Source organism: Heteronotia binoei, chromosome 4 (assembly GCF_032191835.1).
Source record: "Heteronotia binoei isolate CCM8104 ecotype False Entrance Well chromosome 4, APGP_CSIRO_Hbin_v1, whole genome shotgun sequence".
Taxonomy (NCBI): domain Eukaryota; kingdom Metazoa; phylum Chordata; class Lepidosauria; order Squamata; family Gekkonidae; genus Heteronotia; species Heteronotia binoei.
In genome coordinates this window covers 104,857,225-105,145,582 of record NC_083226.1, presented here as the reverse complement: position 1 = coordinate 105,145,582, position 288,358 = coordinate 104,857,225, and positions in this window count along the sequence as shown.

The following is a 288,358-nucleotide window of genomic DNA, read 5'->3' as shown; positions in this document are numbered from 1 at the left end:
AAGATTGGGCCAGGGGGTCTCTGTCTTTGGGCTCCCCAAAAGGCCCATTGCCAACAATGATGGGGAAAGCCCAATTAGCCACTTCCTCCACTATAATTGCTGTGGGGAAAGTGGCTCTGGCTAGAGGGGAGTTTGAGGGAGAGGTCCCAAAACTGCAGGGCAGCTTCAGGGAACTCCCCAGCATGAAACCTCCCTGGCCCAAAAAGACTGCACCCATCTGTGGGCACCCCAAAAGGAACACTGCTCCCAATGGTGAGAAAAAACCAATTAGAGCCACTTCCTCGCTGTAATTGTCATGGGAAAAGGGGCTCTGGGGAGCAGGAGGTTTTGAGGGGAGCCCCCCAAACTGCTGTGCAGCTTCAGGGCACTGTCCCACACAAAACCCACAAGGCCAAAAAAAAATTGGACCAGGGAGTCCAATTCCTGGGGCACCCAAAGCCAAACCTAACTTCACACCAGATAATCTCTATAGGACCCAAATGCACTAAATCCCTCTATCTACTCTATGAACTCTGCAGGCCTGGAACCAATATAAACCCAGTTGCCAACATCACTGCCACACAAAACACAATCTGCTCAAGGTCTGCTCTGCAGACCTGGCTGCAGCAAACCCAGGTGCCAGCTCTCCAGCCCTGTCCCAAACAACACGGGGAGAGCTGGCCAAGCACAACAAGCCTGCTGGTTCTGGGTCTCTCACCTAGATGCCAGCTTCCCTGCCACAGAACACACAATTTACAGATGCCAGCTCTCCAGTAGGGATGTGCATTCGGTTTGGCCGAACCGTATTTACAGCCGAATCAGCACTGATTCGGCTGTATGCGGAATAGGCTGAAGCCGATCCCCATAGGCGCCCATTATACGGCAGCCGAATACGGCTCGCCGCATACTTACGAATAGCTATTCGTAAGTATGCGGCTGTCAATTCAAAAGGCTGTCTGCAGCTTCAAAGGAGCTGCTTGCCTACTCTGGCGCCTTTAGTGGCCTCTTCCCGCCTCTCCCTGGGATCAGGGAGGGGGGAGAGGGGGAAGAGGAGCCCCAGCAGCCAATCCAAAGCATGCATTTGCAAAATGCATTGCAAATGCATGCTTTGAAGGGCTTTTTAAGGAGTCTTCCTTCCTGGCTGGATTAACTCCTCCATTGCTGTTGTGTGTGAGAGATTGTGCAAAGGGCTGGCTGCCGCTTGTCTTAAACTGCTGCCTGCAGCTCTCTCACTCAGCCTTACCAAGTTACCAGACTTCCCTGGACTAGAGAAGACAAGATAAGACACTCTTGGGGTTCTTGTTTTTATTTATTGTTGGTAAAAGGACTTTTTTAAAGACTTAAGTCCCTTTACTTAACCAGATTTGGGTGGTGGGGGGGGGGGTAGTTTATTTGGGGGCTTCTGCTTGGGGAGGGGGCCTGGGGTGGGGGGTTTTGCCAATTTGCCCATATCTTAATTTAGTGAGAGGGTTGGTGAGGGTGTGTGTGGGCTGGGTCACTTTCTTGTTTTTATAGAGTAGATTGTGTGTTCTGTGGCAGGGAAGCTGGCACCTGGGTGAGAGACCCAGAACCAGCAGTTTTTTTGTGGTTGGCCAGCTCTCCCCATGTTGTTTGGGGCAGGGCTGGAGAGCTGGCATCTGTAGATTGTGTGTTCTGTGGCAGGAAAGCTGGCACCTGGGTGAGAGACCCAGAACCAGCAGGTTTTTTGTGGTTGGCCAGCTCTCCCCGTGTTGTTTGGGGCAGGGCTGGAGAGCTGGCATCTGTAGATTGTGTGTTCTGTGGCAGGGAAGCTGGCACCTGGGTGAGAGACCCAGAACCAGCAGGTTTGTTGTGGCTGGCCAGCTCTCCCCGTGTTGTTTGGGGCAGGGCTGGAGAGCTGGCATCTGGGTTTGCTGCAGCCAGGTCTGCAGAGCAGACCTTGAGCAGATTGTGTTTTGTATGGCAGTGACGTTGGCAACTGGGTTTTATATTGCTTCCAGGCCTGCCCTGCAGGGTTAGAGTAGATAGAGGGATGTGCATTTGGGTGATAGAGATTCTCTGATGTGGTTAGGTTTGGCTTTGGGTGCCCCAGGAATTGGACCCCCTGGTCCAATTTTTTTTGGCCTTGTGGGTTTTGTGTGGGACAGTGCCCTGAAGCTGCACAGCAGTTTGGGGGGCTCTCCTCAAAACCCCCTGCTCCCCAGATCCACTTTTCCCACGACAATTACAGTGAGGAAGTGGCTAATTGGGCTTTCCCCATCATTGTTAGCAATGGGCCTTTTGGGGAGCCCAAAGACAGGGACCCCCTGGCCCAATCTTTTTGGGACTTGGGGGGGTTGGAGGGGAGAGTCCCCTGCAGGTCCCCTGCAGCTTTGGGGGCTCTCCCTCAAACCCCCTGCCCCCTAGTAGCCTCTAATTATGCCCTATGTTGCCATTGATTTCAATGGCCCATAGGGTATAATGATGGAATAGGGGCACCCTCTTTGGGTGCCCCTGGAATGGGATCCCCTGGCCCAATCTTTTTGGGACTTGGGGGGCTTGGAGGGGAGCGTCCCCTGCAGGTCCCCTGCAAATTTGGGGGCTCTATCTCAAACCCCCTCCCCTCCATGCGGCTTCAAATATACCCTATTTGCCATTGGGTATAATAGGGCCGTATATTCGGTAATAGCCGTGCATCTACCGTATATGCGGCTATTCCGAATGCGGTATTCAGGAGTATATGGGGATTCCGAATCCCCCCCCCCCGTATACTTCCGAATCCGTGTCAATCCGAATTTTTTTTTTTTTGCACATCCCTACTCTCCAGCCCTGCCCCAAACAACATGGGGAGAGCTGGCCAAGCACAACAAGCCTGCTGGTTCTGGGTCTCTCACCCAGGTGCCAGTTCTCCCCCACCAAAACCAGAACCAGGAAAAGGGACAACAATGGGGCGGCTTTCACCTCCGGGGAATTTCAGGCGTTCCTGCAGAGGTACCTGATCAGACACATAAGGTCAGCCCCGTTTCACCCGGCCACTGACGGACAGGCAGAGCGCATGGTCCGAACTACCAAGGAAGCCCTGGGCCGGATAGTACAGGGCAACTGGGACCACAGGGTGGCCGCCTTTTTGTTTGACAACAGGGTAACCCCCAACCCGGTCACGGGAGTGAGCCCGGCGGAGCTCCTCATGGGGCGCAAACTCATTACGAGGCTCGACAGGTTACACCCCGACCGAGCCTCTGACATCAGGGGGTCCCCGGAAACCAGGGACGCAGCCAGGGGTTTCTTCGCGGGGGACCCGGTGTTCGCCCGTAACTACGCCGGGGGACCGGGGTGGCTAGCAGGATGGGTGCTGCGGGTAATAGGGTCCCGCCACTATGAGGTGTCCACAGAGGGGGCCCAAGTCCTACGGCGGCACATCGACCAAATGCGCCACCGCACTTTACCGGAGGGGCCCACCGGAGTGGGAGAAGCAATGCCCGGGGGGGAGCCAGCGAGGGATCTACCTGAGGCCGCCGAGCCAGCACCGCACCTGCCCACACCAGCGTAGGCCGGGCGATCAACAGAGCCAGACCAGCAGCAAGCCGACGCATCACCCCCCGGAGATGCCCCGACCGCAGAAGCCGCCCCCATACCTCAAGCAGCACCAAGGAGGTCAACACGGGAGCGTCGGCCTCCCGCCTACCTCCAGGACTATGTACATTAACTATGGGGGGAGGAGTGTAGCGTATTGTGATAGCATAAGGCGGCAACCATTTTGTTATAACGCAATGCGACAACCATTTCGTTATAACGCAATACAGCAACCATTTCGTTATGATGCAATAGCGTTAGTCCGCGTAGCCGGACAGCGGAGGCGACTGGGGACACCCAGGTGACTCCGCGGGAAGCGTGGAGCCCGCCAATCACCAGCAGCGGCGGGAAGTTCAACAGGCCAGGATTGGGCTGGCCTGTCGGGGAAGAAGTTCCAGGAATGTATATAAGCGGGACCCGGCCCGCGTGCTCGCTCTCTTGTAACGTGTCTCCATTAAAGCATGTTGCCCTACCAACGTCTCCCGTCTCAGTACGTTACAAAGTGAACTTCTGTTGTGTATAAAGAAGCCAGCTGATTTGGGAGGATTAGATTTATCATGGAAACATCCAAGAAAACATTTTCCCCAAACAGGTTATTGTAGTGATCTGTGTGATTGGATCTTCCAATGTTTGTAGCTTAAACACTTTGTGTAATGAGGGAGGTTTTTAAACATCTGTTTTGTATACAGAATTTCCCAGGTTCAATCCCTTTAATCTCCAGTTAAAAAGATCAGGTATTAGGTGCAACTCTGAAGAGCTACTGCCAATCAGAGTAGATGCTACTGATCTTGATAAACCGCTAGTCTGACTCACTATAAGGCAGTTGTATGTGTTCATGTAGGTTTAAAAAGCAGTTAATTTGGAATTGAGACACATGGGTGGGGAGAAAGGGGTTAAGTCTTTCACCCTCAGATATTTTCCTTATTAAAATAGCCTCACACTGCAGACAGTATTAGTTCCAAAAGGAAAAAAAAAAGCCAATAAGCATCCATATTGTGCTTTCATTTTTTCCTGCTGGGACTAATAACACATCTGGAACTTTGACTTGTATGAAGGAGATCCTGTGGACCACACAATATGACACACCAACCAAAACTAAACCCCTATGCCTGCTTTTTAAAGCCAGAACTCCATGTTGGAATAACCAATGCAAGATGCCATTTGCACCTTTTAATAAAGTACATCATAGAAAACCCACTGGTCACAACCTTTGCTTCATGGTTATTAGGTCTAGCTTTGGATGTTTGTGCATCTTGAATGGAGACTTGGCTCTGAAAGCATTCTCATCTCTCCCCTGTCCTTGGCCCTTCATTTCTTCCTGTAAGTCTTTTTACTACCAAGTACTGTGGCTGATCTTTGAGAACATCCTTGGCTGCACATCTATTATTCCTCTCCCCTATTCCTCTCCCCTTCTAGCCTCCTTCCATCCATGTTATATTTCATTCCCTCCATCTCCTGGCTGTTTCCCTTTGCTCCTCCCATTCTTGTATGCTATCTTCTCTCCCATGGCACATACCACTAATATTTCAACATTAATTCTGAAAATAGAGTATGTACAATTTGCTGCACTTTTCAGTTCCACGAGTAACATTTGCATCTTCTTTTTTCCTCTCTGTTACTTATGTACACTTGTGCGCCTTGGGAAAACACTGCAGAAAAGCAATGCTGATGTGATTGTATGAATGGTTGCATTGAGATTTTTTGTGCAATTCTTTACTGATGTGCACGTGCACAAGCACTTTTGTTCATTGCTAAAACAAAATTTACACAAAAAGAATCTTGGTATCTATATCAAGATTGCTTTTCTGCAGTTTTTTGTCAATGCACATGTTTATTGTTGGAGTGAACAACTCAGCATGCTGGGACATTGGAGGTGCTACATCACTCTAAGTGTGTATAGGTATTATCTCCTTGAATTAGATGCCTCTCTTTGTCTTAACCTGGGAACTGCCCTCTGACCCCTCCTCTCTCTTTGCCCTCTCAGTCTCACTTCAATGTCCTTCCATGGAGAAACATGTCTCTGCAGGTCTCTCCTGTAGAGACAGTGCTCTCATACTACCACACACACAATGCTGGTCAAGTTGGCCATTTGTGAAAAGGGAACGTTCTCTTTAAATTAGGCTTCTCTCTCTTCTTTTGATTGCAGTCTAAATGTGAACTGGATCTACTTGACTAATTGTAAGTAAATAATTAAATAATTGTAAGTTTACCTGTTTTTACAATATGCTACTTGGGAGATTTATTTACTGCACTCAGTATCATGCTTCTATGACTGAGCAAACTGCTATATTAACCAAATACCCCAATATTTATATGGCATCAGCAGGGGGAGAAATGTACACATGGCCTGGTGGAATTGTGAGCTGTGAGAATGCATAGCATTCTGTACAAAATTTAGAAATAGAAAAAAAAGCCTGAATAAGAGATTCCTAATTGGACGCCCTTCAGGAACGAGTGATGAGGAAACTTTTGGAAGCAGCCCAAACTGCAATGGTTTCTTTTTTTGGGAAGCCAACAGTCAGATTAGACTGATCCTTTGCCTCACTAAGAAAGTTCCTGGTTGGGCACTGGTTGGTGACCAGAAGCAAAATGAGCTCTGCTGGGGCCACGGTTTAGCTTGCTCCAGGTCTGTTTGAACACCTTGATCCTCCCCTGTTGGCAGTGAAATGTGCACTGTTGTACAAAGGTGCAAACTTGAGAAGCTAATGGAGAGTTGCCAACTTTGTGGCAGAAAAGTGTGTGTGGGAGGGGAACTCGACACTGAAAAAAGAATGTATAAAACCACTACATTAAAGCCTTTTTGTATCTATAGAGAACACTTTTGTTGTTCTTCCAATACAAAACTTGCTACTGAATCATAGCAATATTTGGTATAAAATGACATACAGATCGGGACAACTTTATCACTTGATAGATCAAATGTGCACATGTCATAGTTAATATAACATTTACTGAAACAACTAAACCAGGAAATGAATGGAATTAATCACTGAACGAGCAAACTTGCTGGGAAAAGACAAACCTCCTGTTCCCTATATTCACTCAGAATTAACAAGGGAGCATTCTACATAGAACTGGATATAAGAACAGCTGTTCTGCTTCAATATGAACAAAGAACCAATATTCTTAATAACACTTTGGGTAGATCCATCTGGCACAAGGTTTATCCTCTTGCTCAACAGTGTAATAATAAGGGCTTTTAAAAATAAAAATCTGCACCTTGGGATCAATGTTTGTGAACGTGTGCAGAGTCCTCCTTTCTACCACCCCCACTGAAGGCAATGAAATACCTAAATGCAAAATGCTTCTGAAAACTTGCTCTGCTTCATTGTGATTCAATCTCTGGCATCTCCAGTTACAAGGATCAATTAGTAGGTGATGTGAAAGAACACTGCCAGAGAGCAAAAGCATACTTTATGCCTTCCACTTGTTTCCTGGGCTCCTCATGGCAACACAGCAGTTGCAAGGACTGCTTCTTTAAAAAAAGGGGAAGAAGGAGAGGTCAAATGGGCTAGAAATGAAATGGTGCCATGGGGGAGGAACAGCTTCTGCCTCCCCCCCCCCACAGAAGTTTTCTCACACAAAAATCACCCTGGTGGGGAATTATTTCACTGATTCTTTTGCTCCACGCTGAGCAGCAAAACAGGCAAAAATAACACCCCCAGTGCAGTTTTCAGCTCTCTCTCTTTTAAAAAAGAAGGCAAACTAACAAACCAGGCAAACTAACACAAACAAGTGCAGAAATATAGCATTTAATTTGACTCTGACTATGGAAAGCTACACCAGTCAGCATAGATAATATTGACCATGCTAGATGGATGGACTGATTCAATATAAGACAGCTTCATGTATTCTTAGGTAAACAGGCCTTCTTCTATTGGAACTAGTGTTATGTGAACAGGCTGATTTCCTAACTAGTGGCAGCTTGCTTTATTGATTTATGTCAGAAATGTCTATATTACCTTCCCTATTTTAAGGCGGTTTACAAAAAGTCAATGAAAAGAATCACAAAATATCTAAAAACCATCAATCAAACAAACTCTAAAAGTACCCTAACCCAAACAATATCTTCAGATAAAAACATGGGATATAACTTTGCTGACCCATTTATCTTACACCAGCTGGGAGATGTATGGAAGGAGTGGAGGCAACTGATATTATCAACTGCAGAACTGGAGTTTGTTTTTAGATTGTTATATTGCTTTTAGTCTGTATATTGTTTTATTATTTATTTATTTATTTTATTACATTAAGCTTATATCCTGCCCTCTCCGCAAGCGGACTCAGGGCAGCTCACAACATTACATTACTATCATTTAAACCAATAAAACATATAAAACATAATTACTTATTTAAATTATTTAAAACCATTTCATGGTGCTGTATTAATACAGTACAATATAGGCGGTTCTGAAAATTCTGTGGTGACCACCAGTACTCTACTTGGTGCTCTATATGATGTCCAGTGGCAGCTCTCTCTCAGTTAGATATTGAAGGCCTGTCAAAACAATTCGGTCTTACAGGCCCTGCGGAATGTAGGCAGATCCCGCAGGGCCCTTACGGCCTCCAGGAGAGCGTTCCAGAGTTCTGGCGCTGCCACCGAGAAAGCCCTGGTTCATGTCATACACAACCTGGCTTCTTTTGCTCCTGGCATGGACAGTAGATTTTTCATCCCTGAACGCAGTGCTCTCTGGGGAATATACGGAGAAAGGCGGCCCCGCAGATAGACAGGTCCCTGACCATAAAGGGCTTTAAAAGTCAGTACCAACACCTTGAAATGAACTCGGAACACAACAGGAAGCCAGTGCAGCTCTTTCAGCACCGGCTGAATGTGCTCCCATCGATGGAGTCTCATTAACAGCCGTGCCACAGCGTTCTGCACTAGCTGTAGTCTCCAGGTTAGCGTCAAGGGTGGCCCCATGTAGAGAGCATTACAATGATCTATTCTTGAGGTGACCGTGGCATGGATCACCATTGCTAAGTCATGCCCCAGGAATGGGGCCAGCTGCCGCACCCGCCGAAGGTGAAAAAAGGCGGATCTAACAGTGGCTGCTACTTGGGCCTCCATTGTGAGGGAGGACTCAAGGAGCATACCCAAGCTCTTGACCTTAGGGGCTGGTATTAATGGCACCCTGTCAAGAGCCAGCAGACAAACCTCCCTCCCCGGGTCACCCCGACTCAGATAGAGAACCTTCATCTTCATCGGATTCAGCTTCAGCCAGCTCAGCCTGATCCAAGAAGCCACGGCTTAAAGAGCCAGATCTAGATTTTCCGGGGTACAGTCGGACTGGCCGCCCATCAATAGATAGAGCTGGGTGTCATCTGCATATTGATGACAACCCAGTCCATACCTCCTGACAATCTGGGCAAGGGGGCGCATATAGATGTTAAATAGCATCAGGGATAGGACCGCTCCCTGTGGCACCCCACAGCTGAGAGAGTGCCTCTGGGATACTTCCTTCCCTATCACCACCCTTTGTCCCCAATCTTGGAGAAAGGAGGTCAACCACTGTAAGGCGGAATCCCCACATCGGCAAGGTGGCTAGTCAGTAGCTGATGGTCAACCGTATCAAAAGCAGCTGACAGATCTAATAACAACAGCACCACTGAGCTGCCCCGGACCAGATGTCGCATGAGGTCATCTATGAGGGCGACCAGAACCGTCTCCGTCCCGTGACCTGGTCGAAAGCCAGACTGGAATGGATCCAGTGCAGAAGTGTCCTCCAGGAATCCCTATAGCTGAGTTGCCACCGCCCACTCTATAACCTTACCCAAAAAGGGAAGGTTTGATACCGGCCGATAATTTGCCAATGCGGCCAGATCTGCAGATGGTTTTTTAAAGAGGGGACAGACTACTGCCTCTTTAAGAGGTGTGGGAAAGATCCCTTCTACCAGGGATCTGTTGACAATACCTTGTAGTGGTTCATGTAGCCACGTCTGGCTAGCTTTTATAAGCCAGGACGGGCACGGATCCAACCTACAAGTCATAGGGCGTACAAGCCAAAAGGATCCTGTAGACTTCCTCCAGGCTGAGTGGACTGAAGGAATCCAGAATTGGACCAGAAGACGCGCTCGGTGCCCCAAGTTCTTTCACTGTATCAACTATGGCAAGAAGGTTGTGTTGGAGCGATGAGACCTTATCTGCGAAAAAACTCGCAAAAGCCTCACAGCCTATTTCTAATTCTCTAATATTTTGTTTACCCTGTGATAGAGTTGTTAGTGACCGAATTATACTAAACAATTGTGCTGGGCACGAGGTTGCAGACGCAATTCTGGATGCAAGATAAGTCTTTTTTGCAGCCTGAACTGCCATCTCATAGGTCTGCATAAATGACCTATAGGATGTTCTCGTAGCTTCGTCGCAAGTATGTCGCCATCGTCTCTCTAGTCATCTTAATCGCTGTTTCATTGATTGCAACTTCATGGTATACCATGGAGCGGATCGTGAACGAGGATGAAGAGGACGTTGGGGAGCGATCTCGTCGATGGCTGTGGAGAATTGGCTATTCCAGATCTCCACTAGCTCATCCAGCGAGTCTCCAGAGGGCCAGGGATCCCGCATGTCCATTTGAAGCTGCAGAGGGTCTATCTGGCTATGCGGGTGAGCTAAAACTTGCTCACCGCCTAAACGGGAAAGGGGTGGCATGTCCACACGAGCCTTCAAGGCCTGGTGGTCAGACCATCGCACTGCCTTGGCAGAAATCTGATCCACTACAACTCCCACCGCAAAGATCAGGTTTAGTGTGTGCCCAGCTCGATGTGTGGGCGCTGTTATATATTGGGAGAGTCCTAGTGCTGCCATGGAAAGCACTAGGTCCGTTTCCCGAGTGGAAGCCACATCCTCGGCATGGACGTTGAAGTCACCCAGGACTATAAGTCAAGGATGCTCCGATGCCCAGCCTGCTACAGCCTCCATCAGGGACGGTAAGGCACTGGCCGGTGTGTTAGGCGGACAGTACACCAACCAGATTGCCAAACTCTCCCCAACGTCCCACACTAGACCCACATGCTCCACACCCTTGATCTTTGGCGGCGGAAGCACCCTGAAGGAGCAATCCTCCCATATGAAAAAGGCCACCCCTCCCCCCCGCCCGCTAGTCCGAACCTGGTGAAGGACGGAGAACCCAGGCGGGGCTACGTGGGAGAGAACAACTGTCTCCCCATCCTGCACCCAGGTCTCCGTCACGCAAGCCAGGTCCATATCCTGCCTGATAAAAAAATCCTGCAGGACTGAGGTTTATGATATGTATTTGATTTTAATCTTGTATTATTGATTGTTGTTACCCACTCAGAGCCCATTTGGGAATGGGTGGGCTATAAATTGAAAATAATAAATATTAATAAATAAATAAAATTAAAAAAAAAACATTATCCTTCTCAAACCAACATCTCGATTGGGGACACAAAACCATTTAAAAATTGACTGCAAATGCCTTGCCTGCTCCACCTTTTAAAACATGCATGTGCCAAGAAACTTTCCATTGCAAATAAAAACTCCAGTGATGGCTTGGACATTTTCCAGGCATGGTGAGGAGTCTGGCATGGCTTCACCCACCTGCCCAGAAAGTCTGTGGCCTGAGAGTGCCCTACTGTGCAGTAAACAGCATCGGAGGAGCAGAAAGAGAATATATATCTATTTGATTTCTTTAGGGCTGCTGTAATTTTTCTCTGTTGTTCCTTCTTTTGTGTTTCTGATAGCCTCTTTAAACTGCATTCTTGATGATTGCCAAGTGAGCTAATGACGATGTGGTTTAAATTCAGGAAGAACGAGGGACAGAGTTGTCTGGTTAGCAGCTTATTAGCTGTTTCTTTTGGTGTGATTGCCTCTGGAGTGGTTATGTATATCTGCTAACTTTTTCATCCCAGTATATTGTCAGCAGATTCCAAAAGGCACTGTTGGTGGTGGTTGTTGTTGTTTGAGCATTGATGTATGTATTACAAACGGAATGTTGCTCTGGATAGAAGAACTATGTCTTGCAGCCCTGCATGTGTGAACTGGCAGCTTTGGTTCATGATGTGTAGGGGTGGTTCTTCAGTCACTCAGCTAGCTGAGAATTAAGGTTGTCAGCTCTGGGTTGGAAAATTCCTGGAGATTTGTGGGTGGAGCCCCTAAAGGTCATCTTGTCAGTATGGCATTTATATCAGAGGGTCCGTCAAGGACCATATGAAAAATAAAGGGCTCAATGCCCTGGGAAGTTCTTCTGTGCAAGCTATGCTGAAATGAAATGAAGCTCTTCTGTACAAGAACATCTTAGCAATTACACACAGGTGCTGAATTTCATATGGAAACTCAGTCCTAAATGAATTTTTAAAGGAAATACAAAGAAATTTAACAACATTATTTCTGTTGCGTTTATACTATGGAGCATACAGGCTCTGATCCTTCTGAGTTTATAATATGTACCAGCATAAAAAATGCATGAACCAGAAAGTGACCCTGCAGACTGGCCTTTGTAATTGATCTCCAACCCATTTTCATGCTTTCTTACTATATTGCCCTTTATTATTATTTGCTCCCAAACTGCTTAGTGCTGCAGCTTAAAATTCAATTATGGAGAACCTCTTATTTTGTTTGAAAAGTTCTGCCTCATTTCTTGGCTCACTATTTTTTACTTAATTCTAAGATTATGACCCTAGTTTGCCAAAACCCCTTTGTCAATGTTGCGCCCTGGGCACCCCTCCCAGTCTCCCGGCACCGCCGTCGCCCCTCCTGGGCACTCTGGGGCGTTCCCCGGAGGTCTCAGAAACAGGGGTGGGAGCCGGGTTACTTCACCACAGGCCCCTGTTCCCCTCCTGGCTGTGCTGCGGCTCCTCTCCCTCTCTCGCGCGAGGCAGCCTCAATAAGCACTGGCCAGCTTCTTCCCCGACCTCCTCCTTCCCTTCCTTTATCTCCCTGGCCCCGTCCTCCCCCTTCCTGGGTTCTGTCCCTCTCTGGCTCCTCCCCCTCTTCAAAGCCCCAGATGCACAGGAGAAGCGAGCCGGGGCTGGGCTGCCTGGGCGTGCCTCGGGCGTCCCGGACCTCTGCAGCGTGCTGGGGTGTGGCGTCTCTCGCTGCCACGGGTCAGGTGGCTCTCCTCCTCTCTGCCCAGCGCTGGGCTCAGCTTCTCCCTCCTGCTCCCCGACGTCTTGCTCTGGCCAGGCTCCTCGGAGACGGGCTCGTTGGCTGAGAGGCGTCGTTCGGGCGGCTGTTGGCACCCCCTCAGCCCAGATGAGGGGTGGGGCCGCCGTGGGGGCTTGGGAAGGTGTGGGAGGCTCTCGGGGCAGCGGCAGCGGCAGGGACCGGGAGCGGCTGGCAGGCACCGGGGGGTCCCCCTTGCGTAGTCCTCGCCCAGGCTGGGTGGGACAGTCAACATCAGCAGTTCAGAATTCTTTTTAAAAATCTTGTATTACATCATATACATAGTGCTTTGGCCCTAAGTAGGCTCCCTAACCACCAATTGGAATATTAACCAACTGTGGGTATTATCAGGGTGCAAGCTCTTCAAAGAGCACTTTCATAAAATGGCAGAGCTGCTCTCCAACTTTATTTTGCTATAGTGATGCATTTTGTAAACGTATCACATCTTTTGATAAGGACATCATTTCCCCATGTATATCACTTTTATTCTTCCTAGGTCACAACCTTTATTGCAGCTGATACATACCAAGAAAGCCTAGGACTGTATCCTTCCACTGTTGTCAACAGTAATGTTTAGCTAGCTACCTCCTGACCACCCAATGCCTGAAGGATGTCCATCTGGCCTCAACCAGGACCAGGGCTTTTTTGGCTCTGGCCCCTGCCTGGTGGAATCAGCTCACTATGGAGATTCAGGCCCTACCTGAGTTACTAATATTTTGTAAGGCCTGTAATACGGAGCTGCTCCACTGGGCTTTTGGTTGAAGCTGCGGGCGTCCTATTACAGCAACTGTTCCATCAGTTGGCCTCCCTTGTTGTGACATCATGCTTTACAGCCTTGTTGTGATATCATGTTTCACTATGGTGCTATCTTATTTATTATCACCATCATTTCTGCTTGGGTCGCAAATTGCTTTATTCTGTAAAATCTGCCCTTCCTGCCTGTGATGCATCTTATTTTGTTTTATTGTTCTATTGTTCTTGGTTGGCTAATTTTATTGTATTGTTATTAAATTTAAATTGTAGGTTTTTATTGTTGTTCAGTTTATGTTGTGATCTGCCCTGAGCCCATTATGGGAATGGGTGGAATATAAACCTACTAAAATAATAAATAAATAAATGTTGTCAGCTGATGGGGTCACTGAAATGTTGGATGAAGACTGAAGAGACTTGGATTCAAGTCATTATATAAACCTAACCTAGAGTACCTAAATTGTTTATGTGAGAACATAAGAATGTGATGGGGGAGAAGCAGGTATACTATCCTGAGCTCCTTGGAAGAATGTTGGGATAGAAATCTAATAGAAAGTAAAATAGAAGGCTTATTCCTATGGATTCCTGGCAGAGCGAGCATGTAAAGCTGTGTATCCTATTTAATTTGATTTATTTCATTTGAAATTGATGGATCCTAGTCTAATACCATAACCACTATCATGTTGTAACAAGGATATTATGCATGTGTTTCTTGCAAAATGCCAATAAAAGAACACCATCTTCAAGTACTGTAAAGGCAAACTTGTAATAGTTTTATAACTCCAATGTTATATCTGTTTAGTATTCCTCAAAGAATCTTAGCTTTGATGAGAATGTTGGCAATCACTACCATTTTTCCAAAATGACTGTCCCCAGGGTTATCCAAGGACAGAGAAAGACTATTATACTAGTTTAACAGCTGAATCTTAAAGGTCTGATGCATCAGTGTTGTAAGGTGGCCTTAGAATACTGACTATGCTTTCCCTGAAGATGAATGCAAGAAAAGAGTCAACCCATGATGTTTCCATACTACAGTGTTACATAGACACAGAACAAAACACTACACAAAATACATGAAATATGGAGTGCATAAACGGAATACATAAATGCAACACAATGTCCTGTGGACTTCAGCACACCCACTTGAAGCCTGGTGACAATTGCATTCCTAGGGTCCTTACAGATGGGGGTTTGAATGTTCTTCTGGGAATGACTGGGCCACTATCTTTTCAAGCCTCATCCATATCTCTGAAAGCGAATATAGTGAAGTAAATAGTTCATTGTACATGGCCATTGGCCGTTACAATATAAAAGCACATTATAAAAAACACAATATAGAATTTACATTCAAAATACCAAGCTTAGAAACCAAGTCTTCAGGTTAAAACTGTATAGCGCTTCTAAAATTTCAAGCATACAACATTTAAAATAGTTAAATAATATTAACCAAGCCTCAGATACAGTGGGAGCTCACGGGAGCGCAGCCCCTAAACCTTTCTGAGAGTTCCTTCTCCTCCTTCTGAGAGTTCCACCTCCTTGTCCATTGAATAGTATGTGCAGCTGCATAACAAACCCTGGATGAGCTCCACCATCTATTTTTCTACAAAATGACCCCTGATATTAACTATGCTGAACTATAGAGCTCAGTGTAATGCATTACTAGGAGCCACCTTGGATCTAACTTTTCGAGCTGCAAGCACAAAGAGTGCTACCCTATGTGAGACCAAAAGATTCATATCTGACAGTAAGAAAACTTTTCATTGTCAGGAAAGTTATGTATTTGGCTTAAAATTCCAGATAGAAATCTGCTTCTTAGGTCCGAATATAAAGGGCAAACCATTATGTAGTGGTAGAGATCTTCCACTGCAATTCCACATATACATACACATTGTTCCTGTGGTTTCTTGGTGTATCTTCCAAGCAGCAGTTCTGTGGGCATGGTCTGAAAATGGAGTGCAGTAAATGCTGCTCTTAGGCTATAAACTGCAATATCTGTCAAGTAAGAGGATCTTAAATGGTCTTTTTTTTAATCCTATGATCAAAAATTTAAAGGGGGGCATTGGTATGGATGTTAACATTACAGAATACCTCCATCCGTTACATGAGTGCAGACCTTAGTGCCAAAAACATAACTCTAGAAGTTATCTTGGAATTGATATGGAGATCCTTAATGCACATTCACTTTATCAATCAAGGGTGCAATATAACATATGCAGAAGATGGGGCTGTGTTTCAGTGATAAATTGGTTAGATGTTGATTTTAAAATGTTTTGATCATTTAAAAACATGCCCTGATTAAACAGACAGCTTATTAAAATGTTAATGCTAACACTTTAAAAAAACATGCAGACAATGTGCCCATTCTTAGAAATCCATATTTAATTCTCACATGGGAGGTTATCTCCTACACTGTTGCCCTGCTGCAATTTGTGCATGCCTCATATAAAAACAATGATTGCTTTGTATCTTCAGAGCTAGTCTTTTAATATACAGATATAAATAGAAAAAAATGACAAAATGAAAGCCATAATTCATGATCAATTGCAATTCATTAATTGACTAAGATGTTTTTAATTGTGTGACAGTCCTAGCAAAATTGCATGACCATCCTAGCAATCTTAACTAGCCCTTTACTGAAGTGAACAAGAATTGATTTTCCCACATATCCATGCGTGTATGTGTATTGGGGGGGGGGGGTGGTGGAGTCCAAGGGTTTGTAAAATTTAATTTAATAAAACACGCATGGAACTTTGATTTTGAGAACCACTACTATACTTGATTATGTTTTAGGGTTATTTAAACCCCAGAATAATTTCTGTTTGACATCCAGTTGAACTTAACAATGCTATTGCTTGCCTTACTGTTTTATGGTCAGGAGATTGAGTTTCAAAGGAAAAGCACATCACAAGTGGTTACACATTAAGAAATGTCACATTTCAGTGAAATTAGATTTGACTAGTTCCCAAGCAATAGCCTTACTGAGTTTGCAGTCATCTAAACAGATGAACTAAAGCACAGAATAACTTAGCAACATACTTTATAAACCACAGTTTTCAAACCATTGTACCTTTCCATTTAAATATCACAAAATATATTTTTGCTTTTTATTTCTTCTGTGCTTAAGATAAACATAGGCTAGTGTTCTCCATGCTTATTAAAATTTAATTTTTCAATTTATGAATACACCTCCAGAAATGCACAAACTAATGTACAAACTTCCCCTAGGGGACCAGAAACTGTGTCTACGAATGAGTGTTTCTAAGCATAGACTTTGCTGTTTTGTATTCCAAAGGCTCAATTGGAAATGTAATAATCCCAGCTAAAAAGATAGCCTAGTTTACATACTTATCCTTCTAGGTGAAGCTGACCACTGTTGCCCCCCCCAAGTCGGAATAAAGAGACGGACACAAATTTGATTGGTGAAACTATGGACCACTTTATTAAATAACACAGCAACGGCAAGGGCAACTGAACTGCGGCCAGGTCAGAGCCAGGGGTCTCATCAGACCGCTCCCCTGCCTTTTCCAGCAGGTGAGAGACCCGGCCCCCCAGCCGGAGCTGTGAGCCACAGCTCCTGTTAGACAGGCCCAGTAGGGAGGTTCACACCGGAGGGCCCAAACACCAGACGTGAGTCTCAGCGAAAGGCACCCATCCAATCCAGTCTCCAGGACAGTCTGCATTCACACACCTCGGGCCACACCCAAAGGTTGATCCTGCCAGACCCCTAACTCCCCAAAAGGGGGAGGCTAACCGGTCCTCCCCAGGCCACATGGTGCCATAAATCCTGTAAAACCTGCCACAACTAAGGCCAAGTCTCTACTTAGGGCTTAGCACCCACCAATATATTGGTAAAGGGTATTACCCTTTCCGAGAGATGTACCCCATCCCCTCTGTAGAGGTCAGGACATTCCCTAGAAATATCCAGATGGGGCAAATAGTGGCCCAAACCACCCTCCAAAACCTTGCGAATCTCCTTATTCGCTCTGTAACAAGCCCTTTCTAACCCAGCTGTATTCCAAGCACTGCGCCACACCAAGCACGGAATCATGGCCGACCAAACTATAATGGTACCAGGCCATCTGTTCCTTATGTACTTGAAATCATCTCGGGCCTGCAAGATCAACGCCTTGCCCTTAATCAGCCCGAGATCATTCCCTCCCAGGTGAACAATTAATACCTGCGGAGGAGGGTCCACACACCCATGAAACAAAAGGGGGAGCAAGCCTGGCCACTGAAGACCCTGGCGCCCCCAGCATTCTATTGTAACATGTTTGCTGAGCCCCAGCTGAGAGCCAACAGCAGTTCTCCGAGCTTGATGTGCCGCCCAAAACACATAACTGTGCCCGCAGATGAGAACTCTGCTCCTCCGGCCAGGAACAACAGCATCTCATCATCATCACATTTTATTTGTATCCCGCCCTCCCCGCCAAAGCGGCTCAGGGTGGCTAACAACAACAACTTAATGCATACATTGTACAATAAATAACATTTAACTACAATTGATTAAAATCTATTAAAATTCTAAAAAGGACATTAGTGTATTTGGTGCTATGATCGCTGGCAAGTTTGCTTAGCAGTTTCAGCCGGTGAAGGCCATTCGGAACAAGGTGGTCTTGCAGGCCCTGCGGAACTGTTCAAAGTCCCGCAGGGCCCGCATTTCTTCTGGGAGCTGATTCCACAGCTGTGGAGCCATAGCAGAGAAAGCCTGAGTACGGGTACTCTGGAGTTTTACCTCTTTTGGCCCGGGGATAGTCAGCAGGTTCTTCCCTGCTGACCTTAGTGCTCTCTGGGGTTCATACGGGGAGAGACGGTCCCTAAGGTAGGCAGGTCCTTGGCCATATAGGGCTTTAAAGGTAATAACCAGCACTTTGTAATGAATCCGGTATGTAACTGGCAGCCAGTGCAGTTCACGCAGCCCCGGCTGTATGTGCTCCCGCTTTGGGAGCCCCAGCAACAATCTGGCAGCCGCGTTCTGCACTAGCTGCAGCTTCCGGGTTCGGCACAAAGGCAGCCCCATGTAGAGGGCATTACAGTAATCTAGTCTCGAGGTGACCATTGCGTGGATCACTGTTGCCAGGTCCCGACGCTCTAGGAAGGGAGCCAACTGCCTTGCCCGCTTTAGATGAAAAAAGGCTGACTTGGCAGCGGCTGCTATCTGAGCCTCCATTGAAGAAAAACAGACAAGTTATAAAACCCAAACCTTAAACTACTCCAGCTCCTAATCACAAACTATTAGCGGAGCAAAGGGCGAATATAACCTTTGTAAGCCTGAGACCGCCAACAGCCAAGGCGCTGAATGGACGAAGTAGGATAACCCAATGCAGCAGCCGTAGAGGCTGCACTGATTCTAAAGGAATGGGTACCAAACCTCACTCCAGACAACCCCAGCAAGGCTAAAGCCCTGGACGTCACGGCCCAAAATTGATGTTTTGTCAGAGGACTGCCTCCAGAATGACAAATTGATGTTTTGTCAGAGGACTGCCTCCAGAATGACAAATTGATGTTTTGTCAGAGGACTGCCTCCAGAATGACAAAACAACAACCCTTTGCAGCCTCCCCGCACAGCCAAATAGTCGGCCAATGCGGAAACTGGGCAAAGCTCCACTTCAGAACACGGACCCAACTCCAGCACAGTCCCCATGCCCTCTTGATCCATTTTGGATCGCCGGATAGTAAAAACCGCCTTACCCCCCGACAACCTAATATCCCTCAATAACAACGCCCTACCTGAAACATCACTCTTGGAGCTTGCCACCAGTTCACTAACCCTCAGCGCCCCAAAAAAGGCCACCAAAGAGGCTGTGTGAAACAAAACTGCCTCAAAATGAGATGCACAAACAGTGCTCCAAACCCCCTTCAAACCCCGAAGAATCTCAGGAGACATAGGGGTCCTAGTATCAGGCTTAGGCCCAGCCTCCCTGGACCACCCTTCCAGCATCTTTCGAATACGAAAGTCTGCTGTTTCCTCTTTAAACCCTAAGGCCTTGCTAGTGAAGGCCAGCGCTGACATATGTCCCCAAATCGATCGCACGGCCAATCCCTTACCTCTTAAGGAAACAGAATAATGGAGCAACTGCTCCACTGGGAGGGGCCAAACAATGCGATACCCTACCTCAGCCCTAAAGTCCTCAAACTGCCGCACAGCACGTTCATAAGACTTCCTGGTGCTAGGTGCAATGGCTAAGCCTATCGCGCTGCAGGCCTCGGCTCTCCAATCAGCCATAGCTCCTGGGGCATTGGCTCCGCATCCAGATCGGCGTCCGGGGCCAACTGACGAAACCTCTCCATCTGTTTATGAGAGAGAGCGTCAGCCACCTCGTTATTCACCCCAGGAACATGCTTGGCCAAAAACAAAATGTTAAGCCGCAGGCAACGCAGAGTGAAGGCCCTCACCAACCTCATAACCCGCTGCGATTTGGACGAAAAGGAATTAATAACATGAACAACCGCCATGTTATCGCACCAAAAATGAACAGTGCAATTAACCATATCGCTCCCCCACAGCCAAACCTAACCAAAATGGGAAAAAATTCCAAAAACTTGAGGTCCCGGCTCAAACCAGCCTGCACCCACGACTCCGGCCACACTTTCATGCACCAGTGTCCACGGAAGTAGACCCCAAAACCTAATGACCCAGCAGCATCGGACATGACCTGAAGCTCAGCCTCGAGCCTCATGTCCTCTCTCCAAAAAGAAATCCCATTAAAGGATTCCGAAAACTCCTGCCACATCTGCAGGTCCTCCCTCATGCTGCTGGTAACCCTGGTCCTGTGCTGTGGCGAGTGAAGGCCCGCCATAGCGTCACAGAACCTGCGAAGAAAAGGCCTACCTGGGGCAACCACTTTGCAGGCAAAATTAAGATGCCCCACCAACTGCTGCAGCTTAAGCAGCGCAACCTTCTTCTTGCGAAGGAAAGAATTAATCCTTTCCTTCAAGTCCTGCAGCTTCTGACCAGGAATCCTAGATGACTGCTCTAAAGTATCCAGCTCAATCCCCAAAAACACAAGGCAATGGGCCGAGCCCTCAGTTTTTTCCTCAGCCAATGGCACACCCAACTCAGTGGCCAACTCAATAAAGCCGGCTAACAACTGAGTGCAGCGACCAGAACCAGCAGGGCCCACAAACATGTAGTCGTCCAGATAATGAACGACATCCTGCAAACCCACTTTCTCGCGAACAGCCCATTCCAAAAAGGTGCTTAAACACTCGAAAGCAGCACATGATACAGAGCAACCCATAGGCAATGCCCTGTCCATGTAAAATTGCCCTGCAAATGAAAAGCCCAGCAGCTCAAAATCATCCGGGTGGACAGGGAGGAGGCGAAATGCAGACTTGATATCGCATTTTGCCAACTCAGCCCCCTGACCACAGCATCGAACGATGCCCACGACCTGATCAAATGAGGTGTACCTAACGGAGCATAGCTCCTCAGGTATGCCATCATTGACAGAGGAACCCCTGGGGTAAGAAAGATGGTGAATCAAACGAAATTCACCAGGTGCCTTCTTCGGCACCACCCCCAATGGGGAAACCCTAAGATTAACCACAGGAGGACTAGCAAATGGGCCCAAAATCCTGCCCTCCGCCAACTCCTTGGCAATTTTTGCCTCAACTATGTGCTCTAAACCCTCAACTAAACTAAGGTTTCTGGACCAAGTTGGTACTCGAGAACCTTGAAAAGGAATTCTAAAACCCAACGTAAAACCGTTCAAAAAATATAAACTGTCTTCCCTATGTGGGTACCTGTGAAGCCATTCTTCAAGAGGCCCCACCTTTATCGGGCTGGGGCCCTTTTCCAGTTTGAGAAGGACCCCCGCCTGATCTTTTCTGACCTTTGCACGGCCGAACTCTCGGGCAGTTGTTGAAGGAGTGTGGGCCAGCGCACAGGAGGCATTCATGCTTAAAATGGCAGGCTTTGCGACTGCACGCCCCCTGCGACCCAAACTCCCAGCAAAGCAAGCAGGGTTGAACCGCCTGCCCCGCAAAACTGCGGGAGGAGGAGGACGCACTAGAAGGAGAAGAGGAAGCCTTAGTTACTAGGTGACCACTGTCTGATTGGTCCCCCAAATTGGGCCGCACCGGTGACATCACCTGCAGCCACAACTGTTGGTGAATCCGATCCCAAGGGAGTGAAGGGTACAAAGCGGCCCTCATCCTGAACTCCTGGTCGTATTGGATCCAGGCCGGGCCACTGTATATGATGTCCATATATTGAATCAATGCAGCAGCCCGCATATATAAAAAACCCCGGAAGCCAATTGGCCCAGGTCCGATCAACCTTCCTCTTCCTGAGCTTCTCCTTCTCTTTATCATCCAGTTCCTCCTTGTCCTTCTTTTCCAATTCTCTAAACAAAAGGGAAAATATGTCAACATATTCACCTTTTAAGATTTTTTCTCTCGTGGCAGGCAGCAGGTGATCACCCAAAGGTAATGCAACCTTGCCAAAAGGCATAGCGCCAAAGGGGACTGCCCCATAAGGAGATGGTAAACCCCAGCCACCATACCAAGCTGCTGCTGACCCCTGCTGCCCCACCCCGGGCCAGTTACCAAATGGACCAAACTGACCCTGTGGCCACATCCAATTGCTCTGCTGCTCTAAGCCTAAAGTTGAAGGAGCCCCTGAACCACCTGACGAAGCACCAGCCCCACTAGGACCAGCAGACCCCTAAGCCCCCCGAGGCCACACAGGCCCAGTGTGAGGCAAAGAGCCATCCCCAGACTTACCAGGAGGTAAAGCTGGCACCAATGCTGCCCCGGCACCAACTGCACCGGATGACAGGCCCGCTCCAACATCAGAGCCAGCAAGCCCCACAGCTCCTCCAGCCGCAACCGCAGCAGATCTGCCCTCCAAAAGAGACAAGCGGGTCAGTATATCTGCCTGCAAAGCACTCTTAGAAACCCACCCCTTCTTAGGCATCTGAGAAGGTGGAAACCCCAATGCCTGCTCCAATGCTTGCAGTCGCTGGAAAATGACTGCGTTCACTTCATCGTCCCCCTCCTCATCAGAAGATGAAGGGGGCGGAGGACGCTTTGGGGGCGGCTTAGGAGCCTTAGGGGCAGGCTGCTTCCCCTTTGGTTTCCCACTCCCTTTATGCCCTGACATGCTCACTAAAGAGCGCAGCACCAGTTGAATTAAATGGGGAAGGAACTGCTGTAAAGCAGCTAACCACTCTGAACCCCAAAAAGGTGAGTAACCAGAACCCACCAAACCCTTCAGTTATCCTACCAAAGAAAAAAGGGGGGGAGGGGGAATGCCAAAGCAAACACTTAAAATGGCCACCACCCCTCTAAACCTTAAAATGGCCACCACCTCACTAGGTCCTAAAATGGCCACCAAGGACAAGGGATGATGAGGAAGACACCCACAAAAATGGCCGCCAAGCACCAGAAAAAACCACCACACTTGTGCATAAAAATGACCGTACACACCACCCACAGACAACACCTCAGCCTCGCTTAAAATGGCAACCAAGGCCACCCAAGAGAGGCACCACAATTTCCTCACAAAAAAAGTGAGGGGGGGCAGCAGGCGTCGAATCACTATTGCCTATTTAAACTGTAACCGCTCTCCAGGATCTCAGGCTGTGGTTTTTCACACCTACTTACCTGGATTCCTATTAGCTGGGACAATAATGCCCTTATGAGGAAGCAACCTCCAAACACCCCCCCCCTTAAGAACAACCGCAATTCCCCCTCACAAAGTTCCCAAGATGGGCTGCAGCTCAAGGCCACCAGCCCATATACTCAAGCAGTAAATGATGGGTTTTTTCATACCTATTTGCCTGGATCCCTATTAGCTGGGACAATAATGCCCTTATGAGGAAGCAACCTCCAAACAACCCCCCTTAAGAACCACCGCAATCCCCCCTCACAAAGTTCCCAAGATGGGCTGCAGCTCAAGGCCACCAGCCCATATACTCAAGCAGTAAATGATGGGTTTTTTCACACCTATTTGCCTGGATCCCTATTAGCTGGGACAATAATGCCCTTATGAGGAAGCAACCTCCAAACAACCCCCCTTAAGAACCACCGCAATCCCCCCTCACAAAGTTCCCAAGATGGGCTGCAGCTCAAGGCCACCAGGCCATATACTCAAGCAGTAAAATAATGGGGAAAAGCCTCAACAGCCACTCCAATGACGCTCAACGAATCCCAACGATGACGACCGTTCCCGGCCTAATCAGCCTGGCGCCAAGCAGGAGCGTGAAAGCACGCTCCCAGCCCACCGAGCACCCAGAGCAGACTGCCGTTACGAGGAGCTGAGGCTTCGAGGCAAGCTCTGAAGCCCTGCCCTCGCCAGATGCGCCCGAAAGCGCGCCAAAACGTCTGTTCTCCCTCCGGGGGGGGGCAAAATCTCCCCTGCGGCCATGCCGTGATGCGGCGGGCCGCAGGAGGCTCCGTTATGAGCACATATTTAATTCCTAAATGGATTTCATTTGGTTTTCATTCTCACTTCTTTTCTTTCTTTTTTTAAAAATTGGTTTCAGAATTAATTTTAGTGAAAGAAATGCTTGAAAATTTCAAGTGCTATAAGCAAACACCTCTTCTTTGTTTCATTTATCAGAAGAAACTTTATTACTAAGGAGAAGGAATAAGTCACAAATGGAGAGAAAATGGAAGTGTCAAGGTCCTCTAACAGTCAAACTATATGTTATGCAGTGGCACATGTGTTTAACACGTTGTCATGAAGATTTTAAAGCCAAAATCTCTCCCTATTTCTGGCTGCTGTTTATGCTCCCCCCCCCCCGTAGTAAAAATGGCACTTTAGGGTGGTTGGGACACCAAGGAGAAAAGAGTTAAGCTCTTGTCTTCCTGCTGATGCAAGCAAATTTGCAGCACCCATGAATGCATGTCATTTTGTATAAATATGATTTCCAGTCATTCTTTTTATTATGCCCCATTTTGTTGTCATAAAGGGTGAAGTCTGCGGAAGGTGATTGTAGAGTAATAGACATACAGAAATATAGCTTCAGTTAGAATTATCCTCCGCACACAGGGCTTTTTTTTGCAGCAGGAACTCCTTTGCATATTAGGCCACACACCCTTGACGTAGGCAATTCTTGAAGAGCTTACAGGGCTCTTAGTGCAGGGCCTACTTTAAGCTCCAGGAGGATTGGCTACATCAGAGGGGTATAGCCTAATGCTACAAAAAAAGCCCTGTACCACATGTATATGATTAGGGAATGATGGCGACAGTAAAAGATTCCAGTTATGACCAGGATATAGTTGGCGCTATTGTCCTTAGCTGCAGAGAAAAGGTTTCCAAAAATTTCAGTTGTTATATATATATATATCTTTTTTTATATAAAGACATTATGTATTTCATAGATTTTTCTTTGCCTTAAAGAGCTGACAGCATTTATTGAGCACATTTTATGTCATCCTTTCTCCAAGGAGCTCAAGGCAACATACATAATTCCCAATTCATTTTGTGCTCAAAACAGTCCTGAAAGGTACTGAGAAAGAGTGACTGGCTCAAGATAATCTGTCCTGTGTTGTTACATAGTTCTGAAACACTTCAGCTTATTGTCACTTCTAAAATTAACTTTAGCTGCAATTAGGGTGTTTCTCAAGTATTATGTCAAAAAGGAATAAAAAAAGACAATGACAGAAGTACTTTCAAATAAAAATGGAAATGGTGCAGTACAACCCTAAAAGTCTTTCCTGGGATTAACCCCCATTAAATAGACGCAAGCAGTACTTGCATACAATTGATCTATAAACTATTCAAATAATATATATTCAAGACAGGAAGGTTTTCTGAAATTTGTGGGAAAATTTAATTACAATTAGCTGTCCAGATATATTTCATTGTCTTAATAAATGATATGCACATCTGAGGTACAGTGTGGTAGGATGCTATATTTCAAGGTTCAAAGGGGAGGAAATTCTTTGTGGACCTCTTGATATATTTCTCAATCATTATTTTAAATGGACAGGGCTGTTAGATAATAAGGACTAGAGGGGCTATGAGCTTGTTACTTCTGTTCTCTGGTATTTTTTGAGTCATAAGGCTTCATCTGTTCAGAAGAAATGAGCCTGCAGCAGTCATAATAAGTGTTATCAACTGAATCATTAATTTGTCTTCATTTTCTAATGCTGAGTATCTTCATGCTAGATATGTAATATTTAACAGTGTAATGACATGTTCATCCAGTTTCTGTGCCCCATGTAAACCTCTTTGACTTCATGTTACTTTTTTTTTTAGGGGTAATGTCATTTTTATAGATAGTCCTCAAGTTTACACTCTATAAAATGAAAAACTTTGGTCCATACCTATAAATATATAATATTGTAAATTAGTATTGGAGTGACTAGCTGGTTAAGCCTAGTGAATAAGATTCAGTTGTAAGCCAAAATGCCCTCAAAACGAGGTTGGGGAATTGTAAGGTGGGCACCTGGCTCACTCAGGACCTTTTTACTTGTGTATACAGGATTCCACGTCCAGAAAAGTAATGCTTAAAATATTAGGGACTCTAATTAAGTAAAACAATTATAATTTATTAAGAAAAATATAGGCTTCCATACAAGATAAAATACTCATCAAAACACACATTCAGTCCTAAGAAAAATAGATGATAGATAGATAGATAGATAGATAGATAGATAGATAGATAGATAGATAGATAGATAGATAGATAGATAGATAGATAGATAGATAGATAGATAGATAGATAGAGGAACATATGGGTAGACAAACAGGGCGATATTTACCTATCGTAGTCTTCGAGGAAGGCTCCAATGGTGACAGGCGAGGAAGAGGGAGAAGGGACCCGAAACTGATCAGGAATCGGGGATACTGATAGAAGCACACCTGTGGGTAGCTAGTCCACAGATTATAAGGACTCTCCTGAGCCCTGAGGGGATGGGTGGTACGAGGGAGGAGGAAGGTGGTCAGCTGGTGTATGACTTCACAAAAAGGGGAGGTTTCGCAGTGACCATAAGGGCTGGACTACTGCGACAACCAATAGAAAGTTCATTGATAGCACCCAATTGGGTGCTTGCTCTTGACCAATGGACTGGCCTGAATCCTAGATACCTGAGTGAACTTTCAGGTTGAAACGGACCAGGGGGAGGCTTCAAAATGACAGTTGGGAAGAAGAATAGAGAGATTACATGGGTGGGGAGATAGGACTGGTAGACTTATCTGAAAGGGTGACAATAGTCAAATCATGGCCTAGGTAACACCCAGTTTACACAAAGGAACCTGGCTCTGGCTGAAGATGGTCTTCCTCTTCTTCTGTCTTCTCCTTGGCACTAGTCTTTGTCTTGAGTTCCGTCAAACAAAGAAAGTGGCGGTTGGACGATTAACCACTCCTGGGTTGGGTAGGTTGCTTGCAGGCATAGGTGACATCTGGTGTGTTCATGAGCCGTTCGCGTCGCTGGAATGGAGTCAAGCCTGGTAGGAAGATAGCTGCGTGTGGTGTTAGCCCTCCACAGTGGATTCCATGGTCAGAACTTCAAAACCGTTTGCCTGGATAACTCCTGGCAGCGCAGTTTCCTCTGCTTCATGGCTGGGATGGACGTCATACGGAACGACGGGAAACCATCCGTACTCCTGGTGGGCACGCTTGTACTGGTTTAGAGTGCCCTTGTAGCATTGTGGCTCCTTGTACTGCATAAGTCCCTCTTGCCCCTGGATAGGTTTACTCACACTCCCTGGCCAGACATGTGCGAGTCACTTCTGCAGGTGCTCTGGCAACCAAGCTGGTGATCACGATGTTCTGTAAGGGGTTTTTCCCTCACACAGTGCACCTATACAATACCAAGAGAAACTGTTGGCTCTCCTTCCTTGGATATTTGAAAGGAGACCTTCAAGGAGCATCTATCAATGGACAGAGGCAGAGGGCTGGATCCAACAAACTTTTCAGCTGGTGAAAATGACAGGAGCTGCTCATGTTTGACCATGCAAAAGGCTATGCTGGAGACCATAGGGGCTGTGCAAAAAAACTCATGTAAGACAAGGGCTGTAGAAGGGTAAAAGATTAAAGAAGTAAAAAACCCATTATACACTGACAGCTTACTCCAGAGAATCTCAGCAGCCAAGTCTTTAAGCTTGACTACAGATTTGCATGCCTGCTGTATGCACCATCCTTTTTGCTACATTATATTTATTCTGTAGTCTGTGCATTTATTCTGAATCTACAACAAAAAACATTTTTTTCTTAATTGGGGTGGGAACATCACTTGTGATATATGGGGGTGGAGTCAAAAGTTTTTTTAAAAAAATTACACAATTGCCCTATTGCAGCTGAACAGTAGCATCCAGTAACCACCTTCCATTTAAATCCTCCTTGTTGAGTTCCATGAACAGAGAAGCAGCTAAGCTCCCTTTTCTTATTGCTCATGGATTCTCTGTTGTATTATTGGCCACTGTGAAAAAAGGGAAGAGGTCTGATGATGGTCTCCCACCTCCTGGAGAATTGCTTTCAAACTGTAAAGCTTCCCTTTCATATTGCCAAGCTATAGTGGGAAGGGTGCCAAGCTATGGCATGAGCCCACTGTCAGGCAGAACACACGGAGCATGCACATTGGGGGATCAAGACCAGATCCACATATTTTTGAGTGGGGGCAAAACCAAAAAATGACACCCCACTCAAAAAATGGGGGGACCTGTGGGTGATCTGACTCCCCCCATTTAAAACCCCGCTGGGGGGGAGCTGTGGGGCTGCTTTTGCCACCTGTCTGCTTTATGGAGAGGTGGCAAAGGCAGGGGAACTTACTTCCCTCCTTTATTAAAATAACCTGCTGGGTATCTAAATGGGGAGGGGAAGCTGAGAGGCTGCTCTTGCCACCTTTCCACCTTGCAGAGAGGTGGCAAAGGCAGGGGATCTGACTCCCCTCCCCATTTAAACACCTCATTGGCCAGCTGGCTGGCAAAGACTTTAAATGGGGGGGGGGCAACGGGGCTGCTTTTGCACCTCTCAGCAAGGCAGAGGGGTGGCAAAAGTAGCCCTGCAGCTTTCCCTCCCCATTTAAACACCCGACAGCCAATTTTTCTCCCCCCTCTCACCCCAGGGGGGTGCCCAGTTTGACACCCCTCTGTGGTGCCGAGGGCAAGCCCCCCCTCTGCCCCACTAGATCTGGGGGGATTTAACAGGAGATCTAGTGCCAGGAGGGGCGGTGTGAGGTTGCTGTTACCCAAATCTCTGGAGAATTGTTTTGTAGTGATTTCCCCCTTTGCTTCACTTCCAAGTCGAAGGTATTTCAAAGTCAAACAGATTCTATCAGATTTTTCTCCTCTGCTGCTCCTCCACCCACATTGAGGGCATTCCTCCCAGTCCTTATTGGTCAGTTTCTTGCTGGGCATGTTTCTCAGAATAGGAGATTTGTCTATCTGTATTTATTCTTGAGTACCCATCTTATAGGTATCTCATAGCAATACATTAGTGGTTCTCCCTCCTTCATTGCTGTACAAGTTCCACTATTGCTTAGGTTTTCCATCTTTTCAATTTTTAACAAGATTTCTTAGTCTAGCAAAATGAATTTTTCACTAATTTTGGATCACTGGAGAAAAAAATCATTGGCAGGGAATGCTTTAAAGATGTGGCTAGAGGTTGTGTGTATGAGTGTGTGTGTGTAAGTGCAGTTAAACATTTTAAAATATCCATACCCTCAGGATGAGATGCCAAATGGATGGTCAGAGAGGCAGTGGTGGGCACACGCACACATGAGTTCTTTCACCCCTTTTGCACTTTAGACCCTAAAACCCTCAACTTCTGAATCTTTGGGCACCTCTTTCAGCTTACTATCATTAACTTCCTTTGCCGTGCCTGTCCTTTGTCTTAGTTTTCCAACTTTCAACAAAACTGAAAGTTAACTGCACACTGAAGGGAGCAGAATAACAAAGAAAACCTAACAAATGGAAATGGAAAAAGTTCTGCTTGGAGATAATGAAAAATTAATTTCGAAAATTTATAAGTTACTTTTAAAATGGTCTACAGAAAATGAAGTAGTAAAATCTCAAATGATTAAATGGGCAATTAATGTAAATAAAGAAATTCAGATGGATACATGGGAATATTTGTGGAAGAACTCTATGAAACTCCCAACATGTCAGAGTATCAAGGAAAACTGTTTTAAGATGATGTACAGATGGTATATGACTCCTAAAAAATTGGCAAAGATGAACAATAAGATGCCAGACAGATGTTGGAAATGTAAAAAACATGAAGGTTTTTTCTACCATATGTGGTGGACTTGTGAAAAAGCGAAAAAGTTTTGGCAGATGATCCAACAAGAGATTTCTAAGATCTTGGGATACAAATTCAACAAAGTAGCAGAGACTTTTCTGTTTGGATTACAAATGGAAAAATTTCCAAAAGAAGATAGGACTAATCTCGTACTTGCTCTCAACTGCTAGGACATTGTATGCGCAGTTGTGGAAGCAAGAAAAAATACGAGAGAAATGGGATTGGATTGTAAAAGTCATGACATGGAGTGAAATGGACAAGTTAACAAGAACCTTAAGAGACTATGATTTAGAAGTATTTAAGATGGAGTGGAAGAAGTTCAGAAGATACGTAGAAAAAGAGTGGAAAATAAAAGGACATTAGACAATTTTTGATAATGATTAAGTATAAGAGGGTGGAGGATATGAATATTGATTCTTATTTATTAAGGGTACCTTTAATACTAATATTTTAAGTATAGTACACCGGCGGGGGTCAAGTAACGGGGGGAGGGGGAGGTAGAAAGTAATATATGGGATAGAGGGGAAAAGTAGTTATTAATGATGTAAGAAATTGAATATACTACCAATAAAATTGTTTGAAAACAGAGAATAACAAAGAAAACCTGACATACATGCACAGGGAACATGAAGCAAAATGCCAGTGCATAATAGGCCAAAGTGAAAAATGGTTGGTTAGATTAATAAGACAGGCAAAGGACAAGGATGTTGAGTGGAAAGACCTGCAAGGCCACCCTATAACAGGGTCTTTAGCAGTTTGCTTTTATTGACTTTTTCTGTGAATTTGTTTCTGTTGTCCTAGCTGACCGAAAGGAGTTAAAGATAGACAGAAAAGAGGCAGCTAAAAACAGGCAACTTAGCATGGACAGAAAAATTGCTGCCATTAGGTGTGTGTAAAAACGTTGTTGTTGTTTTGTTCAGGTATATTGAGATATATAATGGATTTGGATATAATGACACCCCTACTTGTCATTGGTCAGATGCATGTCTGTTAGCTTGAGGACTCATCCAGTTATCGCTAGTGATGATTAATACTTAACCTGAAACTTTCATTTTTTGTGTGTTCCCATTCAACACTCAAAAATGCCTGACAGACATTAGCCAGAGTTTGAACAGGGTAATCACAACAGTGTATGTACATACACACAAGCACCCACCCTCTCTAAGCCAGTTACCCACTCCTGCTAGCTACATGCTACTCCCTTTCCAAACCATAAGACCTATCTTGCCAAAGGGGAGAAGTTACCACCTGTGGAGTTCTCTTCAAGATAATTCTCCCCAAAATTCCTCAATATTCTCCCCAATGTTCCTGTCAGAATTGATGGTAATTCTGGCTTTCTCAGACTCTTGAACTCAATAAGAAATCTGGGGAAACTAAAAATCCCATTTTCTTGTGCAGGAGAAGTTTACGAGGACTGATATGAAAGAAAAACAAGGAAAAAAAACATTGAATTGGTATCAACTGACATTTGGTACAGCATGATTATCTAGCCAAACTTTACATTAAATAATGAAACATCCCCATTTTGGAAATACAGGATGTTTTATTTGGAAGATATGTGTGTATTTTACTAAGCTATTGTGAAAGTTATGACAGACTCGAATTATCCGTCTAAAGACATTCTGTAAAAGGTCTTGTTCAGTTATAAGCAATAATTATTAGTCATGAGGAAACACAGTGCTTGTCTTGAAACAACTAAAGCATTAATTAGTGGTAAAGAACACCTTTGTATATTTTAATAAATTCTGCATGTTATACAATCCTAGCAACTTAAATTTATATAGGTATAGATTTTTAAACATTTTGGAAGGTCTTGCAATGCTTCTGAAAGAAATTCATGAAACAATGCTGGGGAATGGTGTTAGCCATCAATAAGTTTTTGCTGGGTGCCTCATTGCTTAAACTTTATTTTGGATACACCCCCCCTCTTTATTTTGTTCAGCCGAGGGCCAGCATATGTAGTGTTCATGTGATATCTCCCATTCAGGTATTGATCAGACCCTGGTATGTTTAACTTCAGCAGCGCTTTTAGGGTAGCTGAGTTCATAGCGCCATCCGAGGACAGCCATTGCTATCCCTTCCTAGGAATGAGTTGCTAATCCTCCTTGCGTCCTCACTCCCCCAAGCTTCTTTAAAAGCATCACAGCCAGCAACTCATGACTTACAGGACTTCTTGAAATCTTTTGAGATCCCTTTCTCTTCCAAAAGTCTGGCTGCCACTTCTGATATCAATTGGCTGCTTGTTAGAGGCCAAACTGGTAGCCAAAGATGAAAACAAATCTCAGGAGGGTTCCAGAACCCTCATCTGACTTGCCACACTTACTTTTAAAGAGGCTTGCTTTTAACAAGCATTGTGAGGAGTGCACTGAACAGATAGAGCACTGCATGGAATACAGCATTTAGATGCCACAATTGGCTGTTCATAGTTACTTCAATGGGACACAGGAAGGGCTTTTCTGAGTTATACAGGCCCCATACCAATTGGAAATTCTTCAGGGCAAGTCCCACTGAAATGAAGGAAAATTATGAAAGAAGACAATTCCTATAAACTTTCATGGAATGTTAATAGGATAACACGTTGTGGATTGTGAGTCAAGGTGGTTAGGACTTTGTAGACTAAAAATAGCTTCATGAATTGAGCTCACAATGCTACAAGACTCCCTTTAATCACTGCCATAATATAATCCTGGCAAAACCATCTCTTCCAGAGGCAAACCATTAAGCTCACTGAATGTCAGCATCTGTAAAACTAATATATAAGAATGCAGAGTTTTAGTTTCCAGGAATCATGCTCAAGAAAATGAAACAAAAATTCATCTGCATGCATGAGCAAATTATGGCTTACCTGACTATTATCTCAATGTTCATAAGACCTCTTGTGAAGTTAATATATCAATAATATCACTGGTAGTTCTATCTGGTTTTAGTTTCAACTATAATTGCTTTTATAAATGTTAGCAGCTGTAGTATATCAGTCTTTTAATTTACCAGGTGATATATCTATTCAACCATGCACTGTATCTGACATTGACTTGATACTGATAGGATTTAAAAGGTGATAACTTTGATTCAGTAACTAGGGATGTGCAGTAATTCAGAAAAGGGTGACTGATTTGACACATAGTGGCTACACTTTCAAACTTCATCATGCTTTCAAAGCTTGTGCATATTTGGAATAAGTCCCTAAATTAAAAGAGGGGGCAGGGAAAAAGACAGAGAAGATGGGGCATGCTGCTCTAATCAGAAACACCAACAACACCAAGATGAATGATTTTTGTATATTACATGAAATGTCTGACTTGATGAATATTCAGCTTCTTGTTGTGCAAGAGTTGAAGAGCACAACATTTAATTTGGCATCATGTTTTATGGGGCAAGATCTGGTTTATAATGGGAATTTTAAGTTGGTGGTATAAGGATTGTATAGTAAAATTGCATACATAATTCATATATTGAAGTGTCATTCTGAACTGAAAAGTGACTGTAAAAATGTCATCGTAGGGCTCCATGTTTGTGTTGCAGAAATTTTTGACCTGAAATTTTATATACTTTTTTCCAACTGACAGGTTGGAAAATTTAGCTTTGTTTTTGAAAATTAATGTAGACTCTTCCCACAGCCCAGTAAATACAGATCCTGCAAGGCAAAGGACTTTGTTCAGTGACATTCATGCAAACGCAGTGACTTCTGTGGACTTGCTTGGCTATAGGGTAACTTTCAAAAAAGAGGAAACAGTGTTTTTGAATTAGATCCTTTACCAACAGTTTTAGATGGAGGGCGAAAGGGCAAAGTCTTGTTGGCTTAGTTAAAAAAAAAAAGTAGAATAAAATGGTGCTCCATGATAAAACTGTTGAAGGCACCACTTGATTTGGTTGTTTGGTGTTTTAGTACTAAAATGCAGGGCTACTTACAGGAAGTAAAAGAAGAGTGAGAGAATCTTATCTCTGACTCAGGCTACATTTACACCCTATTCATTTCCCTACAGTAGCCCATCGACTCCTTGTAATCTAAGGGTTCTGGGCAAAGGGTGGCTCCTCAATGAAAAGGTCACTTGTGGTGGCCAGCTCCTTCATGATTTGAGCAATTTCCAGATTAGTCTTTCAGTGCCTGTAGGATGCAGTGATTCCAAGCCACATGAAAAATCCATAGTCAGATCAATGTTAAAAATGGGTTGTGTGAAAGATTCAACAGAAGTTCAGCTTGAAGATCCCTACTAACTGAGCACATCCAATTTGTAAATGTTAGTGAGCACATTACAGTACTTCTGAAGCCCAGCATGTCTTAGTCCATTCATATGGATCAAACAATGAGAAATGGAAAATATTACCTTCTGATGAATCCATCCTGGAAAAAATTAGACTTATTTTAGGCCATCAGTAGTAGATAGGGGGCCCCTTTTCATCATCAAGCTGCATTCCAAAGTGACAGCTGCCCCGCCCACACATGCACGCACCGCCCACACAAAAACGAACGCGGTATGTTTCCTCATGGGGGAGTGATGCAACAGTCCCCGAGGGGGCAGCTAGGGATCTGCCCCCCCCCAAGGAATGCCGGCTATTTCCTAAGGGGGAAAGGAGGGGTCAGCCACTGGTGTAGCAGGCTTCATATTGTTTGGGGGGAAAACGTGTTTTTCAACACAGACGTTATTTAGAGAATTGTGGAGATGCAACGGTTCTAAGCGGCCATAGTTTGGAGAGGAGACATACCCAACAGATAAAATGATGGCTTTAAAACTGAGCACGGCTAACCTTATATGTGTAACACATCCCTTTAACATCAGGCTGCATCAGGTTGCATGTTGATACAACTCTCTGGGGACTCAGTAACGCCATAGAGTTTTGCACAAATCCTAGATCCTTGGTTTGTCATTGTACAATATATCTGAAATGTTGCCGGCTGCCCCTGGTTGTCACAGGGCATGTCCCCTGCGACATTTGAACACACCAAGGAGTGTCGGTGGTGCTTTCCCATAGAACTCTTTAAAATAGGGGAGCCCCCCCACTCCATGGCATGCATTTGTTGCTTTTGGTTTTTTGGCTCTGTTGAACCATCATTTTATGAAGAAATGAATGCTGTGGAGGCTGACGGGGTTCCGGCTTTGGAACAGGCTGTTCATGATGATACAAACCCAGTGGAGACCGATGGGGGGAAAGCCGATGCTGGTGAGGAACCTGTTTACAAGGAGTTGATGCATCTTTCACCCAAAAGCGATGGCAAGGAGTCAGAACATGGAGGGAAGGCACAAGAAAATATGGAGATTGTGAAGGAAATGCTCTATCTGGATGTAAGGCCTAAAAATGAGCTGTGTGGAATTGGGGGGCACGCTCATGAGGCAGGATACTATTTTTTTTTTTTTTTTTTGCTTCTTCAAACTTCTAGATAGAGAATCTGGCAGCAGTCAACTCAGGGAGGCCTGACTCCTGTCACTACCCATACTGTGGGGGTCTGGCCCACTTTCAAGATTCAGGCGATGAAAGGGATGATGAGGAAGATTCCCTAGCAGATGCTGAGCATGATACCGTCGGTGATTCTGGAGCGGACATGGAGGATAACTCTGGAGATTCTGGAGCAGACACGGTGCCTGAAGCCATGGAAAAGGCGAGGGAACCCCCGGTTTATGAAGTGCAAACACATGTGCCTCCAACGGATGCTGATCCAGCCAAGGAGGGGGAAGAAGAAGACAACCGCCCATGCATTGAGGCTTTATTCCCCCAATGTAAGTGTAATAAAACTGCACCAACTGTGTGAATGTAACAAAGCAACATTTGAACTAAAAATGTGTTTTCTTCTTTGAATACAGGTATGGGACAGACCCGTTGATTTTGCACTACTGGCCAGATGCGTTAGCTAGGAGATAAACCCAGGCTGTTGCTACCGCTGCGGACTGGTCACCCTGTTTCAAAAGGAGGGATACAGATCGTGATGAGTATCGGAACAGGTACACTCTGTTTGCCTTTGACCTCTCTCCCGATCAGGAATGTGCAGACCATTACTCCCTGATCAAAACAGGGAACCTGAGAGCTGAAATACGCTTTGCAGACGCACTCCCCCAAACAGTGAATTTGATCATGTATAGGGTGTTTGACAACGTCATCGAGATCAACCAAAACCGCAATGTGCGCTTTGACTATATGTAACATGGATACTGTCCAGCTAACACGTGTCTTCCTAGATAATCCTCACACCTGAAAAAGCTTCTTGAACGTCTTCCCTAGCGATCAGCTACCTGTTGAAAGGCTGTCCCAGAGGCACGTCTCTTTAGTGGTGAACACTCATCCCCACTACCTCCCAGGAGAACACTGGCTGGCGATTTATCGCAGCGACCCCGGGACCTCCGAGTTTTTTGACTCATTTGGCAACCCACCCTCTAGCCCCTTTTTTCCGCCTGCTATTATGGACTTTTTAAACAAGAATTCTAATGAGGTGCGTTTCCAGAGGAACCGTCTCCAAGAATCAACATCTAACACATGCAGACAGCACTGCCTGTTTATTTTCCACCACTGCTGCAAAGGTGCCCCCTTTCACGAGATTGTGAAGATGTATTCTCCCACCCCCAAACTGAATGACAGGATGGTCGTGAGTTTTGCAAAAAGCACCCTGAAGAATTCAAGGACTTCACAAAACATGTACACCTGCACCCAAACCTGTGTTTCTTGTGGTCCCCCTAATAAAAATCTGTTGGAATATTAAAATGCCATTTTTTTTTCAGTTATTGAACTGTAAGGGATAGACTTTATTTTACAATGAGCACCGCCCCTCGGGGGCTTTGAAACAGTCACAATTAAGTGCAGTGTGTCGGTGCTGAGTATTTCTCTATTGCTTTGCAGCATATTTACCTCAAACTCCAGAAACTCATCAGCGTTGAGATGGTCTTTCTTTTTCTTAAATGAAAATAATGGGTTTTGTAGACCTTCCCCCTGTAGGTGCATTTGAACAAATTCTCCCTCATCTATGCCAATGTTAATCTCATCCAGAACATCCTGGATCCCCCTTGTTAGCACCTCCAAGGCATGTGCAAAGGAACGCACATGTTCTAAATTTACAAAGCAAAATTCCTCGCTGGTTACCAAAGACCTAAATGTTTCATAGGGCCTCTGCCACCCCCTCACACATTCCACATAGACTTTGGGAGGTTGTGGGGAGGCATTTGGACCCCCCAGCACTGCCTTTACCTCCTCCACACCATTGAGGCTGTTGGAGACTTCGGGAGGTGATGGAGAGGTTGCACATCTCTCTGCTGCTCCCTCCCCAACCTCATTGGTGCTAGCAGAGCATGCTTCCCCATCCTCCTCTCCCCCCATCTCATCAGCTTGAACAGACATCAGGTCTGGGTAGCCCCTTCCCTTCAGAGACATTGTAGGGCAGAGCCCCCCCATACTGTATAGTGCTATCAGCACACGCTGGGTACTTTGCATAATTTTTAATCAATTCGGTCTCATAGTTGTCAAACAGCTTGGAGATCTTATTGCAGACAACATCACGAGCCTCCTTGGCTTTCTTAATAAGATTATCTTTCTCTTTCAATTGTTGAGTGAGTTTGAAAAGAGATTCAGTGAATTCCATCCGCTTTTTAGGTTGATCGCCGTCACTTATTACGTCCCCTTCGTTGGTTCTTGCATTGTCAGTTTTTCTCTTTTTAGGCTTAGGCCCCTTCTGGCTGTTGGTAGACACAGAACGTTTCTTTTGAGGTGCACCATCACCCTGCAATGGCGTAGCAGCTTGTGATGTTCCAGGTACAGCTACTAGAAAATAAACATACATAAATGTAGACCAAAAAACATGCTGTGATCATGTAAAACTCTGCAATTGTATTGGACAAAAGTACATTAAACTTGTACAGAAAGTTTTAAAAGATGATTATGATGGTTTAAAACTAAATTATTTTTGTTAAATATGACTCCACAAAAAACCCTACGAGAATTGTAACCAATTGATAATACATATGGGATATACATAAGGGGAGTGATGGCAGCTCAGTGGTAGAGCATCTGCTCGGTAAGCAGAAGGTCCCAGGTTCAATCCCCTGCATCTCCAACTAAAAAGGGTCCAGGCAAGTAGGTGTGAAAACCCTCAGCTTCAGACCCTGGAGAGCCACTGCCAGTCTGAGTAGACAATACTGACTTTGATAGACCAAGGGTCTGATTCAGTCTAAGGCAGCTTCATATGTTCATATATGTATATTGGTTTATGGTAACTAATGCTGGGATAATTTTGTCAAGCAGTGGGAAAAGTTGGAAGCCCCAACTATAGAAAATACCTGAAACGGCTGAAATAGACATCATGACAGTGGTTCTAAATGTTGAACCTATGCAGGAAGTGTTGGAGAGTTGGGCTCCTTCTATGAATGGACCTTTTTCACAGAGTATTAAGGTGTGTCAAAATGTTATTCAAAACCCCCCTAAAATCTGTTGATAAAACCTTCTACAAGTCTCGTGCCAGCATTACAATGTTGTAAAAACTAAGCAGCTTTAGGTGTTAAAATCTTTTATACACAAACCTTTACTGTAACGTCCAAATTCTAGTTACCCCCTAAAAACCTATATAGCCCTCATTAGTTTCATATAAAATGCAAAAGCTGCCGCATTACAGAGTTGTGCAGTATTGATTTTGAAACCCTTACACTGTTAAAAGTGACTCTCTCTCTGACTCTCTCTCTCTCACACACACACAGAGTGAGATCTGTTTGGCAAACAAGGCATTTCTAAAAAAAAACAACCATTAAAATAACATAGAGCTGATTAATTAATATTCTTACCAGGCTCCTTAAACATAGTGGCTGCCTGGGGGTGCGGTTGCGCTGCTTGATCTTCCTCATCCGAAATAACCTCTGTCAAAAAACCAGATCAAATTAGTTCAGAAAACTTTACATTTACATCTTTACAGCTTGTTTGTGTCATAAAAAAAAGAACCTGTAAAATTTTTATTTACCTATGTCATTAATAGTGTATTGATATAATTCAATCATGCTGCTAATAGCTACTGATTTTAACTCCTGCGATTCCATACACAAATCATCATTGAGGTAATCTGAAACCAGAATAAGGTACTTGTTAAATGTCTATCTGCTGGTAGTTCTACATCCACACAACCCCCCCCCCTCCCACAGACACACACACACACACCAAAATTTCTTACTTTGATAATCATTGAGCTGGGATGCCATGATGTTGAAAGTTGTATGCTAACACTGGATCTTAAAAGTTTTGCTGCATTAAAGATGGTCCTTCACACATCGTTAATATAGTTATTTGGGCATGGGAGGGGGAGTCAGAAAATATGTGGCAACTTGACTCTGAAAATATATTGCATGAGAACCTAATTTCCTTGCTTCTTTCTGTTTATTTTGACCGGTCTAAGCACTTGACCTTTTACGACAGTTTGTGGGGTTAAATACTTTTGTCTCACAATTAGCAATAAATAAGATCGATCAACTTAGAAGGTGGGAAATGATACCTTGGAATTCACTTTCCCCAGACACGGTTCTGCGAGAACTCATTTGCAAGGTTGTGCATTTTGTTTGACAGCCAGAGCTACATTCTCCAGCCTGGAGACTGGCAAGCTCCCTGTGTGGTTGCAGAGAACAGAGGCAGTTTTCATTCCCCCTACATGGAGAAGATGCAGTTTTATCCCCAACAATGAAGAGAGGGATGGGTTTTAAGCTATATAGCTGTGACCAGACACAATGGTTATTTTTTATTTCAAGGGGTGAGATATCAACATTCATACAAAATTAAAAAAAATGATGCAATAATGCCATTTATAATGTGCAGATAGTCACAATAATTTGCAATGTTATAAGCAAATATTACTAAGGTAGTGTTGTGAATGCCTAACTGCTTAATAAGTACTATACATTGTGTAAAAAATAAAATTTCTTTATTGGGTGATTCATATTGTGGCAAGCACTCTCAGACCACAGAACTAATTTTTTTTTTTAAATGTCCATTGCTAATTACTTTAAAACATATAACAAACAGACACAGCCAATACAAACCGGGGCTGCCAACAGCGCTTATAAAAACTTTCCCTCCTCTATTTTCTCCTCATAACAACCCTGTAAGGTTAGGCTGAAAGAGAGAGTGGTTAGTCCCAAATTATGCCCTGAGTCCATTTGCGAAGAGGGTGGGATATAAAGCCAGAGTAAGTTAATAAGGTGAAAGGCTGGAGCCAGTACTGCGCACACTGTGCTTCACCTAAAAATTCCTCTGCGCAGGCCTGAAGGGCATATCCACATACACAACCCACAACACACCAAGTCCTGCAGCGATGGGCAAGGAGCGAAACGGCAGGTGGAAGATGCCACTGGAAGCCGCAGTTCCGATCCTGCATGTAGGCGGTTCAGGGTATTGGTCGCTTCCATCCTAGACCCTTGCCAGTCCGGCTTTCGCCCGGGTTACGGGACGGAGACAGTACTGGTCGCCCTGGTAGATGATCTCCAACGGCACCTGGATCGGGGCGGTGTGGCGGTGCTGATGTTGTTGGACCTGTCGGCTGCGTTCGACACGGTTGACCATCGGCTACTGACCCGCCGCCTCGCCGATGTAGGGGTGAGGGGGTCTGCCTTACAATGGCTTGCCTCCTTCCTCGAGGATCGGGGACAAAGGGTGGCAATTGGGGGCGAGCTGTCCCAGAGGCGCACACTGGACTGTGGAGTGCCTCAGGGGGCAGTTCTCTCACCAATGCTATTTAATATCTATATGCGCCCCCTTGCTCAGATTGCCAGGAGACATGGACTTGGGTGCCATCAATATGCGGATGACACCCAACTCTATCTGCTAATGGACGGCCGGCCTGACTGTGTCCCAGAGAATTTAGACCGGGCCCTGCAGGATTTGGCAACCTGGTTGAGGAAGAGCGGGCTGAAACTGAATCCAGCGAAGACAGAAGTCCTTTGTCTGGGTCGGGGCGCTCAGGGAGGGGAAATACCTCTCCCGGTCTTCGACGGGGCACCGTTGAAAGCGGCGCACCGGGTTAAGAGCCTGGGAGTTTTACTGGAGCCTGCATTATCAATGGAGGCCCAGATTGCAGCCACTGCCAAGTCAGCCTTTTTCCATCTAAGGCGGGCAAAGCAGTTGGCTCCCTTCCTAGAGCGCCAAGATCTGGCAATGGTGCTTCATGCAACGGTCACCTCGAGATTGGATTACTGTAATGCCCTCTACATGGGGCTGCCTCTGTACCGAACCCGGAAGCTGCAGCTGGTGCAGAACGCAGTGGCTAGACTGTTGCTGGAACTCCCTAAATGGGAGCACATACAGCCTGGGCTGCGCGAACTGCACTGGCTGCCAGTTACATACCGGGTTCGTTACAAAGTGCTGGTCATTACCTTTAAAGCCCTTTATGGTCGAGGACCTGTCTACCTTAGGGACCGTCTCTCCCCATATGAACCCCAGAGAGCACTGAGGTCAGCCGGGAAAAACTTGCTGACTATCCCTGGACCGAGAGAGGTGAAGTTGCAAAGCACCCATAACCGGGCCTTCTCCTCTATAGCCCCGAGCCTATGGAACCAACTTCCAGAGGAAATGCGGGCCCTGCGGGACCTAGAACAGTTCCGCAGGGCCTGCAAGACCTTCCTCTTCAGACTGGCTTTCGCTGATGAAAATGGAAATTGCGAAGGAAACCGCCATCAGAAAAAGTAAACATAGCATTAGCACTTTTAAAAATTAATCAATTTAATTTTAAAACTTAACCAGATTTTAATTAAATGCTTATAATGTTTAATGTAATTTTATTCATTTGTATAATTTAACCCTGAACTATGTTGTTAGCCGCCCTGAGCCTGCTCCGGCGGGGAGGGCGGGATACAAATAAAATTTGTTGTTGTTGTTGTTGATGCTGACCCGGAGATGAAAGGATTTTTCGGCAGCACCCTGAACGACCAAGCAGCCTTATCTAGGGACAGCATTGCTTGCTCCACACGGAGAGGGGCCTAGAAAAGGTGGCCTAAACAAAGCTCGTCTCCCCCACCCCAGTTGGCTAGCCACGGTCAATGGGCATCCTTACTTGCGGTCAAAAAATAACAACAAAGAAAAGGCATGCACCTGCCTCACAAAGTGTGCAAAGACTAAACCTTGCATGTTGGAGCATCAGAACCATGCCTGACACAGTAGACAGTGGTCGCCCTGAACGACGCTCTGCTCTAGTTGCCCACTAACTTTTCAGGTTGAATATTGACATAGCAGCTCTCAGTGAGGTCCGTTTCCCTGAGGAAGGTAGTCTTCAAGAACACGGTGCTGGCTATACCCTCTACTGGTCAAGTAAGTCAAAGGCTGAGAGCCGACTTTCTGGCGTTGGCTTCATGGTCAGGAACTCCATTGCCTCCAAACTCGAAAACCTGCCAACAGGTCACTCAGATTGCATCATGTCCATGCGCCTCCCACTTCAAAACAAGCAGCATGCAACACTCTTCAGTGTGTATGCCCCAACCCTTCAAGCAGATCCTGCAGAAAAGAACAAGTTCTATGCTGATCTACGCAACCTCGTACGGAAGACCCCTACAGAGGACAAGATGATCATCCTTGGCGACTTCAATGCCAGAGTAGGTAAAGACTCGGAAGCTTGGAAAGGAGTACTTGGCAAACACGGCATTGGCAACTGCAATGATAACGGGCGCCTCCTGCTAGAATTCTGCACGGAGCACCAGCTCACCATCACCAACACTATCTTTCAGCACCCACGGTCCAAGCACTGGCACCTTATCGACTACATTCTGGTGCGCCAGAGAGACATTCGAGATGTCTTACACACCCGAGTAATGCCCAGTGCGGAATGTCATACGGATCATCATCTTGTATGCTGCAATCTCCGTCTTCACTTTAAACCCACACCCAGGAGAGGAGGTATCCCTTGGAGGAAGCTTCAGGTTGGCAGCCTTCAGTCAGCCGAAGTTAAAGCTGCCTTCCAGGCAAAACTCCAGTCAAGAATTGAGGACCCCAGTTGCCCCACAGACCCTTCTCCAGAAGCACTCTGGGAACACCTAAAAACTACCATCCTGTTGATCTCTGAAGAAGTCCTCGGGTTCTCCACAAGGAAGAACAAGGACTGGTTTGACGAGAACAATCAAGAGATCCAAGAATTACTAGCGAAAAAGAGATCTGCCTACCAAGCACATCTTGCTCAGCCCTCCTGTCCCGGGAAAAAAGCAATCTTTCGCGCTGCATGTAGCAACCTCCAGCACAAGCTTCGAGACATTCAGAATGAGTGGTGGACCAAGCTTGCAGAGAGAACCCAGCTGTGTGCAGACACTGGTGATTTAACAGGGTTCTACGAAGCCCTGAAGCAGTATATGGCCCATCATATCAGGCTCAGAGTCCCTAGCGTAGTGCAGACGGCCAAGTGCTCCTCACAGACAAGGCATCCATACTGAACCGGTGGTCGGAGTATTTTCAGGTTCTCTTCAGTGCCAACCGCGTAGTTCAAGATTCAGCAATCCACCTCACCCCACTTCAACCAGTGAAAACAGAGTTGGATGAGATCCCCACCCTAGAAGAGACTGTTAAAGCCATCAAGCAACTGAAAAGTGGCAAGGCAGCGGGAGTTGATGGAATCCCACCAGAGATCTGGAAGCATGGGGGCACAGTACTACATAGCACACTTCACAAAGTACTTGTCACCTGCTGGGAACAAGGCAAACTACCACAGGACTTTTGCGATGCAATCATCATCACTCTACACAAGAACAAAGGGGAAAAGTCAGACTGCTCCAACTACCGGGGGATAACCCTGCTCTCCATCGCAGGCAAAATCCTTGCCAGAATACTCCTGAACAGACTGGTGCCCACCATTGCAAAAGAACTCCTCCCAGAGAGCCAGTGCGGCTTCAGAGCTAACAGGAGCACCACCGACATGGTATTTGTTCTCAGGCAGCTCCAAGAGAAATGCAGGGAACAGAACAAGAGTCTATATGTTACTTTTGTTGACCTTACCAAAGCTTTCGATACCATTAGCAGGAAAGGCCTGTGGCAAATCTTGGAACGTTTAGGATGTCCCCCAAGGTTCCTCAGCATGATCATCCAGCTACATGAAGACCAGCGAGGCCAAGTCAGACACTGCAACGACCTCTCAGAGCCCTTCCCAATAGGCACAGGTGTAAAGCAAGGCTGCGTTCTCGCGCCAACTCTCTTTACGATCTTCTTTAGCATGATGCTTCAAAGAGCCGCAGTAAATCTAGATGATAACGATGGTGTCTACATCCGCTATCGCACTGATGGCAGCCTGTTCAACCTGAGGCGACTAAAGGCTCACTCCAAGACAATGGAAAAACTTATCCGAGAGCTACTGTTTGCTGATGATGCTGCACTCGTCTCCCACTCGGTATCAGCTCTGCAGCATATGACGTCCTGCTTTGCAGAGGCTGCCAAGCTATTCGGCCTAGAAGTCAGTCTGAAGAAGACAGAAGTTCCCCACCAGCCTGCACCCCAGGAAGATTATCACCCTCCCTGCATCACTGTGGGTGAATCAGTTCTGAAGACAGTCAGCAGTTCAGCTACCTGGGGTGCATCATCTCCTCAGATGCCAAGATCGACAAGGAGATTGACAACAGGCTGGCAAAGGCAAACCGTGCATTTGGCCGACTGCACAAAAGAGTGTGGAGCAACAAGCATCTGAAAAAAGGCACAAAGATCAATGTTTACAAAGTGGTTGTGATGACAACCCTCATCTACGGCTCTGAATCGTGGGTTTTATACCGTCATCACCTGCGACTCCTTGAGCGCTTTCATCAGCGCTGCCTTCGCACCATCCTCAACATCCAATGGAGTGACTTTGTGACCAACACTGAAGTCCTCGAGAGGGCGGAGGTTACAAGCATCGAGGCACTGCTGTTGAAGATGCAGCTGCGCTGGGCAGGGCATATTTCTAGGATGGAAAACCACCACCTTCCCAAGATTGCTCTGTATGGCGAACTTTCCACCGGCCATCGGAATAGAGGGGCACCAAAGAAGAGGTACAAGGACTCCTTGAAGAAATCCCTTGGCACCTGTCGCATCAACCATCACCAGTGGTCTGACCTAGCCTCAGATCGCAAAGCATGGAGGCATACCATCCACCAGGCTGTCTCTGCCTTTGAGAACGCACGCATAGCTGGTCTTGAGGACAAAAGGAGATTGAGGAAGAATCGCACTGCTACAGCACCAACCCCTAATCAGACTTTTCCCTGCAGCCACTGTGGCCGGATCTGCCTGTCCCGCATTGGTCTTGTCAGCCACCAGCGAGCCTGCACCCTTCTTAAATCTTCGTTTGCGAAGTCAAGCCGAGAGAGAGAGAGAGAGAAGTTAATAAATAAAAAACAAAATTACCACCTAGCAGGGTTTCTTAGCAGAGTGGGGGTTTCAAATTTGGGTCTCCCAGATTCCAGTCTAACACTTTAACCGCTATGACACACTGACTCTAGAAATTCTGCCAGTGGATTTCTCTGAGCTGGATATATTTGGAGATCCTTAATGAGAATTATAAGGCTTTCCTATTTAGGGCAATGTACAGAAATCTTTTTGTAATTTGCCAATATTCTTTTTGTTGTATTGTTAGCTTTGGGCTTCTGTTTATATCTGTTTGGGTGGGGGACTCAGAAAATATATGGCAACTTGACTCTAAAAATATATTGTGTGAGAACCTAATTTCCTCAGTTCTCTCTCTGTTTATCTTGACCGGTCTAAGAACTTGACCTTTTAGGACAGTTTGAGGGGTCAAATAGTTTTGTCTCACAATTAGCAATATATAAGATCGATCAGATTAGAAGGCTGAGATATATATATTTCTACAGTTCTCACCATAAAAACACTGCCCTTTTAGGACAGTTGACCTTTTATGACAGTTTGTGGGGTTAAATACTTTTGTCTCACAATTAGCAATATATAAGATCGATCGACTTAGAAGGTGGGAAACGATACCTTGGAATTCACTTTCCCCAGATACGGTTCTGTGAGATATACACACACATTGTGGCTAATAGCCTCTGCTCCGTATTTTCATCTACCCCCCCCCCCCTTAAAGCAGGCTATGCTTGTAGCTGCCACCACCTCCTGCGGTGGTGAATTCCACTTGTTAATCACCACACATTGCCAATCTTAAAAAGAGATCAAGTAAGTAACAGTGACTTTAAGCGTGCACCAAGTTGTGAAACACAAGTTCCAGATCATAATAAGAACATGAGAGAAGCCGTGTTGGATCAGGCCAACACTCTGTATCACACAGTGGCAAAAAAACAAAAAAAACCCCATGTTCCATCAGAAGGTTCACAAGTGGTGCTAGAAGCCCTTCCACTTTGCCCCCCAAGCACCAAGAATACAGAGCATCACTGCCCCCAACTGTTCCAATAAAATGCTGTGGCTAATAGCCGCTGATGGACCTCTGCTCCATATTTTTATCCAATCCCCTCTTGAAGCTGGCTATGCTTGTAGCCTCTACCACCTCCTGCAGTGGTGAATTCCACGTTAATCACCACACATTGCCAATCTTAAAAAGGTATCAAATAAGTAACAGTGACTTTAAGTGTGCACCAAATTGTGAAACACAAGTTGCAGATTATGATAAGAATGTAAGAGAAGCCGTGTTGGATCAGGCCAACACTCTGTGTCACACTGTGCCCAATATATGTGTGTGTGTACGTACACACACACACACACATATATAAACTGTGGCTAATAGCCACTGTTGGACCTCTGCTCCATATTTGTATCCAATTCCCTCTTAAAGCAGGCTATGCTTGTAGCTGCCACCACCTCCTGTGGCAGTGAATTCCACATGTTAATCACCCTTTGGGTGAAGAAGTACTTCCTTTTATTTGTTTTAACCCGACTGATCAGCAATTTCATTGAATGCTCACGAGTCCTTGTACTGCGAGAAAGGGAGAAAAGTACCTCTTTCTCTGCTTTCTCCATCCCATGCATAATCTTGTTAACTTCTATCGTGTCACCCCGCAGTCGACGTTTCCCTGAGCTAAAGAGCCCCAAGCGTTTTAACCTTTCTTCATAGGGAAAGTGTTCTAAACCTTTAATCATTCTAGTTGCCCTTTTCTACACTTTTTTCCAATGCTATAATATCCTTTTTGAGGTGCGGTGACCAGAACTGTACACAGTATTCCAAATGAGTCCGCACCATTGATTTATACGGGGGGGGGGGGGGGCATTATGATACCGGCTGCTTTGTTTTCAATCCCCTTCCTAATAATTCCCAGTGTGGCATTGGCCTTTTTTATTGCAATTGCACACTGTCTTGACATTTTTTTTCAGTGAGTTATCTACCACGAGCCCAAGATCTCTCTCTCTCTCCTGGTCAGTCTCTACCGGTTCATACCCCCATCAACTTGTATTTGTAGCAGGGATTCTTGGCCCTGATGTGCATTATTTTGCACTTGGCCACGTTGAACCTCATCTGCCACGTTGTCACCCCACTCACCTTGCCTCAACAGACCCCTTTGGAGTGCCTCGCAATCCTTTCTGGTTCTCACCACCCTAAACAATTTAGTGTCATCTGCAAACTTGGCCACTTTGCTGCTTACTCCCAACTCCAGATCATTAATGAACAAGTTAAAGAGCATGAGTTGTATCGACACGCAACCTGATGCAACCTGATGTTAAAGGGATGTGTTGCACGTATAAAGTTAGCCGTGCTCAGTTTTAAAGCCATCATTTTTTCCGTTGGGTATGTCTCATCTCCAAGCTTAGAACCATTGCATCTCCACAATTCTCTAAATAACATCTGTGTTGCAAAACACACTTTCCACCAAACAATACGAAGCCTGCTACACCAGTGGCTGACCCTCCTTTTCCCCTTAGGAAACAGCCGGCATTCCTTGGGGGGGCGGATCCCTAGCCACCCCCTCAGGGACTGTTGCATCACTCCCCCATTAGGAAACATACCGCGTTCGTTTTTGTGTGTGCGCACACATGTGTGGGCAGGGCAGCTGTCACTTTGGAATGTGGCTTGATGATGATAGGGGCCCCCTATCTACTACTACCATCTCATTTAACTGTTTCTGGCACTGTCTTGCCCTATTCTTTGTATTATAGATGATCTTGATATTATCTTACCAATGAGCATATCTGTACATGGCAAATAATAATAAAACTTATTCTTATTCTTTAAAATGCATCAAAAATGTATCACACACTAAGATCTTATTTTAAATCCATGCCATTTGTGTTCTCTTGATTTCCATAGTCCTGGAGAGTTGTGTTCACTGTTCAAGCTTTGTCTGCTTCCAAAAAAAAAAAAAATCAATGTCTTTTTTTCTGTAGAAGCTTGGATCCAGTGGAGACCAAAGGCACATTCTCTCTCCGCAAAATAAACACAGCACAAATAGCAGCAATTTAAACCTTTATAACACCTTGCCAAAGTGTTTCATTATGAACTATAGTGACAATCTCTAGACATCAAGCAATATTTCAGCTAACATGTGGCCTCCTCTCCTGGTTTTTGTTGTATCATTATGAGAAAGAGAGCTTTTTTCCCTGTTATGTGTGCAGCACAGGGGTGAGAATTGACCCCTCCCCCCCATGATTACCCCTAGCCATCTTTGTTTATTTTTAGGCAACAAATGAAATTTACCCTGTCTTTGTTGACTAAAAGAAGATTTTTGGTGTTGTGATTTTTCATTAGCTTTGGTTTTTATTATTGTTTTCCTGTTGTAGTTTATATTTTGCTTTTATCTTATTGAATTACCACTATGCTGGTTTTATGCAGACCAGTGACATATTTTTGTTAATGAATGTAAGCAATAGCCATTTATCTCCAGTGGCCAACTCATTTCACAGTGACTGGGAAGGTGCCTGAAGAAAAAGTCAATATTATATTTCCCAGTCAACTCTAAATTGGAGCCCATTTTTGTACTGATATGTAGAAGTGAAAACTGGGCAGAGGAAGTTGCCACCTGAAGCTAGTGTTTCACATTTTTTTTAATTTTATCTAAGTTCACTTCAACAACAAAAAAACAGCAGAACTGACCACAAAATATCAGGAAGTGAGATTATACATAACTCAAATAGTAATTCTTCAGTGTTTGAGACACAAACTCTGTTTAACAGGATGCCTTTTAAAATAAACATACTGTTTTAAACTATTATTTACACACAACTCACCTTCAATCATGAGGTGAAGATCCTTGTTGCTGGTGGCAGCTGCTGCTGAAGCAATGTATTTTTGAATCTGCAAAACTAATCAGATCTCCAATGGCCAATCAGAAACCCTGCTCATCAAAAGCCCCACCTTGCCCTGCACAATTTCTAAAAACATTTTCTGTGTGCCAGGAAGAGTGCTGGTGAGTGCCATGACAACCATGGGCACCATGTTGAGGACCTCGATCTAAATTATAAACTGGCCCTGTCACTTTATATGGATTATGAAATAGACATTTGATAATCACTAGTTACGCTTAAACACCTCTTTGGTATGATTCCTATCCAGCTTGCCATTTGTTTGCAGGGATCTGATCATTCTGCATTTTCACATCATGAGACAGCTTTCTCTCAGCCTTCTCCTACCACTCAAGTGCCACCACCTGCAATTTTAAAAGGCACAAAGTAAAAATAATAATAATAAACTTGCTACTTAAGTGTTTCTCTGTACAGTACTTGGAAGTATGTGGTTAGAACTAGCACTGCCTTTGCTTATGAACTTGCTATTTTTATTTCTCACTTAAACAGATGCTACCAGGGCCGGCACGTGGGAGTCAATGAAGAAGGTAGCCACCTGAGGCGCCACTTCACAGCAGGGGTGGGTGCTCCCTCCCTGTCCCTGCTCACACCGTCCCCACTTATGCCATCCCTTGCCTGGCCTTCTCTGGCTTCAGAGGGAGCCAGGAAGAGGCAAGAAAGAAAGAGGTGGCCCTGTTTCCGGGTCCCTCTGAAGCCGGAGAGGGCCGAGCATGGGGTGGGGGCATTCCAAGTTGTACATTCTCAAAGCCTGTCATCCCTAGTGTGTAACCAGTTTTGTTGGACCAATATGAAATGAGAGCCTTACATACATTCATCGTGTACATGTTTTAAAGGGAAGTTCTGTGGTAGTGAGCAATCAGTCAGGATTCCCAAGAACAGTGTGAAGAACACCAATTTATTCATTTTACAGAATTGGGGTGGTGTATATCTGTTTGTTCTGGAACTGGGGTTTGTGTGTGTACATCATTCTGAAGTTGCTGATGGTGTCATTGTGAACTAATTATTGTGATAAAGTTTTGTTCCGTTCAATTTAAACATACTTTCTTCTTGTTTCTTTCTTTGACCTTCTTGTCATTATGTTGCTGAGTACCTTGGTAATAAATCCTTGGGGCTGTTTGTTTGTGAATAAGCTGGTCTGAAAAGCGATTGACAATACATAAGAAGGAACTGTAAATGTTCAAATAATTAATGTTTAAAATATGCAGGTTGTCCTCCTTTGACAAGTGGGAATAGCTCTGTTGTTCTAAAGACCACATTCATTCTGCCAGACTATGGAAAGGGACAGTGTTCACCAATGTGTGCCCAATAGATAGTCAAATTGCCTCATTCACAGTAGCTGGAGACAGACTCTTCCCTGTGGAGTTAGCAAATTTTGCATTGTTTGCCCATTCACTGTATTTCTTGGCAGAGATCTGGGCTGCATATCAATCACAGGCTCCTCGTTTGTTGCTCTTTCTCCTTTGACAATTAAATTAAATTATTGTCATGTTTGACAAGGATTGTGCTTGTGTCAAGTAAATGCTGGTCAGAAAACATTTCTGAAATTCATCAAGGACTAAATCTATGTTATTTTAGCCCTTTGCGTTTAGCCCTTAGCACTCTATGTTCCAGAGTACCAACATAATTTTTCTCTTTTTTTAAGATGATGCTCCAGCAGTAAAGCAACTTCACTGAAGGATGTGAAACTATATAAGGCTTGTTAGTGGTCTTGGAAGTGAGCAAGGAGGAACAAGTAATGGACAGTCTCTGAAACAAGGACAGGAATAGAGGCTAGAGATTTACAGTGGGTACTGGAAATAGCTATGGCTCTATATTGGCACTTATTTCTCAGAGGCCTGAAGGTGATTTGGGATTACCAGAGGTCATGGGGTCAAATCTCACTTTAGCCTTAGCCAGGGCCGATGCTAGGCTTTCTGGTGCCCTAGGTGAATCACCCACTAGCACAAACACCCCATTATTAAAAAAATATATAGGGAAATTGAAGACCACCAAACAAGATCTTTTATTGGATGGGCAGCTTTAGGCACAAGGCTACCTGAATGTGCACAGTATTGAAATAATTTCTTGTCATTTTCTTCTTCCCCTTTTTATCTATCATGCAAATGCTCATCTTACCCTCAGATGTTTCTTTTGCAATTTTACAAACCACCATTTCTTTTTTTGTAATTTGTCCTTTGTAGTGTGTGTGTGAGAGAGAAAGAGAGAGAGAGAGCTCTCCACTACTGAGTACTGGTGTCTTTCTTAAGGATCTCCCAATTCCTGATTCTTATGCACCAACCTGTCCCACTCAGACAGAGAAAAAGAAAGTGGATCCTCCATGTTTCTAATATTTTCATCTAAAGGTAACCTGTGGTCTAAATTGGAGTTGGTTCTGTTACTTTCTGTAGATTGTTGCTTTGATATGTGATTCTACTTGCATTTGCTTAGGAATATGGTCTTTGTTTTGGTCTAGTACAAGGGTGGACAAACTTGCTTAACATGAGCCATATAGAATAAATGTCAGATATCTGAGAGCCATGAGACATGAATGTCAGATATATGAGAGAAGAATGAAGGAAAATATATGATGGGAAATGGAGGTGGAAAGAAAGCAACTTTGACTTTAAATACATTCTCCAACTGCTGGCTGGCTTGGCTTGGAGAAGTAATTTAAAGAGAAATGCCTTCTCCGAGCAAGCCAATGGGGCAGTGGGGGCTTCAAGAGCCACACAATTTGTCTGAAAGAGCTACATGTGGCTCCCAAGCTGCAATTTGGCCACCCCTGTCCAAGAATGTAAGATCCTTAAGGATACAAAATTAAAGAGAATATATATTGTAATAAATATCAATATTCTTGAAAATACTCTAATTAATTCCCTTGTAATGCATTGTTACAAAAGACTTAACTTGTGAATAGAAGCTCCTTAAGGATGTCTGTTCTGGACTAGTGCGACAACCATAGCAGGGCACACCACCAACCAGCAAAATAAACCCTGAAGCCAAAGCCTTCAGCTGCATCAGAATAAACTTGTAGTGAATCCCCAGGAGACATGGCTGCTTGCCAAATTGCCATTTCATTAAATTGATCCAAAAATTGTAGCCAAATATACAGGTCCTCCCTAATGTCCCTATTGTATATGTGATCAGAAATGTGTATATTTAATGGTGTTCTTGCCTGGCTCATTGAAGCCTGTAGGACTGAGCTTGAGGACTCGGGGACAATGGACAAATCCTTGCTGCCCTGCTCCAATCACGGCCTCCTAACTGGTTTGAATGATCCAATAGCATGCTAGTGTGGGAATCTTCAGTGTATATAAGTTGGTCCCATTGGCCCAGTTAGCCAGTCTTAGAGTGCAGCCCAATGCTATGCTATGCTGAATAAAAGGAGTTATGATCACTGCCACCTCGCCTCTTCATTGTGTTGAACTCACTATATTATAATGGTGATGAGGATGGGATACCGGTGAGCAAGCCCAGCAACCGGCACTGCACCATGCACCGCTGTCTCCGTGCATCGCCCCACCATCACTGATGACATGGCCGCTACACCAGGAATGGTTTCAGAGTTTGACAACGCCTGTTCCAAGTTATGAGAGACTTGGCTGGAATGTCTGATGTACTACATCAAGTACCACAAGGTTAAGGGAACCAAGAAGAAGGCACTGCTGCTCAGCTCTTGTGGCATAACCACTCTAGAGTTGACTCAAGGCCTCATGGCACCCACCAAGCTCAAGGAAGTGGCCTTTGAAGATGTAATTGCGGCACTCACAACTCATTTTGCACCACAGCCGACAGTCCTGACCTGCCATTTCGATTTCTCTAAGCACCGCCAGCCCTGACGAGGGGGAGCTGGAAGGGTTAACAGATCTGGAAGAGTTGCCAGCCAGCTCCACAGCCGAACAACCAGCAGCTGGCCCATCAATCACTCTCCCCACATTCCAGTGCCGGCTATTGACAATCAATCTCCTCCAAGCTCTCCCCCTCCCATCTCAAGAGTTCGAAGCAGGCTCCAGAAAGAACTTTCAGAGCGAAGACATGAGGCATGCCGATACTTCAGATCTCTCAGCCCTAAGTTCTAGCAGAGTCGCTGCCACCCAGGAAGCAGGCTGATTGAAGCTCCCATATAACTCCCACCCAGGACCTGGTAACCTCATGGAAGCAACAAGTCAATTCCCTGGCTTGCATCCATGCTCCTTCCTGATTCCAGATCCTGACCTCCTTGAATTCCTTGGCATCTTGACCTTTTGGCTTTTGGACACTGACTTCTGATTCTGGTTTGCGGTTTTGCTTTGGTGACTTGGCCCCTGCTTGACTTCCTGGACTTTGACCTTGGACTGGCTTTGGACTCCCGCCTGCCTGTGACAGCTGCATCCTCATCATCTGATTCAGAAGACTCAAGGGCTGACAACGCTCTCAAGCTCCACCACGCAGCCCCAAAGCACCCGCCGCCATGTGCGACCAAGATGGTGATGGCCCGGGAGTGTGCCAACTGTGGGGAGCCCCACGAGTACTGCTCCTGCAAATTCAGGGACTCCATCTGCCACCAGTGCAGGAAGACGAGCGATCTGGTGCGAGTCTGCTGTTCCAAGTTGACTCGCCAGACATCGGAGGGGAGTGCAATGCGGCGCCAAAATGGCTGACGTTACAAGGTTGCTCTTGTTGAGGAACTGCACTCCCTCGTGGCATGACTGTTTTAATAGAGGGCACTCCATGCAAAATGGAGATCAACTCAGGGCCACCTATACCGTCATCTCAGCCCAGACCTTAAAGAAACTGTGCCCCAGGGATGGACCCCAGCTGCACCCGTTCCCAGTCATCATTCGGGACTTCCAGAAACAGGAAGGCACTGTACAAGGGGTAGGCTTCTTCAGGGTACAATATGGACAGTTCTCGGGAACTCTCCCCTTGATAGTGGTAGAATGGGCCCTCTGTAGCTTACTGGGCTGGGCATGGTTCGATCCCTTGGGAATCCACCAGACCCCCACTAGCAACAGGAATCCACCAGACCGCCAATAGTATGGACTTCCAGAGCATTTGTGGGGAGTTCCCATTAGTTTTTGATGGTACTCTAGGGACATATACGGGACCCCCCGTGGTACTGCAACTTAACCCCAATGTTCAGACCATAAGGCTAAAGGCCCAACACGTACCCTTTGCTCTGAAACCCAAAATTGAGGAGGAACTAGACCACCTTCTGGCACAAGGGATCCTAGAGCTGGTTGCCAATGCATGATGGGAAACCCTATCATCACCCCAGTGAAGCCCAATGGAATTGTCGGCATCTGCGCAGACTACAAATGCACTATCAATAGGGCGCTACAGGACCACGCCTACCCAGTCCCTGTGGTCAGCCATGTCCTGGCTTCACTGGCAGGCACCAACATTTTTGGCAAGCTGGACCTGGCTCAAGCATACCAGAAGCTCCCCATGGATGCCGCCATGACTGAGGCCCAAACCACAGTGATGCATCAGGGAACTTTCCGAGTCAATCGCCTCCAGTTCAGAGTCAGCGTAGCCCCGGGGATTTTTCAGAACTTAATGGACTCTCTTTTAAAAGGCATCCCCAGGGTCCAGCTGTTCTTCAACGATGTGCTGATCATCACTGCCACAGAGGAAGAATTCACCTTCTGTCTCCGCGCAGTGCTTCAGCGATTCGATGCAGCGGGCCTTAAGGTAAAGATGGAGAAGTATATGCTGGGGGTCCCAACAATCAGCTTTGTGGGCTACACGGTGAATGCTAGTGGGATCCACCCAGCGCAGGACAAGATCCAGTCCATCTGCGATGCGCCAGCCCCCACCAACAAAGCCGAGCTGCAGGCATTCCTCAGCCTCCTGAACTTTTATCACACTTTCCTCCCCCACAAGGCAGCAGTAGCAGAGTTTCTACATAGGCTCCTGGACAAAAGGGCTCCGTGGGTTTGGGGTCACCAGCAAGCCGCCGCCTTTCAGTCACTAAAGGACATTTTAACCTCGAATAGCTTGCTGGCACACTTCGACGAGTGACTATCCATTGTTTTGTCTTGCGATGCCTCCCCCTATGGGGCGGGCACAGTCCTGGCTCATGTGCTGCCGGACAGTCGCGAGGTCCCGGTAGCCTACTATTCAAGGACATTGCAGAAACCAGAGTGCAACTATGTGCAGATTGATAATGGGGGTCTGGCTATAGTGGTGGGGGTAAAAAAAATTTCGTGATTACCTCTATGGTCGGCCCTTCACCATACGGACCATAAACCCTTGCTTGGCCTATTTGCCCCCAACCGCCAAACACCCCGGATGCTGTCACCACAGGTCTTGTGGTGGTCCAGCTTCCTTGCAGGGTACCAATACACCCTCCAGTACCACCCAGGGAAGGGAAGTACCGCCCTGAGCCATCTGCCATTGCCATCAGGAGACCCGGACCCTGCTCCAGCACATCAGATACTGATTCTAGAGTCCCTCCTGGACCACCCGGTATACGCAAAGGACATTGCCTGCTTTTCTGCCAAGGGCAAGATCCTCTCCCGAGTTTTGGACTGGGTGTGGAGGGGATGGCCCACCAGCCGCATGGGCCCAGATTTAACTGCATGTGCGTCCCACCGGAATGAATTTTCAGTACACAAGGGGTGTTTGTTGTGGAGAAGTAGGGTGGTGATGCCTTCAGAGCTGCAGCAGTGATTCCTCACAGCACTGCACAAAACTCACCCAGGGATTGTGTGAATGAAGATACTCACCCACAGCTATGTTTGGTGGCCCAGGATCGGCAATATGTTCAAGTCCTGGGTCGCCAGATGCCACACCTGCCAGAAGACTCGACCAGCACCTCTCCAAGAACCAACTCAGCATTGGGAGTCCACACACAATCCCTGGTCCCACCTACATTTGCACTTTGTGGGGCCATTCCAGGGACAAACTTTCTTTCTAACAGTGGACTCCCACTCTAAATGGCTAGAGGTGGTCCCTGTGGTGTCTACCTCCTCCTGAGCAGCCATCAGTGACCTTGGCAAGGTCTTTGCAACACATGACCTATTGGACACTCTGCATTTACTTCAGATGAGTTCCAAGACTTTTGTGCCCGGAACTTACAGTAATTAGGCACATCAGGTCTATCCCTTTCCACCTAGCCACCAACGGCCAAGCCAAAAGGATGGTGTGGACAACTAAGGAATCAGTCTGCCACATCATCCATGGGGACTGGGAGGCCTGTCTTGAAGAATTCTTACTGGCCCAGCATGCGATCTCCTCCACTGCCACCAGCCACAGCTTGGTGGAGCTGGCGGTTGTCCAGTCTACTGGACTGTTTGCACCCTGACCAAGCCCTGGACCTCCAGGAGGTACCAGAGGTTATTAGGGTGCCCTGTGGGTTAGATACTGGGGACATGGTCATGGCAAGGAACTTGTGGGGGGGGGGGGCAATATGGATTCTGGCAAGGGTTGCCTGGGTTCTAGAGGCAGTGATGTATGAAGCAACCACAGAGGGTGGGTCCACCCTTAGGTGGCACATCGACCAATTGTGGTCACAAGAGGCCCCCAAGGAAGAAGTTGAGGACTACAGTCCAGATGACCAACCAGCTACTCTGCCACCTCTCCCAACCAAAACAGCCAAGTCAGAGACCCCAGCCCCGCCCTCCTGACCAAGCCAGTGGCCACAGCAAACCTGGAGCCACTGACTGGAAGCCCTGCATTGCCAGTCCCTCCACTCGCTACTACTGAAGCCACAACTGCTCCTCTGCTCACTCCGGTGCTCAGGCAATCCACGCAGGAGTATTGCAAGCCTGCCTACCTAAGGAACTATGTCTGTTAGGCTTGCAAACTTGTGTGAGAGGGATGTTGTATATGTGATCAGAAATTTGTATACTTAATGGTTTTCTTGCCTGGCTCATTGGAGCCTGTAGGACTGAGGTTGGGGACTCAAGAACAAGGGACAGTAGGATCCAAATCCCTGCTGCCCTGATCTAATCACAGGCCCCCTGCTGGTTTGAATGATCTAATAGCATGCTAGCACGGGCATCTTGAGTGTATATAAGTTGGCCCCATTGGCCCAGTTAGCCAGTCTTAGAGTGCAGCCCTATGCTATGCTGTGTTGAATAAAAGGAGCTATGATCACTACCACCTCGCCTCTTCATTGCGTTGAACTCACTATATTATAGTCCCAGTTGATTCTAATGTGGTGATGAGGGGCAGACACCCCAGCCACGGAGTAGGCCAAGCATGTACAAAAGGCATGATCAGGAGAAACTACTTTGCAAGTCAAGTTTATATGACCCAGAAGGAACAATCTCTTTGACAGTGCATTTTTTAGAATTGATCACCTCATGCAAAAAGGAGAGAAGGGCAAACAACTTATCATCTGGAAGGCAGAGGATACCAAGACTGTAATCTATTAGGATGCCCAGGTAATCAGGCTGGGTGGATGTGCCCTCTGTTTTTCCCCAAGCTGCGGGGGGGGGGGGGGACACCCAGTTCAGATGACAGCCCTTGAAATTCAGCCAAGCAAGAAGCACAGTCTGCCAAGCCAGTTGAATTGCCTAAATTATGAGCGACGGGGGGGGGGGGGGGGGGGGGCTATTGGACTGGCCCTTGACCACAAATTCCAAGAAGGTGCTAAAGGCTTCAAATGTGGCACAAACTACAGAACACCACATGGGCATGGCTTTGTCAACATACCAATTTTAAGACTCAGCAGGCAAAAGTCTACAGGGTGGACAGGCAGCATGTGAAAAGTGGACTGAATATCACATTTATCCAAAATGTCAAGACAGTGTGCGATTGCAATAAAAAAGGCCAACACCATGCTGGGGATTATTAGGAAGGGAATTGAAAACTAATCAGCCAGTATCATAATGCCCCTGTATAAATCGATGGTGTGGTCTCATTTGGAATACTGTGTACAATTCTGGTCACTGCACCTCAACAAGGATATTATAGCATTGGAAAAAGTGCAGAAAAGGGCAACTAGAATGATTAAAGGGTTGGAACACTTTCCCTATGAAGAAAGGTTAAAACGCTTGGGGCTCTTTAGCTTGGAGAAATGTCGACTGTGGGGTTTATGCATGGGATGGAGAAAGTAGAGATTATGCATGGGATGGAGAAAGTAGAGAAAGAAGTACTTTTCTCCCTTTCTTACAATACAAGAACTCGAGGTGGTGGCAGCTACAAGCATAGCCAGCTTCAAGAGGGGGTTAGATAAAAATATGGAGCAGAGGTCCATCAGTGGCTATTAGCCACAGTGTGTGTATATATATATTTTGGCCACTGTGTGACAGAGAGTGTTGGACTGGATGGGCCATTGGCCTGATCCAACATGGCTTCTCTTATGTTCTTATGTTCATAAGAGCACCTGGGCTGCATGATTTAACCAAATGAACTGTGTGATCTAAACTAAAAACTATCAGAGAACAGGCATTCTCTACGAAGGCCCCCCAATGGTGGAATCAACTGCCAGAAGAGGTGCGGGCCCTGCGGGATTTTAACCAATCCCGTAGAGTCTGCAAAACTGTCCTCTTCCAGCTAGCTTTTTAAGACGGAACCCCTGATAACATCAATAATCACCGTGCCATCTTATACACAATTTGTTTATATTATGTTATATTGTTTTATTGGTTTTACTGTTTAAATTATTAATTATATTATATATTGTTTTATTGTATCATGGTCTTACCATGTCTTGTTAGCTGGCCTGAGCCTGCCTTGGCGGGGAGGGCGGGATATAAATAAAAGTTTATTATTATTATTATCATTATTATTATCGAATGATGTGTACCTGATGGGGGGGATAGAGTCATTGACTGATTAGCCTTTAGGGTACAAAAGATGACGATCAAATGAAATTCCCCTGGGGCTTTCTTTGGAACTACCCTAAAGTGGACACTCTAAGATTAGGGAGAGGCAGGGAAGAAAAGGAGTCTGCCACCTGTCCTTCAGCACATTCCTTAGCGATGTTAGTTCTAGCAAAGCTGGGAAGGTCCTTAGCAGATTTAAGGTTCCCAGTCAGTTGATAAATGGGGGCCAAAAAAAGGATACAAAAACCTGTGGCAAAACCCTCCCTTAAAAGGGCAGCAGTGCCCTTGTAGGGTATCATGCTGGCAAAGGTTCCATGGCTTCAAGGCAGATGGGAGGATGGGAGGATGGGCTAGGCCTAAACAAAAGGGTTTTTACTCTAGAGTGCTAGAGGAGCTGGGGGAAATGGAGACACCCAACCCTCCCTTTTTTCCACTGGAATTGGAAGAGGATTGGGGTGCACAAAAGAGCTGTGTGTCATCACAAAAACAAGATAGCTTGGGATGGGGACCGAAACGCATGTCACAATTGCGGTCAAATTTACATTTTATGCAAATGCATTTCCTTTGATTATACTGACATGTCAACCCCCATAAAAACCACATAACCTGGCATCCAATTTAAGAAGGTCTGCTGAAATCTTGGAGCCACTCTTGCTATCCAGGCGAGGATCAGACTTTCCTTCTGACTTAAGCAAAGAGAACACATCAACATAATATCCATCAGTGTATGCTCATGAATTTTCCTAGGCAGGTGAATCACCAGGGGTTCCCCAAAATCACTAAAGGCCATAGAAGCTCTGTTAGTGTCCAGTAGATCAGCACCCCACCCTGCATGCAGGCAAGCTTCCCCTACTCCTGTGCCTATGGGTCCAAGCTGGTAAACTTGGAATATGTGTGCCCTTAATCATTAGTTCCCCTGATGCATGTGCTGAATCCACATCAGAGGATGACTCACCCAACTTTGATTCACTGATATATGACTCCCAGTCCCTTGCTGCTTGAGATTTATGCCTTCTAATGCACTTCCTTTTATATTGTGGTCAGCTTTTGTGATGACTCTTCCCTGAAATCACTGGGTGACATGGTCTCCACTGGGGATTGATGCCTCCTAGCCCTATGTCTAGGTGTGAATACCAATGAGTTTGCTGATGATGAAGGCTGACCACCCATCTGATCAAAGAGTTCAGAAATGTGCTCCAATGTTTGAGCAGTTCTCAGCAGGACAGCTGAATTATTTGCTGCTGGTGTTGTTAAATAAATTGTATCAGGGGCAACATTTTTGAAGGAGTGTTGTTACAGCACAGCCTGCTAATAGCCCATGACACTTTAGCACATAGCCCTGCTACAGCAGAGGATAATGATTTTGAAGGGGGTGCAACTCTCTAGAGTGTTTTAGTAGGGTTTTTTTTAGAAGGCAACCACAGTGTGTTTGCTTTTAGCAGCATTCTTTGTAGTGGGTACCTCATAAGTGCTTATTTGCAGTCACTGGGACTGACAGTGCATTCAGGAGGTGTATTTATTGATAATAGCTATTGAAATTTTAAAAATTTGTTAAAATCGTGAATAATGGAACACAAAACCACAACCAAATGTAAGCAAAATATCCCCGCAGGTTGAATGTAACAGGTATCTCCTTAATTTGTTTCAAATCTATCAATCTCTATATACTTATCTATTTAAATTATTGCTTTATATAAATGCTCTGGTATTATATATTCACTGGAACAATGCCCAGATGTCCATTTTCAAACTTAGAATACTGTTCACAAAACATTACTATTATTATTTTTACAAATAAACACCAAGAAAACCAAGAAAGGAAATTAAATAGCCCTTAATGCTGCTGAGTAGTAAGACAAACACTTATGCCCCTAGAGTAATAAAGGTCATTGAGGAATTACTATAGGCCCACTGAACTATGGGTGTCGGTTGTACGATTATATGGAAAAGGAGGGGTGGAAGATAAACAAATACAAGCACTGGCAGTTCACAATTCACATGACATTCTTTGCAGTGGGCACCTCACAAGTGCTTGCTTTGCAGTCACTGGGCCTGACAGTGCATTCAAGAAGCATATTTATTGATATCAAAATTCAAAAAGTATGGTTAAAATCTATTGAATAATGGGGCCCAAAACATTGCTACAATGGTGCTGCAAATGCTCCTTTGCTAACTAAAGCTACTATGTGCCAGTTGTTGCCAAGAAACAACAGCAGACCTGTGTACTCACCCCACCAGCAAACTGTAGACATATGCTTCCCCTTTAAGAGCAGTCAAAAGGAAAAAAAACACAACTGGAAATGATCACACCTCTCCGGCTGGGCTGAAAAAGTCCTTTCCAATGGCTGTAAGTAGGAGCTCTGATGAGGCTCAAAAGCCCTAGAGGCCCACACCCACCTGGTCCTAGAGCTGTTGATGCCAATCCTAACATCTAGAGCAAAGCTGAGCCAAGTGAAGATGAGGCAAGATGATCTGAGCTGAAGAGACATGAGGAGAACTGAGAAAAAAACATTCTGAGGGGCTTCTGGTGGCACCATTTAAATCTGCTTCCTAGGTTCTGACAGAGCCCCAGCATCAGACCATGCCCCAAGATAAGAACATAACATAAGAACATAAGAGAAGCCATGTTGGATCAGGCCAACGGCCCATCAAGTCCAACACTCTGTGTCACACAGTGGCAAAAATTTTTATATACACACTTACACTGTGGCTAATAGCCACTGATGGACCTGTGCTCCATATTTTTATCTAAACCCTTCTTGAAGGTGGCTATACTTGTGGCCGCCACCAACATCTAGAGAAACAGACCCCTGCTGACCTGATTGGCTGGCCATTGGGATAGCTGCCAGTGCCCGCCTCAGAGCATCCTGGTCAGCAATGGCCTCCTTTGTCCTTTTCTTGCCTGGCAATTGCACCAGCAGTGAGTTGTGGCCAGTGTTCATGCAGACCATTGAAATAGAGAAGATATTATTTCTTACATTTGTGTGGTCATGAATATCCTCTCATCTGTATAATGAGACTCCAGAGTCCATTGGATGGGGTGATTCACTGTACTTCAAACACAGATTTATTTCAGAATTTCTGGTCTTCCATATTTTGATTATTTGATTAGTAGAGTGTTCAAGGCACATAGTACAGCACAGTGCATCTGGGTGGTGTGTGCAGGCAAAAATAAAGTTACACAAGGAGCCTCTTTATCTTTGCAAAACTAATATGAGTTCTTTATTGTAAGGAACTCCATTCTAGACAGAATAGAGATAGGATTCTGATCTAATCTAACTAACTAGGATGGCTAGAGATGCAAGAAAGCATGCTCTGCTCCCATGTTGCTAAGATGGAGAGAACTGGTATAGTGTGGAGAGAGAACGTGAAGCCAGAAGGAAGTTTCCCTGAGAGTAGCAATCTACATGTCAAAGGGATAGCATCAGAGAATAAAGGGAAAGATAGCAGTGTCCTGGTCTGTCTATCTCACTGAATCTCTTATAGACCACCTCTGAAGTCTGAGGCTAAGATATAGTGTAAAGCCTTCACTTCTAACATATTTAAGTTCCTTTTTTTATAATAGAAAGATAGAAGAGCAATTTCTCTTGGGATTCAGTTTTTCATCTTTTAAAATTCATGTTATTATCTTGTTATAGAGAATTACCAGTGTTCTGTCACATAACAAATATGGTCAAACCACACATTATTAATGGGCAAGTGAATTATAATTAATACAAATGAATATTTATTTCATACATGTGTCTTCTCCTTCACAGTGCAGCTTGACCAAGCCACTTTGGCATGTTTCCATCCTGTATCTGTTTTTTTCTTTCTTCCTTTTCTGCTGCAGTTTCTTTCTCATCACACTGCACTACAAACATCTGTTTGTTGCACTCAGTCACTTGCAGCCCAACAAACTGAGATAATCAGATCTTTCAGAAGACTTCTAAAGTATAAATCATTCCCTTATTTATATTTTACAAACGAATACAAATGCTATTCTGTGTCTTTTGTGTTTGAGCCAACTAGAACGCAAGCGACTAATGTGACTTTCAGTGCAATCATGAATACAGTTAAATTTTCTCAGCCATAGATTTTGAAAGCTGCAACTTGGTTTAGGATTGCACTGCTTGTCAATTATAGAGAATGATTTAGAACGTTGTACACTGCTAAGACTATCTTTGAGTGTTTTAAGAGGCTGGGAAACTAGAAACAGAACCCATGAGCATCATATTTCATGCAATTTGTAATAACTCAAGTTGGCATAAGACAAACCACAAAAGGAATTGCTTTGCTTGGGTTATATTTGTTGTTTTTTGCCCTTTTAAACATGCATCAGCTTCTGATAACTAAATAGTACCCTGTGACGGTAATGAACGGGTTAACAAGAAAACTAAGGACGCATAGAGCCTGCATCAGGTGATCTGAGGGTGGGGGCCAGAGTGCTCGGAACTCTCGGAGGTGATTGACAGCTAACGGCTGAGGGCAGTTAGTGTCGGACTGAGTCTGAGGGAGACTGCTGAAGAGAGCGGTTGGTCTGAGAAGGAGCTGAGACAGGAGCCGAGGAGAGTCTTTGAGAGAAGCAAAGCTCACTGTTCACTCTATTTAGACAGCCACGGGGCTGTGTGTGACTAAAGGAGAGTCACAGTAAAAGACCTGAGAGGTCACAGACACAGAGACACTTCTCTTAAGAGCTAAAGAGGTGGTTGAGGGAAAGATGTGGGTCTAGAAGTCTGAAGGGCTGGGAGAAGAGACACCAGTTGACTTAAGGGACTTGGCACATTATACCCAAGAGGCCAACCCAGAATAGTGTTGGAGAGTGAAAGCTGTATGATCTGTGAAACCTGAGAGACCTAAGGGAACTAGATATTATAAAGCCTGAACTACGAAGAAACTGTTAACTGCTTGAGATACAATATAGCCCATGTATATATTTCCCATTCCCCAGTTGAAGACGATGTGCGTACGTTAATAAATTTCTGTGGTTTACTTTAAAGTTCTCTGGTGCCAGTATATTGGGAAAACTATCAAAGCTGCTGTGGTCCCCTACAAACTGAGTTTATATCCATCTGAAAGCAAAACAAAACCCCCGAAGAGGCTAGTAGTGAGAAATCCATATTACACCCACCCCTTCATAGTCATGAGGTAAAATTCAAAAGGAAGAACTGAGGAAGAGCTGTTATATACCTATTGTGAGATTCTGTCTCTACTCCTCTTTTTCCTTATTAAGCTGTCATCTGTATTTGCAAACCATGTAGATCTGCATTCCTCCAAGCCTTCTGGTATGAAAAAGAAAGGAAAGGTCCCCTGTTCAAGCACCAGTCGTTTCCGACTCTGGGGTGACATTGCTTTCACAACGTTGTCATGGCAGACTTTTTACAGGGTGGTTTGCCATTGCCTTCCCCAGTCACCTACACTTCCCCCCCAGCAAGCTGGGTACTCATTTTACCAACCTCGGAAGGATGGAAGGCTGAGTCAACCTCGAGCCGGCTACCTGAAAACCCAGCTCACGCTGGGGATCAAACTCAGATCATGAGCAGAGCTTAGGACTGCGGTACTTCAGCTTTAACACTCTGAGGGATGTCTTATTTGCTCCACAGCCCTGAGCATCACTTCAACAGGAAACAGGTACGAGTAATAAGGATGCTGTGGATAGCTGTCTTTGCCTTCTGTCAGTTTTGGGAACCAACCAAGGTGCTGTGAGTCACCTGAATTGGTGAAGTGGTGCTCAGCCCAGTTCCTGTTCCAGAAAAACTTCAAGTGAAAGCATTTTAACAGAACTGGCTGACTGGAATGGAGCAAGCTCCTGATAGTCACTCATGATTTGTTGATGGGAGGAGGTAATGAGCTACTTGCCAGACACATTCATTTAGCAAATATCAACGGAATAATTCCATTTGAAGCAGAAATCCAGCTTCACCAGCTGCTGAAAAGACACTGGCTGGGATCCAAACAACTACTTTAGGGGATGGGGGAAAAGCAGACCAAAGGCTTGTGTTCATCCAGCAGAATGTTTGTCTATTGCTCTTTGAATGAACAACGGGTGGGATCAGATGAACCGGTTGCCATGGTCTCTCAGCTTTGAAAAAGCTGAACCTGTTTGAGATGCACTGCAGCAATCAGATGGTGTCTGGCTGATGACACAGGCACAGAGTAGAACAATCACACCTCTGCTATGTGTGCATGGCATGCCTGGGCCAATCACATGGCCAGAAATGCACCACAGAAGTGCTGCAAGGACTTTGCCACCAGGAAGTTAGAGCTATGGTGGGACAAAAAACCTGTCTGACTACAACCAATGTTATGTTTACTGGATGGCTACTGTTCAAAAAAGGTCAAGGCTTCCATATATATATATATATATATATACTTATTTTGAAATCATTGTACATTTTTTCTTACAATAAAGCATAGAATAACTAAGAACTAAATGATTAGTTCCATATATATACATATGGAACTAATCGTTTAGTTCTTAGTTATTCTATGCTTTATTGTAAGAAAAAATGTACAATGATTTCAAAATAAGTTTAATTTCTTGAGCAGCTACAGAGAAGAGATACTTCAGCAACAGATGAATTCCCATTGCCCCAATACCCTTAAAGATAACAAAATCCTTTGGTCTTGATCCATAGATTTTAACTGGTTATTGCATGAGAGGTTCTGTGTCTCCATGCATTTTTGAAGTTCAGTTCTGTCACCCTTGACACCATTATCATGTAGTAAAGAGCAGGGATTCAGAATCCCACATTCAGTCCTCTAATCCTTTGAACAAGGGATCAAAAGTGATCATATGCTCAGCACTACATATGTGATCTTAATAGAGGGCTACTCAAGTAGACCTGACTGCAGGATGTGTGAATCCAAAACAACACAGCTGCTTTATTTACTGATGAATGGGACAAAGTAGGCAAAGGGTCAAGAATAATTAAAGGCTTTACATGAATGGCATATCTGCTCTTCACTTGCTTTAGTCAGATTTCAAACCTGGATAAGGCATTAGAACAGCTCAAGTCACTCTGATGATATTCTTTGTTTACAGATGGATAATGGGTAATTCCTGATGATCTGTATAGATCATTCCACTAAAGTGATCCTGGTTTTTCTAACAGGCCTTTAGAAGTAATAGCAGACAGATGTTTCTGTGGCAGTCATCTTCTTTTTGTTTTATAGTTTCCATCGTCGAATAAGATCATCCGTAGCTTTAAATTGGTTGCCAGTGACTTTTGACTGATACCCAGTTTTACATTTTTATAAGCCTCTAGAAATGGGTGTGGATGTCCTAAGCCATTGTATTGTGGTCAAGTGGTTGCCCAAGAAAAAGATAAAATTGAATCCAAATAAAACAGAGGTGAATTTGGTTGGGAAGGTTGATGTCTCGGATGGTAACTTCAGACTGGCCGGGGCTGTCTTGGACAGATCCAAAGAAAGTTTGGAGGTGCTGTTCAGTCTAGCTTTGCTAACTGAGAAACAGGTTGGTGCTAGGGTTGCCAGTTTCCAGGTGGCGGCTGGAGATCTCCCGCTATTACAACTGATCTCCAGGTAACAGAGATCAATTCACCTGAAGAAAATGGCCACCTTGGAAGGTAGACTCTGTGGAATTATACCTCAGTGAAGTCCCTCTCCTTTCCAAGCCCCTTCCTCCACCCCAAAAATCTCCAGATATTTTCCAATTTGGAACTGGCAATCCTGGTTGGTGCTGTTGCTAAAATCATCTTGTTTCAATTACAACTTGCTGATAAATTGTCTTTCTCTCTGAACCTTTCTGACCTAGTGGCACTGATCCATGCTGCTGTAATCTCCAGGTTGGACTGCTGTAATATTCTGTATGTTGGGCTGCTTATGCTTACAACAATTAAAAATACAATTAGATTCAATAAAGAAATATAGTTTAAGTATACCAAAAGAGACAAGAATAAACTGTATTTGGGGGCTGATCCAAAATCCAATGGGCTATTCATCCAAGCTACAGGGCACAAATCATAAGCTATGCACTAAGGGCCAAGAGCTCTTTGGTACTTGTCATTAGCTTGCACCTCCAGGCTATGCCCACAATATATACCTGAAATAGGAAGAGCAAACAAAGTACATCTAGGAGGCAGCAGTGAACCTTCTAATTTATACTCTCTACTCACACTATGCCACCTACAGTACCTTAGCATATCGTTGGGTGTTTTTACATTCAGTTTGATCCAGAGTTTTAGAGTCTTCAAATCACCTGCCACCATTCCGCTTTAATTATTTTCCTTTTACATTTGTGGATTTGCTCTGCTCACTTCTATATTTCCTGCTGAAAGCATTTCAATTGGGGGGGAGGTCTCTGATCAGAGTGCAGATGGAATACCAGTGCTTAGTTAAATGTATACAATTGCTTGGAAATCATGTAAACTCTGCAAAAAACAATACAAATTTAAATTACAAGATGAGGCAAGCAATGATATGCAAAAGTGCTGTCAGTTCTCATGCAAATTACTGCACCTTGTGGCTTTTGGAGGAGTCTAAAACGCATAAAAACTTCTACAATACAAGTTTGAAATGCCTGTAGAGAAATGACCGGATCAAAACTAGTTTCAAGAAAAACATTGCAGCAGTAGCACCAGAACTCATTTCACTGAAACAAATGTAGATGTTTCGGGCAGCAACAATGCAAAACAGTTATGAGAACATTAGGTAATGTAAAAGGTGAGTTTCCAATGTGGAGATAGTCATAAACTGTCAGTGTAAAAACACCCTTTGTATCTTCCCTTTGTTCAGCACACAGCCATTTGGGTTGTTGGACCAACTATGAGGAGGGTATCATAATTTATTTTTAGGAAGGTATTCAGTGCCTTTTAATGTAAGAGTGTCTTTAGTTATGGTTGATCTGTGGGGTCAATATGGACATTGCAATGCTGAAAACATTTGTATAGACAGACCAATTTGATTCTGTAGCACTTTGATAGTTGTGCATTTTTATTCTTTAATGTTATTGCATTGTAATTGCTATTTGAGATTGTGTTAGCTGCTTTGGATCCTTGGAGAACAACTGGATATAAATATTTTAATTAATTAAACATAGAAATGAACAGCAGCTATCTACAGCAGCCCCTTTTTATGAAGTTTATATACACATTCATATTATTCAGTGGCCAATTTTGCAAGTTTATTCTAATGAACTGCAGTACATCTTGGGTTTCTATAGTGGCTTTGTATTTACACAAATTAAAATTAGACATAGTTCAAACTGTATGTGCAAAAAGATAAAAGGAATGCAAGGAAGATATGATTGAGGGCACTTGAGGAAGAATCAAGCAGAAGCTATTTTGTGGAGTGAGGCTGGTCTGATAAAGAATGACACAAAGACTAGGAATATAATAACTTCTTATATCCACTGAAAAGCTTTTTACAGCTGTCGTATGGCAAGGATGTGTGCTTGCTGAGCGGGTGGTAGCTTTTTGAGCATCTCTAGTTGTTTGATTTCTTATGGGGACCATTAAATTTTCCAATTCCTCCTTGAAATGCAGCTGTCTTTGTTGAAATGTCTATTATGTTCCAGATGGGAATAAAGCAGATTCTACTAAAAAGTGCGTTTGGATATGGAATACTCAACACATCAACTGTACAATTCCACTTTATATGTACACTGTGCTGCTCATCATCCAACAATTATTTTATAATATAGTCTTGAACTTGTTTAGTGGATGGGGGAGGCTGCTCAAAACCATACCAGGTCAGAGTTCAAGGATTCACACCCAATGAACAATTGTTGTTTGCTGAATTCTCCACAGCTTTGCAAAGCAAATAGACTGAGATGCTACTCAGATATGAGTACTACATATGAGAACTGATGACCAGCAGGGAAGAAATAGCTTTCTTAGAACACAGGACCACACAAAGATGCTTTCTGTCAAGTCAGATAAGTGATCCACCAAAATCAATATGGTCCATTCTGACTGGTAGCTGATCTCCAGGTTCTTACATAGAGGGACTTTGACATCATCCACTACCTAATCCTTTGATCTGGAAATAATGGGATCAATGTTCTCATGCAAATTACTGAATCTGAGACTTTTTGCATGCAAAGTAGATGCTCTATCACTAAGCCACAACCCCTCAGGTGGCTGAGCATGAGATACGTAAGTTTTTAAATTAAATATTGCCAGAGCTTGCTGCTAGTGTAATATTGCCAAAAATTAAAACTAAGGTGGTATTTATGTCATAAAACATAGAGTCAGGTGGGTAACTGTGTTGGTCTAAAGCAACAGAAATTTGAATCCAGTGGCACCTTTAAAATCAACAAAGTTTTATTCAAGATATAAGCTTTTGTGGGCCTGCATACTTCTTCACATGCAGTGAAACAAAACGACTTCAACCATTAGTTGCCAGGAAGGGCTAATTAGAGTCAAGATGCAAAAGTAACTGAGCAATAAATACAGCTAAGATTAGAATAATACATTTGGTAAGACCTGTGAATAGCATCAAATTGATATACATATAATAAAAGAGTTAACAACAGATGTGAGAACTAAGTCCATTGGCACCTTTAAGACCAACGAAGTTTTAATTCTGTGTACAAGAACTGAATGACTTAGCATGTTTAATGAGATAAGAACCAGATATCTCTGTTAAGCCCTGGGGGTTCCAATGTCCCAAGTGTTGTTATAGTCTCCCATTCAAGTATTTTTCTGAAATTCCTTTTCAATAAAACAGCTACTTTGAGGACCTCCTTTTGAGAACCCTGAGAGGTTGAAATGTTTTCCTACAGGCTTCTCCATTTTGTGATTCTTGATGTCAGATTTGTGTCCATTTATTTTTTGGCAACATCTAATTTGAACATGGACACTGGCACCAGAACTTGCAATAAAGCCAGATACCAACTTTGCTGCCACATGCACTCAACTAGCACAATCACTGGACCCAACAACATCAACAACACCATCTCAGGCTTTTTCACTTACTCATCTTCTAACATTGCATATGCCATTAAATGCTGACAGTACCCTTCTGTTCTCTACATAGGGTGAACAGGTCAAACCCAGCCCTCTCTGTTGCCTTCCTCTCTATTTTTCCATACTTTTAAGGTTACAAACTTGGAGGGGGAAAGGAGAACAAGAGAGATGCTAACACTAAAGTCATTTCCTGTTCACAAAGTGTCCTTGCATTCTGACCTGCTCCTGCTATTGTGAACTCTGCTTATGTGCGAACTCAGAGAGTGTGTGATTCAATTAAGAAGTGCAATTAAAACTACAGTACTGGAGAATTCATCAACACTAGAAAGGTTAAAGATATTTAGAGAAGTGAAATCTTAGGGGAAGCCCTCAGTTTTTGCAAGGCCTCTTAGCTGCTATTTCCTACTCCAGAGGGCAGGATGTAGCCATAACTCCAAGATAAGTCTTTCCAAATTCTTCCAAAGTTTGAAAAATTTTCAGAAAAAGACTGAGCTTCTCGAAACAGGAAGACCCAGTCCTTTCTAAATTAAGCTGGATGGGGTCATCCATCACTAGTTGGAGAAGCTGTGAAGCAGGTGCTTTGCAAACAGAAGGTCCCAGGTTCAATCAATTGCATCTCTAGTTTAAAATATCAGGTAGTAGAGGATGTGAAAGACCTTTACCTAAGAACCTGAAGAGCCAGTACCAGTCAGTATGGACCAATATTCCAGGAGTGTAGACTTCTCAGTATCTGGGGGTGACACGGTGAGAATGGGCCTAATCCTGGTCCAGGCCTACGCTTCATATCTATATCAAATTATTTAAATATTAATTATTTGTATTTTCAAAAATATATGCCATCAACCATTAATGTTGTGGTTTTTAAAACATAATTTTTTTTTAATATGAAATGTTAATTTTAAAGTGTAATTTATTTTTATGTTAGTTTTACATATGTTGTAAGCCACCCTGAGCCACTCGGTGGGAAGGGCGGGATATAAATCCCAGATGAATTAACTAATTTCAAGGCGCTAAAGGCTAGTACGAATGGAAAGCAGGAGCTGGCAGAGGAGTTAAATACTTTTTATGCCCGGTTTGAAGTGGATCAAAAGGAAGCGGAATTACTAGTAACATCATCGTTGGGGACCAAGCAAGGTGCTCCTTTCGTTGTGAGGGAGCACGATGTTAGGTGTATAATGAAGGCAGTAAATTCTAGAAAGGCTGCAGGTCCCGATAATATCCCTGGTTGTGTGGTAAAGGAATGTGCAGGGCAGTTAGCCGGGGTGTGGACTGAGATTTTCAATCGTTCTTTGTCACAATCCATTGTTCCCACTTGTTTGAAGGCTTCCCTTATTGTCCCAATACCAAAGAGGACGCCAGCAAAGGTTTTAAATGACTATAGGCCAGTGGCCTTGACTTCTGTGATAATGAAGTGTTTTGAACAATTAGTTCGAAAATATATTATTTCCTGCCTTCCTGTTATTTTTGATGAATATCAGTTTGCTTACAGGAAAAATAGATCTACTGAGGATGCTGTTAATACTGTTCTTTATACTGCTTTATCGCATTTGGATAAAAAGGGGACGTATGTTAGAATGTTGTTTGCAGATTTTAGTTCTGCTTTTAATACAATATCACCCCATAGATTGTTGTTTAAGCTTAAAGATTTGAAGCTGTCGGACTCTATATGTGAGTGGATTTTGAATTTTTTGTCAGGTCGTTCACAAAGGGTTAAAATGGATGGATATATTTCCTCCATGAAGATCTTAAATACTGGCACCCCTCAGGGATGTGTCTTGAGTCCACTTCTTTTCACTATTTACACGTCTGATTGTGTTTCTAGCAGTCTGAGTAACAAAATCATTAAGTATGCAGATGATACAACGTTGGTAGGGCTCATCTCTGAGGATGATGAGTCTGCGTACAGGAGGGAAGTTCAACAGCTGTCCCTTTGGTGTAAAGTAAATAATCTTATTTTAAATATAAATAAGACAAAGGAAATTATAGTGGATTACAGGAAGAGTAGTTTGGACACCCAGCCGTTGTTTATTGATGGTGTTATGGTAGAACAGGTGACAGAATGGAAGTTTCTGGGAATTACCATGAAACAGGATCTAACATGGGGGGCAAATACTTTAGCTCTAGAGAAGAAGGCCCAGCAACGACTATACTACTTAAGACTCTTAAGATCACTACAACTGTCAGGGAGTCTGCTGGTTGCCTTTTATCGTAGTTCCATTGAGAGCATTTTATCTTATTGCCTCTGTGCGTGGTTTGGGAGCTGCACGGAAGCAGAGAGAAGGGTGCTCCAAAGAGTGACGAGAAGAGCACAAAAGATTTGTGGATGTTCTCTCCCCTCATTGGTGGATCTGTATAATATGGCATGTAAAAGGAAGATACAAATGATCCTAAGGGACCATACACATCTGGGCCATTTGCTTTTTGAGATCTTACCGTCAGGTAGACGATATAGAGTGTTGAAGGCTAGGACAAACAGATTTAAGGACAGTTTCTATCCAAGTGCTGTGGTTAGGTTAAATGCAGGGTTATGAAGGATTATCTGTTTTAGATGTATTTAATGGTTTAAATGGTTTTAATGGTTTTATTAATGTTTAATGGTTTTATGAATGTTTATTTAATGGTTTAAATGGTTTTAATGGTTTTATGAATGTTTATCCGTTTTAGATGTATTTAAATGGTTTTAATGGTTTAAATGGTTTAATGGTTTTAGATGTATTTAAATGGTTTATGAATATGTGTGTTTGATGTGTTGGTATGTTTGTGGAAGAGCACCTCATTTCGTTGCTCTCTTTTTGTTGAGAACAATGACAATAAATTCATCTATCTATCATCTATCTATAAATAAATAAATACTCATAATGTGTGAGCAAGAACTCCCTATTTTTACTTCTATACGGGCATTGTGATCACTGATTTGGTTGCCAAGGTGTCTGGAGTTTCAACTCGCACACATCTGCACTAAGACTTGGGTTTTGGCCTGCCATTTCCTAACAGATTTACATGGATATTAAAGGCCTCATCTTTACAGCAGCACACTCTATCTCTGAATGGATGCTAGCCAGAAGTAAACATATCTCCCAGCCTCTCCGTAGGTGCCTAATCTCGGCTGTTGCAGTGGAAGAAGTCGTGTTGCCATGAGCTGTCCAGTCAAGCAATTTTTCAGCCCTTTTCGATGGAAGCCATTTCCAAGGCTAACACCACCAGCGACCATCTTCCTGCACTTCCAGACTCCATGAGAGAGAAATAGGAACCACACGTTTCCAGTGATTTCTTCAGGCATCTGCATAAGGCCATTATGCTTATCTTGGGCGTGCATCCTGCAAGATTGCCCAAGCCTTTGTCAAATGGAACCTTCAACAAAAGACGATGCTGGCCAGAGAAGGAAGAAGAGGAAGACCAGTCTTAATCCAGAGCCAGAGCTATTGTGTAAATTGGGTGTTACCTTAGATATCAATTCAGCCCTCTATTGTCATTTAGATAAGTTTGTGTAGCTTATTTTAATCTCCTCAACCCATGCTTTGCCCAAACTGTCACTTTGGAGCCTCCCCTTTTCTGAGGTAATGTACCATGTGATGCAGCATCATGTCCCATCTGACCTCGTGTCATAGGTCCTTAACCTCCTACCCCCTAAGGGCTCAAGTTAGCCCTTATAACCTCTGACCCAATGTTCTCCAGGTGTGCATCTGACAGTACCCCTACCCTGCTGTTTAGATATGCCCCCAATACTTGATCAGTTGAGGGCCCCTCCCCCAACTCCCTTTTTCGTCACCATTAGAGCCTTCCTTGAAGACTACAATAGGTAATTGTATTGCCCTGTTTGTCCATCCTTTGTGTTACCCCTGTATTTTTCATGCTGTTTTCTTAGGCCTGTATGTGTGTTGAATGATTTTATACCCTTGTATGCTTGCCTTTATTTTATAATAAATACCACTGATTATTAGACAACATCTCCTCATTATTGGCTGATTCCCAAAGGAGTCATCTTCTGTATACATAGATCTTGATCTCACTAGAGCCTCGTTGTCCACCAAAGTATTTCCCCAAACCTAATATTAGGGCAATTTGGCTAACAAATGGTCTGGATCTCTGTCAAAGAAAGAGGACTTTGTGAGAGAAAGGATGGCATGAACTCTTTCACTGAGACAATTTGAGTAAATATTTCATTCATATATGAAAGGAAATGCTTCCCCCTCCCACTCTTTTTCTTACAGCCACCCAATGAAGCAGGTTAGGCTGAGAGTCTGTGACTGGCCCAAGGTCACATAGTGGCTAAATGGTAATCTGAAATCTGGTCTCCTCAATCTTAGACCAGCACTTTTAACAACTACACCACTTATATACTGGATATTCAATAGGAATCTACAAATGCATCTCAGAATCCACAGTAAATCCATAGTAAACACTAGCTTCTCTGATTCACAAACCTGAAATTATGGGAGCATTTGTTTAATTGAAGTAGAGTCCAGGACTGCAAAATTGCCTCACTTTCTATATTTGGGGAACCAGATTTATTTCCTCCTCCCTGGGGTGCATGCATGTGCACACACACAAAGCTATTCCCCCACATCTTCCTTTTTTCCCTATAAAGCTGCAAATCTCAGGATATTCAAATAATCTTAACTGATTTCCAGCATTTGAGCCACAGGCCTCTGCCCCCCTCCCCCCATAACACAGATAGCTATAGACCGAAATATTCCCATCTCCTCAATTTCTTTTTTGCTAAAGCTGCTGGTCTCAGAATACCAAAATCACTTTCCAATACATTGTCTGTGTCAGTAATCCACAGGCTGAAAGGAGGGGCTTTAGGCGCAGCTTTCAAAGATCTCAAAGGAAAAAATAAAGTAAGGCTATGGAGGAATTCTGCTGTGTGGCAAGCAAATTTCCCAAAGCCCCAGAGAAAGAAAGCAGCCTCTGTGCGAGTGCAAAGGATGAGACTGCACTAGTTATTTTATCTATTGTGCTTCTTGCTAATAAAATGTGTCTCATTTCTCCTCATTATGCTTGAAATGTCAATGCTCTGATCTGAAGGTCTGGCACACATTACACAGATTTATGTTTTGTGAAGCATTGCCCTCTTTAAATTTTGCCTTTTTGACCTTAGCAACATGTGACAGGGTTCCATGGGGCCAAGAAAAGCAGAGACAAGTGCCCAAACTGAGAGGAATTTTTAGAAACAGTTCTCTGAGTCAGTAGAGGAAGGGGAATGAAAAGACTTCTACAGCTCTGAAGATGTTTTAAATATATATATTGAAATCTCCACAGGAGTATTAAAATGGGGTGGAGAGGACAACATATCCCCTGTGATGCCTCTGGGCCATAGGCGTCTTCTTCACCCAGGCATTTCATCATTTTCCAGTCCCTCCAATAAAAGGCAAGCACTAGGAGGACCATTAAGACTGTGGTTTATTGCAGTTTGTCTGAAATAACAGAGTCCTGGGTTCACTTGCCCCCTTACCTCCTGGAGATCTACCTACCCCTTAATGCCTCCATGTGTCTCTTTCATGGCTCTAGTCCTGCTCCCAAGATTGCATCTAGCTGTTGCACCCTTACCGAGGCACTGAGGTAGAGGAGAACTTGCTGCTCTGAGCACCACTCCCTCAAGTCTGTCAGAAATCTAAAGGGAGGAGGTAAAGCTCATGGCTGAAGGATCCAGATTCAGCTCCTGCCATTTTCAGTGTGATTGTTGTAAGGATAAAATAAAGGAGGGGAGAACAAGTTTGCAAGCACTTTTGGGGTCCCATTGGGGAGAAAAGCAGGGCATAAATATCCTCCTCCTCTTTACTCAGTCTTGACAGATTGTGTTGTTAGCCGCCCTGAGCCTGCTTCAGCGGGGGAGGGCGGGATACAAATAAAATTTTACTTACTTACTTACTTACTTTGTTTCTTTTTCTATTTTTTTTTGTATTTTTAATATATGCATGTGTGTGTATGTGTGCGTGTGTGTATGCATCTGGAACTCATGGCAACCTCTGGTGACTGACCCTACTGGGGACCTGGAGGATATTCAAGGAGGTGGCTGAATGAAGCCTGCCCCCATCTCCTGACTGCTGGTATTCCAAGAATGTCTCCCATCCAAGTACTTGCCAGAGTCAACTCTGCTTAGTTTCTGAGATATGACAAGATTGGGCTTGCCTGGGCTATCCAGGTCAGGGCTAGACTAAGCTTCATTTCTTCTTCATATTGTCATCCCACTGACAGCCAGAAGTGAGATCAGATTAGGACCTATTCAGATCCATATGAGGTGTGATGGTTTCTTAGTTTGTTTATGAAAAATATTAGGCACATACAGAAGGGATAGCTCTGTCAATGGTTATTAGTCATGATGGAGCTAAATGGAGCCTTCATGTTTATTTTCAGTGCCTGGAAGAAATAAGATGGCTGTCACGTTCAGGGTCTGGTTGTAGACCTCCAAAGAGATCTGTGGGTTGTTGTTGAAGACAGAAAATGATAGTGTATATATGACCCAAAGGTCATTTCTTATGTTTCTATGATGAAAGGTAAAATCTGATTAACAATATTATCTTTACATTTCTTTTAAGAAAACAGATGTAGAATGTTTCGGAATAATATAAACATGACAACTAAAATTAATCTTGCTTGGCTTTGACTAGAAGCCAATACTTATAAAGAGTTACATGTGGAGAAAAAAAGACAGCATGTATGAACAGGCTTTAATGTCATAGCCATCAATCATTAATGCACACAGAGTATCCTGCTCTCATGGTATGGAAATCAAGTGTGCAGAGATCCAGAAAGTGACAAAATCCTCCTGTTCTTTTGGAATGGTTGCTTTGACATGTCTAATCCTTGTCCTCTACACTTTTCTGAGCTTCTTCTCAAGTGATCATTCCGTGGCAGCTTCCCTCACACAAAAGGAACAGAACTATTCTAGGATGACCCCATTAACCCTACTAGAGCTGTGCTCATGAGCAGAATTTGATAAAACACAAAAATCTTTATGCATAGCAGACTGAATATTTAGCTGATGAGGTAAATCTGGATGCCTCATGTCCAGTGTTCCCTCTAATCTGTGGAGTTTTGTGAGCAAAAATTCTACTTTGTGAGTTACTGGCATTAAAGTTGTGAGCTACTTCATAAATGAGTGTGCTCTGGGGTCATCCTTCCTAAGCTAAGACAAAAATGTGTGAGCTGGAGGTAAAAATCTGTGAGCTAGCTCACACTAACTCAGCTTAGAGGGAACACTGCTCATGTCTGCCAGTGGTAACCTAAGATTGCCACAAAGGTATGCACAGGGATGTAGTTTAGCTTCAGGGACAATGATCATTTTATCTAATCTGTGAAGCTTTTCTGTGTAGAGAAGCTGTTTTCCCAGAAACAGATTCTGGTTCCACCTTCTGGTCCTACCTTCTGTGGCCCCAGAAGGTAGGACTAGAACCAATGGGTTGAAATTAAATCAAAAGAGTTTCCGACTCAACATTAGGAAGAACTTCCTGACAGAGTGATTCCTCAGTGGAACAGGCTTCCTTGGGAGGTGGTGGGCTCTCCTTCCCTGGAAGTTTTTAAGCAGAGACTAGATGGCCATCTGACAGCAATGAAGATCCTGTGAATTTAGAGGGAGATGTTTGTGAGTTTCCTGCATTGTGCAGGGGGTTGGACTAGATGACCCTGGAGGTCCCTTCCAATTCTATAATTATATGATTATATGATTCCTCCAAGCAGATCTTGTGAAATGACATAAGAATAGGGCACAGAAAATATTAGTTATAGCCACATGGTCCCCCCCCCCCCAAATATCTTATATCTAAGGCTGTGACATCAGAATTAGTATGTCAACATCTGCCATTGTGCCTTTGGAATTCAGAATTTTGTTCAGCAGATCTCTCCACATTTGGAACTGACTTGCATTTGCACCTACAGAAATAGCCTTTAAAAGAAAAAGATCTTTATTCTGCAGACTGGTCTCCCAGGGCACATCTCTACTACACTGGGATTATGTACATAGTGTTATATGACAAGGACTCTAGAGTAAAGAAGAAGAGGAAGAGAGACTTACAAGGGCTTGCACTCCTAAGAGGCAACACTCTGCCAAGTCCATTTGCAGCCTGTCACTGTTTGCTGGCAAGCAGAGATAGCTGTATGCCACTGAAGCCTTTGAAATGTCTATTTTTGACCAATCACTTGGTGTTGTTTCTACCTTTGTAACTACCTAGCTCATTTTGCAGATTTTCAAATGCATGTCTTTTCTATTACTGCAGAGAATCAAGCAAATTAACCTCCTGGGGACTGAGAACAAGGCAAAACAGATGTTATTTCCCCTAACAAGATTATGTATTTAATTCATACTAGAGTTTGTTTTTATCATGTCAATGCTGGAGCAGCTGCAGAAGCAAGGGCAGGGGCTGGAAGGAGTCCTCTTTTTTCTGTACCTATCTTGGTGTGTTTTGCTTGTTCCCCATGTTGAGTGAGAATGTTGTCAAATGCAGCTGAGTCTCGCTTGAGCCCCCAGTAAAAAGCATTATGCATTCCTTGCAGATTTGCTCTTCAACTATTGAATAACAACTAGCAGGTAAGTGAGAATTACAATTGTCAGGACCTGTGGGCATTCACTTTGAGAGCTTTAATGTTGTTTCCCACCTCCCCCTCTTCAGCATAATGCCAAACAGCAATGAGGGAATGATGAGAAAGGGGGAGGGGTGTCTTCTGCCTACTATTATGACCAAGAAAGCTGGAAGGAGTGGGGACAACATTTCCATAGCTATCCAGATCAGTTACAAGCATGTGTAAAGAATTCTCACAGTTGCTAGAGAAAATGTTCATGCATTTTGAAGAGTTTTACCTGATGTCTTTAATATTTGATATTGACACCTTACATTTTGAGAATCATGGCTTTGTATCTCTAAAAGCTGCTAAGGCCTTCTCATAAGGCACCTGGAGAGATAATACAGGAAATGAAGGGCTCTGATTAAAGGGATAATGACAATAGGCTTCTGCCAAAGAGAGCAGGAAGCTTTCTGATTAGGATCAGCTGGCATCACACTGATGTGTTGTACTTTAAAAGCGACTAAAGGAATGGGAATGAGTCACTGATTTTGATTGAGAAGACAGCACATGCAATCATTTGGAAGAGGCATGAAGGAAAGATGAAGAAAAGCATGGAGAAAAAGGAAATTGGGACAGAAAGCCATTCCCTCCCTTTCCAAGCTTTTAAATTAATGTTGATTTACGATTTCCAATTGTAGCATAACATAAAAACTTAACAATTGTCTTACTAGGAATGCTTAACTGTCCATCTAGCTCAAGCAGGTTTTATTGGCATCTAGCAATCAGAAGGTACACTGTTTCTGAGCATAGGGCCACTTCATACAGTATATATCCTTAGGATGTGCACCACTGTGCATTATGTGTGCCTTATAATTTGCATATCTCATTTCTTGATCATATATATACACCATGAATCCATGCTGCAGGGAGCCATGGTAACCCGAGCTCCTTCCAGAGTTGAATATATATATTCAGGTATATTGTGGGGACATATGGTGTAGATTTCTGCTTAGAAACTGTCCCATCAGACACACACACAAAAATTTGGTAGTACACGGATTCGGAAATATACAGGGGGAAAAAATACGGAATCCCGTATATTTCTGAATTTCGTAGTCGGAATAGCCGCATATACTGTAGATGCGCGGCTATTTCCGAATATACGGCCCCATTATACCCTATGAGCCATTGAAATCAATGGCAAATAGGGTATATTTGAAGCCGCCTGGAGGGGAGGGGGTTTGAGGGAGAGCCCCCAAATTTGCAGGGGACCTGCAGGGGACTCTCCCCTACAAACCCCCAAGTCCCAAAAAGATTGGGCCAGGGGGTCCAATTCCTGGGGCACCCAAAGCCAAAGCTAACTTCACACCAGATAATCTCTATAAGACCCAAATGCACTATCTACTCTATGAACCCTGCCACACAAAACACAATCTGCTCAAACCCAGGTGCCAGCTCTCCAGCCCTGCCCCAAAGAACACGGGGAGAGCTGGCCAAGCACAACAAGCCTGCTGGTTCTGGGTCTCTCACCCAGATGCCAGCTTCCCTGCCACAGAACACACAATTTACAGATGCCAGCTCTCCAGCCCTGCCTCAAACAAAACAATACAGGGAGAGCTGGCCAAGCACAACAAGCCTGCTGGTTCTGGGTCTCTCACCCAGGTGCAAGCTTCCCTGCCACAGAACACACAATCTACAGAAGACAGCTCTCCAGCCCTGCCCCAAACAACGTGGGGAGAGCTGGCCAAGCACAACAAGCCTGCTGGTTCTGGGTCTCTCACTCAGGTGCCAGCTTCCCCCCCCCCCGCCCCACAAAACCAGAACCAGGAAAAGGGACAACAGGAGAAGGCCAAGAAACTCAACTGTTAAAAAAGTGGCCTTTTAAACAATGAAAATTAGGCCAAACAGCCCCCCCCCCCAAGAACCAGAAGAGAAAAGGAACAACAGCAGCACAACACAGCAGCAACAAATCAAACACAGAATCCTTTTAAAACAGTAAAAAACTTAACTTTTAACAATACAGGAACTTTACCAACCCCTCCCCCCTAAAAACAAACCCTTCACCCTAAGCCCAAGAAATCCAAGCCACCCAAATCAGGAAAAGTAAAAGGACACTGCACTTTTAAAAGTCCTCTTACCCCAGGCCCCCCACCACCCCAGGCCCCCTCCCCCAGCAGAACCCCCTAACCCTAACCCCAAATAAGCTACCCACCACCCAAATCTGGATAAGTAAAGGGACTCTGAGTCTTAAAAAGTCCTTTTACCAACTAAAATAAAAACAAGAACCCCAAGACTGTCTTACCTTAGACGTCTTCTCTACTCCAGGCAAGTCTGGTAAGGCTGAGAGAGAGCAGCAGCAGCTGAGGCTGAGGGCCAGCACAGCACAATCTCTCTCTCACACCAACACCAACACAGCAGCAATGGAGGAGTCCAGCCAGGCAGACTCCTTAAAAAGGTTCTCTGGCCCTACAGAGAGCAGTTTCAAAAAAATAGCACTGCTCTGTGATTGGCCAGACAACAGTGCTTACTTGGATACCCAAGTAAGCAAAAGGTCAAAAGAACAACAATGTTGCTGATGGCTGGGGGATCAGCTACACAACAGCCCTGCAAAGCATGCATTTGCAATGCATTTTGCAAATGCATGCTTTGGATTGGCTGCTGGGGCTCCTGTTCCCCCTCCCCTCCCTCCCTGATCCCAGGGAGGCTATGGGAGAGGCGGGAAAAGGCTACCAAAGGCGGGAAAGGAGGCAAGCAGCTCCCCTGAGGCTGCAGAAGCCCCTTTCCCGCCTTTCCCATGAATTTCTGTATACTTCCGAATATCTATACAGAAGTATATGGGGAGCCATACTCGGCTCCCGCATAATGGGCCCCAATTGGATTCGGCTGTATGCGATTCCGGGGTGATTCGGCGGTTGATTCTGTTCAGCCGAACCAAATGCACACCCCTAATCTGAACCTGAGGGCTCACATTTGCAGCACTGATGCTGGCAAATGATGCTATTACTTAGTGCCAGTGCTGCAGGCTCCACTATTCTAATCTTCCCACTAAGCCTGCATTGAGGCTTCAGTGTCAATGAAGACTGACAATGCCTATCAAAACCTGGCCTTCTTGTAACATTTTTATCTTTACCCTAAATGCCATCTTCAGAGGCATGTTTCCTCACTGCCTCCATTTAAACATGTTGGATTCTATGGCTTATCTTTCCATCCTCCATTCTGTGTATGAAAGCTGGGTATGATAACTAGGTATGATAACTAGATACCTGGATAAAATCCAGGTATGATAACTAGAGAGTCCTGGGAGTACTGCCTCACACAGAAACTAGCATTCAACATTGATTAAACAATTAATCATGGACCCGTCATCTTTCAATAAGCTTTCTGCCACACAGCACCTTCCCTGTCCTCACTGAATGTGGATATGGCACTAGCTGGGCTGATGTTGCCTGTTAGCATCATGTGCATGACCTTATCTTAAGATCATTGCCAGATTTGGGCCAGCTGCTTCCAGTCCTCTTTTCCCATAGTTTGACTTGGTGTTGGATTTTGCCCCTCTCTTTTATAACCAATCCTAACCCTATCCCACTGCTACAGTTTGAGCCCACACACTAGACCTGGTTTCTCCTTCCTCTGTTCCTAGTCCTTCTTTGTGCTTGTGCTGTTTCTTGTCCCTTGCAGAGGCAGTCATCCACTGCAGAGTGTGTTCCTCTCATGCTAAGCCTTTGAAAGTTGCTCTCTGTCTTTTCACCCACCCCTCCACCTAATTCACTCTTGAATACTAGTTACTTAAGAAAGAATCTGATGACACAACTAGCAAGGATAAATGAATATTTGTGTTACATGCACATATATTAAAATCTGAGAACAGACAACACAGAGTTGGATCTTGTCTGTACTTTGCATGGAAGCTTCTTCTCCTGTAAATCCATTGCAATGTTCTTATTTTAGCCAATTTATTCTTCCTTTAGTGATTTCAAAGCAAGAGTCAACCATTCCTCAGAACAACTGAATGCAGATTGACCTGTTATGTGCAACTACCTATTATCTTGTTTACATTACTGCTCTGCTGGAAGCTTGTAAATCACTTTCTCCAAAATAACCCAACACTGATATGATGCAAGTTTTGGTAATGAGGAATTGAATGTAATCTCAGATTAGCAGAAAGCATCCTTTAACGGCACACACACACTCACTGTATGTTTGTTTACATATGTTGTAGAAACTTGTTGGTAGACAAATAAGTTCTTTCAATCAGTTGGTTGCTGCTGACGTCTCTCTGCAGGTGGGTACTTTTCATAATGACAATATCCAGGTTTTGGGTGTTTTTTAGCAGGAATGCACAGGAACGCCGTTCTAGCTGGCTTGGCAACAGGGGGTGTAGCCTAATATGCAAATGAGTTCCTGCTGGGCTTTTTCTACAAAAAGACCTGACAATATACCGTAATTATGCTGATATTTCAAAAGGATAATTTTGGTTAAGCGTGTTCTTTTGTGCCCCTGAACATCATTCACTGAATTGAGGTTAAATAGTGTAACTCTTAAAGCACATTGTAATTGTTTGCACACTGAAAATAAGGACAGCTAATGTTAGGGTAATAGCAAAACTTTACAACTTTATGGTCTAAATTTGAGGGTCTGTTTGTTTTGGAGGGATTGTTTTTACAATGACTCCTGGGAAATCATACATTGGGGAAATATGCATGAAATCCTATGCATACTTACTTGGAACAAAGCTGTCTTGAACTCAGTGGAACATACTTCTAAGAAAGTATGAATTGCATGAGAAGTAACAAATTCACTTAGATCCATAACCTTATAAAGCTGGGTAGTGGCTCAGGCTATGCATAGAAATAGCTTTTTTTTCAGTTTAAAAATGCATGTCACACAACTCTATTGAATTAACAAGGAAATACTAACCCACTTGAGTTTCATTACGGCTCATCTCATAAAGTAAAGCTATATATCCTGTATATACATCCCATAAAAAAGCACCTCTAACATAATCTTTCCTAGGATGTTTTTGAAATTTTTGGAGAGTTGAAGACCCCCCACTTCATATTTCATATTTTATTGTGTTTGTATGTGCGCACTCTTTCTCTCCATATATATATATATATATATATATATATATATATATATATATATATATATATATATATATATATATATATATCTTTACAGCTATTCCTTACAAACCTCTCAAGAGTTTAAAAGATATCACTGCATTAGATGCAAAAAAGAAAAATACTCTAAATATTTTTTCTATTCTGTATACAAAGCACTGATAGTTTTTAAACTCCTGAGAGATTTGTAAAGAATAACTGGGACATAAGGTCCTTTCTACACTCAGGTTTAATCCAGATTTTGCAAGCAAGCAATCCACTTGCTACAATCTGCATCACCTAACCTGAGTTTGCTTTTAAAAATTTGCTTCACACCTTTGAAACCAACACCCCAGGGAAGGGGCCCTTAGGCAGTGTGGCTGAGCCAATAAGTCACACAAGTTGGGAAGCCAAATTTGGAAAGGAATATTTCTTTATTAATAAAGGAAACCCTTTTCAGCTGAGGTATTCAGCCTCAAGAGTTTAATTAAACAACTAGCATACAATTTTATACCTGAGGTTCCCCTCCTCAAAACCACCCCTTTTGACATCATTGGGCATGATCAATTGAAATGTCTTTGTTTGAAACCTGGAGAATGTGTACCAACAACCTCTTTGTTCTTCTCACAGTGGGCAAAAAACCCATACTTAGCACTTTTTGGGAGAATTATGTTTTAAATTTACTACTGATAAAATATTTCAGACCAATTATTTCAAACCAGCAATTTTCAAAGATTTTACTTCCAGACACTTAATGAGCAAAACAAACTATAAATTTCAAATAACAAGGGTTCAAAAGACATTATCAGTCCTTATCTGTTGAAACTTTTCCTTCCTATAATTATTTTTACACAAGGCCTTTTCTCCACAGCAAGTTAATGAGAGAGATACCTGTTGAACTCCAGATGATCCTATTCAAGTCCCTTCTATTTCTAGGGTGGCCAGACCGTCCCGGGCGCCCGGGAATGTCCCGGTTCTGGCCCCCTATTCCTGCCTCCCGGGCTGGCTATACCGGAACCATTTAGAGGTCCCAGTTTAGCCAGCCCCGGAGGCGGTGGGCCGCGGGCGCCGGCGGGGAAGGCGGCGAGTGAGGGAGGGAGCGTCCCTGCACACACGCAGGGATGCTCCCTCCCTCACTCGCCACCTTCCCCGCCCACGTGGGGGGCCAGGCGGCGGTGGCGGAGGCCTCTCCGCGGCCTCCGCTGGTCACTGGAAGCCCTCCAGAGACTCTGGAGGGCCTCCAGCGACCAGCGGAGGCCGCGGAGAGGCCGCGGAGCAGCCAGCGCTGGTCCCGGGAGGCCTTCCAGAGACTCTGGAGGGCCTCCAGCGACCAGCGCCGACCAGCGAAGGCCTCTCCGCGGCCTCCGCTGGTCGCTGGAGGCCCTCCAGAGACTCTGGAGGGCCTCCAGCGACCAGTGGAGGCCGCGGAGAGGCCGCGGAGCAGCCAGTGCTGGTCCCTGGAGGCCTCCAGAGGCCAGCGCCGGCAGTGGAGAGGCCCCCGCGGGTCCCTGGAGGCCCTCCAGAGGCCCGCGGAGGCTGCGGAGAGGCCGGCGCTGGTCCCTGGAGGCCTCCAGAGGCCAGCGCCGGCAGTGGAGAGGCCCCCGTGGGTCCCTGGAGGCCCTCCAGAGGCCCGCGGAGGCCGCGGAGAGGCCGGCGCTGGTCCTCTGGAGCCTCCAGAGGCCAGCGCCAGAAGCGGAGAGGCCGCCGCTGGTCCCTGGAGGGCCTCCAGAGGCCAGCGGAGGCCGCGGAGAGGCCAGCGCTGGTCCCTGGAGGCCCTCCAGAGACCAGCGTCGGCCTCTCCGCCGCCTTCCCGGCCTCCGCAGCCACCGCCAGCCCCGCCAGCAGCCCGGAGGAGAGGCCGCCACCGCCCTGGATCAAGGTAAGCCAAAAGCGGGGGGGCTGGCGGGGGGGCGGCTGGCAGAGGGGGGGCAGCTGGCCTTCCTTCTTTCCTTCCCTCCCTCCTTCCCTCCTTCCTCCCTCCCTCCTTCCTTCCTTTCTTCCTTCCTTCCCTCCCTCCCTCCTCCCTTCCTTCCTTTCTTCCTTCCCTCCTTCCCTCCCTCCTCCCTCCCTTCCTTCCCTCCCTCCCTCCTCCCTTCCTTCCTTCCTTCCCTCCTTCCTTCCCTCCTTCCTTCCTTCCTTCCTTCCCTCCCTCCCTCCCTTCCCTCCCTCCTCCCTTCCTTCCTTCCTTTCTTCCTTCCTTCCCTCCCTCCCTTCCTTCCCTCCCTCCTCCCTCCCTTCCTTCCTTCCCTCCCTCCCTTCCCTCCCTCCTCCCCTCCTTCCTTTCTTCCTTCCTCCTCCCTTCCCTCCCTCCTCCCTTCCTTCCTTTCTTCCTTCCTTCCTTCCCTCCCTTCCTCCTCCCTCCCTCCCTCCCTCCTCCCTTCCTTCCTTCCTCCTCCTTCCTTCCCTCCCCTCCCCTCCTCCTCCTTCCCTCCTTCCTTCCTTCCCTCCCTCCCTTCCCTCCCTCCTCCCTTCCTTCCCTCCCTCCCTCCCTCCTCCCTTCCTCCCTTCCTTCCTTTCTTCCTTCCCTCCCTCCCTTCCCTCCCTCCTCCACCCTTCCTTCCTTCCTTCCCTCCCTCTCTCCCTCCCTTCCCTCCCTCTCTCCCTCCCTCCCTTCCCTCCCTCCCTCCCTCCTCCCTTCCTTCCTTTCTTCCTTCCTTCCCTCCCTCCCTTCCCTCCCTCCTCCCTCCCTTCCTTTCTTCCTTCCTTCCTTCCCTCCCTTCCTTCCCTCCCTCCCTCCTCCCTTCCTGACTGAATGGGCCACTGGCCTGATCCAACAGGGCTTCTCTATGTCGTTATGTGACACAGTGTGTTGGACTGGATGGGCCACTGGCCTGATCCAACAGGCTTCTCTTATGTTCTTATGTGACGCAGAGTGTTGGACTGGATGGGCCACTGGCCTGATCCAACAGGGCTTCTCTTATGTTCTTATGTGACAATACTGACTTTGGTGGACCCAAGCACTGATTCAGTGTAAGGGAGCTTTGTGTTTGTGACTGGAGTGGACAATACTGACTTTGGTGGACCCAAGCACTGATTCAGTGTAAGGGAGCTTTGTGTTTGTGACTGGAGTAGACAATACTGACTTGGTGGACCCAAGCACTGATTCAGTGTAAGGGAGCTTTGTGTTTGTGTCTTCTGGTGCAATTTTGTTCTCAGATCCTGTATTTACTTCATCAGTATATGGGATAAGGCACTTTCTCAACTGTGCTGCATAATGCAGCCTATTTATTTTGTCCTGTTTGCTCTGTTGGCTCTATCTGCGCCACCTTCATCACTTTCGGGGTGTGGATCCCCCAGTGGGGTGGTCTCGCGACTCCCTCCGCCGGCTGTTTCTGATAGCCCTGTGCCCCCTCTTTCATTTGATATGTGTCCCGTGCGGATGCCACCCTCCTACCGGGAGATGCCGCAAAATGAGCCCCCTTGAAGCTTATGGCGGCAGGGCTCGGGGAAGCGAGCTAGACTGCTGTTCTTTTGAGGGGTCATAGAGTGTTTCGAGCCCGTCCCTGTGGCATCGGTCCCATCGTTGTGGGGCCCAGGGGGACGGCGCAGCGGCACGCTGAAGCAGCCTGTCAGTCACTTCCGGGTTCCTGTCCTGCATCTCGACCTGTGTTATTAGTGACAGCTGCTTCGGCGTGCCGCTGCGCCGGCCCCCTGGGCCCCACAACGATGGGACCGATGGCACCCCTACCTTCCCCCCCCAAGGTGTCCCTGGCTGGCCTTCAGACATTATGGTCACCCTATCTATTTCTCACATTGTGTATAACAGGTTTCTAACTTACAACCTCAGTGAGGACTTGCTTCTAACAGTATGCCGAGCTTTGCTGGCAGGCAACTTCAGATTGCAGGTGCTTGTCCATGAAGGTAGCTATACAGTATATTTACTGCTTCAAGGTCAAATAAAAACCTTATTAAGAGTTGTCTACTTTTTGCTTAGAGAGTTCATGTCTGCCAGGTCTGTGTTGGAAAAAACCTGGAGACTTTGGGGATGGATCTGGGAGAAGGTAGAGTTGGGGAACGGGGGGGCGGGCTCAGTATGGTACAATGCCATAGCATCTACCCTTCAAAGCAGCCATTTTCTCCAGGGGAGTTGTTCTCTGCCAGCTGGAGATCAGTTGTAAAAGTGGGAGATTTCCAGACCCCACCTGGAGACTGGGAACCGTACCCAGTATTGTGTGCCTGGAGGGAAATCTGAAAAATAAACTTTTTCTGAATGCCTGCAGGAAAAGCTTGGGAATACTGAGCCTGATTCCTTATTGAGCCAGAGAAGCTTGTTCCACTCTAATCTGAATTAATGTAATTTAAACTGGAAGGAGGTTGTTATTAATTCTTGCCTTCATGTGCTTAATGATGTGATTATAATACAAGATGGTTTTATACATTCTATTGTTTTGTATGGTACCATACACTGATCAGGCTGCTTTGAAATTGAGTGGTATAAAAACTTGATAAAGAATAACAATATGATAGTAAAATGTAACTTTAAACTAGTTAGATACCATATTCAGACAATGGATGTGTTTTTCAATGTAAAAGTTCAGCCCTGCAGAAGTATTAGGTTAAAAAAGGGTATTTTCAGATTGGTTATTAGAGGGGCATAAGAAATCTCAATAAAATTGTACTCAAGTTTCATATTTTAATTGCAGAATGTGTCATTTCCAGATCCCTTTAAGTCCTGGGGCTTCAGATTTTAAATTTTTATGCAATCATTAGGTATGGGTTAATTTCCTTGTTCAAACTGTCCCCAAAACATGGGATGAACTCTATTCCCAATTGTGAGATGTATATGAAATTTACAATCTAATCAGGGCTTCTTTTGTAGCAGGAACTCCTTTGCATATTAGGCCACACCCCCTTGATGTAGCCAATCCTCCAAGAACTTACAGTAGACCCTGTACTAAAGCCCTGTAAGCTCTTGGAGGATTGACTTCATCAGGAGTGTGTGGCCTAATATGGAAAGGAGTTCCTGCTACAAAAAAAGCCCTGAATCTAACCATTCTAGTGTGACCTGAGCATGGATCTTAAGGTCTGGTAAGTTTATGTATCTTTAAAAATCAATCTCTGAATGGCAAAAACTGCTTAATAAATATTTCAGTTAATTAACATTATGCTTTGGCAAGGCTTCTAGGAAACAGTCCCTGTAAGGCACAACACAAAAACCAGCATCTCTATTAGGGTTTGCAAAACAACAACGGTATTTTTTAGGTAAAGGTGAATTGAACCTGAAAAATATTAGTATTTCCCAAAATCCCCAAATTCCAATACCTGTATTTGGGAAATATTTGGGCTTCCCAATTATTTTTTTTTAACTCTCCACTTGGAGAAGGTGTTTAAACACCTTGTCACTGCTTGCACTCCATTCGCCTGATGCCACTTGCACAGTGCAGCTTGCACGTCATGCCATGGATCAGCTGGGGTGGCGTGGGTCTGAGAGGTCGACATAGCCTCAATTAGGGCTAGTTCTTGGTATAGATGAACAGACCCAAAAAGGAGGGGGGGTTGGCTCAGCTATACTGGTAGCCAAGTACAGATCTCTAATCTGCATTTGGCTTATAAAATACTAAAAAAAATACTTGATATTTTTCTGTTTGGTTATGCTGAACACACACTCCTAATCTCTATATAATGGTGTGTAGACATTCTATATAGAAAAGGGTAGGGCCTGCCTCAGTAAGCTTTAGAGTTGCCAATCCCCAGGTGGAGGCAGGGGATCCCCTGGTTTGGAGGCCCTCCTCCAACTTCAGGGTCATCAGAAAGCACAGAGGGGGGTAGGGAAATGTCTGATGGACACTCCATTATTCCCTAAGGAGATCAATTTTCATAGGGTATAATAGTGAATGGATCTGCAAGTATCGGGGGTCATGGGAGGCTGTTTTTTTAGATAGAGGCATTATATTTTCAGCATAACATCCAGTGCCTTTTTTCAAAACATCTTCCAAGTTTCAAAAAGATTGGACAAGGGGGTCCAATTCCATGAGCCCCAAAAGAAGATGCCCCCATCCTTCATTATTTCCAATGGAGGGAAGGCATTTAAATGGAGTGTGGTCCCTTTAAATGTGATGGCCAGAAGTCCCTTTGGAGTTCAATTATGTTTGTTGCACTGCTGCTAGCTAGCTCCACTTCCAAAGTCCCCAGGCATTTCTTGAATTGGACTTGGCAACCCTAGTAAGCTTTTAGACTGAAGAATGTTACCACCTGGACAGCACAGGATGTCAGACTGTCCTGGCCAACTGTGTGATTATTCTAGAGGGCCTTCCATAACTGGGTGTGTATGCAATGGGGAAGGGAGAGAATTTGAGCATGAAAATTTGCAAGCCTATAGATTTCCTGTGCGGCTTCTAGTGTGCAAAGAACTGAAACCACCATTTCATGGCACTCATTGCTTTTCTGGGGAGAATATGGGTTTTGCTTTCAGTGATCAAGGGTGGGGAAGGGGGTTTGTGAGTCATTCTGGAGCTTTTGATTGCACTATTGCTGAAGCTGCCTGAAGGACCAGAAAGGAAAGCAAGCGAAATACAGATAACTGTGTGCCCCCTCCCATCCTCTTCAATCTGTATCTGATTTGCTTCCAAATTGCAGGAAGCCTGTTAACCGCCATAATCCTGCTGTTGTTCATCTCATCACATTATTAGTTTTATAGGCTGAGTGAAAAAATACCATTCAGCATTCTGCTTATAAATTTATTTGTAACAAAGTTACTCCATGGAACATTGAAAGAGCAGTATGAGATTTGGTGAATAGGTTCAGGGCATCATACTTCTTCCAAGTTCAAATACCAGCTCAAGTTGACACCCATTTTCAATCAAGCAGGGGCAAAATAAAATGCTTCTCTCTCTTTCTCTCATACTTCGAAGGCCAAACTGTACTTGGCCTGGTTCAACATGGGGGGTTGCCAAATCCTCTTCAAGCCCCGGCAGGGGACATTTGCGCACGCACAATGCGCGTGCGCAATGAAATGACATCACCCAGAAATGATGTCATCGTTGCCATTAGTTGTGCTCTGACTCAACACAATGTCATATAGACATTGCCCTCCTCTCCTTTTATTTGTTAGCTTATTTGACCAAATGGCTAGAGTATCCAGGAAAACCATAGCGTTTTCCTGGAAACACCTAGAGCGGCCCCCAGTGTGCACTGCCATTTTGATGACATCACTTCTGGGTGATGTCATTGTGCCAGTGACTCAGGGGGCCAGCGGGTTGGAAACCTCTGGGGTGGGGGATTCCCCTCCTGGACCAGGGGCTTGGCAGCCCTATTACCCCCTGCATGGAATGCAAGAAATCCCTAGATCTAAGGGCAATGTCCCTTTAAAACACAGAACGTTTTGCTAAAATTTGGTTTTCCTCCTTGTTGTTAGCCCATTTTGGTTAAATTATTTGTAATTTGTTTTGTATTTACTGTCTTGTTTTATCTTGAGCTTAAGACCATTGGTCAAATAAGCTAACAAATAAAAGGAAAGGAGGGCAATGTCTATAGCACCACTGTAGCACCACTGTATTGTTTTAGCTTATTCTTAAAATTAATTTATATTTGTATTTATATTGTTGATTGATTTTATTTGTTACTGTCATACCATGATATTGTATCATGCTCTGTAAGCCGCCCTGAGCCTGCCTCGGCGGGGAGGGCGGGGTATAAATAAAAACTTATTATTATTATTACTATATGACATTGTGTTGAGTCAGAGCACAACTAATCCCAGAGTTTCTTCATTTAATTCAGAGAAAACTAAGACAAGGAGCAGCAGGTGTGGTGTTGGTAGTCTTGAATGGGTGCCAACGGTGTGTTCTGCTTACAGATTCCTGACATCCACTCCTGTGCCACATGCTGCTGCTGCAGCTGCAGTGGGAGAGGCATGTTTTTATGCACCTGCCTGTAACCAGGGTGGATGGATGCAGATGTCCCACTTTTAAAATACTTTACAGCAGCCAGAGTCTGAATTGCAGCCATAGTACAACAAGAAGGGAGATTTACCCCTATCCTCGCCACAGAGAAAACACCAACTGCAAGATGGTGATTAGGAGAGAAGAATAGTGTGGCATAAAGCTTAAATCTTGTTGTCTGGTAGATATTATTAAGCATGAAAGCAAACATAGAAGATCCAGTTCTGAATCACCTAAGTTTATGCTTACTTTGGCCTATATAAAGCAAGATAGAATGTAGTGCACGCATTCAGGACTACACCCTGCATTTCAAAGATGGATATTACCATGACCCTTACACGTGTAGGAAAGGTGTAATATAAAATAAAAATATGTTTTCCCCATGGAATGCTGAAGTGTCATAATGAAATGCAATTCAAGGAGTCAGGATATAATTGTAAACTTATTTAAAAGCCAGGCTTCACATACATATGATGCTATTTCCAGAAAGCCATCAGAAAGCAAGGCCTCTTAAATCCTGTACATTGCCAATTAATTATCACTCAATTAATTGCTTTTGCAGTGGCAGGATTCCCACTGGGGTTCAGATTAGCAATCCTTGTGTGACAGAATTCTAATCATAGTTTCCTTTAAGGACCCAAGGACTAGGATGTAATGCAAGAGGATCTTGAGCTACCAATTTCTGTGCTTCTGTTGCACTGAATGGAAACTAATGTGGAAGAAATGTGTCTGTTTCAGATATGCCAAATGCTTCCACTACTCCTTCACATAATATTCTTGCTTTTAGATGTCATATCAGAACCAAAAAAGCTGAAGTTCCAACCATTTTTGTACCTGCGTCTGTGCTTCTTTCTTGAAGATACTGAGCTCTCTCCATCCCTGCTAGCTGTTTGAAGGATCAGTTCTCATGTAGTGTTGCAGTGCCACACTAAGCAGAGTAAGACCTTCTAAGTCTATTGGAGCTCTGCTTGGACTACTGATGGCTGGCAACTGGCAGAAGACTGAGAGGTGGGGACTTATGGGTGGCAAAACCAAGTAAGAACTACAGTTTGAAATTGTTAGTAAACACTGGAAAACCATATGGCACACTGATAATGTACCAAAAGAGAACAATTATGACAACAATTTCTCTGTCCAACCTCTAGTGTATTATAAGGAAAGTAAATGTGACTGACAATTATGCACTGTCCATGTAATTAAACCAATAATGTCCATAAACAATATCAGTGCACAGTCCAGGTCCTATTCCAAAAATGTCCTGGAGTGGATCATAAACTTAAACCTGAAGAATCCACGAAGAAAGGAAGCTGCAGCCAAATCAAGAAGCTCAGGACCTGTTTTGGTGAAGACACCTTCAACTTTTAGGCTCCACCTGTAGACATTACAGTCATGAACATGTGTTAGCTATGGAAGCCCCAGTCTACATTCATTCAGTAGACATAGTGCAAACACTTTGTAGCTGGAATTGCTTCAAGGCTTTGTACCTTTAATGGCTACAGGTGGAGCCACTGATGCAGGAGAGAAATCAGCAAATAGTATCCTTAAATTTTATTGGATTCAGGGTGGTTACAGTGTTCCAGCTGCACTTTGCCTGTTTAAAGCTCAGGCACTGGCCCAGCTTACTTATAGAACATTTCTGGGGTCTTCAGCTTCTTCCCTGTCCCTACTCAAGAGAGTCCAATCCAAATTTCTTAGAACATTAATTCAAGTACCCAAGTGTGTATCAAATGCCTGGGTCCACTTGGAAACAGGAATGACTCGAGTAGAGGCTAGAATCTGTGTTCTTTCTATATATAAATGGGTCACTGGTAACATAAATCCTAAGGGGCTGTTCCCTCTTATCTTGCACAACCAATTTCAATGCAATTAGCTCCAAACCGTCCAAACAGCCATTAGGAAGTTGGGGTTTCTCCCCCAAGCCCTTCTAAACCTTGGCATAGACCAGGCAAAATCATGTGTTAAGCAGAGAGTGCTAGATATAGAAAGACAAACAGATATTCTCAGTTCCCCAGACTATTTCTCTTCAACAAACAGTAGATACATAGTTGCTCCCACCTATACTTTCTTGAATCTCACAACACTAGAAGGGCCTTTACTTTGGCTAGGAGTATGTCCCTGCCATCTGTGGTAGTAGAGGGGAGGTATAAAGGAACTCCTTATGCACTTAGGCTCTGTTCCTGTTCCCAGCCTGAAATAGATTCTCTGGAGCATATATATTTTTAATTGTTCTTTTCATACGGTGAGCTGAAGGGAAATTATTAGCCCACTGTTAGAAAGGTTCTCTGGCAGATCAAATAAACTCAAATTAGATTATCTTCTGTCATATAGGAACCACCAAACAACAAGACAGGTGGCTAGGTTCTGTTCCCAGGTTTATAAAGAATGCAAAAAGCGAGACAAATAGGCCAAACTGTAAAACTTTTAACAAATTTTAAAGTGACTTTTTAAAATGGTTCAAAGAGTTAAATAATAATCTTTTAAATTCCTTTTTTTTTTACTGTTATAAAACTCAAGTCATCAAATTTTAACATGCAGATTCTTTATGGGACTTTTTATAAGGTACTTTTAAGGTTGTTCTAGATGACCAAAATGTTCTGATCAATGACTGTAAAAATAAACTGAACTGAAATATTCTTCTTTCCCTTCATAAGCCATGGCTTTGAGATGAAGAACAGAAAGAAATACAAGCTGCCCTCCCAGGACCTTCACTTTCTTACCAAGAGCAACAAAGTCTCTTTTAATATGTTCTGGGGTGTGTTGGGTGGTATCATTTGTTCCCCATGGATAAACAAAAAGGATAGTAATCCATGGGCTTGATGAGTCTTCCTACCCTTTCTGTCACAACCTGGTTGTGTGCACCCAGTAGACAACATACCTCTCTAGATCAGTGGTCCCCAATCTTTTTGGCACCAGGGATCAGTTTTGTGGAAGACAGTTTTTCCACAGACTGGGGGGGGGGGCAGGGTTGATGGTTTTGGGATGATACAATTGTGCACTTTATTTTGGTTTTGGTGGTTAAGTGTGTGGACTCTTATCTGGGAGAACTAGGTTTCATTCCCCACTCCTCCACATGCAGCTGCTTGAATGGCCTTGGATCAGCCATAGCTCTTGCAGAGTTGTCCTTAAAAGGGCAGCTGCTGTGAGAGCTCTCTCAGCCCCGACCACCTCACAGGGTGTCTGTTGTGGGGGAGGAAGATAAAGGAGATTGTGAGCCACTCTGAGATTCAGAGTGGAGGATGGGATATAAATCCAAAGTTGTCATTGTCTTATTACTATTATTACTACATTGTAATATATAATGAAATAATTACACAACTCATGGCCCAGTTGCTAACAGGTCACAGTCCAGTACCAGTCCACGGACCAGGGGTTGAGGACCCCTGCTCTAGATGATAAGATGCATACTTTAGCCTCTACCCCTCTCAGTAGAGAATCCCCAATTACCAGTACATGCCTTCTCCTATATTGAGGAGCAGAAACTTGAGTCCTCTCAACCATGGGGGCCTGAGACATTTCCTTCAAGCTTTGTGAAGGCTGGGGAAATAGCCCTTGTTCCTGTGGTCCAAAATCAATACCTATGGGGAGATCCTGAAACTTATTGCTTTGCAACAAAGGCTCAGAATTTCTCTTGATTTTCCTGCTCCTGCAGGTTACATTCTTCCATGTGCCCTCCTCCTCTGTTGGGTGCTCCTCCATTTGCTGAGATACCTTTCCCTTCCCTCCTCCTCTTGCTGCCCTCTCAAGAACATGCATGTGTTCTGTCCATGAAATATTCACCTTCCCTTATAAAATGGAGAGAGAACAAGCGTGCCTCAAGTCCCTATATCTTCTCTAGTAGGGCTCGCAACTTACACTTGCTACAAGCATAGGCGTAAACGACGTGGGGGTTAAGGGGCTTTGAGCCCCTCCCACATTTTCCCAATGGGGGCTGAGCCCCCACCGAGCAAGGATCATTATCTTCAAAGGCATGAATCTGTGTTATTTTCCCTCTGGGCTCTGCAAGGAAGTCAGAGGTGTAAATGACTTTACAACCTCAGCTTAGAAATGCCAATTGAGCTAAAACAATAAAACCTTGTTGGTCTTAAAGGTGTTATTGGACTCAAACTTTTGTTCAACTAGCTAATGATTGGAGAAGAAATTGGGGGGAGGAATAACACTGTATTGCTATGTTGCATACATATTGCTATAGTATTTGGGGGTTCTTTTGGCAGATAGATATTTTGTGTCTTCTTCAAGCCTGTTTACATTCATTTAAGTGGATGCTGAACTAGATCCTTTTGAAAATTAATGGCCCCAGCAAGCCTTTTTTCTTCTTCTCAAAATGACACACTCTTAAAGACTTGGTCAAGTAGGTGTGTATTGATAATTGTTCACCACCTAGGCATAGGGTTGCCAATCTCCAGTTGGGGGCAGGGAATCCCTCCGTTTGGAGGCCCTCCCCCTGCTTCAGGGTCATCAGAAAACAGCGAGGGGGGGAAGGGAAATGTCTGCTGGACACGCTATTATTCCCTATGGAGATCAATTCCCATAGGGTATAATGGTGAATTGGTCTGTGGGTATCTGGAGCTCTGGAGGGGCTAGTTTTTGAGGTAGAGGCACCAAATTTTCAGCATAGCATCCGGTGCCTCTCTTCAAAACACCATCCAAATTTAAAAAACATTGGACCAGGGGATCCAATTCTATGAGCACATAATATGTATATTTGCAGATCTTAAAGTGACTATTCTAAAAGTGAATTTCAAAAACAGGACACAGCAAGAGACCTCTGAGATACCACTATAACCACTGGCCAACTCCCATCTTTTCCTGGGTTTGGCCCAGTCCATGGGCATTGTTGGGAGGGTGCTCACTAAATTTATGGAGAGGGAGCTTCTCCATAAATTCATAGGTAGTGATAATGGAGCCCCTCCCTGTGATGTCACTGGCTCCTCCATAAATTCATAGGTAGTGATAATGGAGCCCCTCCCTGGCTCCTCCCTGTGATGTCATTGGATCAAATGCCTCTGGCTGGGCCCCAGCCCCCCCACCCCGGAAATTGAAAAGTCTATGCCCCTGGCTGCAAGTGTAACTGCTGTCACACTCAGGTAAGAATGTAGACATGCAACAGATTTTGCACATCACTGCCTTAGCTCCCTTACGAGCCATTATGAATTCATTCGCTTACAGCCTGAAAAACTCCAAGGGTGAATTTTTGCTTGGCCACCTAGACTGTCACTTTAAAAAAAAATACACAATGGTATTTGAAGAGCCAGGATAGTTCTGAACCTTTAAAAAAGAAATATTATGCATTTGCAGCTATTGGAAAGTGTGCCATTTATATAACATGCCAATTGCACACACATTGTTAAAATGAAACAGCTCCTGAAAGAAAAGTTATGAGTGAGGAATTGACAAACCTATGGACAATCTCATCAGAATGTGCCACGAGTGTCAGACAGTATCAAAAGCAAGCAAATGGAGCCATTATGAATGCTAGAAGAGCAGAGATACATCTGAGAATTTCCCAGAATAGACTATGATGGCCTTCTGCCCAATGGCCAATCACTATTAGTCACTACTGATGAATTATCTATACAGCCTTTATTCTGCATTGCCAGAAGTTTGCTGCCTGCGCTGAGCTGCATTTTAGGCTTTGGCATTTGTCACAAAGTCAAAGTATGCCAGGAGTCTTATTTCAAGGGCAAAGCTGGCAATATTTGGTGAGATATTTTATTGCCATGTGACTAGACATGACATATGTGTGGGCCCCAAGCCAGGAAAGAGTAGTTAAGAGATTAGAACACAACCTGTGTAATTGGCTTAAAACCAGCCAAAGGTGAAGGTATTTGCCTAAGAAATATTAACTCCAGTCATAGGGTATGTGAGATTTATACCAGAACTGTATCACCTGGATTTCAGATATTTTGTTACTGCCTTCTAAAGTGAACATGGTACCCAAACTTCTACTGTAGACATTCCATAATGCATTACAGCTTTATGATAAATCATTTCACACAGATCAAGTCCAAGAAAATGACAATGTAGTTCCAGGCACATTAGCTAACCAGAACAAATTAACTTGAAGTAATACTCATGGTATGAATTACCTTCCTGTATTGGTCCTACAAATATATCATTATTCAGTTTGTTTCTGCTTTTTGCCAAACTAAGAAAAACTTTGACATAACTGGAAATATTTTAAATTGAATTGTTTAAATAGGGATGATTTAGGATTAATTTAAATATGATAGGCAAGTTGAAATTATAGATGTGAGAATCACTTGTGCTCATTAATCTCTGTTAAACTAATGCAGCATCTAAAACTGGGACACATGAATCTGATTCATGTTGTCAAAAACTCCTTCAGCACATTAATATGGTCAACTGGCAAAAATCAATGTGCCCCCCACCCCCCATTTTAGATGTTGTTTTATTAGAGGGGATGTAGAAACACAAATTTCCCCTGAACAGTAGATTGCCAAGTACGCCTTTTTCAGTACGAAGAGTAGAAGAATTGATATTGAAGCTCATGAACAGAGCAAAAAATAAAGATTTATTTTTACATTAGCAATATAGACAGACATTGGATCTGCATCATTCTTGGGAAGCAAAACATCTGTAGAATTTTTAAAAGTAATATGGCACTGTCAAAATAGATTAACCACCCATGATTCAAAACAACTTTTCACACATTCTTATCAGACTGTTTCACATCATCTCACAGAATGTGCCTTACTCAGTTACTAATGGAAAGGGGTTTTTTATGTATCAGGCTAGGAGCTGTAAGGTACGATTAGGGCAAATCATTTATTTTAAAGCCATGTCTGCAGGGAAGAAACAAAGCATTAAGATCTCCTCCTGTTTTTGTGATAAAGGTGAAGAATAATCTGATTTCAGAAGTTATAGAAAGAAATACTATAACCTAGGAAGAACACAATATATTTTCAGGATTCTAATCAGAAGTTGAAGTGCAACCATAAAATGACCTGTTTCCATTTTACTACTGAAACAACCTACATGATCTTAACATGCAAGATTTACTTGGGAGGGAGTGGAGCAAAAGTCCAAAGTGTACTTAGCTAGAATAAGGACTTCATTAGGAGAAATTTGGTTCAGAAAGGTCTATTTAAAATATTAATCTGCCATTGAATCTTGCTTGGCATGTGTGGTGTGTGACCTTGGACCAGTCACACATTTCAGCCTAATCTACCTCACCGGTTGTTGTAAGCATAAAATGGAGGAATGGAGAATGATGTAAGCCACTTTGGGTCCTCATTGTGGAGAAAGATAACATCATCATCATCAACAACAACAGCAGCAACATCATTGTTGTGGTGTATGTGAAACCATCCATGAAAATCATGTGAAGACTTCAGCTGATCCAAAATGCAGCAGTGCAACTTTAAACCAGATTGAAAAGGAGAATGTATCTGTTTTAAAATAATGCCATTGTCCATCACTTTATTTCTGGTGAGCTGGGTTTGATTAGTCATGTTGGCCTTGTTTATGATTTATATACGCATGAATGTGAGAAACTTATGAAGCTTAGCTTCCATCCAAAGGATAGCACCACTGGGGCAAAATTTTCCTCTGTTATATCCAAGCCAATGAAGAATAGAGATGCTGTAAGTTTTGCAGATTCAGCAGGTAAATGTATCATGTTTAACACCTGTGACCACTCATGAGCCAAGTTTCAGATCTGTTTGCCTAGCCACCGCTAGGGTTGGCAAGTCCAATTCAAGAAATACCTGAGAAGAAAAAGACAGTGTGTTTTGATGGGTTTGGGATACCTTTATATTTAGATTTAAATATATAACTTCGGGGTAAGTCTAATAACGGAGGGAGGGGGGATTGAAAATATCATATGGGTTAGGGATAGAAAAGATATAACTAAACATCGTAACCGTATGTTATTAATAATTTGTTAAAATACAACATTGGAGGGAGGGAGGATTGAAATGTCATACGGATTAATATTGAGATAATTAAGAAATAACTAAGTTGTGTAATCATATGATATCAATAAATTGTTAAAACCAAGAAATATCTGGGGACTTTGGGGGTGGAGCCAGGATACTTTGGGGGTGGAGCCAGGAGACATTGGGGGTGGAGCCAGGAACAAGGGTATGACAAGCACAATTGAACTCCAAGATGGACAATTATGCCGCTGATGGACCTCTGCTCCATATTTTTATCCAATCCCCTCTTAAAGCTGGTGATAAGTCCTCAAGTGACATGTGGATCCACCCCCCCCCCCAGTGCAAATCTGCACTCCGCCATGGTCCTGCATCTGGCTGAAATCCCAAAGGCTTTGATGACCAACCCTTTCCTATTGGCAGCTCTTTACCCAAAGGCGGGGGGGGGGAGCCTGCAATTTGTGGACGCTAAACCGGGGAAGCCAAAGCCCAGCGACTGGCGCCCTAGAAAAAGGCTGATGTTTCCCCAGGAGCAGGCATTGCTAAGCGGCGGGTGAGCGGAAAAGGCCGGCACGTTGAAGGGAGCCAGGCCTGGGAGTGGGAGGGAAGCTGAGGAGAAGCTGCCGGCGATTCCGGCCGGGCGAAAGCAGGCGGGTGCGTGTGAGCGGCAGAAGCGAGGAGGGAGGCGCCAGCGGGAGAGCCGAGCGAAGAGCCCTCGAGCCAATCCGGCCTGTCTGGAGCACCCGCCGGCACGAGAGGGAACGAGGCAGGGAGAAAAGTTGGGTCCTCTCGGCCTCCCTTTGGGCGCCGCCAGGGGCTCCTTCTCCTCTTCCTCAGCCAGGCCCTCTCCCCTCACTCCCTCCTTCCCCACCTCATCATGCAATCCCCCCTTCCCTGTTGCCGCTCAGCGCCCGCTCTGCCAGGGGTTTCCTGAAGTGGCTCTGCTGCAGCCCCTGGTAGGAAGCGAGGGCGCAGGGGGTGGTGATGCGGCTGGAGCCGTCGACGCCTGCGAAGTGGCTGCGGGAGCCAAGGCGGCGAGCGCGGCCAGCAGCAACGGAACAGGGGCTTCCCCCTCTGGTCAGCTGACTTGGCGGCGGCGCGGGAAGCAGTTCCCCCCACCCCCCCACCCCCGCTTCCAAATGTTTGGAGAGCGGGGGAGGGGGCTGCAAATCGGGGGGTCCCCCGCCAGGGCGGGGGGGTTTGGAAGCCTAGCCACCGCCCACCTCAATAAGTTGCCAGCTATGAGGTTGTACAATGTCTGTAGTATTTGTTTCATTTTCTTCTGCTTTGTAAACTGCTTTTGCATCTGTACAGTAGATGAAACTGGGTCTCCTCCAGGGTCATAGATGGTCAGGTAATAAAATTATGCAGGGTGCAGCCTAGGCAAGCCCGGTGGGACAAGGGGTGTGAGTGGAAGGCGCCACCAAGCCGCAACTGACTTCTGGGGCTACAAGACCTCCAATTCAGATTTCTTCCTGACGGAGGACGAGCCAAGGCTGCCCAAGCACAGCTCCCATCCTCACTCGGGTGGCCAGCGAGACCAGGCCAGAAAACCCCTTCAGGCGAACATCACCTCTCTACTGTTTCCCAGCCCCGGATTGCAGCTGGGACCTCCGCTTGTGTGCGCCAGCCTACCCTACCCTGCCTTATCTGCAATGGAGCCATCCGCCCCCTACCCCTGCAGCCCCACTTGAGGGCCAGGACGGCCTCTTCTTGCAGGCACCTTCTAGCCCAACATCAGCCCAATGTGGAGCTTAACTTTCAGTCCTGGGCGCTGAAAATGCCCTGTTGTTTCTGCTTGCTGAGGGGTCAGAAATTTCTTCTAGCCCCAAAGCAAGCAGAAGCAACTCGGAGCTTAACTTTCAGTCCTGGGCACTGAAACTGCCAAATGTTCAAGCAGCCCTACAGAAGAAGAAACATCCTCCTTCTTCCTCCCAACAGCACTTACCCTGATGGCTACTACTGCAGCACTAGGCAGGCAGATGACCAAACAGGTAGTCAAACAGCCTATAGCTGGGCAGGCAGAGAATCTCTCTTATACTCAGCTTCTGAGTGACTTTGTGCATCCTGGGAAAAATATACTCACAATAAACAACTTCTGCTTGCTGAGGGGTCAGAGATTTCTTCCAGCCCCTAAGCAAGCAGAAGCAACAGGGAGCTTAACTTTCAGTCCTGGGCGCTGAAAGTGCTCTGTTGTTTCTGTTTGCTGAGGGGTCAGAGATTTCTTCCAGCCCCTAAGCAAGCAGAAGCAACAGGGATCTTAACTTTCAGTCCTGGGCTCCGAAAGTGCCCCGTTGTTTCTGCTTGCTGAGGGGGTCAGAGAATTCTTCTGGCCCCTAAGCAAGCAGAAGCAACTGTGTATGATCACGTCCCCTAAGCAAGCAGAAGCAGCAGTGTATGATGATGGCAGAATGGAGAAGGATGCAGTTGAGGCACTGGAGGCTAGTTAGGAGCCCCAAGTCAGGGGGCCCTGCCTAGCAGTCAGGGGGCGGTGCCCCCACAAACCCTCTCGTAGTTAAGGGCCTGGCAGGGTGGTACTATGTCTTCCACAAGGCTGTGCAAAAATATACATACAAAAAACCCTTAAAATAATATAGATCTAAATGAACAAAGTTTAAGTTCAGTGACACTTTTAAGACCAAAAAAGTGGGCAGGCAGAGAATCTCTCCTACACTCAGCTTCCGAGTGACTTTGTGCATCCTGGGAAAAATATACTCACAATATCATTTCTGAGCGTGACTAAGACACAGTGGCTCAGATATTGCCAAAATATTGTCCAAGATGCCAGGAAAGGGGAGGGAAATACAAAGGAAAGAACGGGGGGGGGGGGGTTGTACCAACCCAAATGTTGGTTGGCTACTGATGAGCTGTAGCCATCATCAGCTAATAATGTTGGAGATTTGTGGGGTGAAACCTGAGGAGGGGGGAATTGGGGGGGAAGGGACATCAATGGAGTATAATGCCATAGAGTCCACCTTCCAAAGTGGCAGCATTCTCCAGGTGAATTGATCTCTGTTGTCTGTAGACCAGTTGTAATCTTGGGAGATCTATAGCCTCCACCTGGCTACAATAGTAGCAAATACCACTGTTTCTATGAGAATTGTAGTAGGGAGGGAGGGAGAGGAGGGGCAGAGGAATAGGGAGGGGGGGATTACAGAATACCTTGATGAGGCTGAGTTCAAATAAGTTTCAGAATAAATCAAGCTATTTTCCATCTTCTGACAATGGCTCAGTTTTTCTGAACTCAGTTATGATATACAAAGCTTGATATAAAGCATATCTAGTGTGATATATAAAGCTTTAAATGTCCTTTGATCACAGAATATAAAGGTGCATTTGCTCCAATTTGAACCTAACCACCGGCCAACAATTGGAGTCTTCATCAAAGACCCTGATGCAGTTGAGTGTGGAGGTATCTGGAACTGGCCCTTATCCCTAGAGGCACCTCATTTGTGTAATATCATTCCTGATTTATCTAGGTGCCTAGATTAATGACTTTTGATGCTAGACATAATCTTAATTTTTCCAGTTTTTAAAAAGTACATAAATTAGAGTGTTTTACTTCTGCTGCTATTGGTGTTCTGATAATTTTGCATTATGCAATGTTATCATTTTTTTTGCTGAATTTTAAATACTATGTGAACTATCTTGAACGTTTTGTCAGAAAGAAGAGGTAGAATTCTACCCCTTGGCTTTTCAAGTCAAAAATTTACAATCTCCTATTGGTATCCACAAGTCTCTGAAGTTTTTCACAATTTTAAGACCCAGATTTTGAATACATTAATGTCAAGTTCCATAAATGAGGAAATGATGCCTGTTTACTGCCTCTCCCAGTCTGCCTACTTCTAAGTTAGGGTGGTCTGAGATACTGTTGGCTGGTGGGGTAGCTGTCAACTCACAACTAGCATGACTCACACCTTATATTAATGTAATATTCTCTGGAATGATAATGAAGCTTTATGCATTTTGAGACTCAGACCCCAAATACAAGGATTTTAGGGTGATGCATTCATCTAAAATGCCTGTGGAATCAAAAATAAAAAACTAATACACCTGGCTGGCATGCTGACCATTCTATTTGCAAGTGCAAATGCGTCTCTGTATAAAGAAACATTCTATGTAAATTAGCAGATAACTTATTTATGGAAATCCTTTAGCAAGAGAAACTGTAAGGTTGTTTGTACATGGTGGATGCTGAGAGACAGGAAAAAGGGCCGATGCTGAACTATCAAGAGAATGTAATAATCTGCAAGTAGAATAAGTAATCTACTCTGTGCTGTCTGACCAGACTACAGGAATGACAATTTCTCTTAAAATGCGTGAGGCATGACAATATTTATCCTCTTACCCTGCTTGTTTACACACACACACCATACATAGGGAGCCTTTTCATTTTTGACTTTTTTCCTCTTGAAAGGCATTTTGTATTATAATATAAACTCCAGCTGACTGTAAGTTTTAACATTTCATTGTACATTGCCTACAAATTGGGGGAGATGATCTATCTTATGATCTTGTACTTGCCCAGCATAATTCTCTTACCAAATTTCAGTTTTTAGAAGGGAATACAGATGACTGTCCCTTTCCAATCACTACTGAGCTGCCCTGAACATCAATTTTAGGTCCTAAGAATCTAATCTTTCATGTTAAAATCAAAGGACAGATACACACAACCATTTTCTACATATGGAAGTCAATACACATGGTTGTATATTCGGTTGGCAACTTAATAATTCTGAAAAAATGCCTCAAATGTTAAATTGAACTAGAGCATGTGGCTGCTAAGTTCTGCGTTTTGCATACAAATGCACTGAAACAACTAATGCACATTCATCCCAGGTAAGAGAGGGGAGAAGCTCAGTCACAATTACCAGACTCTAGTAATACTGATTCCAAAAGATGTGAAAGCCTTGTGGCCTAAACTTACAGATACCATAAGGCAAACAAAAACTGCTCTAGCACTGTGATCTCATTTCTGTTAGCCCACACATATGCAACTTGCAGGTTCTGTGTGTGTGTGCATGCAATGCAAGCAGGCAGAGGACAGCTATGAGGAAAGCCACTGGTGTGAAGTGACTCACCATGTGTCAGACTGGTGTGAAGTGACTCAGGCTAGTCATGTCAGACTAACCTGATCTCTTTTTTTGAGAAAATGACTACCTTGCTGGATCAGGGGAATGCTGTAGACATTGTTTATCTTGATTTCAGTAAGGCTTTTGATAAGGTTCCACATACTATCCTTGTTGACAAGTTGGTAAAATATGGTTTGGATCCTGTTACCATTAGGTGGATCTGTAACTGGCTGACAGATTGCACCCAAAGAGTGCTTGTGAATGGTTCCTCATTGTCTTGGAGAGGAGTGACAAGTGGAGTGCCTCAGGGATCTGTCCCGGGACCTGCTTTGTTCAACATCTTTATAAATGATTTGGATGAAGGAATAGAGGGAATGCTTATTAAATTTGCAGATGATACTGAATTGGGAGGGGTTGCAAACACAGAAGACAGAAACAGGATACAGGATGACCTTGATGGGCTGGAAAACTGGGCTAAAACTAATAAAATGAATTTTAACAGGGATAAATGTGAAGTTCTGCATTTAGGTAGGAAAAATCCAGTGTATGGTTATAGAATGGGGGAGACTTGTCTTAGCAGTAGCATGTGCAAAAAGGATCTAGGGGTCTTAGTGGATCATATGCTGAATATGAGTCAACAGTGTGATGCGGTGGCTAAAAAGGCAAATGCAATTTTGGGCTGTATCAACAGAAGTATAGTGTCCAGATTATGTGATGTGATGGTATTGCTTTACTCTGCTCTGGTAAGATCTCATCTGGAGTAATGTGTTCAGTTTTGGGCACCACATTTTAAGAAGGATATAGACAAGCTGGAACGAGTCCAGAGGAGGGTGACGAAGATGGTGAGGGGTCTGGAGACCAAGTCCTATGAAGAAAGGTTGAAGGAGCTGGGGATGTTTAGCCTGGAGAGGAGGCAGCTGAGAGGGGAAATGATCACCATCTTCAAGTACTTGAAGGGCTGTCATATAGAGGATGGTGTAGAATTGTTTTCTGTGGCTCCAGAAGGTAGGACCAGAACCAATGGGTTTAAATTAAATCAAAAGAGTTTCTGGCTCAACATTAGGAAGAACTTCCTGACCGTTAGAGAGATTCCGCAGTGGAACAGGCTTTCTTGGGAGGTGGTGGGCTGTCCTTCCTTGGAGGTTTTTAAACAGAGGCTAGATGGCCATCTGACAGCAATGAAGATCCTGTGAATTTAGGGGGAGGTGTTTGTGAGTTTCCTGCATTGTGCAGGGGGTTGGACTAGATGACCCTAGAGGTCCCTTCCAACTCTATGATTCTATGTGGCTCTAGTGACTGCAATCCTATGTATGTAAACAAGGTGAGAAAGGGTGGCTATGAGATGACTCTGCTTTGGCTTTGATGTGTTTAAAATGTCTAGGACTGCATGGGGAGGCATCTTGTGAAAACAGCTTAGTGCATATAGCTACCTTCTTAGGTGGCATGTATGAATTGGGCATTCACAGGTCTTGCAATTTTGAACATTAGGAGTTCTTGGAAATTACTGCTGCACTACTTTTACTGAAGAAAATTTTAGTTAACAAAAGGTTTTTAGTATTCCTCCAAGTTTTCCAGAATCATGCAAAGCACACAGAACAGCAAAAGCCTACAGGGGAGCTTTTTTCAATCATAGCTCAAATCTGGGGAAAACCATTGCCCCTCCAGTCGGAATAATGAGACAGACACCAAATTGGATTAAAGGGCCACTTTATTAACTTAATGGCAAGGGCAAAACGTGGGGACAGGTCAAGCCAGGGGTCATACCAGACCACCTCCTTGACCTGAAAATGGGCGAGCCCCCAAAGCCCCGGGTATGAGCCAACTGAGCGGCTCAGACCCGGCCAGCCCAGCAACATGATCACCGCTCACCAAGCTCCACCATCCCAAAAGCCGTACAGCCTGGAATGTGGACACTCACCATATGACGGGATCCCCAGACTCCCTGGCACTGACCTTGAGCCATACAGCTTAACGGTCACCCAGGGAGGCTTTTCACCAAAAATGGTACGATGCAACGGGAACTCACCAATCCCCAAAACATATTCCCAACAACCAACAGCCACTTACAGTGCCAAGCCTCTGCTTAGGCCACTGCACCCAAATTTACCCCTAAAACTTGTAACAGCCCTTGCCGCAAGTCGGCCAAAAAGGCCTGATTGCCCTTTACAGAAAGATGAACCCCGTCATCCCTATACAAGTCCACAAGACTCGCCTTAATGGAAGGATGAGGCACATAAATGCCCAACCCCCTACCAAGGGCTTTATGCAAGACCCTGTTGGCCTTAATGCGGGCGTGCTCCAAACCTGCTGGGTCCCAAGCTGCCCGCCACACCCGGCGCGGCAACATGGCTGACCACAGGATAAGGACACCCGGCCACCTTCTGCCAATCAAGGCGATATCCATCTGAGCCTGAATCGAAAGGGCCTCCCCCTTCATCAGACCCAAGTCATTCTCTCCCAGATGAATCACCAAAATCTGGGGAGGATGGGCCCTCACGCCCCCAAATAGCAATGGCAGGAGCCTCGACCACCTCATGCCCCGGATGCCCTGCCACTCAATGATGGCTCTGTTGCTCAGGCCCAGCTGCGAATCAACCGACGTTCGTCGGGCCTGATGTGCTGCCCAAAACACAATACTGTGGCCACATATAAGGATCCTTTTCCTCTCAATGCCAGCCACAGCACCTAGAAGAAAAAAGCCATTAAAACTGATGAACAGCATAACAAACTTTAACCCCAACGGTCAACTAGAAGCTGAGGGGGGGAGGGGTATGGCCGGCTAACGGGTATAATTCCAGGCCTCAAGGCCGTAATGGCCGAACATAAGTTCGATAGGCCCTTGACTTCCAATGGCCTACACGACGAATGTCCTCACCCCCATAGCCCATCACCGCAGCCGTAGAAGCGGCTTCAATCCTAAAGGAATGGGTGCCAAACCTAAACCCACCGAGCCCAAGCTCCGCCAAAGCTCGGCTTGTAACAGTCCAAAATTGATACCTGGTCAAGGGTGACGCATCTATGTGGCAAAAGAGAGGACCCTCAGACCCTCCTCGCAACTCCATGTAATGTCTCAGCTCAGCCACCAGGCATAACTCTGTCTCCGAGCACGGCCCCCAAAGTGACAGTGCAACCCTGCTGCTTTTGGTCCGTCTTTGACCGACGGACACTTAACGTCACGCATTTCCCCGCTAATTTAACATCCCCCAGACACAGGGCTCTTGCAGAAGCGTCATTACGGGAAAGTACAACCAGCTCAGACACTCGAAAAGCCCCGAAAAAGGCTGTCAATGCGGCCGCATGGAAAAGCGCCTCCTCATAAAAAGAGCCACAAACAAGCGCCCAGGTGGCATGAAGCCCCAATAGTATGGATGGTGAAATGGGTTGTCTGTCATCGGCCTGGCGCCGGTCTCACGAGACCAGCCTTCTAACATTTTTAGGGTACGAAAATCCTTTGTCGCATCCGAATGCCCGCACGCCTTACTCAAAAAGGACAATGTGGCCATTTGTCCCTTAATAGATTTTACAGAGAGGCCTCGTTCCTTTTGTGAAACACAAAATTGCAACAGTTGTTCGACAGGGACAGGCCATACTTCCGGTAACCCGGCCCCCACCCTAAAAGCAAAAAACTGGCTAGCTGCCCAGTCATATGACCTTTTGGTGCTGGGAGCTATGGCGAGGTGTATTGCCTGGCTAACTTCATCCCTCCAATCTGCCACATTTCTGCTGGAATGCGCACGGGAAACAGGTCGGCCTCTGGGGCTTTCTGCTGAAAACGCACCATCTGTTGGCGAGACAGAGCGTCCGCCACACCATTACAAATGCCAGGAACATGCTTTGCCAAGAACAAAATGTTTAACTTCAGAAAGTGAAGGGTGAATGCCCTAAGCAATCGCATAACCGGGGGGGGAGGGGCTTAGATGTCAAGCTGTTGACAATGTGTACTACAGCCATGTTGTCACACCAAAAGTGCACCGTGTGATTAGACAGAGCCTTGCTCCAAAGGAAAATGGCCACCACAATAGGAAAACTCGGAACTGAACCATTCTTGTGGCCATTGTTCGGCACACCAGTGCCCCCAGAAATAAACCCCAAAACCTGTGGTACCAGCAGCGTCAGAAATGATCTGGAGCTCCGCTTCCAATTGCATATCTCCCCTCCAGAAGGAAATGCCATTGAACTCTTCCAGAAATGTCTCCAGGCACTAAGGTCGTTGCGCATCTCCCTAGTGACTCTTGTGAAATGATGCGGCAAACGAAGGGCGACCATTCCATCACAAAACTGCCTTTAAAAGGCCCTACCAGGTGCGACCACTTTGCATGCAAAGTTCAAATGGCCTACCAACTGCTGCAACTCCAGTAGAGTGACCTTGCGCTTACTCCGTACAGACCTGACCCATGCCAGGAGGCTCTCTCGCTTATCCTCAGGCAACCTGGAAAACTGGTGCACGGTATCGAGTTCAATACCAAGAAAGGTCAAAACCGTAGACGGGCCCTCCGTTTTTTCACAAGCCAGTGGTACCCCTAGCTCCCTAGATAACCCCTCAAAAGACCTTAACAGAAAAAGGCATTGCCCTGAGCCCACAGGGCCCACAAAAAATCATCCAGGTAATGCGCTGTGTCCTGCAACCCAGTTCTCATACATAGCGCCCATTCCAAAAGGGTGCTGAACCGCTCAAAAGCGGCCCATGAAACTGAACATCCCATTGGCAACGCCCTATCTACGTAATAAGACCCTTCAAACGCAAAGCCTAACAATTCAAAATCCCGCGGGTACACTGGAAGAAGGCGAAATGTGGACTTAATATCACACTTTGCCAGCTCTGCCCCCACTCCGCACTGCCGTACGATCTGCACGGCCCCGTCAAAAGAAGTGTATTTTACCGAACAAAGCTCAGCGGGAATTGAGTCATTCACTGATTGTTCCCCGGGATAGGACAGGTGATGAATTAACCAAAATTTGCCAGCCGCCTTCTTAGGCACTACACCCAAGGGTGAAACCCGCACATTTGGAACTGGCAGGGTAGCAAAAGGGCCTAACACTTGGCTGTCAGCACACTCCTTCTTTATCTTTTCCCTCACAATGTGTTCTAAACCCCTCACCGAATGCAAATTTGAACAAGAAAACGGGGTCTGCGGACCCTATAGGGAATTCTAAACCCGTGAACAAACCCGTCCAACAGGTAACGTGCTTTGTCCAAACGTGGATAATCCCGTAACAAATCCTCAAGAACCCTCAGCTGAATGAGGCTGGGCCCCTTTTGCAGCATGCTGCCCTGGCCCGCCACCCAGCCACTTATTAGCACCCCTTGGTTTTGCCCTGTTGCAGGCCGTGAACGCATGCGGCCCCCCTCAAAGCGGGCACTCGTGCTTATACTTACACACCTTTCTGGCACACGCACCTTGGGAGGTAAACTCCCAGCAAAGCAGCCGTGGCTGAACCGACTGCCCCGCAGAGGCGTGGGAGCCAGTAAAAGTCGCTGTCTTCTGAACAAGGTGGCCACTATCAGATCGTTCCCCAGCATTTGGTTTCACAGGAGCCATAAGTTGCAGCCAAAGCTGTTGATTAATCTGGTCCCAAGGGAGTCCAGGATTAACCGCTGCCCGCATGCGGAATTGCTCGTCATACTGAAGCCCCGCCCCACCAGTAAAGTCATTATACGCTCTATATATAATGTCACAATACTGGAAAAGGGAGGCAGCCCGCCAAGGCTGGGCCCTGGCTATGACCCCCACAGAAATAAGGAAACCAGGTAACCAATTCGACCACGTTCTATCCACCTTCCTCCGCTTCAGCTTCTCCTTGTCTTTTTCATCAAGTTCGTCTTTCGACTTCTTTTCCAGTTCCCTATATAAAAGGCTAAACGCATCCACGTATTCACTTTTTAAAATCTTGTCCTTAGTGGCCACAGTAAGATGATCACCTAGAGGCATAGCTGGGTCTCCGAAAGGCAATGTGTGAAAATCCACCATGCTATAAGGAACTGGTGGATGAGATGGAAACCCCCAAAACCCACTCTGCTGTGGGGGCCATGATGAAGTCGTGGAAGGGGTCTGCTGCCAGCCCCAAGGTAAAACTCCACCCGCCGCTGCCTGCCCGCCAGGCCCCGCGCCACTAACTTGACCTCCTGTCATAGCAGCTGAATACCATGGCGCCCAAGGACTTCCTATTGTAGATGTGGTAGCCGGACTGACTACTTGCAGCGACAGCGTGCTTAAAACGGCCTGCCACACTACCGGTGGCCCAGCCCCCAAATAGGATGCACCTAACGTCTGGGACCCTACAGCCGACCCAGACCCCGCTGCCATATTGGGACCCCAAGGACCCCATGGCCATACCACACCCTGCTGCTGAACTGGTGACTTACCATCGATCTCGGGCAGCACCACCACCACTGCATCCAGCTCCTCCCTATGCTCCTCCTCCGGCAGCACCACTTCCCGCGTCCCGCCGCTGCCACCTTCGGCACCCTGCAAGACAGAAAGCCGAGCGAGCACCTCCCTCTGAAAGGAAATAGTGGTCGCTCTACCAGACCCCATGAGCCCACTGGCTCTCCTAGAAGGACCCCCAACCCCTCTAGCCTCCTCCAAGGCGGCCAGCTGCTCCATAATAGCCTGCCTGGTTCTCACATCTTCACTATCGTCAGGCGAGGGCTGGTCAGAGGGAGGCCTCTTAGTTGGCCTTTTAGCAGGCTGTTTCCCCTTTTTATTACCTTGCCCCTTCTTTGGCCCCATGACCAAAGCTAATATGAAAATACCCAGTTAGACCTAAAGCTCCTTGGTAAATTCCTGTCCCCCTGCTAACCAGGGCTGACCACTTAGCTAGGAGCTAGAGCCTCTTAGACCATCCAGGGCAGGGCTCACCACCCTATACAAGACTACCAAATAATGCCCTGTGTGCCTACAAAAAAATGAAGGGGGGTGGGTTGGAGGGGGGGTAGGTGAAAAGAAAAGGGGGGGAAGGGTTTCAAGCCCCTCCAACAGGCAAGGTCCCCTTTATTTACCCTTAATAAAGGCAAGCAACCTACTTCCGGCAGCAACAACTCCCAAAAGCCTCCCCCCAGAGCCACCACCAAACCATCCAGCTCCTTCTTGGCGCTAACGCCTGTAAGCGCAGCCCCTGAGCTCCACTCTCAACTGCCTCACGCAGCTGAAGATACTGCCGATCCTCAGACGCCACGTCAAATTGTGACGCAGCCGCAGGCTTGGAAACAAAGAGCCCAGGCCCCGACGCTCCACTCACTCCGGAGAAAGCAGACGCTGCTCTGCTTCCCCCGAGAGCGATTTTCAACTGCGTGATCGGGGGACGGCCTTTTAAGGCCGCACCTCACCCCCCCCACCCGGAAGTTCATCTAATCCACTGCCTCTATCCTACCGGGGAGGCAATGGACGGCCCCAGCCTCAGCGGACGATGGTCCGCTTGGCTGGGGAGGGGCCGAAATGTCAGAAGTGAAGCAAGGGAATTATCAAATTAATGATGCAATGCTAAGCAGAGTTATGTCCTTTTAAGACCATTCAAATGACTTAGAAAGATATAACTCTGCTTAGAATTACACTATGAAGTTTCATCTACACATTACAAATGTCTTGTGTTCATTGAGGAACAAAACGAGGACTTTGCATCAAACCAGCTCTTCTTTGCTTGTGTCAAAAATCAGGCAGGAGAAATAGCTTTATCCTCCCTCCCCCCATTTTTGTACTTGTAAACTAGCAAGTAGAGCTTCTATTGGCTGCATTGTGAAATTTACCTGTCACCATGTAAGTTACATGATTTTAAGGAGGGAGCTAATAGCAGCTCCACCAGGCAGGTGGCAATTGCAATAACAGCAGGGGTGTATGGTGGCCTAAGGCTGCTTCTCCCAACCTGCTTTGATCACAAACAGAAAAGAAATGTGTGGGAGAGAGAAAAACTCCCATCACATGTCTAACGCAAAGTCCTTTTGTCTCCCAAAAAATGCAAGAACTTTGTAATGTGTAAATATGCTCTAAGAGAGGCAAGTTGGTGGTTCATTAGAATATGATTTGCCTATCCACCCACAAGGATTGCTGTGGCATACTAAACGAAGGGCCATCTAGTCTAGTACGCTTTTAACAGTGGCCAGTCAGATGCCTCTGAAAGTTCACCAGGAGGGCATGAAGATGATGCTGTTGCTTGTCTGTCCCCACCATGTTGATCATGTTACCCAGATCAAAGGTTTGCTCAGTTTGTTAATTTTACTATTCTGTCATTGGATCTTAAATTTTTTATCCTAAACCACTGCTTACCAGGCCAGCTATATGTAGCTCTGCTCATTCTACCTGACTCACTGTACCTCATTCCTTGTCTGAAGAAGTGTGCATGCACATGAAAGCTTACATTCTGAATAAAACTTTGTTGATCTTAAAGGTACTACTTGACTCCTGCTTTGTGGTAAGGTATGCGCTTTCATGAGTCATTGCTCACTTCTTCAGATACAGTATCTGAAGACGTAAGCATTGATCACCAAATCTCATACCCTACTTGAACTTCTGTTAGTCTTTAAGGTGCTACTGGACACTTACTCTTTTCTACTGCTACAGACAAACATGGCTACCGATCTAGTTCCTCTTCTAATCAAGTATGCATGCAGAAAACCAATAACATCCACTGGGTGGTACGGTGAGCTCAGCCCATGCTGGCCTGCTATGATCCTCTTGCACCATGTCAGAGGATAGATCCAAATAGGCAGCTGTGTTGGTCTGAAGTAGTAGAACAAAATAGAAGTCGATTGCACCTTTAAGACCAACTAAGTTTTATTCAGAACGTAAGCTTTCGTGTGCATGTACACTTCTTCAGACGAGGAATGAAGTACAGTAAGCAGAGCCACATATAGCTGGTGGGGTTTGGAATGCCAAGTAGTACAAAGTTAAAATCCAATAGCAAAATAGTAAAATTAACAAATTCAGAAAACCTTTGATCTGGGTTGCATTAGCATGGGAAACCTTAAAACAGTAACGTCAGAATGTGAGAATGCCTGTTAATTATTGTATTGCTAATAAACCTGGGTCAAAATGAGGGCATTTCTTTCCCAGAAGTTTTTCCTGTCCAACTAATTTACCTTTTAACATGTAACATAAATATATACATCATTCTAGTTTGCCATTGGGAAAAAATACATTAAATATAGTGAAAGATGGGCTTAGTATATGTAATGATATAAACAGCCAATATCCCTTGTTTGAGTATGTCAATACAAAAGCATTATTCTGATACACTATCCTAAAAGAGAAATACGTTGGAATACTGTGGATATATCGCCATACTTGGTGAAAGTGGATTTAGCATATGTAATGAGATTAAAAAAACAACAACATCTCTGTTCAGTCCTGGCGAGGTGTTTGTTCCAAGTTTCACAATAGTTTGTAATTCAGCAATTCCCCTCTCCATTCTGCTCTTGAAGTTCTGAGAGTGGGTTTAGCATCTGTAATGAGATAAAAAAACCAATATCCCTGTTCAGTCCTGGGGAGGTGTTTGTTCCAAGTTTCATAATAATTTGTAATTCAGCAATTTCTCTCTCCATTCTGTTCTTGAAGTTCCTCTGCAGTAAAACAGCTACTTTGAGGTCACCCATTGAATGCTTTGGAAGGTTAAAGTGTCCCCGCACAGGTTTCTCAGTTCTGTAATTCCTGATGTCAGATTTGTGTCCATTTATCCTTTGGCAGAGGGTTTGTCCTGTTTGCCCTATGCAGAGAACTGAAGGGCATTGTTGGCATTTAATGGCATATATAATGTTGGAAGATGAGCAAGTGAATGAGCCTGAGATGGTGTAGTTAATGCTGTTAGGTCCAGTGATTGTGTTGTCTGGGTGTATGTGGCAGCAAAGTTGGCACTTGGGTTTATTGCAAGCTCTGGTACCACTATCCATGCTCAGATGAGATGTTGTATTGTTGTGGGTGAGGAGTTGTTTGAGATTAGAAGGCTGTCTGTGTGCAAGAAAAGGTTTAACCCCCCCAGGACTTTTGAAAGAGAGCTGTCACTATTCAATAGAGGTTGTAAATTGTTAATGATACGTTGAACTGTTTTCAGTTGAGAGTTGTGTGTGACCACTAGTGGTGTTTCTTATTGTCCTTTTTGGGTTTGTCTTATAACAGGTTTTCTCTGGGTATCATTCTGGCTTTATTAATCTGTTTCCTGATTTCATCAGGTGGGTACTTTAGTTCCAAAAAGATTTGTTGTAGATCCCTCAGGTGAGAATCTCTGTCAGCAGAATTGGAGCAAATGCGACTGTAGCGTAGAGCCTGTATACAATGGATCATTTGGGATGGTAGCTGGAGGCACGAAGGTATGTTTGTTGGTCAGTAGGTTTCCGGTATAAGGTAGTGTCTATGCATCCATTGTGTATTTTAACAGTGGTATCCAGAAAATGTATTTCTTGCATAGACTGGTTCATTGTCAGGTTGATGATGGGGTGGAAGTCATTGAATGCCTGATGAAATGTATCCAGGGCTTCTTTACCATGTGTCCAGACCATAAAAATGTGTCATCAGTGTAACGCAGGTATAAGGTAGGTAGGGGTGGATGGGAGTCTAGGATGCATTGCCCCAAGTCAGCAATGAAGATGTTAGCATATTGTGGGGCCATGCGGGTGCCTATGGCTGTACCATTGATCTGTATGAAAAGTTCATTGCCAAATCTGAAGTAGTTATGGTGAGAACAAAATGGCACAGTTTGGTGGCAAAGTCAGCTGTGTTTTTATCAGAGATTATATTACTTACAGTTTGTAATCCATCCTGGTGTGGGATGTTGGTATATAAAGATTCCACATCCATGGTGGCTAAGATAGTGTTCTCTGGAAGGTTGTTCAAAGATTGTATTTTCCTCAGAAAATCTGTAGTATTACAAACATAATTGGGAGTACTGGTGGCATATGGTTTTAGAATAGAGTCCATATATCCAGATACCCCCTCAGTGATGGCGCCTATCCCTGACAAAATGGGACACAGGCTCAGATCAGGGGGTTCATGGCATATGAGAAAGCCACTTCGGGCCTTCCCCAACTCCAGTATAGATCCACCCGCAATGTGCATTCTACAGGTGTAGGAAGTGTCATCATTCTACAGGTAAATTGGTTTAACACAGAAAATCCATTTAATATCTTAAGAGCAAGTGATAATGTTATTTTTCCTTCTTATCTAAACAGTTATGATAAATTGTTCACTGAGCATGTATTTTAAGAGAGAAGTATGTAAAAACTGTCCAGCTCTGACTGCTTCGCTTAGGAACTAGACAAAGGAATAGGATTTTTTTTTTCTATTTTAGCAAAAAGTGATGGAACAACACAGACCATGTAGGGTTGACAGTAACTCTGACTTGTGTTTTATTTAACATGGGTTATTGTATTTTGCTTGTTCAGATTAATAACATGGATCGTAGTTGACAGGGGCCTCGGTCCAGTATTGTAAAATACTTTCTTCATTGTTACAGTATAGGGTTACGTTAGCATCTGAGTGACATAAACTATAATAGCCACAAAGAAACTCAACACTTTATTTCATTCAGAATGATTAATAGAAATTGTATTTCAATTGGGAAAACCTGCTTCACATTTTTAAGCCTGATAAACGTTAATCATTTATTTGTGCCTTTCTGATGAAGCCATTCAAGCAGTTTTATAGAAAGCTCAACAAATTCTCCACTGCAAATGAAGTATCAAGGATAATTTACAGGCTAGTTCTGTTGTTTTCAGGAATCATTTGTGTGTAGGAAACTAACAAGTGCTATTTTTTCCAGCATAGTTTAGAAATACAGTTTTCTAAATTTCAGTATGAGTTTATATCATGGAATATAAGAGTGTTGGAAGCAATTTCCACTCCACCTGCTTTACTGGAAAACAATAAAATTCCCTCTCCCTCTGTAGAACCCATTAAAATGCTATAAATGGAATGAGGGAGTCTCATCATTTTTAGGATTCTGAAATACCTGAATAATTTCATTTTGTAGCATGATGTTTCTCAAAATTAACAAACCAGGAATAGGTTTTTACTACCATCTAGCAATACAAAATTAGTGTTGACTAGTTTTGTTGTGTCTGAATAAATCTGTTTCCAGGGAAATACCAAAGAGGTATGCTATGGACATGATCCATAATTACATTTGTGAAAAATATGGCATAAATCAACATACACTAATTATCTAAGGAGAACATGAAATGAATTAAATGGGGCTGCTGTAATCTGCTGCTCAGCCACAGGTCAACTAATTTTTAACTGGGAAAAATCTACTGTAAAAATGTCAAATGTCACCAAGTGGTAGTCTGTTCATGATGAACTCAAACTTGGTCTCTTGCCAGGTTGACTTACTCTCTTCCTCTATGTACAGAGTGCATGCATTTCTACTAACATTTACAGAGTGCATGTTAGTAGAAATGCCCGTTCTTCAATGAACAGCAGTTTGTTGTCTAAGATTCTGTATCAGGATTAAACTGCACAAGGGAAAAGAGAGAACATGTGAGCCAGACAATATAAATTTGTCCTTGTCGCCAACATTGTGTGATTTGGCATTCTGTCTTAATAGAGCCAACATGTCTTACTACCTCTGTTTTCATAAGGTCTACTGATCTGGTGAGAGTGCCCTCAAAGTGGTAGGATTGTTGTGTCAGGACAGTGTGGAGTACCTCAATTGTAGGAGTAGACATTAATTCCTGGTGGGTTCTTATGTCTAGAGGCCAGATGTAAAATACATACAAAGGTTCTGCAAAGATAGGCCGTCTGTCCTTTATTCCTTCAAAGGCTGATAGTATGGGGGTAATAGTGCTTTTGAATGGTGAATCCACTCAGAATTCAGTTTCCTTTTCATCCTCTGCATGAACTCAATCTATATAGAGGAGCCCACATAGCTCCTACTAGCATTTTTTTATATAAAAGAAATGCCATGAAGATTGGGAATGCTCAAACACCTGCCAGTACAACTCACATCTTGTTCTCTGATCATAAACAGAAAGTGATCAGTTTGACTATTTGTCATCTAAATACACTCCCCTCCCCTCTGTGTTTGTATCTGTGTGCTCTGTTGATGGAGAAGAAGAAGAATTGCAGATTTATACCCTGCCCTTCTCTCTGAATCCGAGACTCAGGGCGGCTTACAATCTCCTCTATCTTCTCCTCACACAACAGGCACCCTGTGAGGTGGGTGGGGCTGAGAGGACTCCCACAGCAGCTGCCCTTACAAGGACAACCTCTGCCAGAATGGCTGACCGAGCAGCTGCAAGTGGAGGAGTGGGGAATCAAACCCAGTTCTTCCAGATAAGAGTCCGCGCACTTAACCACTACACCAAACTGGCTCTCATGGAGCATGCACATTGTGTGGTTTTACACACACCACATGTTGAGGTTGGGGAATGGTGGAAGAGTTAATTTTTTTCTTCTTTCATGCTATGACCCCAATCCAAATCTGAGTCCCTGCACATGTTATTTAGCTGTTTAAAATGTGCCTGCTAGATTTGAGTACAGTAGCACCTTATAGACCAATGAGATGTTTGCAGTGTGAGATTTGAGAGTCAAAGCTCTCTTTGTCAGATAAAAACATACCAGAAAAACATTCTGAGTGAGATGATAAACTACTGAAGAGATCAATGTTGCTGTTACGAAGTTTAACTCAATAAGCAAGTAAAATCCCTTAATATTGTGATCTGTTACACTGGAGGCTGCTGCTGCTACTTCAGAAAGAAAGAGAGAGAGAGAGATGGAAAACATTTAAAAACAGAACCCTTGTTTGTGGTGTTGGCACTACCCACACAGAAACCTCAAGGGAATAGATATTGTAGTGTTTTAAAAAATCGTTCTTAGATAGTGCTATCTGTATGGACATTGTTTTAACCTCCAGAACATAAAAGCTTCTTTCTTTCTTTCTTTCTTTCTTTCTTTCTTTCTTTCTTTCTTTCTTTCTTTCTTTCTTTCTTTCTTTCTTTCTTTCTTTCTTTCTTTCTTTCTTTCTTTCTTTCTTTCTTTCTTTCTTTCTTTCTTTCTTTCTTTCTTGTTGCTGTTGTTGTTGTTTTTGTATATTTTTCAGCTGGCACAAACTAAAATATATGTAGGTGTCTCAGTGTGTGGCAGCTCACTGCTCTGTATCCAACAGATTTGTAAGCATTCATTAAATCAAGGGTGGGGAACCTTTTTTCTGCCAAGGGCCATATGGATATTTATAACATCATTTACAGGCCATAAAAAATTATCAACTTAAAAAACAGTGCTCCACCGAGGGAGAATGATTCAGGCCAGCAAAATTAATGCAAATAATTGTTTTTTCTATTTGAAGTCATATGGGGAGAGCCTAATCTGGCACACACACACACGACCCGCCGCCCTAGGCAAATGCATCGGTCCAGGGGTTTTTTTGTAGAAAAAGCCCAGCAGGAACTCAGTAGCATATTAGACCACATCCCCTAATATTAGCATATTAGGTCACACATTCATTAGCATATTAGGCCACACCATCTGGGATAATCAAGTGCAAACTGAACTGTGACAGTAACTTTTCCAGGCCCTGCAGCAATTCTGGCTGACCAGTCAGGCCCCAGGGAGGCTGCTGTACAGTACATCTGGGCCCTGTGATCCCTGCCTGCCCCTGGGAAGGCTGCTGCACAGCGTGGCTGGGCCCCATGATCCTTGCTGGCCAGCCAGGCCCCAGGGAGGCTGCCACATGGCTTGGTTTGGCCCAGCAATCCTGGAGGGCCACACCAAGTGACCTTGAGGGCTGTTTACAGCCCTCGGGACAGAGGTTCCCCCTGAATTAAATAAAAGAAGAGCATTTATACACCAAGCTTTCAGAGATGTTCCACTGCATGTACAATACCATGTGACATGTACACAGCAGCAGAATGCATTTTAAAGCAAGTTAAGTCTGAAAAGAAAATGAATACTGCATATCAGTAAATTCTCAAGTTTTTTGACCCCCTCAGAACAAAGTGAAAAAATTTGGTGCATCACCCTAGATTCAACAATTCCACATGTCTAGGTTCACATCTCTACATCAGAAGCCAGAGAGGGCTGAGCTTGAACATAGTGGCTTGTCTACAGCCATCTAGTGATGGAGTTGGACTAGATGACCCTGGGGGTCCCTTCCAACTCTGTGATTCTATGATTTATGTGTATGATGAAATTTGAACCAGGGGTTTTCCATCTATCTTTATCATGACCCCTTTCCAGATGTTCTAAGTGGGTAGAATGAATACATGTGGGATTGCTGCAAGTGGTAAGCTGCACCCTGACCTATTGTATGCATACACTGGAATGTATGCATGCAGCCCTAGTGTCACAGCCACACAGAAACAAAAATGTTTGCTTGTGATGTATACAGTATTCCTACCTGTGACTCTAGTAAATATACTCATTTGTTTTTCCTGGTATTGAAAGATTTTTGCATTTACTTGTCACCAACAGAAACACTGAAAAAGAATGTTTGAGTCATATTAGATACTAATACTCAAACTTAATAATTGCCAGAGTTACCAACTGCCCTATCAGGCAATGTCCTGACTCTTTAATAGAGGTTTAATGGGATGTTATTCACCAGGTGATGTTATTTACCCCATGCCATGAAAAGCTTCAGCTGACCATTTCCACATACTTAACTACCACTCAAGAGAGAGGACTTTTTCCCAGACCTGTTGGCAAACCTAATAGCCACCAATTGTCCTTTGAAACACAGAGTGGTGGTTATTCCAAATATGTGATTTAGAGAGCAATCCTACGGATTTTTTTATGCTGCCTTTCTTCCTGATCAGGCTCTCCAAGGCAGCACACACATAAACAATGTAAGATGACAGCCATTCAATGTTATTGATAGTGTGCCAAGCAATTAAAAAAAAAGTCTTTACCCACTGGTGGGAGACATCAATAGAAGGAGACAGATGAATTTCCTTGAGGAGGGAGTTTTCATGCCATTACCAAGAAAGCATTTTTTCAGGTCACTACCTGTCCATCTTCAAAAGCCAGTGTAGATGGAACATGACTGGAGTAATATGGTTCCTATGACACATTCCAGTCAACACTCTGGCTGCAGCATTCTGTACCAACTGTAGCTTTCAGACAGTCTTCAAGGACAGCCCCACATAGAGCACATTACAGTAATCTAATCTAGATGCTAGGGCAGAAAGCACACTGGCAAGATTTTTTCTGCCCAGGAAGGGTTTTAGCTGACTCCCTAGCCAAAGCTGGTGAAAGATACTCCTCGCCACCACTGCCACCTGTTTATCCAACAGGAGATCCGGGTCTTGGAACACTCCCAAACTCCTTTAAGGGGTGTGCAGCCCCATTCAGAACAGAGGATAACCTTGGGTCAGGCCTTCCTTCCTTCCACCAGTAGCACCTTCATTTTGGGAGGATTAAGCTTCTTGTCATGAGCCCTGAATGAGGGGGAGCTGGAAGGGTTAACAGACCTGGAAGAGTTGCCAGCCAGTTCCTCAGCTGAACAACCAGCAGCTGGCTCATCAATCACTCTCCCCACATTCCAGGCACCAGTGTCAGCTGTTAACAGACAATCTCCCCCAAGCTCTTCCCCTCCCATCTCAAGAGTTCAAAGCAGGCTCCGGAAAGAACTTTCAGAATGAAGACATGAGGCACGCTGATGCTTCACATCTCTCAGCTCTGAGTTCTAGCAGAGTCGCTGCCACCCAGGGAGCAGGCTGATTGAGGCTCCCATATAACTCCCACCCAGGACCTGGTAACCTTGTAGAAGCAACAAGTCTATTCTCTGGCTTGCATCCATGCTCCTTCCTGATCCTGACCTGCTTGAATTCTTGGCACCCTGACTCTTTGGCTTTTGGACACTGACTTCAGATTCCGGTTTGTGATTTTGCTTTGGTGACTTAGCTCCTGCTTGACTTCCTGGACTTTGACCTTGAACTGGCTTTGGACTCCTGCCTGCCTGCCCCCTGCGAACATGACACTTCTACACAGTGGGGCTTACACCAAGGAAAGTATTGCACAGTGAGTGCCAGAAAACAAAACACACACTTTGTTCCATCCAGAGTCCACTGCAGACCAAACTAGAAACCATTTCCCAAGTGCCTAAACGGTGCTCTCTCTCCCCCCACCACCCCATTTTGGCACTTAATGAGACATGGGGCAGAGGAAACAACAGCCCAAACAGCCACTATGTGCCTTAAGAAGACGCTTGGAAAGGCTTGCTTTTTAGACGGTGTGTCTGTGCCTTTAAATCTAGGAGCCAGGCTGAATGGGGGCAGGGTGAGCCAGCAGAACAGTATGACTGCTCACAGGGAGCTATGAAGCTGTAAGGGAGGAATGAAACAGGCCAGAACCTCCGTTTGTTTTTTAATCTTTTTAGAAGTCATTTGCATAGGAAAGGGTAAACTAGAACCTTTGGTTTCCCTGTGTTAGTCTGAAGAACATGGAATTTCAGCAACTTCCCTGGTGAGACCATACAAGTGTGGGATTGCAAACTGTTTATTTTGGCTTCTCTCTGTCTTTCTCTTTCTTTTTCTCTCTTTCTCTCTCTCCGTGTGTGTGCATGTGTGTGTGTGTGACAGAGACAAGCAGCTGCAGGAAAACTGTTCTGCTGTATTTTTACTTATTTATTTTAGGAAATGTGCAAATCTCCTGACTCCCCCCCCCCAAAGTCTCCTGGTTCCACCCCCAAAGTCTCCAGACATTTTCTAAGTTAGACTTGGCAACCCTACTTGGAGCTGAAAACTATCCTATCAACTGATAGTCCATTCCATTTTCAGACTTTTTCAGAATTAGAGTATCTTTGACAGTGTGAATACCAAACTTCAGCTTCTACCTGGTGTTTAACCAAAAAAAAATGCTACTTCCAATAAGTGAGGAAGGGCATGGCTATGAAAGTGCTGTGGATTTCATAAGAGGGTCAGAAAGCTGCAGAATCTCATATGGATACAGAAGTTAGCTTCCTGGGATGGGATTTCAGCTTTCATTTTAAAAAAACCTCCAGGTCCCTAGCTTTCAGAGTTGCAGCTATATTTGAAATTAGGGAGGCAATATAGCAGAAAACAGCAGGGTGTCTGAACAAAATTTCCAGGGATTAGCAGACAGTTTTCTTTGTGTTACTTTGGTACAGCCTTCACATCTTCTGACTAGAAGAGTCAGATTAAAGTATGCAAAATAATATGCTAATTTGCTTGATTTTAATAAATTATGCAAGTCACAGAATTTGTCTTTTCTAGATGCAAGATGCATTTATTTTTAATGCATAGTACACAGCTCTCAGGACAGCCTAAGAATCTATACAGCCAATGCTAAGTCATTGTAAGTCCCATTGTGAGTTCTCCACCAACCACAGTGGGGCATATTGTGGCCATGCCCTCGACACCCCACAGCTTCACCTACCCAGTAATCAACCCCCGCAAATTTCTCCAATTTTTAAAATCCCTTTAAATGTTAAATCAATTTAAATCACAACACTGTGTGCTGCACCTTGCTGGCACCCTGCCCCTGCCCTGCCTGCTGAATGTAGATGCCATTACTTAGCCTTGCTGGCAATGCTGGTATCAGTCAGTCAGTGACCTCACTAGCCAAGCCCTCTTGACTTGTTGCTGGCTGTTTACATTGCCATGTCAAAGCCAGACACTACCAGCAAGGAATGAACTGCAAACTGCAGCAGTGCAGCAAAATTCAAATAATTAATCCTCTTGGCTTTCTTCACTCTGCTTAGCTCTGGGCCTCCTGCGTTGCGTTCTCCAGCCCACCTTCTCCAGCCATGTGGTCCTGCCTGCATCACCTTCTGCAAACATACAGCTCACCCTCTATCCATGCCTCAGCATTGGAGAGGGAGAGGGTAGCCTGGGCAAAGTGAGGAAGCCAGCAGTGCACAGCTAGCATCTCGGCCAGCCCCCAAACTTGCCTTTTCTTGGCATGAGGAGGACAAACTTCACCAAATTTAGTGCCTGCAAAGTCAACCAACGATCCCACCTTAGCATTGATGGTGGCAGCAGCGCCACTGCCAACTGGTGAATACAGTCCTGCCTGCTCTGTCTGAGAGGCTCACAAAGACTATATGGGGGCAGGGACCAGTCAGTGTGTGTGAGGTTTTTAAAATTTTACTTTTATTTTATTTTTTACTTTTGTGATGTTATACCCCGCCACTTTCCTCAGTGCCATCCTCCCCCCCCCCCCCCAAAAAATGTCCTGATTACAGGCCTGCTGCCAAGCAACATGTGAACATTTTTGTGCTACTTCCTTAAATGCTTCGTTAGTGGCTGTATTGGAAATTTTATTATATTTTAATTGCTTTGAACTGTCAAATTGTTTTAATGATTTTATTGTATTTTGTTCTTAATATTTATTTATTTATCAGATTTATATTCCACCCTCCCCTGACAGGCTCAGGACGGCTAACAAGAGTTTAAAAACATTAGCAATTTACAAACATATTAAAATTAAATACATAAAAACATTTCCATACATAATAAAAATCCAAGATGGCAAGCTTCTGATTTCCATTATATTAGTTCAGTGAGATTATTGGTGTTGAAGGTAATAGCCACCTCACCCTAACCATTAAAGGCGAGCTTGAACAGTTCGGTCTTACAGGCCCTGTGGAACTGTGGCAGGTCCCGCAGGGCCCTGATGTTTTCGGGGAGGGCATTCCACGAAGTGGGGCTATTACTGAGAACACTCTGGCTCTAGTGCTGGTCAATCGAGTTTCTTTCGGTCCAGGGATGCTAAGGAGATTTTGAGACCCTGAACATAGTGCTCTCTGGGTTGCATATGGAGAAATAATAATAATAATAATAATAATAAATTTATTCTTATATCCCGCCCTCTCCCACCGAAGCGGGCTCAGGGCGGCTCACATGACATGGTTTACACCATGATTACACTAAAATCCATCAATACATTAAAAACAATTAAAATAGTTAGATACAATTCAGATTAAATTAATTAACAATTAAAATTTATCAAATATAAATTAAATTAAAGTGCCACAGTTCAAAATGTGTATAGGATGGCTAGGTGTCATCTCCGGGTGCCATCTTAAATGCGAGTTGACAGAGGGTGGTTTTGCAAGCCCTGCGAAATTGATTTAGGTCTCGCACCTCCTCTGGTAGTTGGTTCCACCATTTGGGGGCCATTGTGGAGAAGGCCTGCTCTCTAGTTGCCTTCAATCTGGCCTCTCTTGGTCCAGGGATTCGTAGTAGGTTTTGAGAACTAGATCTCAGTGCTCTCTGGGGAACATATGGAGAGAGGCGGTCCCTAAGGTAGGCAGGTCCTCGGCCATATAGGGCTTTAAAGGTGATAACTAGCACCTTATAACGAACTCGGTACACAATCGGCAGCCAGTGCAGCTCCCGCAGCCTAGGCTGTATGTGTTCCCACCGTGGTAGTCCCACTAACAGCCGGGCCGCTGCATTCTGCACTAGCTGCAGCTTCCGCGTTCGGTACAAGGGCAGCCCCATGTAGAGGGCATTACAGTAGTCCAGCCTCGAGGTGACCGTTGCATGGATCACAGTTGCCAGGTCGCTACGTTCCAGGAAGGGGGCCAACTGCCTCGCCCTCCTAAGATGGAAGAATGCGGATTTGGCAGTGGCAGCTATCTGGGCCTCCATTGTCAGGGAAGGCTTCAGTAGCACTCCCAGGCTCCTGACCCTGCGCACTGGTATCAGTGACGCACCGTCAAAAGTTGGTAGGGAGATCTCCCTTCCTGGCCCGCCGCGACCCACGCAAAGGACCTCTGTCTTCGCTGGATTCAGCTTTAGCCCACTCAGCCTGAGCCAGCCCACCACGGCTTGCAACGCCCGGTCCAAGTTTATAGGGACATCGTCAGTCTGGCCGTCCATCAAAGGCAGTCCCGAAGGTATTTTGACTAACAACAAAGGTGTGACTTGTATGGGGCTTTCATTCATAAACATTATATCATCTGCAAATGCTCTGTATTTGTATGTAAATCCTTTTACTTTTAATCCTTCTATTTTTTTATCTTCTTGAATTTGCATCAGTAATATTTCAAGAGTCATTATAAACAACAGTGGAGAAAGTGGACAACTTTGTCTTGTACCTTTACTAATTATCATGTCTTCTGTAAGATCAGCATTTATACATAACTTTGCACGTTGTTCAGTATATATTGCTTTTATCATTCTTACAAAGCTTTCTCCCAGCTCCATTTTCTCCATTACTGCAAACATAAAATCCCAATTTAAATTGTTACCTGCTGTGTGTTACCTGTGTGGTACCTGTGTGTTACCTGTGTGGTACCACTACTTGCTACCATCGGGATGGGACACAGGCTGGAAGGAGAGCGAGCATTTCCATATCTCAGTCGCCTTCCCTTCAATTTTTGCCTATTCCCACTGCTATATGTTTCCCACCCCAGGAGCACCGGTATCCTCTGACCAGACAGCAGCGTTAGATGGTCTTTGCCTCAGCCTCAGACCAATCACACTGTGATAATGTTCTCTTACACCTATCCTATGCTTTCTATTCTAATATTTATTCTAATATCTAATATTAATACTATGTTTTGCCAATTTTTGTTAGCTGCCCTGAGCCCACTAGGAGAGGGTGGGATATAAATGCAATAAATAAATAAATAAATAAATCTCTCCCTCTTACTTCTTCCTTTCCTTTTGCTCCATGTGTTGTTCAGAAAGAATTAACAATCCCTTGCCCTCTTATCCTCCCCTTCTCTCCTTCAATTCAAACTCAGACTTTGATTTGCTTGTTATTGGTCTATTTTCACTGAGATAAAAACCTAACTTTGCTCATACTTATAAAGGTACAAAGTGAAGCTGAGGAGATAGCTGCCTGGAACTGGAACTGAGTTACTCGTATAAGTGACATTTCCAAGGTTTTCACTATGCCCATAGTGATTAGGAGTAGGAAGGTAGTTCTTAATTTGAAGAGGATTCTTTTAAAAGACAAAAATAGGATCTCTAGGGTAAACACACATCTGTATAATTCATATTTCATGATGGCTGTGAAAAGGAATCAGACTTGAATTGGTAGGGATCTGACCATAACCACATCTCTGACTCTCTCCACTCCCCACAACTTTTCATTCTCCACAATTATATTTATTTCACATTTTTTTATCCTTCTGCTACCCTTGCATGCTTCAACCCTGTTTACTAGGCAAGGGAAGCTGTCCATCCCATTGACATTCAGAAACACTCTGCCTTGAGTGGGTCAGCTGGCCTAGCATAGTCACAGCATCTCCTCCATCCCTCCCAGCCAAGTGGAGTTCCCTGCCACTGAGCTAGGCTTGCTTGAACTGATGCACCTGGCTGGTCAGCTGGCTCTGAAGCTTCTGGGGAGGGCAGGCTTGAAAGGGGCCCTCAGACTTGAATTATTCTGCCACTGTTACCCACACAGGACAACCCACAGAATGTAAAATGTCACAGGTCTGTCTGAATCTCCAGAGCAGGGGCATATCTTTTTATTTATTTATTTTTAATTCTGTGACATTATGCTCCACCAGTTTCCCCAGTGGCCACCCCCCCAAAAAAAAAAAAAATTCTGGCTACAGGCCTGACAGAAAGCTGAATTAGTGGTTTCATTGTGTTCTAGTAGCTTGGAACATTTATCAGCTGAGAAAATTTGACATCTCGCATCTCACCACATCACTATCCCAGTTTCTCACTAGGAAATCAGAACCTGGACATTCCTTATTATAACCTTAGAAAAGCTCAAGCTGTCAAAGGAATACTGAAGAGGAGCTTAAGGAGTGGTTTGATTGCCTTGAATCATCCTCATTCAGCTGGGCTAAAATGTTAATACTTAGTTGCAGGGAATTACAGTAATGATAGGAAAAATTGAAGACAGAAGGAAAAGAGGAACTGGATCAATCAAGGAAGCCACAGCCCTCAGTTTGCAAGACCTGAGCAAGGTTGGTTACAATAGGAAGCTTTGGAGATCATTAATTTATAGGGTTGCTGTAAGTCAGAAGTAATGTAACATCATTTAAGATATACACAGTTGCAGAAAAAAATCCACACCCATATGGCAGAACTGAACTGCAGGTGGAAGCTGAGAAGCAGACCAGTCAGTCCAGCAACAACTTGGAGTTTACCTGAGAAACATGCTGTTCAAAGACATGCTTTATTAAGTACAAGTGGAACACCACTATCCTGTTGTATCTCCTAAGCCTCTTGAGCTCAGTGTCATACTGCCACTCTGACTGCTTGATTTGGGTTAACCTAAGCACACTAGATGCTAGGCTAAGAGTTCCCTCTTCTGGCAAGTTGCCACAGGACCATAGCAAGGCAAGTGCTTGTGTTGTCAACTCAAGATGCTGGTTTGAGACTGTGACCTAACACTGGCTCTGTGACAGCTCCTCCATCTAATTCCACCCCCTTCTCTGCCAAGGTAAGTCACCTCAGTCTGTTAGGGACCTGTCAGAGTGTAGCTCCTGTGCATGACTAATAGAGGGAAAAGCCTGCCTCAAGTCTGTTTTGAAAACTCTAACCCACCCATGAAAAACAAAAGATGGGTCAACATACATCAAAAACTTAGCAGATTTATCAGACCATAAGCCTTTTGTGAGCTACAGCCCACTTTGTCCGAGGCAGCCTTCCATTAAACTTCCTAAAATTCAACTTCTGTGTGTTTTTATGGCATATAATAGAAACTGCATAGCTAAAGTTTGGTGGGAATGAATTGTGCTGGAGCTGATATGTATGCTTTCCTGTTGAGCCCTTAAGGGCCATTAGGCACATGAGGGATGAATAGGAAAGAGGCTTGTTATAAAGATGGTTCCTTCTGGTATTCTCTCCTTCCAGCTGTGCTGGTCCTTCAGAACCAGGTTGCAGCTTGAGGTTCAGCTCCTGCTGTCTCAGCTACTTTGTTGCAGTTCTGAGGTGAAAGGAACTGATTGTGAGAAGGCAAATTCCCTGTGGTGAACCCACCTCCTCCCTTTCATCATTTCAAATCCTCATTGTTGTTGAACATTTCTTCCAAATAGTAAAGCAAAAATATGGCTTTAAACTTTACCTAGAGACAGATTTCCATTCCTCTCTTTCCAACAAAATTTTTGCATAGCTTTGTCCTAAATGTGAAGGACAATGAAAATGGGGTGGGGAGGCAATCATCTGGGAAAAAAAGTGGCAGCTGAATTATGCAGCTAACAGCTGACATTATGAGCAGAGTGTAAAAGATAACAGGACAGAGATCTTTTCTGACAAGTGTAGAAACCACCAGCTTTTTAGTGTGCAGTTTTACTGTATAAACCATTATTGTAGGCATCATTGTTCTGTTTTGGATGTGACAATCTTGTTTTTCCTGAAGGATTTAATTATATCACATACAATCAGACTCATACATTTATTCTAGGCTCAATCCTGAGGGCACTGGAGATGTCTCATGAGGTGCTGAATGCTGTTTACTGTCATTTCAACCAAAGGATACTTTCCCAGCTCAAGCCTGGAGAGTACAGATTTGCTGTCTAATCTATTCCATGGATACAACTCCAGGTTAAAGGCTCTTGTCAGATTTGTTCTTTAGCAGAAAGGCTGACTTGGAAAGTTACAGATTCAGAAATATGCTGCTGGATGTTCCTGAAGACATCAGTACTTGGGGGGGGGGGGAGAGAAGGGAGAGAGAGAGAGACTGTATATTGCTGAGAACCACAAGATATGGATGTGTATTAATTCATATCTACCTTGTAACTTCCCCATTTGGTGCACACAAATGGATTCAAGTATACAAGGAGGTGGGAAACAAGGAGACTGACCGTGGAAGTACAAGGAATCACCAGAAATATCCAAAGGGAAAAAATAGATACCCAGGTCTTTTCCTCTCTCTCCCACCCCTGTGTAAAACAGAGGAGCCATGCAAAGTCTGTACAGCTTTTGGGGGTCTGCATTCTCTCTCTCCTCTCAGTAGCATTCTTACTTGGCACTGCTGTGCCTCATGTTTGTATGCTTCACTGGTGCCTGTTTACAGTGCAATACTAAGCAAAGCTACACCCTTCCCACCCCATTCACTTCAAAGTCTGTTAAGTTGCAGTGAATACACATACAATCCATGTTTGCATACAACCTGCATACAATATACATACAATCTATGATTTTTCTTGTGTTGAGTAATTCTCATGTTATATTCAATGACTGTATAGCTGAACATGTAATTGAAACTCTACTTTTAGCAGGAGGCAGCAGTGGCCAAGCACCAGCTCTGCCTGATGTGTCAGCTGCTACCCTTCCCAGGTGGGAAAGATCTTGGTACATGTCTTGGTACATGTCTTGGTAATATCTAGATTAAATAACTGCAGTGCACTGTACATGGGGCTACCCTTGAAGTCCATCCAGAAGCTGCAGTTGGTATAGAATGCTGCAGCCAGAATGTTGACTGAAGTGAGTTGTATGGACCATATTACTCCAGTCTTGTTCCATCTATGCTGGCTCACAATTTGTTTCCAAGCTCAATTCATGGTGCTTTTGTTGACCTTTACAATGCTATATGGCTTGGGGGAAGCATATCTGAAGAAACATTTTCTTTGCACATTTGAACTTACTCATCCACTATAGCCATCTTTGAAGGCCCTACTTTGGGTGCCCTCACCATCAGAGGCTAGACAGGTGGTAATCTGAAAAAGCAAATTCTCAGTTGTGGTGCTGAAATTTAGGAACTTACTGTCTAGGGAGAGTCATCTGTCTCCCTGTTTTGTTGACTTCCACAAGTTTAGCATATTCTCAGTAAGTCTTTTTTCCTTGACTGTGTTGTTTTCATGTGTTTATAATTTTTGTTATTGATTGTTTAAACATTTTACATGTACCTTATTTTAAACACTATTTAAATGTTTTAGATGCTTTAATATTTTGATGTTTGCCATGTTGGCAAGCCTATTTGGGTGGAAATGTGGCATAGAAACGTTTTAAATAAATAAATTTACCCAGGTACTAGACCCTATTTCATTTGTAAAGTGAACATCTGTTGGCTCTTCCTTTCAAACAGTTGTATGCACATTTGTGTAGTTGTACAGGCACTCACTGTAACATTAATAGGGATCAACTCTGTTTAGGATTGCACTGAATTATAGATCGCTTTATGCGCTGGACTCCTGTTGGATCCTCCACCCTGAGTTTTATAAATGCTACTGAATCTGCTGTTAGAGAAGTTCTTAGTCTGGAAACCTTGATCATTATTTCTAAAGTTGTAGTAGCCAATTGTGGTTACCTGTGAGGAAAACACTCTGTGTATACTCTGAGGTAATCTCTCCTTTATTACTGTTTTGCTTGCACCAGGAGCCATCCTTTGCCAGGTCTGTGAATAGCAGTACAAATAAAGTCATCATACATACTTAGGAGAGTGAGGCAGCCATAGCATCAGGCACGGATCAATGCACATGGTAAAGTGGGGACCCACACACCCTCTCACAAAGTACTCTGCCAGGCTGCTTATGGTAAAGCAATACAGTATACATTGAAAATATGTATATATCTGAAGCAGTATAGTGTGGAACAAATCCAGCACTACCAATATTCCTATCTTGCCATCTTGTTTAAACATACCCAAAGGATATTAGTTTTATCCATTTCCAGTGAATAAACCCATATGTATTCTGGGAGAAAGAACTACTTTTAAAAAAGAAATTCTTCTTTCAGTTAATTTTAACTTCATTATTAAGATGAATTGTAATGCCGTTTAAAGCCCTAAAGGCAAACTGGCTTCATTTGATTTCTTCTGGTAGATGAGAAAAACTGTTAGCAGTTGCAATCTTCTGTGAAATGTATCCTGTGCTCTTGAGCTTACATTTTTAATGTGCCTTTCAAACTAAAACTGATTTGCTTCTTTCTTTTAAAATAAAAAAAACAATGCATATTTTATAAGAAAATGAACACCTTTGATTTCTGTTCCTGCTAGAGAGATGCTAACTATCAGAATTTTGTGAGGACAGCATGCAGAATTATTGTTTTATCAGAAATACACTGTCTTACCCCAGTTAATTTATTTTCTGTTTCATGATAATATACATAAGATTGCTGGTAAATTACCAAAGATTCCATTTGTCACAGACATATGGTTAAAATAAACGGGAGAACCCTAGGTAATTACAAGGTGTTGCTTAAACCATTCACTTCTTATATAGACCAAATATAAACATATCTTAGTGTTGTCCAGGGTACAGACTACTGCTAGGCTGTCATTTCACATTGTAGCAGTGAGCTCCATAAGAAATATGTTTTTATATGTGTAACGTACTGAGATAGGAGACGTTGGTAGGGCAACATGCTTTAATGGAGGCACGTTACAAGAGAGGGAACACACGGGCCGGGTCCCGCTTATATACAATCCCCGGAACAACCTTCTGGCTGGCCAGCCCAATCCTGGCCAGTTAAACTTCCCGCCACAGCTGGTGATTGGCGGGGTGTTTCGCGCTCTGTGCGGAGTCACCTGGGGACCGCCCAGTCGCCTCTGCCCAGGGCCGCGGGTGTCTGATCTAATGTCATTGCGTTACATCGTAATGGCATCCTAGTGATACACTACACCCCTCCCCCCCTAGTCTCTGTACATAGTCCCTTAGGTAGGTGGGTGGCTGGCGCTCCCGGGTGGATCGTCTAGGGGCGGCTTGTGGTGTAGGCGCTGCTTCGGCGGTGGGAGTCTCTCCGGGAAGTGGTACTGCTGCGGGCTGGAGGTCTATCTCTGGGGGTCACTCAGGCTCTGCCGGTCCTGATTGTTCGCGAGTGTGCGGGGTCGGTGCCGGTGCTGTGGTCTCCAGCAGACCCCTAGCCGGCTCTCCCCCAGGTACTGCTTCCACCACGTCCGTTGGCGCTTCCGGTAAGGTGCAGCGGCGCAGTTGGTCGATGTGCCGCTGAAGGGTCTGGCCCCCCTCTTTGGATACCTCGTAATGGCGGGTCCCAATTACATGCCGCACCCTACCCGCCAGCCACATGGGTCCCTGGGCATAATTGCGGGCGAACACGGTGTCCCCCGCGAAGAAACCTCTGGCTGCGCCCCTGATCTCAGGGGACCCTTGGAGGTCAGAGGCTCGGTCGGGGTGTAACCTGTCGAGCCTCGTAATGAGTTCGCGCCCCATGAGGAGCTCTGCCGGGCTGACTCCCATGACTGGGTTTGGGGTTACCCTGTTATCAAACAGGAAGGCGGCTAGTCCGTGGTCCCAGTCGCCCTGCACTATCCGACCCAGGGCTTCCTTGGTCGTTCAGACCATGCACTCTGCCTGTCCGTTGGTGGCTGGGTGGAAGGGGGCTGACCTTATGTGCTTGATCAGGTACCTCTGTAGGAATGCCTGAAAATCCCCCGAGGTGAAGGCCACCCCATTATCCGAGACAATAGTGTCTGGAATGCCGTGGGTACTAAGGGCCCTGCGCAGTGCCCGGATTGCGGCGGCTGTGGAAGTGGACGCTACTGGAATGACCTCCAGCCATTTGGTGTAGGCGTCCACCATGATCAGGAAAGTCTGTCCCTGGAAGGGCCCCGCGAAGTCTAGGTGGAGCCTGGACCAAGGCTTCCTAGTGAAGAAGAAGAAGATATTGGATTTATATTCCGCCCTCACTCCGAAGAGTCTCAGAGTGGCTCACAATCTCCTTTACCTTCCTCCCCCACAACAGTCACCCATGTGAGGTGGGTGGGGCTGGAGAGGGCTCTCACAGCAGCTGCCCTTTCAAGGACAACCTCTGTCAGAGCTATGGCTGACCCAAGGCCATGCTAGCAGGTGCAAGTGGAGGAGTGGGGAATCAAACCTGGTTCTCCCAGATAAGAGTCTGCACACTTAACCACTACACCAAACCGGCTCTCCACACCATTGGGTAACTGGGGCACTGGGTGGCTCGGGGCGTGACGCCTGACACACGCTGCACCTCCGCACCATCTCCTCATCCATCCCCGGCCACCAGACGTAGCTCCTGGCTAAAGCCTTCATCCGGACTATGCCAGGGTGGGTCTCGTGAAGCGACTCCAGAACTCGCTTCTGTAGCAGGGGGGGGGACCACCACCCTGCTACCCCATAAGCTGCACCCTTTGTGGGCTGCTAGCTCCTCTCTCCTCATTTTGTAGGGCCTAAACTCTTCCCCCATGTTTCCTTCCGGCCACCCCCTCACCACCCAGTCGAGAACCCTTGCCAGTGTTTTGTTCTTCCCGGTAGCCTTTGCAACCTCCGTGGCGTGGAGGGGCTGCTCCGGGAGGGATTCGACCAACATGACCAGGTGTGCTGGGGCTGGGGCTGGTTCTGTGTCGGGTAGTGGCAAACGGCTGAGCACGTCTGCGTGGCCCATAGCCTTGCCGGCCCGGCGGACTAGTGTGTACATGTAAGAGTTGAGGAATTGGTTCCACCTCAACATGCGCTGTGAAAGTATTGGGGGGGGGGTTGGCGATCTGGGGCCAGCAGACCTAAGAGCGGCTTGTGGTCAGTGGCTATTGTGAACCTCCACCCATACAGATAGTCATGAAACTTGTGGACCCCTGCCACGATTGCCAGAGCCTCCTTATCTATCTGCGCGTAATTGCGCTCGGCCGGTGTGAGTGTACGGGAGTAGTACGCCACCGGTACCTCCCTCCCGTCCGGGAGTTGGTGCCCCAGGATTGCGCCCACCCCATAAGGCGACACATCGCAAGCCAGGATGACCGGGAGGCCCTCGTCAAAATGGTGGAGCACCGCATTGGACACCAGGATGTCCTTGACCGCCTGAAACGCGGCGGCTTGTCGTTTGCCCCAAACCCAAGGGGCTTGTTTGTCCAGCAGCCGGTGTAGAGGTTCAGCCAGGGCTGCCTTGTGGGGGAGGAACGAGTGGTAAAAATTGAGCACCCCCAAGAAGCTTTGTAGCTCCGCTTTGCAGGTGGGGGCCGGGGCTTGCATGATGGCATGGGTCTTTTCCTCCATTGGGTGGATTCCCTCTGCGTCTACGGCGAATCCCAGGAACTCCACCCGTGGTACCCCCAGCAAGCATTTTTCCCTCTTGACCTTGAGCCTCGCTGCCTGGAACCGGCGGAGCACTCCTCTTAGGCGGTTGCCGAATTCTTCGGGGTCCGGGGCGGCGATTAAAACGTCATCGAAGAACAGTTGGACTCCAAGGATCCCTTTAAGGAGAGCGTCCATTATACTTTGGAAGATCCCTGGAGCAACGCTAACCCCAAACTGTAGCCTCCGCACTCGGAAGGCCCCCCTGTGTGTCACAATAGTTTGGGCCTCCGCCGTTTTAGCATCTACCGGGAGCTGTTGGTAGGCTTGTGCCAGATCCAGCTTCCTGAAGATTTTAGACCTCGCTAGGGCTGCCAAGACATGGCTCACCACCGGCACGGGGTAGGGGTTGTCTTGCAGTGCCTTATTTATTGTGCACTTATAGTCGGCACAAATCCGCACCTCCCCGTTTGGCTTGATCGGGGTTACGATGGGGGTCTCCCATGTGGCTTAGTCCACCGGTTCCAGGACCCCTTGGGCAGTGAGGCGGTCTAGTTCGGCCTCTATTTTTGGTTTCAAGGCGAACGGGACCCGCCTAGCCTTGAGCCGGATCGGCCTGACCGTCAGGTCAAGCGGTAGGGAGATGGCCGGTCCTTTGTAGCTCCCCAGAGAACCATCAAACACGTCGGGGAACGCTTGGCATACCTCCCCAAACCCCCTGGGTGTTAGGGTTTGCCCCATCCCCTCCAAGCGGATCCCCAAGGGTTTGAACCACACCAGTCCTAGCAGGGTGGTAAGCTGGCGCTTTACCACCAGGATGTCCAGCGGGCCGCAGAAGGATCCCCTCTCAACTTGCACCCGGGCCCACCCCACGATTTGCACCGGGTTTTTCTGAAAGTACCGCAGTATGAAGTCCGCCAGCCTTATTTGAAGCCGCTGGCGGGGGCACAGTTTCCTCAGGGTCTCCTCTGCTATAATGGAAATGGAGGAACCCGAGTCCACCTCCATTTGGCAGGGGTTCCCTTCGATGAGGACCACCATTTTGATCTTGTCGGGTGTAGTGAGGGGCAAGTTCAGTACCTGTAGGGTTGTGGAGGCCGTGGAGTGGAACTCCGCCGACTCGTGGTGCGTGGTCGGCCTCCGGCGGTTGTTCTTGGCTCAGCAAGCCCTTGCAATGTGGCCGGTCTTTCCGCAGCTCCGGCAGTCCCAGGTCCGGTACGGGCAGTCCCTTCTGTCGTGGGGGTCACCGCAGCTGGCGCACTTGGTGGCCGGAGGTCTCTCTGTCGCTGGTGGTTGTTCTGCCGCTCGGGGCCGTTGTGGCGCGCGGTTGGTTGCCCCTGCTGGGCGGCGCAGCTGGAACGCTTCTCCTTCGTCCTGACAGTCGGGGTCCAGCTCCTCGTGGTGGACCGTGTCGGCCCTCGCCTTGGGGAAAGTCCTTGAGGTTCTCTCGAACGCCACGGCTTCGCTGAAGGCGCTCTGAAGGGTGAGTTCTTCCTTCGCGAAGAGCCTCTGTTGGAGCCTCTCATCGCGGAGGCCCCACGTGAACCAATTGGCCAGGGTCTCTTCCAGCTGAGAAAAGTTGCAGTTTCCTGCGATCTGGTGTAGGGCCGCCAGATAGTCGGCGGCCGATTCTCTTGCGGCTTGGTCCCACCAGTGGAAAAGGAACCAGCGGGCCACCCGAGATGGTTGGGGAAGGAAGTGGCCAGTGAGGAGCCTGACTATCTCCTCGAAGGACTTCTCGGTGAGTCTTGCGGGGGCCTAGAGACCCTTGGCGATCTCGAACGTGGCCGCCCCGCAGACGCTCAGGAGAACGTCCCTCTTCATGCTGTCCTCGGTGACTCGGTTGGCTCTCAAGTAGCATTCAACCCGTTCCGCGTAGGACTCCCAGCCCTTGGGATTCGCGAGGTTGAACGGCTCGATGTGACCGGTGGTACCGCTCTGGGTAGCCATGGTGGCTGTGGCGGCGGTCGTGGCCCGTGGGTTGCCCTGTCTCCGCTGTAGCCGACGTGGCTAGAATCCCATCCTCATCGCCACTGTAATGTACTGAGACAGGAGACGTTGGTAGGGCAACATGCTTTAATGGAGGCACGTTACAAGAGAGGGAACACGCGGGCCGGGTCCCGCTTATATACAATCCCTGGAACAACCTTCTGGCTGGCCAGCCCAATCCTGGCCAGTTAAACTTCCCGCCACAGCTGGTGATTGGCGGGGTGTTTCGCGCTCTGTGCGGAGTCACCTGGGGACCGCCCAGTCGCCTCTGCCCAGGGCCGCGGGTGTCTGATCTAACGTCATTGCGTTACATCGTAATGGCATCCTAGAGATACACTACAATGTGTGTGTGTGTGTGTGTGTGTTGATATAAATATGGATATGGCTTTTTTGGTAGCAGGAACTCCTTTGCATATTAGACCACCACACCCCAATGTAGCCAATCCTCCAAGAGCTTACAGCGCTCTTATTACAGAACCTACTGTAAGCTCTTGGAGGATTGGCTACATAAGGAATGTGTGGCCTAATATGCAAAAAAGTTCCTGCTACATATGTGTGTATATATATATTTGTCTATCTTGAATCTACTGACGATTGACTTCATGGAGTGCCCCTGACCTTCTATTATGGGAGATGGATAAAAAGATCCACCTTCTTCACACCATAAATATATTTTAATTTTGTTGTGACCTTATTTGGTCATCTATTTTCTGCAGGGAAAAGCTCTAGACCAGAGGTGTTGAACTCATTTGTTATGGGGGCCAGATCTGACACAAATATTATTCAGCTGGACCACAAATGCCATAAAATGTAACATGAGTTACTTTATAAACTTTATAAAGGTGATTTCAGATGCTGAATGGCAATAGCAGGTGAATGACAATAGAAGGCTTATTTAAATTAGGTGTGATATGCAGAGGGGTAGTTTTTGTTGTTGTTGTTGTTCAGTGGCACAGTTGAGTTCGACTCTTTGTGACCCCACGGACAAAGTCACGCCAGGCCCTCCTGTCTTCCACCATCCTCCAAAGTCTGCTCAAATTCGTGTTTGTTAGATCAGTAGTGCTGCCCAGCCATCTCATCTTTTGCCATCCCCTTCTTTTGCCTTCTGTCTTTCCCAGCATCAGGATCTTCTCCAGTGAGTGCTCCCTTCTCATTTGGTGGCCAAAGTATTTGAGCTTCAGCTTCAGCATTTGACCATCCAGGGAACAGTCAGGGTTGATTTCCCTTAGGACTGACAGATTTGATCTTCTTGCAGTCCAAGAGACTCTTAAGATTCTTCTCCAGCACCACAGCTCAAAAGCATCTATTCTTCTGTGCTCAGCCTTTCTTGTGGTCCAGCTCTCACAGCCACACATTACTACTGGAAATAGCATAGCTTTGACTATACGGACTTTTGTTGGCAGGGTTATGTCTCTACTTTTTATAATACTGCCCAGGTTTGCCATAGCTATCCTTCCATGGAGCAAACGTCTTTTAATTTCATGGCTACAGTCACCATTTGCACTGAACTTGGATCCCAGAAATGTAAAGTCTGTCACTACTTCCACGTCTTCCCCTTCAATTTGCCAAGGTGTGATGGGGCCAGATGCCATGATCTTAGTTTTTTTGATGTTGAGTTTCAAGCCTACTTTTGTGTTTTCCTCTTTCACCCTCAACAAGAGGTTCTTTAGGTCCTCCTCACTTTCTGCCATTAGAGTGGTATTATCTGCATATCTGAGGTTGTTGATATTTTTCCCAGCAATCTTAATTCTAACTTGTGGTTCATCCAGGCCAACATTCCGTATGGTGTACTCTGCATATAAATTAAATTAGCAGATTACAATACACATCGTCGAACTCCAGTTCCTATTCTAAACCAATCAGTTGTTCCATATCCCGTTCTGACAGCTGCTTCTTGACCCTTATACAGGTTTTTCAGGAGACATGTGAGGTGGTCCTGTACTCCCATCTCTTTAAGGACTTGCCACAGTTAACATAAGAACATAAGAGAAGCCAAGTTGGATCAGGCCACACACACACTGATGGACCTCTGCTCCATATGTTTATCTAACCTCCCCTCTTGAAGCTGGCTATGCTTGTAGCCACCACCACCTCCTGTGGCAGTGAATTCCACATGTTAATCACCCTTTGGGTGAAGAAGTACCTCCTTTTATCCATTCTAACCCGACTGCTCAGCAATTTCATTGAATGCCCACAAGTTCTTGTATTGTGAGAAAGGGAGAAAAGTACTTCTTTCTCTACCTTCTCCATCCCATGCATAATCTTGTAAACCTCTATCATGTCACCCCACAGTCCACGTTTCTCCAAGCTAAAGAGCCCCAAGCGTTTTAACCTTTCTTCATAGGGAAAGTGTTCCAAACCTTTAATCATTCTAGTTGCCATTCTAGTTGCCCTTTTCTGCACTTTTTCCAATGCTATAATATCCTTTTTGAGGTGCGGTGCTCAGAATTGCACACAGTATTCCAAATGAGACTGCACCATCGATTTATACAGGGGCATTATGATACTGGCTGATTTGTTTTCAATTCCCTTCCTAATAATTCCCAGCATGGCGTTGGCCTTTTTTTATTGCAATCGCACACTGTCTTGACATTTTCAGTGAGTTATCTACCACAACCCCAAGATCCCTCTCTTGGTCAGTCTCTGCCAGTTCACACCCCATCAACTTGTATTTGTAGCTGGGATTCTTGGCCCCAATGTGCATTACTTTGCACTTGGCCACACTGAACCTCATCTGCCATGTTGACGCCCTCTCACCCAGCCTCAACAGATCCCTTTGGAGTTCCTCACAATCCTCTCTGGTTCTCACCACCCAGAACAATTTAGTGTCATCTGCAAACTTGGCCACTTCACTGATTACTCTCAACTCCAAATCATTTATGAATAAGTTAAAGAGCAAGGGACCCAGTACTGAGCCTTGCGGCACCCCACTGCTTACTGTCCTCCACTGCGAAGACTGCCCATTTATACTCACTCTCTGCTTCCTATTAATTAGCCAGTTTTTGATCCACAAGAGGACCTGTCCTTTTACTCCATGACTCTCGAGCTTACTAAGGAGCCTTTGATGAGGAACTTTATCAAAAGCTTTCTGGAAGTCAAAATAAACAATATCTATTGGGTCTCCTTTGTCCACATGTTTGTTCACCCCCTCAAAGAAATGTAGCAGGTTAGTGAGGCAAGATCTTCCCTTACAGAACCCATGCTGAGTCTTCCTCAATAACTCGTATTCATCAATGTGCCTACTCATTCTGTCCTTGATAATGGTTTCTACCAACTTTCCCGGTATTGAAGTCAGACTCTGGCCTGTAGTTTCCCGGATCTCCTCTGGAACCCTTTTTAAAGATGGGGGTGACATTTGCTACCTTCCAGTCCTCAGGAACTGTGATCCACACAATCAAAGGCTTTAGCATAGTCTATGAAACAAAAATAGATGTTTTTCTGATATTCCCATGCTTTCTCCATAATCCAGCAAATGTTGATCTCTAGTTCCTCTACCTCTCCAAAACCCAGCTTGAATTTCTGGTAGTTCCCACTCTACATACTGCTAAAGGCTAGCTTGTAGGATCTTTAACATGACCTTGCTGGCATGTGAAATGAGTGCAATGGTATGATAGTTTGAACATTCCTTGGCATTACCCTTCTTTGGGATTGGAATATAAACTGACCTTTTCCAATCCTGTGGCCACTGTTGCATTTTCCAAATTTGTTGACATATTACGTGCATCACTTTAACAGCATCATCTTTTAGGAATTTGAATAGCTCAACTGGGATACTGTCATCTCCACTAGCTTTGTTGTTAGTAATGCTTTCTAAGACCTATTTGACTTCACACTCTAGGATGTCTGGCTCAAGGTCAGTAATTTCACAGTCATGATTGTCATGGACATTGAGATCCTTCTTGTATAATTCTTCTGTGTATTCTTGCCACCTCTTCCTGATCTCTTCTACTTCTATTAGGTCCCTACCATTTTTGTCCTTTATTATGGCCATCTTTGCATGAAATGCTCCCTTGATTTCTCCAATTTTTTTGAAGAGATCTCTTGTCCCACACCTCTTAAAGAGGCGGTGGTCCGTCCCCTCTTGAAAAAACGATCTGCAGATCTGGCTGTATTGGCGAACTATCGGCCGGTATCAAACCTTCCCTTCCTGGGTAAGGTCATAGAGCGGGCGGTGGCAACTCAGCTACAGGGATTCCTAGATGACACTTCCACACTGGATCCATTCCAGTCCGGCTTTCGACCAGGTCACAAGATGGAGATGGTTCTGGTCACCCTCATAGATGACCTCATGCGACATCTGGATTGGGGCGGCTCGGTGGTGCTGTTATTATTAGAGCTTTCGGCCACATTTGATACGGTTGACCATCAGCTACTGACTAGCTGCCTTTCCAATGTGGGGATTCAGGGGTCTACCTTACAGTGGTTGGCCTCCTTCCTTCAAGATCAGGGACAAAGGGTGGTGATAGGGGAAGAATCATCCCGAAGGCATCCACTTATATGTGGTGTGCCACAGGGTGCGGTTCTGTCCCCGATGTTATTTAACATCTATATGCGCTCCCTTGCCCAAATTGTCAGGAGGTATGGGCTGGGATGTCACCAATATGCAGATGACACCCAGCTCTATCTATTGATGGGTGGTCAGTCCGACTGTACCCCGGAAAATCTAGACCTGGCTCTTCAAGCCCTAGCATCTTGGCTCAGGCTGAGTTGGTTGAAGTTGAATCCGATGAAGATGGAGGTTCTGTATCTGAGCCGGGGTGGTCCAGGGGGTGAGATCCCTCTGCCGGCTCTTGATGGGGGTGTCACTAATTTTCTGCAGGTGAATTAATCTCTGTCACCCAAAGATGAGTTGTAATCCTAGAAGACCTCCAGCCACCCCCTGGAGGTTGGTGGCCCTAATTGATCACAGGATGCCTGCTTAATCTAGTACTGCATCCATCTTCCGCAAAAGCACTCATCCACTTGCCAGTGGCTAGCTCTCAAACATCTGATGTTCATGTCTTGCGGCTCTCAAACATCTGATGTTTATTCTGTGTGGCTCTTAAGTTAAGCAAGTTTGGCCACTCCTGTCCTACATTCTGGCCAATGCTGCTTTGAAGTGGACAGAGGAATTTGTCACCCACCACAGACTGGGCCACAAGCAGAAAGAGAAGTCAGAGTTATTTCTTTCCCCGGGCGTCGTTGGAGGGCCTGCAGAGCGCTGTGGAGTTTGGCTGCCGACTCTGTAAGGTGGGGCCCGGCACGGACGCGGAGGCAGCCGGAGGTAGCCGAAGCAGCGATTTGGCTGGGGCGCGGCCGACCGACAGACGAATGGAGTCGGGTGGCGTTGAGCGGAGCCGGCTGACGCCGAGGAGAGCAGGGCCAGATACTCCCATACGGCGGGCGCAACTATCAGGGGGCTGGGCTGCTGATGAGGCCAGCTGCCGGAGAGGAGCGCCGCGGAGGGGGGGATTGGCAGCGATTGAGGCGCCGTTAGCAGAGAAGAGAGCCCAGGAGTTGTTGGGCGCGTGGACGGAGCAAGGACCTTCAAGGAGTAAAGACCTTAATGAACTGGTCAATTCCACAGGGAAACTGTGGAGCCCTGTAGCGTGACAGGGGAGCACGAGGGGGGTTTTACCCCTCTTGGACCTGCCAGGTTACGCGGGGGATACTGGATTTGAACCCTTGGCTGCTGGACATGTGTTACCCTACGCCTTGGTGTGTGACTGCTACTCTCTGTATACCATCTAATACGGCACTATCTCAACGCCTGCACTCTGCACTTTACTCTGCTTAGCACTTTACTTACCACTCTACTTCGCACTTTATCCTGGCCGGGAAGAACTTGCACAGAACTTGCACTAATTAGCACGACAGCACTTTCCTGCAATTTCTACCTCCATTTGCTGATGTACTACTAGTTTAATTCGATTTGGTCAATTAACTCATTGTGATTGTTTTATGGTACTGATTGGGTCTGAATGATATAAATTTTTTGGCAAACTAATTTGAGGGTGGTTTATTAGGGAGGGATTCATAGTCAATTATTGCCATTTAATTTAATCTATGTGTTTTACCAATTAATGTACAAAGGGAGATTTGGGTTGGGCTTGATTGGGTTGATTTGAAATTGGGAGCTAGTGGGTGGAGTGGATTGGGGGAGTTATTTGGGGGTGGTGCTAGTCGGCATTGGAGGCGATGGCTATGACAACGGTTCCACCAGCGGGGATGATTGGCCCAGGGATTCCAGAGCTCCTGGGGAGCGGGAGGTATGGCGGTGGGAACAGGCAACGATATAGGGGAAGGGGGCCAAGACCAGTCAGTGCTCGACCACCTTCCAGTCTGCGTCCCATCCCGACAGTGACAGGTAGTAGGACCAGTTTGGATGACCCGCCTCCGTCATTGGTGTTATGCAGTGCCAGGTCCATTAATAATAAGACCTCTGTCCTTCGAGAGTTTTTACTCGAGCAGGACATGGACCTGGCTTGCGTGACTGAGACCTGGGTTCGAGAGGGAGATACAGTGGCCCTCTCACAAACAGCTCCCCCGGGTTACTCAGTCTTTCACCAATCGCGGATTAGTGGGTGGGGGGGAGGAGTGGCGTTGTTCATACGAGAGGCTTACTCCTTTAGGGCGCTCCTGGCCCCAAAGATCGAAGGCATTGAATATGCCGTTCTGGCATGCGAAGTTGGAGAGGGGTTGGCGATTTGGCTGGTGTACCGTTCATCTAGCGCACCAGCCGGCGCCTTACCGTCCCTGCTCGAGGCTGTGGCAGGCTGGGCATCGGAGCACCCAAGGCTGGTGATCCTGGGTGACTTCAACATCCATGCTGATGACCCAGACTCCAGTTTGGCAATGGACCTAGCGTCATCCATGGCGACGCTAGGGCTCTCTCAATTTGTTACATCTTCCACACACCAGGCCGGGCACATGTTAGACCTGATCTTTGCAGCCGGGGTTATGGTGGACGATATAATCGCAGAAGCGGGGCCATGGTCGGACCATCTTGCCCTTAGGGCTCATGTGGATGCTCCACGCCAAACCTGTCTAGGCGACGAGCGCATTATGGCTCGCCCGCGGAACCAGATGGATTCAGAACGGTTTCAAATGGCTCTGCGGGATCCCTGGCCCTCTGGTGATTCCCTCGATGACCTGGTTGAGACCTGGCATAGCCGGCTCTCCAGGGCCATTGATGAGATCGCACCTCGATGCCCTCTGCGACCTCGGACTAGGCTGGCGCCGTGGTATACTCTGGAATTACGCCAGCTGAAACAGGGCCTCAGATGGCTAGAGAGGCAATGGCGGCGTACTCGTGATGAAGCGACTAGAGCATCTTATAGGGAGTTTATGAGGTGCTATGAGATGGCAGTCAAGGCCACAAAGAAAACGTACTTTGCGGCTAAGATTGCGTCTGCAAATTTGCGCCCGGCACAATTGTTTAGGACAATTCGGAACCTTACTACATTGCCACAAGGCAAACCAAATGTTAAGGAATTAGAGATAGGCTGTGAGGCATTTGCGAATTTTTTTGCAGACAAAGTCCAGTTGCTCCGCCGCAACTGCCCTGCCATATTAGATACAGTATGTGAACTCGAGGCTCCGTGCCTGTCTTCTGGTTTGACTCTGGACTGTTTTGACCCTGTCGACCTAGAGGAAGTTGACAGAATCCTCTCTACTGCACGCCCAACAACTTGCGATCTGGACCTGTGCCCCTCCTGGCTAATTAAAGCTTGCCAGGAGGAGATGAGATGTCCTATATGGGACATCATAAATAGATCTCTTTCAGAGGGTTCTTTTCCAACCCTCTGAAAGAGGCAGTGGTCCGCCCCCTCCTGAAAAAAGCTACATCAGACCCGCCCGAATTGGCTCATTACCGGCAGGTCTCAAACTTGCCCTTTCTGGGCAAAGTCATAGAGAGGGCTGTGGTGTTGCAGCTACAGAGTTTCCTGGATGACGCTTCCACTTTAGATCCATTCCAGTCAGGCTTCCGCCTGGGCCATGGGACAGAGACAGTATTGGTCGTTCTCTTGGATGATCTCCGGCGACATCTGGACCGAGGCGGTGCGGCGGTATTGCTGTTGTTAGACCTTTCGGCTGCGTTCGATATGGTCAACCACCGGCTGCTGACCCGCCGCCTCGCCGACGCTGGGATTCAGGGGCTGTCTTTCTGCGGGACTGCCTTTCCCCACACATTCCCCAGAGAGCACTGCATTCAGGGACAAAAAATCTGTTGTCCATCCCTGGACCAAGGGAGGCTAGGTTGCAGCAGATGCGAGCTTGGGCCTTCTCGGTGGCAGCGCCAGAATTGTGGAATACTCTCCCAGAGGCCATAAGGGCCCTGCAGGATCTTTCTACTTTCCACAGGGCCTGTAAGACCAAACTGTTTCGACAGGCCTTTGAGGCCTAACCTAATTTGGGAGAGAGCTGCCACTTTACACCGTTACAGAGTGCTATGATCACCATTTACATTTATATCTACATTAAATTATATTATAGTGATACAGCACCAAAAATGCAATGGAATGTTTTAAATGTTTAAGTGTTTTAAATAATTTTAAATTGTAGTTTTTTTATTGGTTAAATTGTAAAATGTATGTTGTTAGCCACCCTGAGTCCGCTTGCGGAGAGGGCGGGATAGAAACTTAAAGTAATAAATAAATAAATAATTGTCCTTCCCATTCTGTTATTTTCCTCCATTGCTTTGCATTGTTCCTTCAAGAAAGCTTCCTTATCTCTCTGTGATGTATTGACTTTAGAGTGTACCGCATGGCGAGCCCTACAGAAGGCGACCCCAGGGTCCCCGGATGTAGCTCGCCATTTACCCCACCCACCAAAACCTGTGGTGGGAAGTTTAGATGGACCAGGATTGGCCTGGTCAATCCAGGGGCCTGTTCTGGGCAATGTATATAAGCAGGGCCCAGCCCACGTGCTCTCGCTCTTGTAATGTGCTCACAATAAAGAATGTTGCCTTCAAACCGTCTCAGTTCTCAGTACATTACAGTGGTGACGAGGATGGGATTCTAGCCCGGGAAATTTAAACAGGGCTACGCAGATCCGTCGGAGACATCGAAGGCAACCCGTCGGCGACCACCACTGCCGCCGCAGCCACCATGGCTAACCAGAGCAGAACAACGGGCCGTATCGAAGAGTTCAACCCCGCAAATCCGGAAGGGTGGGAGACCTACACGGAGCGGGTCGAGTGCTACCTGCGAGCCAACAGAATAACTGAAGACTGCCTAAAGACGGATGTTCTCCTGAGTGTCTGCGGAGCGGCCATGTTCGAGATCGCCAAGGGTCTCTCGGCCCCCGCGAAGATCACGGAGAAGTCCTATGAGGAGATAGTCAGACTCCTCACTGGCCACTTCTTGCCACAGCCCTCACGGGTGGCCCGCCGGTTCCTCTTCCACCAGAGAGACCAGGCAGCGGGAGAGACGGCTGCCAACTACCTGGCGGCTCTCCGCCAAATCACGGGCAACTGCAGCTTTCCACAGCTGGAGGAGACCCTGGCAGACCGTTTCAGATGGGGCCTGCGAGACGAGAGGCTGCAACAGAAGCTATTCACGAGGGAAGAGCTCACCCTCCAGAGCGCCTTCAACGAGGCCGTAGCATTCGAGTGGTCCATGAGGACCTTTCCCAAAACGAGAGCAGACGCCGTACACCAGGGAGAGATGGACCCCGGCAGCCCAGAGGAAGAAGAGGCACTCCAGCTGCGCTGCCAAGCAGGGATGGGCCCATGAGCGACCCAGCGACCCCACGCGATGGAGAGAACACCCTCGACCAAGTGCGCCAGCTGCGGCGACCCCCACGAGCGAAGGGACTGCCCCTACCGCAACGTGGTCTGCAGGAGCTGTGGCAAGATGGGCCACATCGCGAGGGCCTGCCGTGCCAGACCCCCCCGCCGCCGCCAGTCAACAAACCAGGAGTCGACCGGTGAATACGCGACGGCATCAACAAGCGTCCAGGTAATGAACTTGCCCGACGAGACCCCCCGCAAGGTCAAGGTCTCCGTCAGGATCGAGGGCAAGCCTTGCCTGATGGAACTGAACTTGGGTTCCTCCATTTCTATAATCTTAGAGGAATCCTTGAGGAAGCTGTGCCCACGTGGCCGGCCCAGTCTGCGGCCGGCAAGCTTCGTCCTCCGGGACTTTCAAAAGAACCCTGTTCAAGTCCTGGGTTGGGCAACAGTGGGGGTGGAATACAATGGGTTTAAGGGCAAACTCGACTTACTGGTGGTCAAACAACAGCTCACCACACTGTTGGATCTAGCTTGGTTCCGGCCACTGGGAATTAAAATCGTGAGGGTACAGCAGCTGGGGGTGGGGGGATTCGAGGAGGTGTGTAAGGAGTTCCCGGAGGTGTTTGATGGGGCCCTGGGTTGCTACAAGGGCCCCCCCATATCCTTGCTCCTCGATCCCCTTGTACGGCCTGTAAGGTTGAAGACCAGGCAGGTCCCGTTTGCCTTGAAGCCCAAAATAGAGGCCGAACTAGACCGCCTCACAACCCAGGGGGTGCTGGAACCCATCTCCTATGCCGCGTGGGAAACCCCAATAGTGACCCCGGTAAAACCAAACGGGGAGGTGCACATCTGCGTGGATTATAAGTGCACAATAAACAAGGCACTTCAGGACAATCCCTATCCGGTTCCAGTCATCAGCCACGTTCTGGCTACGTTAGCGGGGTCCAAGGTCTTTGGGAAACTGGACTTGGCACAGGTGTACCAGCAACTGCCCGTGGATGCCGCCATGGCTGAGGCACAGACCATAGTCACCCACCGGGGGGCGTTCAAGGTGCGGAGGTTGCAGTTCGGGGTGAGCGTGGCCCCGGGGGTATTCCAGAGTCTGATGGATTCTCTCCTTTAAGGGATCCCCGGGGTACAGCCATTCTTTGACGACGTTCTGATCGCCGCCCCAGACGCAGAAGAATTCAGCAACCGGCTGCGAGAAGTACTTCGCCGTTTCCAAGAGGCCGGTCTTAAAGTGAAGCGGGAAAAGTGCTCCCTGGGGGTGCCCAGGGTAGAGTTCTTGGGGTTTGCGATGGACGCTGCAGGGATCCACCTGACACCCGACAAAGCCACCGCCATTGTGGATGCCCCCACCCCCACAAATAAGGCGGAGCTACAAAGTTTCTTGGGGTTATTAAACTTCTATCATTCGTTCCTGCCCCACAAAGCCGCCATAGCGGAACCCCTCCACAGACTCCTTGACAAAAATGCCCCATGGGTCTGGGGGAGGGCACAGGATGCTGCGTTTAAGGCGGTAAAAGGGCTATTTATCTCTAATGACGTGCTCCACCATTTCGATGAGAGCCTACCTGTGGTCCTTGCTTGTGACGCGTCGCCGTACGGGGTGGGCGCCATCCTGGGGTACCAACTCCTGGACGGGAGGGAGGTTCCGGTGGCCTACTACTCGAGGACCCTGACTGCCACGGAGCGGAATTATGCCCAGATCGACAAAGAGGCTCTGGCGATCATGGCTGGGGTACACAAGTTTAATGACTACTTGTACAGGCGGCAGTTCACTATAGCCACAGATCACAAACCGCTCCTGGGCCTCTTAGGCCCGGACCGCCAAACGCCTCAGATCTTATCACAGCGTGTGCTACGGTGGAACCAGTTCCTCAATTCCTACACTTACACCCTGGTCCACCGGCCGGGCAAGGCGATGGGCCATGCAGACGCGCTCAGCTGCCTACCGTTGCCCACCATGGGCCCTGACCCAGCACCAGCCCACCATGTGATGCTCATAGAAACGCTCCTGGAGCGGCCCCTACATGCAGCTGAGGTAGCGAAAGCTACGGGGCGAGACAAGATACTTGTGCGGGTTCTAGACTGGGTGGTAAGGGGCTGGCCAGTGGGAAAACTGGGAGAGGAGTTCAGGGCATTCACAATGCAAAAGGAGGAACTAGCTGCCCACAAGGGATGTCTACTATGGGGCAGCAGGGTGGTGGTGCCCCCCCCCTGCTACAGAGGCAAGTGCTAGAGTCCCTCCATGAAACCCATCCAGGGATTGTTAGGATGAAGGCCTTAGCACGTAGCTACGTCTGGTGGCCTGGGATGGATGAGGAGATAGAGGGATGGGTCCGGAAGTGTAGAGCGTGCCAAGAATCCTGACCCAAACCACCAAGCGCCCCTGCGCAACACTGGGAAACCAACAGGAATCCGTGGTCGAGGCTTCATGTCGACTTCGCGGGGCCCTTCCAGGGGCAAATATTCTTCATCTTGGTGGACGCGTACACCAAGTGGCTAGAAGTCATTCCGGTGGCATCCACCTCCACAGCGGCGGCAATCCGGGCGCTGCGCAGGGTCCTGTGCACACACGGAATTTCAGATACCATCGTCTCAGACAACGGGACCGCCTTTACCTCCAGGGAATTCCAGGAGTTCCTACAGAGGTACTTAATCCGGCATATACGGTCCGCTCCATTCCACCCGGCCACAAACGGCCAAGCGGAGCGAATGGTGCGCACCACAAAGGAAGCCTTGGGCTGCATAGTGCAAGGTGACTGGGACCACCATTTAGCCGCCTTCCTGTTCGACAACAGGATAACCCCCAACCTCGTCACGGGGTAAGCCTGGCGGAATTACTAATGGGGCGCAAGCTTATCACTAGACTGGATAGGCTGCACCCTGACCGGGCCTCGGACATCCATGGGTCCCCCGAGATCAGGGAAGCAGCCAGGGGGTTCTTCGCAGGAGACCCAGTGTACGTGAGGAACTACGCTAACGGCCCCGAGTGGGTAGCGGGAAGGGTGCTGCGAGTCCTAGGGTCCCGTCACTATGACGTAGCCACGGAAGAGGGCCGAATCTTGCGGAGGCACATTGACCAAATGCGTCGCCGCACCCTACCAGAGGAACCAGGGGCCATACAGGATGGAGAGGAGCCCACCGCCGCGCCTCCTCGACGAACAGCTCCACCGCCCACTCTAGCCAAGTGGGAAGCAGAGCCACACCGAAACGAAGGGGACGAACACACGGCCAGAGCCCTGACCGGACAAGAGGACGAGAGCAGCCATAGGCTGGCGGTTTCCCCACATGGGGAAACCACCGCCCCGTCCGCCACAGCGGCCGGGCCCCCGACAGAGCCGGTGGCTGCGCCAACCACACAAGGGTCCCCCCGGAGGTCGACCAGGGTGCGCACGGCTCCAGCTTACTTGAGGGATTATGTGTCCTGAGCTAAGGGGGGAGGAGTGTTATGTATTGACTTTAGAGTGTACCGCATGGCGAGCCCTACAGAAGGCGACCCCAGGGTCCCCGGATGTAGCTCGCCATTCACCCCGCCCACCAAGACCTGTGGCGGGAAGTTTGGATGGACCAGGATTGGCCTGGTCAATCCACGGGGCTGTTCCGGGCAATGTATATAAGCGGGGCCTGGCCCGCGTGCTCTTGCTCTTGTAATGTGCTCACAATAAAGAATGTTGCCTTCAAACCGTCTCGGTTCTCAGTACATTACACTCTCCTTGCGTTTCTTTGGAAATCTGCATTCAGTTGGGTGAATCTTTCTTGTTCACCTTTGACTTTCACTTTCCTTCTTTCCTCAGCTATTTGTTAAGCTTCATCAGATAGACACTTTGCTTTCTTGCATTTCTTTTTCTTTGGAATGGTGCTGATTGCTGCCTTCTGTACAATGTCACGAACCTCCATCCATAGTTCTTCAGGCACTCTATCAGCTCTAGTTTTTTAAACTTATTCTTCACCTCCACTGTATATTCATAAGGGATGTGATCAAGGTCAAACCTGAATGGCCTAATGGCATCCCCAGTTTTCTTCAGTTTAAGCCTGAATTTTGCAATGAGTAGCTCATGATTTGAGCCGCAGTCAGCTCCAGGTCTTATTTTTGCTGACTGTAAGGAGCTTCTCCATCTTTGACTGCAGAGTATATGATCAATCTGATTTCTATGTTGCCCATCAGGTGATGTCCATGTGTAGAGTTGCCTTTTAGGTTGTTGAAAGAGGATGTTCACTATGACCAGTTTGTTCTCTTGACAAAACTCTATTAGCCTTTGCCCAACTTCATTTTGTTCTCCAAGGCCGAACTTGTCAGTTGTTCCAGTTACTTTTTGACTTCCTACTTTGGCATTCCAGTCCCCTATGATGAAAAGGACATCTTTTTTTGGTGTTAATTCTAGAAGGTGTTGTAGATCTTCATAGAACTGGTCCACTTCAGCCTCTTCTGCATCAGTGGTTGGGGCATAGACTTGGATTACTGTGATTTTGAATGGTTTGCCTTGGATACGGACTGAGATCATTCTATCATTTTTGAGATTGTATCCCATTACAGCCTTCCTCACTCTCTTGTTAACTATAAAGGCCACACCATTTCTTCTACCTGGGCAGTAGTAGGCATTGGTAATGAGACCGGAAACCTAGTTCCATCCAGGAGGATTCAGTCCTAGAGGATGCAAAGAAGAAATGGACATGAGTCTGACTTTAGAAACCACAAAATTCAGTTGCTGACCTCAGAGTAGCAATGCTCTTACAAAGGAATTTCAAAGGGATATTAGAAAGAGAGACTGCTGAATTGCATTTGATAATGAAGCTCAAGACAATGCATCATCTTTGACTGAACTGAGAGCTAGTTTTCCTGTCTCATTATTATTTGGCATCTGAAATTACTTCACTCTCCAAGATATAAGGACCAGTTCAAGTGTTCTAATTCCCAATCAGGGTCTTTTTAAAAGAAAATAAAATCCAGATAGGAACAGAGAAGTCCAATCTTTTTAAAAGAAAACTAAAAAAAACCCCCACCAAAATGGTTTACTCAATGTAAATTATTTTGACTTATTTTGAAAAGTTTTTTTAAAAAGATTGTTCCTCAATGTAAATTGTGTTTGTCAGAAGAATCCATCCATTCATTCACCCACCCTCTCTCCCTTTCTTCCTCTAAAGAAATGTGCTGGCTCACAAAAGCTTATTCCTGGAATAAAACATTATTGGTCTTAAAGCTGCCATGGGACTCCATCTTTGTTTTCTTTCTCTTTCCCTGCCTCCCCCAAAGAGTAGGAGCAGCCTTGGAGAAGGAAGCAGAAGCTGTGTGTGAGTGTCTGTGAGAAAGAGGCTTTTCTTTGTATCTCTCCTGCACAAAGTAGGAAGCAGGGAGTTCTGTGTGTTTGAGAGAGAGAGGGAGGGGAGGGACGGAAGAGGCAGGAAGCAAAGAGCCACTGAGGGAGCTGGGGGGAAAACAAATTACAGTGCAGCTGTAGTAGCAGCCCTGGAAAAAGAAGCAGAAGGAACAGGGCCGGATCACCCATTAGGCGACCTTAGGTAATCACCTAGGGCATGACCCAGTGGGGCCACTGAATTGGGCAGCGCCTGGGAGGGTGGAGGATTCCTACCCAGGTGATTTAAATTGCATGGGAGGACATCCAGGAGCAGCCACTGCCCTTCCCATGCCTGAGAAAGGTCTTGCAATCAGCTGATTGGCAAGGCATTTAAATCACCTGCGGGGGGTCAACACCTGCTCCTGGGCACTCTCCCGGTCACACAGGAGTGCTGGCAGAAGCAGCCAGGCCAGCCTCCCCCTCTATTTAATGAGCTCACTGACCAGCTTTAAATTGTATGGGAAGGGCAATGACTGTTCCTGCCACTCTTCCCTTGTGATTTGAATCACCAGTAGGGGCAGGGGTGGCCTTCAAGCCATGGCAGAGGTGCTTGAAGTCTGCCCCCAGCCACACTGGTGATTCAAATTGCACAGGAAGAGTGGCAGGAGCAGCTGCTACCTTTCCCTCATGATTTAAAGACCCTGCTGTCCAGCTGGTCAGCAGGCTCTTTAAATAAATGGGGAGGCCAGCCCAGCTCCTTCTGCCAGCATTCCTGCATGATTGGGAGAGCACCCCGGAGCAGGCACCAGCCTCCCGGGTTACCTTCTTGAGGCACGGGAAAGGCAATCACTGCTCCTGGGTGCCCTCCTAGGTGATATAAATCACCTGGGAGGGAGGGAATGTCCCCACCCTCCCAGCCTAGGATGCCAGCAAGCCTGGTACCAGCACTAAGGAGGAAGTTGCTTGTGGGCCAGATCTGAGCCCTGCAGGGACTGGATCCAACCCATGGGCCATTTAAAACACCTTTGCCCTAGACACTTCAGGCATAGCTCAATATTTACTGTGTTGTTAATTCCCAAACTATATTTTCAGAACTTTCCATATTGTATTAAGCTACCTAACACTATCCTATTTATGGAATGGAATTTTCAAGATACTCATATCATTATACCAAGTCTGAGTCTTTAGAAATATTCTAAATCCCAAGCGTAATAAAACTATTGTAACATCCAATTCTCTCTTGAGTTATGACTTTTCTGCTTCATTATATAGTGTAAATATAATTTGTTTCTCTCTTAGAGTCACAGAAAGGGCAGTACTTTTCCCAGTGTGCTAATGTATATGCACTTTAGCTTTTGGCTTGGTTAAAATAATTTGATTGCAGTTTAGTTTAATAATCTCTCATTTCTGTGAGCATGGGTATTAACTGCTCTTTTATCTTACATTGAACTGCTTTCTATGGTCCGTTCAAACCTTCCTCTCAATTCTCTCATTAAAAACCCCAGACCCTCCTTTGCCAGTCTAATTATTAGAAAATTGTTCTTGCTAGATCAATGGGCATGCTTTCAAGTCTAATAAGAATGACATGTGGGGGGAGGGATTTCAAAGATGATGTATTTTTAGTCCTAGAGTGTGATTGATTTCCTATGTAAGGCTGAAGTGCTGTTCCCTTTCCCTTTAAATTCCAGTTCAACTTTGAAGTTCAAAACCAGTTTTAAAATGGTATTTACAATAAATCCCAGGTGATGGAATAGTCTCTTGAGGACATTGCTTTGATTTGTTCCTGCCAATCCCCTGTGCCAAATATGTAACCATGGAGGCCTTCCTCAGCTCCTGGGTGTTAGGCTGGATTTCCCACCTTCCTTCTCCACTTGCAATATTTACCAAGTTCAGAGGGGGAAATCAACAGAACGGCCTTGCAGCAGAGCCTAAAGGGATCTTTTCTGGTCTCATTGTTTTCACAGCAGATTATTGTTTATTAAATTCTTCTGCATAGTGGTACCAAAAAAATCAATCATATGAAGAATGATTTTCCCATCAGAGAATGGTCAGTCATTGGCATTGTTTTCTAGGTACACATGAATACTTATTAAATTTTTATTTGGTTGTCTGATTTAGAAGGTAGATAAAAATTTAAATTGCCGTTCCTCCCCCTGGACTACATTTCCTTGCCTTTCTGAATGCTTCTTATGCTGCTATTTACTTTAGAGTCTACAGAAGTAAATCAGGTTGCTTCAGAGTGAGTGAGATTTCAGACTGCTGCTGTAATGTTACTTTATTCACATAACACAGACATGATATTACAGCATGTGTGTATGGCTGCCATTTTTGCATGAAACAGCCAGGAAAGGAAAGGAAGGGTCCCCTGTGCAAGCACCAGTTGTTTCCGACTCTGGGGTGACGTTGCTTTCACAACGTTTTCACGGCAGACTTTTTACGGGGTGGTTTGCCATTGCCTTCTCCAGTCATCTACACTTTCCCCCCAGCAAGCTGGGTACTCATTTTACTGACCTCGGAAGAATAGAAGGCTGAGTCAACCTTGAGCCGGTTACCTGAAAACCCAGCTTCCACCGGGGATCAAACTCAGGTCGTGAGCAGAGCTTAGAACTGCAGTCCTGCAGCTTTAAACCAATATTCAGCAATCGTAGTCTGAGTATCTACAAGTTAATGATTCTGTGCTGCAGCTGCCCATGTTTGTTTATACTCTCAAGCACCCTGAATCAACATAGTTGCTGGGGTGGTTCTGGAGCTGAATCTTCTATGCCACAGCAGCCACAATTTATGAGATACTTTGGACCAATTAAGGTGACTTATGTGGCACACTCACTACAACCAGAGATCCAGTTTGATGTTGTGGTTAAGTGCACAGACTCTTATCTGGGAGAACTAGGTTTGATTCCCCACTCCTTCACATTGCACCTGCTGATGTGACCTTGACTCAGTCAGAAGTTCTCACAGAGCTGTTCCTCTCCAAGAGCAGTTTCTGTCAGAGTACTCTCAGCTTGGCATGGTGAAGGCCTGGGGGCCTTGGCCTGAAGATCTGATGGACTGAGTCTTCCCTCAGGTCCATGGGCCAGGAATTTAAGCAGGCTCACTGTGCTGATCTGCCACTCCTTTCGTAGCTTTTGGCTGCAGGGCACTACAGGAATTAGATATCAGGTTTTTTAAGGAGATGGGAGTAAAAAGAACCCCCCATGCTCACAGGGCCTACTTCCCCTCTCTTTTTTCACCTTGTCCTCTGTGTCCTATGCTGAAGCTTCCTTCCAGCAATCTGAAGCCACCCGATCAATAGGACAAAACAAAGCAAAATGAAACAACAAAAATATGATAATAGAGAGACTACAATAGGGAAAATGGGTAGAGTTTGATAAAACACAGGGAGGGGACCAATACAATGGAAAGGGGTTATCATGACTACTACTTTCCTCTCTTGCCTGTGTGAGCCCTCAGAGCAGCCACCACAAGCACCAGCACCCACCATGGGCTCCACTCTGATGCCATAGTGTCTATTGCTTCTGTCCTGTAGCATTTCCTTTGGACCCAGGCTAAGCACATTCCCCCTCTATTCCCTTTTCAACTCTTCTGTGGTGCTTTAATTTCACCACTCTGTTTTACCTCAGTTCTTTTTCCCGGTTGAGATACCACCTAGGGAAATAGCCTAATCCACAAAGCAAACTCGGGATCCAGTGGCCACAACCCTGCCACTGCACATGGGCCCTGAGCACAGACCCAAAGGCACCAGGGTCCCCAGCACCCACAAGCAGGCTTTCCAGTCCCCAGGTCTCAGCAGGTTCCCCCACCTTTTTGCAGGCTCCTTCCTGCCCCCAGTCAGCTGGCCGGCAGAGGGGAAGCCCTGCCCCCACAGCTGCCATTTGCCTTCTACCTCAGAAGGCTTAGAAGACTTGGGAAGGGCTTGGTTTTTTAAAGGTGTGTGTGCTTTTAATGCTTTGGAGCTAGACTGAATGGGGGTGAGGTGAGCCAGCAGAATAATGTGGCTGTTGAGAGGAAGGAAAAGGAAGGACCCCCTCTCTCCATTTGTTTTACAGCCCCTCCAGAACTTGTTTGCACAGTAAAATAGAGAGAACCTCTCTGGTTTCCTTGTGTTAGTCTGAAGAACTTGGTTGAGTGTACAGCATTCAACAACTCCCATGGTGAGTAAATTACCCTAATGAGACTATAAAGTTGTGTGCTTCCAAACTGTGTTTATTTTGGCTGCTCTGTGTGTGAGAGAGAGGGGGGGGGAGAGGGAGAGGGAGAGCAAGAGCAAGAGAGGAAGTGGAAGTATAGCTAGCTGCTGAGAGATGAGGGAATGAAGACTGTATTCAGGGGAACTGCACTGCTGTATTTTTATTTATTTATTTTAGGGTATGGGGAAGTCTCTTGGCTCCACCCCTGTAATGTACTGAGTGACGAGACGGTTTGAAGGCAACATGCTTTATTCGGTGGTACATTACAAGAGGGGGAACACGCGGGCCGGGTCCTGCTTATATACATTCCCCGGAACTGCCCCCCAGTCTGACCAGTCCAATCCTGGCCATTTAAGCTTCCCACCACAGATCTTGGTGGGCGGAGCGTCTAGCGAGCTACATCCGGGGACCAGTGGGTTTCCCTCTGGTTGCCTCTGTAGCGATCGCCATGCGGTGCATTAGCTTTCGTCTCAAGACATAACCCCAAAGTCTCCTGGCCCCACCCCCAAAGTCCCCAGGTATTTTCTGAGTTAGACTTGGCAACCCTACCCCCAAGGCAGAAAGCACTGAGGCTTCTAATAGAGTCAGCTGCTAGCCAGTTGGACAAGGCCAGCCAGAAGGCAGTGCTGTCCTGCTGGTCTTGTCTCAAAACTTGGAATGCCTTTCAGGGAGAGTCAAATAGATGGGTGACCCCCCAACAGGCCCCCTGTCTAACTGAGGAGGTAGTCAGTGCTTAGGGTGACAACCAGCCTGCTGGGGGCTGGCTACGGTTGAGGCTTCAACACAGAGATGGAGGAGGGTGAATTCACCATCCACAGAAGCCTCCAGCTCCAGCAGCCGATAAGGCCTTCAAGAGCAAGTAGGAACCAGCCAGGAAGAGGCTTGTCGATGCGCTTAGAGTCCAAGAGGGTGATTCTTAGCGACGCAAGAATGAAGGTTGTACACAGTAGCTGTAAAACCACTATATACATTTATTTACACACCACTCACTCTTCTCTCTGACAGTATGCTCCGCTGCAACACCAACTCCATTAACCCACACACACCATAGTAACTCTGTACATTTATACATAGACCAGCCAATCAGCATCTTGCTGTGTCATGCTGACTTAGCTGGCTGATGCAATACCTCTGGCACCCAGCCACCTGCTGTCATCTAGATCATCTAGCTTCCAGATCTAGTTTCACTTTTACAGCATGTGCTATAAGCTGTCACTTCTCTTATATACAAGCAACACCCCTCCTCAGATTATAGACCAATGCTGTAATCCATACATCACAATATTATACATTCATATTGTTCATTTCTTAACATTAATCCATACAGTTACATCTCCTCATATATACATTGGTTACAGTTCAGCATTTCACTCTCTGAACCTCTGCTTGCTAATTACTCTGCCAGCACATCCTCATCAGTTGGCTCACTTCCCAGACTGACCATATCTTATCAGTTGGCTCACTTCCCAGACTGAGCACTCCCCTTATCTCTGCTGGCTCTCTTAGAAAAATTACCGTATAGTTTAGTACAGAGGCGCATTCTTTTTCAGTCCACACATTTTACAGCTTTGAGGATTTCACATTTTGGTTTAGCAGTTACATGTTGAATTGTTCACATTTCAGCTTTACAATCACAGTTTAGTTGCAGCTTAATATACAATTTGAAGCAGCAAGTTTGTTTTAATGTTACAGCATTTCCTTTACATTCTAGCATTTATTCATTTGCACATTGAACCCTTTTAATTAGTTACTGCTTACAGCCTCTCTTTCCAGGCTTTTGCTTATGTGTCTTCCCGTTCTTTAGGAGACTTGCCATACAACAGTTCCAGCACACTAGGATAACTTTTAGGCTTATCATCATACACATATGTATAACCTCCTTCCTCCTTTGTGAAAGAGGTATCCACGTTTAAATCCGGTGCACTCTCACAGCACCTGGGCTTTCCATCAGGCAAACAAACTCCATTGCCTAGATAATTTATTTTTGTATCATAGCCATATCTTTTAGGCGGCACACCTTTATTTTCTCTTGCAGAGACCCTGATTTCAACCGGCTCATCTTTTACAGCCTCAGTAATCTCCTGCTGCTTAATGCTTTCAGAACTGCCTGCACTGTCTTCCTCCTGCTTCAGTGAGGGAGCCTGCTTGCTTTCTGGCTTTTGCCCCTCCTCACTTGTCAGAGACAGTTGCAGCTTAGTTTCTTTGGGCATTTCGTTGGCATGTATTTTGGACCAATTCTCATCCTCGCAAAATGAGGCAGACCTACTCAGCTTTATCATATTGTTCCCGTCCACAAATCTATAGGACTTAATTCCATTCTGATACCCCATGAACACTAGTTTTCTGGCTTCAGCACCTCCCTTCCTCCTCTTATCTAGAGGAATGTTTACCCATGCCTTAGACCCGAAAATTCTAAGGTGATCCAGGGTTGGCTTTCTCCCATACAGGACCCTGTAGGGTATGTCATTTAGAGCCTCAGTCCACAAACGGTTAGAAATATAACAGGACGTTTTCAAGGCTTCACCCCAATATGCCAGCTTTAGACCACTGTCCTCCAGTAAAGCATGGCAGATATTCTGGAGTACCCCTGCTCTGCGTTTCACCACCCCGTTCTCTCACGGAGAGGAGACGTTGGCAACTCTGTGCTCTATGCCCTCTTGCCTCAGATAGCTGGCAAAGTCTCTGCTTAGGAATTCACCTCCCTGATCTGTTTGAAGTGAGGCTATTTTGGCATTTAATTGCTTCTGCACCCTTCTAGCCCAGTACTTAAAAGTTGCGAAACACATCGCTCTTATGTTTTATGGCATACACCCACTCAAACCTGCTGTGGTCGTCGACCAGAACCAAAGCAAACCTATTTTAGAAACACTAGGGGCATACGGCCCCACGACGTCTGCGTGTATTAATTGGAGCGGCCTCTCAGACACACGCTCACTCTTTTTAGAAGCTGGATAGGACCTTGATTTGGCTTCCTTACAGATATTACAATCTAGGAATGCATTGCACTTATCCACTTTTTCCCCTTGCAATATTTCCCCTTATTAATTGTGTTATAGCTGGCATGACCGAGCCTTCTATGCAAGCCGTGAATGCACCTGCTGTGTGGCTGTTTATTCCACACGGTTTGTGCCTTTCCCACTGTCTGCACTAGCTCATAAAATTTGCATTTAGTATTCCCTTAGCCAGCCTTTTACCCTTCCTTAAGATTTCACAGCTTTTATTATCAAACATTACTGTGAACCCAGCTGTTGCCAGGACGGAGACACTCAACAAATTGGTCTCTAGCTCTGGCACACACAATACATTACAAAAAGTATAATTGAGTCCAGGAAAATAGACCGTGCCTTGGCAAAGCACGTCTGCTTGTCGCCCATCAGCCAAGCTTACTGTTTTCTGCTCAGCTGGTCTGCAGTCCTGCAGCTATTCTTTCTGGCAGCAAAAAATCTGCGTAGCCCCAGAGTCAAAAATCCATGGCACACTCTGCAGTCCCGGACCAGTTCTTACCAGTGTTGCCTGTGTCCTTGAAGACTGCTGCCGGCTCTTCCTCTGTTGCTGCTGTGGACAAGACCTTCACAAATGCCCGAGCTGGTTACATAAATAACAACGTTTCCTCCGTACTTGCAAGGCTCTTTCCTCCTCCTTGGATTGCCAGCTGGAACCAGCCCCCACAGACCTCTGCTTATCTTCTTTGCGGTCAGTCTGCTCTTTCCTGCACTCCAGCTGCCTCTGTTCTGCCAGGAGTTTGCCGGCCACGTAGGGCAAAGTCAGCTTGTCGGCATCTTGCCCTTCAAATGCTATCACTAGCATATCATATCTCTCATCCAGAGAGCTCAATATTATGTAAACTTTATCTTCCTCAGCCACCGCTTTACCCCTTGCTTCTAGCTCTTGGAAACAGATAGACATACCGTCGAGGTGGTCCCTCATCGACTCCCCGGCCAGCATACGTTTCCTGTAGAGCCTCCGAGACAGGGATATCAGCGAAACTGCTGACTTCTGCACATACACAGCCTTGAGAGCTTCCCAAGCCTCCTTTGCTGTCTGGTGCCCACGGACATGCACCAGCTGGTCGTCTGAGATGCTTAGTATGATAGTGGCTAGAGCCTTTTGGTCCTGAACGGCCTCTGCCAGCGTGGGATCAGCGGGCGGAGCTGACACACAGTCCCAAACTCCCTCTCTCTTCAGGAAATGTTCTAACCTTAGCGACCAGATGTTGTAGTTGGTAGTGGTGAGCATCTCCACCAGCACAGTAGCTGCTGCTGTAGCCATCCTGCTCAGACTCCTTTCAGCCACTGCTGGTCTCACCTCCTAGGCAGCCTCTGGAGCAACTCAGCGTCCTTTCTTTACCACCTCTCTCAGGTCTTCTAGGTGCAGCGGAAGTGTGCTGGGCCCATAACCCTGTCGATGCGCTTAGAGTCCAAGAGGGTGATTCTTAGCGACGCAAGAATGAAGGTTGTACACAGTAGCTGTAAAACCACTATATACATTTATTTACACACCACTCACTCTTCTCTCCGACAGTATGCTCCGCTGCAACACCAACTCCATTAACCCACACACACCATAGTAACTCTGTACATTTATACATAGACCAGCCAATCAGCATCTTGCTGTGTCATGCTGACTTAGCTGGCTGATGCAATACCTCTGGCACCCAGCCACCTGCTGTCATCTAGATCATCTAGCTTCCAGATTTCGTTTCACTTTTACAGCATGTGCTATAAGCTGTCACTTCTCTTATATACAAGCAACAAGGCTATGTCAGAGATAGTTAAACGGGAAGAAGTCACATCACAGTTAGAATTTAGACAGTGGGGGATCCTCATGTGAGGCTGATGGTCCATCTGAGGACTACAGGCAAGCCATCACCCATATTCCAGGACTGACTGCCTGGACTTTCAGGAGGAGGACCACCCTCAGGGAGGTGGGGCAGGTACCTGCCTAGGTGGTTTGGGCATCTGGATAGATCTCAGTCTCCCTGCCTATTGCATTAACCTTTATGGGTGATGAAGACCGCCCCCCCCCCCCGCAGGGATCTGTTTCCCCTATAAAATCAGGAAGTGAATCCTGGATGGATTTTATGTGGATATTTTTTTCCCTATTAAAACCTGAGGGTGAGGAGGTCAAGACTGCCCACTCTTCAGGAAAGGAGAAAAGGAACAATAAGAAGGAGGAGGTGGAGTGCTTTTAATGATTGGCTGGCTATTTATTGGGGTGCTTCAGTCTCTTTACCCAGACCATGTGTCCCTGATCAATGTGAAACTCAAGTGGCTGGCCAATGGGCAGTTCACTTAAGTGACCTGTGAGTGGGTTTTAAATATAAGAGGTCTATTCTCAAAAATCCAGAGATCAGGGTTTTAAAAAACTTTATTACCTTAACATATATTCTAGAAACCACAGATATTTGGAACAATCTGCAAGCATGTAGAGTAATGCAGAATACTAGCAAAAGGGGAAAAAAGCAGTTGCTGGGCTATAGATCTTGGGATACAACATCAAACTTTCCCTCCAAGAATACTTTTGACCAGTCTCTTCAAACATACAGGTTAAAAGAGATTTGTACTCTTCACCAAAGTAGTCCCCTGTGAAAACTGAAGTAAAAAAAAAAAGAGTGCAAAGTGGGCCTTAAATACTTAATCCAGACACTCTGGTCAAATAGCAGAAATAAGTCTGTTTATTCTACAGCCTCACATCTATTCATTAGAATAAAAGTGTCAAACTACTTTATTGGAATGTAGGTGAGGATTGTATTGCACTTTTCAAATACATAGGCCTGTGTGGTTCTAAAATCATATTAATCCATCCATAACAGGATATACCTTATACTAGGAGACTACTGATCTCATATAGGAAAGCTAATTAGCTAACTAGAAGCCTACAGCTTCTTATGAGCACATCTGTAACTGAATCAGACCTGAGAAGAGTCATCCACAACAAGTTACACATTTGAATCCTGCAGTAGGGAGATATAAATGTAACTTCCACAAGGGTAAGCCTATCTTTTGGGTGTCCTGTTGGCAGCAACAATTTTAGATAGACAAGAAGGTGGCAGCAAGAGTAGGATTTAGGCTTCTCACTCCAGGAACAACAACAAAAAAAGGCTCATTGAAAGTCTTCATCGTCTTTGTGGGTCCTAGCCGATTCCATGGCCCTACACTAACCCCCCCCCCACCACCTTATGGAATTTGTGTGAATTACTGGTGTGAATTTCTGTTTCTTATAGCCCAGTAGAAGTAGATTTGAGGCTAGGTTTGCATCTAGAGTTCAAGGTTTTTACAGGGGGGGGGGGAGCCTTTCCTCAGTTACTGTGATCACTGAGTGTTTGTGTGCAAGGCACCAATTTTGTGGAAAAAGTTATTTCACCAAAGGCCTCACATGCATGCTATTTTTTTATAGATACACAGACAAAGTGATGTGACCTTTTGTCACATTTCTTATTAAAGGGGCTATGTTTCTCTACTGTGTCATAGTCCTATATCATGATTAGCTGAAGAGCTAGGCAGGTGCTAACCTCTGATTTGTCTGAAAGTGGCAGAAGGGAAACTGTGAATTAATGGTAAAGCACGCATTTTGTATGCAGCAGACCACAGATTCAATTTTCAGTTAAAAAGATCTCAGGCAGCTGGAGTTGTGAAAAGACCTTTCCATTTTGGGACTGTGGAAAACCATTGTTAACCAGGCTAGACAATACTGAGCTAGATGGTCTGACACAGTATAAGGGAATTCTGAATGTTTATATATCCTGATTGCTTCATTTATTATCAGATTTCTATGGCTATTTTTGTGAGTGTAACTTTATGCTGAAAATGGGTATGGGGTATAGCCAATGGCAGGGGGGGAAAGTAATAGGATACTACCTAACTGAGTATCAGGGGGTGGCATATGCGAATTGTGGGGGGGAGTTCCCAGCATTGGCAACCCTCTACCAGTCTTGGTCTCGGTCCTTTGTCTCTGATATGGCCCCTTACCGAGGCTCAGGAAGTCACACTGGTGCTTTTGGACTATCTAATGCTAGCTAGAAGTGAAACAAGCAATGCTAAACTCATGCAACTATGTAAACTGTCCTAACACAGGACAGAATTTCGGGATGGGCAGCCCTCTGGTGCCCAGACAATTCAACAAAACACTTATACAGTAGCCCTTCTATCAAAGCTATACTAGCAATAAAGTAAGAGACAAAGTAACAGAAATTCCCCCCCCACACACAAGAATATTCGGACTGTGGACAGACAGCAGGAGATAGAGTAACCCTCTCTAATGATCTGGCCAAGCAGTCCTGATTCTCTGAAAAGCACAGCTTATATAGGTTGAACATCAAAGTCATCAAAGGATCTGAAAACCCTGTTACATGTGTAAATTCTGCTGGCTACTGTTTGCTTTGGTAACAATAGGTTCATCCTGGCAAGACACTTGTTTCCATACCTTCAGCTGTTTACATGTTTACAGGTTCAAGCCATTTGGTAACATAAATACTTTAAATTCTTGCATTTCAGAGGGATGCCTCAATGTTACTGTTTTGTTACCCTTAGCTGTCATTCCTTAGCATTTCCTGGGAACAGAGAATTACACACAACTTTTGGCAGCTGCAGTCACTGAGAGGTCAGAGAGCTGAACAGCATTTTGGGACTTTGGCTCACTTAAAGTTGGTCTAATACATTCATAGTATATAGAGCATAAGAATACAATTTTTAGGACCCAGATCCAAAATTCTCACAACACAAATGAGTTATGCTAATGTGAGAATAAAAGAGAAAGAAAGTTATATGATGGATGGAAGGAAGGAAGGAAGGAAGGAAGGAAGGAAGGAAGGAAGGAAGGAAGGAAGGAAGGAAGGAAGGAAGAAATAGAGAGGAAGGAGGAGGGCAGGGGGGAAACAGAAACAAAGAAAAATAGAGAGGGAGTGGAAAAGAGAGATAGAAGATGGGGATGGAGGAAGAGAGAAGGAAGGAATGAAGGGAGGGAGGGAGAAAGGGGAAAGAGAGAGAGAGAGGGAGGGAGGAAGAAAGAAAGAAAAGAGAGAGAGAGAAGATGGAGATGCAGGAAGGGCAGGAGGAAGGGGAAGAGAGCAGGAAGGAAGGGAGGGAACGTCAGAATGCCCAGCCACCCGGTACCTCCCAGAAAGCCCAGGAAGCACCTGGGGGGGAGATCTTCCCTGTGCTTCTGCAGCCTGGCTGCAGAAGTACAGGGAATGTCCAGCCACCTCGCTTCATAAAGCCAGAGAGCCCTGAATGATAAGCTGCTCCAAGCAATCTGATTGGTCAGCATCAGCTGAGCAGAAAAAAAGACTTGTGAGAGCTGGATACTGAGGGTGTGAGATTACTGCCTTAACTGAGAAGAGATATGTACTGAGACCATCAGTAAATAACCCTGACAGAAAAAGGATTTAGTGTTGACAAAGTCAGTTTTCAGCCATGATTGGATACAATCTGAATTCAGCATTATCTGAGAGCAGTCTGAACACAGACAGAGAACTGGGGGAAAGGAAAGGGGACAGATCTCTAGAGAAGGGGTGGCCAACGGTAACTCTCCATATGTTTTTTGCCTACAACTCCCATCAGCCCCAGCCAGCATGGCCAATGGCTGGGGCTGATGGGAGTTGTAGGCAAAAAAAACATCTGGAGAGCTACCATTGGCCACCCCTTCTCTATTCCGCTCTATATCCAGCTGAAGAAATAACCAATAAATACTCTTTTGCAGCTCCCCCGCCCCCGCCTCAGTTCACATAGAGCCAAATGCACACCCTTAGTATGATAATCAAACATCCATGACATATGAACTGCTTCTTTTCTTAAAAACTGTCTTGAGCCAGAATCCAAAGAGAACACACTTAAGTGCTTCTGAGTAAGCACAAAGGAGCTGCCAGTTTTACCCATCTAACTATAGTTGTTTTCATTAAATTAAGTACTGCTTGGAGGATTCCCCAAAATTCAGGAATGGCTTTTGGAGAAGATGGGGATGGTAAACCTGATAATCCCCAATGCATGTATAGAATTTCACACCTGGTCCTTTGAATCATAAGCCTAAACTTCTCAGTATGTACATGTTTAGATGGCTTGATATTAGAACTGAAGTTCACTGATACTCTTTCCCTAAGAACAGCATAGTTTGGATTGCTGTGATCTATCCAATAGTTATGGAGGCACTTAATGCCATATTGTGGCTGTCGCGCCCCGGGAGCCTCTTGCGGTCCCCAGGTGCGGCCATCGCCCGCCTTGATGGGTCTGCCCCTTTTGGGCATCGTGCAAGTGCCCCCCTGAGATCTCAGAATTAGGGGTGGGGGCCAAGTTACAGCACCTCAGACCCCCTTTCCCCTCTGGTTGTGCGTGGGCTCCTTTCTCTCTCTCAGGAGGCAGCCCCTCACTGTACTAGCCAGCTTCCTCCCTGACTTCATGCCTCCCTTTCTCTTATGCCTCTCCGGATCCCTCCCTGGGTCCCACCCCCTTCTGGCTTCACCCTCATTCAAATGTTTGGATGCCAAGGAGAGGCGTTCTAGGGCTTGGCCTCATGGGAGCGTCTGGGTTGGCCAGAGCCCCTGTGGAGCGTCGGGGCGTGGCAGCGCAAGCCACCGTGGCTCAGCTTGCCAGCCCCTCCCTCTTCTGCTGCTAGGCTCCATCTCTGCCTCCCGGCCCCGGCTGCCTCTGACGCTCCGCGTCGGCTGGGCTCCTTGCACCCATGGACTAGTGCTCTGGCTGAGGGGTGCTGCTGGGGGTATCGCTGGGGCATTGGCATCCCAGGTAAGTGGTAGGGTGGCTGTAGAGGCTTGTGGCGGCACAAGGCACACACAGTCCCAGCCCAGGCTGGGCGGGACAGAGGCATTCAAAGTATGTACATTTCACACACACCAATGGTAGCAAGTTCAAATAAGCTGAATATTCTCAGTGTACTCTAGGCTGTGTACATGCTACCTTGACTTCCAGAAAGCTTTTGATAAAGTTCCTCATCAAAGGCTCCTAAGTAAGCTTAAGAGTCATGGGGTAAAAGGACAAGTCCTCTTGTAGATCAAAAACTGGCTAATTAATAGGAAACAGAGAGTGAGTATAAATGGGCAATTTTCTCAGTGGAGGATGGTAAGTAGTGGAGTGCTGCAGGGCTCAGTACTAGGTCCAATGCTTTTTAACGTATTCATTAATAATTTGGAGTTGGGAGTAAGCAGTGAAGTGGCTAAGTTTGTGGATGACACTAAATTGTTCAGGGTGGTGAGAACCAGAGAAGATTGTGAGGCACTCCAAACGGATCTGTTGAAGTGAGTGGGCATCAACATGGCAAATGAGGTTCAACGTGACCAAGTGCAAGGTAATGCACATTGGGGCCAAAAATGCTAACTATAAATACAAGTTGATGGGGTGTGAACTGGAAGAGACTGACCAAGAGAGAGATCTGGGGGTCGTGGTAGATAACTAACTGAAAATGTTGAGACAGTGTGCAACTGCAATAAAAAAGGCCAATGCTATATTGGGAATTATTATTTAGCTTGGAGAAACGTCAACTGAGGGGTGACAAGATTTCACAAGATTTTGCACGGGATAGAGAAGGTAGAGAAAGAAGTACTTTTCTCCCTTTCTCACAATACAAGAATTCATGGACACTCAATGAAATTGCTGAGCAGTCAGGTTAGAACGGATAAAAGGAAGTACTTTTTCACCCAAAGAGTGATTAACACGTAGGATTCACTGACACAGGAGGTGGTGGCGGCTACAGGCACAGCCAGCTTCAAGAGGGGATTGGATAAATATATGGAGCAGAGGTCCATTAGTGGCAATTAGCCACAGCGTATTGTTGGAACTCTCTCTCTGGGGCAAGTGATGCCCTGTATTCTTGGTGCTTGGGAAGGGCAACAGTGTGAGGACTTTTAGTGTCCTGGCCCCACTGGTGGACCTCCTGATTGCACCTGGGTTTTTTGGCCACTGTGTGACACAGAGTGTTGGACTGGATGGGCCATTCGCCTGATCCAACATGGCTTCCCTTATGTTCCTGTGTTCTTATGACAATGGTTTTTAAAGAAATGAGTGTGCCACAACATATGATTGCTTTGATATGCAACCGATACTCTGGATAAGAGGCTACTGATAAGAAAGAATATGGAGAAACAGAATGGTTTTCAATTGGGAAAGGTATTAAGGATGTATTTTATCTCCATGTCTCTTCAATCTATACATAGAACATAACATAAGGAAAGATGGACTGGGTTTAGATAAAGGTAGAGGGAAAATTAGTGGAAAATTAACAATTTAAGATATACAGATGACACCATATTATTGGCAGAAAATAGTGAACACCTGAAATGACTGCTCATCAGGGCCAGTCCTAACCCTTCTAGCTCCATAGGCAGCACAGCTCTGTCCCTGGCCCGAGTCACCGGGCTTGCCACCTACTCACAAGTAGCCCCACACCTGCTGCCTACTGCGCAGGGCTACTCATGAGTAGGTGGCAGGCGCAGGGCTACTCGTGTGGGGCTACTCACATGGTGCACTCTGATCGCAGGGGGGGCAGGTGGAAAGGAAGGGAGAGAAAGGAAGGAAAGGTGTGGCGGCAGGGGGAGAGGCAGGCAGATAAACTAGGCATTGCCTTGGGTGTGGGGGGGGGAGCCCAATTCAGCATCCCCTCCCTTCCAGCACCCTAGGCAAGCACCTAGTTTGCCTAGTGGGCGAGCCAGCCCTGCTGCTCATGAAAGCAGAAAGTGCCAAAGCAGAATTACAGCTGAATATCAAGAAGACAAAGTAATGACTGCTGAGAAACTGTATAATTAACTTTAAGGTTAATGATGAAGAAATTGAAATTGTTAAAGATTTTCTTTTCCTTGCTTCATTCATCCACCAAAAGGGAGACCACAACCAAAAAATCAGAAAGCAATTGAGACTGGGAAGGCCAGCCATGAAGGAAATAGAACAGATCTTTAGGTGTAAGGATGTGTTGTGCGCACTCAAAATCAAGTTAATTCATACCATAATATTCACCATTGCTATGTATGGGTGTGAAAGTTTGACAATGAAGAAAGCTGACAGGAAGAAAGTTGATTCATTTGAAATGCTGTGTTGGAGGAGAGTTTCAAAAAGACAAATAAGTGGACTGTAGATCATGTCTGAACTTTCTTGCAGAACTAAAAAAAGATATTGAGACCAGTGCAGAGGAAGTTAAAAAAGACATTGAAGATCTCAGAAAAGACTCACAAGCAGCTCTACAGAAAGTGCAGAAGGAAGAAGAAAAGATGAAAGACCTAGATACAAGAATGGATCATGCAGATTCCACTATGCAAAAAAAGCAAGAGAAAGCATTATTAGCTGATTGTAAATTAATGGAGAACCAAATACGATTAAGAGGGGTGCCTGAATCTACCACTACTGATTTAAGGTCATATATAATTGAAATTATTGCTAATTTCTTAGGAGAAGACCCATAAGGAACTGCTCATTATTATGATTATATTTACAGGGTAAATTCAGAATATGCAAAAAAAAAAAAATAAGTTACCAAGAGATGTGGTGGTAAGACTGGTGACAAGAGACATGGTGGGAAGGATTCTTAGTAAACAATTCAAGAGCCCACTGGAGGTGGATGGTAGTAAAGTAAGAATTATGAAAGAACTGCCAAGGAAAGTCATCAGTGACAGGAGACTTTACAAAAGGTTGACAGAAAAACTGAGAGAAATAAGATACAGATGGGAACTTCCAGAGGGTTTGAGTTTTGAATTCAAAGGACGGAGATTTACCATCACAACAACTCAGCAAATGACAAGCTTTCTGAGTGAGCATAAAGACTTTGGGGGATCAGATCAAGAATAAAAACCATTATGGATTACAAATTAATATCTTGGAATATAAATGGACTTAACTCACCACAAAAAAGAAGGGCAACTTTTCACTGGATTGGGAAACAAAAATGTAACATAATCTGTCTACAAGAAGTACACATCAAACAAATGGATTACAAATTTTTATGGAATAAACAACTGGGTGTGGAATTTTTTTCATTGGCTAAAGAGAAAAAAAGGGGGGTAGTTTTTTTTTATCAAACAAGAACTAGACCCGAAATTAATTTTTAAAGATGATGATGGCAGATATATTGCGGTAGAAGTGACACTGAATTATAAAAGAACTTTGTTGCTGGGAGTATATGCTCCAAATGGAGCAAAAGACTCTTTTTTAAAAGATATAATGCAATAATTAGACCAAGTGGTGTATGATCAAATTATGATAATGGGAGACTTTAATGGAATAGTGAAAAATACTTTGGACAGAACTGGGGGAAAAAATAACGAAGGGAAACTACCAAAATCAATCTTTGAATTGGTAAAACAAGAGAGTTTAGTGGATATATGGAGGGAATTAAACCCCAAAGAACGTGATTATACATACTTTTCGGCGAGGCACAACTCTTTTTTGAGAATTGATATGATTTGGACCACAAAAGATCTTGAACTTTTAACGAAGAAAATAGAGATACTTCCTAAAATAAGAGCAGATCACAATCCAATATTGTGGTCTGCAAAATCAGGGAAAAAGACTCTAAGGTGGCGGATAAATGAGGATATGCTACAGAAACAAGAAATAGTGGTGTCTCTGGAAAAGGAAACTAAATGCTTCTTCCAAATAAATGAAAAAGAAGACACACAGTTTCAAATTGTGTGGGATTCATATAAAGCAGTAATGAGAGGCATTTTGATTACATTAAATAACAAAGATAAAAGAGCCAAAAATAAACAAATGATAGACATTCAGAAAGAAATGGGTAAAAAAGAGAAAGAGCTGAAAAAACGACCTGGGAAAAAGAAGATCATAAGAGAAATTACAATATTACAAAGCCAACTGAGCCATTTGCTGAATAAAGAATTGGAATGGAATTTAAAGAGACTACAGCAGAAATCTTTTGAAAGTGCGAATAAACCTGGAAAACATCTTGCATGGCAAATGAAAAAAAAAGGGAGAATAAAGTAATTAACAAAATTGTATCTGGTGAAAAAGGCATTGTTGACCATGAAGGCATTAAAAGGGAATTTTACAAATATTATGCCAAGGTATTTAAAAGCCAAAGTGTAGATAGAAAAAGAATTGTTGAGTACCTACAGAAAATTAAGGTTAACTCATTGACAAAAAATATGGAGAATTTATTGAATAAGCCAATTGAGAGGGGAGAAATAGAGGAGGTGATCAACTCAATGAAATTAGGAAAAGCACCTGGTCCAAATGGCTTCACGGCAAAATTTTATAAAGTTCTCGCAGAGACGCTATTACCAAAACTTCAGATATTGATGAACATTATAAGGTTAGATGAGAAAGTTCCTTGTACATGGAAAGAAGCAGTAAATTCTTTGATACCAAAAGACAGAGACACGACAAATGTGAAAAATTATAGACCAATTTCATTATTAAACAATGACTATAAAATATATGCAAGGTTTTTAGCAAAACGCCTTAAACAGCATTTGAACAGTTTTATTAAAGAAGAACAAGCAGGATTTCTTCCCAAAAGGCAAATTAGGGACAACATAAGAAGAGTTATAGATATTATTGAATATTATGAGAAGCATCCTGAAAAAGAAGTAGCATTATTTTTTGCAGATGCAGAGAAAGCATTCGATAATGTAAATTGGGACTTTATGTTTGCAGTGATGGAGAAATTGAGATTGGGAGAAGACTTTATCAGAATGGTAAAGGCGATATATTCTGAACAATCAGCAAGGCTCTGCATTAATGCAGATTTAACAGAAAAAATGATTATAAATAAAGGAACAAGACAAACTTGCCCTCTATCTCCATTGATATTTATAATGATGTTAGAGGTTTTGTTAATTCAAATCCAAGAAGATAAAGAGATAGAGGGACTAAAATTGAAAGGTTTTTCCTATAAATACAGAGCATTTGCAGATGACGTGATGTTTATAAATGAAAATCCCACTCATGTAACACCATTACTGCTTCGTAAGATACAAGAATATGGAGAGTTGGCAGGCTTTTATATAAACAAAGAAAAATCAAAAATCATTTGTAAAAATATGTTAAAGAGTAAGCAGGAAGAACTACAGAGATTAACAGTGTGAAATTACCTCAAAAGTAAAATATTTAGGTGTAGAAATAACAATGAAAAATATTGATTTGTATAAAAAAAATTATGAGAAACTCTGGCGTAAGATCGATGGAGATATGATTAAATGGAATAAATTGAACCTATCTATGCTGGGCAGAATCTCTGCAATTAAGATGAATGTTTTACCGAGAATTATGTCCCTCTTTCAAACAATTCCAATAGTAAAAGACAATAAACAATTTAATAGTTGGTAAAGGAAACTTTCAGAATTTGTATGGCTTGGGAAAAAACCAAGAATTAAAATGAAAATTTTGACCGATGCGAAATAAATAGGTGGATTCCAATTGCCTAACTTAAAGTTGTATCATGATGCAGTTTGCCTGGTGTGGATTAAGGAATGGATGGCATTATTAAATAGAAATTTATTGACATTAGAAGGACATGGAAATGTCTTTGGATGGCATGTTTACATGTACTATGGGAAAAATAAGATGGATGGTTTATTCTCACATCATTATATCAGAAGCAATCTGTTAAATATTTGGTCAAAATATAAAAGATATGGTGATGAGAGGAAATTGCTTTGGATCGTACCAACAGAAGTAATAAAATTGTATTCAGATATTAAAGAAGAGAAGTGGTTAACATATAAACAACTTTTAAAGATCCAAGGAAAAAAGGTGGAATTAAAAACAGTTGAAGAAATACAATATAAATATAATTGGTTTCAACTGCAACAAATAAAGAGCTTGCTTGAACAGGACATTAAGAACTATAGAATAAAACAAGAACAAACAGAACTGGAGACAATGCTGTTTGGAGAAAATGAAAAGCTGATCTCAAGGACATATAAACTATTATTGAAATGGTCTACAGAAGATGAAGTAGTCAAATCACAAATGATAAAATGGGCAATAAATATAAATAAGGAAATACAGATGGAATCATGGGAATATTTATGGAAGAACTCTATGAAAATTTCTACATGTTATAACATTAAAGAAAATTGTTTTAAAATGCTATATAGGTAGTACATGACACCTAAGAAATTGGCAAAAATGAACAATCAGTTGTCGGATAGATGTTAGAAATGTAAATGTCATGAAGGATCTTCTTTATCATATGTGGTGGACGTGTGAAAAGGCGAAACAATTCTGGCAAATGATTCAGCAGGAGATTTCGAAAGCCTTGGGATATTAAGAAGGCACCAGATATTTTTCTGTTGGGATTACAAATGGAAAAATTTCGAAAGCAAGATAGAACAATAATTTGGTACATGCTTTCAGCTGCACAGACATTATATGAGCAAATGTGAAAACAAGACAAAACACCAGAAGTATGGGAATGGACTATGAAAGTCATGCATTGGAGTAAAATGGACAAACTTACAAGAATCTTAAAAGAACAAGATTTAGAGAAGTTTAAAAATGACTGGGGAAAGTTTCAAAAATACATTGAAAAACAATGGAACATTAAAGACATTTGGTGATCTTTGACAATGGTTAATTTTTAAAGAAACGATATATGGATTACAGTTTAAAAAATATGATTATTGGATTATAACGTTTTCTTTTTTTCCTAATGACTAAGAAGATGGATTATAATTATAACCTTTGGGTTTTTTGGAGAAAGATTCTTTAATAGATAGAATTTACTACCTTATAACAAATCAGATTAAATAGTAATATGGGGACGTTTGCTAAGGGGGCATGCACTGCTGGAGGTCACAAAAGAGGGGGGTGGGGTGGAGAAAATGTTATATATGTGTACTAACATTCAATGACAAATGATTACATGTTATTACAATATATTACATTATAATAAATTGTTTTAAACAGCTATATATATGCATGATCATCTAGGAGTGGGGCCAGTAGGTATGAAAGTGCTTCATTCTATGCATGTGGAATGCACATATTTTGAATCAGTGAACAGGTATTATGACTGAATGCTCACTTCACCATTTAGAGGATCACTAAAACCAAACAGTGATGTTCTTTAGAAAAGGTACTGAATATTTTCTATTTAACCTATTTTGCTCAAGAAGACTGTCTGAATATAGACTGGGCTGCCATACTTGATCAGCCCTGCAGCTAAATGTCTCTGAGATCAAAGCTATGCACATTGCTAGCAAAGGAAAGGAGGGAGGAGTCTTTCGGAGCAGCAGGCCATGATCCACCTATTCAACAAGAGAGAATAACAGACCCGAGGGGTTTAATTCTGGCATTTTTCAGAGGCTGAAATTCAATTTTGAGAAGCTCTTGACTTGTGAGTTAGCAATGGTTACCTGCAAATCATTCAGTGGCTCCCCTTTGGGGATATCAAATGACATAAAGGTAGAATAGACACTATTTTTAGAGCTCAATATCTCATTATCTTATTTGGCATCCTGGCTTCTGAAACAAAGTTGAGATTAGAAAAGACAAAGTACATTTGGTGATCTTTGAAGACACAGGAGTTCAACAGTGTGTATCTTTCAAGCAGCAGAATAAAAATAGCCTTTGTAAGGGGATCACTAAGAGAGAAGGAAATGAGGCACACTCTGAAGCTATTATTTCTAGGAAATATCTGATGACACACTCCCCATTGAGCAGGAATGCGTAGCTCTAGCTTATCCGTTGCAAATGGTCTAAGAAAGCCACAAAACCACACCATAAGTTGTCTTTTGAAAGCCTTATGCATTCAGATTTCAGGAAGTTAGAAAAGGTTCTAGTCTTTTGTTCCTATTTTATTCTGCATTCAGAAGAAAAATTGTCAAGCTGAAACACAGCATTGAGGAGTGAGATCAGACAGACACATATATCATTTGACAACTGCAATATCAAGTGATGACTTTAAGACACTACAGATCAAACATCATAGCCAAAGCTTTTGTGTCGCTTCAAACACACTACTTTTCAGTAGAGGTAGTTCACATGAGTCACTGAGCGAGGAGATGTTGATTGATACATGTGCATGAGTAAGCTGAATAAAAACTTCAGGATGGGCTGTGTATTCAAAGTCACTATTCAGCCTCAATGAAGCTGTAACAGTGTGGCAGTATCATACAACAGGTGGCATAAACTAAACAGCAGTGGCAAAAGCGCTTGTATCTTACTACATTTTCAGTAGTTGTTTTGCAGCAGTTTCCATCACAAGAAATTGGTAGGGGTTGAATGGTCTCAACTGCAGACAGAACACTAGTCACCAGAAGAATTAAAGAGGAAGATAGGCCCCCCAGACAGGCTGGAAATAAATAGTTTTGTTATTTCTTTATACAGTCTCACTTTTGCTCTACTCTTGCAGATTTTTTTTTTTGGGGGGGGGGGGTGAATGGTGCAATAGAAGTTTTAGCTATTTTATTTATTTACTTCCTTTATATCCCACCCTTCTCCCCAATACAGACCCAAAGTGGCTAACTTTGTTGTCCTCTCCTCCACTATATAACATCCTGTGGTTGTGAATATAGCAGAGGGAGCTTGCTTGGTTTCATAGTGGTCCTCAGTCTGGCAGACATCCCTCCTTTCAGCCATTATGGGCCACAAAACATATAAGGTTCCTATGATGTAGCAGAAAATAACTATTCTGTCCAGTCCTTGTTGCCACCCTTCTATTGTGACAGTTCTTGTGCAGCCATCTTGCCCTCCAATTACCCAATTTTATCTGTTCTTGTTAAATCACTGCCCCAGTTGTGTTCCCATTTTGTTGTCTTTGGAGAAGGCATTAAAATTCTGTTGCTAACACAAACTGCTCACACCATCATTCTTTGGAACTGAGTTCCCTTCCCCAGCATAGCTAGATAGGATCAAGGAACAGGAAGAAGGTCTTGATTGGTCTTTGGTCAATCATGAGGTTTAATGAAATTATTATAAAAAAATAAAAGCATAAATCTGGGATATTGGAACTGATTGAATTCTGATGGATGTATATTTGAATGAATTTATTTTAAGGACTGGAAAAGTTAGAATAGGGGTATCAAACTCATTTGTTATGACAGCCGTATCTGACATAAATTGGACTTTGTGGGGCTGGGCCATACATGTTATAAAATGTAATGCCAGGTAGCAGAAATATAAACTTTATAAAGCATGCAGACGGACATAAAGGTATTATTTTTAATTAAAATACAAACATGCTTAAAACTCTTGCAGGTATTTTGTTTATAATGGAAAGGTGAGGGAATAATGGGATTTGGCAATGCATTTTTAAAAATAAAACGTCAAGAAAAAGCAGAAGGATCACTGCAGAAACTAAAAATATAAATTAAAAAATATAAAATGCTCTGAGCCTAAGAAAACATGAAATGACTGGGAATTGTAAGCAGTGGCTCTCTAGTGTGATGTCCCCATTTGTCTGTGGGTTCCCAGGTTAGACTACTCACTCAGGCACTCATTCTCATGTCCGTTCAGCACAGACAATCTGGCTTAAAACATCAACCATTTGCAAGAAGACAACTCCAGCAAGCAACAGCTTCAGCTAGCATACAAACACTGGAAAGTGAAACTACTTGAGCTCCACTCCATTGAAATACAGTGCAGCACAGGCAAAGTTACAAGTAAAATGAGGACTGGATTTTCCACTTAGGTATCTGGGCCCAGATAGACTACTCTGGGACTGGAATGACAGTCCCAGAGTGAAATGACAGTCCCTGGGAGTAGCAGAATCATTCTGGGATTGGAATAAGGGCCCCCAGTGTGCAATTCCCCCAGCTCTATCTACTGATGGATGGCTGGCCTGATTGTGTCCCAGAAAAGTTGGACCTGGTGCTACAAGTCGTGGCTGGATGGCTTAGGCTGAGTAGATTGAAGCTTAATCCAGTGAAGACAGAGGTCCTTTGCTTGAGTCGTGGCGGTCCAGGAAGGGAAATCCCCCTACGGCACAGAAGGTCAAGAGCTTGGGGGTACTACTGGAGCCTGCCTTAACAATGGAGGCCCAGATAGCAGCCACTGCGAAATCCGCATTTTTCCATCTTAGGCTGGCAAGGCAGTTGGTCCCCTTCCTGGAACACAGCGACCTGGCAACAGTGATCCACACAACAGTCACCTTGAGGTTGGACTACTGTAATGCCCTCTACATGGGGCTGCCCTTGTGCCAAACCCGGAAGTTGCAGCTAGTGCAGAATGCGGCCGTCTGACTGTTACTGGGGTTCCCCAGGTGGGAGCACATACATCCGTGGCTCCGGGAACTGCACTGGCTGCCAATAGTATACCATATTTCTTACAAGGTGCTGGTTATTACCATTAAAGCCCTATATGGCCTAGGACCTGCCTACCTTAGAGACCGTCTCTCCCCACATGTTCCCCAGATAGTACTTAGATCGGGATTTCAAAACCTGTTAGTAATCCCCGGGCCAAAGGAGGCCCGATTGAAATCAACTCGAGATAGGGCCTTCTCAATCATAGCCCCCTGCTGGTGGAACCAATTACCAGATGAAGTAAGGGCCTTGCAGTTCTGCAAGGCCTGCAAGACTGCCCTCTTCCGGCTGGCATACAATTGACTGCCACCAGTATATAAGAGCCATGGAAGAAGGCTACCGCCATCAGAATAGCACCAATTTAATAATCTGTTTTCCGTTTTAACTGTTTTAATTATTGTTATTTATTATTGAATGTGTATTTTAATACTACTTATCTATTGTTCTTGGGATCTTATGTTGTAAGCCACACTGAGCCTGCTTTGGAGGGGAGGGCGGGATATAAATTGAATAAAATAAATAAATAAATTCAATTCCCAGAACTCTGCTGCTACTCCTAGGGGCTATCATGCCACTCTATTCCCTGTCATTCCAGTCCCTGAACACAGATTCTATCACTAGGAACCATCATTCTACTGCATTCCCAGAACAGTGTTTCTATTAATAGAAACAGTCCCAGAGTAGTCTATTTGGGTGCAATCTCTCTGCGTGCAGAAACCTTAATGGAAAATCCATTCTGCATTTTCTTTGCAACTTGGCAGGCCCAGATGAACTTCTTGCAAAGGCAGGCAAAGACAAGACTAAGGGAGCTGGGAACTTCAGCAGCCTTGGAGCTTCAAAGGGTGAGGACGGGCAAGGGATTGGGGGGTGAGTGGAAAGATGGATTAAAGCTATGGGTGGGCTGGTTCCATCCCCCGGGCTGTAAATTTGACACACCTGAGATAGGATCGACTGTTACATTTAAACAGACATAATTAAACCAGTAAGATTAAGTTAAAGGAATTCAATGATCTCAAGGCAACAAGGAAGAAGGAAGTTAAGAATTTATTTGCAGAATCAATATTAAATGAATTTAAGGAATGAATTAGAGTGGATTTCATTGGAAACATTTGACTAGAATTTAATTATTTATCTCAGTAAAGAAATGTATTTGAAATATTGGCATAGAAAAATTGACATTTAAATTAATTAAACTGAATTGTAATGAATATAAATGTACTGGAATTGTATTAATTTATTACAACTATAAAACTATTTATGTTAATTGCAATATTCAAATTAAATGTAAATTTTGGAGAACCAGAATAGTGTTCAAATATTGAAGGAATAGGTAATGGTGTCAGAGTTGTTAGTTATATTTATGTATTCTTTAAATAGGCTGAAAACATGACATGTTTGTTCCTAAATATGTTGTGGCAGAACTTGCCTACTGTGGCCTGCAGGCCTTATTCCACCCTGCCCTCCTAGGGGTCCCCAACTACCTGGAGGGGCCTTTCTTCCACTCTTAGGTAGCCCACTGCCACCACCTGATTGTTTTAGGAATTCCCCAATGGGAGGCTCAGGACCTCCAGCTTCCCTTCCCAGTTCTGAGGATTTGCCCCTGTGTCTCCCACTGCCCAGCTCCTGGTCACCATGGGGAGAGATTAATGCCTTGGGCACCCTTGTAGGTATAGCCACTTCCCAACCCCTTGGCTCCCCTCTTCGGGTAGTGTGTTTAAGATGGTTGAGGTCTATGTAGTACAGAGATCTGCTCCCATTATCAAAAGTTTAAAGTATTTATTAAGAAGAAAATGTTTACAAGCATATTTTTAGCACCACACCAGATCTAAGTAATACAAAATAAATTGATAAAAAAAACCAAATCCTCTGTCCCTCTCCCCATACATGTCCTATCAGCTGTTAAAATAGGACAGACTCTTTAGCTTAGGAAGTTACAGATCTCTGCAAAATTTTCATTATCTTCAGGGTCCCTTTAGGTGTCCATGCCAACCACATAGTTAATGGCTGCCTGCTGCAAGCCTTAGAGGGAATGCTTTTTAAATCTGCAGATGATACTGAAGTGGAAGGGGCAGAAAATACAGTAGAAGACAGAATCAGGATGCAGGATGATCTTGACAGAATGGAAAACTAGGTTAAAACAAATACAGTGAATTTTAACAGGGATAAATGTAAAGTTCTGCACTTAGCTTGGAAAAATCAAGTGTATAATTATAGGATGGAGGAGACTTGTCTTGGCAGTAGTATGTGTGAAAAGAACCTATGGGCACAGCCATTTTGAAGAAAAATAGATGGTGGAGCTTATCCAGGGATTATTATGCAGCTGCACATACTATTCAATGGACAAGGTGGTGGAACTCTCAGAAGAAGAAGGTGGAACTCTCAGAAAGGTGCTGGAGCTGTGCTCCTGTGAGCTCCCACTGAATATGAGGCCTGCCTACGGGTCTTAGTGGACCATACATTGAACATGAATCAGCCCTGTGATGCAGTAGCTAAAAAAGGAAATGAAATTTTGGACTGTATCAACAGAAGTATAGTGTCCAGATCAAGGAAAGAGATGGTATTGCTGTTCTGCTCTGGTTAAACCAGGGGTGTCAAACTCATTTGTTATGATGGCCGGATCTGACATAAATGAGACCTTGTTGGCTGGGCAAAGGAAGCTCTGGTTCTTTCCTTCCTTCCCCAGGGGACTGGGGGGAAGCCTCAGCCAATAGAAGGAAGAGAGGCTTGACTCAGAAGCTCTGCTGTGCAATTGAGAGAGCCTGGCAAAGCAAGCTATTCCTCCCCCCTTCCTCCCCAAGGGAGGAGCCTTAGTCAATGGAGAAAATAGAGATTTTCCTCTGTAGCTCTTGTGCAATTGAGCTAGCCTTGCAAAACAAGTTGTTATGCAGAAGGAAACAAGATATACGGAGAAGGAAGCAGATGACAGCCAGTTCAGGGGCCTGATAGGAGCCCTCCGGGGACCTAATTCCGCCCCTGAACTTCATGTTTGACACCCCTGGGTTAAACCTAATGTAGAGTATTGTGTTCAGTTTTGGGCATCACAGTTTAAGAAGGATATAAATACATTGGAACATGTCCAGAGGAAGGCGCTGAAGATGATGAAGGGCCTGGAAACCAAGTCCTATGGGGAAAAATTACTTTTCATGCATTGCGCAGGGGGTTGGACTAGAATACCCTGGAGGTCCCTTGCAACTCTATGAGCGTTTTCGCACTGACCTTACTCGGGAGCGACGTCCCTCTTCACCGCGCAGCGTCTGCGCGGATTTCGCAGTTATTGCTCCGCAGAACCCGGAAGAGCCGCAAAGTCCCGCGGCTTTTGCGTTGCAAATGTAAACTGGTTTTTGGCCAGTTTACATTTGCGACCCAAAAGCCGCGGGACTTTACAGCTCTTCCGGGTTCTGCGGAGCAATTAGTGCGAAATCTGCGCAGATGCTGCGCGGTGAAGAGGGACGTCGCTCCGTGTAAGGACAGTGTGAAAACGCCCTATGATTCTATGATTTTTACACCCCTTCATGAGCTGGGACTCATTTATTTATTTAGAAAGTTTTATGCCACCTCTCAAGGGAACCTGCCCTAGGTAGTTTTACATCCCACCCCCCCAAAAAAGAAACATTAGAAGTCATTAATTAAAATACAATATTGAAAACCAAGACAAAGCAAGGGACCATCTTTCCTCATATGAATCTGGCTGCCAGTTATGCTCTTTGTGATAGCATTTTCTTGTTAATCTCAATATGGTTAGAACATGTTCCTGTGTGTGGGCATTTTGGCCATATATGCACCCTAATAGAATAGTCTCCTATTAGGAAAGGAGCGCAAGGCAGTTGTATTCAAAGGGGCTTTGGGAAGGGAAGGAATACAGGAAACAAATATTTTATCAATCAATCAATCAATCAATCAATCACTAGTACTGAGTTCTCCAGAAAATGAATCCATATGTTACTTTATAGGCCTTACAGCAATGTGCTATTTGTTCGTTCGTTCATTCATTCATTCATTCATTCATTCATTCATTCATTCATTCATTCATTCAAAGTAGTTATGTGTTGCAAATGAAGGAAATCAGAAGTATCTGAGGTGACATGTGCTTTTATCAAGACTGACTTATAATGAACTATTTATTTATTACGTTGATATTACATATAATTTCCAGGAAGTAATTATTGGTTACACCAACATTTTAGCTATTTAGCTGCTTTTAGCCTGGTTCAGGCCGTTTTATGATAGCTGTTCTACATCTGCTGCTGCAGCAAAATAAAATAAAATGTTCTATTGCTGTTTATGTAGTTTAAAACTGTGTTTATAGATATGATGCCTGGAGAGGGTGGCGCTTGGAGAATGATGTTACTTCTGGGTGATGGTCTAAGCCACCTTTCCTAGTCTCTACAGTTTTGACCTAGACGGGTAATTTCTTGCCCAAGGCAGATAAATAAGAGGCCTACCCCTATAATTCTATACTTTAAGGATTTAATTTAAAGATTCTCATAAGCAACATTTGTGTGGGTTACTTAATTGATTAAATTTGTATGCTTCTTCTCCAGATCTGCCCATGGCAGTTCACAAGTAAAACAATAAAACTTCTTAAATTAGATCTTCTTTTGAAAGTATGTCTGAGAATGAGTTTATACATTGAACATCTGGCTTTGCCTCCAGCCGGTTATCTGATGGGCAGATAAAGGAGGTCATGTTTATGGTCATGTACTGGGTAGAAAAATGTCCTGGACTCCTGCTTTTATTTTGTTTGACATGCAGAAGTCAACACTTTCAATGTTAAGTATTCTCACTTGCTAAAGGAAGAGTTGTAAAATGTATTTCAAAAGCTAGAATGTTAATCATCTCTGGAATACAATATGTAATTAGCTCTTCTTTTTCTGTCTTTTATGGACAAAATCAAACAGTGCTGATCTAGAATCATAGTTGGAAGGGACCTCCAGGATCATCTAGTTCAACCCCCTGCACAATGCAGGAAACTCACAAATACCTCCCCCTGAATTCATAGGATCTTCATTGCTGTCAGATGGCCATATAGCCTCTGTTTAAAAGTCTCCAAGGAAGGAGAGCTCACCACCTCCTGAAGGAGCCTGTTCCACTGAGGAACCACTCTAAAGGTCAGGAAGTGCTTCCTAATGTTGAGCCAGAAACTCTTTTGATTTAAGTTCAACCCATTGGTTCTGGTCCTACCTTCTGGGGGCACAGAAAACAATTTCACACCATCCTCTATATGACAGCCCTTCAAGTACTTGAAGATGGTGATCATATCACCTCTCAGCCACCTCCTCTCCAGGCTAAACATGCCCAGCTCCTTCAACCTTTCTTAATAGGACTTGGTCTCCAGACCCTTCATCATCTTCATCGCCCTCCTCTGGACCCATTCCAGCTTGTTTATATCCTTCTTAAAATGTGGTGCCCCAAATTGAACACAATACTCCAGGTGAGGTCTTATCAGAGCAGAGTAAAGTGATAACCATCACTTCACGTGATCTCGACACTATACTGTTGTTACAGCCCAAAATTCCATTTTGATAGGCCACTTTACCACCTGAAAGGTATACTTCTTGAAGTTTTGCCTGGGTCTGGGCCTCTGCCAGAGTCATTGTAACCATCTCTAGATTTTTGCCAAGCCCTCTAGGTCCCACCATGTGCCCTTGATGTTGTGATATGCTGTGGGGTCAAGTTGCCTCAGCAACTCTGTGTGATGCCTTGATATTCCTCAAGCTCTGAAGAACAATGTGAATCTATGGGTGACATGAATGGCATCATCTTTGTTGTGTAGCCCAGAGACTGCTCATAGGCCCCAGATTTTTTGTTAGGAACTGCATTGTTCACCAGAACTAAAAATGCGCATTTTGCATCTGTGCAAGCTGCATCATGGATAGTAGGGATCAAATTCTCTTGGCCATGACTCATGTATGTGATGTGACATCTGATACCTATTAAGAAGACCATAAATTTAGCTAAAGGTCCTAAATACCAGTGTATGCAATTATATTGTTTGAACTCTCTGTATGGTGCAGTGATGCTCTGTATTCTTGGTGCATGGGCACAGTAGGAGGGCTTCTAGTGTCCTGGTCCCGCTGATGGACCTCCTGATGGCACCTGGGTTTTTTGACCACTGTGTGACACAGAGTGTTGGACTGGATGGACCATTGGCCTGATCCAACATGGCTTCTCTTATGTTCTTATAGACTCACAACATGACCAAGGGATGAAGACCCCAATTCTAGCATGTTAGCAGAAGGCTTGCTGAAACCCAATTGGTTGAAATTAAATCAGAAGAGTTTCCAGCTCAACATTAGGAAGAACTTCCTGACAGTTAGAGCAGTTCCTCAGTGGAACAGGCTTCCCTGGGAGGTGGTGTGCTCTCCTTCCTTGGAGATTTTTAACAAAGGCTAGATGGCCATCTGACAGCAATGCTAATCCTGTGAATTTAGGGGGAGGTATTTGTGAATTTCCTGCATTCTGTAGGGGATTCGACTAGATGACCCTGGGGGTTGCTTTCAATTCTATGATTCCAAGTTATGATGACTTTCCCTGGTACACAAAGCATTCTACCCATCCAAATCCCCAGTAACAAACTAAGAAGAATCTGGGGGCAAACTAACTTGTAATGCTTGTTTTTGCCTCTAGGCTTTACTGTAGTGATAACTGCACAGCAGTAGCACCTAGTGACAACAAGGTAATGAAACATCTATGAAAGAATCATCAAGGTCTTCATTATTTATCTGGAATAGGAAGGCAGAAACCATTCCCATTCTGCCAAAGGAGACCCTCTTTGGTTTAAATAAATAAGTAACCATAAAGCCAGAACACATTTTTTATGAGACAAGACCTTTAATAATAATATTTCAGAGTAGGAAAGTATTTTGACAAATCTTGTAATTGTTCAAAAGCTATATAAAGGCATGGGAAACAAGACAGTGTTCTTCAATAGTTTTAAAGCATCTGTTCTGTAATGGAATTCGCTCACATAGTTTAAGATCATCCTAAGAAGTTTATCTGTGTGTCCCCATTGCCAGATGTGAAGTGAATAATCAATGCTTAGACACAATATTTTATGTCATGTCACCAAAATGACGCCCCACAAAAGTTTGTCTGGCCTCTAGCTTGATGCCCTCTAGGTGCTGGGCAGATATTTCGAATGCCTGGGCTTTTCTTTTTTTAACCGAACTCTTTCCCTTTTGAATAACTGTATCTTATTTTGACTGTATAACATATTGTTTTATCTCTGTGCCCTGTGTTTTATATTTACTGTAAATTAACAATTATATGTTACCATTATGTGGTTTCAGGTCTCTATCTCTCACACTGTATGTATGTGTTTACACACACGCAGACACACATATATATAGACAAGGTGTTTTGGTGCTTTCTGACTCTCATTGACCTGTGATGCTCACCTCCTCACCACTGACCAATCAACCACCACTCAACTGTACTTACATCCCATTGGCTGGGTCCACTCTTCTCCCCTGCCCACTGCAGCCCCAGCCATGTCTTCCCTGGCTGAAGAAAAACCCTATCTCTCCTCAGATGGTGGCAAGTCTGGCAGGTGGTGGCCATTCAGAGGAGGCTTAGATGCATGAAGAGGCTGCTGTTGCCACCTGGGCAGCTGGTCTGGGGAAGCTGCCTTCATGTCCTATTGCAGTGATGGCTAACCTTTTCAGCTTGGTGTGTCGAAAATCGGGAAAAAGTGTAGTCTTCCTCGGGTCGCGTGTCACTTCACCGTGTCACTTCAAGAAATATCAATAATTTGATGATATTTGCAGCCCCAATAAAGAAAGAGGGTTGCCAAGTCCAATTCAAGAAATATCTGGGGGCTTTGGGGGCGGAGCCAGGAGACTTTGGGGGTGGAGCCAGGAGACATTGGGGTGGAGCCAGGAACAAGGGTGTGACAAGCATAATTGAACTCCAAGGGAGTTCTGGCCATCACATTTAAAGGGACAGCACACCTTTTAAAATGCCTTTCTTCCATAGGAAATAATGAAGGATAGGGGCACCATCTTTTGGGGCTCATAGAATTGGACCCCCTGGTCCAATCGTTTTGAAACTTGGGGGGGTATTTTGGGGAGAGGGGGATCCCCTGCCCCCACCTGGGGATTGGTAACTCTGCGGGAAAGGGTGTATCTTTTTTTCTTCCTGCCTTTTCTCCTCCAGCGCTTGCCAAGGGAAGCCAAGGGGGGGCGACCCAATGCTCCCCTCCCCTTGCTCTTTTGCAACCCACACACAGCCCCCATCGCCCACCCCCTTCCTCCTCTTCCAAGCTGAAAAGGGCAGCTTGTCCTTTAAATCTGAAACCCCGCCTCCGGCAGGCGGCCATGAGAAAGAGCGAAAGAGCAAAGTGAGAAAGATCATGTTGGTTGCAAAAAAAAAAACAAAAACCCAGGACCGGGTGGAGGAGGAGGATGGGGGGGCAGCCCCACAACAGGCCCAAGAGCGACGCCCCCTCGGGCATTGCACCCCACACACACTGCTGCAATGCCATCTCTGCCTCCCCCCCCCCAGCCGCTCCGTGCAAACAAACGGAAAAAAACACGCCTGCCTTGCTCCTGCATTTGCAAAGCCCCGGCATTGCAAAGGCGCGACCCGCCGAGGAGGGCACTTCTTTCCCCCCCCTGCCTCTATTTTTGCAATGCTCTTTTTTTCTTTCTTGCTGTACCCACCTATTTCCTCAGGCCCCGGGGAGGGCGGGAAAAGGGGGTTGCAAAGTTCGGCCCTGTTGCGAGGTGGAGGAGGCGCGTTTGGCTGCCTCTGCTTTGGGTGGGGGACGGGTTGCACCAGGAGGCTGTCTCCTCCCACCCCCAGGTCAAGGCGAGGCGCTGGCAGCGTCGGCCAACCTTCCCTCCCACCCCCAACCTTCCCTCCCACCCCCACCCCGGCCTGGAGCCGGGGAAAGAGGCGGCGGCCCGCTGTGCTGCTGCCGCCTCTTCTCGCCTTCACCTTAGCAGCTGCTGCTCCTCCGAGATGGGCTCAGCAGCCTCCGAAGGACTCGCGGCTCGCCACGCTCCTTGGTTTCCGGTGTGTCAGCCAAATTGCCTCGCGTGTCACTAGTGACACGCGTGTCATAGGTTCGCCATCATGGTCCTATTGGCTTATCCTTCTGGGTTCTCCATTTTCTCTCGTGGCTATTGCTGGGCAACCATAGTATTCCAAGCTTAGTACTGTTAGTAAAAAGTGGGAAGATGCCCTTTCCAGGCCTATTTTGGCTTTCGAGGGAGCATTAGCTCTACTATGACAGCCAGTGTGATGTAGCAGTTAGTGCTTCAGAGCAGGGACTTCCAGGCCCAGGTTCTTGCTGTAGAAGCTGACTGGGTGGTTTCAGACCACTCACAGACTTTCAGCCTAACCTACCTCATAGGGTTGTTGTGCATATCAAAAGGGGGAGAAAAGAATTATGTAAGCTGCTTTGGTCCCCACATAATTATTCTTCCTTATCTCCATTTTGGCCTGTTTCAGGGCTTTGAGCCACCACAGACATGGGGACAAACACACACACACATGGGGGGCAGCTGGAATCTGTTTCCGCTGTGGGGTGGGTGGGAAGACAAGAAGGGTAGGGGTGAGTGATGTCATGGATGGGGAGGAGTAGTGGAGTGCCAAGGATGTGAGGGTAGTTGAGATGAAGAGGTGGTTGGGGGGGGGTACTTGGAGGAAGGGGAAGTCAGTGGGAGTGAATGCCTTCACTTGGGTGGGAAGACAGTGGGAGGGGAGAACACTTACCCAGAGCCTCATTCTAGAGCCTGCTATATTTTTCATCACAACAGGCCTTATTCCTAGTGTACAGAGAGAGAGAGAGAGAGAGAGAGAGATATTTCTGCTGGTGAGCTGTTATATTAATTTTATTCTTCCTTTTATTGTTCTATGCTACTAATCTATAGTTTTATGTAACACATTGTTTTATGCTCTTTAAAGTGCCTCAAGAATATTTTGAAGAAATAAATAACATTTCAAATGGACAAATCTGAGAAGGTTGTTCTCCCCATTAGTACCTTGATTTTGTAAAAAAGAAATCTAAAAATATAATTTTATTTTCATTGTATTTTCTCCAAGGCAATCTGTGAAACTTGTACTCTATTTTCAAATGTGAACATTTATTAAACATTAATTGAAATCTGATATATAGCATTTCAACTACATATTTATAAGGAGTACTTTAATATTTATCACTAACTCAAAATTTGTGAACTACACACCTCCTTCATCAAGGAGACGAATTATCTAAACTTCCCCTCAGTCATCCTATTCACCAAGGAAGGCATCCTTCCAATCAGCACAGCCATGGTCAAAAGCCATTTCCTCACACTGCTACTTTGAGAGACAAAAACACCACAGGAGCCTTTCATTCTTCACAGTGACAACTCCATGGCCTTGCAACAGCAGACCTTTCAATGGCATGGAAGAAATTTCTAAAGGTTCAGCTACTGTACTGGACGATTAAGCCTTTGAGGCACCTAAGGAAAACACAAAAGGACTGTCAATGTCAAATCTGAAGACGCAGAAACAAGTCTGAAATATAGGAGAGGATAAAAAGAAAAGCCTGTTCAGGAATGACATTCCAAGTTAGATAAAATATACTAGTGGAATGGAGGATAAAGGCAAGATTTGAAAATCAGCTGTCCCCGACAAAACCTCGACCGCTGTATTTTAACCAAAACCCCAATGAGTAATTGTGCTGCATCCTGAGGTCTTAAGAGCCCATGATGGCTACAAGCCGAGCAAGGAGAAAACAAGGCACATCGAAGTGGCAGGCTAAATGAGGTCTCCAGGTGCTTGTTTTATGTAAGCACAGCTCGGTGTCAATCGGGGAGGAAGGGAACACATTTCATCCAAGTTGCTTATGTGAGCACAAATATGTGAGCACAAATAAGGTCACTGATGAAGCAATTCAATGTTTATTATGTTTTTAAGATCGTTCCTGGGGAATATTTATAATAGCGATGTCTTTTTGAAAAGATAGATGTGGCAGGACTTACTAGCTGGTTTTTTCCCCCTCTGGTCACAGATATCTTTATTAAAGCAATATGGTGTATCCACATATGGCTCTCCATGCTCTTGATTTAACTTATTTTCCCTATAAAAATGTATCAGCTGCAGCAATTTGCAGTAAGACCTGAAAACTTTTTGTTAATGTATTCTGCTTGTTGTCATCATGTCACTGTGATTTACACCAGGCTTTGTACATAAATATGCATAGACTCCACAGAATTTCTCCACAAGGGGCAAAAAATAGATTGAAAGCAACAAGTGAAACTAAAGCAAAATGGAAAAAAAATATTAATTTTTTCTATATATATTCTATATATGTTTTTTCTATATATATGAAAATATCTGTTAGGTAACCAAAGGTATCATAGGCATAATCTTTTGTAAGAAATGCCTTGCTTATGTATCTGGGCCTAGCAGAAAGAGACAGATCTATCTAAATGTGTAACTTCTTTAAATGTTCAGGCATGTTTGTGGAGTATCTGGCACCTGGTCCACCAGTCAGAACCAGATTCAACTTTACTAGAGCCAGTGAGATCATTCAAAATTAGGAGCCAGGGGAAGTAGAAACATTTTCTTGCTCTTTTTTGGATGAAGAAGATGGCTTTTGGTTGAATTAAGATATTGGAGGGGATAGATGGAGGCCTTCTGCTAAAGATGTGCTACCAGCATCTGCAGTGCATGAACTGAAAGCTCTGTATTGTTTGTGTTGTGTCTGGTGTTCGTCCTGGAATGTACAGCACAGCGCACCTGTGGGCAGTGCCTGGAAGGGACGAATGCAGCCCGCCTATACCAATCAGCGGCAGGAAGTTTAACTGGCCAGAATTGGACCTGACCAGGAAGAAGGTTTTTCCAGGAAATGTATATAACAGGGGACCCAGCCCCACCATGCTCTCTTTGTGATGTACTCGCTAACAAAACATGTTGCCATCTGAACGTCTCCAACTTCAGTACATTACACTGGTGACGAAGGTGGGATACCGGTGAGCTGAGAGCAGCCTACAGCCTCCAGCACTCCGAGCTCTAGTGCTTCCGCGGCTTGGTTTAAGCCTCTGGGCATCAAAATTGTAGAGGCGGACCACATACAGGCCCACAATTTCGACCTAGTGTGCCGGGAGTTCCCAGAAGTATTTGATGGGGCTCTGGGAACGTACAACGGGCCACCTATCGCATTGCAGCTGGACCCCACAATTAGGCCCTTAAGGCTGAAGGCTCGGTGGGTTCCGTTTGCACTTAAGCCAAAAAATCAAAGCCGAACTGGACTGAACTTTTACCACTCATTTATTTGCGTGCAGGTATACAACCACTCATAAAGTTTTCTTTTTTTAAAAAAAGAAAGTACTTTTAATTATAAGCAAATAATACCTGTCCTTCTTTTATAATGTCCATGGCTCCATAGACCATTCCATTCATATAGAAACCTCCAAGGATTTCCCCTTTTTATGCAATGTACATCTACACTGCGGCCAAGACACATATTACCAGCTTGTAATCATCCTTTGCTGTTATATTCTTTTAGCATTCCAAATTATAATCTTTGGATCTAGGGGACTGAATGTCTAATCATGTCTTCTATTGTATGCAAAATCTTGAGCCAGATCTGCATTTGCCAACATTCAAGAAAAGTTTGGTAACCCCTGATGTATATACAATGCTTACAAAGTCTATGATTGGCTGTATCCTCAGTTGGCATCCTAAATTATGCCAAGGTGTGGAGATGAAGTGGGAGGCTGGGAGGATAACTTTTATTTACATTCTATATGTTTTCTGTGGGGATGTTGAAAACAATGCCAGAGTTCTTGATTGCTTAATATTATGCAGATTTAGGAGTATGTGATGGGTCCCGGAGAGTTTGAGGATGCTGACTAAACCCTACTAAACTGTGTTTCGCCCATGGCATGACCTTGACAACACCACTCAATTCCATGCTGGTGTCAGAGGTAAAACAGCCTGATGCCAATTAGCTTTGTCTGTCTGTTTGTCTTTGGGAGAGGGCCTCATTAGGGCACTGCTGTTTGCCAGTTTGCCTGCTTGCTTGCTGAGAACTATGGACACCAATAAAATAGCTGTGCTCTTGCATTTGGAGAGGAAGTTTTCCCTCAGCAGGGTTGGCACAGAATACTGACAAGCAGAGCCAGCAATGCCCTGTAGATTTGCACATGGAACCTTGTTTTGTTTGCATTATTAACTCAAAAAGGTGCTGTTTGGTTATTGGGTTGTTTTGTAGGGTTTTGTTTATTATCATTTTTGTTGTTGTTATTTTGATTTCATAATTCTGTTTTGTTACTGTCACTGGTTTCAATGGAAGACCATCAGCCCTCTCCTCAGGTCTGTACTTCCATGATTTTCCATCCAAATTGGACAAAATTTAGGGGGGTGCAGTATTCCCCTAGCACATCTACAGCCCCAGATTCCAAACAGATAGAATGATGGGGTCCTTTTTTTATGAAGCAATAAAATGTACTCAATTAACAATAACAATAACAATTAACAATAAAGTCTATGGGAGAATTGATACAAAAGATTCCAAACAGTAACACAGACAGCACTGCAGATATTTAGCCTGAAGAACAGCATGATGCAAGGGTATTTGGTGGCACAAGGAGGGCAAGGTATCTATCTGGGGGAGAAGGCAGCTGCAGGAGGAAAGGGTGTAATTATTATTACTGGATGATATATGATTTTTATTTATTTTAAGTCTTGTACTTGGGTTATACTTGAGATAATCAGATATACAACATAGACTGAATTACACAAGGCAAACACCAATTTTTAGCAAGGAGTAACATTCAAATAAATTGTAATTATCCCCAAAGAACCATAGCAGCTGCAGATGGGTGTGGATGGGGGTATTGTTAAAAATCAAAAGGGTTTGGTATAAGTAAAGGATAAGGTCACAGTGAGTCAACACATAATCACAGTGACTCACACACTGAAACACTTAATAAAGAAGACTAACAATGAAACAAGATGTGGAGCATTAAATTTAAAAAAAAATGTGTTCCAGAGAGCATGAAGTGACAGAAAGAAGTGAAAATAAAAAGCAAGCAAACCACAAATAAAATAATATTTAAAGCACTGAAGAAGAGAGAAGAAGAGAAGAGATTGAATTTATACCCTGCCCTTTACTGCCTGAAGGATTCAGAGTGGCTTACAATCTCCTTTCCTTTCCTCTCCCCACAACAGACACCCTGTGAGATAGGAGGAGCTGACAGAGCTCTCCCGGAACTGCTCTTGAGCAGAACAGCTCTGTGAGAACTCATGAATGACTTAAGGTCACATCAGCAAGTACATGTGGAGGAATGGAGAATCAAACCCGGTTCTCCCACATAAAAGTCAGCACACTTAAGCACTACACTAAACTGGCAGGCTGGCTGGCTCAAATCAAACACTAGAATGCTTCAGAAAACAATGAGAACACAGAACACAGAAACTATATGCAAGAAGAAAGCTAGGCTAGCAAGCAGTAAGGAATAATAAGTACATAATAAAGCAGGCACTCTAAGTGGCATAAGAATCAGCAAAAGTTTCCTTCTGTCTCTTTCTGAGAACCCTAGCAACAGGTGAGATTTAGTATGTGAGATTAGTTTGTATCTGATTCGAAGTTCCACACCATATCCTTCAAGATGAGAATACCTAACACATGTATATAGTCCTAACACATGTATATAGCAGTATATAGATCAGGAACTACCAGAAGCTGGACTTCGGAGAGGTAGAGGAACTAGAGATCAAATTGCCAACATTCACTGGATTATGGAGTATCAGAAAAAAATCTGTTTCTGCTTCATTGACTATGCTAAAGCCTTTGATTGTGTGGATCACAACAAACTGGCAAATCCTTAAAGTGATGGGAGTACCAGCCCACCTCACATGTCTCCTGAGAAACCTATATAAGGGTCAAGAAGCAACTGTCAGAACGAGATATGGAGCAACTGATTGGTTTAGAATAGGAAAGGGGGTTCGACAACGATGTATATTGTCATCCTGCTTATTTAATTTATATACAGAGTACATTATGCAGCATGCTGGCCTGGATGAAGCAGAAACCGGAATTAGGATTGCTGGGGAAAACTTCAACAACCTCAGATATGCAGATGACACCAGTCTAGTTTGGTGTAGTGGTTAAGTGTGTGGACTCTTATCTGGGAGAACCGGGTTTGATTCCCCACTCCTCCACTTGCACCTGCTGGAATGGCCTTGGGTTACCCATAGCTATCGCAGGAGTTGTCTTTGAAAAGGCAGCTGCTGTGAGAGCCCTCTCAGCCCCACCCACCTCACAGGGTGTCTGCTGTGGGGGGGGAAGACATAGGAGATTGTAAGCCACTCTGAGTCTCTGATTCAGGAAGAAGGGCGGGGTATAAATCTGCAAATCTTCTTCTTCTAACGGCAGAAAGTGAGGAGGAGCTAAAGAACTTCTTGTTGAGGGGGAAAGGGGAGAGAACAAAAGTAGGCTTGAAACTCAACATCAAAAAAACTAAGATCATGGCATCCAGCCCTATCACACCTTGGCAAATAGAAGGGGAAAACATGGATGTAGTGACAGACTTCACATTTCTGGGATCCAAGATCACTGCAGATGGTGACTGTAGCCATGAAATTAAAAGACGTTTGCTCCTTGGGATGACAGCTATGGTGAACGTGGGCAGTATAATAAAAAGTAGAGACATCACCCTGCCAACAAAAGTCCGTATAGTCAAAGCAATGGTATTTCCAGTAGTAATGTATGGCTGTGAGAGTTGGACCATAAGGAAGGCTGAGTGCAGAAGAATAGATGTTTTTGAGCTGTGGTGCTGGAGAAGAATCTTGAGAGTCCCTTGGACTGTAAGAAGATCAAATCAGTCAGTCCTAAGGGAAATCAACCCTGACTGTTTCCTGGAAAGTCAGATGCTGAAGCTGAAGCTCAAATACTTTGGCTACCAAATGAGAAGGGAGCACTCACTGGAGAAGACTCTGATGCTGGGAAAGACAGAAGGCGAAACAAGGGGATGGCAAAAGATGAGATGGCTGGACAGCGTTACTGATGTAACTAACGTGAAATTTAGCATACTTCAGAGGATGCTAGAAGACAGGAGGACCTGGCGTGACTTTGTCCATGGGGTTGCAAAGCGTCGGACTCGACTATGCAACTGAACAACAAAAGCATATAGTCCTAGTGGCTAGGCTGCAGTTTGCAGTCAACCAACAGAGCTCAGAGCCTCTCTCCTCTTCCTGCCTAGGGAACACTATGTGCTCCATTCCCTTATTCAGAAAAAGCTGGTAGTTGCTGCCTTGTAAGAATGAAACACAGAGAATAATGAAAGAAACAAAAAACAGGCAAAAATAAAGTGTAGATCAGGAATTTTTCATTTTCCTGTTAATTATGATAATTACAAAACACCTCTTTTTTCAAATGATTGTAATTAATGAAAGGAACGTATAAGTCTAATGCATTGGCATCAGTAGGAAATTTGTGGTAGTGTTAGGCTCCCTATGTGCCTCTGCAGAGGGGAGCAACTGACAGAAGATGCCCCATATGGTCTGTCACCCCCAACACCCTCTGTGTATGAGTACTGGCCATGGCTGACCTAAAAGTAGACCAGAATGTGGCCTGGAAATGAACACTAAAACCAAGATTGAGTTGGGCCACACAAAATGGTTTCTGGCAGCAAAGAACAAGCCTGAGCTTGCTATTTTGGAAGGTGACCCCAGGGCAGCTGTCAGACTAATAGTTTTCCCCCCATCCCAATCAAAGAAACATTTCTCTCTATAATGGAGCTGCAGGAAGGAAGATCTCATCCCTAATGCAAAATCCTGGTTCCACTTACCCAAATGAAAATATGACGTCTTTGTTTCTTCTTGTGAACGCCATTCAGTGTTCCCCAAGCACATAGTTTCATTCCAAAGTAATCCCATCAGTACATTGTTATAAAGGGCAAATGCATCACCAAGCCCCAAGCTAGGGTTGCCAAGTCCAATCCCAGAAATATCTGGGGACTTTGGGGGTAGAGCCAGGAGACTTTGGGGGTGGAGCCAGGAGACACTGGGGTGGAGCTAGGGAGGAGGGGGGAAATGGCCGTCTCGGAGTGGGCGACACCGCTGCGCGGCTGCAGCCTCTTCTCCGCTCGCTGTGGCTGCTCCTCCGATTTGGGCTCAGGCTGAGCCCATCTCGGAGGAGCAGCTGCGGTGGGGGGGGCGGCAGCAGTGCGGCGACCTCACCCACTCTGTTCCGCCTCTGGGGTGGAATCGGAGGGGGAGGGGGAGGCGGGCCGGAGGCGTGGCGAGCCACGAGTCCGGGTCCTAGAAGGGCCCGGATTCGTGGCTCGCTATGCTCCTGGCCTGCCTCGCCCTCCCCTGCGCTGCTGCTGCCTCTTGGCTGCTCCTCCGAGATGGGCTCAGCCTGGGCCCATCTCAGAGGAGCAGCTGTGGTGGGCGGGGAGGGAGCGGCAGTGGCGCGGCGGCCTCGCCCGCTCCAGGATTGGTCGGCTCGCCATGCTCCCCGGCGCTGTTTCCCCCTTCCCCCGCTTCCGTTTTTTTGGGGAGCGGGGGAAGAGGGTGGAAATCCTGGGGTCCCCCGCCAGGGCGGGAGGGTTGAGAAGCCTACCCCAAGCTAGCATTTTGCCCTATATCTGGACAAGCATTCCTCCATTGCAGGATATGTTTGTCATGTGCACCAAATAACAGTTCGCCCCCAACTTCATTTGGGTCACTTTCCATCTTCATATCCTTTGCTCCATGGACTTTTGGACCTCTGAATAGTAAATATACATCCCCCAAGTCCTTGTTTTAATTCCCTCTCCCACCTATTTTCTCTCATCTTGTGTGTTTGCTTCCAGTGTGCATATATTTTTGTATGTGTGTCATTTTATTTCCATTTCCTATTTCAGTAAAGAACCCCCATTTTGGTTAAGCAACCAACTGGTTCATTTTGGTGAGTTTATCTAAGGGGGAAATCCCAGTGTGCAATTTGTGGAAATTCCAATTTTTGCCTCCTCTTGGTAGATAAATAGAGCTAATATTCCCTCAGGTATTAGGAGACCACCCCCATGAGTAACTGCAGGGTATGAGTTTTTCTGAGTCACTGCTCACTTCTTCAGATACACTGGCTTCAGAGATCCACAGCATTAGGGTCCAGATCTTATGAGGTTTTTAGGATATATAAACCATCTAAATCTTTTGCTCTGAACCTCAGAAGGATTATTTGATTTATCAATTTTTAAATAAGTTACAAAAAAAGTTACATTTTCTCTAGCAGCTGCATCCCAAATTGTTGCCCAGGACATTTCTAGAGTAGTGCTCAGGCTAAAAATAATCTGTTGTGTGTGTGTAAAGTACCATCAAGTTGCAGCCAACTTATGATGACCCCAGCAAGGGACTTTCAATGGAAGTGTGAAGGAGAGGTGATTTGACATTGGTTTCCTCTGCAGAGCCTTCCTTGGTGGTCTCTCAACCATGTACTCAGCTTCCATGATCTGGTGAGCAGTGGCGTAGGGAGGAGGGGCGGGGAGGGCTGGCCGCCCCAGGTCTGGGGGTCCCCGCATCGGCAAGGGGGCCCCCCAAACAATGACCGTGTATGTTGCTGCACTGCGAGGGGGGGGAGAAAAAGAATGGAGGCGCCCGACAGCGAGGGGGAGCGCGCGCGCACAGCGGAGGAAGGGGGTGTGGCGGGCGCGCGCACGTCAGGGCTCCTCGTTCCCTTCCCTTCCCCCCTCCCCCCTTTTTTTTTCCTCTCTCTCACGCAATCGGGCTGAAAGCGCGGGAAAGGCGCGTCGCTTTTTCTCCTCCCTCGCCTCAGAAGGCGCGTGTGCGCACCAGCCTCCTTCTCGGGCATCTCCCGCGGCGGGGGGAGGGGAGGGGATGGCAACCGCCAGCCTGACTGGCAGACTGACTGGGGTCGGGCGGGACGCGCCTCCTCAGTGCCCGCACGCACCCCCGTGGCCCGAGGCGCTGTTGCCCCAGGCAACACCACTCACTCACTTGCTGGGGCGCCGCTGCTTCAACAAGAGCCGCGCCTCCCGCCGGTCCCCGCCAAGAGTTGCAGCAGCGTGTTCCGGCCGGGACTTCCCAGCCAGGAGAGCCACATCGCCGTGGCTGCTTTGCGTGGGCGGAAGCAGGAGCACGCTCCCACGTAGGGAAGGGAGGCGGGGGGGGGAGGAGGAGAGCCGGCCTGCAGCAGACAGGCGCACGCTCCCCGGGCTCTCGCCGAAGGGGCGCCCCCCCCTTTAAGAACGGGGTGAGTGACCAGATGGCTTTATTTTTGGTGTGTGGGGGGGGGGGACGTGACACATGTCCTCTTTTGTGCGCGTGTCCCTCCTGATGAAAATGCCCTCTTTTGGGAGATGGAAGGTTAAATGTATTCCCGGTTAGTAGCACCGATCACAGCTTCAGTAGTATCTGAAAATGAGATCTGTCATAGCGATTGCTTATTTAAAGTAGCCAGGAAACATGCCCGCTTTTTGGCTTTTCAAAACCTGCAGCGAAGAAGGCTGCAAGATAGTAGAAGGAGGCGGATTGAAACGTGGCTGCAGTGAAAAATAATTGAGTCTGTCCAGTGGCCATAACAAGGATTTTAAGAGACCACATGCTGGGCTGAAAGCTAGGCACACCAGCCTCCAGGTGGGACCTGGGGATCCCCTGGAATTACAGCTCATCTCCAGACTACATCAGTCCCCCTAGAGAAAAGGGATGCTTTGGTGGGTGGACTTGATGGTTGTGCCCCACTGAGGTCCCTATCTTCCCCAGGCTCCATCCCCAGATCTCCAGCAATTTCCCAGTCTGGAGATGGCAACCCTATGCTACCCCACATTCCCCATCGATGGCAACCTTGGAGGGAGGAGGGGAAGCCAGACTCTGCCCCAACAGAATGGTCCTTGAAAGGGCAGCTGATGTGAGAGCCCTCTCAGTCCCATCCACCTCACAGGGTGTCTGTTGCGGGAGGAGAAGATATAGGAGATTGTGAGCTGCTCTGAGACTCTGATTCAGGGAGAAGGGCAGGGTATAAATCTGCTTCTTCTTCTTCAGACTGGACAAACCTCGAAGTACGTTGGGGCTTCTTTCTTTCTGCCCATCAGTTGCATTGGAGAACTCTGACTTCCAGTATCACAAAAGGGGACTGAAGGGTTGCCAGTGGGCCTGGAGAAAAACATCCCATCCCTTTAATAGAGGTGTATGTGTAGAAATGGGCCCTTGCAGCTTTTCATGACATGCAGGTCGATAAAGTCACCTGGTAAATAACATCTCATTAAGCCTCTATTAAAGGGACAAGGCATCTTTCTCCAGGCCAGTTGGCAACCCTCCCTCTGCCCCCTTTCCCCACACCATGCTGAGTCCCACACACTATCATTACAGCTTATTTCTTAAGAAGCCCCTCCCAGTCCTTCTCTTCCCACATACCAGCTCCCCATATCCTTCAAGAGAAGGTGCCCCTTCGCTTGCCCTGCTTCTCTTTCTCTTTCCCGGTCTAAATTTGTCTCAGCCCTGCTAAAAAAGACCGCAGACAGCTGTGCACAATTATGTGGGGCGGTCCTCTACTGCAAAAAGCACAGCATCCCTTCTGGCCTCTCCCTAGTCAAGTGCCGGGCAGTCCCAGAGCAGTCCAGCTACCAAACACCACTCTATGCCCTTTGCCAACAACAGTTACCAGGTTGAACATAAGAACATAAGAGAAGCTGTGTTGGATCAGGCCAGTGGCCCATTCAGTCCAACACTCTGTGTCACACAGTGACCAAAAAAACCAGGCACCATCAAGAGGTCCAACAGTGGGGCCAGGACACTAGAAGCCCTCCCACTGTTGCCCCCTCCAAGCACCAAGAATACAGAGTATCACTGCCCCAGACAGAGAGTTCCATCAATACTCTGTGGCTAATAGCCACTGATGGACCTCTGCTCCAGATGTTTATCCAATATGTTAGCACTGCCACATAGAACAGCTTGCAGAGACCTGGGGTCCACCTAGTCCAGCATCTTGTTCCTCACGCTGGCCGACTTGATACCCCCCAAAACCCACAAGTAGGGACACAGAGGCCAAAATCTCCCCCACCCACTGACCTTCAGAGATACAATGCCTCTGAATATGGAAGTTCCATTTAGCTATCATGGTGAACTGTTACTGATGGAGTTCTATTCCATGGATTAGACAAATCTGATTTTGAAGACATCTAAGCTGCAGGCCATCAGTGCATCCAGTGGCAGTGAGTTCCAAAAGTTAATCCCCTCCTGATCCGTGTCGGTATGCAATCTCCTTCTGTCAAAACCTGGTCCAGATATTCACCATCTGTCCCGAAGGCTTCAGGTCATGGAGCTATTCAGCTCAGCAAATCACAGAGCATAACATGGAGGAAAGAGGAGAACCAGGTAGCGTCAATAAACACCATCCAAACAGCCGGGTAGTGAAGAGGCTCACGGGGTGCAGAATTAAAGTTCCCGAGCATTTCAGCCTACAGCTGGGTGGAAAAGGTCCCACACGCGCGTCCCCGAGATCTGAGGGGGCCGTGGGGCAGGACCCCCGCAGCAGCCCCGTCGCCAAGGGGGCTTCACTGCACCTCCACGTGGCAACCCAAAAGTCACACACAGGGATCTAATTGCAGGGGTGGCCCATGGCAGCTCTCCAGATGTTTTTTTTGCCTACCACTCCCATCAGCCCCAGCCAGCAATATAGGGGATCAGCCCCAGCCAGCAATATAGGGGATCTTATACCAGGAGTGGCCAAACTTACTTCATGTAAGAGCCACACAGAATAAACAGATGTCTGAGAGCCACAAGACATGAACATCAGCTGTTTGAGGAGCCACAAGACGGACGGACGGAAGGAAGGAAGGAAGGAAGGAAGGAAGGAAGGAAGGAAGGAAGGAAGGAAGGCAAATCGATGGAGAGAGGGAGGGAGAAGTGGAAAGAAAGCAACTTTCACTTTGGATGAATTCTCCCAAGTCCAAGCTGCCTGCTGGCTTGGCTTGGAGATGTGATTTAAAGAGACAAATGCCTTCTCCAAGCCAGCCAATAGGTCAGTGGGGGCTTTGAGAGCCACACAATATGTGTGAATGAGACACGTGGCTCCTGAGCCGCAGTTAAGCCACCCCTGCCATGGCCATAGAAATCTCTCTCCAGGTCCTTCCCAATGAGGAGCTGTTAACACTGCATGGGCAGAGAGGAAGGAGCGTGCAGTGTGGTGCCCAAACCCAAAGGCATCTTTCGGCTGCTGCAAGAGGCACCATTAGACCTGTCAATCTTGTGGCTTTTTGCGCCACTGGAGCCTCTGGCAGCTGCTGCCACCAAGTCACTTGTGCCTGCTGCAAGAGCCCTGCTGGCATCCTGCCCCTAGCCGAAACCAATGAAACAAAGACAGCCACCCCTGAGTCAGGGAGAATCACTAGGGCAGGAAAACAGGAAAGGAATGCCCCGGGCACAGTAGAAGACGACGGCAAATCAGCAGTGCTTTCACACACACTGAATAATGCATTATCAATGCTATTTTGCATGTTTACTGTGTTCGAAAAGGCAAGATCCACTTGCAAATAATTGCTAAAGTGCATTATTCAGCCGCAGGCGTGGCCAAACTTACCTAATGTAAGAGCCACATAGAATAAATATCAGATGTTTGAGAGCCACAAGGAAGGAAGGAGGCAAATAGATGGAGGAGGAGGAAGAGAGAAGTGAAAAGAAAGCAACTTTAACTTTAAGTTCATTCCAAGTCACCAGCTGGCTTGGCTTGGAGAAGTAATTTAAAGAGGCATGCCTTCTCCAAGCTGGCCAATGGGGCTTTGCAAGCCATATGATATGTATGAAAGAGCCACATGTGGCTCCCGAGCCACAGTTTGGCCACCCTTGATACAGCAGCTATGGAAGCAATGCCAAACCCTGCAAAGCTGAGCTTTTTTGTGGGGGAGAGGTGCTCTGCCTGACAACTAAAACATACAGCCTTTGAATTCCCCTACAGAGAAATCAGATACAGGGAAGTAGTCTCCCAGCCAGGAAGTGCCTGAAAGTTGAAAGGGCAACACCATATTCTTAGGTTAGCTTATCTACATTACAGCTATGGTATAGAGATATACTGAGTCTCAGCCTTGCCTTACATATACATTGAAGTGCTTTGAGTAAATCGAAGCTATATGCACCTACATAACAGATATAGCCATTTAAATTATACAGCCATATATAAAATCATATAGGCCTGTCCTTCTAAAAGGATAGGAATGGCCCCTTTTAAGTCCCTAGGCCTCCTAAGCAACACATAGAGTTGGCACTGTCAGTATAAAATACTCACTGAGCCAGAGATATGCAAGGAGTACCTGATAGACTACAGTCAAGAGGGCTTCCCGGACCCCATTGGACAGAACAGTATAAAAGGGCAGAGCTACTAAGGGACTTTGGAGTTCTGGCTAGTGGTCACCTGACACTGTCTGAGCTACCCCTCAGATAGCCCCTTAATTGATTCTTTTTCCATAACATCTGAAACAGTAATGTGTTACATCTTAACCTGCATTGTGTGTATCTATATGTTTATAAGTTATAGATAAAGAACTGCATTTAACAAATAGCTGACTGGCTTATTCTTACTTATGGGACATCCAGGGATCCCTGGAAAGATCTGATAGTAGCAACTAGCATAAAGGCAAGTGAAATCCTAGCTTGGGAGAAAATCTAAGTGATTAGACGTTCCATGGGGACCTCCTTATAGCTTTGCTTGTTGAAAACCACATCAGTATGCCTGTTTTTGTTTTCCTTGTTTTTCTTGTAAGCTTGCTTAATATAGAAATCCCACAAGTTCAGGGCACAAGGGGAACAGCTGGGCCAGCAGGCTGCTTGTGGCATTTCTCCCTGTCACATGGTGTGGTGGGGTAATCAGGTTATCAATCACATGACCTAGATCGCACCAGCAGTGCCATCTTGGGGGGGGGTGCCGCCCCCAAAGTGACACCACTTCCTGTTCCCCCCCCACACACAAGTGGTGGCCATTTTGGGGAAGTTACATCACTTCCTGTTTCCAGCAGGGCTCCCTCGCAAGTGGTGGCCATCTTGCGGAAGTGACATCACCGGAAGTGACATCATATCCTGTTTCTGGAGGCGTGCACACACATAGGGGGGCCCACATAAATCTTGGGCCCCGGGCCCCCAAAGCCCTAGCTACGCCACTGCTAGTGAGACTGGGCTATATCAATTGCTGCTCCCCTTTTATTCTGTTATAAAACCAATTTAACCCTAAGCAGGTCTTCTGAGAAGTCAGTCTCTACTCAGTTGCAAACAGAATGCTAGTCACTAGAACAATTCAAGAGGGACTTACTCCTAGGAAAGTATTTGTAGTATTGTAGCTCATAGTGCAATTCTGAGGATGCTTTCCTGGGAATGAGGCCCAGTGAGTAGACCTGCCTTAGGACTCTGTAAAGTTCTTACCTTTGGCTTTCAAAGTGTTTCTGTATTATTCTTTCCTTTTCATCTATCTTTGAAAAATTATTTCCTTTAACTTTTCTTTTTAGTTTTTACTTCTAACTATGTTAGTTCTCTGAATCCAACAACATTCCATCTTCTGTCACATTCAACTATTTTAGTTTCCGTAGATACTTGTGAAGAAATGCATTTTCTCCTGCGAGGTTGGCACCAAGCAAAAGCCTCCACAGTACATTTTTAAAGTTTTTTTCAGGCTGGGAAGGAGGAAGACTGTCAATGTCTTTCCAGCATTTTAAAAGACAATTAAATTTTTATTTTTAAAAAACGGCTTTCCAGCATCACCTTCACTCATCTTTGTTCACATGCTAGGCAGGTCTAGCTAGAGATAATGGGATGGTCAAGCTCCCTTCCCTCTTCAAGCAGGAAACACAGAGGCTTGGAGAACTTTAGACTAGAACAGCTCCAGGAATAATCTCCAGGAAGGGGCTGGAGGAAACACTGTTCTGACCTGGTTTGACCAAATCAAATGGGAGGGGAAAACAGAGGTGATAAAAATTTGCTGCAGAAAGTAGCTCTCTCTTCTTTGCAGTGTTCAGGAGAATTATAGAGTTGGAAAGGACATCCAGGGTCATCTTGTCCAACCCTGTGCACAATGTAGGAAATTCACAACTACCTCCCCCTGCACACATACTCAGTGCCCCCCCCCCCCCCAGAAGATGGCAGAACACACACACACACACCCAAACAACCCAGGATCCCTGGCTAAATTGGCCTGGAGAAAAGTTACTGCCTGTCCTCAAGTGGCAATCACTTTTCCCTAGATGTGTAAGAAGGGACCACAAGAACTAAGCACTGATGCAACCCTTCCTGCCCTCCCTCTCATGATCTGCCTGAGTTTCACAGAATCAGCATTACTATCAGATGGCCATCCAGCCTTTGTTTAAAAACCTCCAAGGAAGGAGAGTCCTCCACCTCATGAGGAAGCCTGTTCCATTGAGGTACCACTCTGCCAGGATGTTTTTCCTAATATTTAGCCAAAGACTCCTTTGATTTAATTTCAACCCATTGGTTCTGGCCGGACCCTCTGGAGCAACAAAAAGCAACTCTGCACCATCCTCTATATCAGTTGTCCCCTACCTTTTTGGCACCAGGGACCAGTTTTATGGAAGGCAACTTTTCCATGGACATTGATGGTTTTAGGATGATACAATAGTGCACTTTATTTTTGTGTGGTGGTTAAATGCGCGGACTCTTATCTGGGAGAACTGGATTTGATTCCCCACTCCTCCACTTGCAGCTGCTGGAATGGCCTTGGGTCAGCCATAGCTCTTGCAGAGTTGTTCTTGAAAGGGCAGCTTCTGGGAGAGCTCTCTCAGCAAAACAAAAAAATACTGGAGTGACAGTAAAGCTTAAATTTAAATAGCAACCCGACACTAGGCAAATATGAATAAAGATGCCACGCGGTGGTTCAGCTCAAGGTCCGTTCCAGACAAAGACCCCAGGATTTATTATCTTCATTTCAATTTCATAACATCTTCAACAGTACAATGAGGTACAATATATAACAAAGATATATTTATTAACAAAAAAATTTTAAAAATGAAAGGCTTTAATTTTATCAACAGGCTGTCCTTAAATGAATTGTTCTGGACCTCAATGTTCATGGAAATTACTCCTGAATATTTTTACTGAAATTAATTAAAATATTAAATTAATACATGCATCATATTCTATACAGATAATAAATACAATTATTTATATCTATTTTTGATACCTTAGTATTTGTGAAATTCCAGTATTAATTTCATGGTGCTTTCCACCCAATTTCAATCATTTTTCTGAAAATAAAAATAAATTCTCTTTATAATCATTATTATTATAAATCTCTTGGATCTTATTGTTTATATATTATTTTCCTATAATATAACTTACCATTTTAAATTAAATGTATTTCATAGGAATAGTTCCCTCAGCCCCACCTATCTCACAGGGTGTCTGTTGTGGGGGAAGAAGATAAAGGAGCTTGTTAGCTGCTCTGAGATTTGGAGTGAAGGGCAGGATATAAATCCAATGTATTATTATTATTATTATTATTATTATTACTACTACAGCATAATATATAATGAAATAATTATACAACTCATGGCCTAGTTGCTAACAGGCCACGGGCCAGGACCAGTCTACAACCTGGGGGTTGGGGACCCCTGCTCTATATGACAACCCTTCAAGTACTTGATAGTTATCATATCACCTCTCAGTTGTCTCCTCTCTAGGCGAAACATACCCAGCTCCTTCAACCTTTCCTGATAGTCTCCAGACCCCTCACCATCATTGCCCAGTTCTTCATTGCTGGACACATTCAAGTTTGTCTATATCCTCCTTAAATTATGGTGCCCAACACTAAGCACAATACCCTAGATGAAGTCTAAACAGAATAGAGTAAAGTGATAGCATCATTTCACTAGATCTGGACATTGTACTTCTGATTGAAGTCAGATTTATCACTTTGAACTGAGTCAAGAAATAAATGACCAGCTAGTAAAGATGTTCAAAACTGCTTTAATATATCAGATTTGGCTTACTCCAGCAAATAGCAGTTGAGGTATTTCACATCTATTTAAGTTTCAAAGTTATCTTCAAGAGCTGCTCCACACAAAATGTTAAAATACAGCATGTTAAATCTCAAATTTACAGTAGCATTAGGGATGAGCATTCAGATATATCCAATCAGAATGCATATCCAAAAAAAACTTCATTGGCATTCTCTAGATATATTCATGTCTCCAGATGCTATCCAGGATTTTTCAAGATACTGGAAAATGGGTCCAACCCCCCCCCCCTCCAATATTTGGGGATAACAGGAAAATTGGAAGCCAGCACTTTAAGGCTCCGAGGACTGCTGTGTCTGTGTTTTCCTGGGGATTGGTTTCAGCTTGCCATGTTGATTTGACTTTAATTTTGTCCTCTTAAATTTATTTCTCTTGGTCTTGGAACATCATATTCTTTGCATAAGTTGCTTTGTGCCAGGTTTTCTTTTTTGCAGTGGGTTCTTCTTGAATACAACATTGCCTTCAACATTGCCTTTCAGCACTGCATATTTCAGATTCTCTGATTTTACATTTGTTGGGCTTGCAACAGCTGTCCTATTTGGTTTGGCCTGGATGATTATCTGGTTTGACAGTGGCTTGGATTTTTAGGTTGTACATTTGGCTTGCCACATTGTCCTGTGGTTCTGCTGAGATTCCCTAGTTCTGCAATGGTTCTTTGGATATATTGGTTCTGTCTGCTTTGAGAGGCTTTTGGTCAGTGATTGCTTTCCTTGCTTGCGTCTGACTAGTCTTTGCCCTGGAGAAAGCAAGGAATTCGCTCCCCTGCCATAAAAAACAATGGAGGATGGCCGGGGGAACCTTGTCCAGGGCCCACAGAATTGGATCTTTTAGTCCAATTCTTTTGAAATTGGAGAATTATTTAAAGATAAGTACCAACAGTTCCACTGCAATTTTGGTGCAATTTGCTCAAAAAAAACCCCCTCCCCATATCGAAAAATGTGCCAAATAATATTGGAATCCTCCCCCCCCCCAAAAAAAAAAAATTCCCCTGATCTGAATACCAAACTAATATCTGAAAACCAGGTTTAGCTGGGGTGGGAGGCTGCACATCCCTGAGACATTATTCATAGTGACTTTTGCCTTAACAGGACCAGTTGAATCCAAAAACTGAAATCCTTTGCATGTGAAAAATACCAGCAGGGATGGGGCAGGGAGCTGCACATCCCTAAATAGCATGCGTCAGTAGAGCAGAATTCACATAGCCCACAATGGAAGACAATCTTTATGCCAACTGTAGCAGGTAAAAATACTTTTTGACATCATATCAGTCTGTTTTCCCATAATCAAGGTGGGATCATGCTGCAGACTATACCAGGACCCTGCTTTCAGCTGAGCTACAACCATTTCTTTGAAGGGAATTGCCAGGTGTTTGCGACCCTTCTGTGTTTTCTTTAGTTTAAAAGATGAGATTGTTTCAAAATGTTTTCTTGTGAGAAAAACTGCTCTAAGCAATTAAGCTATTTCAATCCAAGAAGTCAGAAACAATAAGAAATAAAATATCTACAAAGGAATTCCTTTGGCCTCCCTTGTATCTGAAAAATCTTACATGAAGTTACATAGTAAACAGGGCATTATAACAGCCAGTAGGATTTAACCCTTAAGGTTCTGGAGGAACTCAAAGCTCAGCTTTTTGCGATTTCAGTGATCAGATAGTTAATCAAGTAATAATGGATGAGATGATACTGGGCAATAGGCATGTAAGGTTAAGCTTTATCGTTGATAAAGACACAATTGTTTATTTATTGGGAATATAATTCTGAACAAATGATAATTTGAATTAGCTATTCGTGCATTGTACTCTATATGCCACCCAACTTCCTTTTAAAAAATCAATTGATCTTCAGTGGGTCAACACCACAAAATCAAGTAATTATAACAGGTCAAGCCAAGTGTTACTCCCTTTCTCTGTTTCCACAATCTCCTGCTCTATGGTTGTGTGACACAGATATAAAAACCTAATTCCAGAGTGACAGCCCACCTCCAATCTCTTCCCCCCCTGATAAAATCAAGATTCTGAGGCATTCACAGTGACTTTTACTTTGAATACAAAAATTAAAATTATTTGGACCAATGCTTAGCACTTAATATACTAGGGCAGTGGTCTCTGTGATTTGTCAGGTTTGCCCCCCCTCCAGTGTAGTTGATCATCATTGCTCAGTGTAGCATGATTTATTGGTATTGTCTCAGTTAGACTGGATGGTCAAATAAAATTCAGGATCCCACATTCTTACAGTTTATAAGAAATTATGATGCATCTTTTATCTAAGAGACTTGGTTAACATCAAAATTGACATTAAATGGATTCCTCACTTGCACACTCCATGTCACCTTCCTCAGCTACTAAAGGATGCCTACTAGGGGACTGGCATGTTTGATTTCTACATCAGTGAAGTGTGCTGTAGTACTGTTTCCTCCCTTGAGATTCTTGTCTCCTGACTTTTAAAGATCAGGTTATTTTGGCTGTCAAGATATATATTCTTCCTTGTTCCTCAGCTTTTTGTTATGAGAACTGTTGGCCTGGCTTGAAAAAATGCATCTATATCAGTTAGAAGCAAGAGAAGAAAAGAAAGAACTGGAAACCTTACAGTGGTTGAAATAGAATTTCCTACATATTAGCTACTATAGAGAATTCAATAAACCCTTGCTGAATAATCATGAAGCTGAATTTCAGTCTTCTGAACCAAGCCATATTAGGCAAGTTAAAAGCATATGATAGCTAGATTCTCAGTTTTTGACATGCTGATTAAGAAATTGAATACAGGGTGGGGCTTTTCACATTAAGAGGTAGAGCCAGGGCTTTTTTCTTGACAGAACACACTAGAACTGTGTCCTGGAATCTCTTCCTGTGCTGGCACACTGATATTCCCCCCCTTGACTTTCTCTCCTTAATGCTGGCTTCCTTGTGCCAGAGTTGCATGTGTGTGCATGTGTGTCTGTTAGGCTTTCCAAACCTCCCGCTCTGGCGGGAGACCCCTGGGTTCGCAGCCTCATCTCCCGCTCTTCAAAAATTGGGAAGCGGGGGGTGGGGGGTGGAGGGGGGGAGAACATACCTGTAGGCTTCATGTTTGTAAAATGAATGCCCTGAGCCATTTGTAAAATGAATGCCCCTTTAAGGCTGGGCAGGAAGCAGGAAGGGCTTGGGAGAACGGCCCCTCCCTTTCTTTTGCTTTCGTTTTCACAGCAAGAATTCTCCGGAAGAAGATCTGGTAAGTATTTGTGTGTGAGAGAGAGGGAGGGGGCAGGGGATTCCCTGGTTTGGAGGCCCTCCCCCCTTTAGAAAGCGTGGGGGGAGGGAAATGTCTACTGGGCACTCTATTATTCCCTATGGAGAACGATTCCCATAGGGAATAATAGGGAATTCATCCGTGGGTATTGGGGGCTCTGGGGGGTCTATTTTTTGAGGTAGAGGCACCAAATTTTTAGTGTAGCATCTAATGCCTCTCCCCAAAATACCCCCCAAGTTTCAAAATGATTGGACCAGAGGGTCCAATTCTATGAGCCCCAAAAGATGGTGCCCCTATCCTTCATTATTTCCTATGGAAGAAAGGCATTTTAAAAGGTGTGCTGTCCCTTTAAATGTGATGGCCAGAACTCCCTTGGAGTTCAATTATGCTTGTCACATCCTTGTTCTTGGCTCCACCCCCAATGCCTCCTGGCTCCACCCCCAAAGTCTCCTGGCTCCGCCCCCAAAGTCCCCAGATTTTTCTCTAATTGGACTTGGCAACCCTAGTGTCTGTGCTTGTGCTTGCAGGCAGGCAGGGCCCTCTTCCCAGCCAGGGATAGAAGGTGGGGAGAGCAGAAGGCTTTGTGTGCTCTCCTACCTCCCCTCCCACAACTTTCTCCCCTCACCAGCACTTCCTGTGCTAAACTGTGTGCATGTACATGTGCTTCTGCTTGCAGGAAGGGCCCTCTTCCCAGTCAGGGATGGAAGGTGGGGAGAGCTGAGCAGAAGGCTGTATGCACACACCCGCCTTTCCCTCCCTTGAATTTCTCCCCTCAGCAGCTGGCCTTTCCAGTGTCTTCCCTGTGGCAGAGTTGTGTGTGTGTGCACTTGCAAGCAGGACCCTCTTCTCAGCTTGGAAGTTGAGGATGCTGTTATGCAGGAATGATACTAAACTTTGTGGATCATGTGGAATAAGCATGCCAAAAGACCAATGTTGCAATAGCTCAGATTATTGGTACTCTTGAAGCAAGTAGTTATTAAGTTGTTGAACTCAAAAGTTTTAGAAGTGTCAGTGTGTAACTCTGATCAGTACTTACAATGTTAAATTAATTACCTCTCAATTTCATCATGCCACTAAACAGTGTAATTAATAATTTTTTTTAACCCTTGAGGAGTTGAGGTTTTGGGTGGGAGCCCTACCCTAGATGGTTTTTAAAGTGCCTGTCTCTGCCCCTGAATGGTGTTTACTGTGTGCTAATTTGTTGAGTGTTCTGGCACTTCTTTTTCCAGAAAAAAAGCCTTGGCTAAAGCTATATAGAAGCTTGGTTGCTCATTGGACTCTTTGGGTCAAATAAATAGGCTGCAACTTGCACATGGTGATCCTGTGCCTAGAATGCATTGATCTTATGTACTTGTGGCTACACACAGGAATATATCAATGTATTTCCAATTTGAGCTGAAACCTCATGCAGTGGCAGATGCACTCAAGCAGCTGACTGTACCTTGAGGCCCCTACAGACTTGAACAGTCTGCTGAGGCTTGGGTGCTGCTGTTCTAGCATTGTTCTCAGATGCCATTCACACATTCTGGCCTTTAAATGTGTGAATACCCTGCTTAGGTCTGTTGCCTGGGAATAAACTACTTGCTCCTTACAGCTCTTTTCATTTATGATCTCAGTAGGCTCACAGCTTGTAGCATGAGCCCCAACATGGGTTAACAGCATGTGCTCTATTATGAGACTCCTGGTAGCAAGCAGGTGGAAAAACCTTTTTCTTTTTGTTGGCAAAACCCCTAAAGGAATTCAGAAGAAATGGTGCTATATGTCTGACATAGTTACGCTCAGCCAGCAGTTGAAGGTATTGGCAAGCAGTGCTGCAGTCGGTCAGTAATTGCATGCTACAAGGCTCAGAGGCAAGACAGTGGGATGTATTGTATACAGCACTGGGTAGATTGTCAAATACTTTTGCCTAGCCACAAGACAACAGGATTCAGCACTTCCTTTGGACCATCTTACCTGCATTTGCTATTGATACAGCAGAGGGAACGTATCTACTGTTGGCATCAGGGTCATCACCTGTGTGGAATCTGAATGATAATATCCATCTTCCCAAAGCACATACTAAGGGCATCATCACACGAATATCCATCCATTGTCATCCCTCTACTTGAAAACATTCAATTTACAGACACAATTCTATGATTTCTGTATGGATGGGTCTTTGCTGGAAGTTCTAGTTATAATACAACTGAATGCATGATGACCCTTTTGCTGCATGCTGCTCAGCATCCTTCATGAAAGGAGGGCTAGTGCTATATTTGGCAAGCAAATAAGGAGGAAATGTCTATGGGAGATTTTGAAGGGCTTAATGCCTGATTATTCAGCCTGATATGACCCTTCTGGAGTGCTTTGCTGGTACAAATGAGATTGTGCAGTTGGTTTAGCAGAACTAGAGCTGTGGCAATAGAGATCAAAGGGAAGCATAAAGGGGAGCTTGAATGACAATGCAGTAATTACCACCAGGAAGTTCAACACCACCTGTGAAGAAGTATGTTTTTCTCTTTGGAGGTTTGAACTGAACAAAACCTTCACTCTTCATTTTAAAAGTTTTTCTCTGTGGGCAGAGAACATGCAGGAGAGGGAGGAAGTCATTTCAATTGCTTTTTTTTTTTTTAAGTTCAATTGCTTTCTGAGCTCACCTCAGCCACCTTTTCAGAAATGCTAATAGGTCAAGCTAGTGATGGTCCACCCTCTCTGCCCCCAAGGAGGGAGGATTTGAGGGAATTAAGACTTAGAAGGACTTCAGGAAGAAACTCCTGAAGACTTCATAAAAGTTTCTTTTACTCTGCCTGACCTGGTCAGTGGGAGGAGAAAGAGAGATGATAAATTTTCTGGGCTGTGTGACCGTGGTCTTGGCAAGATCATGGCCATACAGCCTGGAAAATCTGCAACAATGAATGGACTCTGTCCATGGAAGCCTTCAACAACGTATAGAGATGATAAAACTCCTGAGAGCTAAGAGGAAGTCGTTTTTGGTGCTGAATGATTCAGTTGAAGCAGACAGAACTCTTAACTGAGGTCTGGAGGAGGAGGCCATTGCCATGTGCTGACCTGAACACCTGAAAGGTTGGCAAATGACTACTCCCCTAGTGGTGTACAAGGCAGCAAGCTGTCCTTGTAGTAACCAGATGCTGGGTGGCAGTAGACACAGAGGCAAGGCCTCAGAACATGGAAGGGAAGCTGGAATTTGTGACCCTCCCAGTGGGCAGTTCCTACAAAAGTTGTAAGCTGCCCTGAGTGGTGGCTGAACAGTTGTAAGCTGCTGTGAGTCTGCCTGCGGGATAGGGTGGGATATAAATAAAAAAATAATAATTTAATAAACTAAATTACATTACATTAAACAGAGTGAAAAAGAAAAGACCCTCTTGGTGTTGGGCAGAGTGGAACAGGGTCTGCAGATCAGAGCAGGTCCATTTTATCATAGCACCTTACAAACTAACAAATCATATGTGGCCTGAGTCATGAGATTTGATTTGTCAGATGCAAAGGTAACCACAATCAGGTAGTTATTATCTATACTCAATACAAAGATAAAAGGGAAATGATATTTCATAAAGTGGACCCAAATGATCAAGTACTGTAAATTACAGGAGTACAACACTATGGTCTAGTAGTGAAGCCATTGTGATGTAATGATTATGCTATGGCACCAACCTGGGAGATTGAAATGCTCCCCCACTGATTTCTAAATGTTCATTTTGTGTTTGATTTATGTGTATCTTGTGAAGATGCTGATCTGTTTGGTCTCTGTAAACGGCTGAAGGAGATTGTTGACAGATGATGGCATGTGTCACATATGGGTGACTGAAGCGTTGATGATTATAGTCAATAGTAGGGATGTACGCTTAAATTTTTCTTTTTCTTTTCAGATTTGGATTTCAGGAAGAACAATTCATACCCTTTGGGTGTGTTCAGGTCCCCTGATACATTTTTCAGGATTCAGGTTCAGTGTTCCCCCACCCCAGGATTCAGGAGTGGTTCTGAATCCATTATTCTTGATGGAGCATTAGGGGGTCTGGAGTGACTGTTAGCCAACTAAATGGCACTAAATCTGCGGGGGACCTAGTATTGCCTGTTCCCAACTTTCAAGAGAACTGGACCAAGGGGTCCAGTTCTATAGGTCCCTGAACAAGGTCCCTGACTATTCTACTTGTCTCCACTGTTTCTGGGGGGAGGGGTGGAATGTAAAGAAGCCAGCAGCAAAATACACAACAGCAACCACTGGCCAAAAGCCTCCAAATGCAAAAAGAGACAACAACAGAGCAAACATAAAACCAGGTATTCACAGAAGACCCACAGACCAATGTAGTAAGCTTAACAGAACCAGAGAATCCAAGGTCAAATAAGCTTTTAGAAAGATGAAGAAGATAGAAGAAATTAGGTTTTTTATCCCACCCTCCACTCCGAAGAGTCTCAGAGAGGCTCACAATCTTCTTTACCTTCCTCCCCCACAACAGAGACCCTGTGAGGTGGGTGGGGCTGAGAGGGCTGTCACAGCAACTGCCCTTTCAAGGACAACCTCTGCCAGAGCTAAGGCTGACCCAAGGCCATACTAGCAGGTGCAAGTGGTGGTGTGGGGAATCAAACCTGGTTCTCCCAGATAAGAGTCCGCACACTGGGTCCCATGCTCTTGAACTTGTTCATAAATGATTTAGAGTTGGGAGTGAGCAGTGAAGTGGCCAAGTTTGCGGATGACACTAAATTGTTCAGGGTGGTGAGAACCAGAGAGGATTGTGAGGAACTCCAAAGGGATCTGTTGAGGCTGGGTGAGTGGGCGTCAACGTGGCAGATGCGGTTCAATGTGGCCAAGTGCAAAGTAATGCACATTGGGGCCAAGAATCCCAGCTACAAATACAAGTTGATGGGGTGTGAACTGGCAGAGACTGACCAAGAGAGAGATCTTGGGGTCGTGGTAGATAACTCACTGAAAATGTCAAGACAGTGTGCGTTTGCAATAAAAAAGGCCAACGCCATGCTGGGAATTATTAGGAAGGGAATTGAAAACAAATCAGCCAGTATCATAATGCCCCTGTATAAATCGATGGTGCGGTCTCATTTGGAGTACTTTGTGCAATTCTGGTCGCCGCACCTCAAAAAGGATATTATAGCATTGGAGAAAGTCCAGAAAAGGTCAACTAGAATGATTAAAGGGCTGGAACACTTTCCCTATGAAGAAAGGTTGAAACGCTTGGGACTCTTTAGCTTGGAGAAACATCGACTGTGAGGTGACATGATAGAGGTTTACAAGATAATGCATGGGATGGAGAAAGTAGAGAAAGAAGTACTTTTTTCCCTTTCTCACAATACAAGAACTCGTGGGCATTCGATGAAATTGCTGAGCAGACAGGTTAAAATGGATAAAAGGAAGTACTTCTTCATCCAAAGGGTGATTAACATGTGGAATTCACTGCCACAGGAGGTGGTGGCAGCCACAAGCATAGCCACCTTCAAGAGGGGTTTAGATAAAAATATGGAGCAGAGGTCCATCAGAGGCTATTAGCCACAGTGTGTGTGTGTGTCCGCTCCCACCAAAACCACAATACTGAAAGATCTTGTAAACAAATGTAAAGGAACAACTGTAAAACTGGTACCAGAAGAAGGCAAAAAGATCCATTTTAAATACAGTAACAACTTTTTTTGGGGGGGGGGGGGGGACCAGCTGAAACCCTTAAAATTAAAAATCTTTTTAAAACATAGAAAATGCAGAACGACTCCAAATCAAGCCAAGAGAACAGCACAAAAACAAGGCAGACTATTTTTAAAAGAACTAGAATTTTAAAAATAGGTCCAAGAGGGCAGCCGTGCTGGTCTGAAGCAGTTGAATAAAGCAGGAGTCAAGTTGCACCTTTAAGATCAACAAAGTTTTATTCAGAACATAAGCTTTTGTGTGCTCTCTAAGCACACCATCAGAGGATGGGATCTCGTCTGATGAAGTGTGCTTAGAGAGCACACAAAAGCTTACATTCTGAATAAAACTTTGTTGGTCTTAAAGGTGTAACAACTCCTGCTTAATTATATATATATATATATATATATATATATATATATATATATATATATATAATATCTCCAAATCCATTCCCACTGGAAAACAAAAAAACCCAGAACATTTTGAAATAATATTATAGAACAAATTAAAAAACCAGTCCTGAAGGTGTCCAGTAGCCAGACACAGAACAAGAAGGTCTTGCCAGGCAGGCAACACTCCAAAGCAGAGGCCTTAGCAGCAGCTGCTGCACTCCAAAAGATCTCACGATGAAATGAAGCTCAGCTTCAGGCCTTTTGTCCTCTTTGCTGTTGCTCAGAGAGCCATGGAGGGATGATAGAATAGTCATGATTGTGCAGACAGTTCAAGTGCAGGGCCGGATCTAGGGGAGAGGCAGAGGGGGGTGCTTGCCCCGGGCACCGATGGAGGGTGTGTGTGCCAAATTGGGTATGGAGTGCATTGTATTCTATGGGACCATAAAATAGAATGGCCCAAAAGGGGGCACCATTTTTTAATTTTGCCCCCCCTCGAAAAAAAGTAGATCTGGTCCTGTTCAAGTGCTCCGTCTAAGGCTTGATCCCATTGCTGAGTGAGGTGCCCACTCCCCACTGTTGTTTAGAAGCCCTGTTTGGAGGAGATTGTCTGTCTCTGAGTTTCTACAGAGAGGAATTCTGAAATTTTGCAGAACCTCTCTTCCTGCCCTACCTCTCCTCAAATTTCTCTTTGTTCAATTGTAATTGATTAGGAACAGACTCTAGATTCCTAAAAAGAAGAAAAGACACAGATTGTTTAATTTTAGGAAGAAACTGGATAAAGAATAATTTATTTCCTTTAACAGCCTTTCCCCTCCTGAATTTCTGCCCCTGATAATCACCTCTTGACAGGAGGCTTCAAATGACCAACTCTCCATGCATTTACAGTTGCTATGATGACGACAACAGAAATCTTAGAATTGCTATGAAGGGACAAGCCATCAGCTTTCACTCTTGGGGATAAACTACTCTGGCATGTGTTCTGCTTGATTTCGTACTGTCTTCTGAGCCAGTCATAATGTGGGTTGATTAATGATATTCTTGGTGCACATAAGTTGTGTGCGTGTGCTGATGTAGTCAAGTGAGACTTCAGTTTGTTCCCAGGAAGTGAAAGCTGATGGTTTGTCCTTTCAGCATGTACTCAGCAGGGTGGAATGAAGCAATCATCCCAGACAGCAGAGAGTGCAGACCAAAACACCCATTTTATCTTGCTGCTCTTGTCATGTCAGCACCCCGTATGGCACATTCCAGGATTCAAACTAGATTTCAAGCATTACCTTCCTCCTCCAGGCATATTATCAATGACCCTGGCAGGAACAGCCTGCTTTGAATACTATGCATAGCCAGTGGTCATGCAATTTCATTGACACATCCACAAAACCAGCTTTGTCATATTACTAAAGCCCTTCACAAACACTGCAATTCTACACAGCTACAGTACATGGATGAATATTATAACCTATGTGCAGAGCCAATTACATCAGTCTTTTCTAGGGTTGATTGCAGCCTAGAGGGGGGGAAATGCCCTTCCCCTTTAACAGAGGCTTGATTAGGTGTTATTGACTAGGCGATAACAGCAATGCTGATCCTGTGAATTTAGGGAAAGATGTTTGTGAATTTCCTGCATTGCGCAGGAGGTTGGATTAGATGACCCTGGGTCCCTTCCAACTCTATGTTATTTGTTTTCATGCCATGAAAAGTGACAGCTCCCTATTTCCATACATTAGTCCAGGGGTGGCCAACGGTAGCTCTCCAGATGTTTTTTGCCTACAACTCCCATCAGCCCCAGCCATTGGCCATGTTGTCTGGGGCTGATGGGAGTTGTAGGCAAAAACATCTGGAGAGCTACAGTTGGCCACCCCTGCGTTAAGCCTCTATCAAAGGGACAGAGGTTTTTTCCCCTCCAGGCTGTTGACAATCCTAGTCTTTTCCACCTCTTGGGCTGCTATACAAGGCTGTAAAGATCTGGGTGATTAGGTCAGGCAATGGCAAGCCACCTCTGAATACTTCTGACTTTGAAACCCCAACCAGGTCACTATAAGTCAGCTGGGACTTGTTGGCAAAAAAAAAAAAAGTGAGTGAAGCTGAGCCTGGTTTGAGTTCAGGGAACTGCAGAAGAAGAAGTTTTGTTTATAAGAGTGCTCTGAGTTATTTAAAGCTGCAAGAGTGGGGCCTGCACTGATTTATTCATGTGTTAATTAATTCATGTGTTATAACTCAACCCTCCCTCAACAGGCTCACGGCAGGTAACAACAATCAATTTTTATTTTTTTATATATTTTTTAAAAATGCTATTAGTCCCTACTTCTTTCTGCTGTAAAGGAAATGAATCTTGTTAAAGCTACTCTGAAAATTTCCAACCCAGCCTGAAAGGGGTGTAGGGGGAAGGAAAGCAGAATGGTCCAAAACATCCCTATGTGCTTTAACTGGTTAAATCCAAGGTATGGTTAGCTAGTTTCACATGCTCTTTCCTTACCATCAAAGCTGGGGGAAGGGGCATAGTGAGTGTAAACATGCTAGTTTAACAGCTGTTTCCCCCCTCTGTGCTTAGACGTATAAGCTCTAGCTGTCTAATAGTGTATGAATATATATTTACCTTAAGGCCTGCATGAGTAAAAATTATTTGGAAAAACAAGGCTAATCGGAAAAGAAGCAGCTCTAGAGATGGGAAAGGCTACATGTAAAACAGTCTCTGCTCTTTGGAAATGTCACCAGGAGGCTGCGTTCAGAGAGAAAACAGACTGAGAACAGACACTGGAGGAAATGAATTGTGTAATATTAACGAGAGTAGCAAAAGGATACTTGAGCAGTTTGCAACTGGAGGGGACAAAGAAGAAAAACACTGTCAGATGCAGAAGTAGAACAGTCACATCAAAACAGCAGGAGCACCGGGGCAAGGAATTAGGTTAAATCTACTTGGAATTGTTTGTGTATGAATGAACCTGCTTAACCCGGCAGATGGCTTTGTAAGGCTCAGATAAAGACTTAGACTGACAACCTATATTCTATTCTGAAAGCCACATCTGAAGGCCTGTAATCTTAGACAAAATCTGTGGGTAGCAGGCTAATAATAAAAATCCCTTTTGTGTTGATCTCATTTGTGGTTGATCCTTTTGTGATCCTTTCTGAGCAGAATGATGGAGCTGGCTGAATGATGTCTGATAGATGCCAAAGATCACAACCCAGAAATGAAAATGCCTCAATACTGACCTGTATTACTGTCTCCACCCACAGCCTTTCCGTCTGCCAATCAAATAGCCTGTAATAAGTGAAACCTGTTGCTGAATTAGTCCTGTGTTACAGGCCTCAAAAATACTAAAAGCAATGAGATACAAAGACAAAGCTCCTTTCCAAAGAAATTTATGAAAAGGGCAACTTCCCCTACCCTTCAATTTCTATTATGTCAGTAGTTCCTCAGGGTGATCCACAAAGTACTTTTGAATTTCCCTTACACAGGAAGCAGGAAGCAGCTACTTGGAAAGTATTTTCACAGCCAACAAGGAAATAAAACACTGGTACTTCTTTTGTTACAAGTTGTTGCCATTAGGAGATTAAAATTTCAAGAAGCAACCTATACCAAGGAGTTCAGAGAGACTGCTGAGTTGTCAGTAGTAGTTTTTTTTTGTTTCTTTTGCCGTCAAGTTGCTGCCACATTGCTGCTGATAAGGTTTTCAAGGCAAGAAAGAACAAAGGTGGCTTGCTATGGCCTGCTTCTGTGTAGCAACCCTAGGACTTCCCTGGTGATTTCCATTCCAAGTACAAACCAGGGTTGACCCTGCTTAGCTTCCAAGATCTGATGAAATTGAGGTAGCCTTGGTCATCCAAAGTATGAGCCACAGTATGTGATCATACTGTGCTGTGAAAGTGGTGCAATTTGCATATATCACAATTCCAAAAGACATGGAAACAAAGACTGCTGCATAAGCTCCTGTAAAACTTTGTCCACTCACCCGGAGTCTGACCACCAGGCCTCAGATTCAGCAGAAGCTCACAGGAGTGCAGCTCTTGAATCTTTCTGAGGGTTCCCCCATCTTCTCCCCACCTACCTTGTCCTTTGAATAGTAGGTACAGGTGCATAACAATCCATGGATTAGGAGAGCAGGCAGCCAGCCAGCCACCAAGGATTTTGCCACGCCCCCAGCAGCCCTCATTAACCCCAGGAGAAGCCCACACCACCCTTTCTCCACTTCTTATGTGATTTTGGGTGGCGGGAGGCTTGCTGGCCTTTTGACTGTGGTGGGGGGGGGGGGGTGGCCAAGGAGAGCCATGGGTGAGCAAGGCCTGCTTGGGCTGGCTGGATCTCTAGTCAGCCCAAGTAGGCCTTGCTCACCTGGGGGGGGGGTCTCCTTTCTTGCATCGGGTTGCTTTTGGCAGGGGGGCATATTCTAATGAGTTATGCTAATGAGCTCCACCACCTATTTTTCTATAAAACGACCCCTGCTGATCACTATATCTTTTCCTGGTTTACTGATCTGGCTTGCCTCTTTCTAATCAGCCTCTGCTCGAGGGAGAGAGAGCAGACATTTTTCAGCTTCTCTGCTTTGAGTATGGCTGGATAATTCAATTGCTCTGGATACCAGCAGAATTCTGGCTCCTCATTGGAAGCCGTCATTCACTTCTTTGCATGAGTCACTGCTGCAGCTTGCTTCCTTCCAGTCAAGAGGCTTACCCAAATTAGTGGTTCATGACAGGAGGGTCTGGTGTGACTTTATCCATGGGGTCACAAAGAGTCGGACTCGACTGTGCAACTGAACAACAACAAAATAGAAATATTGGAGGTTAGCTCCTCTGAGGGAGCTTTATTCATTCCTATGCCTGTGTGACGGAAAGTTAGGGGTTAACCAGAAACTGAAGACGCACAGGGCCTGCGTCAGGTGACCTGAGGGTGGGGGCAAAGTGCTCGGAGCTCTCAGGGAGGGAAAGTGGTTGAGTGACAGAATCTGCTGAGGCAGTCATTCAGTCAGTTGGTGTCTGACAGAGTTGGTGCCTGTCAGCGAAGTCTGTCAGAGTTGGGGCCTGACAGAGACTGAGTGGGTCAGTTCATGCTTGACTGAGGCTGGGAGGGCAGCTGATCCTGTGAAGGAGCTTGAGACAGTGGCGGGAAAGACTTCCAGAGGCTGCAAGCTCGACAAAACCAGCCAAGAGGGCTGTGTGTGAGGAACCAGTGTGAGTCAGTCAAGACCTGAATGGTCACAGACACCTATAGACAACTCTGAAGATCTAGTGAGGTGGTTGAGGGAGTGTGTCACGACTCGAGCCTCGGGTAGGAGATGGCTGCTGGCGTCCCGGCAGTCAGCCAGAACTCTTGCAGCCGGCTGAGGTTTTCAGGGAGCAGCACAGGCGTTATCTTAAACAGTCCAATTAGTCAAAACCATAAATCAGTCCGAGCCAAGGGATGAGACAGAGAGCGTAAACACAGGAATGCCGAGGGTCGGGTAGCCAGAGAGAGCAAAGCCGAATGAAGTCAAATTACCAAAGCAAGTCCACAGAGCAAAGTCACAGTCCAGAGTTCTGAGGTCCAAGGTTCAAGCCGGGTCAGAAATATGCGGGTTCTCACAGGAGTCAAGAGGGTGCAGAACGTGGTCACGTCCCAGGAGGATCGTTCGTTGCCAGCACAGTTTGCCAAAGGGCCAGGATTGCAGATATACTGTGCTGGCTTGTTAACCCATTAGTATGCCGGGCTTAGATCTCTTCTCCCCCGCATGCGTGCTTCACTCCTTCTGTTTTTAATCTCCTGCTGTCTCCTTTCACGGAGCCGGCTAACAGGTGGTGGAGATTCAGGAGGGGATGAGCTGGGGCCCGGCGTGGCCTGATCAGTTCCAGGTGGCTCCTGCTGCCGGCTTGCCTCCTCAGGACTTACGTCCAGGGCTGTTAAAGGCACCTGCTCTGAGCTAGCAGGTGCTGGGTCAGGGGCAGGCATGACAGAGTGGATGTGGGTCTGAGACACCAGAAGGGCTGAGAGGAGAGACTCCAGTCAAGGGGTGAGACTTGGCACATCATTCCCAAGAGGCCAGACCTGGGCTAGAGGTGGAGAGTGAGTTATAGGGGAACTGTGAAACTGAGAGAGACTCAAAGGAAGAAGTTATTGTAAAGCCTGAAACAACTGAGCAACGTGTTAGCCTGTGTAAATATCTCCCATATCCCCAGTTTAAGACTTTGTGTTATAATAAATCTGTGGTTTGAGTTAAAGTTCTTGAGAGCCTATATTTTTGGGAAAAACTACAAAGCTGCTGTGGTCCCCTACGAAGAGAATTCTATTTCCATCAAATAACGAAGTAAAATACCCCGAAGAGACTGAAATAAAGAGATCTAGTGAGGCCGTGAGGTTGGCGCTGCTATAGCCTGCTAAAGCTTTTTGGCTGTGTCTCTGGTGATAATTTGGGGGCAGGGGATAGGCCTTGGCTATCAGGAGTTTTGCGCTATTCCACATATCTGTGCATGAGGCTCCAAATCTTTCACACTAGACAACCAAAAATGTAGACAAATTAGCAAATTTGCTCATCTGCTTTGTCTTTATGTTCCCCAGAGAACAAATCCTAGGCATTACGGTCAATAACATGGATAATCCTTTCACTGTAATTATGCCTTGATTATGCACAAAATAGGAAACTCTTATTATGAAACAGAGTTAGTTTAGAAATCTCGGTAGCCATTTCTTACAAATCCCTTCCCAGACTTGTCTTCATCTGTACAAAAGCTGATTGCTTTTGTTACCCACTACCCCACCCCCCTCCAAATCCTCTCTAATTTCTGCCTTTGTTTTCTAATTGACATCCTGTCATTTCCCCTGCCATACATGCTTCTAACAGTCTTTACTTCCAGGCAGCTTAAGTGCATAAGCTTCAGCAATCCTTCCTTTGACCTTGGAGATGTTTTTGCATTCTGCTGAATGCAAATTGCGGCATTCAGATTGAGAGAGAAATGTGCCTCAGCAAGCATCCATTGTTAGTCTTGATTTGGCAGGTAATCTACGAAATCTCTTAGAAAAATGTTTTAAGCTAAATGAGGAGTGTCTGTGGCACTAAAAGTGGAGAAATGTGAATATAAACCACAAGCCATTTGCCAGTGATAGGAAAACCTCAAAAGGGCAGGGAGCTTCAGCCTAGGTGGCATCAGAACACTTCCCTAAATAAATTTACATTCGTTAGATAGAGCAGGCTATGCTCTCTTTCCTTATGCTTCAGGTTTCTCTACAAAAGCAGGAATAGCCATTAGTGGCCTTTTCCTTAGTGATGTGAGGATTTTCACAGTGCAAAATGGAGACCTGATATTAAACCTGTTAAATAAGAAAATCATCTGGGATTAGCCTAGAAAATAAAGAGGATGCATCCTCAAACTCAGAGCATTGTAAACCCTGGATTGCTGATAATTCTATGAACAAAGGGAGTGGAGCATGCAGTCACTATGCTGCCCTTTTATTATCCCAACTATTCATTCGTTCATTTTATTTATAACCCACTCTTCCAAAGTCTGGTTTAGAGCAGGTGATAACAATTTATAAATATGCAATTTAAAATCTTCTAAAATACAATATACAATTAAATAAAACCAATAAATACAATAAAATCAATAGAACAGTTACTATACAATTTAAGATGGTGTAAAACTCATATACAAATCATCTAAAAGATTATGTCTAAAAGAAGGGGAGAAAGGAGGGAAGCAAGGGGGAGAGGTGAAGGAAGGGGAGGCCAAAAACTAGCTGTAGCCCAGGGGTGTCAATCATAAGGCCCAGGAGCTGGAACCAGTTGATCCAGAGCTCTTATGTGGCCTGCGAGCAACTGGTGTAAGGGAGGGAAGAAGAGGCTGTTCGGCGGGGAGGGGGGGGGGAATGGATGGAACCATTCTGGTTGTGGCTTCAACTAGGGTGGCCAGAACGTCCCGCCCTCCCGGGAAAGTCCCGCCCCCGCCTCCTGAATCACGTGTCCCGATTGGCCAAGCTCGGGACTCATTCAGAGTCCCGGATTGGCCAGTGCCCCTGTCCATCATTTTTTCTCCATTATTTTTTTAATGATGAAGCCAATTACAAGGCAGCCTGCCTCCCCCAGCCAATCACAGGGGCACCTGGAAGGCGAGGGGGGCATGCCAGGCACCAGGGCTCTCACCAGATTGGGCCCTGCTGCCTGCCCTGGAGGCTCCACCTCCAGGCTTCCCGCCCGACTGCAGTTAACCAGTGAAGGAAGAGCGGAGAGAGAAGAAGGTACGATGGGAAGGGGAGGGAAAACTGGGGTGTTTAAAGGAGGAGGGAAGCCCCAGGGCCATGTGCTTTTGCACCTCCTGTAGCAGCAACTCATGAGTAGACAGGCCAATCCCCCCTTCAGAGCCAACTAGCCAGGAACGGGGAGGAGGGAAGCCCCAGGGCCATGTGCTTTTGCACCTCCTGTAGCAGCAACTCGTGAGTAGACAGGCCAATCCCCCCTTCAGAGCCAACTAGCCAGGAACGGGGAGGAGGGAAGCCCCAGGGCCATGTGCTTTTGCACCTCCTGTAGCAGCAACTCTTGAGTAGACAGGCCAATCCCCCCTTCAGAGCCAACTAGCCAGGAACGGGGAGGAGGGAAGCCCCAGGGCCATGTGCTTTTGCACCTCCTGTAGCAGCAACTCGTGAGTAGACAGGCCAATCCCCCCTTCAGAGCCAACTAGCCAGGAACGGGGAGGAGGGAAGCCCCAGGGCCATGTGCTTTTGCACCTCCTGTAGCAGCAACTCGTGAGTAGACAGGCCAATCCCCCCTTCAGAGCCAACTAGCCAGGAACGGGGAGGAGGGAAGCCCCAGGGCCATGTGCTTTTGCACCTCCTGTAGCAGCAACTCGTGAGTAGACAGGCCAATCCCCCCTTCAGAGCCAACTAGCCAGGAACGGGGAGGAGGGAAGCCCCAGGGCCATGTGCTTTTGCACCTCCTGTAGCAGCAACTCGTGAGTAGACAGGCCAATCCCCCCTTCAGAGCCAACTAGCCAGGAACGGGGAGGAGGAAAGCCCCAGGGCCATGTGCTTTTGCACCTCCCTTGGCAGCAACTCGTGAGTAGGGAGGCCAATCCCCTCTTCAGAGCCGACTAGCCAGAAAGGGTGGGGGCGGAGAGAGGGAAACATCTTCATTTCCTATGAAAGGAAGACATTTTAAAAAGGTGTGCTGTCGCTTTAAATGTGATGGCTAGAACTCTCTTGGAGTTCAATTATGCTTGTCACACCCTTGTTCCTGGCTGCGCCCCAATGTCTCCTGGCTTCACCCCCAAAGTCTCCTGGCTCCACCCCCAAAGTCCCCAGATATTTCTTGAATTGGACTTGGCAACCCTATCCTTAGGCCAGCTTGCTTTTTAAAATTGGGGTTTCCTCTCCCACTTTGCTGTGTAAAATTGTCTATCACAGGGTGCTTAGGCTGCTTGGTGTAAAGGTTGCTTGTTGGCTCTCTGGATGTTGTTATGGTGGTGGTGGTGTATATTTTTTTTTTAAAGAGAAATAATATCTGTCTCCGACAAGAGGCTTGTTGTGGAAAAGACCAACCCCCTGTTGTCTTTTTTCCCCCTCCTTCTCTCTCTTCTTTCTTTCTTTCTTTCTTTCTTTCTTTCTTTCTTTCTTTCTTTCTTTCTTTCTTTCTTTCTTTCTTTCTTTCTTTCTTTCTTTCTTTCTTTCTTTCTTTCTTTCTTTCGGATCCCTGGAGGTCCCTTCCAACTCTGTGATTCTTTGATGCTAAGCAGGTGCTCTGCCACTGAGCCACAGACTCTTCCAGTCTGCTGTAGACTGACCTTTTGTCTAGCGAGATGGGTATTGTCTGCTCAAGCTAGCATTGGCTCTCCAAGGTTTCAAGTGGAGGTCTTCATATGACATGATCCTTTTAACTAGAGATGCCAGGGTTGAACCTGGGACCTTCTGCATGCCAAGCCAAAGACGCTTTCTAGCTGCTTATACTGCTTTCTAGCTGTCTTATACTGACCTTTGGTCTATCAAGATGGGTATTATTCAGAGGTGGAATTCTAGTCGGAGCTCCTTTGCATATTAGGCCTCACCCCCTGATGTAGCCAATCCTCCAAGAGCTTACAAAAAAGAGGGTCTAGTTCCATAGAACTTACAGCAAAACCCAAGAAAGAGTTATAGTGTTTTAAAGGCAATCTTTTGTGTGTGTGTGTGTGAAATCCTTTTCTGTTTGCCATTGGAAGTTGTGGAAAGTACTTCTGAGCATCTTTTAATAGAGGCATGTGAGAGTCCTCAGATCTGGGGTGGCAGGGTGGCATCAGGAAATACTTCTTAGTTTTAGGAAAGGAGAATCTAGGTTGTTTTTGTAATAGTTATTTGAGGGTGGAAGATAAAGTGAGTAAAAGTTTTACACTGCCCACAAATAACGTTCCTGAAATGACCAATAATATTAGTACTGGGATCAATGACTAGGAGTTGTTGCATTCATAGGATGTAATAGAATGCGGGCAGAATGAATTACTACAGAAACTCTGAATGTGCCAGTATTCTCTTAATGGATTGCAAAGCATGTCTCTCTGCTGGGAGGGAGGGCTGCTTTTGCTCTTTCCTCAGGATCGGAGGAGCGCCTGTGGGGGGAGCGCGGCAGGGAGGAAAGCCGGACGAGAGTCGAGATTGGCCAGCCGCTGGCCGTGAAAGCAGCCTGAGGGATAGGGTTGCCAATCCCCAGGTTGGGGGCAAGGGATCCCCCAGTTTGGAGGCCCTCTCCCCACTTCAGGGTCATCAGAAAGCAGAGGGGAAGAGGGAAATGTCTGCTGGGCTCTCCATGATTCCCCATGGAGACTGATTCCCATAGGGTGTAATGGAGAATTGATATAGGGTATAATGGAGAATTGTCGGGTGTCTGGGGCTCTGGGGGGCTGTTTTTTGAGATAGAGGCACCACATTTTCAGCATACCATCTGGTGTCTCTCCTCAAAACACCCTTCAAGTTTCAAAAAGATTGGACCAGGGGGTCTTATTCTATGAGCCTCCAATGAAGGTGCTCCTAGCCGTTATTACCAATGGAAAGGAAAGGTCCCCTGTGCAAGCACCAGTCGTTTTTGACCCTGGGGTGACGCTGCTTTCACGTTTTCACGGCAGACCTTTTTAGGTGGTGGTTTGTCATTGCCTTCCCCGGTCATCTACACTTTCCCCCCAGCAAGCTGGGTACTCATTTTACTTCCTGTTTCCGGCAGTGGCATTTGGGGGAAATGATGTCACAGGAAGTGATGTCACTTCCTGCTTCCGGCAGGTGGTGCAGGGAAAACGATGTCACAGGAAGTGATGTCACTTCCTGTTTCCGGCAGTGGCATGACGTCACTTCCTGTTTCCGGCGGGCGCGCGCTTCGCGCGCGCACACACACATTCATCCCCCCCTCAAGGTGTCCCTGGCTGGCCTGCAGATATTATGGCCACCCTAGCTTCAACATAGTAGAACAATCTCATCTGCAGAAGTCAAGCAGTGTGGGAGTATCTGTCCAGTACTGCACTGCTGGCTCTCCAATTCACCCATGAGGGTTTTTTTCTCTGCACCCTCCTCTCAGTTCATGGGGCCTTGCAATGATAGGGTTGCCAATCCCCAGGTGGGATAGAGTACAATCTGAGAGAGGTCACTATAATGGATAACACAACAAAAAATGCTTAAACTGTATTAATTATTTTTAACTGTTTTATGCTTAAACTGTATTTATGTGGAACTCCGTGCTGTGAGCCGCCCTGAGCCACTTGTTGGGAAGGGCGGGATAGAAATTATAAAAATAAATAAATAAATAAATAAATAAATAAATAAATAAAATGCAAGCTAGTGACCAATTTACTAAGAAGTATATAGAAATCAGTCCAAATATCCAAAACATGTATATTCAAGTCCCAAAGTAGTGTGGTGACAAGCCAATTGATTAAGTACTTGTTTCTTTCCAGTCTTCATCAGACCTGGGACCACTAACAAAAGAAAATATTATATAAAAATATCAAAAGGACATTCAGACACTACCAACCCTCTTCCAGCGAAAAAATATATCATACTTACATATTGATTCAATTATATGGATTTTTTACACAATTTTCAAAAAAGAGGGACACAGAGCGTCTCCGGCATCAATTTCACCTCGGCTACAGCTCAGTATGTGGCTTCTTGTGCATCCTAATGGTGCAACTAACATGTTTTAAAAGGCAAACATCTCATTTACAGCTGCCATTACACAAACCTCTTAAAGGTAAAGTAACATATTTCTAATGCAACATGCTAAAAGACACAAACACCACAAACTATATCACAGCAGATACAACATACAAAATATTCCATACAAAGAATGTCAAATCCCATAATTTATACAAAATTATGTTATCACACAGGCAAATTATGCACAGCACTCATAATGTTATAAAGAAGACCATTCATAAAAAGCATGTCAAATCATTGGTCATATTCAGTCCATATGGAGAAATGCAATTCAACTGGTGTATCCAGTATGCCTCTTTTTGCAGCAGAATCTTGTGCACGTCTTCATTTCTATCTGTTTGCTCATATTTGCATAAGGTGAAAAAACAAAAATCTTCAGTCATGATCCTTTTGCATAAAATGGCTGACCATAGGAGCTTCAATCACATGGTTCCTAAGTCTGCTCCTGTGTTCCAGAATACATACTCTAAGGGCTTGAGTAGTGCTGCCAACATACTGTAGGCCACACCCACAGATGATCAAATACACAACACAGCGGGTAGCACATGTAGAGTAATGATTTAGAACAAATGGTCTAGTCTTTTCGGCAAAATAATACTCTTTGACATTCATAGATAAATGACAAATTGCATACCTTTTACAAGCAAAGTGCCCTTTAAGAATATGCTTGACCGATTGGTATTCTCTAGATCTTACCAATTTATCCCTAATGGAATAAGTGCGATGCAATCCTATTTGTGGTGGCATTTCACAACCTCCAATATCACTTACAATGTGCCAATGCTTCCTTACCACATTACAAATTCTGCTAGACAATCTGCTAAATTCTAGTCCCCATTGTAATCTAGTACTTCTCATCCTGGGATTCTGTTTTAGTAACTGTGTTCTATCTAGATTAGCGGCCCTTTTTCTAGCCATCCTAACATCTTTCTCTGGATAGCCTCTACCAACAAAATGAGATGCCAACTTATTACTATCCTCAAGATAATCAGACATTAGGGTACTATTTCTTCTCAACCTTACAAACTGGCCATATGGTATATTATTTTTCAAGGCACATGGATGGAATGATGAATACTGTAAAAAAGCATTCCTATCTGTTGGCTTTCTGTAGGTTTTAGTTGCCAACTTATTCTTAGTAGTTTTGTACACAACTGTATCTAAAAAAGGTACATCATTAGTGCTTTCCTGGTAAGTAAATTCCATCTTGTCATGCATTGTGTTCATCCAGTTCATGAGCTCTGCCACATATTTTGTGTGGCTTATCACAAAGAAACAATCATCTATAAATCTGGTGTAAAAAATTATCTCTTTCAAAAGAGGATTGCAATTTTCATTAAAAAAAATTTCCATCTCAAGTTTGTTCATAAAGAGATTTGCTATGCTAGGGGCACAACTTGACCCCATAGCTACCCTAGACATTGCAAATAAAAAGAATCTCTATATTGGAAATAATTCTTATCCAGGATTATGTATAGCAGTTCCATAAGGAAATATGTAGGGAGCTCTTTAATTTCCCTCAACTCCAAAGTTTCTTCAACCACCAACCTTGCGTCTTCATGTGGTATAATTGTATTGAGTGATTTTACATCTGCTGTAATCAAGACAGCCTTTTCAGGAACCAATAAACCTTCAATGTTGTTAATAAACTGAGTTGTGTCTTTAGTAAAAGACCTCATTCTGAGGACAAAGGTTTGTAAAATATAATCTAAATACTCTGCTAAGGGTTCTAACACCGAGTTTGTGCCTGATAAAATTGGTCTCCCTGGTGGTGGGAGTATCTGTTTATGTATCTTAGGCAAGATGTAAAGGCAAGGAGTCCTGGGAAATTCATTATATGAGTATTTATGTAGCTTCATTCAGCCTAATCCACCTCATTGGGTTGTCATTCTGCATCTAAATAGTTCACATTACTATCCTACTGAGAAAGACTGAATCATGAAGACATGAATACAGTGAAAAGGGAGAGGCAAACCCAGTTTGCACCCAGGAGAGCTCTTTGCTCTGTAGCTCCTGTGTGAGTGTTGCAGAAGGAAGCAAGAGAGAGGAAGATATAAAGATGTGCATGAAACATAAGAACTAAAGTCTGTGCATGCACTGGGTTTACCTCAGAGTTATCTATATTGAGTGCCTTGGAACTTTCAACCCCTGACTTTACCAGACCTATCCCCTCTATGTTGAATAAAATATTTTGTTAATTTTGAATTTCAGAACTTCACTTTTTTTAAAAAAAATAAGTTTTATTAAGTTTCAAATAAAAGAAAAGGGGAAGGAAAGAATAGTATAGGGGGCCATAGGGAAATTAGGGTTGGAGGATGAGAGCTAATTTCAGAACTTCTGAAGTGCAATTTTCAGTGGTTTAAGTTAAAGGGTGATTCCAACCCTTCCCTCGGGTTCCTGGGCTGAGCCAGCAGTAGAATATTATACTGAGACAGGGTGGGATAGTCAGAGTTCTTCAGGAAAGAAGAAAACAGATCACTAGGCAGTCCCAGGGCTAGGTGTTCTTGTGCTCCTAGGCTGAGCCCAGATCCCTCACCCCTTCCCATCATCAGCCCGCTCACACTTTGCACAAGCGCTCAACCCAGCCCTCCCCTGCTTCAAAGGGAGCCAGCAAGAGCCTCTTGCTGGCTCCCTTTGAAGCAGGGAAGGACTGGGCTGAGCAATCGTGCAAAGTGCGCACGGCCCTCGCCAGCTTAAAAGGGAGTTGGCAAGAGACCACGGTCTCTTGCCAGCTCCCTTTGAAGCAGGGGAGGGCCAGGCTGAGCACTCGCGGGAAGCACACGCAGCTTGATGACATCAAGTCATCATTGGGCCATGCGCACATTGCACAAGCACTCTGGTTGATGAGGAGGGGGCACCTCTGGTCGGGTTGGCGAGGACAGGGAGTGCCTCTAGTCGGGTCAGCGGCACTCTAGTTGGGTCAGCGGGGATGGGGAGAGCCTCTGGTCAGGTCGGCAGCACTCTGGTCGGGTCGGCAGGGGTACCGCTGCGACAAAGTGGCACCCGAGGTGGCCACCTACTTCACTGACTCCCACACGCCAGCTCTGCCACTAGGGCTGCTATGTTAGAAAGGAAAAGAAAAACAGAGAGAAGATCTTGCCTCTCAAAGGGAGGAAAGTGGACAGGGCTGTCATAGGTGGACAATTACATACTGTTGGATGGTCATCAACCATATCAGGGTGGGATTGCATTTGAGTCCTGCTTTTATGGAAAACATCTGTAGTAAACAATTAGGAGGCTATCTTTTCCATGATTAGCTGGAGGGGGCTCAGTTAAGTTTTAAGTGGGGAAAGCATAGACTGAATACTAGCAGTATGAATAGGGAAGACTTCTAGGTGAGCAAAACTTTCTGAAGCACCACCTAGCAAATAAGTAAGATCAACAATTGCCCATTCTCTGTGGTGATAGAATGGTGATAGAATGGCCAGCCTGGGGAGATCAGGAAACCTCCCACACTTCCATCATTCCACACAATGTGCAAGACAGAAAGGATCAACGGGTCATTTTTATAACGATATTAAAACTAGCACAATGGAACAATGCAGGACTTCAAACAGAATAGGTCTGCTGCAATGATTATTGTAGGCATCAGCTTGTTTTTACTGCATTATCTCCTACCTTTGTAATTTCACTTTCTGCATTGTTTACAGTGTATCTTGCCTCAGGCAGTTTGTTGCTCACATTGTTTCCTAATTCAGTAATCCTCATCCTAATGCATCATTCACTGAATGTTTTATGATTACTGATTGCATTGTTTTATATTCTGTGATTTGCTTTGAGTCTCAACAAAAAGGGCTATATATAACATAACTAAATATATTAAAATGCACTTGTTTTGATCATATCCTAAATTCCTTTATCACCATCAAATACTTTCTATTGTAGTGCTAATAGAAACTTCCCACCTGATCACAGCAATACACATGAGAAGTTCAACATGTTCTAAATCCCAGCATTGATGAATTTGTCATATGCAGGATGTTACATTGAGCTGTTAATGACTAAAACAGGGTGCCAGGAAAAGATCTTCAGATAAGTATGAATACTTTGGGCCAATCTGAGCTGTCAACTACCACAATTGATCAATAGTGTCAATATATTTATCTACATTTATGTTTGTTTATGTAAGTAGCTTCAAACAGGTTCTAGAAATAACAAACATTTTTAAAATAAATACTGTTCATGCTCATTTTTTTTTCTGCATGTCCCCATGATACAGTGAGAAATATGCCATCTTGAAGTCAGTGGCAAAGCAATGGTTTAATAGGTGCTAAATCTCATACTTTGCCACCTGTGGTCTAAGAATTAAAAGAAATATTCTCTATGCAAGCATGATGGACAAAAAGTTACACCCTGGTGATTTTTAGCAAGCATTCATTGCTATTTTCTGTTACTTAAAATATTGAAGTTATATCAATCAACACAGTTATGACTGAGATAAAAAGAGTATACAAGAATGTGCAAGAGAGAAAATGAAAAGAAAGCAGTACTATGATCATAGTGTGATTTCCTTACTCTTGTTATAGTTTGGCTATGATACCTGTGATATAATCTATAAAATCAGAAATAATTCAATAAAGAAAGTTTAAAGAATGGATCAGAAAAAGAAGACTACCGAGACTGCGGGGAGACCTTGGTCTATTGTCTCTATGGACTTTATTGTAGAGCTGCCACCCTCCCAAGGGAAAACAGTGATCCTGGTGATTGTAGACACCTTTTCAAAACAGGCTCATTTTATCCCTTGTGTGAAATTACCAAATGCCAAGAAATTAGCGTACATGTGGTCAAAGTACACTCATTCCCTGATAAGGTCATTAGTGACAGGGGCCCACAGGTAGTTGTCAACTTCTGGCAGGAGTTTTGTAAACTATCTGGAATGGAGCAAGGTCTGAGCTCCGCGTACCATCCCCAAACTGACGGACAGCTGTCCCTTTGGTGTAAAGTAAATAATCTTATTTTAAATATAAATAAGACGAAGGAAATTGTAGTGGATTACAGGAAGAGTAGTTTGGACACCCAGCCGTTGTTTATTGATGGTGTTATGGTAGAACAGGTGACAGAATGGAAGTTTCTGGGAATTACCATGAAACAGGATCTAACATGGGGGGCAAATACTTTAGCTCTAGAGAAAAAGGCCCAGCAACGACTATACTACTTAAGACTCTTAAGATCACTACAACTGTCAGGGAGTCTGCTGGTTGCCTTTTATCGTAGTTCCATTGAGATCATTTTATCTTATTGCCTCTGCGCGTGGTTTGGGAGCTGCACGGAAGCAGAGAGAAGGGTGCTCCAAAGAGTGACGAGAAGAGCACAAAAGATTTGTGGATGTTCTCTCCCCTCATTGGTGGATCTGTATAATATGGCATGTAAAAGGAAGATACAAATGATCCTAAGGGACCATACACATCTGGGCCATTTGCTTTTTGAGATCTTACCGTCAGGTAGACGATATAGAGTATTGAAGGCTAGGACAAACAGATTTAAGGACAGTTTCTATCCAAGTGCTGTGGTTAGGTTAAATGCAGGGTTATGAAGGATTATCTGTTTTAGATGTATTTAATGGTTTTAATGGTTTTAATGGTTTTATGAATGTTTATTTAATGGTTTAAATGGTTTTAATGGTTTTATGAATGTTTATCCGTTTTAGATGTATTTAAATGGTTTTAATGGTTTAAATGGTTTAATGGTTTCAGATGTATTTAAATGGTTTATGAATATGTGTGTTTGATGTGTTGGTATGTTTGTGGAAGAGCACCTCATTTCGTTGCTCTCTTTTTGTTGAGAACAATGACAATAAATTCATCTATCTATCTATCTATCTATCTATCTATCTATCTATCTATCTATCTATCTATCTATCTATCTATCTATCTATCTATCTATCAGATGGAGAGGGTTAATGCGCTTTTAGAACAGTATTTACGGTGCTACGTAAATCAAGAATTTACCATTGCCACAAACCTCGAGGAAGCTGGCGTACAAGTATTTGGGACCATTTAAAATAAAGAGAGTAATAAACAAAGTGACTGTGGAATTAGAACTACCCAAACTATTTAGTAAAATACACCCTGTCTTCCATTGCAGCCTTCTCCGGCGAGATCCGGGGGCTACGAGCTGGCATCCCCACCTGCCGGTGCCCACTTTGATTCAAGTGGACAGAGTCATCATGAGGTGCAGCAGATATTGGATGCTAAAGTGAAAAGGGGGTTACTCTATTTTCTGATACGGTGGAAGTATTTTCCCCCGAGTTGTGATGAGTGGGTGGAAGCGTGCAATGTCCGGGCCTCGAGACTAGTGAAGAAGTTTTACCTACTGCACCTACAAACCCCGAGCAAAGGCTTAGGGGGGGGGCAGTGTGTCAAGCATGTGGTTTTTTTCTTAGGGCTAACTTCCAGTTAAGTGGGCATAGGACTGCTTTGTAAGAAAGCCCCATTGAATTAAATGAGATTTACTTCAAAGAAAACACATAGAAGAAAGGAGAGGAGATTTGGACTTGGTGTGAGGAAGGGAATGAAGCTGGTGTTTTAAGCTTGTGAGAAACAGGCATCAGGAACATATCAAAAAGTTCCTTCTTGGAGTGAAAAATAATAGAGACTCATATGAGAGCAGGATACAAAAAGACCATTCTGTTCCTCCACAAGTGCTGCCACACTGATCACTGAAAGGGCAACTTCCAAAAGCTAATTTTCCTAGACAGTAGCTCATGAGTCAACAGAGCTAAGTTAACTTTAAAAATGAAATGGAGTATAAGTTTCATGTCTAACAGGTGCTAAATACTCTTCATCTTCCTGGATAGACACCAAGCAGAGTCTCATAGCCCCCAGTGTGCAGTGGCTCTTCCTTTGCAGAAGACTGAAGAGGTGGGGCCAGAAGACATATAAAAATTGTGGCTTCCCAAGCAAGCAGTGACAATGAGGCAAGGACAGCTTGGTCCTGATGTTTCACCCCTGTGGACTAACAAAGTATAATAATCTCTGGCCTACTACCCATGACCCCTGCCCCTCCAGCACATGAGTGTCCTTGTGTACACACAACCTGAGAGCTGCTGCTGCCCCAAGTAAGGCTGGAGGAAGCCAGCAGCAGCAAAGAAATGGCATATTTGAAGCAGGAAGAAGCAGCATGCTGGTTACTTTCCTTGTCAATCCTTTGGCAATCTGTTGCAGCAGCCACAGCAGGTATGTGTGTCACACATTTTTAAACACACCTCAGCACCTCAGTGACTGACTGTTGAGAAACAGCTAGGTGACATTAACATCAAAGGAAACAGGGAAGGGTGGCCAAATAAAAAGAAAAAAAATGCAGTGCAGCAAGGCAAGCCTCCAAACAGCCAAAAGAAGGCCAAGCAGGGACCCAAAGCCATTCAGAAGGCTGTGGCAAAACAGCAACCCTGGTGATAATTTGGGAGAGCCTTCAAAGCAACAGTTAAACCTGCCTAACCCAGGTGGGGGAGCAGTTCACTTTCTCCCAATTACTCCTGCCCCCATGGAAGGGTCCATCCCCTGTCTCTCTCTCAGCTTCTTTCCATCAGTTGGCAAAGGAAGGGGGGGGAGGTAGAAACAGCTTTGCTGCATCAGAAGCTGCTACTTAATGTGTTTTTCAAGCACCCCAGAGTTCACCTCAGGTACCTATCAAGAAGGAGGTGGTGAAGGAGGATGACGGTGGCACTTCTGTGCTAAGCAAGAAGGAATGGTGCTCCTTTCCTGGCACACAAGCACAGCTGCAACTTCAGCCTTGCTCACTACAGACTGCTGGTAGTCTGGCTGGCATGCTATGGCCCACCTCCTCCACCTCTGAGATTCAGTTTGAGTTCAGCTGGGCACCAGGCAAGGAGGGGAAGAGAAAAGCTGTCATAAACCAACAGGAGCCCATGAGCCACTTCAGCAGGGTTTGTGACCCACTTGTGAATCACAACCCACAGGATGGGAAATGCTGCCATATGGTGTTTTGTTTACCATTCTTGGAAAATCCTCTGTTGCAAAATCTTTCTGCTCCTTCTGTGTAGCTGAATCCAGCAAATGGAAATTCTGATTGTACCACTCCTGTACTGGTGTCAAAAGGGCGTACTGAGCCAAATGGGTAATAGCTTTGGAGCTGAACCCAGTGGACATTGCCTTCCTTTCATATTCTCAGCCCTTTGGATTTCCAGGATTTCAAGCAATTTAGAGAACACGTATCACAGGAATAGTCAACCTACAGCCTGAGGAAATCCTCCCTAGCACTTTTAGCCCTACCACTGTTAATCAATATATGGTTAAAAGGTTTTCTACAGTTTTATTCTGAAAGAAAAGAAAAGAAATGTTTTCAAATTTTAAGAAATAACTATTCCATACAGTACACCTCTTTTAGACACTATATGCAATACTTATACATACATGCTTGTTTGTAATGCTATGTCTGACTGCACATCCATAGTATCTATTGCATCTGCCCAGCCCCTCTCCTTTCACAAGTACTTCAAGACTGACCTTGGCCAGAATTTTGAGGCATAAGAAGAAGAGCAGCAGCTACAGGGGTCTTATTCCTTGGCTCTTATGACATGTGATGGGGTAGTGAGCCCTGTGACGCAGAGTATTAAAGCTGCAGTACTGCAGTCCTAAGCTCTGCTCACGACCTGAGTTCGATCCCTGGCAGAAGCTGGGTTTTCAGGTAGCCGGCTCCAGGTTGACTCAACCTTCCATCCTTCCAAGGTCGGTCAAATGAGTACCCAGCTTGCTTGGGGGGGGGGGGGGGAGTGTAGATGACTGGGGAAAGCAATGGCAAACCACCCCATAAAAAGTCTGCTGTGAAAACGTTGTGAAAGCAACATCACCCAAGAGTCAGAAATGACTGGTGCTTGCGCAGGGGACCTTTCCTTTTTCCTATGACATGACTTGCCAGTGGCCATCTGTGAGCCGTGTTTGTGGAACCAGCACTAGCCTGTCAAGCATGTGGTTTCTTTCTTAGTAAAACTGTATTTTTCCACTCCTATTATATTGCATTGCACATCAAAGCCATGTAACCTATTCTGTAGTTCTCACTAGTAGCAAATGCAGGAATGTCTGCTTTGAAGATAAGGTCTCCTGGTGTACTTTTCCGGGGACAAACCTGGACCCAGGATGTTGCTAAACCACAAGAAAAGATAAAGTAGTGAGAGTGTTAGTTTCACACGCCTGTGTTAGAATTCCTAAGATACCTTTGATGTGTACCCTTTTAAGTTAGCATTCTTGAGTTACACTGTATCACTTCCAATTTGGTATCTACCAGAGCACAATGGATTATCAATAAACCAATACTTTGTTTCAAAATCAACGGCTGGTTATTTTGAGATCTAATGCTTGACATTTTGGAAGTGATCCATTAAAGTTCAACTGACCTGGTTACTTTCAAGCCGAATGGCTGAAGGAGCTCCAGATAACAGTAAACCGTTCAAACTGCTGGAGAGAATAGAGGTACGGACCCTGCCTTGGCACATCATCAACGTGAGGTGAGTTGCTGGGCGCAGGTCCCCTCTACATGTACAACAGCTGTTCATCACCCCGCAGAAGTGGGAGCCGCGAACCTCCACCACCCTGATGGACAAAGTTCCAGTCCCCCGGGAGGCCATCCTAACGAGGCCAACTCAAGGAGGACAAGGCGGCAGAGCTCCAGGGGGTGACCGAGAAGGGTGCCCTCTCGGGGACAAAGATGGACGTAAAGAACCCCGGCCCAACGACAGCAGTGGAGAATTGTTGGGTTCTGACTCTGAGGGGGAGGACGGAGGCAAGAGCCCGGGCGAGCCAGACATTCTGGAAATGGTGAGAAGGGAAATGATAACCATGGTGAGAGGGCTGAGAGATGAGATCCATGCTGCCTTTATGGCCCAAGAGATGCAGAGGCAGATCGACCGGCTACTTCAGCCGGACCCGAGGGGGATACCAGGGATCCTGGGAGGCACACAACCGGTAGCACCACCAGCTCCACCGGTGGGGCAGCCAGCACCGCTCCAAGCCCTGAGAGCTCCAGCGCCCCCAAATCCAGCACCGCAGTTAGTGGTACTGGGGATCCACGACTATGTGCGAAGAAGGGAATTGGATGCCACCTTTGATGGTGACCCCGAAGAAGTGGAGTACTTCTTGATTCAAGCCAATAGTTACATGCACTATTGGGGGAATATGTTCCCAGATGAATTTAGCAGAGTGGACTACTTGGGGTCCAAGCTGAAAGGAGCGGCCAAGGGGTGGTATGTAAGCCTGTACGAGACAAGGGGTCCTGAGTTAGACACCGTGGCCAGCTTCCTGCAAGTCTTGCTCACCCAATACGAAGACCCTCTACAAGAAACCAGGGCCCTCACGGCACTGCGAGAGCGGCAACAGGGGTCGATGTCGGTACGTGAGTACATGGCTGACTTTGCAGCCAAAGCAGCAAAAGTCCGGGGTTGGAACGAGCTAATGAATGTGAGTGTGCAGGATCGGGCCCTGCAGCAAGTGCACCCTACCACGTTGGTAGGGTGGGTGCAGCTGCCAGGGGAGGTAGAGACCAACATGAAGAGAGTGGCCCTACAACGGCAACAGTAGCAAGGCGGAAAGGGGAGAGTGAGTCTCAGTCAGAGGCAAAACCAGAGGGAAAGAAGGGCCCACAGACGAGCGGGACTACCAAAACTTCGCCCGTCCGCAAGTGCTATCGGTGTGGGAACCTGAACCATCTGGCAGCAGATTGCCCTGAGAAACCTTGAGGCCCCCCCTGACTCCGAAGCCGATGGTGGCAACACTGAGGACATCCAACCTTTCCAAGGAATCAGCGAGGGGGAGCACCGCCACTTCCACGATCCCTGAGGAGGAAACTATCATCCTGGACGAGTTGAGCGAGATGTCCTGGGAAGCAGAGCCGGCGGGAAACGAGGATGACCTGCACTGAAAGATGCCAAGAAGCAGGTCATGGATCTAATGGCACCGCTGAGGGTGAGAATAACTGGGTCTTTGTTTTTTGTCCCATTGACTTTGTTAAATCCAAAGCTCAAGAGGTTTATGCACGCACGAGCTTTAATTGAAAATAATCACCCCAAAATTAGTGGACACCCTCGGACTTACACGAACCTCACTACCACATCCCATCCAATTTGAACAGATGGATGGCACGGTAATGAAGGGAGAGCCGTGCGTGGAACAGACTCAAATGGTGCCGGTGGGCATAGAGGACCGCTGGAACACTGAACTGTTTGTAATTGCCCCGTCTGCATCCTTCGATGTAGTCTTAGGAGTGGGCTGGTTAGCCAAACACGAGCCGGACATTAGGTGGGGGGATCAGACTATAGATTTCATGGACAGTAAGTGCAAGCATAAGAACATAAGAACATAAGAGAAGCCATGTTGGATCAGGCCAACGGCCCATCAAGTCCAACACTCTGTGTCACACAGTGGCAAAAAATGTTATATACACACATACACTGTGGCTAATAGCCACTGATGGACCTCTGCTCCATATTTTTATCTAAACCCCTCTTGAAGGTGGCTATACTTGTGGCCGCCACCACCTCCTGTGGCAGTGAATTCCACATGTTAATCACCCTTTGGGTGAAGAAGTACTTCCTTTTATACGTTTTAACCTGTCTGCTCAGCAATTTCATCGAATGCCCACGAGTTCTTGTATTGTGAGAAAGGGAGAAAAGTACTTCTTTCTCTACTTTCTCCATTCCATGCATTATCTTGTAAACCTCTATCATGTCACCCCGCAGTCGACGTTTCTCCAAGCTAAAGAGTCCCAAGCGTTTCAACCTTTCTTCATAGGGAAAGTGCTCCAGCCCTTTAATCATTCTAGTTGCCCTTCTCTGCACCTTCTCTAAAGCTATAATATCCTTTTTGAGGTGCGGCGACCAGAACTGCACACAGTACTCCACCAGTGGGCCAAAGCATGGGGACCAGAGTCCCCCCCAGGAATGAGAAAATGTGTGTGGCTGTGGAGGAAGTCCGGGCCATCCCCAGGGAATACCGAGGTTTGAAAAAAGTGTTCAGTGGGGAGGAAGAAAATGAACCCCCCCCTCATAAAAGCACATATTGTGCTATTGAGCTCATCCCCGGGCAGGAACTACTCAAGGCAAAGCTGTACTCGATGGGGTGGGCGGAAAAGGCAGAGCAGAGAAAGTTCATAGAGAAAAATCTCAAGAGAGGCTTCATCCGCCTCGCAACTGCTCCTCACGCCGCGCCTAAATTGTTCAGGAAGGAAAAGGACGGGAGTCTTAGACTTTGTACAGATTTTAGAGGGATCAATGGGATTTCAACCTCTAATGCCTACCCAATCCCCCTGATCCGAGACTTGCTAAGTATGGTCTCTGAAGGGAAAATCTTTACCAAACTAGATTTGAGAGACGTGTACTTTAGAGTATGAAGTAAAGAAGGGTACGAGTGGAAAACAGCCTTTAACACACCGATGGGTCAATTCGAGTACCTGGTGATGCCTTTTGGATTACAAGGAGTGCTTAGGATGTTCATGAACTTTATCAATGAAGTCCTGAGAGAATATTTGTACCAGGGGGGTGGTGGTGTACCTGGATGATATAATTATTTATTCAAATGATATGGAATCTCATGTGAGTCTGGTGAGGAAAGTACTTTCCACCCTGTACAAGCACAAATTGTATGCTAAGCTATCTAAGTGCGAGTTTCATAAGAGTGAAATATTTAGGATTCAGAGTGTCCGGGAAGGGTGTCCGGGAAGGGTTTAGCCATGGACCTGGCCAAGATCCAAGCAGTACTGGACTGGGTACCCCCGAGGACACGTAGACAGCTACAATCTTTTATCGGGTTCGTGAATTTTTATCGGACCTTCATTCAGGGGTTCGCCCAGGTCATGTTACCCCTCACTGATCTCTTAAAGACCAAGGGGAAAGGCCCAGAGGCAAAAAAGCCAGGAGCCAAATTAAAATGGACGCCAGTGTGTCAGCAGGCATTCAACAAATTAAAAAGACTATTTACCAGTGAGCCAGTGTTAAGTCACCCCGATGAGCTCCGACCCTTCGTGGTGCAATGTGACGCTTCTGACGTGGCTGTAGGAGCAATACTTATGCAAGAGGACACGGAGGGACAACTGCGCCCTTGCGCCTACATTTCTAAAAAATTCTCCCAAGAGCAACACAATTGGTCTGTGTGGGACAAAGAGGCATTTGCGGTGACTTTGCCTTAAAGACATGGTGGTCCTGGCTAGAAGGAGTGAGAGTGCGCTTTGAGATTTGGACTGATCACAAAAACCTAGAAGCACTAACAGGGTGCTGAAAACTCACCAAGAAGCAAATTCGGTGGGCAGGGTTCTTTGCCAAATTTGACTTTACTCTCAAACATATTCTAGGCTCAAAGAACTTTCTAGTGGATGCGCTGTCCAGGTTGCCCCAACATTACAGCCAAAAAGAAGAGGTGATAGACTCTATAATATCCCCCAGCCACGTGTTGGGAGTGGTTACCGCCCATTCTGGGAGAAAGAGAGAATTGGTGGAGCCATGGGGGGGGGGGGGTCAGAGATTGATACAGGTAGTCAAGGCAGAAGGAGTTGAGAGACCAGAAGGAATACATAAAGGGCAAGGCGGGTTCTGGTTCTATGTACCTAAGAGCCTCAGGAGAAAAGTGCTGCAAGATTGCCACAATAGTAAACTGTCAGGCCACTTTGGATATGTGAAGACCCTGCACTTGGTCAATAGGCAATTTTGGTGGCCACAAATGAAAAAAGACATTTCCGAGTATGTTTCTACGTGCCCGGTGTGCATCATGGCCAAGAATCAGGGGGGAAGCTACATCATGGCCAAGAATCGGGGGGGCTACTACAACCTACCGAGACTGCGGGGAGACCTTGGTCTATTGTCTCTGTGGACTTTATTGTAGAGCTGCCACCCTCCCAAGGGAAAACAGTGATCCTGGTGATTGTAGACACCTTTTCAAAACAGGCTCATTTTATCCCTTGTGTGAAATTACCAAATGCCAAGAAATTAGCGTACCTGTTTTTCCAACATGTGGTCAAAGTACACTCATTCCCTGATAAGGTCATTAGTGACAGGGGCCCACAGGTAGTTGTCAACTTCTGTTGGGAGTTTTATAAACTAACTGGAATGCAGCAAGGTCTGAGCTCCGCGTACCATCCCCAAACTGACGGGCAGACGGAGAGGATTAATGCGCTTTTAGAACAGTATTTACGGTGCTACGTAAATCACCAGCAGTCGAACTAGGTGGAACTGCTGCCCTTTGCCGAATATGGATACAATAATAGCATTCATAGCTCAATTAAAACTTCTCCCTTCAAAGTAGTGAATGGGTATGAGGGAAAACCCTTCCCCCTCCTAGCGGGTGGCGCTAACAATCCAGCCCCTTCTTCATTTGAGCAATGGTGGGGTGATTTGGGCAAGAGTTGGAAGACAATCCAAGAGAACTTAAAAGCTGCCAAAGACAGTTATAAGAAACAATATGATAAAAAACATGCACCGGAATGGGATTTTAAAGTTGGAGAGACTGTGTTCTTGTCAACCAAGAATTTACCATTGCCACAAACCTCGAGGAAGCTGGCGTACAAGTATTTGGGACCATTTAAAATAAAGAGAGTAATAAACAAAGTGACTGTGGAATTAGAACTACCCAAACTATTTAGTAAAATACACCCTGTCTTCCATTGCAGCCTTCTCCGGCGAGATCCGGGGGCTACGAGCTGGCATCCCCACCTGCCGGTGCCCACTTTGATTCAAGTGGACAGAGTCATCATGAGGTGCAGCAGATATTGGATGCTAAAGTGAAAAGGGGGTTACTCTATTTTCTGATACGGTGGAAGTATTTCCCCCCGAGTTGTGATGAGTGGGTGGAAGCGTGCAATGTCCGGGCCTCGAGACTAGTGAAGAAGTTTTACCTACTGCACCTACAAACCCCGAGCAAAGGCTTGTGGGGGGGGGCAGTATGTCAAGCATGTGGTTTTTTTCTTAGGAAAACTGTATTTTTCCGCTCCTATTATATTGTATTGCACATCAAAGCCATGTAACCTATTCTGTAGTTCTCACTAGTAGGAAATGCAGGAATGTCCGCTTTGAAGATAAGGTCTCCTGGTGTACTTTCCCAGGGACAAACCTGGACCCAGGATATTGCTAAACCGCAAGAATAGATAAAATAGTGAGAGTGTTAGTTTCACACGCTTGTGTTAGAATTCCTAAGATAACTTTGATGTGCACCCTTAAAGTTAGTATTCTTGAGTTACACTGTATCACTTCCAATTTGGTATCTACCAGAGCACAATGGATTATCAATAAACCAATACTTTGTTTCAAAATCAATGGCTGGTTATTTTGAGATCTAATGTTTGACATAGCTCAGGACATCCTTGTGAGTCATCATCTGCTTTAGCATAAGGAGCTTCATGGTAAACAAGTTTGCCACGTACTTGACAGCCATGATCACTCATGAACTGCATCTCAGATGTCTTCCCCTCATCACCATCTGGCCCAAACAGCTGCTTCTCAACAAATCTGTATCAGCACAGCTTGTGAAATTGTTTCTCTCCTAGGGTTGTGGATGGTTGGGCCAGATAATTCGATGATGGAGAGGAGCTGATGTAGCTCCCATGAGGCTGTGCAAAAACATCCCTGTACACAATGTTTGGTAATAATATCGTTAAACACCAAATAGGAAGACTTTTAGAAATGTAATTTTAATTTATAATCACTATCCAGTTAATTTGCTCAATGTTTATTTGTATAATTTGCTGTTGGAGAGGAGCAATAACATGTCTGTGAGGGAGTAGGGAAATAGGACTCTCACCAGGCTATGTAAGAACATGCATGTGTGAAATACTGCTGATTGTACTGCACTGAATACATGAAAAGTAACCCAACTAACAAGCTAGAGCAGGGGTGTCAGACTTATTTGTTATGAGGGCTAGATCTGACATAAATGAGACTTCATGGGGCCAGGCCACACGTATCATTAAATGAATGCCAGGTAGTGGAGATATAAACTTTATAATAGATACACAGAAACACAAGTAAAGATATTGTTTTTACTTTGAATACAAAGATGCTTAAAATTCTTGCAATGTCTTGTTAAAAATGGAAAGGTAGGGGAATAGTGGGATTTGGAAATGCAATTTTAAAAATAAAACATCAAGAAAAACACAAGGATCACAGCAGAAACTAAAAATATAAATCAAAAATATAAAATGCTCTGGGCTCAGAAAAACATGAAATAGCTAGGCATTGCAAGCTTCTCTCCCTGCCCCTACATTTGAAGTCTACTCAGATAAGTCTACTCAGATTGGCAATGGCTCTTCAGTGTAATATCCCCCTTTGTCTGTGAGTTCCCAGGTTAATCACTAGGCACCAGTTCTCAGGTCCATTCAGCAGAGACATGGTGGCTCAAAGCAATAACCCTTTATCAAAGATTTCAGGTTTTCACAGCTGGTAACATCATTAGGGTTTGTAGAATCTTTCGGGCTCAAGTGCCGTGTTCTACTGGAGAAAGTTTTTCTTCCAGACGTTTCGTTCTCAGCTGCGGAGAACATCCTCAGTGGTGTTGCAGCCGGAGCAGGCGCTCTGACCTTCTTGGCTGCTGTGCTTTGAGATGCACAGCAGCCAAGAAGGTCAGAGCGCCTGCTCCGTCTGCAACGCCACTGAGGATGTTCTCCGCAGCTGAGAACGAAACGTCTGGAAGAAAAACTTTCTCCAGTAGAACACGGCACTTGAGCCCGAAAGATTCTACAAACCCTAACAATAACCCTTTATTTACAAGGTCATACAACTCCAGCAAGGAACAGCTTCTAACTGGCTACATAAATGCTGAAAAGTAAACCTGAGCTCCACTCCATTAAAATACATTGCAGCACATACAAAGCTGCAAGGAAAACACATAATGGGTTTTCCTTTAAGACGTTAATGGAAAGTCCATTCCACATTTTCTTTGTAGCTTTGCAAGCCCAGGATTGCTTCCTGTTTCAGTCTGCAAAGACAAGGCAGAAGGAGCTGGGAATTTTGGCAGCCTCAGAGCTTTGAAGGGTGAGGACAGGAGGGGGAAGGGGTAGAAAAGAGCCCTTTGGGCCTGATTAAAGCCCTGGTTGGGCTGGTTCCGGCCTTCTGCCAGACATTTGACACCCTTGAGCTAATCAGCTCATTGAACAGCCAATCAGCTCATTGAAACAGCCAATCAGCTCATTGAAAAACTGACTCCTTGCTCATAACCATAGGGTTGCTAAGTCAAATTCAAAAAATATCTGGGGACTTTGGGGGTGGAGCCAGAAGACTTTGGGGGTGGAGCCAGGAGACATTGGGGGTGGAGCCATAAGCAAAGTTGTGACAAGTACAATTGAACTCCAATGGGAATGCTGGCCATCATATTTAAAGGAACCGCACACCTTTTAAATGCCTTCCCTACATTAGAAATAATGAAGGATTTATACATTAGAAATAATGAATGAACCTTCATTTGGGGCTCATAGAATTAGACCCCCTGGTCCAATCATTTTGAAACTTGGAGAGCATTTTGAGGAGCATCATCAGATGCTATGCTGAAAATTTGGTTCCTCTACCTCAAACAACAGCCCCTCCAGAGCCCCAGATCAATTCTCCATTATACCCTATGGGAATCGATCTCCTTAGAGAATAATGACGTGTCCAACAGACATTTCCCTACCCCCCCCCCCCATTTCTGATGACTTTGAAGCAGGGGAGGGCATCTCTACTCTTGAGTTGCTGAACTTCCAACTTCTTCAAAGTAACACAGAGCAACCAAAGGCCCAAGTTTACCTTTCCTATGCAAACAATCTCTGAAAAGATTGTGCATCCAATGGAGGGTCTGGGCTGTTTTCACAGCCACTGGGAGCAGCCATGTTCTTCTGCCTGCTTCCCTCCCCTTCAGCCTTAAAGACACACACCATCCCAAGAGGAAGCCTTTCCAAATGGAGGCTGAAGCCTCCAGAGGTAGAAAGGCACATGGTGGCTGTGGGGGCAGGGCTTACCCACACCAGCCAGCTGACTGGGAGTGGGAAGGAGCCTGGGAAAGTGGGAGAACCCCCGCTGGGACCTGAGGATTGGCAAACCTACATAACCAACAAGCAGAACATAAACCAAAGCAGCAGGCATTTGAGCATTACTGAATTAGAAGTATACTGGGGACCTCCTCCCCTCTGGCCTCACAATGCATTTCAGAGTCTTGACCCATTTTGGGGTCCCAGTGTGAACCACTGCACTAAATTATAGTTTCCTACTGATCAAAGTATAACCATCAGTTTTTATCAGTTATTATTTATTCCTCTTACTATCAGAATTGGGGACATTATCAGATTCTGATTTCCAACCATAATGAACGACATTGATGTCATGTGCTATTGACTGATGATGTCATAATTCTTATGCCAATGATGGTAACTTCAGGCAACACTTGGCTTGGATCCCACCCAAAATTACCATAGATGAAAGGACTGACATCAATGCAGCATGACTTTCTGAACTCCACCCTCCCATTACAGCCCAAAATGCCCCCTGCAAATGTTGCTCCCAGGAACACAATGAGCCAGAAATCAGACAGAAGTCTGTAGTGGGAGAGAAGAATCAGTGAAAATTCCCCCATTCCATCAGTGGAAATGTTAGGTGGGATGTAGCTTATTGAACTGTTGGCTGACTTTGGCAGTGGCAAATAGTAACATCCTTTACTCTTCATAAGGACTGGCTAGAAATGAGCTTTTAATGCCAGAATTTCATCTCTATTACTCTCATGATGAGCTGAAGAATTGATCTTTACTAACATTTTTTGACTTGGAAGGGTGATCCTTATTTTTATTTTAATGACTGGAAGTCCACATTTTAAGGTCTTGTAATCCTGAATCCTGAGTCAATGTGCTCATGGCCATTTCTGAAGGCATGGCCATAGTGATTCTTAGTGAAAACTTCGTTTTCTTTTCTTCCAATGAACCTCACTTTTATGCAGTGAGAGGTTCATGCACCTGTTAGAATGTCACCCTGAAAGTCATTGTTCTCAAGATTTTTTCAAGAGAGCTGTTTTAGAGAGCTCTTCTTGACAGCTGTCAGGTGCCTCCATGTCTAACTTTGACCACACAGCATGCAAATTAAGTACTTCCTGGGAGCTGACCCTAAGTGAAAATGTTTTCAGCATATCCATTATCTCACAACTTCATGTAAGGCCATGCATCATCATTGACAACTTGACTTATACAGCAATATACTTCCTCTTGATAAATGATAGCAACAGGGCAGACAAGGCAACTACAGTTAGGTCCTTGCAAGTTTCACTGAAAGCAGTTGGAGCACAATTCTTCAGCCATTACATGAATTTCAGTAATACAGTATTTAGCTCACAATGCACTTCTAGTTCATCAATATATAGTGGCCAGGGAATGCCTGCATTATAAGATACCTCTTTCACAAAGAATCTGGTAATACTATTCAGCAATGGAGCATTACTAACACCCCATGAATATATTGCCATTTCAATGTTTACTCCCGCCTGAGAATATATTATATGCTATAGTATTCTGATTTCTGTGGAAATGATCATGAAATATAATCCGATTTCCAAACTTCTGCTGATTTATAGTATTAGAATTTGTGTAAATTGTATGAAATCAAAAGTTCTTTTTCAGATCATTGCAGTTTATTAACAGTCCTTATAGAGCAGGGATGGCCAAACTTGTTTATGTAAGAGCCACATAGAAAAAAGTCAGATGTTTGAGAGCTCCAAGACAGGAACATCAGATGTTTGAGAGCGCCAAGACAGGAACATCAGATTTTGAGAGCAGGCAGGAAGGAAGGGAGATGGAAAGCAAGCAATTTTAACTTTAAATGCATTCTCCAAGTTGCTGTTTGGCTTGGCTTGGAGAAATGATTTAAAGAGACAAATGCATTCTCCAAGCTGGCCAATGGGGTAGTGGGGACTTTGAGAGCCTCACAATATGTATGAAAGAGCCATGTGTGGTTCCCAAGCCACAGTTTGGCCACCCCTTGTATAGAGTGTGTGGCTCATTCATTTCCAATATTACTGTTCATACACATTCTAAGAACATTTCTTGAATTTCTGCTTGCTGGTTTTGTTTTTCAAGATGAGAGATTAATCACATGCTGTATTAGGCTTGAAAGGAGAGGAGGAGACAGTCCTTCAAGTTTACATGAACACATGAAGCTGGCTTTAGCTGAGTCACACTATTGGCATGTCAGATTCAGTATTGCCTACAGTGACCGCCAGCAACTCTTCAAGGTTTTGGGTGAGATACTTCACACCCAGGCCTCATTTTGAGCAGGAGCTCACAGGAGTGGCGCTCTTGAACCTCTTAATTTTATTGTGCCCTTTCTTTCTTAACATCCCCCCGCCTAGTATTTGCTTCTGGGCTCCATTGTTCAACTGGACCCTTTTAACTGGAGATGCCAGGGATTGGACATGGGAACTTCTGCCTGCAGAACAGGCTATCAAGCCACAGCTCCTCCCTTGACCCCAAACCACTTAGGGCCTTAAGTGTCAGAACCAGCATTTTGGATTGTTCGTAGAAATAAATGGCAGTCACTGTAGATCTTTCAACACAGGAGTGATACAATTCTTATATTCCACCACTGACAGTAATCACATTTTGAAGAAGTTAAGTTTCCAAGCAGTTCTCAAAGGCAACCCCTTGTGGAACAAATTAGAGTTGCGATCAGGTCATGGATCATGTTGACCAGCTCATGCTTTTCACAGAACAGCCATATCTGGTATATCAGTCAAAACTGATGAAAAGTGCTTCAGGCCATGGAGGAGATCTGAGCCTCCAACTGTAGGCCAGGATCCAAAGCAATACCAAACTGCAAATGTGATTCTTCAGGGGGAATGCTAACACCTTAAGGGCAGGCCTACTCCTCTGTCCTTTTTATCAGTCAGCACTTAAACCCTGTTCATTTATTACAGTGAACATATGTACAGTCTCCACATATGTGCATATACCTGTATGTAAGAAAGAGTCAACATAAATTCACTTTATAAATGAGACTGGATAATGAAACCTGTATATATGCGGGGTTTGCATGACAAGTTTATCTATAGGTATATTGAATATAACTTGAGAATTACTCAAGACATATATAAAGAAAAATGGAGTGTACATTGTATACAGATTGCACATAAGTTTACTGTAACATTAAAATAAATAAAATAAACTGAGTGGGGTGATCAGGATATATCATATTCTCCTAAGCCTGATACATGTACCCACACAGAAAATAATATGTAAAGTGGAATTATTTTGGAGGGCATTGGTAAAGGCAGATTCTGCAGCTTTGTGTTGTGTTGCTTGCCATGCTTGCTTTTATTGTTGTCATTTGGTTTTGGTTTGTGTGATGGTTTTAGTCTTTTTGTTGTAAGCAGCCTTGGGTTCTGTTTGGTTGCAAGGCCAACTGTAAACATGTTTAATAAAAATTGCCAATATACACAATAGAAATTGTTCCATGGAAAACATTGTTGCAATCTGAGAATCTAGATTCAATTGATGTTAAAATATCTGTTATAGGTTACTTTTGAGAAAGTACACTTGGGCTGAGTACAGATAGGCAGCTTGGGGTGGCAGCCTCCCGGCTCAGAAAAAAAGCTACCACAGTCTGAGGTGCCCTGGGGCAGTCAGACCATATACACACATGTTTCCAGGACAGGCTGTGCGTGCTCCGGAGGAGTGGTCAGACCGCTCAAGCACATGGAAGGCACTTCCCTGGCATTACCCGGTCATTCAGAATTTCAATTATTAAAAGTTTGTTCTCTCCAAATTTTATTTTATTTTTTAGTTCTATCCTTATTGAAATTTCTAGGCCTGAATTGCAACAATGGCAAAAAACAATTAATAGATTTCTGTAGCCACACAAAAAAAGTCAGGATTAGGTTTGGTATTCTGTATAGATCAGTCAGGGAAGTTGGTTTAAATATTCCTACTATTGCAAATTATTATTGAGCAATGAACCGTTCTTTATTGTGAAAATGTTATCTAGGCAACCTGAAGAGAACTGGGTACAGATGGATGCAAATTATACCAAACCACTTACAATAGCCCGAATAATCTGAACCAATTCTAAATTGCATCCATTAGGATTTTCTCAGTGTAGAGGTCTGAAAGTTACACTTAGGATTTGGGATTCAGTAAGATCAAAATTAGCCCCGGGAACTTCACCAGTTTTGACCTTTGTTGTGCAAGAATGGTTTCTTCCTGGGTAGGAATCTAAAGCCTTCTATTCCTGGGTCAATAAACAAATGTACCATATTTTGGATTGAAGAAGAAGAATAATTCCAGATTTATACCCTGCCCTTCTCCCTGAATCAGAGACTCAGAGCAGTTTACAATCTTCTTCCCCCACAACAGACACCCTGTGAGGTGCGTGGGGCTGAGAGGGCTCTCACAGCAGCTGCCCTTTCAAGGACAACCTCTGCCAGAGCTATGGCTAACCCAAGGGCATTCCAGCAGGTGCAAGTGGAGGAGTGGGGAATCAAACCCAGTTCTCCCAGATAAGAGTCCATGCACTTAACCACTATACTGAGCTGGCTTAATTCAGGTGATTATATTATTAAGGAGATGGAGCAAAATAAATTGGGGTGCCCTTTCGGGTGGTTTTGGTATTTGCAGATAGATAAAGGAACTTTTTCATAAGTTAAATGAATAAGGTGATTTTTTTTAGGCCACTTACTAAATTTGAAAAAGGCAGGGCTTTTTTTTTTTTTTAGCAGGAACACACAGGAATGCAGTTCCGGATGGCTTGGTGTCAGAGGGTGTGGCCTAATATGCAAATGAATTCCTGCTGAGCTTTTTCTACAAAAAGCCCTATGTGAAACAATGGGGACATCAGGGGGTGTGGCCTAATAGGCAAATGAGTTCCTGCTGGGCTCTTTCTACCAAAATAGCCCTGGAAAAAGGTATATGTATGGAGGAGAAGAAACATAAAGGCATTTGCTCCTTATTGTATAAATTATTATGTGTTTTAGACCACTCTATTGCCCTGATATTTCAACAGAGGCAGAAAAAGGAATTGGGGAAAGATTTATCCCCTAATGAATGAACTAGAATTTGGAATTCACCCTCCAATAGATCTAAAATATATAATATTTGGTTTCAGTTTTTAAATTGTTTACATGTTAGTATTATACCCCAGTACAATTGAATAGAATGACAAAAACTTTTAACCCTCTCTGCTGGAAAAAGTTTGGCCAAACAGGTCTTTATGTACATTCCTGGTGGTCTTGCCCTGTAATCCAAGTATTTTGAGTTACAAACCAAATTGTAAAAGGGCATTTAATTTCATGGTACCATTTACCCCAGAATTATTATTATTATTGAACCTTTGGCCCTCTTCTGCTGTTCCTAAACATGATGACGTGATTTAAGTGATTTAAGTGATCCAAAAATCGTATCTACCTACTGGGAACATGCTCTGATAATATAAGGGAAAATTCTGGTTTTTATGATGTAATTTAGGAAATCTTAAAATTTTTATTCTCAGTGTTTGATTTAATATTTACTACATTGCATGTGCTTTTTAATAAAATATTTGAAGAAAAAAAAGGAAAACATAGTTATACTCAAAAATAGTTCACAACCCACCTTGTGCCTCTCCATAGAGAACCACTCATTTCAAATCCCCATCCTTTATGCCCCAACAGTAGCCAGGAAATGAGTGACATGGCCAAGATTTTATTATCTGTAGGAGCAGAAAAACAAAGGATATGTGGAAAAATGACATCATAGGAAGGGATGGGTGGGGGGAGCAGGACTCTAAAAGATCTATTTCATTTCAGAGTGTAGTTCAGAGAATGCATTGAAGTGGTTGGCCAGAAAGCAGGATTGAGGGGAATTGGCCACTCCTAGTGACTATATCCTGCATCTCAAGTAGTTATATCTGCATTGTGGAAGTTGCATCCACACATACACAACTTATGGGGGAAGCAAATATGGCTTTAAAGACCAAATACTCAGCTGTGGATTAAGGTACCTATGGTAACTGGATACAAGCAGGATATGTAACTGCATATTTCTTTGCAGGGGTACTAGACAGGATGCTATTATAAAAGTATCAGAAATTAGACTGACTGGTATGACATCCTATTAGTTGAATCCTATCTCATTGCAGCACCTCTTTTAACAGCTCCACACAACAAGCTGACAGTTCTGGGAAAAAAGACAAATGCTGCTCTGGTTTCCTTTATATCATTTAGCTTTCTGATCTTATATCTCGCCCATTTTATTTGTGGCTTAAAAAGGCAGTTCCCTCTCTCTCTCTGGAATCACGGTATGATGTTCATGATCATATATGGCTTTAAGAAAACTGTGCTAACTGGCCATGTACTGCTGCTTTCAAAGTCTTTAGCGCTACATGACCATCACATGGCCCTCAGTGTTCTTGTTACTCAAATAATAGTTCCAATGATAAATGGGAACCAACTAGGAGTAGGAGCAGAAAAAAACTTACAATAGAGCAGCCAGATATAAAAGACTTCTAGTCTATAGAAGCTTCTTTGTTAGATGGAGTTTTCCAGGGAATTCTTTTTGTTCTGATATGTCCTTAAGGCAACCTGTTCAACTGGAAAGTTACCTTTCTGTTGCTACAGAGAAGGTGGGATAAGAGACAGCTTGAGAACACCTAACAGATTGCAATATCATTAGGGTGGTATAAAGTTCAAAAGCAAATAGCCTCTCCTCCATCTGTTATAGTGGCTCTGAAGTCAAAATGTATAAATATCTTCCTTCCATGTGGGAAGGAACCTTTAATATTATTGCTTTCCCTGTGAAAATGCAGAAGTTACTGCAGGTCCATTATCATTCCTAAGAGCAAGAGAAGATAACAAACGAGGCTGACTGCTGGTGTGACTGCCCTCCTGTCTTGGTGAGATAGGAGGGGGGCAGGGAGGCCTGCCTGTTTGCTCAGCTGTAGTCCATCAGAAAAGAGAAAGGAGGACACTGCTTGAAAGGCAAGGCAGGAGCTGTGCTCAGGAGATGGTTTAAAGCATTCTAAATGAAAGAAAGAACCTCCTTACCATTTGCAAAGAGATTACCAAAGTTACAGCTGAATCAACACTAGGGTGAAACTGGGTGGGGTGACACAGAATTAATGTGGAATGATGACTGACAACAAAAAAAACAAAGACTCCATTGAAAAGTTTAAAGGGAAACTCCAATGTGGTGAATAAATTACACTGGAGGCTAGTAGCATCTTAAAAGCCTAACAAAATTAACACCCAAAAGGTTATTTACTATATTTATAGTCTGCCTTTTTCAAAGACATGCAAACTTTTTTACACAGCCTATATATTCCGGTATGGAAGCTGGTCAGTTACTGAACAGTAACGGGTTTCTGCTGGCATTTCAGACAGACCCGACTCAGTAACTGGCTGCTTCCAGAATACTGTCACCTTTTCACACAGTCCCGCGGCTGTCCCGGTAGTGAGGCATGCCTGAGGCGTTACTAACAAAGAGCAGCTTTTTCCAGTTTTCAACCCCTCCTTCCGGGTAGAAATCGGTATGGGGCGCTGTGTGAAATGTCCAGTATCTAATCCGGGAGCAGTTTTCGCGCCCTTTTTCGCCTGCCGGCGCGCGATCTCTGGCTTTTTTTTTTTGGGGAACGTCGGGCTAAGATCGCTATAGCGCTATAGCACTATAGCAACGTATCACAACAGCATCACCATAGGGATGCCTGGGTTTCATTAAGATGTCAGAGATCGCCGCCGCTGAAACCTGATAACTTATCTCAATGGAGCCTAGCCATCTCTATGGTGTTGCTGTTCTAATACGTCGCTATAGCGCTATAGCAATCTTTGCCCGACGTTCCCCCCCAAAAAAATAAGCTGGAGATCGCAAGCCGGCAGGCAAAAACAGCTGGTGCTGGTGGAAGCAAGATAAAAGCGGAACAGTGTGAAATGGCTTGCTTCAATCACGAAACCCTACCGGGAAAAACATGTGTCTGAAAACTCCCATCCCTGTCTCGGATTACTGCAAGGCGGCACAATACCGACTCCCTTCTGGTTTCCACCGGTTAGTGTGAAAAGGCCCTATGTTACACAGTATAAGTCAATGCAGTCAAATGTATGTCTCTGCCTAAATGCTCACTGGCTATATTAAGGGCTATACTTACCTGTAACTTCTTGAGATCACAGCAGTAGGAAAGAGAACTCTTCATTTAGTAGAGTACCAGACTTTCTTTACTTCTTTATTTATACCCTGTTTTTCTTCCCAATAAGGACCCAAATCATCTTACAACATTCTTCTTCTCCCCTCCATTTTATTCTCACAACAGCAACCCTGTAAGGTAGGTTATGGTGAGAGTGTGACTGGTCCAGGGTCAGCCAAACAGATTTCTATGGCTAAGTGGAGATTAGGTCTTCCATTACCTAAAGCAGGGGTGGACAACGGTGGCTCTCCAGGTGTTTTTTGCCTACAACTCACATCAGCCCCAGCCTTTGGCCATGCTGGCTGGGGCTGATGGGAGTTGTAGGCAAAAAACATCTTGAGAGCTACCTTTAGCTACCCCTGAATGCATCACTCTGGCTACTACACAATGCTGGCTTTGTGGAAAGCTGTTTATACAAAGGACAAAAAGTCATAACTTGGGACTGACCCGGAACAGAAAACACAGGATATTAGGCAGCAGCAGCTCCATCTTCTGAAATTGTGAAGAGGGCACAAGATAAGCCCAGGGAACATTTTCTTTCTTGTTACCTGAACTTTGAGAAAAGCATCTTTGCAGTAGCTATTGATTACTGCTTTTGTGACTGTCAAAGAACATAGTTGGAATCTCATGTTATTTTCCATTTTCATAGTTGAATATGATTTTGATTTGGCATTTAATCATGCAAGCAAGGGAACATTGGTCCTAAAGGTCATTCATGAATATAAATGTAGTCCTAGATTTTGTAAAGGGGAGAATTGAGTTAGTAAATTTTGTAAGAGATGAGGCAACTTCTCATGATGACATAAGTTACCTAGTAGAATCCTATTTGCTGCCCAGTGTCTAATCGTAAACACCATACTGCATTAAATCTTTTTTCAGTACTTTTTTGACTTGGAGTAAGAATACCACCAACAGATTGTTTATATTAGCTTTGCTAGGAATAATTACCCCTGAAGTCACCATGATGTCTAATTTATTCATAAATCAGTTAGGTAGAGAGAACTAGGAGCCAAACTACCCATTACTTTCCATGTTGTATTTTCACATATTTTCTTGTGTTCCCTGCAGCCACACAAACCCAGCAGGGAACTGCTTTTTGGGTGGCAGGGAGCACAAATGGGCTGGGAACAGAACCAGAGAGGAGCAAGAGCTGCTCCCTCCCCCACAGCAGGTTTATTGCACAAAAACTGCACTGGGGTGGTTATATCACCATTGTGAAAATATGTGAAGAAAGTAATGTATAGTTTGTCAGCTTATGAGTAGGGGTGTGCATTAAGCAAACTTTTGTTAAAACTTCAGGTCCAGGCTTCCAGGGGAATGGGCACTATGATTGATTATTTTAGGATAGGACATTACTGGTTTGGGATTTAAATCCATGTGGTTTTGGCATTTGGGACCATTATTTTCAATGGGGAATGTATATTTGGATTTGGGCAGCTGTTTATAATGATAATGGCACTGAATTTACACAACAAACTCCTCCCTCTAATCTAAAGAAGCCCCCAAGTTTCATGTGAATTGGATTTGGGGGGGAGGCAATTCTACAGGCCTCCAAAACAGATGCCTCTTGAAATAGACTCAGTTCTCTCCACTGATTTTTAAAATAACAGTCAAGCAGCAGCCTAGCAGGAGAGCTCTAGCCCGCCACAACATTAAAGGAAACAAAAACTCTGACCTTTTCCACATGTTTTTTTCTTATCAGTTCTGGCCCCATACTGTTTCAGTTTATCCTCTGATTTCTACACACATTTTTCTGCTCTTAGTTTGCGCTGCTCTCTCTTTTTTGCTTACTTTGTTTTGTTTCTCTCCCCCACCCCTTCCCCTTTTTTTCTAATTCTTTGAAGACCTTTTATCCTGATCTTTTTCTGGGATTTTGAATAACTTTTTGAATAACTGATTTTGAATAACTTTTTTCCTTGGGCATAATATTTCCGTTGGTTTTCTTTCTCCTCCCCACTCCCACTCACCTACAACCCACTTTCCCATGATTGGACTGTGGTGGTCAAATCACTCCCTTTCTCCCACACCCTGAAAATGAGTGGTTTCATTTTTTAAAGTACTAAAATATCACTATGTCACTAGAGCATTGTGACAATAAGCTTAGCAGGTTCTCTGAATTCCCAGCTTTCATTTTTCTTTTTTTGAGTCCCTATCCTCTTCTCTCACATATTTATAAAGAAAAAGACACAATGAAAGAACTAGAGACTTAATTTTCTTAACAACATCTGGGAATTCAGAGAACCTGCTAAGCCTATTATTACTCACTCTATCAATATAGTGGTATTTTAGTGCCTTTTTTTTTTAAAGGGAGGGTGTTGTGATGCTACCAATAACATCACCAATTTTCTAAGAGTGTCAACATGGAATCAATAGATGGATGTCTCAGAACCACCTCAATGGAACTGGCTAGCTTATTGGCCCATTTCAGAGATATTCTTAATGGAGAAAATGAATATCATCCACAATCTGTCATGTTCCAAGCCACTTCTAACAGTCAATGAGCAAAACAAGCACCAAATTCAGAGAAAAAACCCACTTACCTGGCTTGCAGGGGGCTCCTAACACACTTCCAGGAGACCAGAAGTGATGTCACACAACTTTTGGTAAAACTGGAAGTGTTGTCCCTGATGTGATGAAGTCACTCGTGATAGACATGATCACTTATTTGAACATTTTAGCTTGCACTGCCAAACCAAAGACAAATCCAGAAATTTCACATTCAGAATCACATCAGACATATTGATTAGACATATAGCATCTCTGTTTTAGAGTTCATTTTTTAAGTGTAGCTCCAGCTGGATTATTGAAACTAGCTAGACACAAACTGGACACAAAATGTTAAGACAGTAGCCAGCACTCCTGAGGGGCTGTTGTTCTTGATGCAGGAACTGTTAGATACCATTAAGAGGACAAAGGAACATGCCATCTGGAATCTGCAAGCAAAGTTACATCTTGAACTTGCAAGCCAAAGGACTTTAGAAACCTGTATTTTAAAAGAACTGTATACAACGTATCAAACTGTAGAATGCAATTCTGAAAAATACAAGATTGGCGTTTTCACATCAGCTCAAGTAACCTGAGGGGAACTTATCCAATCAGATAGGGACAAATAATCAAGTCAGGCACCTGATGGACCAGGATTCTGAAACCTTTATTAGACATTTGTTCATAAGTAACAGGAAGTAGGAGGCAATACAACACTATTATAAAAGAAAACCCCATTTAAACTATAAATATCTAAATTTAATATAAAATCAAGGACAGAGTTAAAAAGATTCTATCAATACTTTGTTTCTTCCATAAGCCGATAAACCCATTCTACTCTGTTTGATTATTGCCCATCAGTGAAAATAGACAAGGAAATATTAAAATTCATTGAAGCATGCATACATGTAAAGTAAAGACATATTTGTTCAAAGTTTAAACAGCACAGATCTCACTTTCCAACTTTGCTGAAAATTCTCAGATGGTACCCATATTGGGGAAGGGGGAAATAAACTGAAAGGTATAAGATAAGATGGAACCTGATGGACCAACTATAACTGTTTTGTATAATTTTGGGTTATGTCATTTTAGGTGTAAAATGACTTGCACTTCCTGTATTCCTCAGAGAACTGTTGGTTTCTGAGGGTCTTTGTCTTTCTGTACAGTTTCTCTCTTATTAATTGATTAATCAATTTCCATTTTCACAGGACTCCAAATGTGCTCTGAATTGGGCAGGGGAGCATGTTTGGCTCACAGGTGCAGCACTCAGAAGTGACATCATCATGTTAGGAGAGATGCTTTGGGTTTTGGGCAAAACTCTATTTTATTTATTTATTTATTTATTTGGTGACTTCTATCCCGCCCTTCCCACAAGTGGCTCAGGGCGGCTTACAACAACAATAAAACAATAAAACAGTAAAATCAGAGCAAGTTATTACCTCTAAAATCAGACAATTAAAACCTAAAAACCTTAAAATTAAACATTAAACTATACAGTATAAACACAAAAATCTGGTAGCTACATTATCTCATCAGGCATAGGCTAACCGGAAGAGGGCTGTCTTACAGGTCCTGCGGAACTGAGCAAGGTCCCGCAGGGCCCTCACCTCTTCCGGTAGCTGGTTCCACCACATAGGGGCCATTGTGGAAAAGGCCCTGTCTCTAGTTGCCTTGAGACGCACTTCCTTGGGCCCGGGGATGATGAGCAGATTTTGAGTGCCAGACCTCAGTGCTCTCTGGGGAACGTGTGGGGAGAGACGGTCCCTCAGGTAGGCAGGTCCCAGGCCATATAGGGCTTTAAAGGTGATGACCAGCACCTTGTACCGGACTCGGTATATTATTGGAAGCCAGTGCAGAGCCCGAAGGCCCGGCCGGATGTGCCCCCACCTTGGGAGGCCCAGTAACAGCCGGGCAGCGGCATTCTGCACTAGCTGCAATTTCCGGGTCCGGCACAGGGGCAGCCCCATGTAGAGGGCATTGCAGTAATCCAACCTCGAGGTGACCGTGGCATGGATCACTGTTGCTAGGTCGTCGGGGGCCAGGAAGGGGGCCAACTGCCTTGCCCGTCTAAGATGAAAAAACGCGGACTTGGCAGTGGCCGCTATCTGAGCCTCCATCTTTAGGGACGGCTCCAATAGCACCCCCAGGCTCCTGACCCTGTCCGCTGGCCTCAGCGGTACACCGTCAAAAGCTGGCAGAGGGATTTCCCCTCCCGGTCCCTGACGGCCCAAACAAAGGACCTCTGTCTTCGCAGGATTCAATGTCAGTCCACTCAGTCTGAGCCACTCAGCCACGGCCTGTAGTGCCCGGTCCAGGTTTTCTGGGGCGCAGACCGGTCGGCCGTCCATAAGTAGATAGAGCTGGGTGTCATCAGCATACTGGTGACACCCCAGCCCATACCTTCAGGCAATCTGGGCAAGAGGTCGCATATAGATGTTAAACAACATCGGGGAGAGAACCGCTGCCTGGGGCACCCCACAGTTAAGTGAGCGCCTCTGGGACAGTTCCCCCCCAATCGCGACCCTTTGTCCCCGACCTTCAAGGAAGGAGGAAAGCCACTGCAAGGCCAACCCCTGAATCCCCGCGTCGGCAAGGTATGGTAAATTTGCCCTCAAACCATGGAGTTCTTGCCCAAAAACCAGAACATGCCCCCCATGCACATTGAGGATAGCAGTTCTGGTTTTACCAGAAGTCACCTGAAAATGTTGGTTGAGGGTGGGATTTCCCCCTGCCAGCCAACTGGCCTGTGGATGCAAAAGCCCACCGAAGTGAGGGATCCCCTGCTCCCAACAAAGGACTGGGAACCCTGCAGCCTCCCCCCACAATCCTTTTCTGTCTGTCTGCCATTATATGAATGTACTAAAATGAATGGCAGGAATGCCTATTGAGAACAATGGGAAAGGCCAGAGAGCCCAATTGATATAATAGGAGCCAGGAAGACCAATTGACTTGCATTCACTTCATTGATATATATTGCAATGAAGATGTGGAATGGCTTGTAAGAATGGCCCTGTACCTGAAAGGAGAGCTTCCAGAGTAGCTCAGAAAAAAATGTTCTAGGATTAGAATGACAGCCCCGCAAATGGAATAACTGTCATTCCAGTGCTAAAACACTGATTCCACCCTCACAGGCTATCAGTGCACTCTGGCAGTTGTGAATTATTTAAGATTCAGTGAGCTCAGATCTGCACATTTCTTTCTAGGACAAATTCTCTTCCTAGCTGTGCTTCATGAATGCATTTTTGTCAAGAACTTCAATGCCAGGTTATTTTTCACAAGGAATCCTGCTGTTACTTATACTGTTTGCAGCCATCTCAGTTTTACAGAGCTACAAACTTTAGCAAGAAATACAAAAAGGGGAACAGGGTTAAATCCCAGAAGTTCTGTCTAAACAGGGGTGGGGACAGTGTGGACCTTTTCTGTTTCACAGGTAAAAGCAGATACAAGTCTTTTCTCATACATCTGAACAATGGTTCTAAAAATAGTATGTATGACTATTTGAAACTGCTACATTTGCTACATTTGATGGATGTTTGATGCATACCAATAGCAGCGGTAGCACTCAACACAGAGAGATGAGGGCCTCCTTTCTTTAGGGGGAATTTCTGAACTATGGCCAGCACCTTCAGTCGCTTCCTCAGAATACTGGAGACCACATTATCTTCACCGTACTAGTGCTGGGCTTGGTACCATTCTATTTTGCATAGATTTGTCCACAAACAACACAAAGTGGTGGTCCATAAGTGGCATTTTATTCATTGGCTCTGAAGGTCCAAGAACAACAGTAGAATTAATTATGCACTGCTATTCCATGGTAGCAATAGGATTTTACAGGCAGGCAGTGCAAATCAGGAAGTATCTGTCCCAGCTGTTGGGATTTGGAGACAGATTGCAGAGCAGCAACATTGGGATCAAATTAAGCTTGCCAGGTTCTCACCCAGAGATTATTTCCATATGTTACAATGCTTTCACGCCCTGCAGAAGACCGCAGCTGCTATGCTTCATGCTCATTTCTTCAGTCTGGGTTTTTCCCCCCTGTAAATGTGAAAAAGATTGAGTATTGTATCATTTTTAAAAAGCTTCAACCTTGTTCTTTAATGTCAGAATTAAAGCTAGTCATATCATGAAATCAATCTGATAGTCATTTCCATGGGTTTTGAAGGTCCCGCAACTGGAACGAAATATCATCATCCAAGGGACCCCCACCCCATCACAAATTTCAGGCTGATGCCATTGTAACAGACAGTACTTTTTTCCACTTGGAGAGCAGGTGCAGAAAGGTATGAATTTGGTGCAAGTGGTCTTTCCCCTTCTTCCCTCAGATTCTCAAGTGGAGGATGGAAAAGGAGTTTATTTTGCTTTCTACAAAATCGAGTACATGGGCAATGCGAACTAAACCTTGTTTTCCCTCCCATGCACTGCCATTCTGTGTTTGAGTTCTTTCAGCATTTTTCTCCCAACCCTATTCACTTTCCACATCAGACTAACCAGGATATAATTTGCTTCAGATATAGTACAATGTATGGGCTCAATACTATACAAAGCTGGCAGTTCCCTGAAAGAAACTCAGCATTTAAAAAATGTATTTTTCAGTTGCAGACCCAGTCCTGATCAAGATTGCTAGATAAGAGAAAGGGATGTTTAAGTCTTACCCTCCCACCCCACCCCTTACTAATTTCCTGAAACAGCCCTGGTGACCTATTTTCCTCACAGGGAAGACATACTGGTACCTGTGCAGTCAAGAGAGTAGAACAAATAGTGGCTCCATAGGGTCATTTCAAATCAGCAAAATGGCATGGGTGGAGGTAAAAATGCTAAGTCCCCTCATGCTATTAGTCTAGGGATGCCAGTGTGCAGGTGGGACCAGGGGATTCCCCAGAATTACAGCTCATCTCCAGACTCCAGGAAATTTACTCCAGGCATGGTGGCAACTCTGCTCTCACATTTCCCAAGTAAGTGTTTGCTATTTACTGTGTCAGTAGGAAACCTTAACTCTCTGTCTTTGGTCCCCCACCCCACCCTCAAGTCCTTATGGTAGGTGACATACTAATCTTACCAAAACATGTAGAGAAGGTAGGTGAGAGAACTGGTGGAAGAACAGAGTGGACACTGCTATGACTACTAGCTCGGAATGAAGAAACCTAGAAAGCATGCCTTAGAGGATTTTGAGGAACTAACCTATACCCAAGCCTATATCAAGCCCTCAATTAGATTGCTCCTTTGCTTAGAGACTGTGAAATTGTCTGGCACCATCTGACATATGTCACCTTAATCCATTGACATGGATACTTCATACCTTTTATGACATATTTAAGATATACTGGTTTCTACACAAAGAGAGAGAGCATGGACATCCACCTGAAATTATTCTGAATTTCTGGGTTTGTACTATTCCCACAGATGAAAGTACAGTTGATCCCCCATTGCAGGCTGTGAATTCAGATCATACATACTAACACAGTCCATATGGGTATGACACATTTCTGTCCCTACAGGAGGATTTAGCTTTAGATGTCATTATATGGAGTCTGTTATTAGTATTTTCCTCTTTAGCCTAAAAAAGTGGCATTGGAAGCTTAAGCTGGCTTCTTTGCCTCATTTTCAATTCAGGCCAGCTTATCTCAGGCACCAAACAGAATCTAATTTTAGACTTTATTTATACGCCTCCTGTTGGAAAGTGTGAGATTGGCTTTATGCTCTGAGTAATGTTATTTTGGATTAATAAATTGATGCTATTATAGCCAGCTAGTAGTCATGCAGCAATAGAAACATTTTGCAACGCCATTATATTTGGATTTAGCTTTTGTGACCTTTATAGACTATCTACCAGAGAGACAGAATGAGAGAGATGTATCTTATTGTGCCAGACAATATACACAGTACAGACGAGCTGCAGAGAGTGCTTGGTTTCATAGCATAAATCTTTTTGCTTTAGCCAGGTTGGAAATGCTCAGTAATTCAGAGAAACAACCTTTAATTTACTGCTTTCCCTGGACACCACAGAGGGCTGGTAGGAAGGAAAAACCTCATTACAAAGACCATCGCTCCTCTATTGGCAAGAAATATGGGAGGCAAAGAATGCCACTGAATTGCTTATCACAATCCAGTTGGTTGTTATCACAGGGAAAAAAAGCACAACAGGTTAGGCTGTTTGCCTGCAAATGCATGCAAATGCCCCCTGCAGTTCCTTTATTCTTTTTTTTTAAAATGTGCCTGAGATAAAATTCAAATTGTGTGGATAAGTCCCTTAAGCTGCTAATTCTTTGGAATGTGAGCTCTGCAAATGTACTTGTTAGTCTTTAACATGGCAAACTGTCTGCTCTAGTTCAGGTCCTAAAGCCATTTTCTCAGTGTACTTTTGGAAGGAGAGATGTAGCTGTGCAGTAGAGATAACCTAACTGACGCTGTCCTGTGTTTTAGAGCAGAGGTTCCTAACCCTTTCGAGTAGGAGGACCCTTTTTTAACATCGAATAATTTCATGGATCTGCACATCATAGTAGCTGTACTATTAACATCTATTGACTGAGAAAATACATAATGACAAAAAGCTACTGTAAGTTCAGTAGCGCTTTTAAATAGTAGAAAAGAGCAAGAATCCAGTAGCTCCTGAAAGATTAATAAAATTTGTGGCAGGGTATGAACTTTTGTGAGTCACTGCTCACTTCTTCAGATACAGCTGGAATATGAGTCCATTATCGTTTTCGCACACAGTTTACCTTGCAGTCACAATCCTGTTCCCTCCGCAGCGACTGTCGGATTTCCCACCATCTGTGCCAGAGTTACAGGAAGTGCCTCGGCTTTTGCATAGCAAACGTAAACTGGGTTTTAGTGGTTTACGTTTGCTACACAAAAGCTGCGGCATTCCTATAACTTCGGCGCAGATGGTGGGAAATCCGACCAGATGCTGCGGAGGGAACAGGATTGTGACTGCGAGGTAAGCTGTGTGCGAAAACGGTCCATCTGTCCTATATATTGGAAAGTGGAGTGGTTTCATATGTTTCCTTGGTGGTCTCCTTTTCAAGCACTGATCCTGCTTAGCTTCTGAGAGTTGGCAAGTCTGGGCTATATCATGCTGCCCTAAGGACCCAGGATTGTGGGATGAATTTTATGGTGATGATGTGTCTTATTGGGTTGCTTTTGGATCCAGTGAATGTCAGCACCACAATGGGCCATTTGACAAATCGTGTTGCAATTTCATCAGTGGGAAGCCAAAAAGATACTGTTCACAGAAGATATTTTTTTGGAATAAAAGCCAATGGTGAACACTACAAGAGAGAATGGCTGTTGTACTCTCCTTCAAAAGGATCAGTTTACTGTTTTGTTTGTAAACTATTGTGAAAGCAACATCACCCCAGAGTCAAAAACGACTGGTGCTTGCACAGGGGACCTTTCCTTTCCTTGTAAATTATTTGCACCCAAAGGGTCAACACATTTTGCTAGAAATGAGGGATTCAGTGACTGGTGAAACACTGCTGTAATTGACAACCATGAAAAAAGTACAACTCACCGAGATGCCATGTTGACATATTTAACTCAGAAACAAGGCTTAGGCTTCACACAGCCACTGGAAAAACAAACTGAAGAGGAGTACAATTACTGGGAGAATGTGCTTCGGTGTAAAAGTGATCATACCACTTGGGAGCAGTGACCATAACGTTATTGATTTCACCATTTGTATAAATAGTTGCTCCAAAAGACCAGCTCAACCACGTTTAACTTTAAAAGGGGTAAATTCTCTGAGATGAGGAGGCATGTGAAGAGGAAACTGAAAGGAAAGGTAAATACAGTCAAAACCCTTGGAGAAGCTTGGAGGCTATTTAAAACTACAATCCTAGAAGCTCAGATAAAATATATACCACAAGTTAGGAAAGGCACAAACAGGTATAAGAAAAGGCCTGCATGCTTAACAAACAAAGTAATGGAAGCTGTAAAAGGTAAGAAGGACCCCTTTAAGTGGTGGAAAGCTTGTCCAAGTGAGATTAATAAAAGGTAACACAGGCTGTGGCAAATCAAATGCAAGACTGTGATCAGGCAGGCAAAAAGGGACTACGAGGAGCATATTGCAAAAAACATAAAGACCAACAATAATTTTTTTCCCAAATATATTAGAAGCAGGAAACCAGCCAGGGAGATAGTGGGGCCCTTGGATGACCAAGAGGTAAAAGGATTACTGAAGGAGGATAGGGAGAGGGCTGAGAAGCTGAATGCATTTTTTGCCTCCGTCTTCACTGTGGAAGACGAGGAGTGTTTGCCCGCTCCAGAACCATTAATGTTGGAAGGGGTGTTGAAAGACCTGAGTCAGATTGAGGTGACAAGAGAGGAGGTCCTACAATTGATAGACAAATTAAAAACTAATAAGTCACCAGGTCCAGATGGCATAAATCCAAGAGCTCTGAAAGAACTCAAAGTTGAACTTGTGGATCTTCTGACAAAAATATGTAATCTTTCATTGAAATCTGCCTCCATTCCTGAGGACTGGATGATAGCAAATGTCACCCCCATCTTTAAAAAGGGTTCCAGAGGAGATCTGGGAAATTCCAGGCCAGTCAATCTGTCTTCAATACCAGGAAAGTTGGTAGAAACCATTATCAAAAACAGAATGAGAAGGCACATTGATGAACACGGGTTATTGAGGAAGACTCAGCATGGGTTCTGTAAGGGAAGATCTTGCCTCACTAACCTGTTACAGTTCTTTGAGGGGGTGAACAAACATGTGGACAAAGGAGACCCAATAGATGTTGTTTACCTTGACTTCCAGAAAGCTTTTGATAAAGTTCCTCATCAAGGGCTCCTTAGTAAGCTCGAGAGTCATGGAGTAAAAGGACAGGTCCTCTTGTGGATCAAAAACTGGCTAATTAATAGGAAGCAGAGAGTGCGTATAAATGGGCAGTCTTCGCAGCGGAGGACGGTAAGCATTGGGGTGCCGCAGGGCTCAGTACTGGGTCCCATGCTCTTTAACTTGTTCATAAATGATTTGGAGTTGGGAGTGAGCAGTGAAGTGGCCAAGTTTGCAGATGGAACTAAATTGTTCTGGGTGGTGAGAACCAGAGAGGACTGTGAGGCACTCCAAAGGGATCTGTTGAGGCTGGGTGAGTGGGCGCCAACGTGGCAGATGAGGTTCAATGTGGCCAAGTGCAAAGTAATGCACATTGGGGCCAAGAATCCTAGCTACAAATACAAGTTGATGGAGTGTGATCTGGCAGAGACTGACCAAGAGAGAGATATTGGGGTCATGGTAGATAACTCACTGAAAATGTCAAGACAGTGTGCAATTGCAATAAAAAAGACCAACACCATGCTGGAAATTCTTAGGAAGGGAACTGAAAACAAATCAGCCAGTATCATAATGCCCCTGTATAAATCGATGGTGCACTCTCATTTGGAATACTGTGTGCAAGTCTGGCCATCGTACCTCAAAAAGGATATTATAGCATTGGGAAAAGTCCAGAAAAGGGCAACTAGAATGATTAAAGGGTTGGAAAACTTTCCCTATGAAGAAAGGTTAAAATGCTTGGGGCTCTTTATCTTGGAGAAACGCCGACTGCGTGGTGACATGATAGAGGTTTACAAGATAATGCATGGGATGGAGAAAGTAGAGAAAGAAGTACTTTTCTTCCTTTCTCACAATACAAGAACTCGTGGGCATTCAATGAAATTGCTGAGCAGTCAGGTTAAAATGGATAAAAGGAAGTACTTCTTCACCCAAAGGGTGATTAACATGTGGAATTCACTGCCACATGAGGTGGTGGTGGCTACAAGCATAGACAGCTTCAAGAGGGGGTTAGATAAAAATATGGAGCAGAGGTCCATCAGTGGCTATTAGCCACAGTGGGTATATATATGTGTGTGGGTGTGTGTATAATTTTTTGGCCACTGTGTGACATAGAGTGTTGGACTGGATGGGCCATTGGCCTGATCCAACTTGGTTTCTCTTATGTTCTTATGTGTTGTAGCAGTCATTTGCACACTGGCTGAATGAGGATAGGTATTCTGAGGAAAAGTGGAAAAATTTGGGTCTCTCAGTAATGGGAATTATTTGGGGCTACTTGAATTGATAAGTTGTTTTGACCCATACTTGACTGCTCACATATCGTGGTATGGCAATGTTGGAAAAGGCAACCCTTCGTACCTGTCCAAAACTATATGTGAGGAACTTATTGAGTTAATGACAAAGAAAGTGTACTCCATCATCATTGACGAAATTAATGTTTCTGGGTACTTCAGTCTGTCTGTGAACTCAACGTCTGATCTTTCTCATATTGACCAGCTGAGTATGGTGCTCAGATACTTGCAAGATGGACAGCCAGTTGAACGATTTATCACATTTTTGGAATTACAAAACCACACTGGTGACGTATGGCACAGCAGGTGCTGAAGTACTTATGTGATGATTGCAAATTGGATTTTGCTAAATGCAGAGGGGAGTCATATGACAATGCTGCCAACATGTCTAGATGTTACCATGGCATGCAGCAAAAACTTTTGAATGCAAATCAGTTTGCCATTTATGTACCCTGTGCAGCTCATTCACTACATTTAGTTGGACGAAGTGCTGTGGATTGCTCTCAAGTTGCAGTAGATTTCTTTTCCACTGTACAACTGCTCTACACATTCTTTTCAGCCTCAACTGCTCAGTGGAAAATTCTCAAAGATTGCATTGGAAATGAAAAAGTGTTGAAATCACTTTCAAACACCAGATGGGAAGCACATGCTATGGCAACTGCAGCAATTATCAACTCTTTCTTCAAGATTCTGGAAGCTTTGGAAGATTTATCAGATGACCAGTTGGAAAAAAGATGACACTAGATGGGAGGCAAAGAATACTGCAAACAAGATGCAAGAACTGGAATTTGTGTTCATGCTGAATTTTTGGAATGAAACTTTAGAAAAGTTTCATGGAACAAGTCAACTTCTTCATAGTAAAAATGTGATCTTGCAAACATGTGCAGATTTGTAGTCATCATTGGCAGATCAGTTGCACACATCAAGAGATGAGTTTGAGAGATATGAATCACTTGCAAAGGACATGCTTCCTGATGTAGAATACAAAGCAACTTAACGCGTAAGCATATAAGAAAGATAATGCTCAATGATGGAAATGCACCAGAGGTCATTCTCAATGCCAGAGACAAATTTCGTATCTCCACTTTTTATGTAATTGTTGAAAAGTTAGAAATGGAGATGAGAAGGAGACGAAAGGTGTGCACTGAAATAGCAAACAGATTCTCTTGTCTGTCAGATGTTCCTAATGCCACCCAACAAGGTGCTAATTCCCAATTATCAGATAGTGAAAGGTACTCAAAGACTTGTCAGACACTCATTGATGCTTATCCAGATGACATGAACAACACTTTGTCTACAGAGCTTCAGCAGTTCCATTCATATGTTCTTCATAAGTTTAAAACAACCAAGAAAACATCTTTCACTCACATGGAACTTTACAACACAATTACAGAAGACAAACTAGAGAGTGCCTTTCCAAATGTTGAAATTGCCTTAAGAATATTTTTAACATTAATGGTCACCAACTGCACAACAGAGAAGTCTTTCTCACAACTGAAACGTGTAAAAACTCCAAATAGATCAGTTATACTTCAAGACTCAACTCACTGTCTATATTAACAATTGTAGCAGACATTCTGAGAAGTATTAATTTCGAGGATGTTATCAGTGATTTTGCGAAAATGAAATATAGAAAAATGCCTTTCATGTCATGAATATTGGAACATTGATACATTTAACTTGTGAAATATTAAAATAGATGTTGTACTGCATTTTTGTAGAACTTTATGTAGCCCAAGCTTGGTTTAGTTTGTACAGTATATTGTGTTATCATATGATGCAACCTGCATTGTATATCTGGTCAGACAGGTCAACAACTAAAATGGACTGGGTCAGTGTGGAAAGGAGGGGGCACCAAGATTGGTCAGTGCTTAGGGCACCAGTGAGCCTTAATCCGCCCCTGCCCCTTTGTAACATTGTTTCTCTGGAACTTCCTCTATTGGTCCTATCTCTCATAGATGCTGGATAGCATGCTGAAGTTATAGTCGCCTGCTTTTTAGTTTTGGTGCTGGAGAGGATGTGAAGCTGCCAGGTGGAGTGCCATTGAGCTATATTTTGTAGCCATGATGGACAGTACCCACTGATTTGAGATGGTCTTACTCCAAGCCTCCACAAAGCCAGCTTCTGATCTAGTAGTCATGAAGTCTGCTTCTTGGCTGCAGCATCTTTGTCATTCTTGAAGGATGAGGATTGTTTCTGAATCCATATCTAAATGGCATGAAACCTTTGCAGGCTTTGCCATCTTGAACCCAACTTAAATATTGAAAGTTCCGAAAGGACTGAGAGGGCCAGCTTTTGTAGTCCCTGTCTTTGCGGTATAACAATGATGGCATGGCCTTTTTCTTCTCCTTTGTCTCTACCAGGACCTTGTCCAGGTTTGATTTGTCAAAAAGAAGCCTACCTGAGAACTTCTCTGTAGATGGATTGCTTTTGGAAAGGATGTCCACCTTCTATTGTTTCAGCCAGATGTTGCACCAGATTATGATGCCTGCTGCTTGTGCCCTGGCACAAAACTGAAGGTTGTCCTGCTATGTGTCCAAAGCGAACTCAGCTGCTTTCTTTACCTTTAGGTGGGCTAGATGATGATGATGATTTTAAAAAGGTAGTTCCCTGTGCAAGCACCAGTTGTTTTCGACTCTGGGGTGATGTTGCATCATGACATTTTCATGGCAGACTTTTTAACGGGGTAGTTTGCCATTGCCTTCCCCAGCCATCTACACTTTCCCCCCAGCAAGCTGGGTACTCATTTGACCGACCTCAGAAGGATGGAAGGCTGAGTCAACCTTCAGCCAGCTACCTGAACCCAGCTTCCTCTGGGATTGAACTCAGATCATGAGCAGAGTTTAGGACTGCAGTACTGCAGCTTTACAACTCTGTGCCATGGGGTTGCTTTTAGGGATATGCAAATTTATTTTATTGCATGGCTCCAATTGTACAGTCTTTGCTGTTGCATCTTCTTCATTTTCTTTTCTATTTTTGTTTCATTTCTTTCTTTCTTTCTTTCTTTCTTTCTTTCTTTCTTTCTTTCTTTCTTTCTTTCTTTCTTTCTTTCTCTTTTTCTTTTTCTTTCATTTATTTTTTAATTAGGAGGGTTGTGGATGACTTTTCCCCCACTGAAGAGAAAGAACCTTGAGGTAGGTCCAGTGCTTTGTTTGCTCTGGGAGAGACAGTGCTGAACCCAAACACAAAACAGCAGCAAATGCTGTTGCTCTGTGCCAGAACTGAGGACTCCTTTGCAGGAATCCTCAATATGTCAGGTATTTTTTTAAATTAAAAAATCTAGCAACCCTAGCCACCAAAGGAAAAGAGACAAGCTTTTAGACCTCCCTTGCTTACTCTTGTGACATGCCAGTGCATCCTCATCCTAGGCAGTAACACTTAACTATAATTAAAGTAGCAGAATAACTGGGGGAGCAATTGACTTTGCCTAAGAAGGGAAGTAGCCACTGCGAGGACAAACAAAACCTATGGTAAGATAAGAAGTAAGCCAGGCCCAACAGCCTCTCCTCTTTTGTATTAGATTTGGGAGGAGGGTGTGCTCCCTACTTCAGGAATCCAGAACAGCAGAACGGAGCTAAAGTATTTTCCTGATTAGGATAATAATGTACAAAACTACTCTCAAGTTTCTTCAGCATGTAACATCTTCTAGACCTTGACTATCCTTACAGCCTCTTCTCTGAATCATCTCCCATATGTCTATAATATATACTTGCTATCCAAAACTGAAATTTAGTGTTTAACTCAAATACTTACAGGTAGTGACTCCTTTCTGTACAGCAGCCTTTGTCTGCAAATGAATATAAAGTTTGCCTTTTCCCCATTAAGGAACCTGAGAAGAGACAAGTGGAATATATATAATCTACTTATTAAATATGAAGCTCAAGAACAATTTCATTCGTGTAACATGAATGAATCATGCTACTGATTTAGGGAATGGAGATCTATAACTCTACAGAAAGACTGATGGCTGTGTAGACTGTTCTGTAGAGAGCTAGTCAGGAATAGTGGTTGTGTTGGACTAGGACTGGGGAGACCTGGTTCAAATCCTCACTTAACCATGAAACATTGATTATCTTGGACTAGAGAGCAAATAATTGCTCTCAGACTATACTGTCTCACAGAATGGTTGTGGGAGTAAATGCAGGAGGGAAGAAGCAGGAACTGCAGATTAAAAAGTGTTTGGTAGCCAGATATTATTTCCAAAGAAATAAAACAATTCTGTTTATCTGGTATATTCTTATTCTGCCCTCCCTTTTTTATGGAACACACTTAAGCATGCATTGTTTTCTCTACCCCATGGTATCCTCATAACAAACCCACGAAGTAGGTTAGACTGAAAGAGGGTGAATGGCCCAGTGCCACCCAGAGAACTTCATGACAGAGTTGGGATTTGAAGCCATTCTTACCTCTTTCTGTAGTTTGTATGCCATACATAGAGCAATTATTTGTTGTTTGTTCTCACAATTATCCCTGTTATGGAAAGATCTAAAAGCAGAGCGTAGATTATACTATTTTATAGGAGGGGCAAGTTTCACCCCAGTCTTCCCAGCTCAGTTTTTTCCTCTTATCATGGCCAGTACCATAATACTAGACAGTCCCATACAGCCAGGGAGAGCCAAAATTATGATGGCTTTAAATGCATATATATATGCATTTATATATGCACCGCATATATATAAAACAGAGTATAGGTTTGCCTTTAAAGGCCAAATAGATATGCACATTGGAAGTTCAGATTTCTCCCTTTGCTTGCAGGTTTTTATCTGTATGTGTGAATTTCACTGGTGATTTTTTTCCCCATCTCAGCTCACTCTTGATACTGAAGCCTAGCTTGGAGAAAAGCAAGAAAAGAAATGGAGTCTGTGGATGAGAACATTAAGCCCATGAAGGGTTCAAGGCACCATCCATTTGTTACACATAGTTGCATAGTATCATAGAATTGGAGGGGACCTCCAGGGTCCTCTAGTCCAGTGTTCCGCAAAGTGTGTGCCGCGGCACACTGGTGTACCGTGGTTATTAGTTGGTGTGCCACGGAAAAATGTCAAGTTTTGTCAGAAAGTTATGGTCTCTATTGTGCCTGCTAGGCTCGTCACCTCTTTTGGCTGCTCCTCCACCTGTCGGTAGGGCGCTGCGTCTCCGGCCCCCCCCTTTCCAGGGGCGCCCCGCCGGAGGACCGCCCAGTTGCCAGCTGCTTTCCCCCTCGCTTCCCACTTGTTCTTTGTGCGTCGCCTTCGGCATGGATGCTCCTCTGCGGTGTCCGCAGCTGTTGGGCCTGCTCCTCCTTGGCTGCTCCCCCGCCAGAAGTTTCCAACGTAGATTGCTGTCTCCATGATGCAGGTGGGGGGGAGGGGTCTATTCGCCGCTTCCCCGACGTGGGGGCCGCTAGTTGTTCTGGTTTGAATAGGGTTGACTCCTGTGCCCCTTTGGGGCTGTGGATCATCATGTGGGGTACCCCCCTGGTGAGCTCCGCCGGCTCCTTCTGCTGTCTCCGCGCCTCTGCTCTCGATTAGAGTTTGTTTGGTGTGGGTGCCACTCTCCTGGCGGGAGGTGCTGCCAAATGAGCCTTTTCAAGGCTTATGGTGGTGGGGCTCATTGGGAGTGAGGGGGGTCCCCACCGTTGGGGGGGCTGGTAGATGGCTTTAAGCCGGTCTCTTAGGCGCCGGTCCCATGTCTGCATGTCAAAGGGGACTGGCGCGGGGCCCACCAAAGTGGTCTGTCAGCCTCTGATGGCTCTTCCTCGTGCTCCTCTGCTCCCTCCTTGGCTTCCATCCCTCCCCACCGGTCCTGCAGAGCAAGCAGTCCTGCAGAGCGAGCAGGGAATGGCTACGTGTTAGGAGTTGGGCAGGGAAAAGCTAGACTCGTTGCCCCATCGCTGCCATTTCCCACCCCCCTCCCTTCCAAAGTGCACACAACACCACCGCCGAGCCTGGAGCATGCATGCAAGAAGCTTCTTCCTCCAAACTGCAAAAGATCCCCCCCCCCCCATCTCTCTCTCCCCCAGATGGTTACCACAGGGAGGCCAAACCGTCTGGGAATCTTTCGGCCCCCGGCTCACTGGACCCAGAGAGGAGGGAGGGGAGGGATGAGGATACTGCATGCGAAGTGTGAATGGTGCCGCTGAGCAATGCCAGCAGCACAAGCGGGGGTGCTTTTCTCTCCCCCCCCCCTTCCTTTGCTTCGTCAGTAACACTACGGCGCCGTCAACCTGTCACCTTTTGAGCAATTGTTATTTTGCAAACCCTGCAATCGCGGGGGGGGGGGGGGGGGGAGAGGAGGAGGGGTTTGTAAAGGGGGGGGGAAGGAGGAATGCGTTTTGCAAATAGAGGGGGCGCAAAAGAGAGTAAGCCAGGGATGAAAAATAAATGGGGAACGTGTTGGAAGGGGGGGGAGGTACCGTACGTAAAAAAGAAAAAGCTGTGCAGAGGGAGCAGTTGAAGCTGAGCTGAATGGCAAGGTAGGAGGAGGGGGGCGTGGGCGGAGGCCTCGGCCAATTGGAGCCTGGCAGAGCGTGAGCGAAAAATGCCATTGGGGTCTCTGTGGGCTTTTTTCCCTCTCCTCTCCCCTCCTCGGACGAGCCCAACGTTCGGAGCGGCCCTGCCCCCTATTATTGTGACAGTGACTTTTGTGAACCACATTTCACAAAAAGTTCTTTTTGGTGAGTTGCCTGAGCTTCCCTGTTTTGCTAAAACAGAAAATACTGGATAGTCTCCTAGCCTAGCAGAGTTTGGGGGATAAATGAACGGAGGCTTGTAAAGTGTGTTCTGAAACTAGACCTCTGTTTTCATTGAGTTGTGCAGGCAGAGACAATTGCCCCTCGCAGGCTGGTGTTAGGATCTAAAATCCCTCCCAGGTCACTGGGAAATGGCAATTCACCTAGGGTTGCCAATCCCCAGGTGGGGCCAGGGGATCCCCCAGTTTGGAGGCCCTCCCCCCGCTTCAGGGTTGTCAGAAAGCTGGGGGAGGGGAGGGAAATGTCTGCTGGGAACTCTATTATTCCCTATGGGGATTTATTCCCATAGAAAATCATGGAGAATTGATCCACAGGTATCTGGGGCTCTGGGGGGGGGCTGTTCTTTGGGTTAGAGGCACCAAATTTTCAGTATAGCATCTAGTGCCTCTTCCCAAATTGCCCCCCAAGTTTCAAAAAGATTGGACCAGGGGGTCCCATTCTATGAGCCTCAAAAGAAGGTGCCCCTATCCTTCACGGGGCTAACAGGTAAAATTTCACTGCTGTCAGATGCTCAACAATCCCGTGAAGTATGCATGAACACATGAGAGCCTGTGTGTTGGACTGGATGGGCCATTGGCCTGATCCAACATGGCTTATCTTATATTCTTATGTTCTCTTATGTTCTTAAAATTCAGCTTCCTGCTCTATGAAACCTTTTAGAATGTCTGCTTTATGTAACCTTCTAGTCCCAAGTGACTTTCTAGTCCTTCAGATTATGGTAAAATCAATGCTTGTTGAAACTACAGAAATTTTCGAGTAAAACATTGAAGGGTCAAAGTGTAGAACAATGACTAGTATAGCTCCATGATTTAAAAAAGCAGAATATTAGACCCCTTACTCATTAAAAAAAACAAACTTTATCACTCATTAAATCTTGATTTACCCCATACATATGATGTTCCATTTTGAGCATTAAATATATGATAAAACACCTGCCATATTAAACTTTAGTGTCAGTATTATCGTAATTATGATGTACAAAGTCAGGTCACTATTTGGTTCAGAATACAGTATTTTTTCCCTGTTTTCCTCCTCTAAAAACTAGGTGCGTCTTGTGGTCAGGTGCGTCTGATGGAGCGAAAAATACAGTAATTGATTACAAATAAATAGACCATAATACGTAATATAATGGATAAATTCATTAAACGTACCGTAAGTTTGTCAAATGAATCTAATGATTCCCTAAAAGACGCAGAGTCAACGAAGAAAAAACCTAAGCTTGTTAACCGAAAATATTATGAGAGCTATGTAAGTTATGGCTTTATATATTGCGGAGACAAATCATGCCCAATCCCAAAATGTCTTGTTTGTGGAGAAACTTTGGGTAATAATTCGATGGTGCCCAGTAAACTTTTACGACATTTAACTACTAAACACCCATCGGTGGCTCAAAAAGACAAAGCCTTTTTTCAATGTTTGAAAGACCAGTCTAAGAAACAGGAAACTCTCATGAGTTTGTCTTTCAAAACATCAGACAAAGCGCAAAAAGCAAGCTATGTGATCGCTAATATGCTAGTTAAATCCAAGAAGCCTCATTCTCTCGCTGAAACTTTAATTTCTACCTGTCTGCAAAGAAGTTGTCAAGATTATGATTAGCCAAGAAGCCGCTAAGGAAATCGAAAAAATACCTGCATCAGCAGATACGATCTCACATCGCATTAATGATATTTCTTGCGACATTGAATCAACGTTAATTGAAAAATTAAGGCTTAGTGGAGTTTTTGCGCTACAAGTCGACGAGTGATACTGATACCAGTGGTCACGCGCATCTCATCTCAAATGTGAGGTACACTGATGAATATGAAATAAAAGAGGACTTTTTATTTTGTCTGCCACTACCCGGTTCTACCACTGGAGAAGAAATATTCCAAATAACAGACCAGTACTTCAGTGAGCATAATTTGGAATGGCACAACTGCGTAAGCATTTGCACAGATGGAGCAGCAGCTATGACAGGAAAAATTAAGGGATTTGTAACCAGGGCTTCTGAAAAAAAATCCTAATATTAAAAATTTACATTGCTTTTTACACAGGGAAGCACTGATGACGAAATCTCTGCCTAAGGAATTGTTGTCTGTCTTACAAGATGTTGTCAAAATTGTCAATTACATAAAGTCGCAACCTCTGAACTCTCGTCTGTTTAATGCAGTATGTCAGGAAATGGGAGCAGATCATCAGTCACTTCTGTTTCATACAGAAGTACGATGGCTTTCTCGCAGAAAAGTGCTTTCTCGGATTTACAAACTAAAAAATGAAACTCAGACATTTTTAGAGACCCAGGGATCAGATTTTGCTTCTCTGTTTAAAAAAGAAGAATGGGTAGCAAAACTCGCATATCTGGCGGACATATTTGCTCATTTAAATGAGCTCAACAAAAAAATGCAAGGCAGGAATTCTAATATTTTAACGTCATCGGACAAGATTGAAAGTTTTCGTGCTAAGTTGGAGTTATGGATCAGCCACGCTACTAATGGTAGTAATGAAATGTTCCCAAATGTCATGGCTGCCGATTCAGAAAAAAAGTGCAGGCTTTGATAGTGAAACACTTGGGAGTTATTAGCAGAAAAAATGAACAGTTATTTTCCTAAGTGTGACCTGCAACCTATGGACTGGGTATGAAATCCATTCTCAGATAGCATTACCCTTGGACACTTACTGATAAACGAGCAGGAATAATTCATGGAGCTAAAAACAGATCGGACATTAAAACTAAAATTTTCTGAAATGGAGCGAGCATATTTTTGGCTGCATATAAAAAAAGAGTATCCACTGCTTTCAAAGCATGCTATTGCAATTCTCTTACCATTCGCCACGACCTACTTATGCGAATTGGGGTTTTCAACTCTCATTACGACTAAATAAAAAAAAAGAGAACGCTTGAAGACGATCGATGAGGAGATGAGAGCAGCCTTATCAAAGATTGCTCCAAATTTTGATCGCCTATGCTCAGTTAAGCAGGCTCACATATCTCATTAAACATGTTTTGATATATTAATTTTTATAATAAATATGTATTAAATAAACATTGTTTTTTTTCTTTGGTGTACCTCTACAATTTCTTGATTTGGTAGGTGTACCTTGAACATAAAAAGTTTGCGGAACACTGCTCTAGTCCAACCCCCTGCACAATGCAGGAAATTTACAAATACCTCCCCCCTACACATCCCTAGTGACTCTTGTTCCATGCCCAAAAGATGACAAAAAACCTCCAGGATCCCTGGCCAAAGTGGCCTGGAGAAAAATTGCTGCCTGACCCCAAAGTGACAAATAGCATTTCCCTGGGCATGTAAGAAAGGGCCATGAGAACTAAGCACTGATGCAGCCCTTTCTGCCCTCCTTCTCATGATCTGCCTAAGTTCATAGAATCAGTATTGCTGTCAGATGGCCATCTAGTCTCTGCTTAAAAACCTCTAAAGGAGAGCCCACTACCTCCTGAGGAAGCCTTTTCCACTGAGGAATTGCTCTGTCAGAAACTTATTCCTAATGTTTAGTCAGAAAACAGCTCTGCACCACATTCTATATGACAGCCCTTCAAGTACTTGAAGATGATGATCATATCACCTCTCGGTTGTCTCCTCTTCAAGCTAAACATACTCAGCTCCTTCAACCTTTCCTCGTAGAACTTGGCCTCCATATCCCGCACCATCTTTGTTGCCCTCCTCTGGACATATTTCAGCTTGTCTATATCCTTCTTAAATTGTGGTGCCCAAAACTGAACACAATACTCTAGATGAGGTCTAACCAGATCAAGTGATACTAACTTTGCTTGATCTGGACACTATACTTCTGTTGATACAATCTGAAATTATATTTGCCTTTTTAGCTACCATACCACACTGTGACTCATATTCAGCATATGGTCCATTATGACCCCTAGATCTTTTTCATACATACTACTACCAAGACAAGTCTCTCCATGCTATAATTATGCATTTGATTTTTCCTACCTAAATGCAGAACTTTACATTAATTTATAAAATTCATTTTGTTTATTTTAAATTCATTTTATTCATTTTAGTTTGGATGCCATATTCTAATAACAAAGTCAGGATATCTTTGGATACTTAAATCCAGTGACCCAGAGCTGTGAACAAACAAGATGGATCTTTCTGCAAACCTCAAAAATACACTGGGCAGCTTTTTTAAAAATCCAAAAATAATAAAATGAGTACCTGTAGCTTTAAGCAACAGACTCCTTCAGTGGCTGTTGCTAGGCAACCACAGTATTCCAGGCTTCAGTTTCTGTGAGTAAATGGCAAGGGGAGGAAGTAGGGCCCTTTCCAGCTCTATTTTGGCCATTGAGGGAGCACTCACTGGGGTCAGGCCCCACCTGGATGTTCTAATCAAGTATTTTAATCACTGTGAAAAATAACTAAGATACAATAATTCAAAATTTATATTGCTGTATTCTCCTTACCTGCAATCTCATATATAAATATGCTCACAGTTGACTCATTTAATACATTTGCAAAGTCCTTCAAAAAGTCCAGCCTCCACCACACTCAAGGAGGAATAAAGCGTTTGTATCCAATCTCTGCCCTGATCAAGGGGAAATGAAGTGCTTACATAAGTTCTTCACAATAAAGTTCTTTGCAATAAAGAGGCATCAAAACAACATCCAAAATCCAAACGCAAGTCATTTAAAAATTATTAAAACCAAACTTATTTATGAATTAATCATCAGTCCTTTGAACATTCAAATTAGAATCATGCTTTCCCTTTTATTTAAACAGAACATAAAACCTTATGTTCATCGTCCGTCTTGCTGTGCATCCCCACATTGGGACTGCCGCGAGGCAGGCCTGCTGCGGAGGTTGATTGACAAGCCTAGAATTCTTCCAGATAACTGGCAGTCTGCCGTTAACAGACTATGTCTGCACTACCCCCATTTAACAGACTCCCCACAATGGCAGACCGCCCACATTCCCCCAATTCCTTTTTAGCTGCTGTTGGAGTAGGTTCAGTTGTCAATTTCTTCCAGATTTCTCTTCAAAAATGCCATCTAAACCAGTATTTAAGAAATGCATTAGATGTGGTGTTAAGATGCCCACTTCAGATGAGCACGATTTCTGCCTGATCTGTTTGGGGGAGGGACATAATGTCCCAAAATGTAGCATCTGCCAGGCGTTTACACCGAAGGCACGGACTGACAGGGCAGCACGTCTCAAAGCAGCCCTGTGGGAGAGAGCATTTTCATCTATACTAGAGGATAAGGGGGAGCAAGAGCCCTAAGGGGCTGATATAGAGGTGCCCTCAAGTTCTGCCTCTGTGAGATCAGTCCCCTTAGACCCATCTTCAACCCAGTTGCAACCTCCAAAACGTGCAGCTTCTGTGTTGGCAGGGAATCGGGGCAGGCGTAAACAGCCGCGGATGGAGGAGACGGCTAGAGCAGAGTCTGAACCTCTGCCCCTAAAGAAATCAAAGAAGTCAAAGACAAAGCACAAGCATAAGGCTGTCGAGTCTGCTTCTTTGGCCAGTAAGGCTTCGGAGGAGTCGGTTCCAAGAACCCCATCTCCACACTTTTCGGATCCAGAGTCCTTATCGGATCATGATTCTGACTTTGCTACAGGGACTTTGCTCCTTTAGGGGACTTTGCTCCTTTAGGGGAGGGACGGTGGCTCAGTGGTAGAGCATCTGCTTGGTTCAATCCCCGGCATCTCCAAAAAAGGGTCCAGGCAAAATGCTGTGAAAAACCTCAGCTTGAGACCCTGGAGAGCCGCTGCCAGTCTGAGAAGACAATACTGACTTTGATGGACCAAGGGTCTGATTCAGTATAAGGCAGCTTCATATGTTCATACATATATGTTCATATGACAGCCCCTGTGGAGGTCCTAGTTGTGCATGAGAGATCTCGACCCCATGGTGTTGGAAATACTCAAGGGGGTGAGGTATATAGCATTGGATCAGTGGGCAGCATGGAACCCTGGCCATTAGATGAGACTGAGAGTCTCTCAGCAGTGGGTAACTACCCAGTACCCAAGGACTGGAACCGAGATTATGATCTTGAATCTTCCGTCTCAAGAGTGGAGAGTAATTCCAATCCATCACCTGATGAGAGCCTGGGAGATTTATTTTCTTCTCCAGCTAACGAGGACTTTAAGTTGTATAATGAACCAATGGTGCGCATGGCGCGTGCCTTAGAGATTAATGTAGCAGTTTCAGATACGAAACCTAAAGATAGAATCCTGGCACACTTGTCAGCAGAGTCACCAACCACAATAGCATTTCCTATATTGGAGGGTTTAAATGAGTTGGCACTGCAGATATGGAATACTCCTGGGTCAATGCAAGCAACTCCAAGGAAACTGGAGCATTTGTACAGGGTAAAGCCTGATAATGCAGAGTATCTCGTGCAGCATCCTGTGGCTTCATCTGTCATTATTGAGGGCATGTAGACGCACCGCAAGCCAGGTCAACATAATTCTCCATCAGATAGAGAAGGTCAATGTTTAGATTTTATAGAGAGGATGATATATGCTCAGCTGCTTTAAACTTTAGAGTAGCAAATTATGAAACAATTATGGGAGGCTACCAATTGTTTTTGTGGGAGGGCATCCAGAAGTACATTGAGATGCTACCTCTTGAGGCCAGATCTCTGGCTAGAGTAATTCATTCGAAGGCTATTCGCCTATCAAAACAACAGATTAGTGCTGGGAAACACTCAGCAGAAATTGCAGCAAGATCAATGGCTTCAGGTGTTGTTCTGAGACATCACTCATGGCTACGTACAACCACTCTCCTTTGGAAACTCAAACATGGGTTTACCGTTCCATCCACGATTTACCGTTCCATCGTACATCGCTCTTTGCACAGAATACTGATGAATTCTTGTCAGAGATTAAGAAAAGCAAGCAAGCAGCGAGATCTTTAAGTGTTTACTCTGGTGGAAATCAACAGGGATATCGCTATACACCAAGGCAACAGCAGTTCTCTTCTCCATTTTACAGATCTGCTCGTCCTTTTGGCCAGCAACCCTTCCAGTATCCTGGTCGCCAGTTTAATAATCAATCTGCTCCCTTCTACAGGAAACCTAATGCTCCTAGGTCAAGAGGCCCCTTCCAGCAGAAGGAGCAGCAGCAACAGCAGCAGCAGCCAAGACTCTGACTTCTGCAGGAGCAAGGGGGGAGGGTGCAATGTTTTCTGGATCGTTTGTTTAATTTTGTTAAAACCTGGGAAGAAATTTGTTCTGATTCCTGGGTTCTGTCAGTGATCAGTTCAGGTTATAGGTTAGAGTTCTGCTCCCATCCAACCCTTTCGCAGGGGTACACTGCATTTGATAATCACTTCCCAGAGTTGCTAGTACAACTAGATGAGTTGATAACCAAAGGAGCAGTGTAGGAGGTGCAGGAAGGCCTTTTGGCCACAGGTTTTTATTCTAGGTTTTTTGTTATTGACAAGAAAGATGGAGGTTGCAAACCTATTTTGGATCTGAGATCATTAAATGAGCATCTGTGCATTAAAAGATTCCGTATGGTCACATTGCCTTCAGTCTTAGAACTTCTTTCCAGAGGAATCTGGTTTGGTGTTTTAGATCTTAAGGATGCATACTTTCACATTGGAATTTACCCAGAGCACAGAAAATTCCTTGGGTTTAGACAGGGACAGAAGGTTTTCCAATACTCTGTGCTACCTTTTGGTCTGGCAACAGACCAAAATTTTTTACAAAATGCATAGCTGTCGTCATGGCGTATTTTAGAACTAAGGGCTGCACCATTTTCTCGTATTTGGATGACTGGCTGTTGGTGGCTGAATCACGGGAAGGGTTGCAGGAACAAATACAGTTTGTGTTGAGAACTTGCACTAGGTTAGGACTCATAATAAATTATGAGAAGTCACATTTAATTCCATCACAGCAGGCCCAGTTTTTTGGGGCATATCTAGACTCACAAGAGAATAGAGCTTTTTTGCCTAGAGATAGAGCTCTGAGTCTAAAGAGGATGGTAAGGGCCTTCCAACGGAAACATTGTCAGTCTGTTCAAATGATACAACGAGCCCTTGGCTTGATGGTGTCTACAACTGCTGTGGTTCCCTTTGCTAGGTTGCACATGAGAGAGCTACAAAAGTGGTTTATAAGGTGGTTTGATATACGGGTGCATTCCCCACATCAAGGCTTTAACATCTCTAGAATGGTGATTAGATCACTGGAATGGTGGACTTCAGACTTACATTTATTTGAAGGGGTTGAATTTGGGCCATGGTCACCTGAGGTAGTACTGACGATGGATGCCTCAAGGGTGGGCTGGGGTGCACACTATGAAGGTATTCAAGTGCAGAATACATGGACATGGTTGCATTCTGGCTATCACATCAATTTATTAGAGTTAAGAGCAATTAAGTTGGCTTCAACAACTTTCTCAGATATGTTACAGAAGAAGAAGGTGCTGGTGCAAACAGACAATTCTGCAGCTATGTATTACATGAACAGGCAGGGAGGGACCGGCTCTTTGAGGCTGTGCAAGGAGGCACAGGATCTATGGGCCATAGCAATTCGCTTAAGATCCTCTCTTTGAGCAATCCACATAGCAGGAGTTGCCAACCAGGAAGCGGACTCCCTGAGCCGCAAGTTTCCGGTCAATTATGACTGGTCCCTGCAAGAAAAATATATCAACCCAATTTTTGCAAAGTGGGGAATGCCGAAAGTAGACCTGTTTGCTACAGGCCAGTCAACAAAGGCGCAAATTTTTTGTTCATGGGGAGGCCACGATCAGAAGTCAATAGGGGATGCATTTCAGTTCTGGTGGAGAGGAGAACTGCTATATGCATTCCCACCTTTCCCCCTGATTCCAAGGGTCCTGGGAAAGATAAAGGTAGATCAATCCAGGATGATTTTAGTGGCCCCATTTTGGCCAAGACAGGTCTGGATCCCAGAGTTGCTAAGGCTGTCCTGTGGGAATTTTGTTCCTCTCCCACAGGTTTCCGACTTGCTAGTTCAGGAGGTCAGAATTTACCACAAGGTGCAGGACTTGCATTTGACAGCATGGTATACAGAGCTGTGAATGAGGAGTTTTCAGAGGAGGTGCTACAGGTATTAAGAGAGGCCCGTAAGCCCTCTACTCATCGATCTTATGAGAGTAAATGGGACCGTTTTGAGAAGTGGTGTAAGGAAAAGAATTTATGCCCATTTACTTGTCCAATATCAATAGTTTTAGAGTATTTACTGTTTCTAGCACACAGTGGTTTGGCGGTGTCATCAATTAGGGTTCACCTAGCAGCAATCTCTGCTTGCCATATGAAAGTGGACGGTACCACCGTTTTTGCTAATAAAATAACCAAATGTTTTTTAAAGCCTAGAAATAGCAGCTCTCCAGCAGCTCTGGCCTCACTCAATGCACAGCAGCCAAGAAGGTCAGAACGCCTGCTCCGGTTGCAACGCCACTGAGGATGTTCTCCGCAGCCAAGAACGAAACGTCTGGAAGAAAAACTTTCTCCAGTAGAACACGGCACTTGAGTCCGAAAGATTCTACAATCCCTAATGATGTTACCAGCCACAAAAACCTGAAATCTTTGTTTTTTTAAAGGGTTTGTTACATAGGTTTCCACCAATACCTGGTATTGTTCGGCAATGGTCTTTGTCTTTGGTATTGACATATTTAATGAAGGCCCCATTTGAACCTTTAAATTTGTGTACATTGTCTTTTTTATCATGGAAGACACTGTTCTTAGTGGCAATGACTTCCATTAGAAGGGTGAGTGAGTTGGCAGCATTAAGAATAGATCAGCCTTATCTGCAATTTTTTGAGGGCAAGGTTGTTCTTCATCCAGCAAGAGAATTCCTACCAAAGGTAGTTAGTAGATTTCATTTGGCACAGGATTTATCACTGCCAGTTTTTTTCCCTAATCCATCTTCTGAGGCAGAGAAGAGATTGCATATGTTAGATGTTAAAAGGGCTTTATTGTATTACATTAGTTGGATAAGACAGTTTTGCAAGACGAAGACACTATTTGTGTGCTATTGGGGTCCTAGGAGAGGAACTCCAGCATCTTCTCAGACCTTATCTAGATGGCTGGTTACTATTATTGGCCATTGTTATAGATTAGCAGGGGTGCCCTGTCCAGTTGGAGTAAGAGCTCATTCAACGAGAGCTATGGGTTCATCAGTAGCTGCAAGGAGAGGAGTTCCATTAGTGAAGATCTGTAAAGCTGCAACTTGGTCCTCAGCAGAGACATTTGTACGACACTGTGCACTGGATCTGCAGCAACGTCGAGGTGCAGATGTGGGAAAAGCAGTTCTTCATTCGCTATTTCAATAAGAGACTCACCCCACCACCATCAAGGTGAGAAGCTCAAGAGTGGGTCCCAATGTGGGGATGCACAGCAAGACAGACAATGAAAAACAGTGTTGCACTTACCTGTAACTGTTGTTCATCGACGTCTTGTGTGCATACACACATTCCCTCCCGCCATCCCCACTGTGAGTTCTCATTGATACAGTACGTTTAGAACTTATGGCGGCAGAAGCAGAACTGAGGGAATGTGGGCAGTCTGCCATTGAGGGGAGTCCATTAAACGGGGGTAGTGCAGACATAGTCTGTTAACGGCAGACCGCCAGTTATCTGGAAGAATTCTAGGCTTGTCAATCAACCTCCACAGCAGGCCTGCCTTGCGGCAGTCCCAATGTATGTATGCACAGAAGACATCGATGAACAACAGTTACAGGTAAGTGCAACACTGTTTTTATCAACAGAATGTTTATGTTCCAGATAATTTATTTATTTATTTTTCGCATTTATATCCTGCCCTCCCTGCCGAAGCAGGCTCAGGGCAGCTAACAACAACATTAAATCCACAATAAAACAATAAAAACAATTACAGTAAGATCAAATTAAAATTAACAATTGCACTTTAAAGATTGAACACATTTTTAAAACAGTTTTGATGCTAAGTTCCATACCATGATGTTAAGCAGCTCTGTATTTTAGTTGAAGGCCAGATGAAAAAGTGTTGTTTTACAAGCCTTGCGGAATTGGGCAAGGTCCCGCAAGGCTCTAACATCATCAGGGAGTTGGTTCCACCAGTGGGGGGCCGCAATAGAGAAGGCTAATTCTCTGATAGCCTTCAGTCTCGCCTCCCTCGGCCCGGGGATTTCTAATAGGTTTTGTGATCCAGATCTCAGTACCCTCTGGGGAATATATGGGGAGAGATGGTGCCTAAGGTAGAAAGGACCTCGGCCATATAGGGCTTTAAAGGTAATAACCAGCACCTTGTAGCAAATCCGGAATACTATTGGCAGCCAATGCAGTCTCCGCAGCCCCGGCTGCACATGATCCCAAATAGAGAGGCCCAGTAACAGCCTGGCTGCAGCATTCTGCACCAGCTGCAGCTTCTGGATTCGAGACATGGGCAGCCCCATGTAGAGGGCATTACAGTAGTCTACTCTCAAGGCGACTGTAGCATGAATCACTGTTGCTAAGTTGCTGTGCTCTAGGAAGGGTGCCAGCTGTCGTGCCCGCCTAAGATGGAAAAAGGCGGATCTCGCAGTGGCTGCTATCTGGGCCTCCATAGCCAATGTGGGCTCCAGTAGCACCCCCAAGCTCTTGACTTTAGGCGCCGATATCAGTTGCGCCCCATCAAAGGCTGGTAAAGGGATTTCCCTTCCCAGGCCACCATGGCTCAGACGAAGGACTTCTGTCTTTGTTGGGTTCAGCTTCAGACGACTCAGCCTGAGCCACGCTGCCATGGCTTGTAATGCCAGGGCCAGTTTTTCTGGGGCAGAGGCAGGCTCAGTAAGAAGAGCTTCCAGAATTTCATGTTTCAAAAGTGAAAAGTGCTCCAAGATCCAGATTTTTATCATGATCCTAATTTGAATGTTTTAAGAGATTCAGGGAAGAGACCTTCTGAATTCACAGATTAAAGGTTCTAGCTCACTGTGGTTTGACTTCTCATATAGATATTTTGTGCTTCTTCTAAAGAATTTTCAACTGAATTTGTAGTTTATTTCCAAAGGATTGGTGAGTAATTCCAGAATGAGTTTGGTTTTATTAATTTTCAAATGATTGTGTTCCACCAATATGTCTACAGATGCTATTAATTAGTTGGTTCTTAAGAAGTTATAAGGAAAGTAGGTTATTGTATGAGTGAGATACTACTTCTCCAGAAAATGTGCTTGCAAGGATGTCTGGCTCTTTGAAATGGTGAGTGTTCTTATGGAAAATTGAATTTGAATTCTGTGGATATGGATGGTTATTTATTTTAAAGTTGATATATGTAAATTATGGTTTTATATGTTTTATTGGATTGATTGTTTTTATAATGTTGTGAGCCGCCCTGAGTCCGCTTGCGGAGAGGGCGGGATATAAATGCGAAGTAATAAATAAATAAAATAAAATATTTATATTATAGACTGTTGTCACGGATGCTATTCTGATGCCTCTTTGAAAAAGCTCTGAAGAAACTGTTTTCCAGAGGCTGACAGTCACTGTCAGAGGAGGAACAAGAGCATCCCTATTTCATTGAACATTGTAGGAAAATACCTTTTCTACTTTGAAAATCATGGACAAGAGTTTTTTGGTATAGCACAAGCGCCTTATTGCAAAGAACCTACATAAGCACTTCATTTCCCCTTGAGTGGGGCAGAGATTGGATACAAGCACTTTATTCCCCCTTGAGTATGGTGGACACTGGACTTTTTGAAGGACTTTGTGATTGTATTGAATGAGTCGTTGGTGAAAGTATTTATATATGAGATTACATATAAGAAGACTATAACAATATAAATATTGAATTGTTGTATCTTAGTTACTGTTCACAGTGGTTTAACTTTTTGGTTATATCTTTTTTCTGTGGACCTCACCTGGAAGCTGGCAACCCTAGGCCTGGAAGCAACCTCACCTCAGGGTGACCTAACTTGCATGACTGAACTAAGTCTGGCTGTTTACTACTGTTCAACAGCAGTTACCCTATGAATGCCAAAGTGCTGTAGTAGTCAGAGCTTCAGAGTAGAGTCTGTGAGACTCAAGTTTGAAACCCTGTCTTGTGGAAGCTCACTGGGTTATTTTGGACACATACTTTCAGCCTAACCTAATTTAGAAGGTTGTTGTGTGGATAAAAAGAAGAGAATAATGTAAGCTGCTATGGTCATCACTGTGGAGATAGATGGGTTATAAATGAAGTAAATAAAGAATAAATATAGCAGAAGATGGGAGGCAGATAAAAGGTAGGTTGGTGAATGGCTGTGAAAGAAAGGATGTGGGAATTGCCAAGAGGAAGGAAAGAGATTAGGAAACTCCTAAAACTTTTTTTGAATGAGACCCTGGGGAGGGTGGTTTTGAGGAGGGGAGGGAACTCAGAGCTGTATAATGCTATGGATACCACCCTCCAAACCAGCCATTTCCTCCAGGAGAACTAGGGTTACCAACCTCCAGATGGGGACTGGAGATCACCTGGAATTACAGCTGTTCTCCTGATGACAGTTCCCCTGGAGGAAATGGCTGCTTTGGAGAGTGGACTTTATGTCATTATATTCTGCTGAGGTTGTTTCCCTTGCCCTTCCAAGGCTCAACTCCCCAAATCTCCCAGGATTAATCTGGCAACCCTAAAGGGATCTGATATCTGTAGTTGGGAGATCTGTTATGATTCCAGGAGATCCCAGAGGTTGGCAGTCTTTGAAGGAGAGAAGGAAGCAAGAGAAGGGGAGAGACTATGGGTGTTTTCAGGAAAGAAGAAATAGTGGGAGAGGGGAAGTGAGATGCCTCCCACAAATCCTTGTGGGTTCCCATTTGTTTTTTTCTCTATTGATCAGAAATGAATTAAACTCTTGGCCAAAATTCATACTTAACTGAACTCAAGCCAATTGAGACCAAATATTTACCATTGCCTGAGGCTATGTTTTATACCATTCTCAGGTTGATGGACTACAAACTTTTCACTGAATTTTCCTTTTGTCACAATTTTAATATATGAAGTGTGTGCTACTCCATTTGTATACAGTTAAATGTTTGCAGCCTGCCAGAAGCTGGATATGTTCTGACAGGTGTTTTCTCTGGAACATCTATTCAAGTGAATAGCGTCATGGTTCATAATACAATTCATTTTTTACACTAAAAAATCCATGGTTTCTATCTTATGAAATGTAGTTCTTGCTGCCTTTCATTGACCAGTGTGTGTGTGTGGGTATGTGCATCCAGGTTTGGAAGTTCATGCCCCCCAAATTAAATGAATGAAGAGCCCCATGAGCAGATGACATTTACACAAAAAGGACCTGACACGGATTCCGGGGAAGGCTTCAGACTTCCAGACAGATGATTTAGCTACACATTGTTCCTGCTGCTTTTCTAAAAATTTAATTTGCCTCTTCTGGCAGATCGCATTATATTATTCAAGTTTCTTGGCAGGGATTCAGCACAGTAAGAGTTCCTGCACAAAGCATGTGCACCTAGGAAGAGCAATAAGCTTTCACTTTATGATTCTGTATGTCCTTGTCTATAATAAAGTATTGGCACTCACATCTTTCTGAGCTAAAGCTTTCCAGTGTTGTAGTGTAAAAGTGAGAGAATGTTGTCAGTGCTGACAGGAATTAATTGATCATTTGGTTTTAACCTTTTTCAGGTTCAAATTTCAAATGTTCTGCTTTGGTTTACAAGAGTATACTGGTACTACTCACTCTAACAGAATCAACTCAAGATGAAATGCAGTTGGTTATGACTCTTGCAGCCAGGGGCATCATTTCTGATTTTGGCACTGGGGTGTGTGTGTGAGCATATTCACAACATGATTCAAAAGTCATCACTTACATATGTTCAGAATTAAATTGTGTGAAGCATTTAATAGCATTTGTTGTAGCTTCTTTATACATCTCATAATAAAAATGGCAGTGTTATAAAGCACAGGTCAGTAACCATCCCACCCCTTGATTTGAGCAAAGAGATTTATGCCTTCCATATTACATAATCCTTTTTATTGTTTCTAACAATAATCACAGTGGCTCAGCTTCTTCTTCACAAAAGCATGGTTGATTTTGACAGTGGATAGTTGGGAAACCAGGATTCAGCTCACAGCTTAGCATTCAACTCTTGTGCGTTGTTTTTACAGATGCTGGATTTGTTGCCTTTGTTCTTACCCAGCCTTCTCTGCAGAGTCCCAGCTAGCATCCCAGATTGCATTGTAGCAAAACTGACACCAAAGAACAAGTCAGAATTAAGCCAGCATGTTCACATTCACATGTTATTTAAAATCATAGTTTCTGAGGGATACTTTATTCTCTGTAATCGGAAAACTGAGGTGTGCCTCCATACCACTCCTAAATGATGCAATTTATCATAAATCTTTAATCACTTAAAGTGCGGTTATAAGCAGAATTACAACCCATTGAGCTAGGGCCAAACTGCATATTATGTTTTTGGGGAAGTCAGATTGGGGTGCTCTGGACGTGACCAGTTTCCTCACAGTCACATAGCAGCTACAGGGACAGGCATTTTTAAAGTCCTGAAGAGTCCGATTTTGCCTCAAAATGCAGTGTGGGTGGAGGGGGTACCCTGTCATTTCCCCAAGCTTAAACAGACCCAGTAGGGAATTCTTACTATATATTTGAAGCAAAAACTCCCTGATGGATTAGCCACACTGTGGCTAATAGCCACTGATGGACCTCTGCTCCATATTTTTATCTAACCCCCTCTTGAAGCTGTCTATGCTTGTAGCCACCACCTCCTGTGGCAGTGAATTCCACATGTTAATCACTCTTTGGCAGAAGTACCTCCTTTCATCCGTTCTAACCTGACTGCTCAGCAATTTCATCGAATGCCCACGAGTTCTTGTATTGTGAGAAAGGAAGAAAAGTACTTCTTTCTCTACTTTCTCCATCCCATGCATAATCTTGTAAACCTCTATCATGTCACCCCACAGTCGATGTTTCTCCAAGATAAAGAGCCCCAATCGTTTCAACCTTTCTTCATAAGGAAAGTGATCCAATCGTTTAATCATTCTAGTTGCCCTTTTCTGGACTTTTTCCAGTGCTATAATATCTTTTTTGAGGTGCGGTGACCAGAATTGCACACAGTATTCCAAATGAGACCGCACAATCGATTTATACAGGGGCATTATGATACTGGCTGATTTGTTTTCAATTCTCTTCCTAATAATTCCCAGCATGGTGTTGGCCTTTTTTATTGCAATCACAAACTGTCTTGACATTTTCAGTGAGTTATCTACTACGACCCCAAGATCTGTCTCTTGGTCAGTCCCTGCCAGTTCACACCCCATCGACTTGTATTTGTAGCTGGAATTTTTGGCCCCAATGTGCATTACTTTTCACTTGGCCACACTGAACCTCATCTGCCACAATGACGCCCACTCATCCAGCCTCAACAGATCCCTTTGGAGTGCCTCGCAATCCTCTCTGGTTCTCACCACCCTAAACAATTTAGTGTCATCTGCAAACTTGGCCACTTCACTGCTTTCTCCCAACTCCAAATCATTTATGAACAAGTTAAAGAGTATGGGACCCAGTACTGAGCCCTGCGGCACCCCACTGCTTACCGTCCTCCACTGCGAAGACTGCCCATTTATACGCACTCTCTGCTTCCTATTAATTAGCCAGTTTTTGATCCACAAGAGGACCTGTCTTTTTACTCCATGACTCTCGAGCTTACTAAGGAGCTTTTGATGAGGAACTTTATCAAAAGCTTTCTGGAAGTCAAGGTAAACGACATCTATTGGGTCTCCTTTGTCCACATGTTTTTTCACCCCCTCAAAGAAATGTAACAGTGAGGCAAGATCTTCCCTTACAGAACCCATGCTGAGTCTTCCTCAATAACTCGTGTTCATCAATGTGCCTACTCATTCTGTCCTTGATAACGGTTTCTACCAACTTTCCTGGTATTGAAGTCAGACTGACTGGCTTGTAATTTCCCGGATCTCTTCTGGAACCCTTTTTAAAGATGGGGATGACATTTGCTACCTTCTCAGGAACAGAGGCAGATTTCAATGAAAGATTACATATTTTTGTCAGAAGATCCACAAGTTCAACTTTGAATTCTTTCAGAACTCTTGGATGTACGCCATCCGGACCTGGTGACTTATTAGTTTTTAATTTGTCTATCAGTTGTAGGACCTCCTCTCTTGTCACCTCAATCTGACTCAGGTCTTTCAACACCCCTTCCAAAATAATTGGTTCTGGAGCAGGCAAACAATTCTCATCTTCCACAGTGAAGACAGAGGTAAAAAATTCATTCAGCTTCTCAGCCATTTCCCTATCCTCCTTCAGTAATCCTTTTACCCCTTGTTCATCCAAGGGCCCCACTGCCTCCCTAGCTGGTTTCCTTTCAGTTTCCTCTTCACACGGCTCCTCATCTCAGAGAATTTACCCCTTTTAAAGTTAAACGTGATTGTGCTGGTCTTTTGGGGTAACTCCCTATTTATACAAATGGTGAAATCAATAACGTTATGGTCACTGCTCCTAAGCGGTGCGATCACTTTTACATCTCTCACCAAGTCTTGGCATTACTTAGGACCAAATCCAGGATCGCCCCACCCCTGGTAGGTTCTGTGACCATCTGCTCCATAGCACAGTCATTGAGAGCATCTAGAAACTCAATCTCTTTCTCTCGACCAGAACACATATTGACCCAATCAATCTGCGGGTAGTTAAAATCACCTATTACGACAGAGTGTTCACGTTTAGCCGCTATCTTTAATCCTTCCATCATATTATAATCATCCTCTATCTTTTGATTTGGTGGGTGATAACAAACTCCCATAGTTAAATTTCCTTTTGGGCCCTCTATTTCGACCCAAAGCATTTCTAGAAGGGAATCTAATTTTTTTACCTCAGTTTTACTGGACTGTATACCCTCTCTGACATACAGAGCCACCGCACCTTAACCCTTCCCTCCCTATCCTTCCGATATAACATATCCAGGAATCACTGTGTCCCACTGATTCTCCTCATTCCACCAAGTTTCTGAAATTCCCACAATGTCTATGTTTTCCCCCAACACTAAACATTCCAACTCACCAATTTTACTTCAAACACTTCTGGCATTTGTATAGAAACATCTATAATTTCCCAGGCAAGTTAGGCCTGCAACCTTCCTCCTGCTGCCTTGAGACTTTGGCAGACACTCCATACTGTTTGTCATCATCTCAGTGGACAACTCTGATCCATTACCCAGTAGAAAAGTAACAGCTAACCCTTCATCTCTTTGAGGCCTCCCGAACCAGAGACATTTCATCTCCTGTCAGCTTTCCCCCAAGATTTAGTTTAAAAACTGCTCTGCCACCTTTTTGATTTTAAGCGCCAGCAGCCTGGTTCCATCTGGGGACAAGTGGAGACAGTCTCTTTTGTACAGCTCCTGCTTGTTCCAGAAAGCATCCCAGTGCCTAACAAACTTAAACCCTTCCTCCTTACACCATTGTCTCATCACACATTGAGACTTCTAATTTGTGCCTGTCTCTCCAGCCCTGCACGTGGAAAAGGCTACCTTGGAGGTCCTGGCCTTAAGTCTCCTGCCTAGCTGCCTAAATTTTTCCTCCAGGACCTCAGGACTGTATTTGCCCACATCATTGGTGCCAACATGCACCACGACCACTGGCTCCTCCCCAGCACTGTCTATCAGCCTATCTACTACACGTGTAATGTCTGCTACCTTCGCACCAGGCAGGCAAGTCACCATATGGTCAGTACGCGGTTTTGCCACCCAGCTGTCTACTTGCCTAAGGATTGAATTACCAACTACCAAGACACCCTCCTCTCTCCCTGCCCAGGGATGGTTCCTTGGCGTGAAAAGATTCCCGCTCACCAACTGAAGAAGAGGTCCCTTCTGAGGGCACATTCCCCTTATCATCAGCACGGTGCCCTGTTCCCTCTCGACCCTCATGCTCCCTGGCAGCAATGGGGCTGCCACGTTCGGAGCGGGGCTCATCTAATACGTCCCAAAGATTCTTCCCTGAGTGCCTGACTGTCTCTGCTTCTCCAGGTCAGTCACCTCGGCCTCAAGGGTATGAACTCGTTCCCTGAGGACCAGGAGCTTCTTGCATCGAGAACACACTCAAGACTACTGTCCTGTGTGCAGATAGTCATACATGTGACACTCAGTGCAAAACACTGGAAAGCCCCCACCCCCCTGCTGGCATTCTACCTTCATGATAGCTTTTTAAAAAAATATACAGTCCCCTTTAAATCCTGTTTGTTTATGTGGCTCCCCTTCTGGAGGGTCAAGTTACCTTATTGGGAGCACAAGGAAATTAGGGATCTGGGTTCCTGGTCCTTACAGAGCCCCCAGGCAAAGAGCCACAGGCCAAGAGCCCTTTAGCTCTCTAGCAAGGCTCAGCTTAATAATGCAAAGAGTGTGGGGAACACAGCCACTCCTAATCAATCAGCAACAATCACCTTCAATCACCTTCACCTTCAGCCCACTCAAACCAAACAGACAGCAGTTCCCCAGCAACCACAAACTCAGAATTTTCAGCAGTCACACAAACGCAGAAATTCTCAGCAACTTCCCCAGCTTATATCACTTCTTCTGTGCTCTCTCTCAGAGCTTCTCTGCTCTCTCTCAGAACTCTCTGAAATGTCAGAGAACGGTTTAACCTATGTAAGTATTTAGGATTGCTGTTATTCAAGTATAGTGCAGCTGAAGTAACTGGGAAATTTTACAGCTTTGCTGAATCAGATAGGAGACCATATCCTGCAGTTGTGAGATCTAGCCTTTTCGACTCTTGGCAGAACAGAGTGCTTTTTAGCATGACATGAAACCCATCTTTGAACATTTC